The sequence below is a fragment of the Balaenoptera borealis genome, assembly GCF_965194805.1.
Source record: "Balaenoptera borealis genome assembly, chromosome: 8".
NCBI classification, from domain to species: Eukaryota; Metazoa; Chordata; class Mammalia; order Artiodactyla; family Balaenopteridae; genus Balaenoptera; species Balaenoptera borealis.
In genome coordinates this window covers 43,815,750-44,104,107 of record NC_138865.1, presented here as the reverse complement: position 1 = coordinate 44,104,107, position 288,358 = coordinate 43,815,750, and the positions used below count along the sequence as shown (strand labels likewise).

Here is a 288,358-nt window from a genome sequence, read left to right as displayed (position 1 = left end):
GAGCTAAAAGTGAATAGCTAACAAATTTCACAGATTTTGTGATTTTTTAAAAAATAACTCAAATACTTGTATAGTGTTTGCAGAGATATTGCTAGGAATAATTTATAAGGGCAAAAAGAACAAAAACAACCATGCAGTTTTTCATTTGTGCAACTGCATTTGGAATCATGAGAATGAATTTAGCCCCTACTGACTATGTGTGTTAAGATATGTGCTCTACTACTAAACAGAAGTTAATGATTTGTGATGTATAATGGTCCACAAACAGTCATAGGGCTAAAATCAAAGTGTGGGCAAAATTGGTGCATTCTGGAGGCTCCAGAGGAAAAACTCTTTCTTCTGACAGATTCTAGTGGCTGCTAACTTTCTTTGGCTTGTATCCACATCACTGCAATCTCTGGTTCACATTGCCTTCTCTTCTACAGTCCAATCTTCCTATAACTCCCTCTTACAAAAACACTTCTGACTATGTTCAGGATCCACTCAGATTGCCAGTATAATCCCCCACCTCAAAAATCTTTAACTTAATTACATCTGAAAAGTTTCTTTTGTCATATCAAGTAACATACACAGGGTGTGGGCATTAGAACATGGATATATCTGGGAACCTTATTTAGACTACTCCATAATGATGTCAAAATACAAACACTCGGGGCTTCCCTGGTGGCGCAGTGGTTGGGAAACTGCCTGCCAATGCAGGGGACATGGGTTCGAGCCCTGGTCTGGGAAGATCCCACATGCCGCGGAGCAGCTAAGCCCGTGAGCCACAATTACTGAGCCTGCGCGTCTGGAGCCTGTGCTCCGCAACAAGAGAGGCCGTGACAGTGAGAGGCCCGCGCACCGCGATGAAGAGTGACCCCCGCTCGCCGCAACTGGAGAAAGCCCTCGCACAGAAACGAAGACCCAACACAGCCAAAAATAAATAAATTAATTAATTAATTAAAAAAAAAAAAAAACCACTCCCCAGATCACAAATACAACCAAACATCCCCCTACACAAGGTAACATGAATGACTGCTGCCTCTTACCAATTATAGCTTTAGCCTCACATTTATCTTCTCGCCTTCCAGATAAGATTTATCGAGCTACCCAATCATAGAATTAACAGAACTTCCCAACGGAATCCAATCCAGAGCAACACTCACTTCCTTAAACTCTCTCCAAAACTACCTAACAAAAGCCCAAATCCTGTAATAAGACTTTTATATCACTCTCTTTCTGGCGTATCCATGGTTCCCATGCTGTGGATTCTCCTTCACAGTAGTAAGCAATGAATAGCAAACGTATTTAACTACTGTTGTGTTCCTGGTAGTCTCTTGTTGGAGGGCTTTGACAAGTGAAAAGCCACAAAATATCATAATATATTTGAAATCCATATAATTAAAAAATATTAGCATTAGAATACTGCATATTTTTTTAAATGCTACAACACAATAAGAAAAGGGGAAACAACCTAATGTAAACACTGAGAAAGAATCTGCACCTGCCAAATGAAAAAACGACTGTAGTGGTAGAAATAATATGAAGAGAGACTTGACTTCATTAGCAACTAAGGAAATATAAATTAAGACCACCAAAACAAGTTATAAATTGCCTAGCACTTGACTCACAGAACTGATGAAGTGTGACAGCACCAAATTTTGAAATTTATATAAATTAAAAGAAACTCATATTGCTGGTGAGAATGTAAGTTGGTCAATCACATCACATCGCAATGGAAACAGATTAAAATTATCTTGTAAAGATGAACAGCAATATTCCTAATAAAAATTTGAAAAAGAAAAATAAAACCTCAAATGTCCACTGGGGTAGAAACATTTTTTAAATTTCAGTCTTTCCATTCCACAGGATATTACTGTAGAAAAAACAATGATCAGGAAACTGGATATAGTATAATACAATTTTTATAAAGCTCTAAACAGCAAAATTAACAATACGGTATTTTGAATGCCTTATATGCATGGTAAATGTAAACAAAATTTCAGAATCCTACAGAGTGTATGACAACATTTTATAAACTCCAAGTAGCAAACCTAGCATGTGTTATTTTTAATTATTCTTATATGTAGTAAATGTATATATATAGAAAAGAAGGAAAGGAATTATAAACAAAATTTACAGTGAGGAGAACACACTGATCTTTGTGATTGCCTTCATTATATTCTACTCTGTGGTGGGAGTGGGGTTTGCTTACCTAATTATGTTGTGTTGCATACACACGTATATGTATATATATGTATATATGACAGACACTCAATTTTATGGATTAATATTATACATTAAAAAAAATACTCTAATTTGGAGCCAGACTTCTCCTTGGCTAATATTCTAAGTAATGTCAATGTTGAGAAGCCATTCTGTAACTCCAGTTCTTTCCTCTTCAAATTTAAAACCATTGATATTAATTCAGTAATGCTTTTTCCTGATCCCGTTGTTTCTACTTGCAGAGGTCTCTCCGAATCTCCCCTGTAGGCTGATTCCCTTGCTAAAGTGCCACATCATTTGTCTAGCTGCTCTTATATTTGCTTTAGCCTTCCTCCTCTCCTTGACCTACTTGACTGAGGAATTGTGGCCTCAAACACAAGCAATGTGACTAAGATAATTTGCCAGATATTCTATCCCTCAAGCTTGTGAATTATTTTACTTTTATGGGAACTTGTATTTCCTGGTTCACAACATTTACCTCTAGATATTCTTTCTATTCCTTCTTTCCCACATTACCAAGGGTCCCTGTGTTTAAGAATGGGTATTTTGACCCTTAAAAAATAAAGCCTCCTGATTTTAAAGCATGGTTTGTTGTGCTCTCATTCTAGATTTTGTTCTGACTGGTATCTTCTATTTGGATATTACCTCTTTGATAACACTTGTCCCCTTATGATGTGGCCCTTAGGTTATTAATAAACAATTAACTTTGATGCATGTTATCAGCATGTAATGACAATATATTTAATTCAGCCAAAACCCACTTTAGTTTCCATACGAACATCTCCCTAAATTAAGAAAATTACTGACCTGATTTTAAAGTTACTAAGATTTAAATGAAGTTGCTGTACAGGATCAGTATAACTCTGACCATGAATGAATATATTAAACATCTTTGCAATATATTGAGAGATTTCCACAGAAATTCCATGTTAAAATATGAAACATACATTGCCCAAGGGTAAGAGTAAATTTTTAAAAAAATCAAAATAGTGGTCTTCATTTAAATTATCCTTCTGGCACATAACAGCTGACATATGTATATTAGAATAATGATCTTCAAACTTTCATAATAAAAAGACGTCTTAACCTTATCATTATTTGTTTGACAATTGAATCATTTTAGTGAGAAGAAAATGAACAGACTTTATAAGCTTCATGGGATGCTGTATTAATCAGAAGTAATTATAACACCCAATTCAGAAGCTTCAATTTCAAAAGGTCTTTGGAGACATATAGAGAGAAAAACAAGCAGAAAAAAATATAAGAGCAAAGAAACTGAAGAGGAAATGGCAAAAGAAAAAAAAATAGTAAAATTTTTGCAGTTTTACCTTCCCCTAAACTGTTTTAGAGATTGCCATATTTTGTTCTGACAGAGTGCTATTTCAAAATGAAGTGATAAGCAAAAAAAGGAGATGAAATGGACCAAGTGTTTGGAAAAATTTAAAACAGAAAACTCTCCTATGATTCTAAGAGTTTCAGGTAATCAACAGAAATCAAGACCCAATATACAGGAATACAGTATGAAGGTAAACAGGTAAACAGCCATATGCTACAGTGTTCCTCCAGTGAAAGCCAAAACTACCCTCCACAATCAGCCTTACGGTGCTCTCCCTTCCAGACTACTTAAGCTGTTTCATGGTTCTATTTGTATTTTTATTTACCAACTATCTACTCTTTCATAGAGAATTAAATGATATTTTTGAGATATGGTATTCCCTTCTCTCCCATAATTGATTATCAATAAAACAGGTGACTAAAATAAAAACAAAACTTTAAATATCTCTGTAATTTAAAAGTAAATAACACCAAATGAAATTGTGCTAGGCTGGTATTTTTGGACACCCTTTTTTCCCTCTAAACATTCTCCCAGGGTAATTTTATTCATTTCATATGGGCAATTATATCTGCATATTGATGAATCTCAAATTTTTATCATACTTTTCTCCTATCAGACCTCTGAGACCCATGTATCAGAGTCGCTACTGGAATTTTTCACTTGGACACCTAATACGCAATTTAATTTCAAATCTGTCCAAAATTAAGTTAGTCATTTTTCTCCACATACCTGATTATTCTTGATGATGAACTCAGCGTTTGGAAAAGCCAGTCGATATACTGCTGAATCCATTAACCAGGGTACAACTCTTAACACGTCTCTATCCTCATCTTCCAGCCTTTGCAGAGAGTCTTCTATTCTGGGTTTCCAGGAGCACCAGCCAGTTTACTCTTCAAGACTGAAGGATCTAGCGTCTAAGAGAGCTGCCAGCTGACGGTCATCAGCTGCCAGTGTTGTTCAGGGATTGCTCCCAGCTGAAGAGATCTCCCAAGCTCCCCCTCTTCCTGGTGGCAGCCTGCATCCAGTGACTACCCCACGTGGAGATATAAAGCTCAGACTCTTTCACTCCAGCCCAGTACAACTCTGAATGCACAACTCAGTTACAGTTAAATCATTTCTTGTTGCCGCACTGCAGCCTAACTTTGCCCTCTGCTCAATCCGACTTCTTTCTCTTACCCCGCAGGTGTTTATTCTCAAGAGCACTCCCTAATCATGTTCCTGAATATTCCTTGCCGTCTCAGAGTCAGCTTCCTGAGAAAGCCAATCTGCAATACCTTCCAATTAAATTTCCCAACCACATTTCAAGTGTATGCAATTAACTCCAAATCCACTTTCATCACCCACATACATCACATTTATCTCTCACCTGGATCTCTGCCTTGCCTTAACTTCCCACACCCCTCCAATCAGTGCTCCTTTCTTCAGGCAAAAAGAACCTTGAAAAATGTTAATCTAATGACGTTAGCTCCATTAAATCTCATTTTTAGCTTTCCACTGCATTTAAGATAATATCCAATCTCTCTCACGTGGCTTTTCATGATCTAGTCCCCGATAACCTTTCAAGGCTATTCTGAGTCCTCTCCTTACCCCATGGACCCTCATCCCCTCCTTTCAATCCACTTACAGATATTATAAACTTTTTTAGCTCTTTTATAAAGTGATATGACATAGGAACATAATATAAGGTAATTTTAAGGACCTTGACTCATGAGGCTGTCAGATCTGGGATTCACACCTAACTGAACAACTTAATCCACGTGTTATTTACCTCCCTCTACCATGATATCTATATTTCTAAAATGACAATAGTAAAAATTACTTCAAAGAGTTGTTGATGACTAGACCTAATTAGAAAGTACAAACATTAGATCCAATGCCAGTTAAGTGCTCGGCAAACTACCCAGCATAAATTCAATAATAGATGTGTGTTCACTTTATCATCATCATTTCCCAGCATTGACATTCCTAACTCAGAAAGGCTCACACCTTTTGATTGCTAGGTTCTCATCATCTGTTAAACCTCAGGTTATATGACAATGCTTTGGGAACACTTTCTTGGCCCACTTAGAAAAGTTGTAGGTAGTATGTGGTCACATTTTACATTATAGTTTCTCTATGTTAACATTTTAAATTTCTCATTAAATAATAAACCACATTTTTTTTTTGCTTTGTATATAAGGGCCTAGCATAGTACCTGCTGTGTAGTTGACATTGAATAAATATTTCTTTCAGTGACTCCCTGAGACAATGTATTATTCCATACACATTTTCCTTTCAAAGGCCTTTCTGAATTAGAATCCAATAACACCTTGAATGTTTTGAAATGAATATCATTTAATGATATAGTTCCTTAGCAGGAAATAATACACAAGCAATAACATTCATAATATGTAACTAATGCTGTTAGTTATAAAATCAAAATGCTGGTTTCTAAATTGAAAATAAAATGCAGATTGAAGAAGAAACACAGGTACAAAGAACACATATCAGTGGAGTTAGATAAGCAGATAAGGGCTTTCTAATCCAGATCACCACTATGACAGTGGTTCTCAGCTAGGCGTAGTGGAGTTTGCCCAGTCGGAAGACACTTTACAATGTCTGGAGATATTTTTGATTGCCATAACTTTGCGGGGAAGCAGGTGCTATTGGCATCTAGAGGGCAGAGGCCAGGGATACCGCTTAACAGTCTGCAATGCACGGGGCAGCCTCTTAACTGGCCCAAAATACCAACAGTACTAAGGTTGAGTAACTGCACTAGAAGACAGCATTTTAAGAAAGACAGGAGACAAATTCAAAATGTCCGTAATATGTTTTAAAGTGACAGACCTTTTAATGAGATATTTTTAAGAACAAGGATGGTGACTCTCTTTCAGAGTGGTTGAAGTAAAGGACGTGTACCTTGATTAAGGACCTTGCTTATTGACCTTGGAAAAAGGCCTCCTGACATCTAATTTTAAAATTAAATTAAATGTGAAAGTTAATGTGTATGCATGCATTTCAAAGAGAAAAAAAAAGGAAAGAAATTGAATTAAATTATTAAATTATAATAGCTGACAGGGCAAACGAGTAAATGTGGTCATATTACATATTACATATTACCATTCTCACAAGATGTACTCCTATGAACCGTGTCTATCCAGTCTTATACTTGAAGATTAAATCAAACTGTCGTCACTACATCATCTCAGAAAAAGTCCTGCAAAGTAATACAATTGCAGGACAATTTTCACAATAGAGTAATTATAAAAGAAATTTTAAAATGTAAAGAGGTCGGCTAGTTTTAGTTTTTAGAAAGCTCTTTAATAAAAATGGCTATAGCCAGATTGAACAAACACCTGTGTAGGTGGGCAGCTGACATGAAATCCTGTATTAGGTAGCAGAAGCACTGTTTCAGGAGTGGAATGCTTCCCCACTCATCCTAATGAATAATTCACATAAAGCTCTTTTCTGATCCTTGACAGCTAACATGGCTTAGCAAGGTCCAAATGAAATGGAGAGTTAATGAAAAGACGGAGCCGTGTACAAACTGAGCTAAGCCAGATTTTCGCTATCAAAGCTAAGCTGAAATTTGAGGCAATTATGAGAAATATATATATATACACACGTATGTATATTCACATGCACTATTTATTTATTACCAAATTATCAGATATATTTTTTCAGCATTCAAGTTACTTAATGTCTTTAAATATTTGTTTTCTCAAGTATGAAATATGGATATTAATAAATTTTACAATCCTTGATATTTTTCTTCAAAAATGTACAAAACTTAAGGCTTCCTAATGATGTAGATGTCCAATAAAAGTTAAAACTTAGTTATAGCACCTAGTGGAATATTCTCACATGCTTAAAATGAAAGGCTGGCACTTAAGTTAGCTCGTTTTATTTAACCATTATCTTTTTATGAATTATAAACAATGCCCCCTGGTCAATCAGGAGAAAAATCTAAGTACTCAGCTTCGAGAACAGGAAATGGACAATTTTTAGTGAGATACTTGGGGGTTTGTTGCCACATCCTTCAGCAGAACTATTCCATCCAGTTCACTTTTTTTTTTTTCTTCTACATTTCTGAAACACCTGAGGGCTCTTGTATGTTGTCTTAGTCCATGTGGGAATGTTACAACAAAATACCACAGGTAGTGTGGTTTATAAACAGCAGAAATTTATTTCTCACAGTTCTGGATTCTGGAAGTCCAAGATCAGGGCATCAGTGGATTCAGTATCTAATGAGGGCCCACTTTCTGGTTCATAGACGGTGTCTTCTTGCTGGGTACTCTTATAAAGGAAGGGGGCTAGAGATCTCTCAGAATTCTCTTCTTAAGGGCACTAATCCCATTAATGAGGACTCCACCCTCATGACTCCCAAAAGTTCCACCTCCTAATGCCATCACCTTTAGGTGTTAGGATTTCAACACAGGATTTTGGGGGTGGGGAACACAAGCATCCATACCATAGCATATGTACATAATCTAAATAGAATCCTCCTTAATAAAAGAATAACAATAACAGGGTCATTGTCTACATTTTACTTTAGAAGGATTCAACTGAGAAAGGGAATTGACTTTGGGGCAGCAGTCAGAATCAATATATTGTGGAACTTCTGCCCCAGGTACTTTTTCATAGTCTCATGACATCTAGTCAAGTATACCCTAGAATCTTTAGTGTTGCTGTTGTATGTTCTCCCCACCATAATTTTCTGCTTCAGTTCACCTCTGCTTTTCAGATTGTCACATACCACCACACTCCCTAGATACCACCACCACTGCTGCTGAAAACCTCTGTTACTTTCACTAGATCCTGCAGCTCTTGAAAGACACAAATACTTTTGCTAAGCACCATCACTGTTTCTCCTCAACTCAGCTCATTCACTTGTCTCCCTGTTTATTCTCGGTTACGTCCTTAATCAACAGTCTCCCCAAGGTCCCTCTGCCAAGCACTTTTTCTGCTGCACTGCTGCTTGTCCTTAGCTTCTGTCAATGACTCCCTGCAAACTTTGCAGTCCTGTGGCTCAGCCGCATACTATGGCAAAGTGGCTGCAATAGCTCTGTCTCTCCCTACCACTGCTTTAATTTTGTTTTACTTCCCATTAGGGAGTAACATAACAGAACTTCCCTGTATCCAAAACTAGTGAAACTATGTTTTCTCTATTTACAAATAATCCCTCCAATCCTAGCTGCTTTAAGACATAGATGTGGGTTCATTGGAAGTTAAACAAGAGGCAAATCAGTGTTAGATGTTAAAAGGTGACATAATTCACATAGTAACATGTAGCATGCATATAAAGGCAAAGCATGCCTCTGTTGCCTGCTCATCAGGGACTATTTGCCAGGCAGGGCCTTTCTGCTGAATTGTTCTTTCCTGTGTCTTCAGAAATGAATCACATGAGCCTTCTAATTTTAGGAAAATACCATACTTGCTTTTTTTAAAACATTGCAGAATCTGGTACAAAGAAAGACAACAGGGTGTTACCTTGACTCTGAAATTTTCAATATTTAAATCCAAAAACTATGCTAAACTTACCTTCTGGGCTAGATCATTGTGACTAAGTCCTGTTTTTCTACCAGCCCCAGGAAAGAAGCAGAACCGGAAAAAATCCTGCCTAGCTTTAGTTATTTTGATATTCATCATTCTGTCTCTCTACTAATACATATTGTCAGTGGGAGGAATAAAACAGACACCTAGGCTTTGGAGTTTTAACACATCAGCTTTTAAGGTTCCCAGGATATAGCCAGGGTCTCAATGGTAGGTGGCCTTCATATTTTCAATTGCCATAGTAAAAATTCTTATGTCTAATCTAGAAGCAGAGTTTGATTACTGGGTCAGGTTATTGCTTGCCTCTTCCTTTTGGAAGCATTTTCTTCCCATTTTTTAAGGGTATTTTTATTTCCAGGTTCAATGTCAATCTCTGAGATCTATTGAAGCTGGAATCTTTTTTAACATTATTATGCCCATTAAACTAAAGATGACTATTTGTTCTAGTGCTATTTATGCTTCCCTACTTATATAATAGAAAAGAAGAAAGAATGGAAGCCATGAGTAAAAATTCAAATTGACTAGAAGATGGAATTCTTCAGAGTGACTTATCTCTTTAGCAAGGCAACTTAGAGAGATCATAGAAGACCTGATATGTCAATTCAATTAGGACATGTGACAGAGAACTATAATTGTGGTGAGGTTAACTATATAATCAAATAGAAAAACTAAGCTGCAGGATATCATATACTGTCCTTATTTAAAATTGATAGCAACCTAGAGAAACTTATGTGTTTTTAAAATGACCTTAATTGGCTCATTACACACCAGGAAGTCAATGTTTGTTGAATTATTCAGAAAAGACATCATATCACGATACAGGTCAAATTCCTTTATAAGATGTCTTTACAATGAAAAGGCCACTGCAATGTGTATATTTTCAAGGTGCAAATTAATGAACTATAATCCTTTGCGATCTTAAAATAATAAAATCAAGAAACTGGTAATTAAGTATGACAAATACTTTTCTTTAACAGACTGCTAAAAATTCTCATCATATTTCATTTTCATTCTCTCCTTTATTAACCTTTGTTCAAATGTTAAAGTATGGTGTGGGAAACAGACCTTAAGTGGAACATTCTAACCTTTCTGAAAAATTACACCAATCATATTCTCTTATTGTTCAATTAAGTAAACCATCTTTTCTGATAGTAGTATAATGGCATTATCACCTTTTTAATACCCCAGGAACAAAATCCACAGCTGAAACACTTCCTCCAAACCAAGGAACATCAGCATGAACCTCAATATATCAACTCCAGTACTTCTCTAATACTCTATAAATAAGCTTTCAAAAGATCAAATATGAATTTGAGCTATTAAGCATGTTAAAAGCTAAGTCACTTTAAAGCAAATTAAGAGTTTTTACTTGATGTCCATATGTAACTTTGAAATGGCCTATATTTCATGTGTGTGTGTATTTGAAATTTTTGATGGAAAGAATTCTTAACTTTAATCAAATTATCAAAGCAGTCAAGTAACACAAAATGCTTAAGAATAATTTTCTCAGTCATTTCAGGATTGAGGCACTGCAGTCCTCACTTTGATCAAACATCATCTGGGGTACTGAAACATAATAAAACTCATGACATAAAAAATTTCAAGAAGCATCAGGTTTACTCAACATAGCATTGATAATACCTGTGCAGAAATGATCTCATGACTCCTGGGGACAGTTTCTGGCATCCCAGCCCCTCTGCACTCAGGATGATGATGGTCATGGGAGATGAGACTGAGTGAGCATGGACCACTTCAGCTCAGAAGAGCCATTAGCTCAGGGGTTCCTCAGGAAGACACAACTAGCTCCCATTCTCTGCTGCAGCTATATCACAACCATCCTGGTTACTCTACACTGATGCCTGGCTCAGTACATGGTCCTTAGCCAGATTCTCATTTATCTTGAAGTTCATGTACTCTCATAAACTGTGACATATAATTGCAAAGAGAATTCACCAAGTTATTGGCCCATTGGCCAGGAGCAGAGATGGAAACAGATCTTGAAAGGTTCACATTGCCTTGTTTGCAATAAACTCCAACATCATTTCAAGCTAGGGAGAGCACTAGCCTTACCAAGGAGGATGGGCCACTTTTGCATTCTTAGAGATATCAGAGGGTTCTGGAGATTGAATACTTTCAGGTGCATAAACCCAGATAGCCTTACTTCATGCATAGAGTCCCTTTCAGTTTCAAAAACTGATACATGGAGCACACTACTAGATTTGTTTCCTAGTACAATATTCATTTCACCATCAGTAAAAGATTGAGCCATCACATTGCTACCTTGGGATACTGTCTACTCATGTTCAAACCAACCTGTCACGAGTGATTGTATCCTCTTTGCCAGAAGCTGGTGACACAGTTATAAAATCCTCTCCCAACTTCCTTGTGGGATCATACCTGGCACTATTCACAAAAGTTGTTTCCCAGTATGCAGACTCTGAGATTTGGGTACAGTGAGCTTATTGGGGTGTACTTTTTAATATAACTGTATTTATTTTATTTTTGGCTGCATTGGGTCTTTGTAGCTGCGGGCGGGCTTTCTCTAGTTATGGTGAGTGGTGTCTACTCTTTGTTGAGGTGCGCGGCCTTCTCACTGTGGTGGTTTCTCTTGTTGCAGAGCATGGGCTCTAGGTGTGGGGGCTTCAGTAGTTGTGGCTTGCGGGCTCTAGAGCGCAGGCTCAGTAGTTGTGGCGCATGGGCTTAGTTGCTCTGCGGCATGTGGGATCTTCCCAGACCAGGGCTTGAACCCATGTCCCCTGCAATGGCAGGAGGATTCTTAACCACTGCACCACCAGGGAAGAGTACACCTGGGGTGTACTCTTGAGGGGAAATGGGAGGAAATAAGATAGGGCAGAGAGAGAAAATGGACTGCAATGACATCATACAGGGCCTCTTCCATTCCCACAAGGAGCTATGAAGCCAGAATGCCCTTTCAGAGCTGTCCCACACTGGGACATGGGGCCAGGTTTATATACTCTCACAATAACAAGTCATGGATTTCAGACTACCTCTGGGAAGGGGGTATGACCCCAGGAAAGGTGGCTCACTTACACTGAAAACAATTCCCAGAGAATTGGTAGATGAGGCTGCACTGTGGTCTGAATATCTGTGTCCACCAGTGGAATAATTCCTTCAGTTCTGAAGGATAAGATGAAGGTGCAACACAGCACACACTAAAATGGTGCAATTAAATTGAATGATTAGGAAAGTTTTCAGTGACCAAAGGTTCACTTGTTCAGTTATTGGATGCTTGACTAAATCAGATCTAAGGATCCTTTTATTTCTCCATGGTTAGAAGAAACAAACTGCTTAGTCAAGAAAATTAACAAGCTCCTTAAATTTGTACAGTGCTGTATGTCCATTATATCTCAATAAAACTGGAAGAAAAAAACAAAAAAAAAAAAGAAAGAAAAGTAAGTTGTTCAGCTAGTAAGAAGGAGAACTAGCATATATGTGAATAAGAAATGAAAACATATCAAAACAAAATGCTTATTAAGAGCCTGATTATAGAGTAGGTATTCATGCTTCTTGCAATATAAAATTCTTGGGCACAGTTAACTAACATTCAAATTATAGCACCTTTATACACATTCAAGTGGACTGTTTCCACTTTCTTGTCTCCTATACCTCCACCCCAGGGCAAGTGGGAGGGATGAGGGCAGTGAGTAGCTGAGGGCAGCTTTAGGGAGGGTCCAAGGAGGGAAAGAGAGGGAGCAGAAGGGGAGGAGCAATTTTGAATTTGAATTTTGGCAGGCAAAAGTGACCCAGAATGCACTAAAAGCGGAATGGGAGGAGTTAGGGTTGGACATTACCACGAAGCTCAGGGGGTTAGTATCGGCTCATCAATTTCATACCTGCAAGGCTAATATGATACTGGATAAGAGAGAAACTGTGTAAGAAAGATATCAGAGAGGATTCAAATTGACATTTTTTTGAATTTTTTGCTATACCTTTTAAACAATTAAACTTCATTTTCTACAACAATTTTAGATTAATAGGAGGATTGTGAAAATAATGAAGGGAATTCCCATATACCCTTCACCCAGTTTCCCCTATTATCACCATCTTACATTACTAGGGTAGCTTCATTACAATTAATCAACCAATACTGATACATCATTATGACATATTATTTTTCAGATTGCCTTAGTTTTGCCTAATGTCCTCTTTCTCTTCCCAGATCCCAAGTAAAGTACCACACTCCATTTAGTTGTCATGTTTCTTTAGGCTCCTCTTGGCTATCTCAGTTTCTCATGATTTCCTTATTTTTGACAACCTTGACAGTTTTGAGGAGTACGGATATTTTGAAGATCTCTCTATTGAGATTTTTCGGTTGTTTTCCTCATTATTAGAATGGGGTTCTGGGATTTGGGGAGGAAGACCACAGAGGAAAAGTACCATTCTCATCACATTACATCAAGAATAAATAATAATATGACTTATCACTGTTGATATTAACCTTGATCATCCAGCTGAGGTAGCATTTGTCAGATTTCTTTGCTGTAAAGTAAATCTTCCCCCACCCCCTTTTCCATACTGTGTTCTTTGGAAGTCACTGTGCACAGTCCACACTTAAGCAATACTTTATCTTCTCATGGGTAGAGTATCGACATAAATTATTTTGAATTCTTCCATCTATTCTTTATATTCATTCATTCATTCATTCATTCATTTACATCAGCATATTTTATACTTTTGGTTACAATCTAGTACTACTTTATTCATTTTTGTTGCTCAAGTTATTACTGCTTTGGCCATTGGGAGCACTTACAGCTGGTTTCTGTTCCACTGACATATCCCCCTCATTGTGTTTTTGTATTATTTTGTTTTGAGCACATCCTTACTTCCTGGACTGCACAATTCTGCAGGTTCATCATGTATATTTCCTGCCCTAGTCTTAGAATCGGCCATGTATCCAAGGAACTCCAATGCATTTGATGGGAAAATGGTATCAGAAACCAAGATCTGGGTGCTAGGTATGTTCATAGCTACTGGACTGTCATTTGTTACGTCCTTTCAGCTGACAGAACAAAGAGATATATGTATTTGTACTAAATAGGGTACATATACAAATATAACCATCAGTATTATATCTTAATCTAAACTTGAGTTCTGTGAGAGCTCAGATTTTAATCCATTGCCACATGGATCAGTTTTTTTTTTTAACATCCTTATTGGAGTATAATTGCTTTAAAATGGTGTGTTGATTTCTGCTTTATAACAAAGTGAATCAACTATATATATACATATATCCCCATATTTCCTCCCTCTTGCGGCTCCCTCCCACCCTCGCTATCCCACCCCTCTAGGTGGTCACAAAGCACTGAGCTGATCTCCCTGTGCTATGTGGCGGCTTCCCACTAGCTACCTATTTTACATTTGGTAGTATATATAAGTCCATGCCACGCTTTCACTTCATCCCTCTTACCCTTTCCCCTCCCTATGTCCTCAAGTCCATTCTCTACATCTGCGTCTTTATTCCTGTCCTGCCCCTAGGTTCTTCAGAAACTTTTTTTTTTTTTGGATTCCATATATATGTGTTAGTATACGGTATTTATGTTTCCCTTCCTGACTTACTTCACTCTGTATGACAGTCTCTAGGTCCATGCACACCACTACAAACAACTCAATTTCGTTTCTTTATATGGCTGAGTAATATTCCATTGTAAATATGTGCCGCATCTTCTTTATCCATTCATCTGTCGATGGACACTTAGGTTGCTTCCATGTCCTGGCTACTATAAATAGAACTGCAATAACCATTGTGGTACATGAGTCTTTTTGAATTATGGTTTTCTCACAGTATATGCCCAGTAGTGGGATTACTGGGTCATATGGTAGTTCTATTTATAGTTTTTTGAGGAAACTCCATATTTTTCTCCATAGTGGCTATATCAATTTACATTCCCACCAACAGTGCAAGAGGGTTCCCTTTTCTCCATACCCTCTGCAGCATTTATTATTTGTAGATTTTTTGATGATGGCCATTCTGACCGGTGTGAGGTGATACCTTATTGTAGTATTGATTTGCATTTCTCTAATGATTAGTGATGTTGAGCATCCTTTCATATGTTTGTTGGCGATCTGTATATCTTCTTTGGAGAAATGTCTATTTAGGTCTTCTGCCCATTTTGGGATTGAGTTTTTGTTTTTTTTTTGATATTGAGCTGCATGAGCTGCTTGTAAATTTTGGAGATTAATCTTTTGTCAGTTGCTTCATTTGCAAATATTTTCTCCCATTCTGAGGGTTGTCTTTCATCTTGTTTATGGTTTCCTTTGTTGTGCAAAAGCTTTTAAGTTTCATTAGGTCCCATTTGTTTATTTTTGTTTTTATTTCCATTTCTCTAAGAGGTGGGTCAAAAAGGATGTTGCTGTGATTTATGTCATAGAGTGTTCTGCCTATGTTTTCCTCTAAGAGTTTTATAGTGTCTGGCCTTACATTTAGGTCTTTAATCCATTTTGAGTTTATTTTTGTGTATGATGTTAGGGAGTGTTCTAATTTCTTTCTTTTACATGTAGCTGTCCAGTTTTCCCATCACCACTTATTGAAGAGGCTGTCTTTTCTCCATTGTATATTTTTGCCTCCTTTATCAAAAATAACGTGACCATATGTGTGTGGGTTTATCTCTGGGCTTTTCATCCGGTTCCATTGACCTATATTTCTGTTTTTGTGCCAGTACTATACTGTCTTGATTACTGTAGCTTTGTAGTATAGTCTGAAGTCAGGGAGCCTGATTCCTCCAGCTCCATTTTCCTTTCTCAAGATTGCTTTGGCTATTAGGTGTCTTTTGAGTTTCCATACAAATTGTGAAATTTTTTATTTTAGTTCTGTGAAGAATGCCATTGGTAGTTTGATAGGGATTGCATTGAATCTGTAGATTGCTTTGGGTAGTATAGTCACTTTCACAATGTTGATTCTTCCAATCCAAGAACATGGTATATCTCTCCATCTGTTTGTATCATCTTTAATTTCTTTCATCAGTGTCTCATAGTTTTCTGCATACAGGTCTTTGTCTCCTTAGGTAGGTTTATTCCTAGGTATTTTATTCTTTTTGTTGCAATGGTAAATGAGAGTGCTTCCTTAATTTCTCTTTCAGCTTTTTCATCATTAGTGTATAGGAATGCAAAAGATTTCTGTGCATAAGTTCTGTATCCTGCTACCCTACCAAATTCATTGATTAGCTCTAGTAGTTTTCTGGTAGCATCTTTAGGATTCTCTATGTATAGTATCATGTCATCTGCAAACAGTGACATCTTTACTTCTTCTTTTCTGACTTGGATTCCTTTTATTTCTTTTTCTTCTCTGATTGCTGTGGCTAAAACTTCCAAAACTATGTTGAATAATATAGTAGTGAGAGTGGACAACCTTATCTTGTTCCTCATCTTAGTGGAAATGGTTTAAGTTATTCACCATTGAGAACGATGTTGGCTGTGGGTTTGTCATATATGGCCTTTATTATGTTGAGGTAAGTTCCCTCTATGCCTACTTTCTGGAGGGTTTTTATCATAAATCGGTGTTGAATTTTGTGGAAACCTTTCTCTGCATCTATTGAAATGATCATATGGTTTTTCTCCTTCAATTTGTTAATATGGTTTATCACATTGTTTGATTTGTGTATATTGAAGAATCCGTGCATTCCTGGGATAAACCCCACTTGATCATGGTGTATGATCCTTTTAAAGTGCTGTTGGATTCTGTTTGCTAGTATTTTGTTGAGGTTTTTTGTATCTATGTTCATCAGTGATATTGGCCTGTAGTGTTCTTGTTTTGTGATATCTTTGTCTGGTTGTGGTATCAGGGTGATGGTGGTCTCATAGAATGAGTTTGGGAGTGTTCCTCCCTCTGCTATATTTTGGAAGAGTTTGAGAAGGATAGGTGTTAGCTCTTCTGTAAATGTTTGATAGAATTCACCTGTGAAGACATGTGGCTTTTGTTTGTTGGAAGATTTTTAATCACAGTCTCAATTTCAGTGCTTGTGATTGATCTGTTTATATTTTCTATTTCTTCCTGATTCAGACTCAGAAGGTTGTGCTTTTCTAAGAATTTGTCCATTTCTTCCAGGTTGTCCATTTTATTGGTATATAGTTGCCTGTAGTAATCTCTCATGATCCTTTTTATTTCTGCAGTGTCAGTTGTTACTTCTCCTTTTTCATTTCTAATTCTATTGATTTAAGTCTTCTCCCTTTTTTTCTTGATGAGTCTGTCTAATAGTTTATCAATTTTGTTTATCTTCTCAAAGAACCATCTTTTAGTTTTATTGATCTTTGCTACTGTTTCCTTCATTTCTTTTTCATTTATTTCTGATCTGATATTTATGATTTCTTTCCTTCTGCTAACTTTGGGTTTTTTTTGTTCTTCTTTCTCTAATTGCTTTAGGTGTAAGCTTAGGTTGTTTATTTTAAATGTTTCTTGTTTCTTGAGGTAGGATTGTATTGCTATAAACTTCCCTTTTAGAACTGTTTTTGCTGCATCCCATAGGTTTTGGGTCTTTGTGTTTTCATTGTCATTTTTTTCTAGGTATTTTTTTCTAGGACGGGGTTAAAGGAGCAGCTGATTAGGGGGCTCTGGCTCATGCAGGCTGGGGGGAGGGAGTGGTACGGAATGTGGGGCGAGCCTGCGACGGCAGAGGCTGGCGTGGCATTGCAACAGCCTGCGGTGCGATGTGTGTTCTCCTAGGGAATTTGTTCCTGGATCATGGGGCCCTGGCAGTGGCAGGCTGCACAGGCTCCCAGGAGGGGAGGTGTGGAGAGTGACCTGTGCTTGCACACAGGCTTCTTGGTGGCTGCCACAGCAGCCTTAGTGTTTCATGCCCGTTTCTGGGGTCCACGCTGATAGCCGCGGCTTGTGCCCATCTCTGGAGCTCATTTAGGTAGTGTTCTGAATCCCTTCTCCTCACGCACCCCGAAACAATGATCTCTTGTCTCTTAGGCAGCCCCAGACTATGTCCCGGACTCTCTCCCAGCTAGCTGTGATGCACTAGCCCCCTTCAGGCTGTGTTCATGCAGCCAACCCCAGTCCTCTCCCTGGGATCTGACCTCTGAAGCCCTAGCCTCAGCTCCCAGCCCCAGCTCCCAGCCCCCACCCGCCCCAGCAGATGAGCAGACAAGCCTCTCAGCCTGGTGAGTGCAGGTCGGCATGGATCCTCTGTGCGGGAATCTCTCCACTTTGCCCTCTGCACCCATGTTGCTGCACTCTCCTCCGTGGCTCCGCAGCTTCCCCCCTGCCACACACCCCCCACGCCCCCCTGTCTCCGCCAGTGAATGGGCTTCCTAGTGTGTGGAAACTTTTCCTCCTTCACAGCTCCCTCCCACTGGTGCAGGTCCCGTCCCTATTATTTTGTCTCTGTCTTTTCTTTTTTCTTTTGCCCTACCCAGGTACGTGGGGTTTCTTGCCTTTTGGGAAGCCTGAGGTCTTCTGCCAGTGTTCAGTAGGTGTTCTGTAGGAGTTGTTCCACATGTAGATGTATTTCTGATGTATTTGTGGGGACGAAGGTGATCTCCATATCTTACTCCTCCGTCACCTTGAAGGTCTCTTGTCCATGGATCATTTTAGCTTGCATTGCTTGTTTATCTACAAACACTCACTTCAAAAGTTAGAAAAACCGTCTCTTTATATACAATTATTTATGTAATAGTTTAATGCCAGTGTGCATGTACAGCAGGGTCAAAGTTGCTATTTGTTACCTTCAAAAAAAATTTCATTAATTAGAGCACAGTTTATGTTCACTTTCTTGTTCTTCAGACACGATTCATTTCCAAAGTTTTAAGATCAATACCTTTACCCCAGGTTGTTTCTTTCTTTTCTTTTTTTTTTTTTACAGCTGAATATTTTATTTTACTTTATTTTATTTTATTTATTCCATGTTATTGGAGAATAATTGCTTTACAATGTTGTGTTAGTTTCTGCTGCACAATGAAGTGAATCAGCTATATGTATACCTATATCCCCTCCCTCTTGGACCTCCCTTCCCCCTTCCCCCCCATCTAGGTCATTACAGAGCATCGAGCTGAGCTCCCTGTGCTATACAGCAGGTTCTCACTAGCTATCTATTTTACACATGGTAGTGTATCTACGTCAAACCTAATCTCCCAATTCGTCCCACCCTCCCCTTCCCCACCATGTCCACACGTCCATTCTCTATGTCTGTGTCTCTATTCCTGCCCTACAAATAGGTTCATCTGTACCATTTTTCTAGATTCTACATATATGCGTTAATATACAATATTTGTTTTTCTCTTTCTGGCTTATTGTTTTGTCATATGCACTACATTCTGTGATTCCCATAAGCTTCTAAATTATTTTATAAACTTTTCATACAATAAGGTTTACTCTTTGTGCTTCAAAGTTCAATAGGTTTTGACAAATGAATAGTGTGTTGTATCTAAAATTATAATATTGTACAGGATAGTTTCGTCACCCTAAAAATTCCCCCCTGCTTCACCTATTCAACATTTTACTTCCCCTCGTGAATCCCTGTCAACCACTGATATTTTTAATGTCACTATAGTTTTATATTTCCTGAATGTTCTAGATTGGGATCATTCATTATCAAGCCTATTCAGACTGGCTTATTTCACTTAGCATTATGCATTTAAGATTCATTTATATATTTTCATCATTCTGTAACTAATTTTTTAATTTCTGAGTAATATTTAATTTTATTGATTCACCACAATTTGTTTATTCATTCACCTATGAAGGATTTTTTTTGCTTCTTGTTCTTGAGTGATTATGAATAAAGTTGTTATAAACATTCATGTGTATATTTTTGTGTGGACATACCTTTCAGATCAGTTGGGTATATACTTAGGAACACGATTGCTTATTGTATTGTAAGACTACGTTTAGCTTTATAAGAAACTGCTACGCTGTCTTCCAAAGTAGCTGTACCATTTGGCATTCCCACCAGCATTGAATGAGCATTCCTGTCACTCCACATCTTCACTGAAAATTGACACTGTCATACATCTTTTTAAATTTTAGCCTATCTAACATGTAGTGGTATCTCATTTTAATTTTCTAATCACTAATGACCAAAAATACTTACTATATTTTCATACACTTATTTGTCATCTATATGCCTTCTATGGTGAGATGCCTGTTCAGATCTTTGGCTCTTTTTTTTTTTTTTTAATAAGTGGTTTGTTTTCTTAATGTTTAGTTTTTGAAGATTTCTTTGAATATTTTGGATTTTGCTACACCTTTGTACAATTTTAACTTTGAATTGTATGGAAAGCATTTTATTACAAATTTTAATTTCCAGGAAAACTAAGTTACTGAGAATTTCATTAACCTTAAAGACTATATTTAGAGGTTTCTCTTACCAGAAAGATCACAAGAAGAAAAATTAATAAACTCCTAAAAACAGAATTGTTTTAACTTATAACCATGCTATCTGCACTATAGAAGTTGGTGAAACAAAGGAGCACCTTAATTTAATGACCTAAATAATTCCCACCAAATTTGTGGAAATGTAAATGACATAAATGGCATCAAGTATTTCAGTTCACAGCATCACCTTTTCCTCCTTTTTCTCCATATATTTCCCTCCAAAACCCCTTCTCTTTCCACAGAATTAAGAAAATATTATATAATTGCAATTGCAATATTGTGAAAATTCTTCCCTATTTTCTCTGGGGTGTTTTTTATGCCTGACTTCCTACTCTCTGTTTCATTATTGTAGTATTTTTCCACATACATATCAGTAGTCATAACAGAGTCTTAAATTCTAAAGAACACTTCTGATTACCATAGATCCCCAGAAAATTCCTTGGTTTGATTTTATGATTAAGCATTCGAGTCAGAATAACCAATAAAGATCAACTGCTGCTTGGAATAGAGGTCAAGCAAGAAAGACACAGAAATCTTTGAAATATTTGCAATGGGGTTAAATATTATTTTAGGAGATGTGTAAAAGAAACTGCATTTCTCATGTAACTGGATTTCAAGAGTAGTAGTTATTTCTCCAAAGTATTTTGAAAGGTCAAAGACCTTGTGATGGACTTAAAAATGGTTGAAAATATATAATTGGAATTAAGCCAAAATTAAAACAAAATTCACCTGTTATTATGCAAAGTTTTGCTTAGTAAGTTAAAGATTCTCATACAGAATGAATGATAGAACATTAGCTTATCAGGAGGCAATGGATATAGTCCAGAAATGTGTCAATTTATTATTAAGTTAGAAATAAAGTAAGAATAACCATAATATTAAATAAGTAGATTTATAATGATACTGAAATAAATCATTATAATTTAATATTTTTGTTGAGTTTTATGTATAAATTAAATGATGACTGAAAATAAATTTCAAAAATTGCTATATGAAACACTGATGTAAGTCAGTATGTAGTTGCATATAGCTTATTATTCTTATAATGACAACTAAAAAATAAGTATACATGTTTTATGAAAACATTTCATTGAATCAATGATCTACTTAACATTAAAAATTGCTAAGAGACTGAGTACTGATTTAACTATTTTAAAATATATTAATACATAAAGAACTATTTTTGAGGAACATAAAATTATTGAATATCTTATGTTATATTAGATATTGAAAATAAATTAAAAACACTTTTATAGTACGATACTACTGAGTATTTTTAAAATATAAAATACGTTTCTGCTTCTAAGATCATGGAGTAGATACACTTTTTCCTATTCCTCCACTAAATACAACTAAAAGCCCTTGATCTAATATACAAGACATTCATAAGTAGACTCTGAAACATGGAGAGAAGAAGGCAGACTGGCTAGGAACCTTGGAACCCAAGAAACAACACAGTGGTGAGTTCTCTCAGTGTTCTTTTTTGCCTCATATATCTCAGACATGTTGCTGAAAAAGACAGTAATCTGGAACCAACAAATGGCACAGTCTAAAAAGCCCCAACACTTTTTCCTCGTTCTAGCAAAAGGACCAGGATAAAGGCAGTGCAGTTTTAGAACAGAAAAGTTTTAGACAGTTACTGCAGATTCTAGCCAAACACTAAAGAAAAAACTGTGGTTCCAACCCATCCATGTCAGCAAAGGCTTAGCCAGACCTCCACGATTGCCAGGTTTTCTCTGGGCATCACAACTTCAACCTTCCCTACTAAGGTGGTCAGAGAAGGCTAAGTAGAGAGTCAGAACGTAGAGTTGGTCAGTTAGGAACAAGCCCTGTTCCATCTGTGGTATCAATGGAGACAGCATGGGGAGCCTGAACTTCCAGCCCCAAATGGCAGGAATGAGGCCATAGATTATGCACATTAATGTAAAAATATAAAATGATAAAAACTTTAGAAAAAGAGCCATAGGAGAAATTCTCTGGGATCTCAGACTACGCAAAGCTTTCCTAGATTTGACACCAAAAGCACAGTCTATAAAATCAAAAAGTATAAATTGTATTTTATCAAAATTGAAAACTTTTGTTCTGAGAAATGCTCTGTTACGGAAAAAAGACAAGCTAAACACTGGGAGAAAATAGTTGTAAACTGCATGTCTGAAAAAGAACTACTTTCTAAAATACATATATAACTCTTCAAACTCAACAGCAAAAAATTAAATAAATAAAAACCAAACAATCCAATTAGAAAATTGGCACAAGATATTTCATGGAAGAAGGCATACAGTTAATAATCAAGAGCAAATAATCAATAGATGTCCAAAAGCATTTGTTGCTAGGGAAATGCCAATTAAAATGAAAATATCTATCAGAATGACTAAAAATTTAAAATAGGGACAAAACCAAATGCTGGCACTGATACAGAGAAAGGGGATCACTCTTACCTTGCTGGTGGAAATGTTAAATGGTGCAGACACTCTGGATAAGAGCACAGAGGTGTCTTAAAAAATTAAATGTGTGGTTACCATGTGACTCAGTGATTGTACTCTCAGGCATTTATTTTAGAGAAATAAAAACTTGTTCACACAAAAACCTGTACATGAATGTTTGTGATAGCTTTATTTGCAGTAACCAAAAATTGGAAACCATACTGTCTACAGCAGTGGGTAAAAGCTTAAACAAACTGTGGCCTAGTCATAATATGGAATACTACTCAGTAATAATATGAACAAACTCTTGATACTCACAACAACTTGGTAAGTTTCCTAGAGAACTACATTTAGTGGAAAAAGCCAATCTCCAAAGATTACATGTTATAGAATTCAATTGATAGAGCATTTTTGAGATGACAAAATTAAAGAATAAAGAATAAATTAGTGGTTGGCAGGGCTTAAGAATTTATAAGGGGAGGTCCAGTTCCCAACAGCAAACTGGGAGGATCCTGAATTCACCTCCTCCTACGTACACACTGAATCTGCAGCTACATGTGGACCAGACCGACTTCCTCTGAAAAACCGGCTGAGTGACTGCAATACATCAGGTGGAGAGAAGCCCACATCAAAGCAGGTAGGAGAGGCTGGGACACAGTCTTGTCATTAACCCCACCCCTCGTGTAGTGACCCACAATTGGGAGGAAACTCAAAATCCAGAGCTCTTCCCCAAGGAGGGAAGCGTATGAGCCCCACATTGGGCACTCCAACTTTTAAGACCTGCACCTGAGAGATGAGCCCTGAAAACATCTAGGTTTGAAAACCAACAGAGCTGGCACACATCAGACCCATAAGCTTTTTTTTTTTTTTTTTTTAATGAATTTGTTTACTCATTTTTGGCTGCGTTAGGTCTTCGTTGCTGTGCACGGGCTTTCTCTAGTTGCAGCGAGCGGGGGTTACTCTTCCTTGCGGTGTGTGGGCTTCTCATTGCGGTGGCTTCTATTGTTGTGCAGCACAGGTTCTAGGTGCACGGGCTTCAGTAATTGTGGCACACGGGCTCAGTAGTTGTGGCTCACGAGCTTAGTTACTCCCCAGCATGTGGGATCTCCCCAGGCCAGTGATCGAACCCGTGTCCCCTGCATTGACAGGCGGATTCTTAACCACTGCACCACCAGGCAAGTCCCAGACCCATAAGCTTTATGGAACCCGAGAACCGGCTCTTAAGGGGTTCAAGCATGGACTCACCCATCCCAGGGCTCAGCACAGAGGCAGCAGATACAGAGGTGCCCACACTTTACATGAAGGAGGTTCATTTGCTGGTCTTGAAGCTTTGGCCTGAGGGGCAGGCATCAGGTTTGGCACATATTTAGAAGCCTGGGGGCTGGGGCCACTGTCTTTGTGCTTTCCCTCTGCCTTGCACCTGCCTGCGGGCACCATCTTTAAAATTTTTTTTAACTCCAGGTGTTTGGGTTTTGTTTTGTTTTGTTTTGTTTTTCTCTTTTTCCCGGTGGGTATCATCCTTGTGCCTTCTTTCTGCCTCACTACACAGCATCAGTATCTCCTGGAGGGGAGCTTTTACACAGGCCTGGTGCCCCCATTTTTTATGTTTGATGCCCCAGTGTTCAAGGCTGCTCAAGGAGTCACCCTTTGATTGCCTGGCCCTGGAGACTCAAACTCTTGTTTGAGTTGTCCTGTAATTTTTAACTATTTAGCAATAGGCTAAATTAATTTAACTTGATTTTGTAGCTGGGGATGGGTTATGCCGTTATTTACTTTTAAACATCTATTTCTATGAAAGTGTCTCTCAACTGTAAAATGCTAAGTGGGCATGAATACATGGTTTTAATCTCATTTTCATCCTTTAATCAGCTGATGAAAAACCTCAATGTGGAACAAAAAAGAAATATATATGACACAAAATTTAGTTTCAAAAAATGGTTGCAGTTTTATTATACCTATGGCTTCATTTAGAGATACAGAGCTTGCATCTGAGATTTTATGAATGCATGATAGACTTAATTTTTTTCTTTTAATAAACGCAGAGATGTTCATGAAAAGAAAATACATTCATTATTTTACAGAAGCTAGAAGGAAGTAACTATTACAAAGTAGCAGAGAAAGCTATGTTTCATCAGCCTCATATAGTATAGGGCTTTTAATCTTTGTCTTTTGTGATAGGTTTACCAGAATAATGAATCAATAGAAGAATGTTCATTATTCTCCCAATTCATTTGAACCAAACTTGTGAGTTGACTACTAAGTAAAGAAACAATTAAGTGAAATCGGATAGTCCTGTGAGCAGTAGTTTCAGTATTATTCAAAGCAAAACCTACAGACCTATAGATTCTAAATTGAATAAACAAACAAAACAAACAAAAACAGGCTCCGTGATACTCTCAGAAACACACACATTAAAATTATGGTCCTTTTTAACTGTGATGTAAAATATCAGAAATGGAATGGATTCAAAACTCTAATGTAGTGTTTCTGTAGACACATCAAAAATTAATCCGATCATTCTTTTGCCTATTGTAAGTTTGTAAACTGGAATTAATAAAACTTGGAAAAGTGAAAACGGAGTGCTGAATTTCAAAACATCATTTGTAGGCATGTTGATAGATTGAAATATCATCCAAAGTAAGGAACCATGTTTTTTTCTAAAAACAACCAAATTTTAAAACCTGTGCGCAATTCTACCATAAAAAAAAAAAAATCAGTTTCCTTTTATCTTTTTTAACTCCTTCTAATAGGTGTCCTTGTTCTCTCCTTCATCTCCAATTGGCCTATTAATTAGCACAGTCTACTCTTTTATGCTTGTTTTCCCCAGAATTCTGTGTATTAAGTCAGTAGTTTCTAAGTCTACCTGTCTGTCCACCAATGTCCCAAACACCCAACTGTGTTTTCTAAATTAAAATCATAGAAATGAAACCTGGAAATCTGAATTTAAAAATATGTATATCCCTAGGTGACATAGAAAATGCGGTACCACAGATCAAAGACTGAATTTTCAATAGAAGACATATTTCTATTTACTGCTACTCTGCTTGTGGAAAGAAGAAATGGGAGGGGAGATGCATATCATCTGGCTCAACTCCCCAATCTCCATGGAAAGTGTTTTTTATACCCCTTTATGTGGAATTATTAAGTGTGTGGTAATGGTGGTTTTCTTTTTCCTGAGAACTTATCTCTTTTATTCTTTTCTTCAAGAATTTCTTTTAGAAAAAAAAAAAAGGATCATAGACAAAAATAGCCTGTAGACATGCAGTGAGAGTTCTGTGTTCTTCTGGGTGGGAGCACTCATGTACATTCAGATAGCAGTGTATGGAACAGAATTTGCTAAATAGTGACTTTGGTTATTTTTCCCTTACTTAAGTTACCTGGGTATTTAGTCACACTTTTGACTTAGTTTCACCTCCACTCCAAAGGCATAAGTAATAGTAACAAGTTTTTACAGACGTGCATACAGCCATCGGCATTCAAAAACCTGTCTCCTCCTGGGCACAGTGTGTGAGTAGGGTTCAGGTATTACTATTAATAGAAACTTCAACCTTTGGTCTACCTTGTGCATCTCCAAAGAATCTATCCAACACCCAAATTCACTTCGTTCCGACGATACACTCATACACACCTCTGTAATCTCAAACACATAAGATCTATGCTCTCCTAGATTTCAGGCAATATACTCCCTTTGATGGACCTCAAACTTCAAATGTCTAAATATTTTCTCCAGCTGGTGTCCTCCGCCAACCTCTCCCACCCCCAACTTGGCAAATTCTCCTCAATCTTTTTGAAACCCACACATTCACACACCCAGACACACAGATACTTATTATATCCCGTGGTGTTGAAAAGTATGAAGAATAAAAATCATTAGGGCGAAAAGGATATGCATTCATTTTTCCCTTGTAAATGCACAGCAGAAATTTCACACATACACGTGCATGTGTGTACAGATAAAATGTCTCAATAATGATAGTTACTCCTCAGTAACAATAAATACTCCTGCACTCCACTATGCTAATATATACTAATTGCATATTGTGGTACAAATCAAGGACTGGAAATCTAAGACATGATTATCATCATTCACAGAAGTGAAAATATAACATGACGGAGCTCTAGCAACCTATGAACTAGGCAGTTGATTGTGAACATCATTCCACATTCTGTCCGCACAAACTTCTGTCCTCACCCTCCGGCAAAGACAAATCATGTATTTGTATCCCTTCACCCCCACCACCATTTCAGTACCCATTTCAGCTGCCTCTCTGTTGGCTATTAACTTATTTCCTGCTAGGAGGAGAGGGATTACTAACAGTTAACCTTCCAGAATATATACATCTTGAATGGCAACACTTTGAGAACATGGTGGTATTGGAAGGAAGCAAAACCAGACAACTTCTTAGGCAATGCACTTGGCCCAGTCACTTACTGACAGTAGTTTCCTCTTTGAGCATTAGTGTGCTGTCTTGTGTATCTGCCCCCTAACTAGCTTCACACCGTAACACAAAAAGAATGTTTGTGGCATTAAGAATATATACACCTATGAAACTTTGCCATGGTCTGGACACACACAGGCTACTGTTAAAGCAACAGCCATTAAGTATGTAACAAACACACATACTGGTACTGACACTGGTTGTGATCAAACAGATGAGACATGTCAGTTATATTAAGACTCTGATTTGCAAATGATGGAAAATTTAACCCAAACTGACCTATGTCAAATTAAATTTGTGTATTCAAATAACCGAGGTTTATAAGGGTATTTAAATTCATGTTTAGCTTATTCTAATTTATATAATTAGGAATTAGTTTTGTTCCATTTTTCACTCCTCTTACCACTTGGCTTTATTCTAGGATTCTATGGATCATTTTTTACAGTGACAGGCTCACATTCTAACAAGTTCACTTTAGCCAAAAACACAATAAGCCTCTCTTTTAAAAGACCCAGCCAAAATCTAAGTAGATCTTACTGTCATCAAGTAAGTCAAATGCTCATTACTGAATCCAATTTCTAGTGCCAGAGGAAATAATTTTTTGTTTGTCTTATCAAGTCCATGGTCCTTGTCTATTCCTGGAGTTTGGAACTGGAGGCAACTCTACTTCAAATTCATGAATTAAAATCGAAGGATGAGTTGGTAGCCACAAAAGAATTTGCATACTGTTTACCAGGGGAAGAGTGTTTGAGTGCTGAACAGCCAAGTTAATAGATACCCATTATATCTGCAGTGGCAAAAACTGGCATCCACAGTACTACTAGCCAACATCCATCCATGGAAGACATTTTTATTAATCTTGGACCCATTCCTATTGCACTCACAATCTGTCTCATAATTCCCTTCAACTTACTCTTCAGCAAATAGCTAGCAGTTCTTCAGAACAAATTTATATTACACACTTTGTTATGCCTCACATGATAATATCCTTGATGACTGTGGATAAAGCCTTGAATATGTGTTGATAACTCATTATTAATCTTTCCCTTTCAAATGTATCTCAGTCCTTCTTGAGTCTACTTATATTTTTTACTTTTCCACCTCTCAGGATAATTATCTTCAAACCTCTATTTCTAGAGGCATACCAAATAGCTTAGTCTATTGCTTATTACTCCTGCTTTTGTATCTCCAATTTAAGATTGAATTTTAAGTTAAAAATTAGAAGCATTCAGATGTTAAAGAGCCAAATGTCAGAAAGATGCAGGCAAAAACTGGAAACTTCGTTTTGATCTCCAGTGACATGTGACTAAACAAAAAAAAAAAAAACCCACAAAGTTGATGTGTGTTTAGCTGCACATATAAAGGAAGAAAAATTTATCTCATGTGATAGAAAAATGATTTATGGATAATATTTGAATTGTTGCACAACTCTTAAAAATTGCATAAAGACTTGTATTATCATGCACATCCATATAATTTAACTTCCTGATTTTAACATGTTAAAATGTCATCCACTGCTAGTGAATATAACAAAAAAGAAGCAGACTCACAGATATAGAGAACAAACTAGTGGTTACCAGTCAGGAGGGGGGAAAGGCAAAACAGGGGTGGGGGAGTAGGAGGTACAAACTATTGGCTGTAAGATAGGCTCAAGGATGTATTGTACAACACGGGGAATAGAGCCAACATTTTTCAATAACTGTAAGTGGAAAGTAACCTTTAAAAATTGTATAAAAGAAAAAATTAAAATTACCTGAAATTTAAAAAAAGTTCACAAAAATAAATTTAAAAAAAGAAAAAAATTAGACTCAAAAATATCATCCACTGATTTAGAAGAATGTATTTGAAAATTGAAATGTTTATACTTTATTCCAACTTTAACACCTGAAAAGATAACAAGTGAAGGAGGGATGATGTTACCTCTATTACTATTTAAACTATCATTACTTCATTAAACATCATATTTGCCCTAAATTTACAAAAACTGGTGTATTAGAATACATTCCAAGTAAAATGCAAATCAAATAAATTCTGATATGAATAATGGAAAACATCATTAAATGACTCCCTTTATAAGCTTCAGACTTTTTTCAAATATAGAAATACAGACAAAAGAGATCTAGCTATTAAGTTTCTGTCTTGGGTACTGTATGTGTATGTCTTTATATATACATATATGTATATATATATATACTCTGTATGTATAAATATATATATACATATATATATATATATATATATATATATATATATATATATATATATATATATACACTGTATATATACACACAGAGCATGCAAGAGAGAAACTTAGGAGCTGAATTTCTTATTTAAGTCTGTAAGTGACATATGAAGATGGTAATTGTGTTGTAAAGATGACAAGAATTGTTTCTTGGTAATGTTTGGCATTATAGTGCTACTAGTAACAGTTATAAATATATTGTGAATCGCTAATAAAATGTTATGACTTGCCTTTGAAGGTTACAGATAGTTTCTTTTCCATATATCTTTAAACTGGGCTTGTTAATGTTATCTAATTAGTTGACTATGCTTAAGTACATATAGGATCATGTAGCTCTATAATACCACTTGTTTTTTAAAAGTACCTATCATTTCCAAGATCACAACCCACTGCTATGACAGGAAGAATAAACAGTTTGATATTTAGTGTTAGTAAATATAGAAAACAATATTCTATTTCCTTGATTATTCTTGGCGATTATTCTTTTTCATCATTTTGTCTGAAGTAGTAAATATTCAAATGACAAATATATGAAAAATTTGAATTCCATGTACAAATGCCTTCTTTTTTCTGATATCCTCAGACAGAATCAATAGCTCTAACATCTGTATTCATATAACAGTTTATATAGGAATCTTATATGACATTAACCAGGTCATGTAGCAAATACACACATTTTATGTGTGTATTCACCCAATATTGGGAGTATCTTATTATTCAGAGATACCTTTCTCCTTTTCTGTAGCCTCAGCACCATTCAGCACATAATAGGTGCTCAAATAATATCTTTTTTAAAATTTAATATGAAACAAAACAGAAAGGTAGGGTTTTTTGCACACATCTGACAATAAATAGGGGATAAAAAACATTGCAAATCAAACTGACCATTTAAAGTCAGAGATTACCCTCAAAATTCTCAATTTTGGTACATTTTGCGTCATGGTCTTAGTTTTCCAGGCATAAAATCTTAGCATTAGCTTTCACTATGTCACCCTCTTTATCCATTTCCAATATGCCACTAAATTCCTTTGGACTTTCTTTTATGATATTTGTGAATGTTGGCCTTTCCAAGCTCCTGATCTGATTTTCGGGCTCCCTAATTCAATATCAATTCTATCACATTACCCTGGCTTCACCTAAATGTCACATACAAACTTAGAAATCCACACCACTACTGTTGAATACTTAATTGATCAACCATTTTGTATATGCATATTTATTTATAAAATATAAACATGTACTAATTAAATAATATATAACACATTCCCAAAAAAGGTAATTATTAACCGTATGAGAGTTAAAAAAATAAATAAAGTTCTATCTGCATGCTAATGAATTGAAATATGTACCTTCTGGGAATGTAACTTAGTTTAAAAGACAACTGATCTGGGACTTCTCTGGCAGTCCAGTGGTTAAGACTTCACCTTCCAATGCAGGGGGTGCAGGTTCGATCCCTCACCAGGGAGCTAAGATCCCACATGCCTTAGGGCCAAAACACCAAACCATAACGCAGAAGCAATATTGTAACAAATTCAATAAAGATTTTAAAAATGGTCCACATCAAAAAAAAAATCTTAAAAAGACAACTGATCTAAATAATTGATTTCTTGTTTTTAATTTCTTCTGGACTCCAGGAACACATCCAGCAATAAATATCTTCTCAACATACTACTTTCTGCATGCTATTGTCCTGAACAGAAATCTATCATGTTTAAGCTTGCATTCCTCAGCGTGGCCATTTATACATTTCTATATCTAGGCCCTTGTTTGCTAATCCAAGCTTATTTCTTGCTCCATACTCCTCAGCAACACACAAATATGAATTCTTTTATGTTATTCAAATAACACTTCTTTTTATTATTATCTTTCTCATGGGGCATGCTCATTTTCTCCACACTGCTTTTACCTATACCATTTCTCTTGCCTATATCACAATACTCACACCAGCCCTACCCCAACCCTGGACCATGTACCCTTCTGATCCAATTTTACCCATTCTCAAAGCCTAGTTTTAGAAGCAGACGCTCACTGAAGGTTTCCTCAAATATAACGACACAATTCAACCATGCTTTTAAAATAAGGTTACCTTAGGGATCTATCCCATCACAGATGATAAGTTCCTGATTCTTTTTCATGAATATATCCACCAGAGTCAAACACTTCCCTAGCCCTAAACACACACACAGACACACACACACACACACACACACACACACACACACAAATTTAACTTATAAGCATCAGAGAGTGGTGGTGTCAGAGCGGGTGTATGTTTGTTATAATTAGATCTTAAACCAATAAAACTACACACTAAGCATTTATTCTCCATAAATGCTTTTATTTACTTTTGATAATTAATCTTCCTAGGATATATCCCTGTTCCCAACTTCATTACAACTCTAGTAGGGTCTTAAATAAGTACCCACAAACCAGTATAGGTGTTCTCAGTAATATTTTAGTGCCAGTGAATTTCCCATTGTAGAATAAACAAAGAAAATTGTTGCATATCTGACCATTTGTATGGAAACATTTTAATGCTTTAAGTGGACTCTAGCCCTTCCGAAATACTCCTAGACATATTCTGTTTTCTGAAGAAACCCCACTATTTGTTTTTGTGGTGTTTTGTGGACAAATAGAATTAATCAAAATCTTTTTCTGAATACCAACGACAATTAGCAAAGGCCAAATCTTTCTGGTATCAAAACACAATAATCCTCTCCTGGAGTTTAATGAATAATTTTATATCAAGTTGGAACAGATGGGTTAAAAACAGAGCAAACAGTTTCCTCTGGCTAATAATTACGCGTAAAAAGGTAAATTTTTCTTCATTTCTCTGAATTTTCTTTTTACTGAGACTATCATACCAGTTGACATTCCAGTTTTTATTTTTAAAGGAGGGGTGTTGTTGGCAAATGTAATTATTAGAACACCTGCTTTCAAAAATATAAAAAGAAAATAACTCTTTAGAAATTTCTAAAGCATTTTGTTAAATAATTCCTTTTGCTATTCTCACAAATGTATCTATTTAAGTGCTAACACATAGGAGCTTTTCCCTCTGTTCTAGCACTTTTGGAAAATCTTCCAGGATCTTTGCCTCCTAGCAATGCTCTTATGCACACTTGCTCAAAATAGATGTCCTTCTGGGAGCTGCCCTGATGTCCCTTGCCTTGATTCACATCTTCATTTGGCCTCTTTGGTTGAAATTATCACTGGCTTCCAGTTGGAATCTCAGACTTGGCCTTGTCACTGGATACTATTTTTTTGGTCTTCGAATGATCTATTTAATTAAAAAATTTTTAGCCAATGTCATAAAACTACCCTTTGTAAGATGATCCTTCTTGAATCTTTGCTCACAGACAGATCTTTAGGTCTCTGTTCAAGAAAGGGGTTGGGACATTAATCCAGAGAGTTTTGCATTTGGTAAAATAAAATTAATAATGAATGTGTTTTGTTTTGTTTTTCTTTCTATTACTGTTTTCTTCATTTTAGTACTTCCTTTCCTTCATTATAAACAAAACATGTAGCATATTCCATGTCTATTAGTCTTCAAGTTCTATTTGATGATATTACAGTCCAGTGGTCCTCAAACCGTGGCTTGGATCCCTTTCAAGGTGTTAATGAGGTTAGATTTATTTTTCATAAGTGTACTAAGACAATATTCTCTAATTTTACTCTCATTCTTTCCCAACTGTTCAGACAAATTTTCCAAGACCAGATGATCTATCATACCACAACAGACTGAATGCATAAGCAGAAATAATAAAGAAAATCGAAGAAATACCAAACGGTGCCAACCACTCTTTTTACTAATTTTCTTATTTTGAAAATATATGTTATAAAAATGTTATTTATGATAATATATAAGTTTTAATATATAAGTTTATCATGCTATTTAAAATAAAGTATTATAAATATCTTTTAGTTTTCCAGTTTTAATTTTGACTATGGTAAATAACAATAGACATAACACATATAAACAACAGCTCTTGGGGCTCTAGATAATTTTTTAAATTGTAAAAATATTCTGAGAACAAAATTTGATCCCTGTTATTCTTGTTCATAAACAATCTAAATCGCATCCCAAATTGGTAAATACATCTGCTAAGTAATATTTATTTCTTGCAACTGAAACAACAAAGACAGAGTTTTTAAGTTCTCAAACTGACTGGTATTCAGGTGACAGTAGAACCTAGGAATCTTAATTCTAACTGAGCTCTTTGCCCCCACAAATTACAATGGATTAGTTACAGAGTATACATTATATTTTAATAAAGAGTGACATGAGAAATTATGCTAATTATACAATCATGGAAGATTCCATTGGCAAACAAGTGATAAAGAAGAGTTGGTGGTGGTGTGATGAATTGGGAGATTGGGATTGACATATATACACTAATATGTATAAAATGGATAACTAATAAGAACCTGCTGTATAAAAAAATAATTAAAATAAAATTCAAAAATTTACACACAAAATAGAAGAGTTAAAATGGATAACTAATAAGAACCTGCTGTATAAAAAAATAAACAAAATAAAATTCAAAAATTTACACAAAAAAAAGAATCAATAAATTCTCTTCAGTGTCATCTGTGTGAGGAAATAAAGTCGATCTACAGAAGTACACCCAGTTCTCTAAGAAATTAATAGCTCGAGATTTAAGACATTTAGGACTATACAGTTATCCATAAGTAAATCCTTTCTATTTTGCCCCAATACAGTACTTACTTTCTGAATATGCTCTTTTAGAAGGAGTCTGCTAATTCAAGTAACTCATGCTTGTTTGCAAGTTGGGTTTATTCAGAGCATAGCAAAACTACTATTTTAAACTCAATTAAGCAAATTTCATTTATTTTATTTCTATGTCAGCACCTGAACAATGCAGGCAATTAATCAACTTCTTCTGAATTTGTTAGTCTGAGATTTCCTGATAGTCTCATCCTGAAGCTTAGTTCCTGAAAGGGGAGAAACCTGGGCCAGTATAACTCTTACATATGTCATTATTATGCTAGGAAGAGCCCTTGCAAGCCTAAAATAACATTTCTGGATGTATAATTTCTGGATTTCTTGTGTAAACCAAGCTATTTACAAAGAAAATGCATGAGTCCTGGGGAATGGAGGGGAGTATACTTATTTAAAATTACAGCAGTTGTGAAAACAAATAAATGAAATATCCTGTCTTTGTCTTTTCCACACACACACAAAAACAACCTGTAATTTTGTCTGTGTTAATTCTTATGTGAATAATGCACTAGACATTCTGTGAGAGTTTGCCTGGGTCATTTTTTTTTTTTAGAAAATCTCAGTTACACAGCAAGTAAGAGTAGACAATTTTACCATAAAATTTTTTAAAAGTTAAGTGAAAATGCATACATATATATATATATGACATTGTTTGCATTAAATATGATTAGTGTGAAAGGGAAAATGAAAGCAGTCATGGGAGTTGTTTGGAAAAACCAAATAGATTCTGAAGCTTTGGTGAAAATTGAACTTGGAACTATTTTTAAAGAAATGCAGTTCTGGAAGGACTTCATCAAGCCTAGAGCTTGATGCTTTGGATTCAATGTATATTTTGTAATTAGATTGTTTTAGGTAAAACTCATGTTTAAAGTTAGACAGCCAATCTCATATTATTTATTCTGGCTATTTCTCTTCCTTCGTTCCTTCATTCCTTCCTCAACCCATCTCTCTTTCTTTTATTGGTACATTGGAATTGCAGAATGGAATTAATCATAGTCTCTTCTGCATCAAATACTTTCATTACTGGTTCATGCAAAGCTCCATTCTCTTTTTCTTCTTGCCTTCCTCCCTTCCTTCCTTCCTAACTTCCCCTATTTTTTTCTCTCTCTAATTATGTAATGTTACACCATTTAACCCTTCTTATCCTCATCTTCTTGATTTGTTAAAATCAAAATGCTAACCTCTATCTTACTGAAATGCTATGAATATTGCACTAAGTGAAGATTTGCTTCCTGCCTTGTGAATTGGCTGATGTGACTGGAACAAGTGTCAGAGCTGGCAGAGTTGGGTGCTGTGAAAGAGATTACAGTCCCCTAAGACACCTTGGCCATGGGTCACTGGGCACTTATTGAGCAAGCCCTAATAGCCTATTCAGTCCTGTTCAAGTCAATTGCAAAACACTTACCTTTGAAAAAGAGGAGGCCAAAATAAAATCTGGACTGAGAATTTATATTTATTGCCCAGCTAGACATCTGTTTCCCATTAGTCAATGACATCAATGATATAAAGCAGGTGCTTGATATCATTCTCTAAATTATCATGAAATTCAACTTATCATGGCTTGTGTTATTCTTATTACAACTACATACACTGTCATGTGTATAAAGGGGAAATCACCATAAAGACACAAAGAATATTGTTTACTTTGCTATGGGAATTAATCATAGACAAAGAAACATTTTGATCAGTTCTTTGTTCTTGAAAAATATCTAAATACAGTTTATCTTCATGTTATTTAATTTTCTGAGAAGTCTAATACATTAACTTCAGAGTTTATGAATGTACAGGTCACAATTGAACGTGACTAGCAATTTCCATTCTATGTCCTGACCGTGGCTCTGCATGCTGGTGTATGAGCATCATTACCAGACTCTCAAAATGCCAACAGTATGTCTCTTTCCTACTCTCTGTGCCAGCAGCAAGCTATGTAAACAGTGGTGCTGAGAAGAGCCACCCTCATCCTCAAGCCCCATGGAGATTTGAACAGGATGGGATACCTTTGCTAAGCACACATGCCCTCACCTGCTTCCTATTTAATTGTTTATTTTTCACCTACTTGTATGTGATTAAGAATGAAATTTGAAATGTAAAAACACATGAAAAAGGTTTAATTGAATATATCTTCATTTAGAAATTTTTTATCAACATCTATTAATTAGAGACCTCATTTAAAAGACTTCTTGTTTAAATCCATTTGGATTAAAGTGACAAAGTGATAATGTCACTTATTACAATTTATATTTTTGGCCACCACCCTTTAAAGTATCCCTTGTGCTATATTAATTTAATTCCAAAAAATGTGTTCTAAGTCCATCTCAACAACTTTTATCAGGAATTAACTCTAATAGTTACTCCTTTTCTAAGCATAAACCTTATCTTCCGTACTTAAAAAAAAATCCCAGACAATAAATATGATCAATTATATAAATGCCCTGTATTTCCTTATTGCTATTCATTTATATTTTGCATCCCCATTTCTAAAAGCAGCATACGCTTTGGAGTGTCCATCTATTCCACATTGTACTGAAAGTTCTATCCAGTGAATAAATGAATAAATAATTAAGAAATTAAAGACACACCACTTGAAAAGGAAGATAAAAATCTATCTTTAGGCACTTCAGACATGATCCTGTATTTAGAAAATCCTAACAAATTCACACACGTGCACATACTTGCACATGCACTCACACAACTACTAGAACAAATAAGTGAGAGGATCAAGGTTGCAAGAACAAATTAACATACAGAAAATAAACTGTCATCCTAAATACTAGCAGTGAACATTTGAAAATTCAAAATCACAAGAAATAATAAAATACTTAAGAATAAATTTAACAAAAGGAGTGCAAGACTTCTACATTGAAAATTACAAAATACTGTTGAGAGAAACTGAAGATGATTTAAATTAGTAGAGGGATTTATTTTTTTCATGTTCTCAGAACTTTATTAGGTGGAGTTTGGGCAAAAGAGAAAACCTCTGAAACAGTCACCCACTTGGTTCAGGACAACCAGAATAGAGGAGCCTTTGCTTGGAGAAGTGCTCTCACTGAGATGAAAGCATATCTTTGATTTTTTTTAAAAAGGGGAGCTGATGGGCTGAATATCTGTGAGCACAAATTCAGATTACTTTTAAAATGGTCATCCAGAGGAAGGGGTGGAAGACTCGGTTTTATAATGTTAACAATTCTCCCCAATTGATCACTACATTCAACACAGTATTTCTCAAAACCACAGCAGGCTTTGTTGTTGTTGTTACTGTTATTGACAAGCTGCATCAAAAAAATTTATATGGTTTAAAACATCAGTATGATACCACTACTCACCTATTAAAAATGGTCAATATCAAGAACATTGACAATATCAAGTGCTGGTAAGGATGTGGAACAATAGAAACTCTCATTTATTGCTGGTGGAAATGCAAAATGATACAGCTACTTTAGTAGACAGTTTGGTGGTTTCTTGCAAAACTAAACATACCCTTAACATGCAATGTAGCAATTGTGCATCTTGGTATTTACTGAGAGGAGTTGAAAATATATGTCCACACAAAACTCTGTACACAGATGTTTGTAGTAGCTTTTTTCATTATTGACAAAACTTGGAAGGGACCAAGATGTCCTTTAGTAGATGAATGGATAAACTGTGAATACAACCAGACAATGGATTATTATTCAGCACTAAAAAGAAATGAGCTATCAGGCCATGAAAAGACATGGAGGAACCTTAAATGTGTATTACTAAGTGAAGGAAGCCAGTCTGAAAAGACTACATGGTGTATGATTCCAAATCCATGGCATTCTGGAAAAGGTAAAACTATAGAAACAACATAAAGATCAGGAGTTGCCAGGAGTTAGTGGGGAGGGAGAGATGAATAGGCAGAGCACAAAGGATTTTGAGGGCAGTGAGACTACTCTGTATGATACAATAATGGCAGATACATGTCATTATACATTTGTCCAAACCCACAGGATATAGAACACCAAGAGTCAACCCCAGTATAGACTCTGGACTCCAGGAGATAATGATATGTCAATGTAGGTTCGTCAACTATAACAAAAGTTCCACTCTGGTGGGGGATGTTAATAATGGGGAGGGCATAAATGTGTGGAGCAGGAGCTATATGGGAAATCCCTGTACCTTCTGCTCAGATTTACTGTAACCTACAACTGCTCTAAAAACAGAATCTAATAAAAAATTATACAGACAGGCAAAGGACTTGGAACAGCCAAAATAATTTTGGAACAAACAAATACTACATGATTTCCAAACTTACTGTCATAATAATAATTATATAAATCAATGGAACAAAACTGAGAGTTCAGAAATAAATCCACATATTTCAGGTCAGTTGATTTTTAAGAAAGGTGGCAATGAAAATCAATGGGAAAGGATGGTCTTTTCAATAAATGGAACTGAGATAATTAAATATCCATATGCAAAAAAATAAACTCAGAGCACACACAAAATATTAACTCAAAATGGACCATATGACCTAATCGCAAGAGCTAAAACTATGAAATTTTTAGAAGAAAACATAAGAGAAAACCTTTTGACCTTGGATAAGGCAGAGTCTTATAAACAAAAAAGAAAAACAATGCCCAATCCAAAAAAAATTGGACTTCATTAAAAAAAATATTTTACATGCAGCTGTCCAGTTTTCCCAGCACCACTTATTGAAGAGACTGTCTTTTCTCCATTATATATTCTTGCTGCTTTTATCATAGATTAGGTGACCATAGGTGCTTGGGTTTATCTCTGGATTTTCTATCCTGTTCCATTGATTTATATTTTTGTGTGAAATTAGAACACTCCCTAACACCATAGACAAAAATAAACTCAAAATGAATTAAAGACCTAAATGTAAAGTCAGATACTATAAAACTCTAAGAGGAAAACATAGGCAGAACACTTTTTGACATAAATCACAGCAAGATCTTTTTTGATCCACCTCCTTGAGTAATGAAAATAAAAACAGAAACAAACAAATGGGACCTAATGAAACTTAAAAGCTTTTGTACAGCAAAGGAAACCACAAACAAAATGAAAAGACAACCCTTAGAATGGGAGTAAATATTTGCAAACGAAGCAACCAACAAGGGATTAATCTCCAAAACATACAAACAGCTCATGTGGCTCAATATCAAAACAAACAATCCAGTCAAAAAATGGGCAGAAGATCTAAATAGACATTTCTCCAAAGAAGACATACAGATGGCTAAAAAGCCCATGAAAAGATGCTCAACATCACTGATTATTAGAGAAATGAAAATCAAAACTACAATGAGGTATCACCTCACACCAGTCAGAATGGCCATGATCAAAAAAACTACAAACAATAAATGCTGGAGAGGGTGTGGAGAAAAGGGAACCCTCCTACACTGTTGGTGGGAATATAAACTGGTACAGCCACTGTGGAGGACAGTATGGAGGGTCCTTAAAAAACTAAAAATAGAGGTACTATATGATTCAGCAATCCCACTCCTGAACATATATCTGCAGAAAACCATAATTCAAAAATATACATGCACCCCTGCTAGGACAACATGAAGTTAGTCAGCTACATTTTTCAAATCCCCTTATGCATCAGACCTTATTCTAGATACCTAAGAGCAAAATAATATAAAAAGGCCATTCTCTAAAATTTTTATGTTCCTGCTTCATTTAATGTCAATGGAGACAATAAATAGATGAATAAAGAAGATAATGTCAGGTATTAGCTAAGGCTGTGAAAGTAAAAGAGAATGATATGGAAAAACACTGGATGGGTTGCTTTTAATTAGTTGATCATGAAACACCTCAGTGGAAGGTAATATCAGAATTGAGGATAAATGGATAAAGAAGATGTGGTACATATATACAATGGAATATTACTCAGCCATAAAAAAGAATGAAATAATGCCATTTGTAGTGGCATGGATGGACTCAGAGATTGTCATACTGAGTGAGGTATGTGAGACAGAGAAAGACAAATATCATATGACATCACTTATATGTGGAATCTTAAAAAAGGGTATGAATGAACTTATTTACAAAACAGAAACAGAGTCACAGATGTAGAAAACAAACTTACGGTTACCAAAGGGGAAAGCGGGGGGTGGGTGGGATAAAATGGGAGATTGGGATTGACATATACACACTACTATGTATAAATAGATAACTAATAAGAACCTACTGTATAGCACAAGGAATTCTACTCAATACTCTGCAATGACCTATATGGGAAAAGAATCTAAAAAAGAGTGGATATATGTATATGTAAAACTGATTCACTTTGCTGTACAACAGAAACTAACACAATGTTGTAAATCAACTATACTCCAATAAAAATTAATTTAAAAAAAAAAGAATTGAGGGACAGCCTTAAAAGAGGGACAAAACTTCCAAATAGAAGAAAAGTGAATGCAAAGTTTCTTAGAAAGGACTAAATTTGGTGTGTCAAGTGTCTCTGAGGTTAGTGATTGCTGGCACATAGGAGCTCCCTCCCCAATGTTTGAAAGATGAACAAGTGAATGAATGAGTGAGTAAATGATCCAGAGCATGGTTAGACCAATAGGCAATGAGAAATCACATTTCTATAAGACAGGAGGAAAATTATTTGCAATCTCATGTAGAAACCAGAATAATATATTCTTATTTGCATTCAATTCCCAGGAGAGTCATTTACATTCTATGCTATGGACATAAGAAACTTAGCAAACTGACTCTGACAGAGAATTTTGTGCCATGGCAAATGCATCCTAATTCATTTGCAAACTGCTTTTTTTTTCTCTCATTCATATGCTAGATTTATTTCATACAACTATACCAATAATAAACACAAATATTTTTGGGGCCTCACGTATTTGCACTTTTTTTCCTGTTAAGTCCAGCAAAACTGGATAATTCCTGTACCTTTCAAGAGGAAAACAAAATAGCTGATATTACCAACTATTTTAATTAATTGTCCTCTTATGCCCAAAATTACTACCACTCAATAATTAAGAGAAAAAATAAACAAAATAAATAATAAAATGTAAAAACCCTGCTATAATATTTCCTAATTTGAATCTCTAGCTATTAAATTAGGTTTTATGGGAATTCTTCAATAATAAAATGACAAAATATCAGTAAAATTGTAAATAATAAAAAGAATAGAAATATTGTGATCTATTTACTTTATTGTACACCCATTACAATTTTTATCACAGTCATGAGGCAGTCACTATTGTGTTTTCTGAGGTGTATAAAGGCAATATCCCTTTTTATTTAATCAATAAACATTTCCGTCATGTTTAATATTTGAAGCAATTTATTCACAGAATATTAACCATGGAATGAAATCACTAAATGTGTTTCTAAGAACTTAACATTTTCATCTTTTAGGCTTAATGTTGCACTCTGCATTAAATGTGGAATATAAATTTACACATACATGCGGATACGTTATTTTTATAGAATGTGTGGCTTTTCTGTTTATCTCACCAAGTCCTTTGATTTTTCCTACTCATGAATTGGTACGCCGAGTCAAATTCTTAATATGTTGAATGAGCACTACATGAATTTAGAAAATCTATATTTCTCACACAAAGCATCTGTTTCAAAACTCTTTTCTGGTTACAGGCTGTAGTTATTTCCTAGCCCATAATGCCAGACAAAAATAGTCCTGAAATATCTGAGATCCAAAACAGACCAGAAACAAATTTGTTCTATTCAGAAACTACGTATATTTCCTATTTTAATAAGACTTCTGGCTTACTTTTGAATGTAAAAGGCTGAAAGAAACATGATTTAAGTGATAAATAGAAATACATCTGTTATTCTAGAATAGACATCTGTCTATTCTAATACATGTCCCTAAAATCCTGGTTATTCTTAAAACTATGTCATTGAATAAATTAATCAATATTGATAGTTTCAGAGTCATACATTGCATAAATCCAGAAAAATACAACTTCATAAAACAAAGCAACGATTTGAATAGATATTTGGGAAGCAGGTTTGTCTAATTTATTATCCTTTTCCCCTCCACCTGCCGGAAGCACAAGGAGATTTTTCTCGTATATTCACTGTGAGAACCAGGTCTAGCTCTCAGAAGTAAAACACACAAAGGTGTGGCAATCCCCCTATGACCGGGTTCCCTAGGGTTTTAAACTCACAGAGATGTTCACAGTGAGACTCCAGCAATTTCTCAATTACAGTTCAGACTTCCTCATGGCAGTGGTTTCTGCGGAGGCTTCTGCTTATGGGTCATGACTCCTGGAAGTCGTGATTCTCAATAGTCGCCTGTAGTTCTCTCCACGTTGGAGGCAGCCATTTGCTCCATGACCTCACTTCTCTTATGAACCTAAGAAGCAGTTGATTTTTCATGTTCAGCTTCCTACTTCTTATTAGGACAGAGTGGAACTTCCAAGGTTCTTTCATGCCGGACTGGAAACTGTAAGTAACTTTGCCCGGCTTTGAGTTTAAGATGGTGCCCCATTTACCCATTGTCATCTATTTTCTGGAGTCTCTCCTGAGATGTTTTAATTCGGCTCTTTTGTGTATTTAACATTTGCCTCTTGCCGTGTTTTGTGTTTTACACACATTCTCTCTCTCTCTCTCTCTCTCCCCTCACACACACACACATTCTCTCTCCCTCTAAATATTTGAGAAAAATATATATGTATTGCTTAACTTTCAGTCACATAGTAAAGTAGAATGAAGATACTTTCTACTACTTTTTCAAAGAATATGGTTAACCCATAACTTATTTGAGGTTGTTTTTGGAGAATATACTCCATCAAAATGACGAAGTAAATCAGGAAAGAAGAGAAAGTTTCCAGAAACTATAAGACAACACGTAATACAGCCTGATTAAATATTCATATTGACAAATGTACAGTAACTATAGAGAGTCATCAATGCAAAGTGTAGCAGAAGGAAGCAGGAAAACAAGGCATCAGTGGGTTATCTAACACGTTTCTCCATGTGGAAAATTACACTGAGAAACATTTAATGAAGCTGGTAGACAAAGAGAGAAGAAAACTGTAAGGACTAAAAAAAGAATATGAAGAAAAATGGGCACTAATGGCATCCATAAAAACTAAAACCTATAATCAAAAGCAAGCATAATCATAAGAAACATATTTCTTTCAGCAGTGATCAAAATTTATCAAATCATTATATTTACTTACTGAATAGTTACAATATCATATTGAGAGGATAAGGGGGGAAAGAGAAGGGGAAAGAAATGTAAGAAAAATGGGTTTAAGGGACTTAAAATTCTTAACTACTATAAGATAAATTAAAAATATAATGTCTAAACGAGTAATAAAAATTTCAGTATATTCACATTAAAATATGGAGAAAACTATGAAAAATAATAGCTAATATTATGATAAGGGTTACCTCTGGGGAGCAGGGTGGAGGTGACTGTTAGAAGCTGGCTGAATTTAATTTAGCCTTGTAGCAGTAGTAGCATATAATTTTTAAAGTATATATATATACATTTATTAAAATAATCATTAACAGCTTCCCTGGTGGCGCAGTGGTTGAGAATCTGCCTGCCAATGCAGGGGACACGGGTTCGGGCCCTGGTCTGGGAAGATCCCACATGCCACAGAGCAACTGGGCCCGTGAGCCACAATTACTGAGCCTGCGTGTCTGGAGCCTGTGCTCCGCAACAAGAGAGGCCACGATAGTGAGAGGCCCGCGCACCGCGATGAAGAGTGGCCCCCACTTGCCGCAACTAGAGAAAGCCCTTGCACAGAAACGAAGACCCAACACATCCATAAATAAATAAATAAATAAATAAACTACATTCCTTTAAAAAAAAAAATCATTAAGAATACCTCTCAGATAACCAGGTGAGGAATCTCTCACTGTAGTCTAAATAAAATACTTGATTTCAGAATAGATATTGGCATACCTCTCTTGCCGAAAATTGATCCTCATAACTTCTCCATTCCAATCACCATTTTTACTTTTATCTAGATTTCTGAAACTAGATTAGCCTTAGGCTTTTACCTCTGCTTCCTTGATTCTGGACAGACCGTGTGTGTGTGTGTGTGTGTGTGTGTGTGTGTATGTAAAAAGAAAATACAATACGTGGTTATACATTTTGCTAGGTGTTTGTGTTCACATAATTTTGAATAGTACATAGATCACTACATATAAGCACAGAGTCAATCTTCTTTATCAAGAGTAACTAACATTTGACTGTGAATATATCTTAATTCATTGTATATTACTTCACATGAAGATGGCTTTTTTTCTCATATCTTTTCAGAGTGCTGCAGTTAACAACTTTATTCATGTTTTTAGTATTTACACAAATATTTAAATTTGTGTATAAATATACACAAATATAAAAATATTTATATTATACATAAATATATGTATATTTATATTTATACAAATATGTGTAAATATTAAAATTGCTAGAAGTTGAATTGTCAAAGGACATGAGAATTTTTAAATTAGATCATGTTTTCTAAATGCCTTTTATAAGTAATTGTAACAATCCATTTCCAATCAACATAGGTAGATTAGGCAGATTTCCTGCCTATTTCCTCATACCCTCGCTGTTACTATAAAACATGTAAATATAAGCCCATCTGAAAGTTGAAAATAGCATCTAATTTATTTTGTATTTACTTAATGATGAGTGAAGTTGAGATCCTTTTAATATGTTGATTAGCTATTTTTATTCCTATGAACAATTGATTCATATCATTTATTAGGTTGTATGAGTCCCATTAATTTTAATGCCAGTCTCACTAGATATCAAGGTAGCTTGTATAATGTGGTTTCTTTCTTGTAGTTCTATATTATTCTTTTCCATTCATATGGATCTCTGTGCTTATTTATGCTTCACTTCTACGCAGCTTTAATCTATGCTTTTTGTTATATCATAATGTCAAGTGGGACAAATTTCCTTTCATTTTTCTTCTTTACTGTCATTGTATGGAAGTCTTTCAGGAAATCATTAATACTGTGATTAAACTTATTGTTTAAACTCAAGTTACGTGGCATTTTTGTATAAGCAGTGATTTTCCTCTATACCTTTTTGAGTTATTGCATTAGTCCATTATTACCTGCATGTCTCAAGAAGAGTAAAAAGAAGTTGGGGAAAATCTAACATTATTTTAATAACTGAACAAATATAAATACCTTGTATCAGCTAGCAAACTAGCAGTTAGACAGTGTTCTGCTGTCCTGTTTAAAGCATACAAACCTGCGTTCAAATTCCAGTTGCACCATTTAATAACTTAGCAACAAAGGGGAAATGGTATCATTTCTTAGGATTCAAGTTTCCTTACCTGTAAAAGGGAGATAAAATATTTTGCTTATAAAGCAAGATATGTGGATATGTGTTTGAAGTCAATGTCAAATACAGAGTTGGTATCTTGAAGACAGACATCCTTGGGTCAAATTCTGGTTCTAGCTCTCATTACTCTGAGCTTGTATAAGTCACTAGGTCAAAACCTTGTCTCTAATGACTTCTAACTCTGTGATCATGGTAAAGGAGGTGTTCTCTAGTACCTTAATGTCCTCATTTGTAAATGGGGGATAATAGTCATTAAATGAGTTAATAACTAAAAAGTACTTAGAGCAGGGCATAATGCTAAGTACTCAATAAATGTTAACTCTATTCCTACTCGGCATTTTTTTGACATTTATGTGTGTTTTTCTTAAACAAACATAAATCAACAAGTTAACTTTCACCCTGGAAGGAAAGGCTTTGCCCTGTTGTGATATTTACTTGTGAGTCCACATGAAAACACTTCCTGCTCCTAATACCTGGAAGAAAAGTACATCTGTGATCCACAGCCTGTTTGACCTTGAAGCCGAGGGAGATCCCATGTGAGAAAATTCAACAGCCTAGACTCCTCTTAGTTATACATCTCAGGACTTCAAGTGAAACCCACCTATTGCATTTTCTTTCCAATATAGAGGGACGAAGATGAGTGTGGCACATATAGTGCTTTCCTCTACCTCTTTCCAAAGTCATTATAAACAGAATTGTGTGTATATTTGTATGTGTGTATTTGTGTGTGTGTAACAGGAAAAAAAAATGCATATTGACTGATCCCCTACATTTGGCCAGATCTACAGAACTGGTATGTAAAAAGGGATAGAAAAGAATGACAATGTGGATTGGTTTCCAATTTGTTTTTATTCTGGCTTACTCTGAAAGCAGCTAATAAGAAGTGCAAAGTTCCAAACAGCATGTAGGTGGTTGGGCCTGGCTGCCATTTCCTCCCTCGTGTTTCATGAAGCCAAACGTGGTGCTGCCCACAACTCGGCTCCAGGGGACTCATACCAGCAACACACTAATCTGTGGACTTACACCACCTCATAGAAATTACTTACACAATAACTGGAAGTAAACGTTTTACCAGGCCATGTACACCGGACTTAATGTTCAGGTTCTAGGCCTTGAATTTCTTGCTTTGCCTACACAGGATCCCTCTTTCCTTAACTGCATTCATGCCACAGTGACTAGAAGTTTCTTCTTTATGTTCACCTATTGTTTTCTGTGGCCAGGCCTGACCACAGCTCACCACAACCTCAGGCTCAATTTTTCTACCCCAGTACACAGTCAATGTGTTGCTTCACAGCAAGAATCCAAACCAAATAAGGATGAACAAAGCCTGTTGCGTAGGTGACTCCTATACTTGCTTTTGAACATAAAAGAGGAAAGAATAAAACATTGCTAAATGTGCCTCCTACAGTTTTTCGTAGTGCTGCCCTCCAAACCTGACCCATCAGAAACGAAACATCCGTTACCTTTGGTCTAAATGTTTCCGAACCCTATGTGGCAGAACCGGGAGCTTTGTGAGAATTGATTTTGCTTCAGTGCTCGCTCCTGGGTGCTGCCTGCTTGTTATTTTGAACTCACTGGAGGCTTGAATCAGTCAGTCAGGGTAACTGAATAGTTGAACAAAGAACATATATACGTGGTTAAAGCAAAACTATTCCTTTTTTTACATTTGCTAATGACCTGTCAATAAAATTTCCACATTAAATCTGATATTCATTTTATTTGAGATTTCAGAAGTTTCATAGCTTAAAATATTTTACATAGAAATATTACTAATAGCATATTATCAAAGTCCAAAAGAGAAACTACTATCAGATGGACCATAATACCCACCCTAAATTAGAATAAATTATGGCCTACAAGTGCTATCACAGGACTACCTTCTGATCTGCTGAATATATATACAGGACAGATATTAAGGGCTGTAAAAAAAAATGATAACAACCTATTTTGAAAGAAGTCACTCCATAATGTGAATATAAACTTTAAAATCTTAGGAAAGACGCTCTTGAAGTGAATAAGAAAGATGAGAAATGTTTATAAGGATATTAAAATGTCTTATGGAAACTAAGGGCAAGGACGCAGAGAGTTGGGCATGAGAAATGACTCCAAATCTAATGAGAACTTGCTTTCTATCACCTGACTCTTTCCCTCAGTACATGTCTACTTCATTCTTCTCTCCTTCTTCACCTACTTTATTTTTCCAGACCACATGGCCAAAGAAATGATCACTGATGATTTTAAATTATGCCGGTTACAAAAACAGAAACCAAGAGAAAAAATAATTCGTTAAATCTGAGTCAGGAACATGCCTGCCTCAAATCCTTCAACTATGTGAATGGATTAGAGAGTGTGGTATACTATTAAAAAGAAGACAAAGGAAAAAGAAGAGAAGCCATAGCAGGTGATGATTCATGAAAGACCAAACAATAGATATATCCCATTTTATTACTATGAACCTCCTTTTAGTTGTGACCTTACTTGTCACCTCTACGGCTATCCTCCAGTCTACCTATGGCCTCCAACCCAAAACCTATCTCGTGTATTTTAAAAGAAAAAAATAATTAGGCCTGAATCTGTGCATCGTGTTTGATCTTACTTTTAGAATACAGGTTTCTTCTTCAGAAGTCTCCCTTTATTCAGGCAGAGGGTCCTGGAAGATATTAAAAGCTCACCAGCATAGTTGCATGGTCTTAAATCAGAGACTTATAGCACAAATGTCAGTGTTATCTTTTAAACAAAGCATGGCAGACACTTTCTAGATTTCATGGCTTGAGTTCCTACTTACTGAGATCATCACTCAAATATACTGGAAAAGGAACTGAAACAAAAATCTCACCCTATATAAACCCTTGTGTACATTTCCAGTCCCTTCTAGTGGCTGTTACACTGCTCTGAATATCTTCTTCATTGAAGATACAGAATTGTCCTTTCTTTTGCAAACCCCCTTCACATACGTATGTATTTTTAAAATATGAAGGTAATTGTTTCTCAGGTTTGCAAACCTAAGTCATTCAGTATGACTGGATTATAAGCAACATTTAGGTGAAGGAACTAGAAAGGTGCCAGGAGAGTTGGAAGTTTCGAAAGCACTGACCAATGAAGAATCAGAAAGCAATCTAATTGGATATGTTGGTGTTTATCAAGACCAAATCTAACCACGTTTACACAAATAAAAATAAGTGGTTTAGCACTTCCATTAAGAAACCATGAAGAATTAATAGAATGTCAAATCCCTAAAAATTTCAGGGCTATTAAATCAGATACACATGCCAAAAGCCTCTTTGAAGTGACTGGTGCTATCAATCTATGTAAATTCAGTAAGACTAGTTATCAGGTCTATTCTGGCCCATGACTACATCCCCAGTACTTAGCCTGTACTCTGGGAAACAGGAGATATTTAATAAAATCTGTTGAATAAATAAATAAGCAAACACAAGAAATAAGATAGACAGTGAAAATAAATGTAATGAGGGAGAACAGTGATTTTGAAGAATCCACTCATTATATCTGAAGCTTTATTTATAATTATGGTTCCTAAACCAAGCCTGTTGAAGGGTTGTTTCCTGAGCTTGAAAACAGAAGCAAATATGACTTACTTGACAAAGTAAATGTATTTTTTTCTGTGATTTTCTGAGGCACACAGGAGTGACACAGGGAACATTCTGGACTGGGATCTAGTAACTATCTTTTGGCTCCCCCTAGGGTTTGAACTAGAAGTGTAAAACTGAGGTTTCGAGTTCTGAGGTACAAAATAAAATGTATGATGTAATGTGATAGTTGAGTCATAAATGAGTTATTAATAAACCCACGGCTGCTGTAATGAGCAAGGGTATTTAATGATATTATAAAAGCAATATCATGCATAATGGCCTGAAATCTGACTCAGCTGGGAATGTTACTTGCTCTCTCCCAACACCATAGTAGTAGATGAGGGTACAGATTCAGAGACAATTAGAGGCAGCTTTATAAGAATCATAAAAAAAAAGCAGTAAGAAAGGCAGTGAATTAATTAGATGTCATTAGCCTTATTTATTTCAAATTCTAAAAAACAATAGTATTTAACAAAAGTAAGTAACTGAATTATTCCAAGTTTTTGAGGACCTACCTATGTATTAGGTTGTTTGCTAACTTAATTCACTTATGTTTTATCAATTAATCTTCACAAATCTGCTAGTCAAGTTTTAACACCTACAGCAACATAATGCAATATTTTTCAACCCATATTTGTTTTTGTGATATAAAATAATGGTTGAGGGTTTTGAACCCAGATATCTTATTTCACAGCCGGCGCTTTCTTCCATATTTGTTGTTGGGATTTATAGTTGTAGCTTTGACAACTTAGTGACCTCTTTAAGGATAACCATCTTTTTACAAATAGCTCCCTAATGGGTCTTTAGACACTTTCTAAGCTCATTTAGTCAAAGATTTTGTATTTTGCCTTTATTATGTTACAAATATATATACAGTTCAAAGATCTTACACAAAAGAAGACAAAGAAAACAAATCCAATTTAATTTGCATGGTCTCTAGGTAATCTGTTTTTGTTTTTGTTTTTGTTTTAAATTTTGGTATGGCAGCTACATAATATTTACAAATTGTTCTTTCTAGGGTTACTTATTGTTACTTTAGTTTCCATAGGGAGTTAATTCTTAATATAACTGGGATGAAATACCATCTGGACTCCTTCTAAGGAAGAGAGTTAAATACTATATAAAAACACCTATAAGATTCAGAATGATTTACAAAGATAATGTATATCTGTTGATTGAATTCGAAGCTTCCAACTCCCCTTCCTTCTTCTCAAAGTGTCGCTAATTGTCATTGGGACTCTATTTGAAAACTGACTATATTCCATCTCCAAATTCTAGCCCACCTGAATTTGATTAAGTTTGTTAGCAAATTCCTGGCCAGTGATTTATTTAGGCTGGAAATATGACTTCCACAAATGCAGTAAGAGTGAACATCAGGGCTTTGTGTAGAAGTTATAAAATCTACCCAAGGCATCTCTATTCATGTGGGCTGTCCATTACTTGCAAGCAAAAGCACCTGAATTGATTTAGAACTTCGTACAAGGAAATAAGGATTGATAGTAACAAATGCTGAAATTTGAATTAACGGAACTAGGGAGATAGGGCAAAGGAATAGTAAGGACTCTTCCTCCCTTTCCTCAACTACGGAAGCTGGGTGATATTTGTGTGTTAGTAAAGCAGCTGTGAATCTGTGATCATTGCACATTGGAACTCAGGTGTTGTGTCTACTGACCCTGCAGAATTAGAGTTGAGGCAGGAAAATGCTGTAATGTCGGAGCTTGTTGGCTAATTCTGCAGTTTTAACTAAGGTCTTGAAAGATACAAGCCTTTTCCGAAGTCAGCTGATCTGAAAGCAGGAAAAAAAAAAAAAAAAAGTGCGCTTTGCTAAAAGTATCTCCTTTGGCCTGGGGGCTGAAATAAAGAATGACCAAAATTCTGAACATCTGTAGCTTCACTGGGTTGGAAAAGGCAAATTCTACTCATCAAACAAAAGTTAGGACAAAGTTGGGTTAGCTAGCTTTTGGTAGGTAGAAGATTTGGCAGATCATAAGATTAGAGCCTAAGGGAAGCCTGACACTACCTCCTACCTACAAACTCACAGCCTTATTTAGAAGCTTGGACCCGATTATAAACCAAAAAAGAGAAAAAAAGGAAAAGAAAGCAGAGAAGGGTGGAAAAAAGGGAGGGAGGAAGGAATAAGAAAAGAAAGAAAATTATTTTGGGGATGTATACTGAAGGCAGGGACAATTTTAGCAGTGTCTCCCCACCCACTGCACTGAATTAAGAGAGACTGTGAAAGTCGGGGCTACAGTGCAGGCAGGAGTGGAGCTTTGAGACTAAGGTTGCTTATTTGCTTACCAAAATTCACAGGCCTGAATCCAGGTTCAAGTGTTATAATTAAATGACCTCTTTCTAGCTTTGGTTTCTAGCACACATAATTGTCTTAAATCAAATAGATGTGAAGCTTGTTAAAGTTTTAAGGGTGTTATTTTGAAAAGGAGACTCCAATTCTGGCAAATAAATACCTGTGATTATTCACCTCTCCAAGGGATGCTCACACGCTAGAATTTGTGCTATAAGGAAGAGAGCCATTAGGGCGGGGTAGCTCCTTATAGGCGTGGTCTCTATTCAATGCACCTCCCAGATACAATCATGAAAGATGATGTAGACAGAGAGTTTCCTAGAACAAACTAAATCTCTGCAGCCAGGGAACTCCCTCCACAGCAGGTAAGAAAGACTCTTATTCCGAACAAGACATTAGGAGGTCCATGGATGAGAAACGAACATTTCCATTCTCCCATTTCAAACGGAAGTTTTCACTGCAGCCATCTTTTTGCCGACATTGACTACCAAATGTGTCCTAACTGTTCCATAAACTTAACTAAATATAGAGTTCCAAAGACTATATAACATAAAATATTTTTCATGTTCTTGTATTGTGGTGTTTTTTCTTCTCTTTGTGTTAAAGCCATTATCAAAGTAATATGCAAGATTTTCTTTGATTATCTGTGCTTTATAAAATGTAAAAAGGGGAAAATCTATACTTCTTTGTCATATATTTTTCCAGGGAAGTATTACCCAATGTATATTCCGAGGAACACTAGATATATAATCCATCCTTAAAGATGGGAGTCCCCTCGTCAAAGAAATTTGAGTAACTTTGCATACACTTCATTTTTTTGTGACACATCACCATACTAAATAACCTATTAAACATTATGAGAAGTCTTAATTTTTAAAAATTGTCAAATTTCAATAAGCTATAAATGCTTTCAATTTTCATTACAGTTTCTTCTTTGACCCTTGCATTAGTTAGAAATATATATATATATTTTTTTTTTTAATTTCCAGATTATAGACTATAGATTCACAGCTGTAAATGTAGAAATGAAATGAAAAAGGATATCATAATTCCATGTATTCATAAGAGATTCCCATTCTTAAAAAATACAGGTATTACAAGAAGACAAATACAATGAACAGAATCTAATTCAAAATATAAGATAATAATAAAACATTTCAAAAATTAAAATGTTTTACAGTGCAGAATTATGAAAACTATAAGTTAAATATATGAATTAATGTCATTTAATAAAAATTCATCAATTATAACTAATTGCTAACATCAAGTAATGTGAACTTCATGTAGACTTCTGAAATATACTTATATAGAATACTTTCTTTAGAGTAAAAAGACTACTTTTATCTCCAAATGTAAATACTGAGACATTTCTTACTTTTTAATATTTTATAGTAACCCATGAAAGCTAATATATATAACAAGTAGGATTGTTGGGGAAGGCTCCTAGACAATGCTTGGCAATAAAATTATTCCTTTTCTATCTAAGCTACTGCAGCACAAAGAAAGACATTTTAAAATAGGAATTTTGTAGAAGATATTTACTTTGGTAAAGTCTTACCTTTTGTAATCCCCAATTTCATGTATTTGGCATTAATAAGTAGCAATAGAAAGATCTTTAACCATAGAAACACTGATGGTTATCACTATAAAGTTTGAACTATAAAAATACTTGGCTTCAATAGCTGAAAGTGACCTTTTTAGAAACTTGTATATTGTTTGGCAAAGTGATAAATGACCAAGTTGATCACTGATTAATATAGAACCACAGTGGCCATGGTAGAAAATAATCCATATCATAAACCTAAATTAGCTCTCAATGTTAACCCAAGGCAAAGGGATTTTATGCCAGATTTTGCTAAGATGCTCATAGCAGTTACCATCTGAACACCTCTCATTGTTTTTCTAATATTTGTGTCTGAAATTAAATAGTATTAAGATAACTTAATTCTCCACACTTTATTGTAGAAATATACACGTTTATCATATGATCTCACTTGCGTATAAAAAAAAATGTACAATTGTGTCCCCCAAAAGATGCATTCAAGTATTAACCCCCAGTAGTTGTGAATGTGACCTTAATGGGAAATATGGCCTTTGCAGATGTAATAAGTTAAGGATCTCAAGCAGAAATCATCATGGATTTAGGGTCAGCTCTAAATCCAATGACTGTTGTCTTTCTAAGAGCAAAGAAAGGGGATGGGGACACAGACACACCGAGAGACACAGGGAAGAAGGACACGTGAAGATGGAGGCAGAAATTGGAGTGACATGTCCATAAGCCAAGGAATGCTGGACCCACCAGAAGCTGGAAGAGGCAGGGAAGGATCCTCCCCTAGAACCTTCAGAGGGAGTGACAACAAGATTTTGGACTTCTGAACTCCAGAACTGAGAGAGAATAAAATTCTGTTGTTTTAAAACAAACAAACAAAAAAAGATAACAAAATGTGAGCATGCACTGGACAACACTCAATAAATTATGTAATTTAGATTTAGCATTTCTAACACTAAATGAGTATACAGAAAGCTAGAAAATAACAATGAATGTTCTATACTGAAGGAATGAAAGATTTGGGGTACTATGTGAACTAAATGTCTATTATGGGGACAAAGATAAATGTAAAGAATAAGAAACTTGTTGGATAAACATGGAGAGAAACACAAAAATTCCAAGCTAGAGAATCTCAGGGTATATAATAGAATACTATTCACTAATTGACTAGTCTGAGAAGTAGCACCAACTTTGCACATGGCGAGGGGCTGATGAAATTCTGATTTCAAGAAATGAAGTACAGAAGGCATAACATTCTCACACAAAGCCAGCTTGTTGAGACCAATGTTGTTGAGCCTTGATTCCCTCATGAGTGTTCCAAATCAGTCAGATTCAGATCTTCCTCAATACTTCCATTCCTTCCCTATGTAAAACCATATTGTCTCAGAAGTAATTTTTAAAAGAAGCTAAGACTGACTCAAGAAATGCTCCTTTTATTTCATTGGCTGTTCCCTGGATCAAATGTACCTCAATCCTAATAGTCCCTGGCAATGAGAAGGGTCACGCCTCTCTCTGCAGAACTGAGGGGTATAGAAAGTTAATTGGAAGAGTCTTTCATGATATCTCTTCTGACTCCTTCACTCCAATTAATGCTCCTTTGCATTTGTCATCCAGAGTTTTACTCATATTAACCTTACTTGTGTTAAAATACCAAACATAACCAAACAAAACGTCGGAGTAGGTGTTAAGATTTGTCACCCAGAATAAGTCCTGAGCCATCTATATAAATGCTTGTTATACTGTACAATATTTCTTATTATTGTAAATAAACAATGTACTTCAGATTGTGTATTAGTCATTCTCAATCTTTACATAACCTTGGGTTAAAATACTTTCTAGTTTTACTGAGAAGAGGAATTTGAATTGAATCCATCTCACAGATAATTTTAGTTAATATACTGGACACTTCATTTCTTCTACCTCTCATTTCTCATAGTCCACTTTTTACTTTGATCATTGCTGCAGCAACCATCTTCACACAACTGGAGGAGGCCTGTATCTATTTCAGCTGCTCCATGTAACTCTGGCTTTCTGCTTCTGTGCTTTTCTGATCCAGTAGAATAGAATGTCACTGGGAATGCACCCTAACCTCACATAGACACAAAGGACTGGTACAAAGGAGATGAGAGGGATCTTCCTTGCATTAATAATGGGAGATAGAAATTGTTGTTTAAATACTTCCTTTTCAGTTCCTCACACAGTTCATTTGAAGGATCTTTTCTATAGGTGCTTAGAAGATTCTGGCACAAACGAGCCCAGTTGCCCACAAAGGCAGCCTTTGAAAATGCTTCCTTATATTGGCTTTTCCTCTTTTCTTAATTATCCCCAGTCCTTCTCTTTTATTTGTTGAGATAACTTTCCAAAATAAGTTTACTTGTCTCATATTCTGCTTTCTCAAGAGAAGCCAGGCTGAGACAGTTAATATCTTGAGAGACCAGGTGGGGCAATAAGTGAGCAGCTACGCTAACAAAATGTTGGCTAGTCAGGCTTTCTTTTACCCTGAGCATCTACCTGTTCCATAAATATTGCAGGATGCTCCCACCAATATAACACAAGTAAAAAGCACAGTGGTTGCTTCTAGCTTTTAGTAACCCCAAACTCATTGCTTAAGGGGAACACGTGATGAGGGATGGTAGAGGCGGCTGCTCAGGAATGCAGGAATGGTCATAGGAGGCAGTGTATTGAATAAGTTACTGAGTCTTTGGGTTCCTCACAGTTTCGTTAATACATCCTTGATAATACTTCGTCTTGCTCTTTGCATAACATTTTATGGAAAGACAAAAGTAAAACCACGGTTATAAAGACATCTGTGGAGAGATGGTGCTCCATCTGCTCTGAATGAAAAAAAAATCAAGCGCACAGATGTGTCGTTTCATAAAGTAAGCATCTTGCTTAAAGAAAACCATGTTTGCCAGAAAGCAAGTGCTTTTGTGTTCTCATTGACTTGAAATTTCCTGTGAAATATATTTGCTAGACAGAGAATCTGACTACAAGATATGGCCATCAGCTTGCTCTCCAGCTTAAAGATCTGGATATACCAGCTGGCCAATGAACAGTTCAGAGTACTAACCTGGCGGTAACTCTACAATGTTCATTGGTGCAGCTAGACTTTTCTGCTGATCCCATTGGAGGGTAATGCCTGGTCTAGAAATAACTCACCTAGTCAAGAATGCGCAAACAAAAAATATGCATCAACAAAATAATATGAGACTTAGAGAAGTAGTCTATGATATGACAAGATTTATTGCCCTAACTATACTGTGACATCACTGGTCTAGAGAAGTAGTCTATGATACGACAAGATTTATTGCCCTAACTATACTGTGACATCACTGGTCTAGAGAAGTAGTCTATGATACGACAAGATTTATTGCCTAAACTATACTGTGACATCACTGGTCTCATCTGGGATAAGCGTTCTTGGTCTTGGCCTCTGAGCGCTGCTGGGTCCTGCCATTCACTGTGCTGTAGTTCATCCTTCTGGTCTTTGGGCGCGATACACTGATTCCCACTGTTCATTGGTATCTGTGCTATGTGTTGCAAACACTCAACCCTACCACAGACTTCATCCGGTTTGTTGGCGCTCTGAATCTCCACAACATTTTGAATACTTCAACTCTTGTCTATTGTCCCTATAGCATTTTGAGTGTGCCATTATCCTATCCACGTCAATACCATACTTTGCCATTAATAATCTACCTCCTATTTGCCCTCTTTTTTGAGGGAGCATCTGAAAATTTCTAGGATTCTGACCTGGAAAATACATACAAGCTTCCTTCATTTTTCATTCAAAGTATCCTTATTCTTATAAATAAAAAGTGTCTTGGCTTTCAGAAAACAGTGTCTGGAACGCACTAAAAGTCATAATTGAGTTTTCTTCTAGACCCAGACAAACTTTTCTGTGGGGTAATAACAGTCATGGCAAAGTTCTAATGTTGGGTGTTTTGTAAGGGAAAACAATTATAACGTACAAACAAACGTTCAGACTATTCTGATACAAGTGCTAGGAAATTAATTCATAGTGGGAATACAGCAATCCACAATATAAGCAAGTTTTCTCATAAGATTTATATTTATATCATGTGTTACTTCTTATTCTCAGAGGAAAGAAAGTTCCTTCCATTGTACATTGAAAATTAATGGAGAGCATCCACATTATATAACTGGTGAGATACTGAATATAAGACACATGATTAAAGGTGAATTTGTGTTTAACAGAAGAATAAAATTAAAGGTATCTTTTGTTTTCATAAGTATTTATACTTGACAGAAAAGCACTTGATTTAAAAATATGTTCATGCATGTATTTATGTATATTTATGTGTGTGTGTATTCCATAATTATATAGTAGTAGAATGAAAGAATCAATGTATTTGCTTCTAGATCTTTATACCCACACCTCTGATATCTAGAGACCACTGATTTCAAGGACAATAGAATAACGAGTAATGCAAATAGCACTGACCTCAAATAGTTTTTTTCTAAAAACACCACCCTGTAGCAATGACCCTTATTTGATGATGTGACCCCAAGAAAGTATGTTAATATTCCTTTCTAATGTTAGTAAAAGCCTGGGCCACTTAAATATCGAGAGATTTTTGTACTCCAGAAGTACACTGGTCCCCAATTTCTCAATACAGTTACTATGTAATCATATTAAATTGGACAGGTCATAAACTGGATACATAAGTTACAGTACAGTATTCAATGTGATAGTATGCACACTGTTATAAGAATAAATCTGAGTTATATATACCTTTAAGTCATTCAGGGAAAGATATTCAACATCAAATAAAGATGGAATTAGTAAGGTGGCCGGTGATATATGACACAATGTAAATTTGATATTCACATATCAGTGCTAAAAGTTTCATAAATCTTTACCCTTTTTTGAAATGTGAAATATGCTAAAATTTCAGTAGAATTCTAGAAGCTGGTATCTTTAAATTGTCCCCTTTTGTACTACAGTCTACTGCCTTAGATGAGTACATTATTACAATAATTATTATTATTCTTCCTTTGAATTCTTCCCCTTACTACATTATTGAAAGAACATGGCATCATGTATACCACCATTCTGTTTCACTCATCAAATTTTTAAAATGAATGTGTGGCAAAAATAAAATCACTTACAGAAGCAGTTTTTTGGGAACACTCATCCTCATCAAGCCACAGTTCCAATGATCTATGGTAATTTCCCATGTGACATCATGAGTGTTCTTGTCGAATAACAACTGTAGCCAACCCAGTCCACTTGCTATTTTATTGAAACTTATCCTATGTGTTACAAAGCCACTGTTTTCCTGATAAACAGTGTCTACATAATTCCAGTCCTTTCTATTTAGGCAACTTACAAACTGAGTACAAGGTGATTTAGAGAAAAATACTTCTCTAAGATGGAAGTTGAGGTCTATGATCAAAATCATTAAATTAAAGTTCCCCACAGGCTTATGGGGGATAAAAGCAATTTGGATAAGGCCCTTATACTGCTGCAGAGTAGCTTTCAGCAAAATGATTCTACTGTTGTCTCTCAAGGGAATGAGCAAGGGAGAATGACAAGGAAAACAAACATCTGTGTGCACACACATACAACTGGATATTTTTTCCTGGTAAACTGAGTTATACCCCTCTGGGAGCTTTTCTCAAAGGAATGACTTATAACTGCAAAGAGAAAACTCTTCTCTGACAATAACTATTCAAGAAGTACATATATAAAGGAAATTATGGCAGTGGTGCATGATTTCATTACTATAAGAGAAGCTCCTTCCCCTTTTTTGGTATGGGGATCCATGAGGGATCAAGTAAGATATTTTTAAATTTTTTCTTTAACATTTATATCTGTCAAACTAGATTTTTAAAACATATTTTAACTCTGACTTTCTTATAAAAAGAAAAAGAGAGACAAGGAAATATTGCTCAAAACAGGAGGTCTTGTTGTTTTAAAGGCTTGAGCTGGATTACATAACTTCAAGCTTTTTGAATTTCTTAGTTCGTTTTATCGAATGTCTAAATCAAAAGCATCAATCTCTTGGTGCGCCTGTACCATATAATCAAATGTTAGCATTTTTACAAATGGAGTTAAACCAACTGTGATACTGCTTATCGCATGAGCTCTGTCTCATCCACACAGATCTTCAGCAAATCTCAGCAGTTCCCACTCCTTTCCAGCTTGGGCCAGATCCCCTGCAGATTAATTGGTAAACTACAAGAAATCTATTTTGAATCCCCAGTAACACAGAGGGTGAATGAACTCTCTATACAAAAATAGCTCCCTGCCTTCTTTAGTGTTGGCAAGGAACATGCAGGGTATGGAGTGATAGTCAAGAGTAATTTCTCCAAATATATATACTTCAGTGGATGTTAGGAAACATCCACCAAAATAAGTTCTGGTTTAACTGTAAGAAGTTCAGGAACTCAATGCAACAATAATCAAAACAATTACACTTAAAATAATGCTATGAATTAAAACGTTACCATCAGCATGATTTCCTAGATGTGTGTGTACCTGCAAGCTGATGGTGTCTTTCCTTAGAAGATTTACACGCAGTCAAATTTCTCCTTCTTCTGTTTTCTTCATAACCTTCTGATGTTGAAATTACCTCTTTTTGAAATTGTGTTTGCAAATCACCTTTAGTTCCTGGAAACGTAATAAAAATACATAGTAATTTTAGACTTAGGAATAATAATAGGTATTTCAGATTAAAGAACTCATTATCAGAAATTGCACTGTTTCTTATTTCTTTCTATTCAGCTTATTCTAATGATCCACAAAACTGATTCCACAATATCTTGACAAAATGTAATGGCTATTAATAGGTAATCTAAGTTTTTGAAAATTTATTCATTTTCATTCCAGAGATTGATACAAGAGCACATTTTTGGCAAAATATATGAAAAAGATGATCCCATATATAATTTATGTTATATTAATTATTGAATAATAGAATATAGCTTTGTTTTAGGTTTTTATTATTCTGGATTTTCACAAAATAAAAAGGTCACATTCTTGAAGAAAGTAGAAAGTAGCAAGAGCTTTCTAAGCAGTGATTGGTGTCAAGTGGCCTATTTTAATAGGAAGAATGTTTAGAACATAGTATTATTTCCTAAAAGGGAAATAAAACCTGGTAAGAGTTCCCGATTAACAACATCAAAATTCAGTTATAATTACTTGAATGTTTTTTTCATTTGTTCTTTGTTTGCTTGTTTTTGCATTTTACCTCATATTGAACATTATGATAGTTATCCTTATTTTACATATTATAATATGATAATGCTTAAAGGGTAAATTTGTAAGATCAATATCTCGATTAATCAATGAACTCTCCTAATTCACAAATCATGATCTTAAATCCATCATTTCACAATTAAAGTCCATTATTATTTGGCTTTTGGGTTTTTGTCTTCACCATAATTAAAACCACTAAATTAAAGATGGATAAATGAATATACGTGTCTTTGATTTAAAAAAAATTAAAGAATTTGAGAATAAGTAAAATCCATCACTACTAGTAAAAGAGTATGCTCAAATATATCATTGTGGTTTGATGAGGGACAAGCAAATTTTAATTTTGTTTCTTGTTTTTATGTACACCATTTTAGGATTAAGTAATTTATTTTGACTTGGCTTTTAAAAATCAAAGTTAAAAAATAAAAATTGTTTTGATTGACGCATTTACAATCTTTTAAGTATTTAAGACTTGGCAATGATTTTGTCATCAAAGAATATCACAGCCAAACACAGTCTACCCAATCTATATAAGAGTAATTTGTTGAAAATATAACTTGCAGTTATATTTTAAAATATCTTACTTGATCCCTCTTGGATTCCCATATCAAAAAAGGGGAAGGGGCTTCTCTTATAATAATGAAATCATGCACCACTGCCATAATTTCCTTTATATATGTACTCCTTGAATATAACTTGCTGAAAATATAACTTTGCTGAAAATATCTTCCCTTTATATTAATTACAAATAGTTCTTCCTTAACTGGGGTTATTATAAATTTGTCAAGAGCATTAGATTGTAAACACTAATAATGCATGCTGGAATGAACTATGTATGAGTTCTTGAAATTTCAATGAAGTTAAGGATATACATCCATCAGAAATAGATAATATACTATTTAGATAAAGGGTTGTTCTGGCATTAATCTTAAACCTGTTCTTACTAGAGAGATTTCAAAATTACTGACCAGCAGAAATTTTTTTTTTTTTTTCAGCAGAAATTTTTTCGTTCTGATGAAATTCTTTTTTTCACCTCATTTACCATTACCCATTGACACGATTCTGAGGCATTTGCTTGTATGTCCTTTTCGATCACTTTACTGATGTACTGGTTGTAACTCAACTAAAATTTGTCAAAACCCAAATTTCATTTACTTTTTTTCTTTATCAAATCTACTTTTTGTCCTTGTTATTCTTCTTTTTGCTCCTATCAAAATCCATGCAAATACTATAGCCTCAAACAGCAGAGTTTTCCACACACACTTAAGAAATGTATGGTCTTTTAAAGTGCTACAAAGTGTGTTTATTTTAATACTTTTGTAAGGAGCTATCCTATAAAGTTCCTAGGTCTTATAGCATGAGCTTTAGGTGGTATGCTATATTTGGAAAAATTCTTGTCCAGCCTCCATTTGATTATAAACTACATATAAGAAGCTATATTAGCTTGTTTTGTTTTTTGTTTCTGGGATATATGAGGACATCAAAGTGTGACTGGCATGTATGTAGTGGGCATAAAATAAGTATTTATGAATGAATGAATTTAGAATTTATTCTGTTTGTAAACTGAGTTTAGCTGTAAATGTACTGTCTGCTCCACTGCCAAATAATCTGCTCCACTGCCTAATAATAATAATAATAATAATAATAATAATAATAATGTTTCTGGCTTATTTACTCAATGATGTTTGGTTGTTAAAGTCTGTTGTCTTCACAATGTCTGGGTTTCTCACCCTATAATGTGGATGATCTCCTACTCAGTCCTTAATACTTACCGTATGTTCTCTAAATCATCAAAATTGTATTTAATTTTGTAAAGTATACATATATGTGTGTATATATATATATATATAAAAATAGATAAAGCTATCATCTCTAAATTGACTTCTAACCTAATTGATTAAGTAAAACTTCAAATTAAATCATTAAAATCAGTGCTTTAGTAAATTAGATGCAATAATATTTTAGTAAAGTAAGAGATTTGTGGGTTGGTATGGATGCATCCATTTTCACAGAGCAGGCCATACGTGAGCCAAGCTTAAATTTGGAGAAGATGAGGGGAAAGAGCAATTGCTGATGGGGTGGCTGTGAACAAGGTCCCGATAATGCCATCTTTGACTCAGTCTCTACACTTCTGGTCCCAAATATTGGCAAAGATTTTTAAATCTTTTTAAAGATTTTATACCCAAATTATGAAATATCATTTAACTCCATTCTATAAACCCATGCCTCAGTAATAAGACAAATGTGAAAGAACATTTTGGCATGGTTATTTTATTAACACATCCCTTTGAAAAGGGTAAGATGTATCCCCAGCTTAATCAGTCTGATTAATTAAATTTTCTTTAGTGAATATTGTCATTTTAAATGTAACATATTATTGGTCTACATTATGTACTATAGATGTGTTGAAAAATGAAAACTCTATAAAAACATGAGTATTTCTACAATTATTACTTAAATAATGTGCGTTTTACAATTTAGAATAATGGCATATCTGATTCGGTCCTAAGGACTGATAGAGAAGTTTCATTTAAGCCATGTTGTTTGCGGGGCAACAAAGAAGAAATGAAATAGAATGACAACCTAGACAGAACTGACCATATGCTAAAAGCAGATGGAAAACTTAAAGTGAAGTATTAAAAGAGGAGTTTTATAATGCTACAGCTGGTGATTAAAATATCTTGGTATCTAATCAGGCAACAACATCTGGCCCACTGCTATTCAGAGGTTTTCAAACAGTAAGAAGCACAATATAATAGTCAAAACTGAACTTGTTAAGGTAGCCAATGAGTAGAAATTCAGAAAACCTTGCACAATATCTTTCAACTTTTCAAAACGAGACAAAGAAAATGCTAAAGCATGCCTTTTGATAATTAAATACTATATATTGCAAAACTGAAGTTGGATTAAAGTTTAATCAAACTCAGTGGATGTCATTAAAAGGGCAATAAACAAATGATTGCATAAATAATAACAAACTTTTGAGTTCCCTTCTACCTCTCTAAGGACAAAATAAAGCAAAGACAAATAGCACTTGAGTAACTGACAACAATATACAGTAGTAAAAAATACTCATATTTAATTGTAAAAAGTTATGATGGCCATAATTTCACCTAACTCCATTTTTATTTGTAATTTATTTTCTATTTGAATAAGAAATCTAAAGAAATAGGGAGTTAATGACTTAGTAATTGAAATAGAATGAGTTTAACATAGTTTAACATGAGGGAGTTCAACATTCAAAAATATTTTTTTCTGGAAAATCAGTTGTTTCATTAAATAATATTTTATCCTTAATTAAGAGAAAATAATATCCTACAAATTATGGTACATCTCTCCATAAATCTTGCTGTTGTTCTCAGTGGATTCAAAGCTTATTATCTAAATAATTGAATGGCATGTAAAAACGCTTTCTCTGTCTGGCCCTAGCCTAACTATCTAAACTCATCAACTAACAGGTTCTCCCATGAATGGTAAATTTGGCATGCACTAGTTATAATTGTACAAGAATAACATCATCTTCCACTTCTTCATACTATTATTCATAATGCCTAAGCTTTGTTTTTTTATATTACTATATCTGAGATACCTATTATCTGATCACATAGAAAATTAACCACTAAGAAAATAACAGTAGCAAAAGTTCACAAATATCTTACTTTTCAAAATTTCTTTTTAAATGTAAAACTAAAACCTGATTTTTCCAGAGAGACGTTTTTAGCAGGGTGTGGGGGCTGAATTTCTTTCATATATTTGAATGAAATGCAGCCAAGAATACAGTAAATCGCTCACTTTGAAAAAGTAATAATCATCACCTTTCCTCCATCAAAAACTCTCCTCTCTGATTTAGTGACTGACACATTTGATAGCTCTATATCTCTATCAGATGAAGAAAAAGAAACACATCACTGACTTCCAAACATGACACTGATAAAAATTATCTCAGTGTCTCTGACACTAACAGTGATTTTCAAGTTGTTTTTTTAAACAAAACTTTAGTCCCTATATCTACATTAATCTAAATAATGTTAGAGTATTTCCAGAGTACTGCTAGATAGTTGCCATTTTGTCATAATCCATATATGTGTTATTTGCACTTCTGTGTCTCAGAAAATAACAAAAGAAAAACAAGGTTTACAGGTATGGATGATGGAAATTAAAAGTGACAAAGAAAAGACAAGTTGAAGAAGAAAACATCAGAAAGATTATAATACCAATGGTAAACTTCTCTGAGTGTGAAAATGCTCTGTGTCCAAGAAACTTAAAACTTGAGTCTCTAAGATTTTATTGTACTTCAAAGAGAAGATGTCTGCTCTGTAAAAGCAATGTTTAATTTTGACCAACAGATACAAAACTTGAATACTCAACACATACTCCACTGGGTATCTTATTTTCCTGATAAAAATTAAAATTTCACCATATACCAGTTAGAGGAATATTGCTGTATTTTCATTATATGACTACTGGTGTGACATTATTAAATTTTAAGGCACAGTTGTAGGACAGTCTGAACCACAATCTTTTTCCTGATGGCAGTCTCTATACACCCACTCCCACCACCCCAGACACACATAGTGATGCTCAGTCTTCCTACTACAATTAAAGAAGCTAGTGGGGAAAAGTGAAACAAGTGGCACCAATGTGTCTCTCCACAGAAAGCATCAAAACACTTCCCCTTTAATTTTAATATTCAATAGCTGTAGACATAAATCACATAAATCTTTGTGGCCAAATTGTCTACCGTGAGGAGACGACGTGGCCCACAGTGAAAGAGAATGAGAAGCAGAAATTGGAAACAGCAGAGAGAAACTGTTCAAAGTTCAAGTGTTCTTGATGTACAGGAGAACTTGTGTCCTTACCTGAAGCTGTGTTCAATGACTTTTTGGATTTCATGAATTAATTCATTATCCTCATAAGCTAATGTGGTTGAATGAAATTTCTGTCACTCACATTCAAGGTAATACTGATCCTATTACTGATATCTGTTCTCTGCCAAGAAGGAGAAATAGAGAAAAGATTCACCTTATCTGGAATGGCCAAAAAAAAAAAAAAGATAAATTTATAAAACAAAGATGCTCAAGACAGTGGATATCAGGCTAATCCCTAAAATTTGGGGAAAAAAAGATGAGGTGATAAGTCTGACTGCCTCCAGAAAACTGCCTAGAGAGAGTTTCCAGACCAAGGCACAAGGGAATGGAACCAAGGCAAAACCAGGCAGACCCTGTGAATTGCAGACAGATCAGAGGCTGAGAACCTCAGGCACTTAGAGTTTATAGGCACTCCAGAATACTGGAGGAAACTCTGGACATATGTAGAAGATTCTCCTGGTTTATTCAGCTGAGTACTGATCAATGCATGAATAGTTCAAGGAAGCTATAAGAGGCTTGGGAAATAACACCTAAAAGGGATTAGAAAGAAAAATCATCAGAACTCACACAGGAAAGGAATTAATGCCTAATCCCACAAACTAGGGAGGAAACCCTCACCTGGAAGAGTAGTCCATAGTGGGGGAAAATTAACATCCACTCTAAACAATATGATAATCCCACTTAACACAGTTTAAAAATCAACATCCCAAAAGATCAAATTGTTTTCAAGTAACTTAACCTCATCACAGAATAAACCTCAAGAATATTAATAGCAACTTGGAAATATCCAGCACTTAATAAGAGAAACTTCACAATGACTGGTATTTGAAACAAATAAAATATGACATAAACAGTAATACAAAGAAGCATGAAAAGACAAATAAGAATAATGAGAAAATACAAATCAACTGAAACTGATACAAAAGAGAAAAAAGAGAGATGGCACAAATTACTAGTACTGGAAATTAAAGAGGAGCTATTACTACTGATTCTGTTGACACTGAAAGGATAGTAAAGGAATATTATGAACAACTCTGTGTCCACAAATTTAACAACATAGACAACACGGACCAATTTCTTTAAAGACACAGCTACCAAAACTCACACAGGCAGAATAAACTACATAGGCCTACAAGGATTAAATAAATTGAATCAATAATTAATAAACTTTTAAAACAGAAAGTATCAGTGCTTACTGGTGAATTCTAACAAATATTTAAGGAAGAAATTAATTTTATACAATCTCTTCCAGAAAATAGAGGCAGAGGGAATACTTCCTAACTCACTGTATGAGTAAGCATTACCTTAATACCAAACCCAGACAGTGACACCACAAGAGCGAAAAACTATAGACTAACATCTCTCATGAACACAGATAAAAAATCCTTAACAGAATAATAGCAAATAAAATCCAATGATGTATAAAAAAATCATAAGCCACAGCCAAGTGGGATTTATTCCAGGTTTGCAAGATTGGTTCAACATTCAAAAATTAATTAATGTTATCCATCATCAACAGCCTAAAGAAGAAAAATTACATGATTGTATCCATAAATGCAGGAAAGGCATTTGAGAAAGGCCAACACCTATCTGTAATAAAAACTCTCAGCAAACAGGGAATAGAGGAGAATTTTCTCAACTTGACAAAGGACATCTATAAAGCCCATAACAGCTTGCATCATATTTAACATGAGAAACTAGATGTTTTCCCAATATGATCAGGAAAAAGGTAAGGATGTGTGCTTTCACACATAATGTTCGACATTGTACTAGAAGTCTTAGATAATGCATAAGAGATACACAGATTAGGAAGGAAGAAATAAAATGGTCTTTGTTCTCAGATGACACTGCTGTATATGTAGAAAATTCTAAGGAATCAACACCAACAAAAAAAAACTCCTGAAAGTAATATGCAATTATAGCAAGGTTGAAGGATATGAGATTAATACACAAAAGTCAATTGCTTTTTTATATAGCAGCAATGGAAAATTATTATTTAAAATTAAAAATATATATATCATTTATATTAGTACCAAATATGAAATACTTTAGTATATATCTAACAAAAAAATGTATAAGATCTATATGAAAAAAACCATAAAGATGTGATGTAAGAAATCAAGAAGATCTAAATAAGTGGAGAGATAATCTAAGTACCATGCATAGAAAGACTCATTATTGTCAAGATTTCAGTTTTCCCCAACCTGATATATATATTTAACACAATTGCAAACAAAATCCCAGCAAGTTATTTTGTGGATATCAACAAAATGATTCTAAAGTTTATAAGGAGAGACAAAGGATCCAATGTAGACAACACAAGATTGAAGGAGGAAAACAAAGTCAGAGGACTGATTCTACCAGACTTCAAGACTTATGATAAAACTACAGTCATCGAGGCAGTGTGGTATAGGCAAGAAGACAGGCAATAGATCAATGGAACAGAACATAGAATACAGAAATAGACCCAGAGATGTATGTTGTCTGTTGATTATCTACAAAGGTGCAAAGGCAACTTAGTGGAGAAAGCAAAAGAATGGCTTGTCAACAAGTAGTTCTGAAACAATTGGATATCCATATGACCTCATACCATATGGAAAAAAATAACTAAAAGTGGATTATAAATTAAATGTAAAACTAAAACTATAAAACTTCTATGAGAAAACATAGAATGAAATGTTTATATCTTGAGTAAGGCAAATATTTCTTAAATAAGGCACTGAAACAATGCATTAAAACAAAAAAAATGGTATACTGGACTTCTCAAAATTTGGAATCTATGCTCACTGTAAAGACACTAGTAGGAGAACAAAAAGGACAAGCCCCCAAATGGGAGAATATTTGCAAATCACATATCTGATAACACATGGGTATCCAGAATAATAAAGAATTCTCAAAACTCAATTAAAAGAAAGCAAACAGCTCAAGAGAAATGGTCAAACTGTCTGAACAGACACTTCACCAAAGAAGATATGCAAATGAAAAATAAGCACTGAAAATTATGCTCAACACTATTCATCATAGAGAAATGCATTGATTTTATTTATGTAATGATGAAATAAATATCATGGCTCATCTATTATGTTCCAGGAATTATGTTACATACAGAAGATCAGATGCGAGAGAGGTAAGATGATGCCCTCATGGCTACAGCCCAATGTGAGCATTGACAATAATTAGTGTTTTGACAAGTAGTAGAAAATGGAGGGTGCAAAATGCACATAATGAAGCACACAGGCAAACAAATGAACAGACAAACAAAAAATATTCACGGAGGCCCTAATTTAATCTTGGAGGAGGAGGAGGACATGCCAAGGAAGTATCTTTATACTAAGAACTGAAAGATAGTAAAGATGTAAACAGGTAAGTTATGTGTGATTTGGGGTGGATGGGATGAGGGTCTAAAATTACAGCGACAACTTCTCAGAAGAAAATTCAAGATATTCAAAGACTTTACATTGTTTTCTTATGTTCTCTCACCTCTGTATACCTAAAAAGGCTGTCTTTATAAAAGCCTTTTAATTGGGGGGAACATAGCACTCAGTACATTATTTTTAATGAGCTAAGCAGAAAATTTTGCTAGAATCTTATTTTTAAACTTTTATGATATAATGTTTACAGTAATTTCTACAAATGACAATGCACCCAGTTCACAGAGTACACAGGTAAATTCAGGCTAGTCTAAGAATTGCCCCAAAGATTATCCCTGGATCTTTTTCCCCACACTTATATTTTCTTTTGTTTCTCATTCATTTGCTATCTTTTTCTGCAGGCTACAGTGTGTTTAAATAAAATAAATACATTTCAGTTTTAACAGAGCCACATACTCATTAGAGGAAGTTTGAACTTTGTAGACAAGTTTACAGAAGAAATAATTACATTTATCTTTAGAGATAAACAAGATTGTATTTTCATGTTTTTCCATCCAATTTTTTTTTTTTAGGCTAGCTAAAAGCCCGCTCATTTTATTTTTTATTTTATAGTGGAGTATAGTTGATTTACAATGTTGTGTTAGTTTCAGGTGTACAGCAAAGTGATTCCATTATACATATACATATAGGTATTCTCTTCCATCCAAATTTTTAAATGTAAGTTTTATTACTTTTGGAATTTACTCTGCACCATCTTAAACATTTTTTAATTTATGTTTTGTCATTCATTTTTCAATTAAAAATAATACCTAAGAGAACTAATTTTTTTGATCAATTATGATGATACTGATAAATGGCCAAATATATGTTTAATTTTTAAGTAACTCTATGAAATAGGTATTATTGGCTTCATTAAGATGAAGAAAAGATGAAACAGAACTTAGTATCTTTTCTTGCACAGTTTGGAACCCATGATTATGATCCTAACAATTCTAAATTGCAATTCTACTTTTTAAATATTTTTATATTATTTCATAATTTTACTGTTATTTTAAAAATTTTAATGTGAATTTTTAAAACTATAAATATAAATATTAACCACTATAAATATGTTTAAGGATAAAACTAGTAGTTCTGAGTCATGCAACAAAATCTGAGACTGAAAACTATAAAGTAACTGGTAAAATCTCACACATTCTTATACATTTTTTCATATACAACAGATCATGCTTTATAGGTGCATATATATGTGTGTGTATATATTTTACTAGCCAAATAATACTGCATAGATAAAAATGTACTGAATAAAGTAATTGAAACTTCAAATTTGAGACAAAATAGGCTCACATACAAAAGAAATATCTCTTCAAAACAGGTATATTTAACATGGTCTTCATCATGATCTCATAAGCAGAATCATAAATGAGTTTAAACAATTCTCATTGCATCTCCACATTGAACTGGCTGATTCTGCCCAGAATTGTTGCCATTTGTCATTCTTTAAGTAGTTTTTCAATTAGTTTAAATTTGGATAATCTTCTGCTACAAATACAATGATGGAGAGTACAAAAATAATTTAATAAAGAACACAACATGCACTCACATTTTAATGTTATATCTAATTCTGCTATGGTGTATTTTATTTTATTTTAAATATTGTATTAATATTTTAATTTTATATCAATGATTTTTCATTTTATTTTAATAAACATAAAAGGAGTAATTGAAATTTTATATGTTAGAATATAACACAATATTTATTCTATGAAGCTTGTATTATATATTTTCATAAATTCTATTAATTAGGTTAGATTTACTAGTGCAAACAATGTCAACAAATATAGTTGGCCCTTTAAATCTTTTGTGTGTCCACATTAACATAGCTAGTAACTGATGGAAAATAACAAATTATGATGTCATTGGTGAAAAACTACTAAAGTATTGAGAATTGGCTCGTAGGCATAAATATGTCTAATTAGAACATATTCAATTGGACCTTGATAACATTTTAGACAAGGGTGACTTGTTTTGCATTGTTCTTGATGCTTGAACTATGATTTAAATCAGTTTTAGTCTAGCATTTAAAATAACAGCATACAGTCTTTATACTATATGCTATAATAGTTTATTTATGGATATATATATTTACATATATATTAGAGTTTTATTATAGTTTAAAATTACATATATAATTCTGGCATTGTCTGCTCCATGATTTTGGCTAAAATCTGCTTCCTAATGTTGTCATATAGTTTTAATGCCTTAACTGTATCAATAATTTTTAATTAATATGCTTGATACATTCATATCAGATGGACCCCAATACATTGTATAGTATACATCAACTTAGTTCTACCACAGAAAGAAAAACATATAAATAGTGGAAGGTAAGAGTGGGAAATTACTCTTATATGATGAATTTTAGAGTAGTCGCATATGAATGTTAACATAGTTCAAATTTTTTAAATGCTTCCTGCTTTGAGGTCTTATATTTTGGAAAAGTGATCTGAGTGAAAAAGACACTGGAAGAATTTTGTTGTTAGTGCATACTATTTTAGGAGCTTAGTGACAATGGGTGAATATTGGTGCATCTTCTAGTGTAATTTCAGTTTTACTTATTGCATGCTACTTTCAAATGTCGCCCTAGTTAGGGAGTACTTTTGGAGTCATTACTAATTTGAGATCATTAGAGAAGATTTATTGATTTTCATTTCTATACCAACCATATAGATGTAAGCTAGTTTGCATGTAAAATAATTTATCCATGTTGAAGTTAAGCTCAGGAGGTGAATGTACTATGGTAGCTATAAACTGCATCACTAGATCTTTCCCTTATACTTGTGTATAATTGTGTCAAAGGCCCATTATTAGCTAAAGGCTTTTTCTTTTCCCTAAAGTGGCTTATATTACAGCTTTCATGAGATCGCCTTTACCCTGTGTCATAAATCCTGATTTATAATAAAGCTCTAAAGCCTTCTAATCAGCAGTGTATGGTAATAAATAAAAGGACATTCAAATGACTCAGACAGCATTTACTGTGTTTCCATTCTTCTAAATCAGTTGTTACTTCTCAGTTCTCCAGGCTGGGCCTCTATTTCAAACTCTACCATGTGGACACACATAGATGGACATGCCTTTCAAGTTAAAGTTTTGGAACATCAAGTAGGAGGTATTTTATAAGTGTAAAAGGCAAACCTGAGTGATGTTGAATTTTCCATGATGGTTAATTATAACAAATTTCAAATACAAATATGAAAATTTATCTTACAATTATTGTCTTATGCAATTTTTGAATAATATTTAATAATTTAAAAAAATATTGCTGGTTTGTGATAGCAACTTTGTCAAAGCTGTTTGTTATTTTTGGGTAAATTGACATCTTTCCTATATTTTGTCTTTAATACATAAGCAGGTTATATTTCTCCATTTATTTCAATCTTGTTTGATTTCTTTTTTTACCGTTTGAGGTCATAACATATAATGTTTGAGGTAACAGTACTTAATACCACCGCTGTTAGGTAAATAAGAGTCAGTGTAAACTAAATGCTTTTGGAGGGTTCTGTGACTTCTTAAATGCTCATTTAGCATAATGGAATAGGAGTCAAAAGAAAATCAATACATCGTCTCGGTCTTAATAACATATAGAATGGACTCTGAGATGGCAAATTCATTTAGCAGTTTTTCAGATTTACTTAAGGTTGAGTTCTGGAATCCCAACATCCTAACTCCCAGTGGATTTTTAACCTACTGAGTTGCCAAAGGCACCAACCAAGTAGAGAGGTGCTGTGCCATCTTGTGGCCTGTCTGTGCCCACACTCTGTTTGCCATGGTGCAGCATGGAGTATATTGATAGCATCCCACTGCTACCCTCTGAGGTTGCTAAGGATGAAACCAACTTAGTCAACAATTCCATCTCCAAGAAAACCTGAACTATTACATGTGCATGTCTTCACATTGTGATTTGGTCTAAAACATGCAGTGAGTCAAAAAAAAAAAAAATCAACAAACCAGACAGCAAGTAAACTTCATCACTTCATGTATATACTAGAGGTTATAGCAATGATACCTTGGCTTTGGGCTATGTGTTCATTCCTTGATTCCTTTGATCTGTGTTTTGTAGTTTTCAGCATTCAAGTCCTCCTGTACATGCTTTGTTAGATGTATACCTAATAATTTCATTTTTGAGTGACTGTAAATGGTATTATATTTTTAAATTCAGTGTCTATGTGTCCATCGCTATTATATAGAAATAAAATTGATTTTATATGTTTACCTTGTATCCTGAAAATGTTACGAACTCATTTATTATTTTTAAGAGTAGTTTTGTAGATTTCTTGGGATTTTTCTATATACATAATTATATCATCTGCAAATAGTGACAATTTTATTATTTTTAATTTGTGTGACTTTTATTTCCTTTTCTTGAGTTTTTGCACTGGTGAGAACTTCCAGCACTTTGTTGAATAAGAGAACAGTCATCCTTGGCTTGTTCCCACTTACAGGAGGAAACATTCCGTTTTTCACTATTAAGTATAACACTAGCTGGAGGCCTTTTCTTTCTTTTTCTCGCCAACTGCTCTGACTAGAATTTCCAGTATAATGTTGAATAGAAAAGGTGAGAACTGACATCTTTGTCCTAGTCCTGATCTTAGGGGAAAAGTACCCAGTCTTTTATCATTAAGTAGAACGTTAGCTCTGGGTTATTCATAGATTCTCTTTATTAAGTTGAGGAATTTTCCATCTAGTTTGCTGAGTGCTTTTATCATGAAAAGGTGTTGGATTTTGTAAAATGCTTTTTCTGTATCTTTTGATATATGATTTTTTTTATTTTACTTATATGACATATTACATTAATTGATTTCTGGATGTTAAACTAACCTCACATCTTTGGAATAAATCTCACTTAGCCATTGTATATAATTTTTTAACATGTTGCTGGATTTAGTTTTCTAATATTCTGTTGAGGATATTTGCATCCATATTCATAAGATATAGTTGCCTGTAGTTTTTTTTCCCCCCTCGGGATATCATTGATAGTTTTGGTATCAGAGTAAAACTCACTTTATATTGGGTTGGCCAAAAGGTTCATTCAGTTTTTTTCCATAACATGGCTCTAGCAGCACTTAGTTGTCTTTAACTTCATTTGAAACAATTTTGTTAGATTGTATGTGACAGCTGTCATATCAGTATGTATTTTAAAAAAGACATAAAAAGTGGTGAATTTTTGTGTAGCCATTTTAATATTGAAGATGGAAGAAAAAAAGCAACATTTTCGGCATATTATGCTTTATTATTTCAAGAAAGGTAAAAACGCAACTAAAACGCAGAAAAAGATTTGTGCAGTTTATGGAGAAGATGTTGTGACTGACCGAACATGTCAAAAGTGGTTTGTGAAGTTTCGTGCTGGAAATTTCCCGCTGGACGATGCTCCACGGTCGGGTAGACCAGTTGAAGTTGATAGCGATCAAATCGAGACATTAATTGAAAACAGTCAGCATTATACCACGCGGGAGATAGCTGACATATTCAAAATATCCAAATCAAGCACTGAAAATCATTTGCACCAGCTTGATTATGATAATCGCTTGATGCTTGGGTTCCACATAAGTGAAGAGGAAAAAAAAAACCTTCTTGACCGTATTTCCGCACGTGATTCTCTACTTAAATGTAATGAAAACGTTTCGTTTTTCAAACAAATTGTGACAGGCAATGAAAAGTGGATACTATACAGTAATGTGGAACGGAAGAGACTGTGGGGCAAGCAAAATGAACTACCACCAACCACACCAAAGGCCAGTCTTCATCCAAAGAAGGCGATGTTTTGTATATGGTGGGATTGGAAGGGAGTCCTCTATTATGAGCTCCTTCCAGAAAACCAAACGATTAATTCCAACAAGTACTGCTCCCAATTAAACCAAATGAAAGCAGCACTCGACGAAAAGCATCCAGAATTAGTCAACAGAAAACGCATAATCTTCCATCAGGATAACGCAAGACTTCATGTTTCTTTGATGACCAAGCAAAAGCTGTTACAGCCTTGCTGGGAAGTTCTGATTCATCCGCCTTATTCACCAGACATTGCGCCTTCGGATTTCCATTGATTTCGGTCTTTACAAAATTCTCTTAATGGAAAAAATTTCAATTCCCTGGAAGACTGTAAAAGGCATCTGGAACAGTTCTTTGCTCAAAAAGATAAAAAGTTTTGGGAAGATGGAATTATGAAGTTGCCTGAAAAATGGCAGAAGGTAGTGGAACAAAAGGGTGAATATGTTGTTCAATAAAGTTCTTGGTGAAAATGAAAAATTTGTCTTTTATTTTTACTTGAAAACTGAAGGCACTTTTTGGCCAAACCAGTACAATAATTTGGAAAGCAATCCCTCCTGTTTTACGTTTTGAAAACGTTTGTGAAATTGGTATTCATGCTTTTTAAAAAGTTTGATAGAATTTAGCAGTCTGGGCCTAGGCTTTGCTTTGTGGGTAGTTTTTAAATTACTATTTTATTATTACTAATAGTAAATAACTATTTAAATAAATACAAACTATTTTATTACTATTTTAATCTCTTCACATGCTATAAGTCCATTCATGTTTTCTGTTGTTTACTGTCTTATTTTTATTTCTTATTATTGAAATACTTTTGGTAGTTTGTGTCTTTCAAGGAATATGTTCATTTCACCTAAGTAATTAATTGGTGTACAATTTTTTATAGTATTCCTTATATAATCTTTGTTATTTCTATAAGGCCCATAGTAATGCCTCCTCTTTTATATCTGATCTAGTTATTTGAGGCTTCTCTCTTTTTTCTTGGAAATCTATATAAAGTTTTACCAAGTTTGTTGATTTTTTTCAAAGAAACAATTTTTGGTTTCACTAATTTTTATAGTTTTTCTATTTTTTATTTTATTATTTACCACTCTGGTATATACTACTTACTTCCTTTTACATTCTTGCTTGAGATTTAGTTTGCTTTTCTTTTTTCCAGTCTCTTAAGGTGGAAGGTTGTTTATTAGAAATCTTTCTTCTGTTTTAATATAGGCATTCAGAGCTATAAATTTCACTTTATGTACTGCATTAGCTTTATCTCATATGTTTTGTATGTTGTGTTTTGATTTTCAAAGTTTCAAAATTTATTTCAAATTATTTTCTGAAATCCCTCTTTGTACCCTCATTGACTCATTTGTTAATTAGGAGTGTATTCAATTTCCACATATTTGTGAGTTTCTAAATTTTTCCCTATTATTGCTTTCTAATTTTATACCACTGTGTTCAGAAAATACACTGCATATTATTTCCATCATGTAAAATTTATTGAAGTTTGTTTTGTGGCTTAGCATGTCATCTATTCTAGAGAAGGTTCTAGGTTCACTTTAAAAGAATATATATATCCTGTCATTATTGGGTGGTATGTTCTATAGATGTCTGCTAGTTATAGTTGGTTTATAATATTGTTCAAGTCTCCTACTTCCATGTTGAATCTTCTGTTTAGTGTATATATATTATTGAAAGTGGGTTATTAACATCTCCTATTATTATTGTTGGATTTTATATTTCTCCATTCATTTCTTTCAGCTTTTGTTTCATGTATGTTGGTGCTTATTGTTAAGAGCATATATGTAATATAATTGTTACATCTTTCTGATAGCTTGACCATTTTATCTTTATAAAATAATTCTTTTTAACTTTTAATATTTTCTGTTTTAAAGTTTATTTTGTTTGATATCAATATAGCCACTCCAGCATTCTTGTGCTTGCTGTTTGCATAATATATATTTTTCATCCTCTTAATTTTAAACTGTTTGTATCTTTGAATATAAAGTGCATTTCCTATAGACAGCATATACTTTGATCTCATTGGGCTTTTTTCCATTCTAACCATTTCTACTTTTTGTTGGATTGTTTAATACTTTCACATATGATGGTGTTATTAATATAGTTGGATTTAACTCTGCCATTTTAAATTTTGCTTTCTATGGGTCTATTATATTTTTTATCCTCTCCCCTCTCTAGCCCTCTTCAGCAAATTAGCCAGCCTACAGTGTAACATGTATTTCACATGTACAGTTTAGCAGTCCACTGAATCCATAAATGTTCCAATTAGTACCCACAACCACAACCTCCACTGTTTTTGAGTGCACCCTTAGAAATTAGCCTCTCTACGCTCTTTTGTTAATGAACTCAGTTCCTTTGCAAAGAGATTAGCAGCTATGTATTTTATTGCTTGCTTCTCTCTCCATGTAACATTTCTGGACCAAGACTCTGAGGGTGTGCACCATGGCATGCTTCTCTTGGGGTGACACCCTTGATCTAGGAACTGAAACCTGAGTGGATAGAGGCAGGAGCCTTAATTCTTTTTGGACTGCTTCACCTAGTGTGGGAACTCTAATTAACAACTCAGAGCAAGAATAGAATCTCAGTGATTTCATGTCAAAGACAGAGCCTCTGTTACACAAATGGATCCTAAGTAGAAGAAGGTAGCCCCTGCCTCTCAACTTTACTCACTCAGAACAGAGCCTAGGCAGCAGGTAGCTGGGACTAGTATGGTGAATTCTGAATGAGAAATTTCCTCCTGGGAAGCTAACCCTCTGACAGGGAGCTAGGGGGAGAGAGAGACCTATGTTCTTGGCTACCCCTTCTGGAATGGAATTTCTGCTTTGCTAATCTTACTGAATTGCCATACATGTTCTTGAGTAAATATTTATTCACTTGATGTAAGCTCGTTGGAGAATTTTCAGAGGCTATAAATACTTGTTATACATATAATTTATATATTTATATATGTATAAACTTGCTATTTATATAACTGTAATATATAATAGTTATATTTATATATGTATATATAAACTATATAAATGTTATTTATGTTTATATATTATGTATTACATATAAGTAATAAATATACTATTATGTATAAATATATATTATCACATAAACATATCAATATACAAAATTATATATTTTATATAATTTTTATATATACATACTTTTATATTTATTGTTGTATATTTTAGATTGAGTATATATCAGGCTCTTAAGCTGTGAGCAGATCTCCGTCCATGTGTTTGGGTGTTTTGTTTTGTTTTTAACTTAGTGGGAGGAATAGGGAAAAGTATGTCTACTTCCTAGGATCAGAGTTCTCAGATTTGTTTTTATTTTTAAATTTTATTTATTTATCTTTTTATTTATTTACTTAATATCCTAGCGAGCCGCCATCTCCCCACGGACTCCTGTTTGAGAGCTGGGGGAACAGGGCAGGCTGCACCTGCGCACTGACGGGAGGGGCTGTGCACAGCCATGCTGGAAAAGGGCGAGGCAGAAGCAGGAGATTTGTGTTTAATTTTATGCAGTATAATGTACCAAGCTGTCTGTTTAGTGCTTCTGATGTTCTTAGAAAGTGCTTCATCATCCCAATATCGATAATAAATATTTTATCCAATTTCATTTTTGTACTTCAGTAATTTGGTTAATGCAAATCTTTTATTTCTTTGGAAAATATTTTTATATCAGTATTGATCCAACCCAGCTGGTTTTCTTCTAGATTTCTCTCAATATAATTTATTAAATAATCCAGATTTCCCTCTCTAAATTGAAATGCTAGGCCAAATACACAGTAACATTCAATATGTTTGTCCAAATAGGCCTCCTATTCTTTCATTAACTGTCCTATTTCATCAGGCATCCATACTTATATATATATATCTATACACACACACATATATATTTAATTATGTTATAGATCACTATAGTAGGTTGCTCTCCTCTCTCGTCTATGACTATTTTTCTCTAAATAGTCTTCTCTTTAAGAACTATTCTGAACATTATAATTACATTACCCACCAAATGGAACCACAATAAGTTTAAATTTACTTCTTAGAGTAGTGAAATATTTCAATATTGAATCTTTCTAACCAAAATTTAGGTATGACAGTCCACATTTACTTGATTCACAATTAGGAGAATTGAAAGTTTTCATAATATAGCTATTTAACAAATTTCTATTGTAAATACTTTCTATGTAATACTTTCATATAAGAAAATCATCAAATTTTAATACTATACTGATAATTTTTCATATTACTTCTAATAATGTTTTTTTAGTTCACATGACTGCTACAATTATTCTGTTATATCACTGACAGATATTGATTTATTTTATTAATTTCAAATTTTATATCACTCATTTCCCTAATCTAACTGTAGTGATTATAGTATCCAGACCAATAATAGTGGTAACTATTTTGTCTGCTCTTCAAGAGAACTGCAAGATGTTTGCATGTGTGTCAAGTACCATGCTAGTTTCAAGTAATCAAATGTTAAACATAGATGTGACAGCATGATAAATGTTGCATACATCACCATATATAAATATATATAAATATATTTTTATTTAAAAAATATTTTATCAAAAGAAATATCAAAAAATATTTTATCAAAAAATATTTTATCAAAAGAAATATTTAATTTTATCAAATCTATGTTTGCCAACTGTTGACTTTTTTAAAATTTTACTTTTGACTCAATAGTAAACTGAAAAATATATATAGATTCTAAATGTTTATCAATTATTGAATCACAGCTGCAAATTCTGCTTGGCTATATATACTATTACTTTTATGTTGCTGCACTGTTTTTGCTAATATTTCATATGTGATTGATATTAATATGGAAAGTTGGACTATAATGTAGCATTCTTATACTGTGTTTTACCCTGGTTTTGAAAATTCATTAGTCACAGGTTTTTTTAAATAGCTTTTCCTTACATAGCTTATAAAAATCTTAGTTTGTTTTTATCTATTTTATCCCCTTCAGTTCCATGCTCTAGTTACCACACTTGGTTCTTTAAGATTTTCTATATATATTTGCTAATTCTAATATACTTGCTTTGCCCAAACACTCTTTAATACCATTTGCATTGTAAATACCATGTTGCATGTGTAAAATAGGATATTATGTATACCTTACAGAACATACCTGCATGGAGAATTTAATGATATGGCAAAATTCTCATATTACATGTATAAATAAAAATTTTAAAACAGCGGAAATAATGACAGAAATGTGAGTTAAATTATTTGGAATTTTTATGTGTATATGTATTTGAGAAACAAAAATAATCAACCAAAGGAAAAAAAAAAGGCATTATCCCTAGATTTGTCAATGAAACTGATTTTGTTTCTAATATTGTCTACCATGTGTTGAATGCTCTGTGTCAAAACATAAGTATGCAAGTTAATATGTTTTAATCTTATAATTACTTATTTAAGATAAAACATCATAATTTTTAATTTCAAATAATACTTAATAGTAAATGTGACTTTTTCATTAAAGTTATCTGGCCAGTGACAATGGCATTAACAGTTGCCATTTAGCCCATATATCATACCAGGACCTTTTCTAAGCACTTTGTGTGAAATTTATCATTTAAACCTTACAACAAATCTGTGAGAGTGACATTTTAAAAGTACAGTTTATTAGGAAGCAGTGTGATTCAGTTGATGAAATTTCAAAATTATAAAGCTATAGTACTGAGATTTTTTTTTTTAAAAACAAACAGAAATATAATAACATGTGTACCCTGTATGTATGGAAGATAACCAGGGAAACTGAGTAACTTCTTGAAATGGCCCAAGCCATCACCTTAAATACCATCTTCATCTAAAAACAAAAGAAAACAAGGGTATGGTTGTTATGCACATTTAAGTCCAGGCCTTCTCCACTGATAAGAGTTTCTTGAGATTTAGTCATCCTACTATTCCTGGTACAGAAAGGGACATATCCTTTCAAATTGTGATTTCCCTTACAAATGTAAATTTCCCTCACAAAAGGGTAACTTCTATCAATTTTCAGAGAGTCTCCTGTGTCTGTGGTTTTAAAAAATTTGTCAGTCCAAAATAATCCTTATGCCAAAGAGGCATATTTTGGGGTGGCATATTATGCTCCCCTTGACATGGATGTACCCTAATTTGCTTATGCATTAATCTACTGAAGGACATTCTGATTTCTTTAAGGTTTAGCCATTGTGAGTAGAGCTGTTGTACATAATTACATCCTAGTTTTGGTTTGATAATAAATATGTATACAAAACTATGCTCATCATTATATATCATTAGGGAATTACAAATTAAAACAATAATGAGATAGCACTGCACACCTATTAGAATGGCTAAACTCCAAAATATGACAACGCAGATAGCTGGAAGGCGAGTGACAACAGGAACCCTCCCTCCTTGCTGGTGGAATGCATGTACAGCCATTTTGGAAGACAGTTTGGCAGTTTTTTCCAAAACTAAACAAGTCTCACCTCAAGATCCAACAATTGCACCTCTAGTATTTATATAACTGCTTTGGTACTGAAAATTTTATCCTGTGTCCCTGTGCTCTAACGTCCATGCTTTATACCACTAATCTCACTGCTCTTTGTTCCTTTTTTTTATAAAAATAAAATATTTTTTTCTATTTAGTATAAGTGAAATATGATCCTTAGTAATAGATAATATATTGCTTTGCTTTCCTCCCCATTGATGATGTAAAATTTTTCTAATAATTATGTTTATTATTATTATTATTATTACATCCAATACATTACGTAAAGCCTAATGAACATTAATAAGTAGAACAAATTTGTTACTGATGTGCCATTAGCCCAACTGCTAAGGCTGCAAATTTGATTTCTTTTGCAAAGGCAAATGCTTTTGGAACATGGAATGACAAGTAGAAAGAGATTTCTGTTGCATTCAAAGCTTAAACTACAGCCCTTAAAATATTATCTGGATTTTTATGATTGCTCTTTTGTTATCCTTCCTGTCTTCTTCATAGCCTTTATTAGATCAGCACCAGAGGTGATCTCTACTGATTAAAAATTATGACACTTCATTTTCATAACAGAGACTCATTTCAATTCTACAACCGGAAGAGTTTGAATGAATAGAAAAATTCTTAGTAAAAAGCATGTCTTCAAAGAAGAATGCTTTACAAATCTGAGCTGACAGTCAAACCACAAACAAATTTCTAAGAGGCTCATATTCTGTCCACAGATTTATATGCTTTGAAATTCAATTATCTATTATGTAGAAATACTGCTTTCAGATTTCTTCATGTCCTGAAGACCTTGGCTTATACACTCTTTCATTTACAAATGAGACAAAATTGTCTCCCTTTGCCTCTTAAATGGCTGGGACTGCTTCCTCAAATGTATGACAAATATGAGAATGATTGATAATTTGTGCAAATCTCAATTTTACTCAGCTGTACGTCTTAAAGGCTTGAAGCCAGAGTCAGATTCAGATCTGTCTCTTTGTTGACCAATGAAAACCAAGTTTGTATGAATATTAGAAAGGTCATCCTCCTTAATTAAATTATGGACAGTCTTGAACTTTCTAGAATTTATAACCAGTGTATAGAATAATGCTCTATGACTGTATGCAAATGAACCTGTAGCCCTCCTTTCTCTGACACTGCATGTCCCACTGTGTGTAGATGATTCACGGACATAGACATTCTTAACAGGTTTCTTGCCTTAGAAGGCAAACTTGGTGATGTTACCTTTAAGAGGTTGAATAGTGTCATGTGAACACATAGGGTCAGGTGCCAGATTGCCTGGGGTAACAATTTGATGTTACTGTGTGACTCTGAAAATTAATTATATTCTCGAAAGACTCCCCATATGAAAAATTAAACTAGTTTTAACATCTAAATATAGGAATTTTGTGAAGATTAAGTAAGTTACTGTAGGGTAAGATGCTTAGAAATGTCTGACTCATAACAGGTGCTTAATACAGGTGTAATGATTTTAAAAATATGTATTCAAATTATTTGAGTATCCTTTGACAATTGGGTAGAACCTAATTCCCCAACCCTTGAGTGTAGCCAGATTCAGTGACTTGTTTCTAGTGAGCAGGTTTGTAGAAATGACAAATTCTGGTTTCTTAGGCTAGGTCCTGAGATATTGTAGCTTTCACCTCTGTCTTTTTTGTATCACTTGCTCTGGGGGAAGCCAGCTGCTGTATTAAGAGGACAATCAGGCAACCCTACAGCAGGACCCAAATGGCCAGGATCTAAAGCCTCAGGTCAGGACCCAATAAAGAACTGAGGCATTCTGTCAATATTCTGATTGGAGGAAGCCATGCATACACCCAGCCAAGCTGTTTTTAAATGCCCAACTGATAGAAAATGTAAGACAATGGAAGTTTATTGTTTAAAGCAATCAAGTTTTCAGGTTAACTGGTATGTAGCAATAGATAATTAATACAATGCTTTAGCTATTATTGGTATTATTTTCCTGCTAACATTTCTCAACCAGGCCCAGTGAACTATTTTTCAGCACTTGGTTCATGCTTATCTGCACAAAGAAAACCCAGATGGCTTAATTGGTGAATTCTATCAAACTTTAAAAAAGAATTAACATCAATTCTTCACAAACTATTCACAAAACTAACTCTTTGTATGCAGCCATTATTACTCTGATACCAAAACAAGATATCACAAGAGTAAAACAAAACAAAACAAAACTGCAGGCCAATATTCCTTACAAAAAAACTAGAAATCTAAAAAAAAACAACCTAGAAAACCAAACCTAGCAAAATATAAAAAGGATTATAAAACCTTACCAAGTTACGATTTTATCTCAGGAATAAAAGCTTGGGTTAACATTTCCAAATCATCAATGTAATATAACATATTATATTAGAAGTATAATAAAATATTATAATAGAATAAAGCACATAAAACACATGATCATCTCAAGAGATAAATGCACTAGAGAAAACTAACACCCTTTAAGATAGACATGTAAAAAATTAGGAATGGAAAAGAACTTCCTCAACTTGACAACCAGCATCTACAAAAACAAACAAACAAAAGAAACCACAACTAATATGCTACTTAATGGTGAAATAAGATAAGGAGACAAACATGAAGACCTTCTTGCCATTTCTATTCAACATTGTACCGGAGGTTGTAGGGAGGGAATAAGGCAAAAACAAGAAATAAAAAGCATCAAGATAAAAGGAAAAATTTAAACTAGCTCTTTCCATTGAGGATATCATCTTATATAGAGTAAATCCAAAGGAATCCACACACACACAAAAAAAAACCTACTAACTCTAATAAACATGTTCTACAATGCTGTAATATACAAGATCAATATGCAAAAATCAATGGTATTTATATACACTCACATATAATAATATGAAAATGAAGTAAAGCAATTCCATTTAAAATAGCACCTAAAGTAAATAAAACAATTATGAAATTTAACCAAAAAAGTGCAAGGTTTTCACTCTGCAAACCACAAGACACTGTAGCAAGATGTTAATGGAAATCTAAATAAATGACTAAACTTTCCATGTTTATGGATCAGAGGATTTCATATTAAGGTGACAACCTTCTCAAAATTGATCTATAGAACTCATGTGATCCCTATCAAAATCCCAGTTTTTATTTTGCAGTAATTGACAAGCTGATCCTGAAATTCATCTAGAAATGTAGGTGAGCCAGAGTAGCCAAAAAAGAACTTAAATAAGAATACATTTGGTTGACTAATACTTTACCATTTCAAAATTTACTTAGATGTAAAACTTAGTTACAATTTACAGTAATCAAGACTGTGTGATCCTAGCACAGGGAAAGTCATGTAGAATTGAGATTCTTAGCTGAACCACTACATGTATTATCAACTGATATTCCATAAGGAGGGCAAGACAATACCATGATGGAAAGAAAAGTCGTTTCAAAAATTGTGCTTGAGGGAATTGAATAAAAATGGTCAAAAGGTACAAACTTTCAGTTATATGATAAATAAGGACTAGGGATGTAAAATACAACATGATTTATATAATAACATTGTTTATATTATATACGAAAATTGTTAAGAGAGTAAATCCTAAGAGTTCTCAACACAAGGAAATCTTTTTCTTTTTAAATTTTGTATCTGTATGAGATGATGAATGTTCACTAAACTTACTGTGGTAATCATTGCATGATGTATGTAAGTCAAATCATTGAGCTATATACTTTAAACATACAGTGCTGTATGTCAACTATATCTCAGTAAAACTGGGAGAAAAAATGCTGTTTGATAACTGGATACCTACATGAAAAAGAATGAAATTGGACCCTGACCTCATACCATACACAAAAATTAACTCAAAATGGATCAAAAGCCTAAATGTAAGTGCTAAAACAATAAAACTCTTAGAAAAAAATGAGTTAATATTTGTGATCTTTCATTAAGAAATGACTTAGATATGACACCAAAAGCACAAATGATAAAAGAAATAGATAACAGTGTACTTCATCAAAATTAAAAATGTTTTCGCCTGAAAAGATATCATTAAGAAAGGGCAAAGTCAACACAGGAATAAGATAAAATATTTGCAAATATTATATCTAGGAAGAAACTTATATGTAGAATATTTAAAGAACTCTTAGAACTCAAAATTACAAAGAATTTTTTAAATGTAAACACAGTACCTAATTTTTAAAGTGAGCAAAGGGTATGAATATACATTTTTCCAAACAAAGAATACAAATTGAAAATAGGTACATTAACTCAACATCATAAGTCATTAGGGAAATGCAAATCAAAACCACAAGGGGATACCACTTGATACCCACTAAAATGGCTATTTTTTTAATACATAAAATAAAAATTTTGGTGAGTATTGACAGTAATTAAAATTCTCAGAAATAGCTGATGGGACTGTAAAATGGTTCAATCACTTTGGAAAATAGTTTGGCAGCTCCTCAAAATGTTAAATGTAGAATTTCCATATGACTCGGCATAACACTCCTAGGTATAATAAGTTCCCTACATATGAACCTTCAAGTTGCAAACTTTCAAAGGTGTGAACGTGCATTCACATGTCCAATCACGTAAGTTAGTTCACATGTCTGGCGTACATTGTCATGTGCGTGCATCCTCTACAAGTGGTTGTGCTTTTGTGTACTTTACAGTGCAGTACCGTAAAGAGTACAGTATATTTATTTCAAGCCCAGGATGTCCAGAAGCAAGCATAAAGGCAGTGGTGATGTAGCTGGTACTGCTACCAGCCAGCTGTTGTACTGTACTACTATACTTTTCAAGGTACTGTACCATAAGATTAAAAATGTTTTATTTTTTGTGTTTGTTTTTATGTATTATTTGTGTGAAAAGTATTATAAACCTATTACAGTACAGTACTATATAGCCAATTGTATTAGTTGGATACCTAGGCTAACTTTGTTGGACTTAACGAACAAATTGGATTTACAAACATGCTCTTGGAATGGAACTCGTTCGTATGTAGGGGACTTACTGTATCTACCCAAGAGAAATGAAAGAAAAATATCTACACAAAAAGTTGCACACAAATGTCCATAGAATGGCTATTCATAACAGACAAAGAATGGAAACAACAGAAATGCCCATCATCTGATGAATGGGTAAACAAAATGCATATGTTCTCCTAAAGAAATATTATTTGGCAACAAAAAGGAATGACACACTGATACATGTTACAGCATGGCTGAACCTTGAAAATGTAATGCTGAGTGAAAGAAGCCAGTCACAAAAGGCTACATATTCTATGATTTGATTTACATTAAATATCCAGAATGGGCAAATGCATAGAAACAGAAAGTATATTAGTCATTACCTGGGGCTGGAGGAAAGGAGAAATACAGGGTGAATGCACATAGGTATGGGGTTCTTCTTGGAGTGACGATGTTATTCTGTAATGAGATAACAGTGATGATTTTATAAATTTGTAAATATACTAAAAACCACTGAGATTTACCTTTTAACTGTTTGAATTTTATGGTATCTGAGTAACATCCTAATAAATTGTTATTTCAAGAAAAAAACTTAAGATAACCAGGACATGGAAGCAACCTAAATGTCCATCGACAGAGAAATGGATTATGAAGATGTTGTACAGATATGCAATGGAATATTACTCAGCCATAAAAAAGAACAAAATAATGCCATTTGCATCAACATGGATGGACCAAGAGATTATCATACTAAGTGAAGTAAGTCAGACAGAGAAAGAATCTGCATACATTGTTGATGGGATTCTTAATTACATGAATTTTGAAAAAATATGCTTAGCAGTACTTACTAAAACTAACATATATATCCTCTAAACCCATACCACTCCCATGAAAAATTAGTGCAAAACTCCAGCAAAAGATATTTGCACAAATATTTATAGCAAGTTTATTCATACAGAAGAAATTGGAAAGAACCCAATAGTATCAAGTGATAGACAATTTATAATATATTTATAATGACATTCTCCTACACAGCAATAAATAAAAGATCAGTCTTTTAATATACGTTATAATATGGATGAATCCCAAAAGTATCATGTTGAACAAGAGGAAGACAGAAAAGAATACACAGAGAATTCATACTTTTATTTGAATTTCAAACACAGCAAAACCAATATTTAATAATAAAAGCCAGAATGGTTATTATAGTAGTTACCTCTGCAGTTTACTGATAGTAAAAAGGAATCTTCTGGGGTGGTGAAATTATTATGTCTTATTTTTTTCATCAAAAACAAACAATAATGCAAAACAAAATATACTACTTAACTATGGATCAGTATTGAAAAGTCTATTAACATTAAAATATAAAAGCAGATCAAATACATAATTTTATAATTTAGTGGAAACACTTTCTTATCCTAGAAAAAAATAAAGGACCTTTTTCCAATAGCAACAATAACTCTAAGGTATTTAGAAATAATTTTTTAAAAATAATGTCTCTAGGCCTTCTGGAAAAAGTTACAAAGCATTATTTAAAAACAAAACAAACACACCACTGTAAAGCAATTATAATCCAATAAAGATGTTAAAAAAAAAGTGGATTAAAGACCTAAATGTAAGGCCAGATAGGCAGGACGCTCGCTGACGTAAATCACAGCAATATTTTTTTTTTATCCACCTCCTAGAGTAATGAAAATAAAAACAAAAATAAACAAATGGAACCTAATTAAACTTAAAAGCTTTTGCATAGCAAAGGAAACCATAAACAAAATGAAAAGACAACCCACAGAATGAGAGTAAATATTTGCAAACAAAGTGACCGACAAGGGGTTAATCTCAAAAATATGCAAACAGCTCATGCAGCTCAATATCATAAAACAAATAACCCAATCAAAAAATGGGCAGAAGATCTAAATAGACATTTCTCCAAAGAAGACATACAGCAGGCCAAAAAGCACATGAAAATATGCTCAACATCACTAACTATTAGAGAAATGCAAATCAAAGCTACAATGGAGTATCACTTCACACCAATTAGAATGGCCATCATCAAAAAATCTACAAACAATAAATGCTGGAGAGGGTGTGAAGCAAAGGGCAGCCTCCTGCACTGTTGGTGGGAATGCAAATTGGTACAACCACTATGGAGAACAGTACGGAGGTTCTTTAAAAAACTAAATATAGAGCTACCATATGATCCAGCAATCCCACTCCTGGGCATATAACCAGAGAAAACCATAATTCGAAAAGATACATGCACCTCAATGTTCATTGCAGCACTATTTACAATAGCCAAGACATGGAAACAACCTAAATGTTCCTTGACAGAGGAGTGGCTAAAGAAGATGTGGCACATATATACAATGGAATATTACTCAGCCATAAAAAAGAATGAAATAATGCCATTTGCAGCAACATGGATGGACCTAGAGGTTGTCATATTGACTGAAGTAAGTCAGACAGAGAAAGACAAATATATGATATTGTTTATATGTGAAATCTAGAAAAAATAGTACAAATGAACTTATTTACAAAACAGAAATACAGTCACAGATGTAGAAAACAAACTTATGGTTACCAGGGGGAAAAGGGGGTGGCATAAACTGCGAGATTGGGATTGACATATACACACTACTACATATAAAATAGATAATAAGGACCGACTGTATAGCACAGAGGACTCTACTCAATACTCTGTAATGACCTATATGGGAAAAGACTCTAAAAAAGACTGAATATATGTATATGTATAACTGCATCACTTTACTGTACACCTGAAACTAACACAACATTGTAAATCAACTATACTCCAATAAAAATTAAAACAAAAGAAAACAAAAACAAAATAAAAGATTTGGAATTATCTGTTAAAAAAATAATTAAATAAAATAAAAAATAAAAAACAAAACAAAGCAAACACATAAAGAAGGCTAATGAATAAGTAGATGTTACATGTTCATGGGTGGCAAAATACAGTATCTAGAAGATAATAATTGTTTCAAAAATTAATCTAGGGGTTCAAAGCAATTTCAATTAAAATCTAGTCAGGGTTTTTTATGAAACCCAAAAGGGATGAGGAGCATTCTTTATCAGATATCAAGATTCATAATAAAACTTTAGTAATAAACACAGTGTAATACTGCACTTAGATAGGCTAACAGATAGATGAATATAACAAAAACATATAAACATTATAATATATAATAATTTGATATATGATAAAATTTATAGTTGTAAACAGATGGTAAATGATAGACTACTCAAAACCAAAATGGGAGAGGCAAACATAACATTTAGGAGACATTACAAGAAAATAATGATGTTAAAATTGTTAACTTGCCTTCTTAAAAGAGAATATAGACACAATTATAAACAAAAAATAATGCCACAATGCAAATGAATAAGAAATACTGAGTCTCCAAAATATATATTAAAAAGAGAAAACCCCTATAAAGTATTGAGGAATCAACGCAACATGAATGGTAATTATAAAGAGAAAGCCTGTGTAGTCAATAAATATAAGATTTTTTTTCAGTTTTTGTAGTCATATGTGAAAGAAAAAGTATAATGAAATAATATTCCACACATAAGATCAACTAATGATACTCTTAGAATACATAATGTTGATAAAGATGTGAAAAATAAGATATTTTCATTCACTTGGATAACAATTTTGATAATTAACAAAGTTGGAAATGATCTGTTTCAAGTAGAAGAAACCATGGGGACTCGATCTGTTTCAAGTATAAGAAACCATGGGAACTTATCCATAGGAAGTGCCATTTGTGTTGGGCCTGGATATCAATATTGCAGAGTCAGGGGAATGACAGGAGAAAGCTTCATAACGAGATTTTTAGAAAAACCATCCAAACATCGTAGGAATGAATGCTCCCCCACAAGATATCTTGAGTGTTGACTCCGTCAATATGTGGAGCCTCTCAAGTGGAGAAGGATACATATTAAAATTATTTTTATAACCTTGGTTATGTGAATTCCCCTTACTACAAACAGAGGTGAAACAATGGTATCTGAGGTCCTTTCTAAAGACAGCAGAAGATGACCAAAGCTCATCTCCCCACAATGTTGCTTTGACCAGAGGTGTTTGGCTTTTATTATTCTACATATTAGATTCAGCGTGCTATTTTAATATAGCGCTGTAATGCAAAGAAACAACTTTAATAACCACCTGTTCATATTTATAATGTCAAAAGGAAGACTTTGGCTCAAGGTCTCCCAGGCAGGTGATTGAATGGCTAGAATTAGAGATATGATCTCCTGATATTCAGCCCTATGTTCATTACAGAAAAAAATCTGCAGAAAAACCAGTGAGCACTATAGAGTGAAATGAGCCAATGCAACCTATTTTGGGCATCTCTACCCTGTATGTATTTGATCATAAAAATGTAGGTATAGGTGGAAGGTGCTGTAGGGGAAACACCGTGGGCACACAGACCTGGTTAAGGTTTGCAGACTATCCTGTGTATTAGCTGGGACTAACAGTTTCAGTTAAAATGGAAATTTTGAAAACATTTGGCTGAAATGAAGCTAAACAAATGCTTTCTAGTATTTTTACTTCTAAGATTTCAACCTGCGACTTTCATAGTGCTACCAGGTTATAGCTATCTATCTTTCTCTCCTCATTCTCCACACCACACTCCAGAGTGTTGTAGTACTGTAGCACTGTAGCTCTCAAGCATGTCATTCTGTTTGAGGTTTCCTTTCTTCCACAAGCTATATGTTGCCTGTGACTTTTTCACTAGTTTGACATCCGCATAAAGCTACCTCCCATATATTCTTCAAGGTATAACTCAAGCTATTTTTATTCTACAAAGTTTGGGAGTCCTAACCAGAGCAATTAGGCAAGAAAAAGCAATAAAAGGCATCCAAATTGGGAAGAAAAAAATAAAACTGTCACTAGTTGTGGATGACATGATTTTATATAGGGAAAATTCTGAAAACTGAACCAAAACTGTTAGTACTAATAAACAAATTCAATAAAGTTGCAGGGTACAAAATCAATATACAAAATATATCATGTTTTTATACACTAACAGCAAACTATGAAAAAGACAAATTAAGAAAAAATTCCGGGCTTCCCTGGTGGCGCAGTGGTTGAGAGTCTGCCTGCCAATGCAGGGGACACGGGTTTGAGCCCTGGTCTGGGAGGATCCCACATGCCGTGGAGCAACTAGGCCCGTGAGCCACAACTACTGAGCCTGCGCGTCTGGAGCCTGTGCTCCGCAACAAGAGAGGCCGCGATAGTGTGAGGCCCGCACACCACAATGAAGAGTGGCCCCCTCTTGCCACAACTAGAGAAAGCCCTCGCACAGAAACGAAGACCCAACACAGCAAAAATAAATAAATTAATTAATTAATTAAAAAAAAGTGTGAGCTACTAATAATAACTACCATCCTGTAGGAAAATCCATGAAGGTCTCCATTATTTAAAAAGAAAAAAAGAAAAAAAAAGAAAAAATTCCATTTACTACTACATCAAAAATAATAAAATACCTAGGAATACATTTAACCAAGAAAGTGACAGATGAGTACACTGCAAAGTATAAGATAGTGATGAAAGTAATTTAAGAAGGCAAAAATACCTATATATTCTATATTCATGGATTGAAAGAATTTGTATTGTTAAAATGTTTACCCAAAGCAATCTACAGATTCGATTCAATCCCTATCAAAATTCCAATGGCATTTTTCACAGAAATAGAACAAATAATCCTAAAATTTGTATGGAATCAAAAAAGATCCCAAATAGCTAAAGCAATCTTGAGAAAGAAGAACAAAGCTGGAGGCATCATGCTCCCTGATTTCAAACTGTATTACAAAGTGATAGTAATCAAAACAGTATGGTATTGGTATAAAAACAGACACATAAAACAATGAAAAAAAATAGAGAGCCCCAAAATAAACCCACACATATACGGCCAATTGGTTTACAACAAAGGAGGCAAGAATATACAATGGGGAAAAGACAGTCTCTTCAATACATTGTGTTGGGAAAACTGGACAGCCACATGCAAAAGAATGAAATTAGACTACTACCTTACACCACGCACAAAAATTAACTCATAATGGATTAAACGTTTGAATGTAAGACTTGAAACCACAAAACTCCAAGAAGAAAACATAGGTGTTAAATCCTTGATATCAGTCTTGGTGATTTTTTGGATATGACTCCAAAGGCAAGAGCAACAAAAGCAAAAAAAGCAAAAAAAAAAAAAAAAAAAAAAACAAAACAAGTAGGACTACATCAAACTAAAAAGCTTCTTCCCTAGGATGGAAACCATCAATAAAATGAAAAGTCAACCTATTGAATGAGAGAAGATATTTGCAAATCATATATCCATTAAGGGGTTAATATCAAAAATATGTAAATAACTCATATAACATAATAACAAAAATTTTTTTTGATTTAAAAATGGGCAGAGAATTGAATAGACATTTTTCCAAAGAAGACTTATAGATGTCCAACAAGCACATGAAAAGATGATCCACATCACCAATCATCAGGGAAATGCAAATCAAAGCCACAATGAGATACCATCTCACATCTGTTAGAAAGGCTATTATCAAAAAGATGTGGAGAAAAGAACTCTTGTGCATTGTTGGTGGGAATGTGAATTGTTGCAGACACTATGGAGAACAGTATTGAGGTTCCTCAAAAAATTAAAAAATAGAATGACCACGTGATCCAGCTATTCCACTTCTGGGTATTTATCCAAAAATATTAAAACTCTAATTCCCAAAGATATATGTACCCCTATATTCATTGCAGCATTTTTTATAATAGCCAAGATATGAAAATGACCTAAATATCCATTGATTGATGAATGGATAAAGAAGATCTGATACACACACACACAAACACACACACACACACACACACACACACACACACAATGGAATAGTACTCAGCCATACAAAAGAATGAAACCTTGCCATTTGCAATAATATGGATGGGCTCTGAGGGTATTATATGCAAAGTGAGATAAGTTAGACAAAAATAAATACCATATGATATCATTTATATGTGGAATCTTAAAAAAAACACATGAACAAACAAAACAAAACAAAGAAAAATGATACAGAAACAGATTGGTGGTTGCCAGAGGGGAGTGGGTGAAATGGTGAAGGTGGTCAAGAGGTACAAATTTCCATTTATAAAATAAACATATCTTGGGTATGTAATATAAAAAAAGAAAAGAGAAAAAAGTGATACAACTTAATGTTTTCTTTCTAGAAAAGTTTACCTAGCCTTATTTCGATATCCATCTATTTTGCTCCCATAGTGCTATGTGCATTAGTTTTTCATGTCATTTATCTTACTATAAAGTAAATATTTCTTAATATTTTCATGTCTCCTATTAGACTGAGAGTTTATGAAAGTAAATGCCCAGCACCACATGGTATTTTGTGTGAATGCAGTAAACACTTTTTCTAAAATGAATATACCAAAAAAGAGGTAAAAATACTGTATGGATGATGGTGTGGGTCATCAGTAAATAGAATTGCTATTTATGTAGTGACAAACTTAGACAAGGTACTGACTTAAGTTTAAAAGATAATGTAAGATCAGTTTTAGTTTTGCTATAAAGAGTGATCAAATAATAGAGAGTTAAAAACATACATTTATATTAGACAAATTTTCTGTTATTTGAAGTGATCATCCAGTATGTACATCAGACTATCAATACCGTACAAAGAAATTATATACATATATGTATATATGTGAAATTCATATATTTAAGTTATCTATATATATTTATATGACTATACGACTATATGACTATATATTAATTATGAAGATATACTGAATCAAAATATGTGGAGATGGGCCCAGAAATTAGGCTCCCCCAGCTCAAATCAATCACTGACCACATTGTTCTTATCTATGGATGGTATATGATTAACAACAGAACATTCAGTACAAGTTAAGAAAATAAAATACAAATTTTTTATTATAAAAAATGCTAAGAGGTGGCGTGGTCTATAATAGTACCTTAGACACTCTCTACTTTCCATGTTTCTCTAGTCCAGACCCTTGTTGACATTTCTACTAGATTAAATACATTTGGCTGAGAGCAGTTATAGGACCACTCTAACCCAGCAAGGTAACTTTTTCCCTTAGAATCAGCATGTTTCTCTTTGACAATTAATTCAAAAAAAGACTTAACCAACATAACTGACTAAGCACATCTTGCCTTGAACCATTCTGTAGACTGGGTAAATTTAATTCTCTTCTTAAATTCAATTATTTATATTTCTCTCCCAAACACTGTGAGAAAGACCTCCAGTGTTATTTTTATTCATATGTCTGTATAGTAAACTCCACTGTAGTTAAGGTTTGCTCTAAAGCCATGTTTGATAGGACGATCAGGTCACCTCATATTCAGACATATATAATTATCTTTTATGGGTGACTGGTCACAAATTCAATAAAATTTACATGAACGCTTCACATAGTTCCCCATAGAGAATGATCATGACCTATCAATTGCCCAGAAACAGTACATCTAGTTGGTCATGCACTGCTGCACATATTCTTTTTTTCATGGAAATCAATATTTTTATGGGATCTTGGATTTGCGTTTGCATATATTTCGGCAATAATTGTTTGGGTAGTAGAATTATGCAAAGAGGTAAATAGTTTCCGACTCAATCAACATCTAGATTGCTAGTCTAGCTGTTCATTGATTTTTGAGTCATTTTTTTCCTATTGTCAAAAGAGAAGTATAGAAAGGTAATAATTATTCTGATAATGCTCCTAGGACAGATTTACTCTTGTGTCAGTGATTTACAAAAATCAAATATGTTTGAGAGATGTAACTGTCTTTTCCTTCTTTTATAATTTTTCACATATATAGCAACCTAAGTGTATCATATATATTTCAAAATGACACTCAATTTTATACACTTTTAGAAAACACATGTGGTTAGGATAATAGCTTATAAAAGGCTAAATAAATATCATTATGCCTTTCACTTTTTGGCACATAAGATAAATGGAAATGTGACTTGGAGATCATATGTGACATCTAAAATTTTGGTATTAATTGGGTGTATAGGATGTAAGTTCACAGAAGTTTAAGGAATGTTAAATGTTTAATATCCCAAGGTTACATAGGAACTTTATAAGTCAAAGCAATGCATGGAAAAATAAGTATAATCATAGACATAAAAAGACATATGTGTATATATTTTTTAATAACTATTTCTAAACTCCTCTAACCCATGTAGCAATTTAGCTTGGTAAATCCTGAGCATATTTCATTCAAGGGATTGCCAGTAAGGAGAGAGAGATACAAGTCTAGGAAACAGTTTTTGTAGTTTTTTTTTTTTTTTTTTCAAAGTGAACAATGTTTTTCTAGGGTCAAAGATTTCTTTTGAAATAAATATTGTTTTACTGTACAATGTCTATGACAATTTCATATGCTAATGTTTATTGGGAGTAATCTAGCATGAGAAAAGGCATAAAAGCAACAGAATTTTCTCAACTTACTTGATTTCGGCATCCCAGTTTCAAGGAACACTTCATTCGACTAGTGTTCTATGAAACACATTTTGGGATACATTTATTTAATGCCATACGTAGTTTTATGACCAAGTCTAGCTAGAGATGTGCAAGGAATTAAAGCAACAGTTTTGTAATTTACAATGAAAACCATGCCCAGTGCAGCTTTTGAGTGAAGGAGAACTATTCATACCTATGATCAGAGACAAGGACAGAAATGGAGTCATTGATAAGACTGAATAGGGAGTGAGAAAAGGCAAGAGTTAAAAGACATAAGCCTGATGGAAAATAAAGTGGAACAAAAGAATTATGTAATCCAAAATGTACATTAAAGGTAGGATGAACAGTACAATGAAAGCAGACAAACCCAGATTAGAATCTAGACTTTGTAACTAGTTTACTTTGACAAGTAAAATAAGCTCTCTGACTTCTATTTCCTTGTGGATAAATGAGACTACTATGCCACAAAGATTAAAAAAAAAAATCATATAAGCCACAGTTTGGCACATGTCAGTTGGCCGATAAAAGGCTGTTAGTACAGATATTGTTTGATGTGCAACATTAAAAGGCAATGATTATTTTCTGACTTCTTAAGAACGTATATTCTTAAAACTGTAAACTACATACCCAGTGCCATTCATAATCTTGCAAGCATGTATTTGTAACTGCTACAGTACTGTTGGAAAAACTGTGGCTGGTCTACGGAAATCTGCCCCTATTACTGACAGTGAACCCGGTAATAGAACAGAAAATTTATGGGAAAAAGAAAACAAGAGCAAAAGGTGGAAGATAAATGAGAACTTACCAAGTTCATTATAAACATGGCATTCCTCTCTGGACATGCATATCATTATCTGTATAATAGAAGGGGAATATAGCAACAAAGCACAGAAACTTTATGTGATTGCGATATATGATACGGAAATTCCAAAGAAAGAATATAATACAAGTGACAATATCATATGAACACAAATTAGAACTCTCAAGAATGTCTGTTTTATCTGGGTAATTAATATCTCAGGACTGTCACTCCTGCAGATCTCCTGCTATACTCTCCACTTGCCTTAATGTTTTCTCCTGGGATGATTTTCCACATTTAGTTTTACCTTTTTGTACTATTCCTTATAAAGGTTTGAATCTAATAGGCAGAGTTGGACATATTCAGATATCAAAACTTTTTTTTAATTAGAGGTAATTAACATGCATTTTGCTTCAAGCATCATTTTCCTTTGTAAATTTCCTGAACTTCCAAGGAGACTGTTACCCTGTTGTTCTCCATTTTTTAAATGCATAAAGATGCTCTTAAAACATGGTCAAAAGTCAGTACACTGCTTGAATTCCTGCATGATTTCCTATTTTACAAAAATCCTTCACATGGTCTACAAATGTGTGCCAAGCCAGCCCCTAAAACATTTTCTTTTCCTCTTGCCCTCTTGCCTACACTGCCACTACATTGTCCTCTTTTGCTGAGGTCCATTTCCTGAAAAATAATTTCCCTAAAACCAATAACACGACTGTTCCCCCTCTGTTGTTCACAGTATCCTATATTGAGCTTTCATAATATATATCACAGTGCATAATTGTTTTTGAGATTTCTTGAATGACTACTGCATTCTACTAAGACAAAAGATCCATAATGGTAGACAGTGACACATAATAGTCAATTATATAGTTTAGGATGAATAAACATGCTGTAATAATTTTATAATAACTGGCCAAATCTATTATACCTTCAAAAACTATAGAAATCTTCTTATATTGGAAAGAGGTAATAAAAATAAAGACAAAGATATTTAACTTATTATTGGAAATAAACCATAATTTGAGCCTAACTATTCAGAGTTTCATATTTCTTGGTCTTTTTTGCCTCATGAACTTGAGGTTCTGATTCCATTAAAACTGAGAAAATTCAAGACTTATCTAATTTCCTTTTGACACCAAGAAATGAAAAGAGATCATCAAGGAGGGCTTCTTAAAAGTACTAAGGATCTGACCTTTGGTTACATAAAAAAGCATTTCACTTTCATCTCAAGGTCTCCAGAAATTTTCTCTACCTGTCACTTATCTCTCTCTCCTAAGTAAATTGTTCTTGCCATGACTGCTGAGGACTGTCATCTCTTCTTCTTTATAAGCATATATCAGATCAAGATTTTTTCAAACTGGTTTTGTTTGACCTTCCAGGCAGACAACATATTTGAAGAAGTCCTTGTGAAGAGGGGCACAGCGCAATCCTTACTAGTGGGTTCCCATAAAATTCTGATATTGGCTCTCTTGCTTTATGTAAAAATATATCTTACTAACCAATTTTTAGTTTTATGAAATATTTTAAAGAGTGTGAAGATAGGTAAACTGACATATTATCATGTCAAAGTATTATTATCTTTTATTTGACCATTTATAATGAATTGTGAAGCTTTCATTCAACATTGAAAAAATATTTCTGAAAATACAACACTTAGGCAAGTGAAATCTAAGAAAAATCTTTTTTTCATTTATGTCTTTCTTCAACCACATGCACACATGCACACACACACAGCAAGTGAGTTGTATATATACATGCAATTTCATATATATTATTATATTCATGTTTATATAATAAAAACAAAATATATGATGCATATATAACTATATACACTCCTCAGTAATCTAATACATATGTCTATATACACACGTTTAATATATATCCATATATATATGTATGCACATATATATGTACACACTATCAACTTTCTGTTCAAGGTATTTAGAAGTACACTAAAGAAAGAGTAACATATCAATTGCTTGTCTGAGAGTGGGTTATGATGGAAAGGATAGAAAGGAAAAAGGGAGGGTGGGAGGCCAGCATACATCTGAGTAGGAAAGGGGCCACCAGTGAAAGAGGAGGTAGTTCAAAATGTACCCTGGAACACAAAAGATGCGTTTCCTGCCTTCATAATTCTGCTTCAGGCTACATGATTATGCAGGCACCATGAGAACCTGGTAACTACATCAAAATGCACTCATTCATCTCCAAATTTGTGTCTAACATATTAGAAGCTCTAATGCATTACCAACTGATGATTTTATATTCTAATTATCACTGAATCATCTTTTTTGTCCCTTTACTATTGCTAAACTACCTCAAAAAGCATAAAATGGCTCCCTCTTTGTGACTAATAAAAAAAAAAAAAATTCACAGAGAATCCAAGAGTTGAAGGAGACAATGCCCTTGCAACATAACCACTCATCTGCAGTTTCTATTTCAATATTTTCTCTGGAGATTCAGACCTTCCTCTTTTCAGTTCAGGGATGAAACCCTCAAGGGGGAAACTATGCACAGGGCTTCACAAACCTGTCTATATACTTCTGGTCACCAAAGAAATTCTCCAGTTACTAAGTCATCCTTGTCTCTGGAAGATTCAGTCAGTCACTCATTCAATGAACACCTACTTAACAGTGTGCAAGACATTATTGTCAATAGTCTTGGGAATAAAAAGATGAATGAGCTCTAGGCCCTTCCCTTATAGGTCAAAATAGAATTTTTGTTGGAAGGTGTGCTAATGTTCTTCCCAGTCTCCATATATTTAGCTATGTGATTGGGCATCTCCTGATGTGTCAAGAGGTATCAAATACCTTTAAAATATGTATTTTTTAATGAAATCTAGTCTTACCTTTATGAATTTATCTTGAGGAAAGAATCAGGCATATATACATAGGTTTAACCACAAAAATACTCATTAAAGCATCATAAATACTCCAACTGACCAGCAATGTATAATTGGTTAATAACAGCTAACTTATTTTTTCATTTGCCAGAAAAGGTACATTACTTTTGTCTATATAATAATGTGTATTATTGTCTCTTCAGAGGCAAATAACATGTTAGGTACCCTTCTCAGTATCACACAGCTGATAGATACAAGGGCAGAATTGTGCTCCAGAACCCATGTGGTTAGCCAGGGGGCTGTTAGCCTAGTTCACACAAGGCTAAATCTTACCTTCTGAATTAGAGCTCAGCCTCAGCTTAAAGGCCACTTCCTTGGCAAGGGAGCGTTTCCTGAGAGCTGTATCTAACTCTCCCCTTATCCTTGCCCTTGTTCTTTATCACAATAGCCAATTTATTTCCTTCATTGCATTTACCTGAGTATTTTTCTTCCTTAAATCATTTTTAACAGTTTTATTGGGATGTACCAGAAAATTACCGTATCGTAAGAGTACAATTCAATGTTTTTTATGTAAATTTGTAGAGCTGGACCACCATCGCCACAAACCAGTTTTAAAACATTATTAATCCCATAAAATTCCATTGAGCCCATTTGCAACCAATCTCAGTTCACACCCCCAGCCCCAGGAAACCAACTGTATGAAATTTGTTTTTTTTCTATACAGTTCACGTAAACAGTCATACATGAGTTTGGTTTTTTGGTTTGGGTTTTGCATCTAGCTTCTAAACTTAAGTTGTAGCTTGTATCAGTGGTCTGTTTTATTTCTTTATCAGTGGTCTTTTTATTGCTGAACAGTATTTCAAAATATGTCTACACCACATTTCATCCATTATTTTAGGGCTATAATGAATAATATTATGAACATTGGCATATAAATCTTTGTGTAGATATAGTTTTTCTAGCAGCAGAATTGTTGGTTTGTACACTAAGCTTGTGTTCAACTAAGAAAATGCCAAAATGTTTTCCAAAGTGGCTAGGCCATTTTACATACCCACCAGCATAAAGGCTTCAATTTCTCTATATTTTTGCCCACTCTTGGTATGCTCTTTGGATTATAGCCACTTGAGTGGATGTGCACCGGTATCTCATTTTGGTTTTAATTTTCATTACCTTAATAACAAAGAATATTTTTAACTTATCATATAGTCAGTCTTCCACAATAGAAGGTAAGCCTTTTAAGAACAGGGACTGTAATTGTGTTTTTCTAGGAGGGTGGTTGTACAGAGAAGGCATAAAATAATCATTCAGTGATTAAATGCATTCATATAATATGTAGGAATTAAAGTGACTCATATAGTGTTAAATTCCCTTAATATTGTGTTATGTTCAGTGAATTAAAAATGGCTCATAAAATATGTGCAAGCTGATTATATAAATTGCAAAATACATATCTAAATTAAAATGTTAATGATTATCCCTAGACTGTATACTTAGTTGTCAGTTTGTTCTGACATTACGTTTGTTATGTGTAATTTATAAATTAAAATGCTTAAAAATCAATTTCTAACATTTACTCAGTTTGGGAATATCCATGAGGCGATCCAGCCTGTATGTGAACATTTATTGACAGGGAGCTCATCTTCTACTTAGCCACATCACAAATTCTGTTGAATTTCTTTACAGGGTACTAAAGTTGGACTCCTTGTAGATTCCTCTGTCTCTATCTACCCTCTAATAATACAGGATTCTGCATTTATACAAAGAGTCTTTCTGACTTTAGTTTCTATTTCTTCAAGTCCATCATTACCAGATTATTCAGTTAGGGCTCAACTGACATGATTCCCTGATAGCTCACCATATACTTTTGCTAACTCAAAACTCATAAAAGAATTGTGACATATAATAACCGTATCTGGAAGACGATATACAGAAAAGCATATTAGTACTAATAATAAAACCACCATTTTGGAAATGTACTATATGCAATACACAGTGTCAAGTGTTTTGGGTACATATGTGATACATTTTACAACAATTGCTTGGATCCATCATTATTTCCATTTTACAAAGGAAAACACTGAAGTCTGGTGAAGCAAGACAATCACATGATATCTAATAGTTAGTGAAAGCATTTGAATTTTTATTCAAGTGTGTTTGATTCCAAAGCTCTCGTTTTCCTCTTGATCTGAACACTGGGCTTGTGTTCTACTCTTCTGAACCTTTATGATTTCAAGATACAGACCTCAGTTGGGCTAAGGTAGAATGGCTTCTTCAAAGATCAGGATCTTTTGTTGGATGATCAGATTCCCATTCTTAGCCCTGTATCAAAAATTTGCAAAGATAAAATGTGTTACTAAGGAAATACATTTTAGAGCAAGTGGGTTAGTGGCAGAACTCTAACGAATTTGATCCTTTCTCAATCTGGTCACTCTGGCGTCTCTAACATTTAAAAGAATTAGTTCCTGCAGAAGCCAATAACAGAATTTTTTTGTTAAGAGATTGCCCTTACTTGAAGTGCACATTTGCTTATCTCAAAGATGTCCTGTTCACAAGCTCAAATTCTTGGGCCTGACAAGGTCCAGGATACCCTGTGACTTCTCACCCTGAGACAGCTTGGTTGCCTCTTTCCCATTTGGGGATATTATTGCTTCTTTGCCAAGGAAGGCAATGTGTCTTTCTTCCTGGCTCCAGGCAACGGTAGACACAACTTGGAAATACTAAATCTAAGCCCCTTCTGCTTCTTGTTATACCAAGGGCTCTCTCCTATCTGAGGGCTACTGCAGGGGACACCACAAGTCAGGATCCTTCAAGCCTTTGCAAGCCTAAGGGCTCAGGGGTCTGTAACTCAAGGCTGCCTCTCCCACACTCTTGGGTTCCAGCTACATTCTGGTCTCTGGGCTTCCATTACTTTGAGGATATAAACGTGAACAGCATGCATAAAGCAGTCAAACCTCCCAGTGACCAATCTCTAAGAAATCTTCAAAGACTCCCTGAAAGAGGCAAAAGACAAGTGAGGGTTTTTCTGTTTTTCTTTCAAGGGGTGTTCAAGACTGCCTCAGAGGAAAGTGCTCATGGAAAGAAAAGAGATTGTCCAGTCCTCTCTCGTCTGCTGTCAGTAACTGTTTCTTACAGCACTTGGACTGTGAGAGCTGGGACAAGAGTGTATGTATTTGCATGTGGAACAAGAGTTTCCACATGGTAATCAGCTACTCAAAGAAGATAACTCTCTACTCAATGACCCAGCTGAAATTCCCAGGGAACCTGCCTTAATTTTGAGACCCTAAGAAATATGTAGACCAAATATTCTCAGAAATAATTGCCTTGAGCAGCTATAAATTTCTATAGGCTACGAATTCCATGTTTATCCTGCATATGGAAATCCACAAGGAAGCCAGTGCCTCTACTTTTCCAGGAAAAGCCCGAGCTGGGACAGGCATTCACATCAGTGTCAGGAGCCATAATCTGGGCTGAAATTGGATTTCTAGATGGGCTTAGATTTCCCACTTAGGAGGGACTTACAAATTGTCCAGCAAGGGTGGGCATCTCCTCTGCTACTGGCTTAGCTCTTGGGCTTCTCTTCACTTCTGTACAACTTTCTCTTCTAGGCTTTAGCATTATTCATTCACTACCATTTAATTTCCTATGCCTGTATCATCTGAGGAGAGAGAGAACACGTCTTTTATTTTCATTTTCTCTTCCCCAGAAATGCCATTGAACAGAAGTGCTCTTTCTTTCCTCCTACCAAGACATGATGAGAGGCCAGTCCTGGTCCCCTCTGCACACTAGACCCACAAGAGACCACAAGACCCATACTGTTTCAGTGTATGTGGCCATCGTCCTCTGTTTTAGTGTGTGTTACAGCCCAGCTCCGCCCTGAGACAGAGGCCTACTTCTCCTCCAGAGGTGTCTGCTCCTTCTCTCTCCTAGAACCGCTGCTTCCTACCCTTTCCCTTCTCTCTGCTTTGTCCTCTCCACCCTCTTTCTCCTCTGATCGTTAGTCATCTTAGTGGTTTCTACTGTCCCTGTTTTTCCTTTAAAGACACTGATTCCTGGGCATCTGTACATGAACATTACTATTTTAATTCCTTGTTAAATTGATACCTCTTCCCTTATTATCTCTTTATGTGCCTGGTGCCCCTGGAATAATGACAGTAGAAATCACTATCTCAAACCAGGACCCAGAGGACAAATGAGGAGAAGCCTCAGTTGATACACACCTAAAAGAAATTCTTAGGTTAAATTTCAAGTAGGTAAACCTTAGCTTCTAGTACTATGACTGCAAAAGTGGGTGAGAGCATATTATACACGATTTATCACACAGTCTAAGTAGCAAGTTTTTCTGTTCTATTGCATCCTATAAGTTTGACCTTCTGCTACCTTCTCTTATTTTGGTAGAAAATTATTCAGTATTTAACCTAGCCAGCAACTATAGTGACTTGCCCCAAGCCCTACAGCCTATGGGTAAGCAATGGTCCTGCTGAAAGACTGTTGTGAGAGCAAAGGGGGCTCCACACTTAATTCCTGAGTGAATTTTTACTGTGTTTATTGCAGCATCTTTTATGACACCCAGATTGATGTGAATAATTTACCTATCCAGAGTCCCATTTGTAAATCATAGCCATACTCCCTGGTTCCCATATAATCCATAGGTCTCTTTATTTGCTTTGTCAAACATTCCAGCATACTCCTTTCCATAGCTCATTTTTAACCTATCTTCTGCTTATTAGCACTTTTGCATTCATGGTACTAATGCAAAATAGGAAGTAATTAAGATTCACCTTCAAGATGACCTTGATAAATTTTTGAAATATTTCTTCCTTAGGTAAAACTATATTATCCTTAGTAATTCACATGAAAACTCCAATATCCCAGGAAACCAGAGAAACCCAAGCTGAGAGTTTACTTGGTCCTTCAAGACACAGTAGCATTGCTGTTGGAATGATCGAGTGTGCCGAGCCCAGTGCAAAATGAGCCTCTTCGTGCTTAAGCACTTACCTTGCTTCCCATGGAAAACCACCTGCTTTTCTCCTTCTTGTACACCTCTCTCTGAATCTGAGATGGGGATGGTGACAGTGGTGCCGGCCATCTGAAGCAAGTCTTCTTGCTCTCTTTAAACTTTGGAGCGCAAAGTAGCTGAGGATGTGTTGTAGGGAGAGGGAGTTTCCATCTATGCCCTTTGCTCGATGTCGTCCTTTTCCACATAGGTCTCATTTTGGGGGTGGAAGATGTGCAGCGCACAGGAGCAGGCGAAGTGCCCCTCAGAACACCAAGAACCACTCTTCTTGTGTATTAAATCCTGCCTCTAAGTTGTCTGCGTACTCTTTACCATTTGGACCTGCATATAGTACATTTGTAGGTAACTGCTCCCTTTAATGGTTGGACAGAGGAGAGGTACAGGTGTTACAGGAGATAAAAAGAAGAATCATCTCCACAATTACAATGTTTTTGATCAGGCTACCTCCAGCAGATACAGTATGGGCATCATCTTGTAGTCAGGTTAGCTAAGAAGAAAAAAATGGGAAATGAGTGAATCTTTATACACACACACATACAAACCACACAGATACTGAATATTTACAAACTATTAGGCACCATGCTAGAGACTTCTACATGTACACTTCAGCTTTGGTGAAAACCTGGTATTGGCGGGGAAGAGAAATGTTTCTTTCTTTTGTTCTTACCTTCCTTACTCCCAGACACCTCTGCTAGGAAACTCACCAGAGCATAGAGCCTTGTTGGCCAGACACTGCTTCAGACTAGGTTGGAAATAGGAGGGTTTCTCCATGAGAGCAGCCATCACCTGTGGAACTCTTATGTGTGCTCCATTCTGTTCCCCTCCTAACCCTTTCAACTCCCATCTGACAGTTATTTTTGCCTTCGACAGTTAACCTCTGTCCTTTCTGAATCCAGCAAACACCTCTGGCTCTCAGAGCTGCACAAGCTCCCCAGAGAAGTGTGTCTTTTCCCATCCTTCTTATTCTACCACCCCCCACCCCCCACCCCCCAGTAGAGTGATTCCTCATTTAAGACTGTTCTGACCCTTTGAGAAAATAGCCTCAAGATCTTGATATGATCTAAAACCAGAGTAAAATCTATCTATCTATCTTTGTATCTACCTACTTATCTATAATTCATTTCCCATGATGCATAATTTTGGGTTTCATCATAATGGCTCCCACTAAAGAGAATTTCTATAGATATCCATGTTTTCTTCAGCCCAGTCTTTTAAAAGTTGAAGTGAAATTCTAGTCTCACTTCAGGCAATAGCTTTCTGGGCTGAATTTTCCCCTTCTTCAGGCTTAGATAATTTCTCATCATACCCCCCACCTTCCAGATCATCCCAGGTGAGAAAGAAAATAAACCAACATAAAAGGCAGTAGCCATCACTCAGGTAGACAGCAAATGCATGGCACAATTACCTCATGAAAATTCTGGTGGACTTGAAGCTCCTACAGAAGAGTCATTATTTGTAGGTTCTGTTTCCTCAGGTATAGTTGATCTCCTCTGGAAGGAAAATGATAACCTCAGCCTTTCTCCACTAAGTGACCTGAGTCTTCTATACTCCCTTCCTCCTCATAGAAAGCTTATTTCAATCAGCCCAATCTCTGTCCAAGAGGGGATACCCCAAAACTCACCTCTACACCAGCAGGAGGCTTCTCTGATATCCTCAATTTCCAGATGCTTCTCCATTCAAAAGTGTCTCACTGCAGCTGGCTTTTCAATGCAGGGCACACTGATCCTGTAGGTGGTCTGTTAATGATGCTCAGATATTCGGCTGAATACAGTCCTCTTGCAAACCTTTAAGACGTCATGGGTGTACAACTTCCAATATTCCTTTACTCCAGATGACTGTTGGGGTAGGAATATTGCCCAGGGTTCTGGAGCTTTCTTTATCTTGTCAGTTACTCCCCAGAATTCTGCAGTCCTAGATTAAGTTTACCAAACCAATGGCCTCTCAACAATAATTTATTTTTCTCAGAGGAAATGCTCTCACATTCCCACTTTATATCACACCCTTAACTACATCTGTATTTGGACATGCATGAATATTTGGCTTTGGGAAAAGTTATCCTCCTGGTGAGAAATACCCTAAACCACTGTGTTTCTCCTGCATGTCACTTCAGGAAACACCTGTTCAATCATTGAGATAGCTTCCTCAGTTACCAAACTGAGATGAGTGGCATAATTTTTTCACATAAAATTATAGTAATATAAGAACTTATTTTAAATTGTACAAATATTATTATATAGAAAAATTAAAAGACTGTATTATTCAAATCCTATCAACTTCACAATTCTATTTTATATATATATATATTATTTTTTTCCTGTCCTCATCTTAAAAAGGGGGTGTTTATATAGTTTTTAAGCAGCATGTGTGAAATTTTAGAGCCTTCATTTCTTCACTATATCATGTTTTCATATGTCATAATACATACAAAATTTGTATACGAATAATAATCTAAATTTCAATTTATTTGAATGAAAATATTTTTAATATGAAAAAGATAACATTTATGTTACATGTTATTTTCCTTCTTACTGTATCCTTTAGCTCAATTCTTACAAGTTAGAACATGCAATGAGAGTTTGAACATTTTAGTAATCCTTAAAATATCTTGCCCACCACCCTTCCAAAGATGTACTAATTGTTTTTCCTACAACCAACAGAGTATAGGTATAACTATGCCCTTTGAGCAGTGGATTGAGGAGAAAAGTTAATAAGGATCCCAAGGTAAGACTGATAAAAATTATTTCACAACTTCACAGTCTAAGATTCAAAAATTCTCTAAAGTATGGCAGGTGCCTATTTAATCAAATTCTTCCTTGAATTGTCTACATGCCAATTCCCCTTGTTCCTTTATTTTACAAAATCAACAATTCTCAGACTCATATCTAAATGACAGTTTGGAAATACAATTTTCTTTTTTCCTCATATCCTACCTTTGATCTGAAGAAGAAAGCAAAACTTGAAAAACAATTTTTTCAAAAATAAAAATTATCTACTCTTATGGAAACCACTGGGCAACTTTACAACTTTACTTCAGAAAATATTTGAAAATAATCAAACACATTTCTAAAAGTAAATATGTAATATTTTCCAGTATATATATATATGTGTGTGTGTATCCCATGTTTACAGTATGTGAAGATTCAAACATATGTAGACAATGTCTGACATAATGTTACAGAAAGCCAACCTTCTTGACGTCTTACAATGAGGCACTTTCTGATCTCTAGAGTAGAGGATATTGATCAGATTAAGCTTGGTTCAATTGCAAAGCCACTATATCACAAGACTAAATTAATTTTAATAACTATCTCCTTAACTTTTCAGCCTTCTAAATCTATCAGACAATCATGTTTGCATTTTAGGAACTAGAGTCTTTAAGAAAACACTGAATGAAGCTTTCAAAAGTGATGTTTCACTTAAACTTTATGAGTCACATATGCATAGGCAACACTGCTTTTGTTCCTTAAAAATTAACAGACATAGAAGATTTAGGAGAAGTAGGAAGAAAAATAGAGAAGGAGAAAACAGACTTTCTCATTTCCCAATTAAAAACAGACTGATGTGAAGCAGTGGCACCAGGAAAAAGAATGAACTAAGTTATGGTATCTTTCACTTACATAATTACTGTTAATATATTTATATAGTTATATCTAAAATTCCTCCAAGTGACACCATTTGTTCAGATAAAGCAGTATGAAGTGCTATGGACAGATAGCTAGACAGACACATCAGTGTTGATGCTGAATGGAAGATGATGACTAGAAATATGGATAAGAACCCTTGAACTAATCTTTGAAAACTGAATTTCAAAGAGGAGAGATGAGTTGAAATCTGATTGGTTATATTCAAATCTCTGCTTCTGAATATTGGTCTTGTGATTTGTACTTGGCTCACTCCTGTCTATTTATGGGAGATACAGTAAATAAGAATAAAGTACTCTTTTAAAGTTTGTTTCTAAATTTTGAAATTCCTTATAATTTAGCATGGACATTGTTTTGAGGGAAACTTCAGCAAGTCAAAGACAGCAAATCTTATGCTATTGCATTTTGTAGTAAGTGAACTCAAGTCACTTGTGGAACAAGGGCCATATATGTGAAAATAAAGAGAGAAGGGGAAAAAATAAATGAAAGAAGGAAAGAAAAGGAGAAAAAAAGAAAATGAGGTTTCTTCTTTAGATTATTTTCATCATAGATTAAGGTCATGTGCCCAGGATTTTTAATTTCATAGAACTGTAAAAAAAAATTTTCTTCCCTCTTCTTATCACCCACTTCTTTGCATAAAGGCTTTATAAAAAATACATTACTGTCAGTATCTTCTTCCTTTTTTTCAAATCACCAATAATTCTTTGTAATTACCTATGTTCATCTTATGTATGATTTCTCTGGTTATCCACAAATGAGTTTACAGGCTGTATATAATTCATTGTTTCCTCACTTCATTCATATCAATTTTCTATTATTTTTGTTACTACCACTCTCTTCCTTGTACAAAATAAGAAATAACTATATGACTTTTAAGACTTTTTTATCTTTCAAGAAAGAAGGACTTACCAATTTGCTCTTATTGGTCAATGTAATGATTATAATTTTTCTCTTCAGTTGAAACTTACTTTTTAAATTAAAAAAAAAAAACAGTAACCCAACTGCTTGGAAAAATGGTAATTTAGACTTAGTAATCAGCAATAACAATTGACTGGTCAGAATTGTACCTGTGTCATTCCTAGAGAAATCAAACTGAGTGTGTTGTAGTCACCCCACAGGAGCAGGATAGATTCCCAAATTGGTTTAGATACTGAGATTGATGACGCCACACACACACCAAGAAGACAAGAAAATATTTTCCCCCAGGTATTTCCAAATATGGTTTGAGAGAGAAGGAGGGGTGACTGGTTTAGGGTGTTATGGTGATTGGGGGTACAGGGAGGTAAAGCTTCTAGGATGAGTTTGGGAGTTCTTAACTTCTCATTGGTGTCATGGGAGGGAACACTCAGTCTTTCTTATCAGATTGTCCAAATAGAAGAGGAAAGGGGAGGGGTGGATCTTGAAAGCTGTCAGCAGTCAAAAGTCAAAAATAGAATCAGAATTTTTATTACAAGTGATAAAAAAAAACATACGGGGGCTTCCCTGGTGGCACAGTGGTTAAGAATCCACCCGCCAATGCAGGGGACACAGGTTCGAGCCCTGGTCTGGGAAGATCCCACATGCTGCGGAGCAACTAAGCCCATGTGCCACAACTACTGAGCCTGTGTTCTAGAGCCCACAACCCACAACTACTGAAGCCCGCATGCCTAGAGCTGGTGCTCTGCAACAAGAGAAGCCACTGTGATGAGAAGCCTGCACACCACAACGAAGAGTAGCCCCCGCTCGCTGCAACTAGAGAAAGCCCACGTGCAGCAAAGAAGACCCAACACAGCCAAAAATAAATAAATTTATTTTTTAAAAAAAGAGTCCAGGGCTTCCCTGGTGGCGCAGTGGTTGAGAGTCTGCCTGCCAGTGCAGGGGACGCGGGTTCGAGCCCTGGTCTGGGAGGATCCCACATGCCGCGGAGCGACTGGGCCCGTGAGCCACAATTACTGAGCCTGCGCGTCTGGAGCCTGTGCTCCGCAACGAGAGAGGCCGCGATGGTGAGAGGCCCGCGCACCGTGATGAGGAGTGGTCCCCACTTGCCGCAGCTGGAGAAAGCCCTCGCACAGAAGCGAGGACCCAACACAGTCATAAATAAATAAATAAATAAATAAATAAATAAATAAATAAATGAACGTGAATTTCTTTAAAAAAAAAAAGAGTCCACATGCCGCAACTAAGAAGTCCACGTGCCCCAACTATGATCCCGCATGCCACAACTAAGACCCGGTGCAGCCAAAAAAAAAATACTAAGGAGACTTCTGGAATGGAAGAAACTATAGAAACTTATGAACAAATAAAGTAAATTAGCTTTGGGTTCAACAGTTGCATGTGATTGATTACATCTTGCCTCTTAAATGTTTCATAATTTTCTTTTTTTTGTATATTTAAGATATGGATGTGAAGGTGATTAAACTGCTCTGGAATCTCTACTCCATTAACTTTCAGGGCTCATTAACTCATCTGGCTGGTTGGAGAGTTATCTTTTTATGCACTTATCACCCTATGATCAATGAGAATAAAATATGCCGAGGGAAAAATTTAGCTGAAATATAAGCAATACTAAAATATAAATTATGTCTGCTTAAAAAGGGCTCCCCTTATTCTAGATAATAATTTTGTAAAGGTTAGAGGTCACATTAATCAATGGGTTAACAAATATTCGTAAATTAAAAGTTCTGGGAGAATCAGTTACAATTTGAAAGGGGAAAAAACTTAGATTCTTACCTCATAGGAATACTGACAGTGATTTCAGATTTAACATGAATATAATAAATTTTTAATGCTCTAAAGCTGAGAATATTCAGCAAACATCTACAGAAAATATGACTCTCCAGGTTAGAAATCAGCATAATGGAAGATGGACAGACTTGACAACATAAAAACATTTCTTATGCTGCTAGCAGCACTGGTAATAACAATGATAAGAGTACTAACTCCTCTGAGGCAATCATAATGAAAAGAAAATAGCAAATTGGAAAAATGTGTACAATTAACATTTTATCTATAGAGCTTAAATGTTATAATAAGAAGACTTCAGTAGCTAGACAAAGAAAAATTATAAACAGACCATTTTAAATGAAGAAAACAAAAATAGAAGATGATCTTAACACAGAAAATAGACATAAAAAAAGAGAGAGAGGGGGAGAAAACACTGGGATAGCAGTTTTTAATGACAGTAATTAGAGAATAATTATATAATACTCTATCCAGACCAGTGTAAAGCAAGATGGATACTCTCGTGTGTTGCTATTAGAAGCATGGGGGCTCCAATCAAGATGGCAGAATAGAAGGATGTGGAGCTTACCTCGTCCCACAAATATAGCAAAAATACATCTACATGTGGAAAAAACTCTCACAAAATGCCTACTGAACACTGGCAGAAGATCTCAGACACCCAAAATTGCAGGAGAGATTTCCATGTAACCAGGTAGGATGAAAGGAATAAAAGGGGGGGGATCAGGACAGGACCTGTGCCCCTGGGAGAGAGCTGTGTAAGAGGAAATGTTCCCATACCCTATGAAGCCCCTTCACCTGTAGGGAGATCAGTTGGGGCAGAAAGGGAGCTTCAGAGGCTCAGAGGAGAGCACATAGACAGTTTGTGAAAGGCAGAATAGAGAGAGACCTGCGTAGATGGTCTGTGCTGTAGCCCTGCTCTCCTCAGCCTGAGACACACAGGGGCTGAGTGCTGAAACTTGGGCTTCAGAGGACAGATCCAGGGAGAGGACTGGGGTTGGCTGCATGAAGACAGCCTGAAGGGACTGGAGTGTGGTATGGCTGCAACCAGGGGGGCACACAGAAGCTCAGTTCCACCATGGAACTGAAGTGCCATTGCTAAAAGAGTTTGGGAAGGGAGGGGCAGGGCCCACCAAGCAGCCTCTCTCTCTAAGCACTCTCAGCTAGCGCAGCACCACCTCTATGAGCTCTGGGAGTGCGCAAGTGCCAGGGGGTTGCCCACACATGGAGGTGGGGATGAAAACTGAGCCCTTTCCCCATGGCTGTGTGATCCGTGGGTTTATACCACCACTGCCAGCTTTGTAAATGCAGTGCCTGCAAGACATCTGAGTGGACTATGGGTACTCCTGTGGCTGGGACAGGTCTGGCCTTAGCAGCTGTGGATTCTGTGGGTGTGTGCACTTGGAGGCTGGGCCAGGGCCTGGGATGCTTCCATAGTAATGAAAACACAACCATACAAAAATCTATGGGATGCAGCAAAAGCAATTCTTAGAGGGAAGTTCATAGTGATATAGGCCTTCCTTAAAAAACAAGAAAAATCTCAAATAGACAACCTAACCTACCACCTAAAAGAATTAGAAAAAGAAGAACAAACAAAACCCAAAGTCAGCAGAAGGAAGGAAATAAAAAAGATCAGAGGAAATAAATAAAATAGAGATTAAAAAACAATAGAAAAAAATCAACAAAACCAATATCTTGTTCTTTGAAAGGGTAACCATATTGACAAGCCTCTGGCCAGGCCCACCAAGGAGAGAGAGGATCCAAGTAAACAAAATAAGAAATGAAGGAGAAGAAATAACAAATGATACTGCAGAAATGCAAAGAAAAAAAAAACAAACCCTAGGAGAATTCTATGAACAATTAAATGCCAACAAATTCGACAACCTAGAAGAAATGGACAAGTTTCTAGAAACATACAGCTCATCAAAACTGAATCAAGAAGAAATAGGTAATTTGAACAGACCAATCACTAGAAGTGAAATAGAATCTGTAATAAAGAAACTCCATACAAACAAAAGTCCAGCACCAGATGGGTACACAGGTGAATTCTACTGAACACACAAAGAACATAAACCAATCCTTCTCAAACACTTCCAAAAATCTGAAGAGGAGGGAACACTCCCAAAGACATTCTATGAGGCCAATTCTATTTACAGGCCAATATCTTTGATGGATATAGATGCAAAAATTCTCAACAAAATATTAGCAAACTGAATCCAAAAACACATAAAAAAAGATCATACACCATAACCAAGTTGGATTCATCCCAGGGTCACAAGGAGATTCAACATACACAAATATACAACATACACAAATCAACCAATGTGATACACCACATCAGCAAAAGAAAAGACAAAAAACACGTATTATCTTAACAAATACAGAAAAAGCATTTGATAAAATTCAACATCCATTCATGATAAAAACTCTTAGCAAAGTGGGTATAGAGGGAACATATCTCAACATAATAAAAGCCATTTATGACAAACCCACAGCCAATATAATACTCAGTGGTGAAAAGCTGAAAGCCTTCCTGCTAAAATCTGGAACAAGACAAAGATGCCCACTCTCACCACTTTATTGGAACTCTTAGCCACAGCAATCAGACAAGAAAAAGAAATAAAAGGTATCCAAACTGAAGGGGTAGAGGTAAAATTGTCACTATATGCGGATGACATGATACTACATATAGAAAACCCTAAAGACACCACACAAAAGGTACTAAAACTGATGAACAAATTCAGCAAGGTAGCAGGATGCAAGATTAAAATACAGAAATCAGTTGCATTTGTTTACACTGACAATGATATATCAGAAAGTGAATGTAAAAAAAATCCCCTTTAAAACTGCATCCAAAATAAATAAATAAATAAAAGAAAATACTTAGGAATAAACCTGACCAACGAAGTAAAAGATTTATACGCTGAGAACTATAAAACATTAATAAAGGAAATTGAAGATGATTCAAAGAAATGGAAAGATACCCCATGCTCTTGGATTGGAAGAATTAATATTGTTAAAATGGCCATACTACCCAAAGCAAACTACAGATTTAATGTGATCCCTATCAAATTACCCAGGATGTTTTCACAGAACTAGAACAAATACTCCTAAAATTTATATGGAATCATAAAAGACTCAGCATTGCCAAAGCAATCCTGAGCAAAAAGTTGGACAACCACATGTAAATTAATGAAGTTAAAACACACCCTCATGCCATACACAGAAATAAACTCAAAATGGCTTAAAGAATTAAATATAAGACATGACACCATAAAACTCCTAGAAGAGTATATAGGCAAAACATTCTCTGACATAAATCGTACCATTGTTTTCTTAGGTCAGACTCCCAAGGCAATAGTATAAAAACAAAAATAAATAAATGGGACCTAATCAAACTCACAAGGTTTTGTACAGCAAAGGAAACTATAAACAATACAAAATGACAACCTATGGACTGGGAGAAAATATTTGCAAATAATGCAACTGATCAGGGCTTAATTTCCAAAATATATAAAGAGCTCATACAACTCAATAATAATAATTTAAAAAAACCAAAAAATGGGCAGAAAACCTAAATAGCCATTTCTCCAAAAAAGACATACAAATGGCCAATAGGCACATGAAAAGATGCTCATCATCACTAATTATTAGAAAAATGCAAATCAAAACTATAATGAGGTACCACCTCACACTGGTCAGAATGGCCATCATTAAAAAATCTACAAACAATACATGCTGGAGAGGGTGTGGAGAAAAGGGAACTCTCCTATACTGTTGGTGGGTATAAAAATTGCTGCAGCCACTATGGAAAACAGTATGGAGGTTCCTCAAAAAACTAATAATAGAGTTACCATACAATCCAGGAATCCCACTCCTGGGCATATATCTGGACAAAACTATAATTCGAAAAGATACATGCGCCCTTATGTTCATAGCAGCACTGTTTACAATAGCCAAGACATGGAAGCAATGTAAATGTCCATCAACAAATACATGGATACAGAAGATGCACCATATATATATAGTGAAATATTACTCAGCAATAAAAAAGAATGAAATAATGCCATTTGTAGCAACATGGATGGACCTAGAGATTATCATACTAAGTGAAGTAAGTCAGAAAGAGAAAGACAAATACCATATGATATCACATATATGTGGAATCTAAACTATGACACAAATGAATTTATTCATCAAACAGAAACAGACTCAAAAACATAGAGAACAGACTTGTGGTTGCCAAGGGGGAGGTGGGGTGGGGAAGGGATGGATTGGGAGTTTGGGATTAGCAGATGCAAACTATTATATATAGGATGGATAAACAGCAACATATAGCACAGCAAACTATATTCAGTATCCTGTGATAACCATAAGGGAAAAGAATATGAAAAAATCTTTATGTATAACTGAATCACTTTGCTCTACAACAGAAACTAACACAACATATAAATCAACTGTACTTCAATAAAATAAATTTTTAAAAAAGAAAAAAGGATACATGAACCTCAATGTTCATAGCAGCATTGTTTACAGTTGCCAAGATATGGAAGCAACCTAAGTGTCCATCAACAGATGAATGAATAAAGAAGACATGGTATATATATATATATATATATATATATATATGTATATACAAAACAGAATACTACTTAGCCATAAAAAAGAATGAAATTTTGCCATTTGCAACAACATGGATGGACTTGGAGGGCATTATGCTAAGTGAAATAAGTCAGAGAAATACTTATATGTGGAATCTAAAAAATACAACAAGCTAGTGAATATAACAAAAAAGAAGCCGACTCACAGATACAGAGAACAAACTAGTGACTACCAGTGGAGAGAGGGAAGGGGGAGGGGCAATATAGGGGTAGGCAATTAAGAGGTACAAACTATTATATATAAAATGGCTAAGCCACAAGTACAAAAGAGGGAATATAGCCAATATTTTATAATGACTATAAATGTAATATAAAACCTTTCAAAATTGTGAATTACTACAGTGTACACCTGTAAAATACAATACTGTACATCAATTATATTTCAATTTTAAAAAGTCCCTGCCTTCATGGAAAACAAACAAACAAAACAAACAAACAAAAAGAAGCATGAACAGGGATACTTGGATAAGTAATTTATCAAACTATATCAGAGCCTCAAAATATACATTCATTAAGTCTCAGTAACTCAATTTCTGGTACTTTCTTAGGGTTAAATAAAACACAAATCTAGAATAAAATAACTTTATGGACAAATATTCAAGTTATTTATAATAATATTTTATTATTGAAGAATTGCATAACATCCAGTATTGGATATTAAATACTCAAATAGTTTTTTAATATCTATCATGTATCCATTGTATGTACTGTAATGCATGTATTAAAATACTCCCTTTAAAATCAGGTAATAACATGAAAATTCTTATGGTACGTTTTTTAAATGAAGCAAAGTAAACATTTGAACATTAAAGATAATCACTAGAACGTGAGCTCCACAAAGGAGGGAGGATTTTGTTTTCAAAATCCTTGTAGATGTAGTAATCATTGTAGATTACTGCTATATTCCTACCACATAAAACACAGCCTTGTGACAAAGCTGGTATTCAACATATATTTATTTAATTAATTACAAAGATGTTTTTTATTGCTTTGGCATATATAAATAGACCAAAATATTAACTATAATTATGAGTATGTGATGAGATTATGGACATTTTTTCTCCATAATTGCATTTCAAGAATTTTAAAAACTGATGTGCAAATATAAAATCACTTTTGAAAATACTGATGTTTTATTATAATATCAATATATCATATTTTGTTATAAAAAATAAAATAAAATTCCTACCACATAATTTCAATTATTGTTATTACTACAAGGCATTGTTTTTAAATCTCATTCATGGGCATACATAATCAAGTATTAAACATAGATCATACCATTTTTACCTTCTAGAATAGTTATTACACTTTAGATAGCACCTGTCCTAGTGTCTGCATTGTATTCATAACCATCATTGTTAATGGTTGTTGAACAGTTCTTTGAATGAACTGTTATTGCTTAACTCATCTTCACTGTTGAGTCTGATGGTTAAGTTTATGTGTCAGTTTGATTGAACCATGCAGTGCCCAGATACTTGGTCAAATATTATTCTGGGTGTTTCTGTGAGTGTGTTTTTGGATGAGATTAACATTTAAATTGGTAGACTGAGTAAAGCAGATCACGTCTCTAATGTAGGTAGGCCTCATCCAATCAGCTGAAAGCCTGAATAGAACAAAAAGGCTGACCTTCCCCAGAATAAGCGAATTTCCAGCCTGACTGCCTTTAAACTGGGACATTGGCTCCTCCTGGGTCTCACACCTGCTGGCCTTTGGACCAGAACTACACCATCAGCTCTACTACATTCAAGTTCTCAGGCTTGAATCCCCAACAACACACACACACACACACACACACACACACACACACACACACACACACTCTCTTCCAAGATTAATTTATACCCAGCAAAAACATCATTCATGGTGACGGAGAACTAAAGATATTCTCAGACTAAGGTAAAAAAATGGAGATGCTATCCATCATGCCTACCTAAAAGAAAGGCTAAAAGTTCTTTAAACAGAGAGGAAACAATAAAAGAAGTAAACTTGGGACATTAGGAAAAACGTAACTTGGTAAACATAATATGAATAAATAGAAGAGGCATGCGTCTGTCTCTTGAGTTTTTTAAATTGGTTTGCTGGTTGAAATTCGAAGTATAATGCTGTCTGATGTGATTTTAAATGTATGTAGAGAGAAAATTTAAGAAAATTATATTGTAAATGGGGAACATAAAGAGAAGTGAGATTTCTACTCTTCACTTAAACTGGTTAAGTGACAACCCTAGTAGACTGTGATAAGCTATGTATATGTACACTATAATACCTAAAGAAACCAATAAAAATGCTATACATAGTGATATGCTCAAAACCACTATAGATAAATCAAATAGAGTTCTAAGTTTGTTCCAGAAACCTACAGGAAAGCAGAAGGAAGAAAAACTGGGAAGTGAAAAACAGAGAAAACAAAACAAAAAGTAAAATGGCATACTTAAGCCATAAAATATCAATAATTATATCAAATATAAATTTTCTAGATACAGCAAAAAAAAGAGATTAGCAGAGTGGATTACAACACATGACCCAATTATATGCTGTCTATCATAAACTCACTTCAAATATAACAATATAAGCAGGCTGAAAATAAAAAATAGAAAAAACCTACCATGCAAATATTAATCAAAAAAGCCAAAGGCGTGTCTATGAGTATAAGACAAATATGATTTAAAAGCAAAGAATATTACCAGAGACACAGAGGGACATCATATAATGACTGAAAAGGGACAATCCACCAATAAGACATAGACTCCTAAGCGTGCATATATCAAATAATACTATGTCAAACTCTATGAAACAGAACTAAAAGAACGAAAAAGAAATATAGATAAATTCCCAAATCTAGCTGGAGAGAATTCAACACACTTCTCTTAACAACTGATGTAACAACTAGAGAGTAAATCTGCAAGGATATATCAATATTATAGAAGAAAAACACTACCATCAAGCAACAGATCAATTGACATTTAAGGAACACTTCACACAACAGAACACATGCATTCTTTCAAGTGCCCATGGTATATATATAAAGATATGCCATATGATGGGACATAAAACATACCTCAGCAAGTTTAAAATAATTGAAAGTATATAGAGTATGTTATTTTACCACAATAGAATCAAACTAGAAATCACTGAAAGACAACAATGTAATCTCCAAACACTTGGAAACTAAAAAACATACTTCTAAATAATCCAGGTGTCAAAGAGGAAGTCTCAGGAAAATAAAAATTCTATTGAACTGAATGAAAATGAATATAAAACATATCAAAATTTGTGAGACATAACTGGAGTAGTGCCGAGAGTAACATCTTTATGTAATTACAGACATGTTACCAAAGAGCGAACAACTCATAACAAATCTTAGCTCCCATGTCAATAACAAAGAAGAGTAAAATAAAACCAAAGCAAAAAGAAAATAAGTATTAAACATAAGGATAGAAAGCAATAAAATTGAAAATAACAGCAATAAATAAAAATCAATAAAACAAAGACCTGGTACTTTGAAGAGATCAGTAAAATCAATAAACCTCTAGCAAGAATGACAAATAGAAAAGATAGAAAATTCAAATTACTAATATCAGAAATTAAATAGAGATATCACTATAGACCCTGAAGATACCAAAAGGATGATCAGGAAATGCTACAAACACCTCTATACGCATACATACTACAACCTAGATGAAATGAGCCACTTCCTCAAAAACACAGGCTATCACAACTCACCTGATATAAAACAGATAATTTGAATAGCTCTATAACGATTAAAGACATTTAATTTACAATCATCCAAAGAAATCTCACCCCAAATAAATCTCCAATCCCAAAGTTCTCACTGGAGAATTCTACCAAATGCTTAAGCAATAATTAACACTAATACACTATAACGTCCTTTGACAGAGACTTAAATTATTCTTTTTTATTCCACCATACTTAGCACAGTGTCTGGTATGATATATATAATATTTATAAATAAACTAATAAATGAAACATAATACTTTACATATTGAACATTTTTGTCTACTTAATTTCTATGTTAATTTGTCTTTAGTTATGCATAATTTCTTACTGTTGAAAAATATTTCAAAAACTTTTCCCTGCTTTTGGATAGCTCCATTGTCTTTGTTTTCTTTCAAAAAAAATAAAAGAAAGAAAGAATGAATCAACTGTACCAATACTTATTAAATAGCCATATTTTGTCCTTGATTTAGATTATTCTTTTGCCTCAATATTATTCAATACTATTTGATTTAACATGCTTTAACATGAGGCACAGGAAATGCAAGATTATTAAGACAGGGTCCTCCTTTCCCTTTTTCAGAGTCTTAAAATGTAATATAAGAAAGAACTGAATATAACATTAGGTTTCAGAGACAGAAATTTCACTTTCAGACAGATTAATTTTCATCCATATGGAAATTCTCTTCAGAATTAGGAACTATATCAGTTATCTATTGCTGCTATAACAAATTACCACAAACTTAGTGTCTTAAAACCCTGTATTTCTTATCTTATAGTTTCGGACATCAAAATCCAAAATCAGCCTTACTGAGCTAAAGTCAAGGTCTTGGCAAGGATTGGTTCCTTCTGGAGAGTGAGAAGAGAATCTGTTTCTGTAACTTTTTCAGCTTCTAGAAGTCATCTTGAACATCCTTGGCTCATGGTCCCTGCTTTTTGCTTCTGTTATCACATCTCCTACTATCACTCACTCTGATCCTTCTGCCTCCCCCTTATGAGAACCCTTGTGATTACAATGGGCCCACCTAGATAACCCAGGATATTCTTCCCACTTCAAGATCCTTAACCTAATCACATCTGCAAAGTCCCTTTTGCCCTATCAAGTAACATATTCACAGATTCTGAGAATTAGGACATGGACATCTCTGGAGCCATTATTCAGCCTATCACAGCTATGGGATATTGTGTTTGGGGGAGAGGTAGGGTTTGAGATAAAGATTCGAGAGTTATTAACTTGGTCTAAGAGTTAATACTCTACATGCAAATAAAATCTTCAGAATAAAATACTAAAGAAAACAGAAGGAGGAAAGGGCATTGGAATGACTACAGTTAGTGGGAAGAAGATGAGGAGTTGGCGTGATGGAAATGTCAAAGTGGAGCCTGAAGCCTGATGCTATTCAAGTGAGTTTTGTGAAATGATTTGATCAACTTTGCCAGGCAATGAGAGATTAAGAAGAGAGAGCTGGTTAAATCTTACTGAATTTAGCCTAAGAAGCTCTGTTTCAAAGCATAGTTGTAGGGATGGGAATCAGACTGATGAACAAGTTATAAAGTGGAGAGCGTGAATTCTGACATGATCTTGAATTATAGTGAATGACAGCTCTTTTAGTTGTTAGTTGTATAATTAACGATAACTGCTCTGAATCTCACATTTATCACATTTAAAATAGAAATAATGATACCTTTCTTGCAGGATTGTTGTGGGAATTAAAAGTGATAATAATTATGAAAGTGTTTAGTACATCATCATCAAGTAGAGGCTTGCCACTAGAAAGACTGCCATTATAGATTTAAAACAAGAAAAGATTCAGTCTTATTCTCTGACAGAAAAATTACATATGGCAGGTTCAGAGACAGGAATGTTTTAGGAAACATGGAAAACATTAACAGAGGGAATGACACAGGAGAGTATATTATTAAAATAGATTCAGCAGAAAATCTGGTTTGGGATTGTGGTGGATATCATTGAAGCCATGCATGTATAGAGAGGTCAAGACCTTGAGTATGGCTAAGATTACTACTGGGAGAACTTATTAATCAGAAGTCCTAGTAAAACATTCTCCTGCTTCTAGAGGAACTGAACGATGGACTGTTGAATTCTGTGATTTTTAATTGAAGAAAAAATCTTAGGATGGAATTGTTTAACTTCCTGGCACTGACTATGAATATTAAGATTTATGAAAACAAGAACTAAAGGAACATTAAGTTTGAGGGTCCATGTGGATCATCAGTAGAGATGACAATGTGTACTGGATGTAAAAGGAAAGAAGGAAGCATGTAAATCATAGAAGGGCCATACTTATTAAAGATCTATTCTGTACTAAGCACTCTGCTAGTTTTAGGAATGTATCATTTAATCCTCAAAACAAATCTTTGAATTACCCATTATTACTCCCATTTATTGTGCACACAGTTAAGAGGCTAAAACATATATCCAAAGCCACAGGCTAAATGACAGAACCAAAATTTATATGGTTTGCACAAATTCCACGTTTCCACTCACATTCTCAATCAAGTGCTAAAACCATGTAGAAAATTGGAACTGTAAACAAAGGAGAAATTTCTTTGATCTAGGACCTGGGGATTTCATAAACAATTGTAGATAGACTAGAAGTGAAAATGTGGGTTTTCATTACTTAAAATCAAAAGGTATCTCAGTTATCCAAAAGATACTTGGCCTTTGTATGATGATGATTTTTAATTGCTTGAATTATAGTTAACTACTGTTTTCTAATACTCAAGAACATTTCCTTGTTGGGAGACAAAGACCCCTCACAGCCTGTCCTGGGTTTGTCGGCTCGTGAGGGAATATCTTTCCCTGTTCTAGACTTGGTTTATACTACTTTGTTCTGCGTAAGCATGTGCATCTATGACCCTCAGGCATGACCCCGCCTTTCTGTATTTCAGATCTTATGGGGGAGGAGTATCCTTCTACGGCAGCGCCAGGGGAGGTGTGTGCAGCTCCAAGACCCCAGTTGGCTGCAGAGCAGAAATTTGGCCGTGGATGGGGGGCCAAGGGATGCAAATGGCTGAATCTTGTGCACTCTTTCTCTCCTCTTGCTGTAAATAAATGCTGTTCCACTTGTGCCCAGTATGTGTGTTTTCTATTCTCAGCAACCTCTAATCACCTTCCCTGGGTTGCATTCATCTACCTTTTAACCATGGCCACACAGTCCGGCCACTTAGTGAACTGGAGAACAGCATCTAAAAGCTTAGAACCACGTTGAAGATTATCTTAAATAGAGAGCAGTACAGTAAGTATTGAGCTAAGAGGGCATGTCTCTCAGAGTTTCTGTGAGTCATCAGAAATGCCGTTGAGTTAGTAGTCAAGGAATACTGTCATCCTTAGTCTTTGCATATTCTTTCAACAAAACACCAACCATGATTTTACATCAAACCCAATTTTAAAGGCTTATTTTATATTTATTTCTTTACTCATCAACATGGCAATATTAGCAAATATGTAAAGCTACTCCCCTGGAGGAATGAGCTATGAGGGTTAGCTTGGGAAGATAAGATATAGGAAAGCATTTCTCTCACAGAGCTGTAGGGAACGCTGAAATCAAAGTAACCGGGTAGACAAGAGCAAAAAGAAACTAGGTCCACAACAGAGGAGATCTAAAAAGGCCATCAATACCAAAGACCCCCAGAGAGAGAGAGAGAGAGAGAGAAAGAACTGGATTTGGAAAAAGAAATCAGAGAGCACAGGAAATAAGTAGGGAGTGGTAAGTCTAGAGCAATGGCTCTCAAATCTGGTCTCACATTACAATAACCTGGAATGCTTTCAAAAGCAGCCAATGCTTAGGTCCCACCCAGAAATAATTAAATCTGAATATCTGCAGGTGAGGCTTAGAGGGCACGTTTTAAAAATCTCCCCAGGTGATTCTAATGTGCCGCTAGGGTGGCGAATCACTGAGCTAGAGCAAGTACAGAATGTTTATGGGCAGTTATCTGGAAAAGAGGGTACTATAATATGCCTGATACTTCTTGGTTGATGTACAAGCAGTAAAAATCTGAGACCATTGGACACCTTTCAAAGTATTCGGCAAGGTGCTGTCTTCAACTTTAATACTCATGTTAATGAAGCTACAGATTTGTTGCTCTCAAAGTTAATTGACCTCTATTACTTATGTGTAGAAAATTGCTCTACTTAATGAATCGAAAAGAACATAATTTTAACATATAACCCTGAATTTAATTGACTTTAATTCTTACCATTAAGTCTCCTGTCCTCTAATATCACTATTCTTTTTCAATTATAAAATATTGAAGTATAAGAGCCATAAAAGAAATACAATGAAATCCTCTATAGCCACAATAATTTTAAGAATTAAAAACATTACAAACACAGGTGAAGATTCCTATGTACCATGTCTCAATCTCTCTCTTTCACTAAATACTAAAATTAAAATCACTAGTATTGATCATTACCATATGTCTTAAATTTTCCTTATCCACTCAACATTGTTTTTAAATCCAATGCTGTTTGTATATATAATTCCAGCATATTCATTGTCTAAACATTCCATTGTGTAGTTATGTCATGATCATTATTCATTCTCCCACTGATGGTATTTAGGTTGTTTCCAGTTGTATTTTTTTAAACAGAAATGAAATACAATACACATATCATAACATCTACCTTTTAAAGTATACAACTTAGTGTTTTTTAGTTTATTTATAGAGTTATAAAACCATCACCACTATATAATTTTAGAGCATTCATCACCCAAACCATATTCACTAGAAGTCACTTCGATTGCTTTCATTCCTAAGTGCCTGGCAACCACTAATCTAGATTGTGTTTCTCTGAACTCGCCTATTCTGGACATTTCATATAAATGAAATCATACAAATGTGGTCTTTAGTGACCTGCTTCTTTCAATTAGCATAATGTTTTCAAGGTTCATCTATGTTTCAGCATTACCAGTACTTTATTTTATTCTTTTTTATTGTCAAATAATATTCCATCATGCAGCTATGCCACATTTAGTTTATGGACATTTGGCTTTTTTCCACCTTTTGACTATTTTAAATAATGCTGCTATAAACATTCAAAGACAATTTTTTTTGTGGGACATGTGCCTCATTTCCCTTGGGTTTACACCTAGGAGTGCAAATTCTGGGTCATTTGGTAACTCTATGCTTAATATTGTGAGGAATAGCAAAATCATTTTCCAAAGCATTTCATTTATCAACATCACCAGCAATATACATATGGCTATTCTGTTTTCTCAGCATCGTCAACAACATTTGTTATTATCTCTCTCTCTTTTATTTAGCCTTCCAAGAGGGTATAAGTGGTATCTCATTTTGTTTTGATTTTCATTTCCGTAATGATTACTGACATTGAGTAATCTTTCATGTGCCTATTGGCATTTCTGTGCCTTCTTTAGAGAATTATCTATTCAAATATTTTGCATACTTTATAATGGCTTTTTTGTCATTTTAGATAAGAGAAGCCACACAGTGGAGATAACAATATACAGTTGATCCTTTAATAACATGGGTTTGAACTGCATGGGTCCACTTATACACGGAATTTTTTCTGTAAATACTACTACGATACTACATGATCTGCTTTTGGTTGAATCTACAGATGCAGAAACGCAGATTCAGAGAGCTGAATATGAAGTTATATGCAGATTTCATTGTTCAAGGGTCAAGAGTACATCCTGCAAAGGGCTCATATTCATAATGTGTAAAAAATTCTTACCAACCAACAAAAGCAAATGCTTCAATAAAGAACTGTAGCTAACTAGAGCTATTTAGCTGATAGCTACATAGAGAAAAATACTAACTACTACAACAGAGAGTTCGTAAATGTGAAAATCCTAATGGTTAATAAATTTAAGAAAAAATAATCAAATACATTAATCAAAGGGAAATAAAAATTAAAGCCACAATGAGATACCAATACACATCCACAAGAATGGCTAACATAAAAAGGTAGAAAATACCTAATTTTCAAAAATTGTTAATTGAAATATAGTTGATTTACAATGTTTCATGTGTGCAGCAAAGTGCTTCAGTTATATGTATGTATATATATGTATTATTTTTCAGATTCTTTTCCATTATAGGTTATTACTAGATATTGAATATAACTCCCTGTGCTATACCTAATGTTTCTGATGATGAAATTTGAACTTTCATGTGCTGCTAGTACAACCACTTTGGAAAATTGTTTGGCATATTTTCAAAACTGAATGTGCCTCATGATCTAAGCATTCCGCTCTGAGTAAATATAATGCCCAACAGAAATGGGTGTATATGTTTTCTCCTTAGAAAATATAAGTATTCATAGTAGGACTATTAGTAATATCTAAAAACTGTGAACAATCCAAAAATGACCACTGACAGTAGAATAGATAAATAAAATGTGGTATATTTGTCCAGTGAAATACTATTCAGAAATTAAAATAAATGAATTATGACTTCACATAGTATTATTGACAAATCTCACAAAGGTTGAGCAGAAAAAGCCAGACACAAAACAATCATTCTTCATAAACATATAGAGTTTGACACAGTTTCAAAAGTCATACTACTAATTATCTCATGATCCAGGTGTTGGCTGTGTTTACTCTTCAAAGATCCATTGAGCTGGACTCTTATGATTTGTGTACTTTATGTATGTATATATGCATATGTGCATGTATATATACATATATTTTCCTTTGCAGAAAATTTGCCGCTCTCTCGCTTTTTTAATCCTTCCCCTTCAAATGCCTTTTCCTAACCTATTTTAAAATATAAATGTTCTGAAGACATGATCCTTCCCCTTCTGCTCTTCAGTATTGAAACTGGAGCCATGAATGCCTACTAGGAAATTAATCTGGTAGGAAAGGAATGACCGGATATGGTCCTAGACCAACGGTGGTAGCAGGGGATTTTTAAAAGAAAACAGTCATGAGAGAGGAGAAAAACTGCACTAAAATATGATGGAATCAGTAAGGGAGAAAGGAGAAAAGTGAGTCAAAACAAAGTGTCTTTACTCCAAGATCCCTAATGGACTCACACAAATTGCATTGAACACACAATAAATCCACGCATGGGTAAAGGCGTATAAATTCCCATGTTATTCAGGAGCTCTGTGTAAGCATGGAAGAAATTCTCATCATGAGTTCACTCAAGATTCCTGTGCATGTTTCATAAAACGCACTTGCTGTTAAATGTTTACTAACTGAAAAGAATCCTAATGGAATCAAGAACAAACACATCAGGGCTCCATCAAAAAGTTTCCTTGAGAACATATGGGACTTCAAGCACCAAAATAGTATCTGTGTTATAGAGTTAGTATGTTATATGTGAAGTTCTTCCTAAGCATATGTGATTAGAGAGATTATATATTTAGAGACTGGCTATCATAAAGCAAGGAGAATGTACCGCTCAAGTGGCTCTCTCAACAATGGTCTACATTTTATCATGCACTTATATATCCTTTCTAAAAGACAGGAGAGTAGAATTAAGGCTAACAGATAGAGGAAGATTGCAGTTGGAGACACATCCCAATCATCTTTTATCGCTAAACTCTGCTCTGCCTCTGTTTTGATTTTTAGCAAAGTATGCTTTGTAGTCTCAGCACTTACATGTTTGAAGCAGATGACATTATTTACACTGCTTAAAACGGCAATGGAACCTCAGAACAGTATTATTTCAAGAGACATCTTTCTTTATATACAAATGCATATAGGTTCATTAGATGACTTCACCTATCGCTTCATTTTGCTTTTTGTTTTGTTAAAGAAGCCATGTGTCATAATCACCAGAATGGCCATGGAGGTATCACATATTGCAGATAATGAAGCAATTATGAAATTCATTTAGGGCTTCCAAAAAGGGTAAACAAGAATATATTTACAACACACCAGATGGCAAATGGATATCATGTTTATTTTATATTATCATACTAAAATCTTCTGTGTAATGTGCATTCCACTCATCAAGGTGGTTTTAGAAAAAACACAGTGCACTTGTTTTTAAAGGTACCTCTGCAATTTCTGAAAAAGTATATAGTCCTATCTTTAGAATCAGATATGTTTAAGCAAATGTATGTAAGTTGCCTTATTTGGTAGTAGTATATTCAACAGATAGTTTAGCAGAGCCTTCTTTCATATGTACCTACTGTCTCATTTAGTATCCAATCATGGGTATTGCTTTCTTTAATAGTAAGGATCAGGAACAAGTATACTCGTAAGGTCATTCTGTGCTCAGTAAAGGGCTCAGTTCTGTTTCCACCAGAGACATTTCAGCATGTCTCTTAGACTGTCTTCTTAGGCTAAGTGAGCTTTTCAAAAATTGTTAATGGATAGTCTTTCAACAAATGGTGCTGGGATAATGGAATATCCACATGCAGAAGAATGAAGCTGGACCCCTACTTCACACAATACAATAAAATTAACTCCAAATAGATAACAGTTGTAAATATAGGAGCTAAAGCTATAAAACTCTATCAATAAACTGAAAAGATACTCATAGAATGAAAGAAAATATTTTAAAATAAACTAACTGTGGAATTGTATCCAGAATATATAAAGAAATCTTAGAACTCAATAATAAAAAGATAAATAACTCCCTTTAAAATGATCAAAAGATCTGAATAAACATTTCTTTAAAGAATATATACAAATGGCCAACAGGCATATGAAACTATGTCCAACATCATTAACTATCAGCTGAATTTAAGTTAAAACCACGTTGAAGAACCACTTCACACTCACTAGGATGAGTAGGATCAAAAAGATAAAATAATGAGTGTTAGTGAGAATGCAGAGAAACTGAAACCCTATTTATTGTAAAACGGTGCAGCCACTTTGGAAAACGTTTAGCAGTTCCTCAAAATGCTAAACATAAAGATACAATATGATCCAGCAATTCTACTCCTAGAAGTATACTCAGGGAACTGAAAATACACATCTATACATATATTTGTACCTGAATGTCACAGCAGCATTATTCAGAATAACTGAAAATTGAAAACACCATAAATGCCCATCAAGGGATGAATGGATAAACAAAATATGGTATAGGTATAAAATGGAATATTATTTGGAAGTTAAAAAAGAATAAGGTACTGATACAACATAGATGAACCTCAAAAAGGTTACACTAAGTTAAAGAAGCCGGTCACAACGTTAACACATCATTCAATTTAGATTAATTGCTCAAAACCAGCAAATTCATAGAGACAGAAAGTGAACGGGCAAATGGGGAAACAAATGGGAAGAAATGAGAAACAATGGGCGAATGGGAAGTGACTGCTAATGGATATGGGGTTGCTTTTTGGGGGTGATGAAAATATTCTGAGGTTAGATAGTGGTGTGGTGTTGGTTGCACAAATGTTAATATACTAAAAGCCACTGAAGTATACATTATAAAAGAATTTTATGTAATGTGAATTATATCTCAGTAAAGCTGTTATTAAAAAAAAAAAAAAAACCAGTAAGAAATCTGTCTATGTACTGCCATTGAATGAGTATACCAGAATATATTAATTTAAAAAAAAAACAAGCTTAAGTGTATATAATACGTAACTGGCAATCTAAAATAGAAAAAAGGATGTGACTACATATACATATTTGCTTATTTTTTAATACAGGAATAAATCAAAGTTTTAATTTAAAAATAATGGTTACCTAGAGCAGAGAAAAGAACCAGGCTTGGGAGGATACAGATAGAAACTGACACTCTCTAAATATACTTTGTTTTGTAGATTTGACTTCAGAACCCTGTAAATGTCTTACATAGTTATACAACAAAACTGAATTAAAAAAGCAGTCCCTAAATATTGAAAGTAAAATTAAACAAATGAACCTGTGTACTAACTTAATGGCATAACCACATAGATTATTTCACGTCGGCTAAAGAGTTCCTAGTGGGATATGCTTTAAGGATAAAAATAATTAAAAGAAAAATCTTCAACTGTTTTCAGTAATTCTTTTGTTGGTGGTACTGTTGGTATTTTTACACTGACACTGCTCTATGTGTATTGTGGGATAAATTAAATGGTTAATTATACTGGAATCATTGAGAACTGGAATTTTTGGAGTGAAAAAAAGAAAATACAGATACAAGATTATTGAGGTTAAATATATAAAGTCTCTGTAGTCCTGAGTGGAAGTACCAATGTAAATAACTCATGGTCTGTATTTCATCATAAAATAAAATTCTACCTATATTCATCAAGTAGGAAATTGTCAAACTTCCATTGTTAAACTATTTTCAGTTGGTCTCAAACTTCACCCTAACTGAATTATCTGGGTGGACTAATACTTACTGTGAAACCACATTAGACACAAACAAAAGGTAATTCTTGGTACCTGCTTCCCCTCTGCAAGTGTCTTCATTTCCAAGCACCTTTGAGAATTTCTGGTCCTTAACATTCATCACAGAGCTTCTTACCAAGGAATAAGAAGACTTATTCCTATTCACACAGATCCAGAGGCACACTAATACAGTGCATACCATGAGTTTCTTATATTTCAATATAATTAGGGAAAAGTGTGTTGAATAAAAAAAGAGACATAGGCATCAGAGGAAATGAGCTCTAACTAAAATCTGTAATTTTCTAGACATTTTCCTATGGCAACTCGTATCACCTCTGTGGGCCACAGTTTCACCATAAATAAAATATAAAATATGGAATAATAGTATCCAAGACATTCTTTGTCTCTGAATTCCATGATTTTAAATAGTTACCCTGATATGTAAAAAGACATGAGATACTCCTCACCAGAAATCCCTTCTTAGCAACGTATAAGCAGCATCAAGTCAATGAGATGAATTTAAGTTTCAAAAACAATGCATCAGGGCTTCCCTGGTGGCGCAGTGGTTGAGAATCTGCCTGCCAATGCAGGGGACACGGGTTCGAGCCCTGGTCTGGGAGGATCCCACATGCCGTGGAGCAACTGGGCCCGTGAGCCACAATTACTGAGCCTGCACGTCTGGAGCCTGTGCTCCGCAACAAGAGAGGCCGCGATAGTGAGAGGCCCGCGCACCGCGATGAAGAGTGGCCCCCACTCGCCACAACTAGAGAAGGCCCTCGCACAGAAACGAAGACCCAACACAGCAATAAATAAATAAAAATAAATAAATTGAAAGAAAAACAAAACAAAACACAGAGGCCCCCCATCACTAAAAAAAAAAATGCATCATCAACAATCAAAATATGTGGTAGATATGTGGTAGGTATCATGACAGTGGTGATCATCAAAGTATTTACTGATATTTCTCTACACATAAGACAAGAAAAAATAACAAATGCATCTGTAAATGCAGTTTCCTGCTTATCATATTTATGGGTGAAGCAATCTGTTACATGCAAGAGATGCACAGGGCTATGTCTTGTTCCTGGCTTTATAAGATTGTTTACACTTGAAAAGCCATTGGTTAGATGGTGCTATTTCCCAGAGATGATAATAAAAATATACTCAAGCTCATTAGTTAATCATTGGCTTCCCTGATTTATCACTAAAAGAATATAATAAAATCTTGTTCAATCTTACTTTTGATTCTTTGAAATATTTAATGAGATTTGATTGGTAAGTAATAAATTCATGATTATTCGCTAATGACCTTGAATTTGTTACTCTTTCACGTATAAAAGCAACAAAACTTATATTTTGCATAAAAATATTCTTAAAGTGAGTAGATCTTCAGAGGTATCTCTGTAAGAGATAACATTTCTTCTGTAAGAAATGTCAAAGAATTTCATTTTATTGTTATTTTTAATTTGGTCTAAAATGAATTTGTTTTAAATTTAGAGATAATGTAAATTTTGGTTTTAAAGAGCATAATCCTAAGGAAGGAAACACTATGTATTTAGCAACATTTTGGCAAAAATGGAACTTGACAATGTATATAAAATTATTTTTTTATGCAGAAAACCCAAGCATTCAGAAATTGATCAAGCATGCAGCTTACTTGCTAAAGACTCTTCTTAAAGATTAGTAGAATTTATTCATATGCAAGTGTTTCTTATATCCTAAAAAAAAAAAAAAAAAAAAAAAACTCCACTGAATCTAAGTCTGGTTAATTTCTAGCATATGGTATAAACAAGTTTATAGTTAATTATTTAATTTAAATTTAAGAATAAAAATCACATGTAAGTGACAAAAATAGATTGTTTAATCATACAACAGTGAGGAATTATGAAAAATCTGTATAGATTTTTATTAAGGTATACTTTGTTGAGAAATAATTAGTTTGAAAATATTGAAACATGTACCTTTTAAATGTCAGTAAGGAAAGTATACTATTGACTTAGTTTAGAGCAAGGTTTGAAGAAATTATTGTGTGTTGCAGTCTCTAAAATGGAAATTTCTTGCTTCATTATTATAAAAATGGTTATTTTTTTTAACATCTTTATTGGAGTATAATTGATTTACAATGGTGTGTTAGTTTCTGCTTTATAACAAAGTGAATCAGCTATACATATACATATATCCCCATATCTCCTCCCTCTTGCGTCTCCCTCCCATCCTCCCTATCCCACCCCTCTAGGTGGTCACAAAGCACTGAGCTGATCTCCCTGTGCTATGTGGCTGCTTCCCACTAGCTATCTATTTTACGTTTGGTAGTGTATATATGTCTATACCACTCTCTCACTTTGTCCCACACATATATATGGAATCTAAAAAAAAAAGATTCTGAAGAACCTAGGGGCAGGACAGGAATAAAGGCTCAGACGTAGAGAATGGACTTGAGGACACGGGGAGAGGGAAGGGTAAGCTGAAAAATGGTTATATTTTTAATATCTTAAAGTGAAAGTTTACAGGAAAATGAGCTCTAACCTCTATTTTAGTTAATCATACATATGGGAAGTCTAGCTTTATGATATCATACATTTTATCCTATTGAGATAATTATTTGCAATTCTCTATTTTGTCTATGTTATTCCTTTCTCTTGTAGCTTTATACCTGCAAATGTAAATTTTACTTACTTTACCATCAAATGTGCTAGCATTTTTTCCAGTCTTTTTAACCATGCCTTGTCTTGGCAGGGAATGAACTTTTTTCTGGGAGTAACATCTCTTTTTCCCTCTGTATCCTTGTACATTCTTAGCCAGGAACATTTCTGATAAGGAAAAAGAGAAAGGAGAGGGGGAAAGAGAATAAAAAAGAAGAGAAGGAAGAGGAGGACAGACAATTGTAATCTAATGAATAATGAAAAGAGCAGCCTGCTGTTCGTATGGAAAAGTCTATGTGTGATAGGGATTATGTATATTGCCTCAAATACAACACAGAATTTCACTCAAACCTCATGGCAACCCTGTAATATAGGTGTTGCTATCCCCTTTTTCTAGAGAGAAAGATAAGGGTTAGAGGGTTTTAAGTATTTCCCTGAGTTAAAAGAGACATTCATCTGTTTTTATGATGGTACTTTATAAATATTTTGAGACTAATCCTATTTCCAATGTCACCTCATTGTAGACTGTTTGATTATTTGGGGTGGGTGTTGGAGGGAATTTAGATTTAAAAATTGTATGTATAAAAATCACATGCACAAAAAGGGACAACAATAATTTAATAACCTAATACTTTAAGCCAGATAATCTTGACAGATATAACCCTTTCTGTCATATCAACAGCATTAAAGTAGGGACGTCATCTTTTAAGAAATCTGCTGCTTACTATAAAGATGTGATACCGATAAAGAACCGGTGTGCCAACTTGTTCTAAAATGTTTTCATGAATATGTCAAACTAAAAGGAAATCAAAAATTTACTTAAAGAATCTGAATAAAGTGGAATCATATTTTGTTGATGATTAATATGGTGGATATTACGTCACCTTGGATTTATTTCCTTACTCTTCATTTGAAAAAGGAAGGTTCAAAATGTATACCCCTTGGGCACATGAAAAGATGCTCAACATCGCTAATTATTAGAGAAATACAAATCAAAACTACAATGAGATACCACCTCACATCAGTAAGAATGGCCATCATCAAAAAGTCAACGATATATCCTGGAGAGGGTGTCGAGGAAAGGGAACGCTCCTACACTGTTGGTGGGAATGTAAATTGGTACAGCCACTATGGAGAACAGTATGGAGGTTCCTTAAGAAAACTAAAAATAGAGTTACCATATGATCCAGCAATCCCATTCCTGGGCATATATTCATATGCCCAGATAATAAAACCATAATTTGAAAGGATACATGCACCCCAATGTTCACTGCAGCCCTATTTACAATAGCCAAGGTTACATGGAAGCAACCTAAATGTCCATTAACAGATGAATGGATAGGGAAGATGTGGTACATATATACAATGGAATATTACTCAGCCATTACAAAGAATGAAATAATGCCATTTGCAGCAACATGGATGGACCTAAGCGAAGTCAGAGAAAGATAAATATACGATATTGCTTATATGCAGAGTCTAAAAAAATTGATACAAATGAACTTACTTACAAAACAGAAACAGACTTAGAAAACAAACATATATGGTTACCAAAGGGGAAACTTGAGGGGGGAGCAATAAATTGGGAGTTTGGGATTGACATATACACACCACTATATTTAAAATAGATAACCAACAAGGACCTACTGTACAGCACAGGGAACTCTGCTCAATATTCTGTAATAACCTGAATGGGAAAATAATTTGAAAAGGAATAGATACATGTATTTGTATAACTGAATCACTTCACTTTACACCTGAAACTAAGAGAACACTGTTAAGCAACTATACTCCAATATAAAATAAAACTTTTTAAAAAATGTATACCTCTTGGGAATATAGTACCTATCAATATACCTATAAAATGCATTTGAATATCAAATTTATCATTAAAGTCATGTGGGTAATCTTTGGATGCCCCCTACAAATATATAGCATAAATTTACACTAAAAATATATAGATTTGGTCTTCCCCTAAGGAATTCAGGGTGCTAATCTAGTATTCACTCCTTTCCCAACTGAAACAAAATTATATACACTGTCAGGAAATCATTTTCCATATTACTTATCTTCATACAATACTGAATATGAATGTTTTAACAACAGACCTGTGACTCCTTTTAATTTTCCAGCTAAAGCTGGGCAACCAGTTCATGAGGGATGCGGCAAATAAATAAGCAAACCTCCCTCTGTGCATCGTTTCCTTTCAGCAGAGCTTTCCCTCTTGAAAGAATGTTTTTCCCTTAAAAAAGTGTGAAGGTGACATTCAATTAATTGCAGGTGACTATTTGCCAGAGTTTCCCCACAGGATGTCATCTAGGCTTTGTTTACATATAAAAAGCCTTAGTCTAAATCCATGTAAGGACTAGGTGCTGTCAGCAGATCTCCAGGGATTTTTTTGCTTCAAAACTTAAATACCTTGGCATTCAAGTTGCAATAACATTCCCAACACCTCACCCTTGATTAAAAATGTATATTCCCCGGGGCTAATGGTCACGATTTTAGATCTTTCTCCAACTTTCCCTTAGGCGTTGAGATCAACTTGAGAGAATAGTTTCTCTTTCTGGTGAGTTCAAAGACATCTGGTCAGAGGTGCAATTTAAAGGAAAATAGTAAAAAGCATTTTGACATATTTACCTCAGGTCTTTCCCTGTTTCACCAGCCAGAAGGTTTTTCTCTACAGCTTTCTCTTCCCAGAACTTTCTCCAACTTCAATGTACCCTGTATCTATCCAGTGTGAACATTATCATAGGAGTACATTGTAGGTTAGGCTGCTTTATGTTTCCTCCACATGATTTATTTTATATCATCTATGTTGATTTGGGGTTTGATCTCATAGAATGTTACAGTCGATAAATATTTTAGAGCTTTAAGGAAACAGATATTTTCAGATGAAAAACTGAGGCTAAGAAAAGTTAGGTATTATCTGTAAGACTCACAGAACACATATCAGCTACTTCTTCCTAGGCCACCGAGGTAAGAACCTTCCTAGGCCACTGCTGTGTTTCCTAATTTTGCCAGATCAACTAATCTGCTTGGATCCTCACACTCAGGTTGCAAAGTATATTCTCATCTGCATAAAGTTCCCATTAGCACCTGGTTTCCGTGCTTACCAAGAACAGAGAAGCTTAGTCCTAACATCTTTCAAACCAGAGACATAAAGGTTCTAAAATTTCTTTGGATCCACCAAGGGTAGAGATGGAACTCAACCAGACTACCTAGAATCTGTGGTCCTTAACCCTGGAAACAATCAGGAAATTCAGACAAAGCAGATATCACATCAATGCTCTGAAGCCAAAGCAATTTTGGTTCAATGCTAGTTCTGTGCCCCGTCATGGACTGTGGTCTGAGAGGTTCCCCAAGGTCTTGTCTGTCTCACCCAATCCTACATCTCTTCCAAATGATTTGCATTATAAATGGTTTAGAAAAGGAGACTAAGAAGTTGCCTAAGAGCTGGTTTGAATATACACACGAGGTGGACAATACTGCTATTAACAACAATAAACATTTATGAAGGCAACTCTGTGCCGCTGTTCTAAATGCTTCTCATAAATTATTTACTTGAATAATCAAGATACCTATGCATTTTGCCCATTATCTTTTTTAATGCTCCAAACAACCCAATGAATTTTTCCTGCTTTAAAATGAGAGAAGTTAAATTTTAGGGGCACACAGCTAATATGTAACAAGTTGATTTTCAACCACTGGTCAATCCGACCCCAGGCCATCACCATTTGCCCTCATTCATAAAATTTATTGAACACATATTTGTTAAGCATCTGTTCTGCTAATAAGGGAATGAGATATCTGTAGCAAGGGCCTCAGGAGTTTCTTGATATATGCAAATTATTCTTCCAAGAATCCATGGGTCGAGTCAAATATTTTAGTTACCCTGATAAACTTAGAAGAGATGAACAGGTATTGGGCATGAGAGGAATGCCCCCAAAGAGAGCCAGCAACTACTCAATGAAATGACTGAATTACACTGAGAGACATGCATACTTAAATATATGTGGAATATTGTAATTTAACCTATTGTATAACAAAATTCACAGTCAAAAAGAGTATTTTATCATTGGATTTTGCCGGACCTCTTCTCTAAAATAGTTAAAATGAACAGCCAAATCTTAGAATCTAATAAACAAATTCCTTCGTTCCTTTTCCCAGAAGGAATGAAGGAATTTGCACAGTGTAAATTTCCTGTGATTGGAAATAATTTAAGGCAGAGGGAGTGATTAGAACACTTTGTGGCTTTGGAATGATACATATTTGTAGAATACAATTTTGTATCAAATATTTAGCATGTTTTTCATCCATCATTATAATGCACATGCAATATAATATTTTCATATTTAGAATAGCAAATTCAGTCTCTTCATTAAGTTATTTTTAATCACATGTTTGACTAGAATAAATACTTTGGAACTGATAAAAATAACAAGCATACTGACTTCTAGTTAGCATGTCTCTGTATTTTTAATGCTTACATTTTGCCCCTTACAAATGTGTATAAAATCAACCTGAGAAGAGGAAAATTAATAGTAAGGCAGGCTTTTCACAAAGCAATAGGGATTCTGTTAAGCAGTCTAAGTTAAAGTCAGAGCTATACACTGACCTAGAATTTTGGCATAAATTTTATATATTCACTCATTCAAAAAGTTTTTATGGAGGACCTTCTGTGATCAGGCATTTTACTAAGGTGAGCAAATAGAGACAGGTCCCTATCCACAGAGCGTCCAGTCTATACAGATATAAAACATTTGCTTACTTTTCTTTCCTTAACAATATATATATATATTATCTGTGTATGTGTATGTAGGTATTACTGCATTTAATTTGTCTTAGGTTTGTAGCGGATGTTCTAAGCCAAAACCGCAATTGAACTTTGGTTGAATAGAGAACTAGTCTTTCTCCACCCCTACTACAGTGTGTATTTGCATGAGTTGATGTGTAGAGGGGTTTTAGTTTTCTAACTAAGGCAAAATAGAAGGGCAGTTCCAGATGCCTTGAGCTAGAGTGTAAGGTGAGAGATGAGCCTGGACAGACAAAATTGGGGAATATCTTGAATAACCATAAGTAATCCATGGTGAGGAGTTGAGACTTGATCTGAAAGCAATAGTGAACCTTCCTGGATTTTTAATGGGGGACTTTCTCTATCAAATTTGAATTTTTTGAAAGACTGTACTGCAGATTAAGCACACAATAGGAAAAAAAAAAGTCCTTGAGACATGGAAAGGCGGGATTAGAAAAAAGTTTTGAGGCAATGTGAAAATAGAATAAGCCCAAATACTTACAAAACCTAGTAACAGACATTTTTGGGTGCATAGTTTTATATTAAAAAAATGCTAAACTACTTAATATATCTCTACTTCTTAACAGTTTATAACAGCATAGTCGATAAGTTTATTTTTTATTATAGAAAAAAGACATGTTCACATAAACACATATATTTTCATGGTTTTGTAGGTTCTATAATGGCTGGATTCTTTTTAATGTTAGATAGAGGCACTGATTCAGAGATCTGCATATTTACCATACCATCATTGCCTGGTTACTTTCAAATGGTTATTTCAAACTAAGATTGTCTTTTGCTGTAATTGCAACTTCTTAAGAGTAGATTCATATTTAAGGTATACCTGATTACCACTAGAGTTGGAGTGATATTGAAATAACTTTCTTTTGCAACCAGAGACAGCATAAAAAATAGATCCATCTGGGGATAGTGCTTTCAGAACCCAATATGAAAGGGAAAAAATAACTGCATTAAATTACACCAAAGCTTGTGCTTTAGATTACAGTTCAAAGACATCAAACCATCTAAAGAATTTGCTTCTGCCATCATCCAGGTACTCTCTCACTATTCAGGGTGACCTTTACAGAAGTTTCAAAATTAATTCTAGGAAAATAATGTCTATAGCCTTCCATGATATTCATTATCAGGGCTACTAATAGCCAAAATTCTCAGCTAGTTCAATTTTTCTTTGAGTTTCTGCATCTTGTCCACATGTGCCCACTGTAAACTTCGTCCATCAGCCCCATGAAGCATTCAGGGCTATGAAAGTGCCTAGAAACCCCTGCTCTCACATGCTGAGTATCTCTCTAAGGCATAAAGCCAAAATATGGAGCTTATCTGGCCTTTCACCTGCACTAAAAAAAAAAACAAGACTCGCTTTCTTTTTCTCAGATTCAATTATCTCCTAGTTGGCAGATAACGAATAGACAAACTAATTTAAGCTAATGTGGTAATGGGGACAGCAGGGAAGCCTTCATTATACCAAGGCCTAGAAAATAGAGTCAAATTATTCTATTCATTGTAGACTGCATCTCATATTAGATACAACATAAAGCTTCCCATAGAATTATATAAATGACTCCTAGTAGAGAAACTTTACCCTGAAAATATTGTTTGTTTCAAAGTCTCTTTTATCACATCCCATCTTATTCCTTATACTTCCCACTCCTGCTTATACAACTGTCTAAAATACACACAAATACACAGATATGCCTGCTGGGTCAATGCAATCTTTGAGCTTTCTAGTTACATTCCCATTCACATTTTTCTCTTCTTCTCTTATCTACTCTTTCCTTTCTCTCCCTCTCTTTCTATTTCTCCATCCAGATAGTTAATAATAGTGTCAGTATTCTTCCAGTTCCTAGACTTTTCCTGTTTTCTCAGGTCAAAAATGACTTTCATCATTTTAGTGGAGAATCAGGAGACAGTACTATAGGGAGTGTAGTGGGCATTAATACAACCACATTTCTGGGTGAAAGAAAGTGTTTTTAAGTATATTTGATTTCTAGCTAGTACATGAAATGAGACTACAGATATTGATAGAAAAAAACAAAGAGCAATAAAAATATATACCTTAAAAACTCAAATACCCCTTTTTCATGTTATCAATGGTTTATCTTAATGGGATATCTGATACACGCTAGGTATATATCACATACACACACACACACAGACACACACAGTATAATTCTTGCCATGAATATAAAATGGTTATGATAATAGAAATACAGATTATAGAATCAAGATGCCATCCAGAGTTCTTCAATTAAAGAATACATAAATACAAATATTAAAGGAAAATAATACCTAAAACAAAGGATACATTTAAATATTCAAAGGTTTTTAACTAAAGCATAGTTTTTAAAATCAATAAGAACAAACCTAAACAAATGATTATTTATGTTTTATCATCCCCTAAATGATTTATCAAAAAATATTAACTCTGAATTTTTAATAGAGAAATACTTTCTCTTACAACTTTCTAGAGCAATTCATCCAATTTCTTCCTTTTCTCCTATATCCAATCAATGATTAGGCCCTTAAGTGCAACCTTCAAGCTTTATCCAACTAACTTCTCCATTGTTAGCCCATAATCCAAATCACTACTATCTCTCACCTGTACTACCACATTGGCCTCCTAAATGGCCTCCCTTGCCTATCACCTACACAGCAGCCAGAGGAATCTTCAAAAACATATATCTGGTCATTTACTCCATAGCTTAAAACTTTTCAATAATTTCTCATTATACTTGAAATAACACCAAACAGTTTAATTCAGTCTATATAAGGATGTAAGTGAATTAGTTCATTTCCTCTGACATCATCCTTTCACATCTGTTTTATGTTTTTTGGGGTTTTTTTTTAAGTTTATTTATTTAATTTATTTATTTTTGGCTGCATTGGGTCTTTGATGCTGCATGTGGGCTTTCTCTAGTTGCGGTGAGCTGGGGCTACTCTTTGTTGCGGTGTGCGGGCTTCTCATTGTCGTGGCTTCTCTTGTTGCGGAGCATGGGCTCTAGGCGTGAGGGCTTCAGTAGTTGTGGCACGTGGGCTTAGTAGTTGTGGCACGTGGGCCCAGTAGTTGTGGCACGCGAGCTCTAGAGCACAGGCTCAGTAGTTGTGGCACACGGGCTTAGCTGCTCCACGACATGTGGGATCTTCCCAGACCAGGGCTTTAACCCGTGTCCCCTGCATTGGCAGGTGGATTCTTAACCACTGCACCACCAGGGAAGCCCCTCTGTTTTATATTGACTTTTCCATTCCTCTTTGTTTTTCCCCTACTGTGCTTCAGTTGAATATTCTCTACTGCTCTGTCTACCAGTTAACCCATCTTGCTTTCTCATGGGTCTCATATTTGATTTGAGATATTACATTTCATTCAGAAAGTGTTAAATAATTTGTCTTAATAAACATAATTCTCAGGTGAAATTATCCATCTTTTAATCTCTTTGTCATTTACTTACCTTATTTTCTTGAACACATTAATGATAACTCCTTTCAAATCCTGGTTTGATCATTTCAATATCTAGATTTCTTATGGGTCCATTCCTGTTATCTTCTTTTTCTCTTGTTTTTAGCAACATATCCCTGTCTTTTGGCATGCCAAGAAATTATTTTAATAAATATTATACATTATTTTCATTTTTTGAAGGATCCAGGTTATATTTTCTTTCTTGAAGAAATGTTCACTCTTTCCCCTGCTGTGGAATAACTACTTTAATTCCATCATGTCTGAGCTAAATCAAACCTAGGTTAAACTTTTGTTAAGGTTTCATCCTACCTCCGTTTCACCTCTGTTCCTGGAGTGTAGCTAACCACACTCCTTTTTCCTGTGATCAAGCTATTATTTTATTTGCATTGCTTCATTTTCTCTATTAAATAAGAAGTACATTAGATACATGAAGAGGAAGGGACATTGGCATGCCCAGTGCATGGTATTGGAGTCTGTTTTAAAAGAGTTCTACCCATAGACAGAACACTCTGACATAAACTGCAGCAAGGTCTTTTATGATCCACCTCCTAGAGTAATGGAAATAAAAACAAAAATAAACAAATGGGATCTAATGAAACTTAAAAGATTTTACACAGCAAAGGAAACCATAAACAAAACAAAAAAACCCTCAGAATGGGAGGAAATATTTGCAAACGAAGGAACCGATAAGGGATTAATCTCCAAAATATACAAGCAGCCATGCAGCTCAATATCAAAAAACAAACAACCCAATCAAAAAATGGGCAGAAGATCTAAATAGACATTTCTCCAAAGAAGACATACAGCAGGCCAAAAAGCACATGAAAATATGCTCAACATCCCTAATTATTAGAGAAATGCAAATCAAACCTCCTGTGTTCTTTTTACTTCCAGATTTTCTGAGATATAATTGACATATAAGATTCTGTAAGTTTTAGGGGTACAACATGATGATTTGGTACGAAAAATATTGTGAAATGGTTACCATGATAAAGTTAGTTAAGGCCTCACCTCACATAATTACATTTGTGTGTGTGTGTGGTAAGCACATTTAAGATCTACTCTCTTAGCAAATTTCAAATATATAATACAGTGTTGTTAACTGTATCACACTGAATATAAGATCTCCAGAACTTATTCCTCTTATAGCTGGAAGTTTGTACCCTTTGACCAACATCTCCCTATTTACCCCACTTCCCAGCCCCTGGCAACCACCATTGTACTCCCTGTTTCTTTACACACGGAACAACCTAAGTGTCTATCAATGGGTGAATTGATAAATTATACACACACACACACACACACATTGTGTGTGCATATGGAATATTACTCAGCCATGAGAACGCAGGATATCCTGCCACTGGTGACAACATGGATGAAAGTTGAGGGCATTATGCTAAGTAGTGAAATAAGTCAGAAAAAGATAAATACTGTATAATCTCACTTATATGCGGAACCAAAAAAAAAAAAAAAAAAAGCACATTCTTTAAACGGAAAGCTTGATATGTTCAATGGGAAGTCTTCCTCCTTTTCCAGTGGGTCCTGAACTACAATCTCAGGGTCCTTGGCAGTGGAAGAATATTGTTTTAAATGCTGTTATCCTTTTCATATATCCTGCTTATTAATCTTAGCTTCCTTCTAATATAACTTCGTATTTCAGTGAATAACTTATAAGAAAATGATAAGTACATTAGAGGCCCTGCAAATCTTTAATATATTAACTGTAGTTCTGTCAGACCTATTACTCGCCCTGCGACAATGACCTTTGCCCAAAGCTCAAAATTCTTAGTCACTGCCAGTATTGAGAAAACTGGTAACTTCCTTTAGAAAAAGAAGCTGCAGTTCAGCAACAAATCTCTGCGTGCTTCTATTCTTTCCAAAATCTTACCCTGTCTTTCATAGACATAATTAAGGTCAACATTAAATGTTTTTAACTGACACATACGAAAAGCACAGTAAATGTTGGCTTTTATTTTTATTACTACTACTTCCATTACTACAATACTATATCATTATTACCCTCATTTGTTCAAACCACACTACTGTCCAGAATAGATAAAATGTAACTCCAAGCAGTATTTTAAGTAACACACTTCTTCGTATCAAATATATTATTATAAACAACTGAACCCCCAGACTTTTCAAGGTTCACCCTTTATTAACTGACATTTGGATAAGAGGGTCACTTATGCTGTAACTATTATGAGCTGTATCTTGAAATGAATTAATAATATGGTTTTCATTATTTTTTGTTTGAGCATCATAAAAGCTCTCTGACTACTTCTGATTATACAAAAGAACACAACGACCTACATTTGAAGAACACTGTTCTAAGGATTGCAGCCTTCAGTGATACAATTCAGCAAGTTCTACATGACACTTTGTAAGATATGTCACAGCTAATATATCATGGTGAAGATTTTTCACGGTTATTATTAAAGCCCTTAAAACCATTGTCTCATGCTGTCCTTGATGTAATAAACTTTTTGTTCCTTAAAAATTTGCTACATGTGTGCAGTAAACCAGAATTATGTTTGTAACTTCCATTTCAATCTTTAACACAGAAAAACACGTTTCCCTCAAGTTCAGTGCATCTATTTATTATTCACCTCCTCTCTTCCAGAGCTAAAAAAAAAAAAAAAAAAAAAAAAAAAAAAACCAGTTGGTAAAAATATAATGTTGGTCCTCTTCTGTTGCTTTTCTATACAAATTTTCAGTCATAGTATAAAATGTGTATTATTTTCATAGGAGATGAATTGGAAGGAAATAAACCTTGGGGTAACTGAACAAACTTTAGAGTAACTTAACCCCAAAACAAACTAAAAAAATCTTGCCTGTCCTAAATATATAATTACCACCCATGAGAAATACTTCTGAGGAAAGAAGAAATGGACATAGCATGAGACAGTGTTATTTGTTTTGCTACTGGCATTAAGAGGAGACTGGTCCTATAGATTTTAATATCAGGAAAGAGAGAGCTTATTTTTCAAGCAGTAGCAATCACATCACCTAACCTGTAAATTCATTTTGCACACAGATGTCTTAGGTATTTAAAATATTGATCATCTATCAGTTTATCCAAATGCATTGTTTTATCCTTAGTGTTTCTCCATGTAACCCAGAGTTTTAAATATCCTCTACCATGGATCCTGGCCCATATAGAAATGGCAAAACTGTAATCTAGGCTCCCTATCTCTCTCCAAGTTCTGGCTCTGACATTATGTAATTCTAGGCCTACTTAAACTTTGTGCCTTAGATTCCTCAGATATGTGCCAGTGTTTTTACTGAATAATATCAGATAGAATCAGGGAAAGTATGTATAATCGTAAAGTATATGGATCTAATAACAATTACACTATCAACAATTCACCTTCCCACTGATTTCCACTGCATTACAATATACAAGAAGAATCACTGTTTAATTTTACATCTCTGGAGCTCCACTGACTCTTCTCAATGACTTTTTAAAGATATTTAGCAAGTTGATCAGCAATGTGAATAGCTAGTGCAAGGGAATTATGTTATGTTTAAAAATAAAAACAGTTTTCAGCCACTGCAAATGAAGACTAATCAAAAATGGAAATAAGTCATTCCTGCAATTGTGATCTACCTATGCAAAATTATTATCCGATTTACAAAAATAACTTGATTTGTCACAATACAAAGATAAATACTATAATTAATCAGTGCCGTCTTTACCAGCAAATCTACCAGGCACGTTCGCTTCCATTTACTCATTTAATCTTAACAAGAAAATATGAACTAACAATCATTACTTCTACTTGTAAAATGAGATGAAAGCTTAGGAAGTTTAAGTAATTTGAAGAATATACACATTATAATTAACATAAATGGAACTTTAACCATGATATATTTGAATCTGAAAGCCCATATACTCTCACAATACAACTTAATCTCCTATCCATTAAAAAATAGCAAAGACATCTGAAAAATATATACTATTACAAATTACACTAGATAAAAGCTATAATCCTTTTCTTGTTTTCGAGTAGGAATAGTAAATAAATATCAATGTCATCACTACAACCCCAAATACAGTAGTCTTAAAAATTAAAAAGGACATATTCATTTCATATCCTCTTTTGTTTTATTATCCAGATATCACTAATTAGAAACTATGTAAAAGCTTCAGCTCTAAAATTTTCATATGAGATAGAATGTTTATTTCTAGCATAACTGGTTCCAAACTAACCCTCCAACTATAAGTAACTATAAACCTTGACAAAGTAAATAAAGCAATCCTTTTGTTTTCAGTTATTAGCCAGAAGGCTGCTCAAGACTATGATCCATGGCAGAAGGGTAACACACCAGGTGAGTCTCCTATTCATCCTGGCTTTCTGCACGAAGCTACTTTCTGGACAACAGATGAGGACCATGAAGAACAAGCAAAACACAGTGAATTCACTGAGTTGAGGTGGTAGATGATGGAGTTAGATTCTGCTGCTGAAGCAACTAACGTGTAATGTAGGCCACCAGAAATAAGGAAAATTGCAGAAGCTGGCACAAGAAGTCTGTGTGGTGTTCCCAATAGGTATTTGACAGACAGCTTCTCATTCAGAAGAGGAATCTTAATTTAGGAGACTGCTGACCCTCAGAAGCTGTGAAGTAAATGAAGATAGATATTGCTAAAGGCTGGGAGCATTGTGATTCTGATCTTCCTAGAGAGTAAATGTCTTCGTGAATTAATTACTTGTGAATTAAAGGTAGGTTCCAGAACGGTCACATCTTATGAATAAAGACCACAAACTTAGAGTAATGATTAAGCTCTAGGACTAAAAATAAAATTAAAGTAGAGTAGCCCTAACATGTAATAAGACCAAGCATAACAAATCCAAAGGATATTGCCAGTAATTTAAATGACTGCTCATGACAAAACTCAACACCTTTTAAAGGAAGGAAACATAATTCAGACTCCATCATTAAAAATCTCTAAGATGAAATTAAAAATCCCTAATGAATGTATAAGTTGGAAAATATCAAAAGAAAAATCAGTGAAAACAGACATCATGATGATACAGATAGTAGGATTAGCACATAAAAATATTTTTAAAGATATTAGAAATATATTTTAAAATCTAAGGGAAAACATTGACAAAATGAGCAGATGGGAAGTAGCAGAGAAATAGAAACTATAGCAAAGAACCAAAGAAAAATTCTGTAACTTAAAATTATAATATCTGAAATGAAAAATTCACTGAATGGGCTTACAGAAGATTGGAAGCTACAGAAGTAAGTGAATGTGAAATTTAAGAGATATCAATAAATTGATTCTTCTCAAAAGAGAGAAAGAAAATAGTGAGAACAAGTAAAATGAATACTCATAATCCTGTAGGGCAACATCAAGTGGTCAAAGATGGACAATATCAAGTGAGCAAAGAAAGAAAAAAGATTAAATAAGGCAGAAAAAATTGAGTAAATAACAGCCAAATGTTTATTAACTTGGAACTATGGAAGCTCAGTGAATACCAAGCAAGATTGACAAAAAGAAAACTATACCATGGGCATCACTGTAAAACTTCAAAAAACTAAAAAAATAAGAGAGAGGGAGAAAGAGGGAAAAGAGGAAGGAAGGAAAGAAGGAGGAAAGAAAGGAAAAAAAGGAAGAAAGAAGAATCCAGAGAAAAAGGACAATTGTACATAGAAGGACAATGAGAGAAATAATTCATGGATTCTTGTAAGAAAAGATAAAGGCCAGATGACAATGGTGTATCTTTAAAGTGCTGAATAAAAAAGAGTTTCTCCTAAAGAAGTCTCTGGGTGTGGCTTTTGTCTACAGGGTTGTATTATAACTGCATAGTGTAAACCCACAAACTTTTTAATCAAGTTATATCAGCTTTTACTAAAAGAGATAAGACAGTAAAAACAAAAAGAAGCAGTTAAACCCATGGAGTACCATAGGCAAGAAATAGGCTGAAGAACTACTTAGTTGCAAACACAAATATTTTCTTATAGGTAAGGGAGAATGACTCAAACTCACGAGGTAAAAACAAGAGCTCAGAGGGCAGAGTAAAAAGCCATGGAGAGTCATTTCCCAGAATTGGGACTAAATTGTGTTTAGAGAAGCAAGCAACTCGCAACCAGAACTGAGTTGGATTTCAGAATTGCTAGGACCAGTGACTACTGTAGCCCTCACATTTCTTCCTTTTTGTAGGGAATGTCTATTGCAGTTATCTCATGCCTATCTCTCTACTTTTTGTTGAATATAGGGAACAAATAATTTGCCTTGTTCACAAATTTTCAGACTGAGAGAAAAATCAATGGAGCTGTAATTGATGTACCACCCCCAACAAAGCTCATCCACATCTGGTCCTGATTTAGATGATAAGATACTGAACCTCAGCCTGAGCCTGATTATCTGATGGAATGAGATTTTGGGGGTGCGGGGTTGGAACACAAGGTGATTTTATTTAACACGTGGGGTGGATAAGAGCTGTTTTGATGAGAAGGCAGACTGTGGCAGATTATATTTTTCATAAAGTCCATAGTAATATTTCGTCCAATCTTTTCTTCCAGAACCCTGGCATTCTCTTTCAAGAGGTGAGGGGCTCTGGAGACCCAGATTAATAAATAGAATATAGCAGAAGGGACATTGAGTAATGTCTTAGGACAAGTTAGAAAGAAAATGCAGCTTCCATTTGACTTTCTCTCTTTTGGGATGTTTGCCATTTGGAACCCAGACACCATGTCTGAGGAAGCCTAGACCACATGGAGAGGTCATGCTGAGGATCCCTACTAAGGTCCTGCTGACAGACAGCATCAATTGCTAGATACATTAGCCAACAAACTTTGAGGTGATTTAAATTCTAGACTTTGGGTAAACCAGGTAATGCTGATTAAAGCAATAACAAGGTGTTCCCACTAAGCCCTCTCAAATAGCAAATTGATGAGGACAAAATTATTGTGGTTTTAGACTACTAATTTTGGGGATGGTTTATTTTACTAATAGCATCTTATTATGCTCATAAGCATACTAAACATCCTCAAATTGATATCACATCCATAAAAATAAAGTCTGATATAAAATGGAAGTAATACATTTTTGGAAATCAAAAATGTAAATTATGTAAAATATAAAATAAAATGTTATATATATATGTTTATAAACATGGATAGGCTTCAAAAAGGCAATCTTAAATAAAATGGTCATTTGCTGAAGAAAATATACATGGGTAGATATATACATTATAACATTAATATGTAATATAATGAATTGGTTATGAAACACAGAATTAGTAAAACATATAAATACTAACTGGAAGAATGTCTATCAAATGTAGCAGAATAGTTGCCTTTGAGTAGAGAGTGAGGGAAATGGAAAAGGAACTTTAAATTTATTTAATGTGCTATTTAACTTATATAAAAATTATGGGAAGAAAAATGAAGATATATGAACTTTTATTAATGAGATTGGGAGTTATGTTTTCAGGATCTTTCCTGGTTTTTTACAGATAAATATTTATGAAAAAAATTCAAAACCTGGAAAAGAGCAGAATTCATATGGCTAATCAGCCCTGGGATCATCTCAGAAGGCATAGCAAAGACACAAGAAGATGGAGAATTAAGTGTTCCTAAAGGTGAAAAGAGGTAGTAATGATGAAGAAATAAATTGTATTAGATGAATTATTTCAAGTGAAATAAAATACATGATGATTTACTGTATTTTAACTTAAAAAACACTGCCCATTTCTCAGATGAAATTGATTTTAATTGTGTCCTTAGACTGTAATTTTCCTATTTAAAGCTCATTCCAATCCTATATGGAAAAGGAAATCCATAGAGAAAGCAGGAATTTCATACAGAAGTTATAGCATAAGTTAAACTATAGATAGCTACATAAATTGTCAATACTATTCTGTATAATGCCACCAAAAAAAAGGTAATTTGAAAATAAAATTGAAATTGAAAAAAAGAAAAAGAAAAAGTCTGCTCTCTACCTATGGAATGTTGTGGCTTTACATTCACACTGGATAACATCTAAAAAGAGTTCTAAGGGGGCATCATTATACACGCACACCTGCATTTCTAAAATTGCTTAAGCACTATGTCTAGTGGCAATTCGACTGCAACATCAGGTGGTTTATTTTTAATTGCATTTGGTGTTCTCAATGCTCTCAGTGACACAGAATCTGGTGTGTGAGCAATGCCATGCAGAAACTATGTAATGTGAATATTTAAAACCATTAACTACTTTTTGCAGTCACTGGGTCTTATACATAGAATCATTGCTTTGTTAAGGTGAATGCAGATGTTTGTAAATTTGTATTCTAAATAAATGATTCTCTTTCTATTTTTTCAATTTAACACATGTTTACTGAGCACAGCTGGTACAAAGAGAACTGAGAAAATCAAAGGAAAATTGAATACAATGATTATCCCAGCAAAGTTTCTAAACTCATAGTCCAATAAAGATAGTAGATATATATATTTCATCCTCATACTAACAATTATCAAAAGATACATAATGAAAAGAACAACAAGAAACTATCTTCTGGATCAACCCACATCATTTCTGCATTCAGGCATAAGTTATTAATATCAAACATGAATAACAATAACATTCACTTGAAAAATACACTTAAATGATCACAAAATGATTTTGTGGATTTCTTTAGATACAAAAATTGAAAGTGATAGATTTAGGAAAGCTCTGGGTTGGAGCTACATTTTAGTATTATTACAAGTCTTGATCTCTCATTGTTGAAAAATTCAAAACTTTATTGAGGTTGATAATTACTCAGCAGCCTCAAGATAGAAATAATTTATGAGCTATACCAACTCATTAAGTTTTGTCTCTGAAATCATTTTTAATAAATTTATACAACAAGGTTAGTACACGTCCTGGAGATTATGTAATAAAAATTATGGAGATATAAATACATAATTTCTCTTACATACTTCTTTATTTGTATGTCCTTCTTCCTATTATTTTGCCTAATCATTAAAAATTATATAGACCTCTCTCAGAACTTGCATTTTTAGAACTTCTATGTGCTTCTTCTTTGAGGTCATCTAAAATACTAAAGTAAAATTCACGTCAGAAAACAGAAAACTTAAATCACTTTTCTTTACAGTATCTCATGCCCCAGACTCTTTTATATCTTTCCTCTAAATTGTTTCAAATCCGTCTCCCATAATTTGGGGCTATATTTTGATAATATCACCTTTCACTTGTGTAGTTATTTCAAACTACTAACTGCCCAGGTCAATTACTTCCCTATAAAAATGATTACCTTACGTTTATTTTCCTGGGTTCGGTGGAGTTTGAATTAACCACACATTTTCACTTTTGTCAGAATGATTTCTATGAGTTTAAATTTATCTTTTGTCAAATAACCTTATTTTCCTCATTTTATGTAATACATATCTATAACAGAAAATGTAGGAAACCCCAAAGAATTAAATGGAAGAAGTAAGCTATGCATTGCCCAACTATCTTGAACCATCCTTTGTACATACAGTTCAGTACATATGATATCAGTTTTTGTATATGTGTATGTGTGCATTTAATTTTCTACTCTGTTGTGTTTTAAATGAGTTCCACATAATACCCAAGGTAATATTTCTATATAATTAGAGTTGCATCAAAGAGTGTAATAAATATTTTGAATCCTAAATAATTTGGATATAAATTGCATATATGTATGCATCATACATATACAATGTGATATACATATATACATATGTTATACATATATACATGCATATACAATATATAAAATATCATATTGAGTCAACTAAGTCATTTTTTGTTTTATTTCCATTTGCTTTCTTTTTATTATTTTTTAATGGAGAAGATTAATAAATTACATATCAGCCATCACTACTGGTCATCTAATCATTCTTTATATATTCTTCCAGTTATCACTTATCAAATTCCTTTCTGAAACATTTAAAAATCTGTATGTGTATAGTCAGACCTGAAGTAGTGAAGTAAGAATGAAAGTATATGGAACACCTTAAAATGTGTTATAAAACCAATTGTTTTTCTTTTTGGTTTTCCCTCAAACATCCTTCCCCCCTCCAAATGCAGGTAAGAACTCAAACTGGGTTCTTATTTGTAATGATAAGTGTCATTCTGGTGGTCATGTGGCTACACGACATGAGGTAGCTATGATGAACCGTGATTAAAAACGACAGGTGCAAAATGAGAAAAGTTTGCACACAAAACCCTCAGCTTTATGAAGGCTTCAGGTTTACCCGTCATGGCAAAACCCTGATCTGCTGTAGCTCAAAACAAGGAAGGGAGTCCACCTGTTTTGCCTGAAGCAATAATTAAGATCAAACAAAACATGCTTTGCAACAGTAAGACATGACAAGCAGTAGAGGAAAAAGCTTTTTCAGCAATGGCAATAGAAGTCACTTTCCCCAAAAAAAGAGTCTAGGTTATCAAGTTAAGCACAATGGTAATAACCCAGCGGCAAATCGGGTTAAAGAAAAGCAGATATCAGCAGGTGGTAGAACAATATTTGCATTTCCACAGAATAAATAATTTTAAATATTCAGGTAAAATAAAGGGACAGAGGACTAATAGGAATATTTTGAGCTATTTCCTGTGGCCATGATATCTTCTCAGTTTCTATGGCACTTCCTAAGCTTTTAAAGAAGCATGTTTGTTAAATCATAACTATCAACATCTGACAGGTGAGCTAGTTTTAATGGGTTAATATTTTTTCAAACATAATAGATATATACATTTGTAAAATACCTATAATCACATTGTGCAATGTGGATGAGACAGTTGCTTATAAAAAGTTTTCTTTAGCTGCATCCTTTCGACATGAGATTAGAACATTGACTTAGTGACTGGAGTACACAGTGAATGACTCCACTCCACGCCTCCCGCTGAGTGAAAATGTATTTATAATGACCATTCCATATCCTCTCCTTAACAAATTTTGTTTTTGTTGCCAGAGAAGCATGGGTGGCAGTATTTGCAGCTGTGAGACATAGCAAACTGCCACATAAAGGCATTAGTCTCAATGCCCAATCCTTTCTACAGATTCTAAACAACTCTGATAATTGGACCTAAAAAATAAAAGGTGCCTATGCACACAGATAAAAACCATGACGAATAACAGCATAATCGAATCAAGTCTAAGCAGAACCTAAAATCTGATGACTTCAAACTCCAAAATTTAAAAATAAATCCCCAATGCAAAGACATCACCACACTATTCTTCTTAGCTGGAAAACACAAATCATAAAATGTCTGCACAAATGAAAGATGCCTGTTGTCTATTCACATTAAGTAGAAGAGTAAATTAACACTTCCTAAAATGTTAATTAATTTGAATTTTAACAATGAATGTAATTTAATTTGAAAGTATAGAAAACAAAAAGTAATTTGTTCACAATCCAATACATGCAGGATGACATTCTGAGTATTTGAGGCTTGTTTCTTTTCAATATTTTTATATGAACATGAGTTACAATGTGTAAAGCACCTGTTAGAGTTCCTGGTGTATCCTAAGGGCTCTGCAAGAATTTAAGTAAAAATGTTCAGTAAAAATGAAATTTATTTATATTTCTAATCATGAGGTATATATAATGTTGTGGAATACACTTTTTAAAAAACTTTTCTCATTATAATCATTTTTATGAAAAAAATAAGAAGACTGTATAATGTACATGTACGAAAGGGTAGAGAATAAAAAAATCAGTTTTACTCTAAGAATTTTTAGCCCACTTAAAAGACATAAACACTAATCTATTTTCTTGTATATCCTTCCACAAATATCCTTTACATACCTCACATATATATTCATATGTATGTATACATGTTTGTGCATGAATGCGTGTATTATATTTAAGCAGTAATTTTTAATAAAAAATCATTTGTATTTTTACAAACCAATGTTTTAGAGATACATCATATATATATGTGTTGTACGTATATGTATATACATACATACATATATATATATATATATATATATGTATGATTATAGTTAAGTACCAACAAAAGAAGAAAATTCCTACTCTGAGAAAAGGTATCTCTAAAAAAAAAGAAACTAAATCTAACTTTATACTTATATGCCAAATACTGAATTATCCTCCCCGGAATATTCACTATCACTACTTCTGTTCAACTGGAGGAACTACACAGTACAACGAGAAAAAGAATTAGAAGTACAAAGATTGGGACCCAAAGAGCAAAGCTGTCATTATTACAAGACGGCATAACTGCATACATAGAAAATCTAAAATGCTCTAGAAAAAAAACATGAGTATTGATTAATAAGCTTAGCAAAATTCTTGGGTACAAGTTCAACGTATAAAAATGAATTGAATCCTCTACGTGACTGGCAAACTTTCTTTTAAGGACAAGACAGTAAATATTTTAAAGTCTTTGTGTACAACATGATCTGTCATAACTACTCAATTCTGCCGTTGTAGCATTCCTTTGGTTCGGGCTCCACACACTGCTCATACTGTAAGATTTCTGTAAGTCTCTACTGCCTTAAATTTGTGGTACTATTGTGGTACTGTTTTCTATTCACGTTTCAAAGTTTCCTGTCCCTACCTATTTTTGATACCAACCAGTTTTGTTTGTCTCACAATATAATTCAATCTGCAACATATTTTTAGATATCCACTAATATATCTAGCCAGTTGATAGTACCTTTACCCAATTGCTGGATTTAATAATTTAGTGGGGTTTTTTCCCCTTGGTTTCACATACATTTATTTCAATAGATGTCAGGGATTTTAAGCAGGTGGGATTGAACTGTCATTTTGAAACCATTAGTCTGGCCCATCAATTACTCATTAAGAAAAACACTTATGTTTATTTTCAGCAAAGAGAAATACTGTAAGATAGCCTCATTATCAGAGGCTGAAATGGCAAGGAGCAAATCTACTTGGCATCTAGCTCCTGCCTGATTTTACAAGCATATTTTGAGAAACTAATCTAATAATTCCTACACTGAACAAGAATATCAACCCAGTTTTAAATACTAGCATCTCCTTGCTCTTACCGTTGCTGAAACACCTGTAGGAAACTGAGTGCAGAAGGTTCAATCAGCTAACACTTTGTCTGCAATACTCCATGACACAGAGACACAAGCTCTTTCACATGTGTGTATTTTAGTGCCACAGTCATCTCAGAGAAGAAACTAGGTCATACAGAGCAGGTTCTCCCTAATTTCTGTCTTTATGTAGTGACTTAAGAAAATATCAGCAAAAGGCTTCCCTGGTGGAGCAGTGGTTAAGAATCCGCCTGCCAATGCAGGGGACACGGGTTCAAGCCCTGGTCCGGGAAGATCCCACATGCCGCGGAGCAACTAAGCCTGTGCGCCACAACTGCTGAGCCTGTGCTCTAGAGGCCGCGAGCCACAACTACTAAACTTGCGTGCCACAACTACTGAAGCCCATGAGCCTAGAGTTGGTGCTCCGCAACAAGAGAAGACACTGCAATGAGAAGCCCTTGCACTGCAATGAAGAGTAGCCCCCGATCACGGCAACTAGAGAAAGCCCGTGCTAAGCGATGAAGACCCAACACAGCCAAAAACAAAATAAATAAATTTATTAAAAAATATATATATCAGGAGAAAGTATGCTAAGCATGCTAATAAACTCATTCTTTTAAACTCTTAAAAGAATGACATTGAAAGAGTAACAGAAATCCATTCTGTTAATAGGATACGTGGACAATTTTGGTTACCAGCAAAGGCATATAAGACATGGTCCAATAAACCACTGACAACTATATTAGCAGTAACAACTCTATCCTGTCCTGAAAACAGAGATTTTTGTCATTTTTCCACATAAAACCCAAGGCTAAATGCTTACATTTCCAGTCATAGCTAAACTGGGATGTACTGACTGGGCTTTGCCTGACCCTCTTAGTCCCAGCATCATTCTTCTCCACGTAACTGAACCCACTTGATCTCAACAGTAGATTTTATGTCTCTAAATTTCTAGGTTAACCCTCACTTGAGACAGAAAGGATGAAAAAGGCTGTGACCTATTATTCTGCAACTTTTCCTTTCCATACTTTGAAAACTCTTCAGAAAGAATATTTTTCTTAGTTTTTTTCAAAGCACAACATTTCCCATTTTATTTATTTATTTTTATATGTACATATATTCAGTCTTTTTTTAAAAACATCTTTATTGGAGTATAATTGCTTTACAATATTGTGTTAGTTTCTGCTGTATAACAAAGTGAATCAGCTATATGTATACATACATCCCCATATCCCCTCCCTCTTGCATCTCCCTCCCACCCTCCCTATCCCACCCTTCCAGGTAGTCACAAAGCACAGAACTGATCTCCCTGTGCGATGCACCTGCTTCCCACTAGCTATCTATTTTACATTTGGTAGTGTATATATGTCAATGCTACTCTCTCACTTCGTCCCAGCTTACCCTTCCCCCTCCCCGTGTCCTGAAGTCCATTCTCTACGTCGGTGTCTTTATTCCTGTCCTGCCCCTAGGTTCTTCATAACCATTTTTTCTTCTTTTTTTACTTAGATTCCATATGTATGTGTTAGTGTACGGTATTTGTTTTTCTCTTTCTGACTTACTTCACTCTGTATGACAGACTCTGGTCCATCCACACCACTACAAATAACTCAATTTTGTTTCTTTTTATGGCTGAGTAACATTCCATTGTATATATGTGCCACATCTTCTTTATCCATTCATCTGTCGATGGACACTTAGGTTGCTTCCATGCCCTGGCTCTTGTAAACAGTGCTGCAATGAACATTGTGGTACATGACTCTTTTTAAATTATGGTTTTCTCAGGGTATATGCCCAGTAGTGGGATTGCTGAGTCATATGGTAGTTCTATTTTTCGTTTTTTAAGGAACCTCCATACTATTCTCCATAGTGGCTGTATCAATTTACATTCCCACCAACACGGCAAGAGGGTTCCCTTTTCTCCACAGCCTCTCCAGCATTTACTGTTTGTAGATTTTTTGGTGATGGTCATTCTGAACCAGTGTGAGGTGATACCTCATTGCAGTTTTGATTTGCATTTCTCTAATGATTAGTGATGTTGAGCATTCTTTCATGTGTTTGTTGGCAATCTGTATATCTTCTTTGGAGAAATGTCTATTTAGGTCTTCTGCCCATTTTTGCACAGCTTTGCTGTGCAACAGCTTTGAAGTTTCATTAGGTCCCACTTATTTATTTTTGTTTTTATTTCCATTTCTATAGGAGGTGGGTCAAAAAGGAACTTGCTGTGATTTATGTCACAGAATGTTCTGCCTATGTTTTCCTCTAAGAGTTTTATAGTGTCTGGCCTTACCTTTAGGTCTTTAATCCATTTTGAGTTTATTTTTGTGTATGGTGTTAGGGAGTGTTCTAATTTCATTCTTTTACATGTAGCGCTCCAGTTTTCCTAGCACCACTTATTGAAGAGGCTGTCTTTTCTCCATTGTATATTCTTGCCTCCTTTATCAAAGATAAGGTGACCATATGTGCGTGGGTTTATCTCTGGGCTTTCTATCCTGTTCCATTGACCTATATTTCTGTTTTTGTGCCAGTACCACACTGTCTTGATTACTGTAGATTTGTAGTATAGTCTGAAGTCAGGGAGCCTGATTCCTCCAGCTCCGTTTTTCTCTCTCAAGATTACTTTGGCTATCCGGGGTCTTTATATTTCCATACAAATTGTGAAATTTTTTGTTCTAGTTCTGTGAAAAATGCCATTGGTAGTCTGATAGGGATTGCATTAAATCTGTAGATTGCTTTGGGTAGTATAGTCATTTTCACAGTCTTGATTCTTCCAATCCAAGAACATGGTATCTGTTTGTAACTGCATCTGTTTGTATCATCTTTAATTTCTTTCATCAGAGTCTTACACTTTTCTGCATACAGGTCTTTTGTCTCCCTAGGTAGGTTTATTCCTAGGTATTTTATTCTTTTTGTTGCAATGGTAAATGGGGGTGTTTCCTTAATTTATCTTTCAGATTTTTCATCATTAGTGTATAGGAATGCAAGAGATCTCTGTGCATTAATTTTGTATCCTGCTACTTTACCAGATTAATTGATTAGTTGTAGTAGTCTTCTGGTAGCATATTTAGGATTCTCTATGTATAGTATCATGTCATCAGCAAACAGCGACAGTTTTACTTCTTGTTTTCCGATTTGGATTCTGTTTATTTCTTTTTCTTCTCTGACTTCTGTGGCTAAAACTTCTAAAACTATGTTGAATAACAGTAGTGGGAAAGGGCAACCTTGTCTTGTTCCTGATCTTAAAGGAAATGGTTTCAGTTTTCACCACTGAGAATGATGTTGGCTGTGGGTTTGTCATATATGGCCTTTATTATGTTGAGGTAGGTTCTCTCTATGCCTACTTTCTGGAGAGTTTTTATCATAAATGGGTGTTGAATTTTGTTGAAATCTTTTTCTGCGTCTATTGAGATTATCATATGGTTTTTCTCCTTCACTTTGTTAATATGGTTTATCACATTGATTGATTTGCATATATTGAAGAATCCTTGCATTCCTGGGATAAACCCCACTTGATTATGGTGTATGATCCTTTTAATGTATTGTTGGATTCTGTTTGTTAGTATTTTGTTGAGGATTTTTGCATCTATGCTCATCAGTGATATTGGCCTGTAATTTTCTTTTTTGGGGACATCTTTGTCTGGTTTTGGTATCAGGGTGATGGTGGCCTCATAGAATGTGTTTGGGAGTGTTTCTCCCTCTGCTATACTTTGGAAGAGTTTGAGAAGGATAGGTGTTAGCTCTTCTCTAAATGTTTAATAGAATTCACCTGTGAAGCCATCTGGTCCTGGGCTTTTGTTTGTTGGAAGATTTTTAATCACAGTTTCAATTTCAGTGCTTGTGATTGGTCTGCTGATATTTTCTATTTCTTCCTGGTTCAGTCTTGGAAGGTTGTGCTTTTCTAAGAATTTGTCCATTTCTTCCAGGTTGTCCCTTTTAATGGCATATAGTTGCTTGTAGTAATCTCTCATGATCCTTTGTATTTCTGCAGTGTCAGTTGTTACTTCTCCTTTTTCATTTCTAATTCTGTTGATTTGAGTCTTCTCCCTTTTTTTGATGAGAATGGCTAATGGTTTATCAATTTTGTTTATCTTCTCAGGGAACCAGCTTTTAGTTTTATTGATCTCTGTTATTGTTTCCTTCATTTCTTTTTCATTTATTTCTGAGCTGATCATTATGATTTCTTTCCTTCTGCTAACTTTGGGGTTTTTTTGTTCTTCTGTCTCTAATTGCTTTAGGTGTAAGGTTAGGTTGTTTATTTGAGATGTTTCTTGAGGTAGGATTGTATTGCTATAAACTTCCCTCTTAGAACTGCTTTTGCTGCATCCCATAGGTTTTGGGTCGTCATGCTTTCATTGGCATTTTTTTCTAGGTATTTTTTGATTTCCTCTTTGATTTCTTCAGTGATCTCTTGGTTATTTATTTGCATATTGTTTAGCCTCCATGTGTTTGTATTTTTTACAGATTTTTTCCTGTAATTGATATCTAGTCTCATAGCATTGTGGTCAGAAAAGATACTTGATACGATTTCAGTTTTCTTAAATTTACCGAGGCTTGATTTGTGACCCAAGATATGATCTATCCTGGAGAATGTTCTGTGTGCTCTTGAGAAGAAAGTGTATTCTGTTGTTTTTGGATGGAATGTCCTATAAATATCAATTAAGTCCATCTTTTTTAATGTGTCATTTAAAGTCTGTCTTTCCTTATTTATTTTCATTTTGGATGATCTATCCATTGATGAAAGTTGGGTGTTAAAGTCCCCCACTATGATTGTGTTACTGTTGATTTCCCCTTTTATGGCTGTTAGCATTTGCCTAATGTATTGAGGTGCTCCTATGTTAGGTGCATAAATATTTACAATTGTTATATCTTCTTCTTAGATTGATCCCTTGATTCTTAGTTCTTAAGATGTAGTGTCTATTAGGTTCCTCCATTTTGTTGAATGATTATTGTTCCTAGTGCTAAAGTCCATAGTCCAGTTACTTTCACGGTCCTCAATCAGCCTGTATCTAACACTTGGTCTTCCGCTTGACAATCTGATCTCCAAGGAGCCCTACTGGGGAACTGAAGCCATTCCTGATAGATCTCTCCAAGGCCCTTGCTATATTCTGGGTCAGCTCTTCTAGGCTTTGAAATCTATCGTCTCTTTCCTAACAAAAAATGTCTAATGTTAGTCCTGGCTTCAAAGTAAGCATTATACAATGGTGTCTTCACTTATAATAATAAATGTGTAAGACTAGATAAGTAAATTACATCTTGGAAACATCTTTATGATGATAATATAAAATATATCATGTAAATAATGTCAATAAAATCATTTGTAAAAACAAATTCTTACTAAGCATATTCTAATTATACAATCCAAAAATCGCTCTGATATTTATCCCAAGGATTTGAAAACATATAGGCAAAAATACCTACACACAGGTGTTTATATAGCAGATTTATTCATAACTGCCCAAACTTGGAAGCAATCCAGATGTTCTTCAGTAGGTGAATGGATAAATAAACTGGTAAATCCAGATAATATGTTATTCAGCACTAAAAAGAACTGAACTACCAAACCATGAAAGGACATGGAGGAACCTTAAATGCATATTACTAAGAGAAAGAGGCCAATCTGAAATGGTTATATACAATATGATTCCAACTATATGACATTCTAGAAAAGGCAAAACTATGGAGACAGGAAAAATGTCAGGATTTGCCAAGGGTTGGTGGGTGGAGAGGGGCAGAGATAAACAGGCAGAACATAGAGGATTTTTAGAACAGTGAAAATGGTCCATATAGTGGTGACATGTCATAATAAATTGGTTCAAACCCATAGAATGCACACCACCAAGAGTGAACCCTAATGTAAACCACTGACTTTGGATGATAATGATGTGTCAATGTAGATTCATCAATTGGAAAAAATGTACCACTATGGTGGAAGATGTTGATGATGGGGGATACTATGCATGTGTCAGGGCAGGGAGTATATGGGAAATCTCTATACCTTCTGCTCAATTTTGCTGTAATTCTAAAACCCCTCTAAAAACAAAGTGTGTTTTAAAAAAACTGACTATATGTCAAAGTCCACCCAAAATCATACATCATTTATAAATTCTCTATCTTTTCCATCCCGCTAAAATGTAATATTACTTACAACGCTAAATATCATAACTTTCATTAATAACTATCAATTGAGAGAAAACCATTTTATATGATCAGAAATCTAATTATTAAATAATAGAAATCGAATTTCAATATTTGAAGATATATATAGTAGCTCAATAACACTATATTTCTAACTTGAGATACTACAAAGAATACGTTTATTGAATAAAAGAAATACTTTTTCCTTGCCTGTCAGACATTTGAATGTCAAGTGATGATTCCAAGATACCTTAAAACGTTTATAAAGCAATCATGCCTCTCTCGTAGCCTTGTTAATATCATTGATTGGTTCATTTTAAACCTTTTTTAGTAAATGACAATAAAACTTTGTTATTTCCTGTTTGAATAATAAAGAATTCTTAAATTTCTAGGGTGTGGAAGAAATAAGACTGTTTTGCATTATAACCTTCCCAGCGTAATGGAGTTTTCTGAGCCTGGCACAAAGTAATCATTTAGCTTTTAGAGCAGTAGTTTAAAAGTAATTTTAAAGTTAAGAGATACAGTAATAATGAAGATTATTATTATGTAGTTCAAGTATTGATTTAATTAGGTATAATTTTATCAAGTTAATTATATTTTTTTTCAAGTTAATGATATTGTTTTATTTAATTATATAATACTTATTTAGCTATATTAATCATATTATATAACTATGTGATTAACTTAATTAGTATATAATTATCATGACCATCACTAAGCATCAGCAGATATAGCCACAGATAAACACATTGTTCTAGGAATAATAGGTCAAAAGTAACTATAGACATAATAGATAATATATTTGCAGACGCTTGAAGCTCTGGTAAGAGCTATTCTATGTTAAGATTAGCCTGTATTATCCCAAAGTCAGTGACAGTTCAAATTTAACATTACCAATTGAGACCTTGGCTGGAAACCTTGTAAATGTTAAAGGATGTTCACTGGATATTAAATAGAATCTATCCTTTGAAATAGGAGATCACCCAGTGTCCCTGTCTACCTTGATTAGAAAAAAATCTGTATCACCTCACACTTCGAGCTATTTTTTTTCATCTTTACCACAGAGCTCTAAATTTTATTTTACAATTGCAATTATTTTCAGCTTTTTAATCCATTAACTCCTGCTTTTATATATTGTATTAATACCACCTTTAGGTTATGTCCTTGTTGATTTTAGGTGCTCAATTAAATTATTTTTCATCTATTTTCAATTGTTCTTTATAATAATCAAAACATTTATAGCTATGGAGATTTATCCAAGTAAAAATTTGCTCACATTTCATATATTTAATATATATTTTTTTACTTTTCCTAAATTTCTTCTAGTGGTATTTTTTATTCCATTTATGACCCCAAAATTATTGAGGAAGAAACATTTAAAGTAAAGTTTAAAGTGTTTGGGCTATTCTTTTTCTTGGCTTCTCTATGTCTTATTAAATTAAATTTTAGCTGTATTATGATCAGAGAATGCATACAATTTTACCTTTCAGAATAAATTAAGGTTTTACTTAAAATGTAAGGTATCAATTTTCTAGGTATTCTGGGTACATTTGAAAAGAAGTATTTTGTAGTTGGTTGAATAGGTCACCAGAAGAACACAGTGTGATGGTGAATAATTTATGCCAATCATTCCCAATGCATCTTTATGGATCAATTACTGATTCAATGATAGGCTTGTAAAAAAAAAAAAAAAAGGAAACAGTGTATATATATTGGTTTCAGTTTATGAAAAAAAAAAGTAGAAATTTGTATCCTAATCTACCAATATACAGTACATTGATAAGACCGTGGCAGTCTACCTCAAGTTGGATGTGACAAATGAAATTTAAGAGACATCTTTACACCATGATCTGCCTACAGTGGGTTCCTTATTATATGACTGTCATCTACAAAGAAAAAAGTTAAAGGTAGAATAGGATTTCATTCTCCAAACAACCAAGGAATCACAATAAAGTGGTAGACCCACACCAAATTTGCATCTTATTGATCTTAGTCTACTTGCCCAAAAACAACATCAGAAGTCGGGCTCTCTGCTCATCCACAGATGTGGCGCACTCATGCATCTCCCCAGAGCTGTACACCAAAAGTACGCTTTTAACTTCAACTAGCATATATATGAGCAGATAATGGGGGCTAATTATTATTAGATCAAAGACTCATCTTTCACTGGAGCATAACATGACAGTGACCTTTTAATAGTAAGGCTATCAATGAAGAATAGAATATGAATTCTCAGTTATAATCATAAGGCAATTCTTAAGATATTACATCACATTTAGCATTTGTATGTGTTTTTAGTTGTAGGAGATGAAGGCCTATCAGCTCACTTGGCAAAGCTGATAAAAAATTAAGAAGTCTGGAATGATTTTTATGACTTTAAGCCCCACCTCCAGGAACAATCCTAGTCATTTATACTCACATTTCTTACCAATATGCACACTGTGTACTCTTCAATGGATATATCTTTAACATGCATTCGATTATGAGATTGAGAAGAAATCAAAATAATTTGGTCTATAGTGACTAACCTGCCACATCTCTTCCATAAGGAGTTTGTTTATGATGTTCTCACTTCAATACTTCAAAACTTTTATTGCCCTATAATTCTGGAAGTTTTAGTTCACAGACACACAATTCAGAATTGTAGACCCAGGGCTCAGTTCTTTAATGTGTTATTGTTATGCTCCATTTGAATCTTTTTCTCCCCAAATTTCCCACTGAAAAAAATAACAGCAAACTCATCAAAATCTCATAACATGCATGGCTTTTCCATTCATTAACCCCTTTAACTGAACATAAATGATTGTACCTAAGGCATACATAAGTTGGGCATCAGAAAAAGTATACCCAGACACAAACAGAAAGCAGTGAGAATGTGTTTTTCTCCACTGAAATTAAAAACATCATGCCAATGATAATACAGGTAAAAATTATCATGATATGTTAGTATTACTGAAATAAGATATTAAGTTGCTTCTTTCTTGGGTCATTTATCATGGAAAAGTGAATGGTTTACAAGTGAAAATTAAGATGATCAAGTTGGAACACTTGTGAGTAGAGGGTAGAAAGTTAACCCTATTATTTCTTTCTTCATTCTTTCCTTCCTTTCTTATTTCCCTCCTTTCTTCTTCTTCTATCCTTCCTTTATTTAATTCTCTTTTAATAAGTACTACATTAAAAACTAATGCAGGACTGCAACTTCTAAGAAAGTTTAACACAGATTTATTATTCTATGCCAGACAACAGCAATAAGAAGGCATATATGCTCTATACTTCAGTCTTTTGTAATCTAGTGAGGAGAAAGACATATAAGTTTAAAAAAATTATAGTGGATAAATATAGTAAAAGAAAACTCTTCACACTAAAATCTCACTATAGAGAAAAGATAAAGTGATAAAGCGAGTTTTCAAAGAAGATACTATTTCGTCATGCTTTGGAGGGGAAAGAAGTTTTTCAGGTTGACGGAAATAGCAAAGCGTATTCAGGCAGAGGAAACAGAGGGAAGATACTAAGAAAGAGCAGATTTCCTCCAGAGAAGTCTGTGTTAGTGCATCAAAAACCTGGCTGATCATTAGAATTGGAAACACCTGGAGATCTTTGGTGGGCGGTGGGGGGGACACAAACAATAACATACATGTCGTTCCTTACTCAAGGCCTAACAAATCAGAATCTTTATTTTGGGGGGCGGGGTGGTGAGGGGGCTGGGGATCTGTGTTTAAACTAATTTCCAAAATGATTATGGTAATGACAGATATTTGAAAACTATTTCTCTAAGGAATTCAGTATCTCTAAGTACAAATTGTACAGGTGGGGGTGTGGAGATGGGCAAGAGTAGGGAGAAGTAACAGAGCAAGAGGCATAGATAAAGGTTTTCATTAAATTCTCACAGCCATTCTGAGATGGAGTATTATTTTTAGCTGCCTATGACATATGAAAAGTTAGTAGCTGAGTGTCACTGAATAGCTTCCTCTCTGAGATCAACCAGGAAGGTCACTGGCTATGAGGCAATTTGGGTATAAAGGTTGATGTTGGTTTAAGCGTGGTAAGTTTGAGGTGCCGATGGTATTTGCAGGCAGAAAAATTAAATAAGTCTATCAATATGTATGCTGGGGGCTCAACAAAGCGCTGTAAGGTGGCAATATAAAGGTTTGGTTTCTTTCCGTTTATCTTTGAAATGTACCTAGAATCGGCAATTTTGTCACGTCCCATACTGCTAAGATCTTATTCCAAGCACCATTATCCCTTGTTTTAGCTATTGCTATAATTTTGTATTTAGTCACCTGCTTCAACACTTGCAAACCTATACTCTAAACTCCAAAGAGCCACCAGGGGAATTCTTTAATTGAAAAATCAGATCACAGCACTCCTCTGTTCAAAACTTGTCACAGATTCCCCATATCACACTGAATAAAATCCAGAGTTTTAACATAGCCTAACAGCCCCTAAATGATCTCTCCCTCATCTCTTAGTATTCCCCAAACATTTACCTCACCACGACCACGTTGTCCTGCCTGATGTTCCCACACAGAGAACCTACACACAGTCTTCTGTTTGTTTGGAATGTGTTTCCCCCAAATATCATCCGGGTCATTCATTCACCTCTTTTAGAAGAGAAGAGAAGTTATAGTCTGTGTGACTTAAAGGGAAGGGAATCTGCACAAAAATACACATCCCTGAACTTATACCCCAGAACTGCCACATGTTAACTATGTGCCTTGAACAAATTAATTTCCTCATGTAGATATGCCTGTCTCAACAGCATATGCAAAATGTTTAACAGTAGCAACTGTCATTAGATTGGCTAAGGGTGTCTTTCTGGTTCAACCTCTTAGTTCTATATCCTCATCTCCAAGCCACTCAACCTCTCAGAGGCTCAGTTTCTAAACTGTGGAATAGGTGTAACCCTTGCCCGTTCAATACCCACACAACTGATGTCCAGGTCAAATGATATAAAAATACAGGAGATCAGTTTGTAAGTTGAAAAACTACCATATTAATTGATGAGCAACATAATGTGTTATGATGAGATGATAATGATTATGATCATGATCACAATGAAACAATATCCCGAGGAAAACTGCTGATAGCTTCTTCTCTGTTGTATTTGAAAGAAATATTATCGCAGACATATTTCCCATATTATAATTACCACTAGTAGGGTGAGTTCAAGTGCAAATTACTGCAATTATAATGCACTTTCATATTATTGATTAAGGCCAAAATAATTGTAACTAAGTGTTTATTTAATCAGACAAAGGGAAAAATACTCTGAGGCAAACACCTCCTTAAACAATTGGCAATTTTAAAATTAAATTATAATCAAGAAACTGTATAAAGGATATGATCAAATTAATTGTTAATAAAGATTAAGCACAAAGTAGATGGCATTTGAAAAATCTCATATTTTTCAGAATAATCTGGATAATGTCATATAGTTAAATGTCTCTTAGTTCAACGTGATAGACCCGGAATAAAACAGTTCATATAGTTCCTTCACATGCCTCAGGTTGGATGTTTGTCAAAAAAAAATCCTAAAATATGTGGAATCAGAAAATTATAAATCCTGTGCTACTTAATTGAATGTTTGTTATAAATTAGAATTAAAGCTGCTTTTAGAAGTTGTCAGTGATAATATTTGAAAAGAATGGAAAGCAGATGACCCAGGTTCTTTAGGAAGACATACCTTGAGCTACAATTTACATTCTGTTAGGCAGTAAAGAAAATGTTAGCCAAGATTTATAAATTAATTCTGTATCTTGACAACAAAAATTTCAATTTCTGTTTAAAGTGCTTTGCTGAGGAGAACTAAGAGTTTTCTCATGATACGGAAATTTTTGTATTGAGTGAAAATTTGAGAATACACTGAATTTATTAGAGGAATATATATTGCTTAGAATTTTTAAAAAGTATATATAGCTGGGTTGTAAACTACAACATCCATCAGAGCATCATTTTATCCAATAACCCTAGTGATAACCAACTGATTAAATAATCATTGATTGGGCTCTAAGTAACCAAGTTTTACAAAACGACTATGCAGATGCTCTGAAAACTAAGAAAAGCATGAACATCTTCTCCTTTTTCTGAATGTGTTTTCAAAGTAAAAATAGTGTCTTAAGAAATTAACTTCAATAAGGATGTAGAGTCACAATTTGTTTCAACAAAGCTAGGTTACCTTTTTCCAGAAAAACTATTGTAATTGGTTTAAAATTTTCAGTCATTATGCTGAAGAACAGATGGAGTTATTTACAGCTGATCCTAAGCTTTTATGGTACGCTGTGCATTCTCATTGTTTTTCTTTTCCCCACATAGATAAAATGCAATAAAACTGATTGAACTCTTCTATGAAGTTAAGGATAATCTAAAAGTTTTCTAACAAAAATATTTAAAATCAGTATACAGAATATCAAAAATATTTACTTTATTTTTTTTTTTAACACTTTTATTGGAGTATAATTGCTTTACAATGGTGTGTTAGTTTCTGCTTTATAACAAAGTGAACCAGTTATACATATACATATGTCCCCATATCTCTTCCCTCTTGCATCTGCCTCCCTGCCACCTTCCCTATCCCACCTCTCTAGGTGGTCAAAAAGCACCAAGTTGATCTCCCTGTGCTATTCGGCTGCTTCCCACTAGCTATCTGTTTTACGTTTGGTAGAGTATGTATGTCCATGCCACTCTCTCACTTTGTCCCAGCTTACCCTTCCCCCTCCCCATATCCTCAAGTCCGTTCTCTAGTAGGTCTGCGTCTTTATTCCCGTCTTGCCTCTAGGTTCTTCATGACCATTTTTTTTTCTTTTTTTTAGATTCCATATATATGTGTCAGCATATGGTTTATTTGTATTTCTCTTTCTGACATACTTCATTCCGTATGACAGACTCTAGGTCCATCCACCTCACTACAAATAACTCAATTTCGTTTCTTTTTATGGTTGAGTAATATTCCATTGTATATATGTGCCACAGCTTCTTTATCCATTCATCTGATGATGGACACTTAGGTTGCTTCCATGTCCTGGCTATTGTAAATAGAGCTGCAATGAACATTTTGGTACATGACTCTTTTTGAATTATGGTTTTCTCAGGGTATATGCCCAGTAGTGGGATTGCTGGGTCATATGATAGTTCTATTTTTAGTTTTTTAAGGAGCCTCCATACTGTTCTCCATAGTGGCTGTATCAATTTACATTCCCAACAACAGTGCAAGAGGGTTCCCTATTCTCCACACCCTCTCCAGTATTTATTGTTTGTAGATTTTTTGAGGATGGCCATTCTGACCAGTGTGAGATGATAGCGCATTGTAGTTTTGATTTGCATTTCTCTAATGATTAATGATGTTGAGCATTCTTTCATGTGTTTGTTGGCAATCTGTATATCTTCTTTGGAGAAATGTCTATTTAGGTCTTCTGCCCTTTTTTGGATTAGGTTGTTTGTTTTTTTGATATTGAGCTGCATGAGCTGTTTTTATATTTTGGAAATTAATCCTTTGTCCAATGATTCATTTGCAAATGTTTTCTCCCATTCTGAGGGTTGTCTTTTCGTCTTGTTTATGGTTTCCTTTGCTGTGTAAACGCTTTTAAGTTTCATTAGGTCCCATTTGTTTATTTGTGTTTTTATTTCCATTTCTCTAGGAGGTGGGTCAAAAAGGATCTTGCTGTGATTTATGTCATAGAGTGTTCTGCCTATGTTTTCCTCTAAGAGTTTGATAGTGTCTGGCCTTACATTTAGGTCTTTAATCCATTTTGAGTTTATTTTTGTGTATGGTGTTAGGGAGTGTTCTAATTTCATTCTTTTAAATGTAGCTGTCCAGTTTTCCCATCACCACTTATTGAAGAGGCTGTCTTTTCTACACTGTATATTCTTGCCTCCTTTACCAAAGATAAGGTGACCATATGTGCGTGGGTTTATCTCTGGGCTTTCTATCCGGTTCCATTGACCTATATTTCTGTTTTTGTGCCAGTACTATACTGTCTTGATTACTGTAGCTTTGTAGTATAGTCTGAAGTCAGGGAGCCTGATTCCCCCAGCTCCATTTCTCTTTCTCAAGATTGCTTTGGCTATTCGGAGTCTTTTGTGTTTCCATACAAATTGTGAAATTTTTTGTTCTAGTTCTGTGAAAAATGCCAGTGGTAGTTTGATAGGGATTGCAGTGAATCTGTAGATTGCTTTGGGTAGTATATTCATTTTCACAATGTTGACTCTTCCAATCAAAGAACATGGTATATCTCTCCATCTATTTGTATCATCTTTTATTTCTTTCATCAGTGCCTTATAGTTTTCTGCATACAGGTCTTTTGTCTCCCTAGGTAGCTTTATTCCTAGGTATTTTATTCTTTTTGTTGCAATGGTAAATGGTAGTGTTTTCTTAATTTCACTTTCAGATTTTTCGTCATTAGTGTATAAAAATGCAAGAGATTTCTGTGCATTAATTTTGTATCCTGCTACTTTACCAAATTCATTGATTACCTCTAGGAGTTTTCTGGTAGCATCTTTAGGATTCTCTATGTATAGTATCATGTCATCTGCAAACAGTGACAGCTTTACTTCTTCTTTTCTGATTTGGATTCCTTTTATTTCTTTTTCTTCTCTGATTGCTGTGGCTAACACTTCCAAAACTATGTTGAATTATAGTGGTGAGAGTGGACAACCTTGTCCTGTTCCTGATCTTAGTGGAAATGGTTTCAGTTTTTCACCATTGAGGACGATGTTGGCTGTGGGTTTGTCATATATGGCCCTTATTATGTTGAGGAAAGTTCCCTCTATGCCTACTTTCTGGAGAGTTTTTATCATAAATGGGTGTTGAATTTTGTCAAAAGCTTTCTCTGCATCTATTGAGATGATCATATGGTTTTTCTCCTTCAATTTGTTAATATGATGTATCACATTGAATGATTTGCGTATATTGAAGAATCCTTGCATTCCTGGGATAAACCCCACTTGATCATGGTGCACGATCCTTTTAATGTGCTGTTGGATTCTGTTTGCTAGTATTTTGTTGAGGATTTTTGCATCTATGTTCATCAGTGATATTGGCCTGTAGTTTACTTTCTTTGTGACATCTTTGTCTGGTTTTGGTATCAGGGTGATGGCGGCCTCGTAGAATGAGTGTGGGTGTGTTCCTCCCTCTGCTATATTTTGGAAGAGTTTGAGAAAGACAGGTGTTATCTTGTCTCTAAATGTTTGATAGAATTCGCCTGTGAAGCCATCTGGTCCTGGGCTTTTGTTTGCTGGAAGATTTTTAATCACAGTTTCAATTTCAGTGCTTGTGATTGGTCTGTTCATATTTTCTATTTCTTCCTGGTTCAGTCTCAGAAGGTTGTGCATTTCTAAGAATTTGTCCATTTCTTTCAGGTTGTCCATTTTATTGGCACAGAATATCAAAAATAGAGTACTAAAATCTGATGCAAAGTGCAGAATCCTTAGAACATAGAGAATTATATGAAACCAAATGTCTATTTCATTTAGTTCCTGAACTTAAATGTTAGCATTACTATTCCACAGTTGTCACAAAGATATGTGATCCATAAGAGTGGTCCATGTTAAGTGAAGCTCATTCACATGTAAGTGTGGGAACTGATACACCCATATAAATATTACCTGAATATGCATAAGCCTTTTATTTGTCTTCACAGTATTCCTTTTTATAAAGGTCACATTTTATTATTTTTTGAAATGAAAAGTAGACAAAAAAATTTGACCCAAGGGCTTCCCTGGTGGCGCAGTGGTTGAGAATCTGCCTGCTAATGCAGGGGACACGGGTTCGAGTCCTGGTCTGGGAAGATCCCACATGCCACGGAGCAGCTGGGCCCGTGAGCCACAACTACTGAGCCTGCGCATCTGGAGCCTGTGCCCCGCAACGGGAGGGGCCGTGATAGTGAAAGGCCCGCGCACCGCGATGAAGAGTGGCCCCCGCTTGCCGCAACTAGAGAAAGCCCTCGCACGAACCGAAGACCCAACACAGCCAAAAATAAATAAATAAATAAATAAATAAAAAAGAAAAATAACAAGTGACAAGTGTTGGCAAAGATTTGGAAAAAAAATAAAAAAAAATTTGACCCAAATACACTGTAAATACAATACTGTGTGACAATGAAGAGTACTAGAATCTTACTTTTAACCTAAGTTTCATAAAAATGATTCAGAAAATATCCTTGATAATGATAAAATCATCACAAGGAATTGAGTCATAGTTACTTTTGTTGTCTCACAGGAAAAAAAAAAAAAAAGCCTTTAGAAGGCAGTATCCTACACTCCATTAAGAACCCTATCTATGAAATTAGATATACCCTGGTTTAAACCATTTGTTGTATGAGTTTGAGCAAATTAACAATATAGTTTGATCTTCGGTTCTTGTCTAACAAATGAGGACATAAAAGCCATAATGTACGTAAAAAAATTTGAAAATTGTCTGTAATACAGTAAATAACAAATGCTGTTATTATCAGCAGCATTATCAAAACAATTACCATTATAATTTTAATAGCTTGACGGTATTTAGGCTTTTCTTTCAAAGCACTATGAAAAGTAAATCAAATGCTCTGTTAGTAAATCGGATGCTCTGCTAGTCTCATCGTTATGACAAATGCATGAGAAGATTAATTTATACTGAAACAGCTACAAATCAATATATTAAAAATATCCTTACTCATTAGACAAATGATGCACTAAAATGAAGGTGCTTATTTTTTCTATAGAGGTCAATGTTTCATGAGATGCATGTTGTGAATTTTAAAAAATAAAACATATTCTGTAGCCTAAATAGAAATGGTTTCTTTCAATGACAATAAATAGATTTTATGTTACAAAGAAAAAAATATAACTTGGATTATCAAGTACCCTAGCTCACATCAAAGAGGTTATCAAACTAGAAAATGTTGAGAACTATGAATATCCTTATAGCTCATCACTTTTAAGTTACTTTCCATGCATTGATAGCAACCAGATGATCATACAAGTATACAATTTAATGTCAAGGGACACTACTGCATATTAGGCAAAGCAAAAAAGAATAATAGAGCAATACCTTCCTTATTTGGAATGCATCCAGAAAGCATTTAAAATTGACTTTTAACAGTGAAATTATAAATTACTAAGTCTATACGCTAAAACGTATGTAATTTAATTATATGCACATTCACTGGCCTTCATTCAGAGACACTTATTCTTATCATAAATAAAATTACATTTGGTTAGGGTATTATAACTACTGAATGAATTGTCATAATTTACTCCAATATTATATGCTGCATTCAAAATGACTTCAAATGGCTAAATATCCGCAAAAATAAGCCACTCAGCTTAAAAATGCACAGGCTTAGTTAGGAAAAAGGTATTATAGCACATAACAGGAATTGATATTTATAATAATGACCTTAACTTATTCAAAAGGTCAAGTTACATCTAGTACGCTAGGTTGAAAAATAACAAGAAATGTACAGTACATTATCAAAGAAATTCCATCCAAAATAGTCAAAACCCAGGTTTTTACTTAAAGATATCACACACTCCATGATTTGGAAATACTATCAAGAATGATTTGTTAACAAAGAATTTTGGAAAAGTAAAATGTAGCCCTATCTGAATAACAAATGCAATACTTAAACTTAAGTAATACATATAATAATAAATAATCTAAAGACAAGATGAAATAGAGGGTAAATATGTGTGGTAGACAGAATTATTTATATCAATATTTGCTTCCCTTTAGTTGTAAAATATATCCACAACTGTGCCATAGACTTACATGGGATAGAATATTCTTTCCCACCACTTGACTTTAGTCTTGCCCATGTGTCTCGCTTTGGTCAATGGGATATTGGCAGACATGAGGCAAACAGAGACCTGAAATATACTTGTGCAGTTGGGCTTCCCAGCTTTTAACTCTGCTACCAGCATAAAAACATGCTGTGTGAAAAAGCTGCTCCATCAGCCTGGATCTCAGATTTGTAACATGTAGTAAAGTTGCTGCCAACCCACAACTCTGGATCCTGAAGTAGAGCTGTTTCAGTTGACCCACAGATATGCAACATTAAACAAAGCCCTCTCAGCTGACTTACAGATCAATGAGTATAAGAATAAATGCTTGATACAAACTACCTTGGTATTGTTATGCAAAAGATAACAAAAAAGAATAGCAAAAAATCAATGATTCACCTTAAATGAATCATTTCCCTTTCTCATGGGAGTTTTTCTTCTTCTTAGGAATTGGGAAAGGAGGTGGTAGTTCATGTCTCTCTGTTTTCTAGAGACTATCATGGATTCTTTAAACATCAACAAAATGAGGAAGACATTATGGCTGGAGCAAACAGAAACTATTAAGACTACTGGCTTATCTTCAAGGATTCCAACAATCGCTTGCAAATGAATTAATTCTTTTTTATGGCCTCAGTGAAGACTACTGAAAAATGGTCATTCTTTTCAAGTAAGGCACATTTATATAATCTTTTTGACTACCTGTAGCTGGAGATGATACCCAGTTAACTCAGTTAATTTTTTAAATGAAAATAAGACAAAGGAAGTACTTATATAGTAGGAGCTCACTAGAATTCAGAGCCTTTTGCTTTGCAATTTTAAATAACTTTTCTTCATAGATCAGAGTGGAATAGGAACAGACTTAATAGAAAGAAGTGTCAGAGAGAAGAATGATGAGGTAACTTGTTTTAGGTCTCAGAAAGCATATAGCTTTAGCAAGTTGTTGAGATATATTTTCAGTCATACTAGTAACTAGAATTTGGTCTTTGAATTTTAAGCCTATGAAGTGACATGAAAATTGTCAATATCCTTAAATTCCTAATAGATTAAGAGTGATACAAATGCTGAGAAAAACAGTATACATATAATAATTTTACAGATGAGGAAATAGAAGCTTAGAGAAGTTAAAAACTTAGACCTGGTAATAAGCCCAGAATTCCAGCTCAGACCATCTGATTCCAATGCCTAATCTCTTAACCAAAACATCATACCACTGAATAGTTTCTGTTTTTTCCTCCAATATGATATTGTTGGATAGAAAACAAAGAAACAAAAACAAAATACACAACAGATGACCAACTATGTACTCTGATTCAGTCTCAAGGATACCTCATAGGATTAATGAGGAAAATTGTATTATCCTCCTTTTGTAAATGCAGTAACTAAAATAAAAAAGTTAGGAAGCTTGAGTAGAACTACACATCTTTGAAATAGCATATTTTTCAAAAATAGTCATATACTTTTCTGTATTGGAATTCAGTTAGATTTCACCTAACCTAGTAATTTAAAGTAGAGATGGACCTAGAGACAGTCGGAGAAAAGACCTATAAGATGCACCTGAGGCACAGTAACCAACCACTAGAGCATGAGACCTGGTAAACCTCCACCCCGGAATTAAATACCAATCGTCCCTGACAAGGAAAAGGTAGAAAGTGAAACAACTGATGTGTCTCTAGAACTACCTTGCCCTCTAATCCTCTCTTCTCCAATTGTCTTTTAATATATGGTGGCATCATGAGTAAGACCGATTTTGATAAAATGTTTCCTCTGCTTAGAAAATAAGTTGGGTTTTTGTAATCAATGTATACCCTTTAATCTTATAATTGATAAAGTTAAAATAAAATGAACATGTGCTCTTTCCAGGACTCGTGGTCTAGCAAAAGTTAATAGGTCCTTAGAATTAATTTGGACCTTTCTTGAACAAAATCACTATTAGAGCTCACCTCATCATTTCACCTGTATATAAATTCAAGTGTGATTCTAATTATGTTTACAGAGTTTAAGTTTATTCTTATAAAATACAGAGATCCCTTGTCAGTGTTAGGATATTTATTTTTTGAAAAATAATAATAACATATACACTATATATCCCTGCTTAATTCTTAATTTTCTTCTGCTAAAAGGATACACATATGTGACCCTAACACAAATGTTTATCTAGAATTTCATATTCTGAAAATAGAAATGTTAACTGATATTAGAAATAAACCTTCAAAATCAATAAAAAATGAAGGAAATGACCAAAATATTAGACTTTAACAAATGATTTCTCTTCTCTAAACTCCTCTTCCTCCTTCCTGCCCCCCCACTTCTGTCCATCAATACAGCATTAACAGTCTATCAATATAAATTCTGTCATGCTGTCAATATTATATTTACTAAGACACTACCAAATGCCAGTAAATTGTTTAAAGTAATCCAAAGACTTAAAAAGAAAAAAAAAAAACCTTAAAATATTTGTCTTCAAGATGCATGCAATAAACAGTTAGCTAGAAGTTGTACTCATTGAGCCAACCGTATCATTGTAAAATATTCAAACATATGGAAGAAAATTTTATCCAGGGCCTCTGAAATATTTCTTTGTTAAACAACTCTTCCATAATGGTCACAAAGAAACAATGTAAACTATTAATATTTTAAGTGAGTTGATAAATCCAAAATAATTTAGAAGATTTCAAAAAAGAAATGATATCAACAATCAAATGTTTCAGGTGAACTAAGAGAGAAATTGCACTGTAACTGTTTCAAGAATTTGTTCTTATGAATAAAGACAGAGTCCTCTGGGACAATTTTTGTGAATAATTCTGAATAAAACATTTCCAAGTACTGTCAGAAGTCACCTATAGCTTTAAAAAGGAGTTATCACCTTAGCTCTAAATAAATTTACGCCTAACATTAAAGTGAGAAAAGCAATCAGATAACCTACTACAGCATTTTAAATTTCAAGTAACTATTTACTTGGAATCATTTCCCTGAAGGAAAATAAAATGATTATATGAGAGCACATTAGGATTGCCCATTTTTACAAAGGACTTTCTATTCACACAGCCAAAGGTGTAAAGAATAATCAAAGAGTCAAATATTCTTTGGGTCATGTTGTTTTTTAGAGAGCGAGGTGGTATTTTACTTACTCAAGGGAAATATTCAAAGTCTTAAGGTGGTCTTCACACATATATTTCAAGTGATATTTGGAATTAATGTTTTTAGTAGAAAAATCTCAGCCCTATAGAATGGGCACTAAATTGGAGAAATCTGGATTCTCATTTCAAATCTGTCTTTAGTTGTGCATGTTTATGCAAACACCTTAACTAGCCTTAAGATATCTTTTTTCTCATACTAAAAAAAAGTTTTTATTGGCGGAATATTCTCTAAGGTAAATTTTTATACTGATTCTTTTGTTCTCTGGCTCTATAGGATTTGCCTTTTCTGGTTATCACCTGGGAGTACCAATTTTACTTTAAAGACAATCATATTCATTTTAACTGACACAGAGAAGTGGGGCATGGATCTAATGTAGCCACAGAACATTTTTTAAAAAGCCAGTTTCCAGAGAATTGAGCACCCTATAGGGAAAGATGCCAGAGAGGCAATATTGCACATTTTTATTATGAGCCAAACACGTGAATAAACATTTCATTATACCTTAGCTGTTTCATTTACTCCACAATAGTTTAATACATTCTATTCAGAAAAAAAAGTGCTTGAGTAAGCATGACATTTTCTGTCCCAGAATATATATAGTTGGACAATCTAGAAGACATATGAATAAAATTAACATTTACCATAAATCAAACGTGTCTTTTATAACTGCCAGAGAAAAAAAACTCCAGAAAAAAATGCTATCGTCCATCCATTGCTAAATAAAAAAATTCCAGACTAATCAGAAGAGGCATACTTTAACTATAAAAACATAGTATTTATGGTAATTAAGTTTCAAGTTTTTATTCTAAATTGTATACAAAGGATGAACTATAAGTATAGATTTAAATAGTAGTTGTAGTTATCCCCATGTGAATACTCAAGTGTTCAGAAGTATTATATAAATTAGTATATAAACAGAGTAAGCAGAGACATAGCTAGAAATTTAATATATCTGTATTAGGTCTGTAAAACTATTACCAAATATTTATTAATGCACCAAGGAGTTTCTACATACTTTTCTTGTATTATCTCATTTAATCATTACAGGAATCTTATGTGGTAAGTTAAATTATCGTTCTAAATTTAGAAATGAGAACACTGAAGCACAGAAAGTTTAAGATATTTGCCTTAGGTCACAAAGCTAGTAGTGATAGAAATGGAATTCAGATGGAGTGGGCAAAAACAAACTTCTTACACTGTTGATTGGACAATAAATAAACACCTTTGCTAAAAATAATCATCTGATAGAAATTGTTAAAATAAGAATTGTCTGTAACTTTCAGTCCTGTAATATATGCCCACTCTTAAGAAATCAGATTATAATATGTAGTGATACAAGTTTAAGAATGTTTAATAAAGCTGGGTTTACAACAGCAAACATAAAACAAAGCAAAACAAAATGTGTATATTGACTGTAGAGAAACGATTTGGTAAGCCATGTAATAGAATAAAACACTTCAGATGGTGAAAGATCTTTAAAGTACTGAAAAAGCAAATACTATATGTGTGTATATATATATTATATACATATACACATGTGTATATACATACATATGTATGGTGTATAACTATGAAATATATATACACTTTTATTTAAAATATCATGAAAAAGATGCACATTACATCTTTAATAGAACTTATATCAAGGAGGTAATACTGTAGGAACTAGAGGAAACTATTTTTCTTTAGAAACTCTCAATTAGACTATGATAGAACTTGGAAATTATTTGTCCTTATTTATAAAATAATCCTCATCTTCCAATACAATTAAATATCAATACCACTTCGTGAGCGCCTGCTATATAGAATTATTCTAATTTCTATATGAATTAGATGTTTTAAGGAAAAAGAAAATACAGCTACTTTCCTTCCGATTCTGGAAAAAAATAACAATATTCTCCTCAAAGATTACACAAATTCTTTAAAAGTCCAGGACATCCACATACAATAACAATGAAAAATGAGATGCATTTGAAGTAAGAAAATCGGGGCTATGTCTACCCTGGAGACTTCTTCAATATGAATAACCTTCTCAGGAATGCTTGGAAGGTGTGCGTTGCCTCGGGAAATATTTTCTGTGGTGTCCTTCTGTGAATGAATTATTGTTTGATTAAAAATTACTATAAAATGTATATGCTCATGCAAGGCCTAGTGAGGTATCAATGAAGACTTAGAATAGTATGTAGAAAAGGGATAATTATTCATTTGTTTTATTTTCCAGTCAGTTCATGTGAAGGTTCTCAGTCCTGTATTCACATAAATGACAGTCACTTAAAATCAGCATGTCCCAGTGTCATATAATACTGCACAACCTTGCAAAAGAAATACTACTCTGCCCAAAAGGTCATGCATTTACCATGCTGTACTCCTAAATCCAGGGCCTGGCCATTGAAATACAAAGAGAAAAAATATAAATGATTGAGAGCATAAGAAGCATGGAGAATAAATTGTGAAGTTATACTATAGCTGTGTTTAGCTTAGCTTTGCAAATGGAGAGAACAGAAAAGGGAGAGAAAATATTAAAGAGAAAATGCCTGAGCATATTATGGAATTGACGGAAAACATGAAACCTCCAATTCAGAAGAAACAATCCCCAAATAAAATAAATTAGAAAAGAAGAAATATCAATAGAGATATATCACAGCAAAATTGTTAAAAAAAAAAAAAAACTAATAGCCAAAATCTAAACTAATATTGATTTTAGTCTAAAACATCAATGATAATGGGTAATTTGGGTGGTAAGTAAAAATACAGAATGGAAATACTAAGAAAATATTATAAAACAAAGAGAGGCAGACTAAAATTCAAATATCCTAAGTTCTAATATTTTTTGAATAAATTAAAAATTTTGAAGCTTGTTAAAATATTAAAAGAAACCATTAAAAAAGTTCAAATACACTGAATACCTGTCAATGCCATAGAGGAAGAAAACAATATCATTTTTTTTTAATCCCAAAGAATTAGAAGAGGGAGAAAAAGAACTTTGCTAGTGGAATTTAACTATTTAAAATGTTTTAAATTGTCTCTCCAATATAAAAAAAAATTTATCATAAGACTGTTATTCAAAGGGCAGCATCCCTCCTTATGGCATTGTTCTTTTCTTAATGTTGCTAGATCTTAATAACAGATTGTAAAACAGGTTGAAGTTTGTTTGCCTAATATCCCACCTCCTTTATTCACATTGTGCCCAGCTAAAAGCCTGTATTTTTCTAGCAATTTTTCTTATAAAGAAAAAAAAAGGCACAACAAAAAAGCCATTGAGCAGTGGGTCTTCCAGGAAAGCTTTATCAAGCATGCTTATGGAATTGATAAGTCTATATATTTGAGCCTTTTGAAATACTTGCTTTCCTTCTTTGGAGCATAGACATTATGGCAGCTAAACCATCTTATGAATGGAATCCTCATGCTTAGGATGACAGAATTGAATGATAGAAGGAATCAGGCACAAGAGTGTTTCCATGGAGTCCCATGCCAACCAGCCTTAGATTTGCCTCCTGCAGACTTTATATTTTGTGAAAGGAAAACAAATCTCTACCTTGTTTAAGACACCCTCATTGTGTGTCCCCATTAATATTGTCAAATGGAGTCTTAACAGATACACATATATTCCAGCTGTTTTTTAATTTTAAAGTTCTTATAAACTTTTATATTTAAGTTTTTGTTTTAAATTACATAATTCTTTGTGTCAGATGGATTTTAATTGTAGGTTCTGTAATTATTCTAATATGTTTTCACATCAACTTTTAATATGCCAACCAAATATGAACATTTAATTTAAAAAATAGGCCAAGGTTTTTGTGCAGAGAACTTTTAACAGTATATACATGGGCCCATTTCCGACATAAAATCTTCATATAGTAATAATGTTTCATAAATCCATGGTCATTGATATGGTGTTTTTTCTGAGTATGCTTTTATTTCATTTTCACTGTTGCTATATTTTACGTACTTCCATGAACAGTTATATTCTTATGAGTAATGATTATCACATTCTCAATTACCACAATAAGCCTGCTTGTTTGCTATAAATCAACTGTCACAAATCTTAAGTATACCAGTGCATTATTTGAAGTATTTTCTCCTTCCTATCTTCCTTCTTTTCCTTCCTTCCTTCTCTTTTAAAGATGTAAAGTGTATTTAAGTTTACTGATATGTGTAAGGGACTTATAATCACTACTTCTTGTACTGAACTAGTAAAACTATTCATATAAATGATGCATTTTATACTATCTTTATGTGCAATACAGCCTTGTTTGTATGTTACTAGCAACAGTTTTCTGTGTGATATACTGATGCAGTATTTTCTTTTGAAAATTTTTAAATGACACACATTAAAGCCAGTACTACCACTTTAAAAAGAAATGTCTATTCTCAGTTTAAATTGAGCCAGAATATCAACCACTTATAAACATTCTGTCAGTGTCTGACCACAGAAATCTAAAAAGACAGCTAAAAGAAGTAACCTGTAACAGTCTTGTATACTAAAAAATATGCACATCCTGACATTGTACTAAAATAATTTCCATTATTATTCCATTAACCATATGGTTGATGAGAAAAAATAATTCTTAACCTATCTATGCTGATCCTCATGAAACAGCCCAATATCCTAACAGAGTAATACCCCTGAGGACTGTACCTTTAAAGAGACTCCTTCACATCCATCCTACACCATCCACCACCCACCATCAATTGGTCAGTACTTCCTTTGGATAATACAATCAACAATATATAATGCACTTGAGTATATAAAAATATATCATCATCTTTAAATACTAGGGTCCTATCCATTGTCTTGGCTGAACTTTGTGCTCTGCCATTGCTTCTACCTACCCTAACTCTTTCTCATTTCTCTTCCGCCATTATTGTGGGGAAAAAAAGGTATCTTTCTAAGGCTTTTCTTAGCATATAACCTACCACATTGTCATTCTTAGGTCCTAGAATATACTGTAAATCCATAAATCTTAGGGTTTATCTGGAAATTTAACACATGTGCACACACACTAAGGTATATAACAGGTGGTTTAGTAGGTGTTCCGTTTTCTTTTGCTTTACAAAAAATTTGTACATATAATAAAACCATGCTTTAATGAAAAAATTATATAATCTCTTACAGTGGCTTATTGCACAGCAGATGTTAAATAAATATTTATTAAATGAAATAAATGAGTCATTATTTGGGTAGAAAACCATTCTAAACTAATCAAGATATAGAATCATGAAATTTTTACAAATTCAGGATTTTTTCAGTTTTACTTAGTGTTTATCAAACACAAAATAAATAAACTTGTGCTCGGTTGCTGTCCATAGGGTGATGCTACAATTGCTAGATGAGAAAAAGTTCAATTTAACACATCAGTTATTTGCAAATAAATTGTTTTATTTTATTTGATTGTTTGAAAACACTTTATCTTCTGAAGAAGTTTTAAATACTCTCCTTATAATCTTATTTGCATTATTAATCTCCAGAACTAAACTTAAGTAAACATCAGTTTGCCCATATTCCAATTAAGGCAAGTTTAATTAGCTTTTACTGTATTCCACCATTTTCCTTTTGTCAAACTAGGGAACAGGGAATATGACTTGGTTGCTTGTGTAACAGCCTGTAATACCCCAGTGCCTTGTCACTGTTAAAAGAAACAGGCAACTGCTGTTTTGTGAATATTCTATATAGAATGCATTTATTGCTTGAGAAACTACTTACAAAGTACTGGTTTGTGTGCTGAAGATTGCCAACAATCAATCTCTCTTTTCTTTTTCCTTTGTCATATCCTTGCCTCTAATGTTTTAGTAGCATATGTTCCAAGTCATGATGTAGGAAAGTTTAGGAAAGGATTCTTGTCTTGCCATAAGTATAAAAAGTTGCCTTATAAATCTACCCAGTTTTAAGAGGTTATTGACTTAACAGAAGGGTGCAGTGTGCAAGAGTGCTAGTCAATCTAAGAAAGGCAATGGGGAGAGATAAGTGTAACAAAACATACTCTAGAAGTACTTAAAGACTAAAAAATCAAGGCCTCAATCATTAAGTTTCTAAATAATTTCTTTTTTTTTTTTAACAATGGAGCAGTAACTCATCAACTTCAAGGTGCTCAAATCATTTCTCCCACTGATATAAGGAAGCCAGGGTGATTCATTTAAAAAGTTAAAGGAAGACCTTTACATACATTCTGTGAAAAACATAGTGGCCAATCCCAGACTCCCAAATGAGAATGAAAAAAGGTCACAACTGCCTGATTAACGCATCATTCCTCTCATTTTTAAAAAAGCACTGAAATAAATAACAAATCCTCAAATCATGAAATCAACTACGCTCGTTTCCTGACTTCCTGAATATGCCTTCCTTGATTTTTCCACATGTAATATAAAGAAGCAACAACAGGCCTTCCCTAGTGGCACAGCGGTTAAGAATCCGCCTGCCAATGCAGGAGACACAGGTTCAAGCCCTGGTCAGGGAAGATCCCACATGCTGCGAAGCAACTAAACTCGTGCACCACAACTACTGAGCCTGTGCTCTAGAGCCCGCAAGCCACAACTACTGAGCCCACGTGCCACAACTACTGAAGCCCACGTGCCTAGAGCCCATGCTCCAGAAAAAGAGAAGCCACTGCAATGAGAAGCCCGTGCACCACAATGAAGAGTAGCCCCTGCTCACCGCAACAAGAGAAAGCCTGCACGCAGCAATGAAGACCCAATGCAGCCAAAAATAAAACAGTAAAATAAATAAATTTTAAAAATAATAATAAAATAAAAAAACAACAATGGTGCAGTCATTTACTTCAAGGAAAGTAAATGTGACTTGAAAGGAAAATACTCAATTAAGGACTGTTTAAACTTTTAAAGGCAACAGATAGACATTCCTAAACAGGAAATAACATCCCTGAGTCCTTCTTCAAAAACAAACAAAAGAGAGAGAGAGAAAACAAAACAAAAACTTTATATCAAAATCCAGACAATTCAGTGATCAATTAGAACAGATAAATCTATATAAAGAAGGGAGAAGCTGTGACTACGTGACATGGCAAGTCCACATCTAGAATGAATACTAACAACTCAGAGGAAAAGTGTTAACAACCTAAATCATGGAGATACGTAAACATTATTGAAATAAAAAAGTTATCAACATTCAAACATGAGGAAAAGGTAGGTGTGAATCAATGTGAGAGGAGTAATTGTTTATCTTTCACAACAGGGGATAAAACAGTACTTTCTAAATTTGAAACATAATGTTTAAAAATGACTACAACACATTAATATGTTCTATAAACTTCTCAATTTGCCTTGGAGAAATATTCAAGTAAACACCATCTATTAAGATGAAGAAATATTTATTTGAAACTTAGCAATTAATTTGGTTTCACTTATGTTGCTTTTTTCTTATAAATTTAAGCAAAACTAAATTTGATGGTTTCATATTAAACATGGTCTTTATAGTATAAAATTTTCAGTTGAATGTCTATCTGTCTAGTTTTCTCAGTGTGTTTCATCTGCATAGATGCAAAGAAGTATCTGAAAGCATATTCACCTGAGTTGATGGTTATTTCTCAGTGGAGGAATTTTGAGTAATAGTTTACTATTACTTTACTTATTCTGTATTGTTTGAATTCCTGAAATTGAACATAAGTAATATTTACAGAATCATGGAATCATTATTCTTCAAATAAAATGTATACTCTGATAGAAGATCTATGTATAATATGTCTTAATATAAATAATGTAAAAAAAGTTTTTTACTGCATCTTTGAAATATACCTTAGTCTGAAATATTCCACTTTTCTCATCTAATTTTTTAACGTGTTTTTGGGAAATTTTTCATACCTTCACAAACATGAGCTGTTTCTGTCAGTGAGAAATAAACAGCTTATACTGAAAGTTTATGATTTCACATAAATTACTAATTTTCCATTTGTCAACTAATCTTCTAAAATACACAGTGATACATTTTTCCTCTCTCTCACCTTCTCTTTACCACAAAAAAAAGAGGGGGAGGGGAGGAAAGAAAAGATAAGAAAGGAAAAGAAAAGTAAAGAAAAGGGGAAGGAGGGAGGGAGGGAGTGGGAGGAGGAGAAGAAAAGGGAAAAAAAAGAAACCTCTATTAGTACTAAAACTAGCCTGATAAATAGTAACTCGTTTTTCTATATCTTATTTAATATTTTACAAAATATTTTCCTTTGAATGAGCTTTCATGCTTCCTAGACACACACACACACACACACACACACTCACATACACACTCTGAACGCAGTTAGAGGAATTAACTCATTATAATTAAATGCGAATTTCTATGTAATTGGTTTAACTTAGGCAAAATAATACACAATAAATTAAAAATGATATAGTACTCTGATATGAACTTCTAATACTTCTCTCTTAGGAATTAGTGAACATACTTTATCAGCTGTAACACAAGCACATTCTGCAATTGTTTCCTCTGCATTTTTTACCCACTTTCCTTTTATTTTTAAAATAACCTTTTTTTTCCTAATAATCCTTTGAAGACAATCTAAGGAACATAAAAACATTTTAGCCAGTAATGGTTTGTCATATTCATCTATTCCATCCATTTTTTTCATGTATTACAATCTCTGAATTTGAGATGCAATTTACAGTCAATGGTTTCATAGCATTTTGCCATAACAGAGTATGACTGGCAATTTATTTTCTTCAGTGTTTACATAACATAATGGTACATCTTAGAAATAATGGCCTCTTTGTTTTGATGAAACACAGTATTTGATAGCTCAAATATGTATTACATTTTAATTGGCAACTGGTTGTTGGGATATGTTTGTAATACAAATTTTGGCTTTAGGGTTAGTTTCTTTGTTCAGTTTTTAAAAATTGGAATTGCCATTTTGGTATTAATTTGCAAGATGCATTTATATAATAAAGTAAAATCCATTATGCTGCAGGTTTTCTCAGTTTATTTTTTCCACATACCTTTTGAATGGCTGTCATATTTTGACATAAAGTATGTGTTGTTCAATTGTTGTGTGTGTGTTCTGTTTGTTTGGTGTTTTTTCCCCTCAGATTTCTAGGCTCTTTTGAATATGTTTTTATTTATCTTGGTCTGCTGGTTAGGACTCAGATCTAGAGTATAGGTCAAAGCATTTCCTCTTACTTTCATTTGTTGTTGAGCAAGCAGGCTTAGCCTCTAGTTCCTTAATCTATTCCATGGTGTGGGGCCTCAGGGGTAAAAAGTGTTTATTTCCTAACTCAATCATTCAGGTATTTCATGGCTATGGAGAACAGAGACGACTCGAAGGAACTGCTGTTAGCCATCCTTCAGAGAGGTCACAGAGATCTGAATCAAGCATTCCCTGAAACCAACATTCGATCTTAATTCTGAACATATCAATGTCGATTTCCAGATGCTAGCCCAGCCCACAAAAGGAAGATTCGGCTCCCTGCTAGAACATCAGTAGCACCCAACACTTCACTTGCCTTCCACTCCTTGTTGCCCAGCAACTAATTTACCCTGGAGAAACAGATAATCCAGACTTGATAGTACAAGAGGTAAGAGTCAAATCGGTTACATTTTTTCTGAGAACTTTGCATCCAGTGTGTCTGCAATTTTTTTAATGATTCATTTATCTTTAAACAAAGAGAGCCTACTGAACTCAAGGATATAATAAGCATTCACCTCATATTCATCTGTGTTTTTTCCAATATTTAAGTGTTTTCATTTTGCTTTCTCATTTATCTCTTCAGTCCATCTGCTATTTTTTAAAGATGCTGGATGTAGAACTTTTTCATATAAATATATTTTATGTTATTCTTATTTTCCCAAACTTTTTCTGAATTGTTCCATACCATATTTTAAAAACAGTCATTAACCCCACTGATTTGTAATTCTTTAATGTGTTAAACTGCATCTGGAAAATATATTAAAATATCTGCAATGAAGCTTCTTCCTCATTTTATTTTCAGTATGTTCTTGACTGACTTTGTTCCATTATTTTTGTAATTATCTGTGGAATTATTTTGTAAACCAAAAATTCTCAAATTAATAAAGTACATGAAAGTTATAAAATAATTTGGGAGAAGTTTTGAAATCTTTCATTTTCCATCCAGTAACTGATATGTATTTTCTTTCAATCTGTTTTCATGATTTCCTTTATTAAGCTATTGCTAATATTATTTTTCAATTTTCATTTTATTTATGAGGACTATGACTAATTTTGAATGTATGATATATTTATATATATATATATATATATATATATATATAGAAAGAGAGAGAGAGAGAAAGAGAGGGAGATACATTTAAAGCTTAACTTGGCTAACAGAATGCCTCCCATCCCCCCTCAAAAAAATTCTCCTTACACATTTAATGAAGGGAATATATAGAAAGATTAATGATATGTTCATTTTTATTTTTTAAATTCTGTTTATAGAATAATTTACTAATTCAGATCATTTAGGGATGGTTTTCTTGTCTCAGGTTAAAATATATTCTTACATACAAATAAAGTTGATTTATCCTTTCTTAAAGTCATATATAATTTTTTATATATGATTTTTTATATATTTTTTATAGCTTTATTACAGTTTAGAAAAATCAAGACAGTGAAGAAAAAGGTGTTGATTTATAGTATGTGTGACCATGCACTGAATGTACATGTTTACTATGAATTATACTGTGCTATGTTTAATAGGCATATATATTTTATATTCATGGGTAATCATAAATCAAGAGATGGTCATAATATGGGTATTCCATAAGGAAATAAATATAGATCTCTAATATCATTTTAATGGTATTTATAAATAAAATTCATATTAAATATAAAGTTAATAAAATTTAATATTACTTTAATGTATCACATAAACACATGAGTATTTCTTTAACCAAATCTGGATTCATGTTATCCTTCTGCAAGAGAAAAAATTTTGAGTAAAACAAAATTTTCTATTATGGTATAATTAAAGTTGAATAAAATTTACACAGTGCCTATAATTAGAACTCAACTAATATAAATTATATGTGGATAATCTCTTCTACTGCACCCAGAAAATTGTATGAAGATCATGGTACACTGAGACCATGCTGGGTCCTCTCTTTCACCCACTGTCCATCTCCTGTCCTGATCATTAGACTCCTCTGTTTACCCCATACTGCTTCTGACTTACCTTGCTGTACAGATTTGTTTGTCCATTTGTTTGTTCGTGTTCATGATTCATTGACCTCAACCTCATCCCCTCCTTTTTTTCTTTTTTTGCTTTGGGTTAGAATACATCTCTGAGTTAACAGCAAAATTAACTTTTTATCCTGAAAGGGTAAAACTGTAGGTTGTGTCTAAGTGTTTGTATGATTGGGATATTTAAAGAAGCATAAAAAGGATGCATAATAAAAATGATAGAACAAAAAGAAGCTTTTAAATATTTACGTAAAGAGGAACAGCATCTTCTTAACAAATGCTATCCTGGACCTTCCATCTACAGTATAACTTCTGTTCCCAGAATATCACTTCTGGGGTGGTATAAAGTTCAAGGTGGTGGCTTAGGAAGAGTCTGAACCCACCTCTTCCCATGGACACACCAAATACACAGCTACATATGGATCATTTCCCTCTGACAAAGATCTGAAAACTAGATGAACTGCTCTCCACAATGAAGAATAAAAGGACCACATCAAGATGGGTAGGAGAGGCAAAGACAAGGTCTGGCAAAAAAAACCCCATCCCCGGTGCAGCAACACACAATGGCGAGGGAGCTCATGAGACAGGTGCTTCTCCCTGAGGAGTGAGGGGTTGGTGCCCCACATCAGGCAACCCAAACCCTGGGATCTGCACCAAAGAGAAGAGCCCACAAAACACCTGGTTTAGAAAACCAGCAGGGCTGACATCCAAGGGTCCCAAAAGGCTATAGGAAACTGAGATTCCTCTTTTAAGGGCTCACATGTGGTCTCACTCACCCTGAGACTGAGGGGGGGCGGGGGAGAGGAATGTGGGGAGGACACTAGTTTGAAAAGTGCCTAGACTATGTGTGAATGTGATTCATTTGCTAATCTAAAGGCTTCAGCTGGAGAGGCAGGGGACAGTTGAAATCCTCCTTGGAGACAACAGCCTGGTGGTGGCGATATTTTTGTACTCTCCACCTAGCCTGCTACTGCAAGGGGGCAAATTCTGAGGCTGCACCCTCCTGCCACCTAGCTAAGACAGCTATGGGCAAGTTGTTGCAGCACTATCCTGCTGTCCTGCTGAAGCTGGAGAGCATGGGTGGTTGCAGCACTCTGCAACCTCCTGGCTGGGCCTGGAGAGCGCAAGCAGTGGAGGCATTCTCCTGCTCCCAGACTAAAGCTGGAGCACAGGCATAGACAAGGCACTCTCCTACTGCAATGCTGAAGCCAGAGCGTGACCGCTCCCTACACTCTCCAGCTACCTTGATAAACCCAGCGGCCATGCACAATCCACACAGGCAACAACACTTGACTGGTCGGGGCGGCGGCCAGGGACGCTGGCATTCCTGACTTCCATGGGACTGTAACAATCGGAAAGACAGCTCCTTCCAGGCCACAACCTGAGCACCACCACTGCACACACAGCTTTCCTTCTGTGAAAAAGGCCTATGTACTTAGCCTGGAGTTTCCACCGGAAGGACAGGCTTCAGGTTTCCCACACATCTAGAGGCTAAGGAGGCACTGCCAGTGAACGTAAGCAGGGAGAAACCATCCTTGTGCAGCCCACTGGCCTCACTACTGCTCAATAAGACTTCAAGAAAGGAACTTATACATTCATCTGGAGCCCCGGTTTTCACAAATATCACCCAGGGGATACCTTCAGATCTCTTTGATTCGAGGCCAGCAGGGATTACAACTGTGGGCCCACAGTACTGTATATATTTGCATACTTTAAAGGCTGCTGCCTGAGGGTTTGCCACCCAATCAGCCTGAAACTAGGTGCTAAATAAGAACCCTCCTCTTGGAACACTGACAGGTCTGGCACACCCTCAACTGTGGGGGTATATCAAAAATAAATCAGGCAGTTAGACAATCACAAAGGTTTGAGAGACAACCAAGAGTTAGGGCATGGTTGAATAAAAAGGATCATGATCTACACAAGGCCACTCCTTCAAGACTGAGGGAGGTGGCTGCTTTGCCTAATACATAGAAACAAACACAGACAGTCAAGCAAAATGAGGAAACAGAGAAATACATTCCAAACAAAAGAAGAAGATAAAACCTCAAAAAAAAAAAAAAAAGACATCAGTGATATGAAGATAAGTAATCTCCCTGTAAAGAATTCAAATAATGGTAATAAAGATGCTTATCAAACTCAGGAGAAGAACACAGTCAGAATCTCAACAAAGAGATAGAAAATCACAGAGCTGAAGAATACAAAGCTGCAAAATACACTAAAGGGGTTCAACAGCAGACTGGATCAAACAGAAGGACAGATCAGCAAGCTAGAAGATAAAGCAATGAAACTCACTGAAGCAAACCAGCCAAAAAAAAAAAGATTAAAAAAAAAATGAAGATAATTTAAGGAACTTCTGGGACAACATCAATTGGATTAACATTCACATTATAGGGTTCCCAGAAGAGGAAGAGAGAAAGAAAAGGGCAGAATCTTATTTGAATAAATAAAATTTCCCTAACCCAGGGAAAGAAACAAACATCTAGGTCCTGGAAGCCCAGAGTCCTAATTAAGATTAACTCAAAGAGATCCACACCAAGACACATTATAATTAAAATGTTAAAGGTTAAAGATAAAAAGAGAATCTTAAAAGCAACAAGAGAGAAAAACATATTATTATATACACAACAATATGCCAACAAATTGAACAACCTAGAAGAAATGGATAAATTCCTAGAAATTTACAATCTTCTAAGACTGAATCATGAAGAAATAGAAAATTTGAATAGATAAATTACCAGTAAGGAGATGGAATCAGTAATCAAAAAACTCCCAATAAACAAAAATCTAAGACCAGATGGCTTCACTGGTGAATTCTACCAAACTTTCAAAGAAGATTTAATATCTATCCTTCTCAAACTTTTCAAAAAAAAAAAAAAAGTGCAGTGGAAGGAGACCTTCCAAACTCACTTTATGAGGCCAGCATTACCCTCATACCAAAACCAGACAAGACCATCACACACAAAAAAGAAAGACTATTACAGACCAATATCCCTAGGGAACATAGATACAAAAACCCTCAACAAAATTTTAGCAAGCCAAATTCAACAATACATTAACACATTTTGACCACAGAGGTATTACGGCCACAGGTGTTAGTTTCTGCAAAAGTCCCCCAGTCAATAATGGACCATATACCATGAACAAGAGAGATTTATTCCAGGGATGCAAAAATGGTTCAACATCCACAAATCAATCGACAATGATATACCACATTAAAAAAAATGAAAGATAAAAATCATATGATCATTTCAATAGATGTAGAAAAAGTTTTTGACAATATTCAGCACCGATTTATGATAAAAATTCTCAACAAAGTGGGTAGGGAAGGAACATACCTCAACACAATAAAGGCCATATACGACAAACCCACAATTAGCTCGTATCACACTGAACACTGAAAAGCTGAGAGCCTTTTTTCTAAGATCAGGAACAAGATAAGGATGCACACTCTCCCCACTTTTACTCAACATAGTATTGGAAGTCCTAGCCACAGCAATTAAACAATAAAAAGAAATAAAGGGCATCTAAATTGGAAAAGGAGAAATAAAAATGTCACTATTTGCAGATGATATGAGACTATACACACAAAATCCTAAAAAGACTTCCCCCCAAAACTGTTAGAATAAATGATTTCAATAAAGTCACAGGATACAAAATTAATATACAAAATCCGTGGCATTTCTATATATTAATAATGAAAATCGGAAAGAGAAACAAGAAAAACAATCCCAATTACAATCACACCAAAAGAATAAAATACCTAGGAATAAATTTATGCAAGGAACTGAAAGACCTGTACACTGAAATCTATAGAACACTGATACAAGAAATTGAAGGAGATATGAACAAATGTAAAGACAACCCATGCTCATGGATTAGAAGAATTAATATGGTTAAAATGTCCATACTTCCCCAAACAATCTACAGATTCAATGCAATCTCTATCAAAACACCAATGGCATTTTTCACAGAATGAGAACAAATAACTCTAAAATTTGTAAGGAACCACAAAAAAACCCCAAATAGCCAAAACAACCTTGAGAGAGAACAAAGCTGAAGGTAACGCTCGCCCTGATTTCAAACTATACTACAAAGCAATAGTAATCAAAACAGAATAGTATTGGCATAAAAACAGAAACATAGATCAATGGAACAGAATAGACAGCCCAGAATTAACCCACACATATATGGACAATTAATTTATGACAAAGGAAGTAAGAATACACAAGGGAGAAAGGACAGTCTCTTTAATAAATTGTGTTGGGAAAACTGGACAGCAACATGCAAATGAATGAAACTGCACCACTACCTTACACCATATACAATAATTAACTCAAAATGAGTAAAGACTTGAATGTAAGACCTGAAACATTGGTAGTAAGCTCCTTCTCATCAGGCTTAGTGATTATTTTGGATCTAACTCCAAAGGCAAAGGAAACAAAAGCAAAAATAAACAAATGGGACTATATCAAACTAAAGTGTTTCTGCATAGTGAAGCAAACAATCAACAAAATGAAAAGGCAACCTACAGAATGGGAGAAGATATTTGCAAATTATGTATCTGATAAGGTGGTAATATCCAAAGTATATAAAGAACTCATACAACTCACTAAAAAAAAAACAAACAATCGGGTTAAAAAATGGGCAGAGGATCTAAATAGTCATTTTTCAAAGAAGAGAGACAGATGGACCAAAAGGTACATGAAAAGATGCTCAATATTACTAATCATCAGGGAAATGCAAATCCAAACCACAATGAGTGGTCACCTCAAACCTGTCAGAATGGCTATTATCAAAAAGACAAGAAATAACCAGTGTTGGCCAATGTGGTGAAAAGGGAACCTTTGTGCACTGTTGGTAGTAATGTAAGTTGATGCAGTCACAATGGCAAACAGTACGGAGGTTCCTCAAAAAATTAAAAATAGAGCTAGTATTTGATTCAGAAATTCTACTACTGGGTACTTAGCTGAAGAAAATGAAAAGATTAATTGGAAAAGATATATGCACCCCTACATTCATTGCAGCATTATAATAGCCAAGATGTGGAAAGAACCCAAGTGCCCATCAGTAAATGAACTGATACAGCAGACGTGGACTACACACACATGCGCGCGCGCACACACAATGGAATATTACTCAGCCATAAGAAAGAATGAAACCTTGCCATTTGCAATAACATGGATGGACCCTGAGGGGATTAAGCTGAGTGAACTAAATCAGACAGAGAAAGACAAATACTGCATGTCACTTATACATGGAATCTAAAAAACAAAGCAAAACCCAGACTCCTAGATACAGAGAGTAGACTGATGGTTACAAGAGGAGAGGGGAGTTGGAAGGAAGTACATAGGTTAAAGGGATTAAGAAGTACAAACTTCCGGTTATAAAATAAGTCATGGGGATAATTCAAAAAGAATCACGTACCACAATGTTCATTGCAGCACTATTTACAATAGCCAGGACATGGAAGCAACCTAAGTGTCCATCAACAGATGAATGGATAAAGAAGATGTGGCACATATATACAATGGAATATTACTCAGCCATAAAAAGAAACAAAATTGAGTTATTTGTAGTGAGGTGGATGGACCTAGAGTCTGTCATACAGAGCGAATTAAGTCAGAAAGAGAAAAACAAATACCGTATGCTAACACATATATATGGAATCTAAAAAAAAAAAACAAAAAGTGGTTATGAAGAACCTAGGGGCAGGACAGGAATAAAGATGCAGACGTAGAGAATGGACTTGAGGACACGGGGAGAGGGAAGGGTAAGCTGGGACGAAGTGAGAGAGTAGCACTGACATATATACACTACCAAATGTAACACAGATAGCTAGTGGGAAGCAGCCACATAGCACAGGGAGATCAGCTCAGTGCTTTGTGACCACCTAGAGGGGTGGGATAGGGAGGATGGGAGGGAGACGCAAGAGGGAGGGGATATGGGGATATATGTATATGTATAGCTGATTCACTTTGTTATAAAGCAGAAACTAACACACCATTGTAAAGCAATTATACTCCAATAAAGATGTTAAAAAAAATAGTCACCAGAGGAACATATTATCAACCAAAATTTTAAAGTGATTCTAAATTAACTGCTTCTAGTGTGTTAATAGTCTTGCTGTACTTGAGAGGGTGGGGCACAACCTGAGTATGCTTTTTAAACTTTTTATAATTTCAAATAGTACTTCTGTTCCTGCTGAAGTTTGCCACATGCTGATAGAAAAAACAACAGATGAAAAATCAAGAGCACATATGTAGCTTTAATTTATTTTTTTACCTCAGTAATCCCAGGCTGTAGGACAAACAGACTAATAATTTTCTTCTTTTAAAGGAAAGAGATTTCTCTTCAAGTTCTCTTCATTTTGTGAATCATGGCTGAGACAAGTTCAGAGGCTTAAAGGATGTATTTCTTTAAATATTTACTGAGGAAAAAGATGTATGTATGATTTCCTTCCCATCATCCAAGTCCCCTGAGGATTCCTATATGGCAAGCTTTTCTACAGAAAGAATTTCATCCCACCATTAGCTTTTGTAGATACAAACACATCATGGAAATTTCTGAATGAGAAGGAATACTGCATCACAAGAAGATTGGTTAGACATAAGGGCTAATCCTTAATTCCAAGCATATCATGACATATTATATGAAAACAGTTTGACTTGACCTTAGAGCAAGTGGTTTATTATATATTCCATTCCTTTTAAAGCAACAAACAATGTCCATGTTCAAAGTAAGAGGGCAAAAATAAACCAGCTTTTCTAGACTAAAAAAAAATAAAAAATAAAATAAAATAAGTCATGGGTAGGTAATATACTGCATGGGAAATACAGTCAATAATATTGTATAAACATTGCAAGGTGAGAGATGATGACTAGATTTATTTTGTGATGTACACAAATGTTGAATCACTATGTTGTACACCTAAAACTAATATAACAATAATATAAGTGTAGGTCAATTATACCTCAATTAAAAAGAAAAAAAAGAATATTACTCCTCTCCTAACTCTCCCAACTTTCCTTATTGTCTATAAATCCTTCAAATATCCCATTTCAAACCAACCTCAATAAAAGGAGGTTCTTCATCACCACCACTTTTGCACATCTAGCCTCTAAAGAGGAATGTTTAACTGCTCAATCTGTTGGGAAGGCAACTGTACACATTTTATCCTAAACACAAAGGTATGAAGCCCTCAGTAAACCAAAAGCTCATGAAGACAACAGTACAGGAAGTGCTAGAAATCCCACAGGACACATTTTAGATTCAAGACTTCTTCAAAACTCCCAAAGTGTTCTTCTACCTGCCCATACCACTGCAAAGTAAGGGTCAAGAAATCTTCGGTGCTACTCACCAGTCTGGTTTTTCTTTTCTTTCATGCATCACTTTGCTTTTATATTGTCTCAATTTGTTCACATGTTCCCTCTTACCATTTCTGTTTCACTTTTCCATTACAGTGATCTCTCTTTCCTCCCTCTTTTACACACTTATTTTTCATAAGCCTGCTTTCATTTTACTAATAGAGAATATTTTTTCATCTAGAAAAGAGCTACCCTCAGTCAATATAGAAGCCCCCTTTCTGGCAGCACTCAACACCCCTTGGCAGAGCAGAGTGGTTCAGAGCACACAGGGTGGCGAGCCAGATATTATGGGATGAATCCTCCAGCCTAGCACAAACTGTGTTTTATCTGGCAAATTACTTAAACTCTATGTGTCTCAGTTTCTTCATATTTAAAAAGGAGGTCATACTAGTATCTACTTCACAGTATTGTTGTGAGCATTAAATAAATTATGTATGTACACATTTGGAACAGTCCCTGGCATATGACAGTGTCAACTGTTGTCATTATTACCACTGAGAAGGAACACACACCTGGAAACAAACAATCTTTTTCTAGGATCTACTGTGCCTCTGAAACAAAACAACAAACAACAGAGAATTTCTCAGTTTTACAACACCCCAGAATATAGCCCGATGTCTGGAACCAAACAGGTAAAAGCAAACTGGTCACAATTTGAAAGCAACTGCTGAAGGATGCCATAGGCATCAACTGAGAATTTAAAATTCCAGGGCATGCCATCCATTACACATAAGTAACTGCTTCAAACACCAGTTTTGCTACTCAAAGACTGTTTTTCCTCAACGTCCAGGTACTTGACACATAGCTTTTGAAGTGTGATATAATTTGTACTGTCCCCAAATCATTTCTGCAAATACTATTTTCGTACTTCCTTAGTGAAAGAAAAGCTTTGAAAACTACTTGCTTCACCTATGGTGTAATTATAGCTCTTACCTACATAAACAAGTTACTTTTATATTGTTATTTTGTTAGTAGTTATTTTTTATTCTCACAAGTTTAGATTCTATCATGGTAATGTTTAATGGGCAAGTAAAAAAATGAATGTTTCGTGCAATCTAAAACTGAAAAATAACACTTTTTTTTCCCCGAATCTGGCTGTGTTTATTGGCAAAGGGGAATTACAACAAAATGCTTTGGCAAGATTTTATCAATCCATGCTGCTAGAATATGTCACACTGGAGAACAAAAGCAGCATGCAGGAAAAACCCCATGAATTAAATACTTTCTTTTTTTTTCTAAATAGGCTTGAAGATAAGATGTTTTGCCAAATATTTTAATTGCACCCTGAAATTAAAACACAAATCCAAATTCCAATCCCCATAAGCACTTCTCCATATCAGTATGAACTGTGCATTGCTACTGAAGTTTCTTATTATTGGGGGTATTCAACCTCATACTCTTTGCCATGACTGGGCAGCTGGGCCTGAAGCAGAGCAGCATCGAATTGATGACATTTTGCAACACAGTAAACTTTTATAATTAATTGGAGCTACAGTGGATGGGGCAGATGCTGAGACCCTTTTGCTCCACAGACATATTTCCATAGCTATGCATCATTAGTCAAGCATGCATGTTTGGATACTCATCCACAACACACAAGCACAATTTGTGCACCTGCATCCTCCAATCTGTCTCACATGTGCTAACTGACTGGTTCAATGAAAAAATTATTCCCAAATTCAAGGTTAATGAAGGAAGCGTAAGAATTGACATTCATCTTATCAAAGCAAAAATTCCAATGATGCAGACACAGATTGTAGTATACGTAGGTATATAGTTATAGATTTCATATGTGAACATATTATGTAGAAATAATTTTTATAAATCTTCCAAATCAAGGATATAGGTATATAGAAATATGTAATATACGTATATGCAGATAGATAGATCTGACATAGAAGACCTTTAATGAAATACTGGATAAAAAATCACAGTATAGTTTGATACTATACTCATTAGTGCATATGTTTCAACAGGGGTAATACATTATAGTTGGTTTTCAAATGCTCATTTTAGAAAACTAAGATGACTTGAGAACTAACTAGGCTCATATAACTATCCTTGTTAAACTATTCAATATATTCTATTTGGAAACATTTTTGTGCAGAAAAAAGTTCATTTATAAAATTCTTTTAAGTGAATAATTGAGATTGATTGGAAATCATTTCCATGCATTTTCCTTTAAATACGAATCAATAATTTTCATGAGCCCAGGGCTCCCAGTTAAATTTGAATAATTAGAAAAAGTATCAAGTTTTGCCTAGTACAGTTACTCAAGAAAAATTATATTCAATAACAATGATGATAAGAATGATAACATTTATTTAGTGCTTAGCAATTGTTAGTCACTACTCTTAGTGCTTTTAAATGTATTAATGCTTGTAATTGTCCCAACAATCCTGTAAAATAATTATTTCTCCCACTTTACAGTTGAAGAAACTGAGGAACAGAGAGCTTAGGTAATCTGGCCAAGATCCAATAGCTACTAATTAGTGTTTGGACCCAGTCGGTTTGGCTACCAGCTCTCCAGCACTTTGCCTTGCTGTTCCTTGTGTGGAGAAGAACGAACAATCAAGGGTTTTTATCCGATGACTGTTGATTTTCAGCACAGCAGTGTATTTCAGAAATACTTATCTAAATTTTAGTTTCCATAATTTATAAAATGGGTGTATTATTATTAACATTGTTACAGAGTCCGAGCTCGCTCTGCTCGCTGCACAAAAGGCCAGTGAGTCAGAGATGACGTGTTGAGGCAAGGAATACGACTTTATTCAGAAAGCCGGCAGACTGAGAAGATGGCGGACTAAAGTCTCAAAATAACCATCTTATCGGGGTTTGGATGCCACTTTCTTTTATAGCACAGAGAGGGGGAGGAGATGAGGAAGTAAAGTAAAAAGGCCATAAGTTTTGCAAATATCACCTGAAATGGCCAACCTCAGGGAGGGGATGTGTTAATTTCTTCTTTCTTGTAGCCATCCACATGCGGACAGGTTCCGGATGTTTTGCTGAACAAAGGCACTTTGGTTCAACATTCAGGCAGAGGGGCAGGGTTCCCAGAGGCAGGCCATTAAGTATAGAGAGTATCCTTTTAGTGAACAAAAGCAGCAGAAAGCAAAGGTTAAAGTAAAAGAAACAGATCCAACATGTAGTCAGATTTGGCTCTTCCCTGTTACAGTATCAGAAGGATAAGACAGAGTTTGAATGAGATGATCTATATGAAAAGTTATTTGTAAGATCTTGTTTCTTTTGTTATAAGTATTTTCAATAATAAGAAAAAAAGAAAAGGACATCTCAGTTTCTTTTAAAACAGAGCACATGCATGCACGCATGTGCACACACACTCTTTATAGGAAACTTGCTACTTAAATAATTTATCCTATTTTCTTACTTGTATTTTCTTTTAGCCTTCCCCCATGACATGCAGTATTATTTTTCAAAAAAAATCACTAGCTATATAATCTCTGTATAACTACTCTTTATTTAAACATCAGCGTCTTGTAGAAAATGCAAGCCTTTTAAAAATATGTGATTAACAACATTGTAAATAAATCTTAGTCCACATTTTATGAAGTCTTCAAAATACATTTCTAGATGAGTAATTACTACAGCAAATGCCATAAAACTGCTTGTGACTCTTGATATGTATCACAAAATTACCTCCAAAAAAAGAATGCTTAAATTTATAACAGTGTGTGAAAGTTTTCATCACCACTAATAATATATTTCAAAGATGTTTTGCTAATTTAGAAGACAAAAAAATATGCAATCCATACTTTAATACACATTTCTTTCATTCCTACTGAGGGTGTACATATTTTCCCACATTCTTAGCTATTTGCATTTCATTTTCTGTGAGCGTCTATTTGTGCCCTTTTATTTGTAATGCGAAATTGATTTGAAAGTGTATTTTTATGCTAAAGATAGCAACCATGTATGTGTTACTGTATGTGTTATATTTTTTTTTCGTGGGTTGTCTTTTCATTTGTTTATGATTTAAAATACTTTGTTTTATCATAAAAGTAATACATCTACCTTGTAGAATTGTCAAACATCACTAAATAATATAAAGATAAAAATGAAAGTACCTCCTTTTCAAATCCACTGATATTTCCGTCCATCCACATACAGATTCTCTCTTTGTTCTTTTCTCTATTCCTTTCAACTGCACCCACCTCACCTTACTCCACTCACCCTCTGTCCTCCTCACTTCACATCTCTCCTCCTGTCTCTTCCGCTTCTAACTGAGCTCTCTCCTTCCTCACTCTTCCTCCCTCCCCTGCCTGCCCTCCCTCCAGCCCTCCCCCGCTCTGAAAACATCTACATGTTTACAAGCATATTTTTATAACAAAATGGGATCACTGGTGATCACACTAGTTAACTCTTCCACAATTCACTTTTTCCTCCCCCCCACTTAGCCATGGGCATTGTTTTGTGTCCTTAAATACAGTATCACCTCATTAATTCTACAAGTTGAGTAGTATATCATTGAATAGATGTATCATAAATTTCTTATCCAGTCTCATAATTATGGACATTTGGATTATTTCTAATGTTTAAGCTTTTATAATCAATGCTAGTAATGAACATTATCAAACATATATCCTTGTGTGTTTCTGTTATTATTTTGTTGTGATTCTTAGGTGTAGAAAATTAAAGCTTTATATCACAAAGTTTGATAATCTGAAAAAAAATGTATATATATAACTGAATCACTTTGTTGTACAACTGAAACTAACACAACACTGTAAATCAACTATACTTCAATAAAAAAAGAAAGAAAATATCTTAGATCAAAAAAAATTTTGATTTCACAAATTTTCCTATTAACAAACAATACTTAATGGGAATCCTTATACATATACATTTTTGTACATTTGCTAAGTGAAACATTTTATAAATTTTGAGATGCAAAAGTCTTAAAATTTATACAAATTCATTTTTCATTTGTGTAAAAACAAAACCTGCCTTTACTCTATAGCCTGATTTTAGAACATTTAATAAAAATGGAACTACAAAGCTTAGATAAAAATAAGGCTTGAATAAGAGGAAAAGGTCAATGCCTATTTTCTTCCATGTTATTTCTGGGAAAACATAAAATTAATCCAAAATCACAATTCAAATTCAGCATTTAAAGTAGAATAAAGAGCTACCTATATGTTTTTATTTTTAAAAGCTGATTACTTTTAAACCATTTTTTTTTCATATAGAAGTATTACATGTTCCTTTTTTGGAAATTTAGAAAAAAATACCAAAACATATAAAGAAAAAAATTAATTTCACCCATAATCATGACACTCAAAAGTAATCCTGCTCACATCTGAGTATCTCCTTCCAGTTGTTTTATTTGTGCATACATATATATGCAAACAAACTACTCACACACACTATGTATACACATATACACAAACATTATACTACACAGTTGACCCCTGAATAACATGGGGGGTTAGGGGCGCCAAACCCATTGCTGTCAAAAAACCACACTGGCCCTCTCAATACTTTACTTCCTTCCTATCCTTAACTCCATCTCCTCGGATTCAACCAGCCATGGATTGTGTAGTGCCATAGTATTTACTACTGAAAAAATATGTGTATAAGTGGACCCATGCAGTTCAAACCCACGTTGTTCAAGGTCAGCTGTACTGTATTTATTATATTGTATCTTGAGGGTTTTATTCTTATCAATGTCCAATTTTATTCTTTAAAATATACTTACAGGTTATTAAAATATTTAGGGGAAAAGTCATGATTTTCTTTTGGGTCACCAACTGATGAAAAGGTGTCTAGTTAATTAGTCCAAACACAGCACGTTCGAGACATGCCTGTTGCATGTGTGTGTGTTCACTAACTGCATTCAAATGCTTGAAAAGAGAATGCTCATGTAAGTTCTCAAACCTAAACATCAGGCCCATGGCAGTGACAGGACTTAAGCTACATGAAGGCTTCAGAATATTGAAAACGGAGTTAAGTTTTATTAGAAAACTGTTATCATTACGTTGTCAAATACTATTAAACAAAAAAACTATTTTAAGTCTGAAGGAGAAAATACTGTAAAGCAGTAAAGAGATGTGTTTAAGAAAAATGAAAATAACCAAGAGAACTAATCAGTAGATTGTTGTATATATTTTATTTATATGAGCAAAGAAATACTTGTGAATTTATGTGTATAAAGAATCTTTTCTGTTTCTCCAAAGACTACAGGTAGCAAAGGTTTGAAAAGTATTAATATAATACTTGTTCCATAATATTAAAAATTCCAGGTGATTCTGAAAAATAGAAAACTGAAAGCCCTCATCCCAAAATAAAACTGACCATTAGAGTTAGAGTCACAGGGGACAGGGAAACTGGAAGAGAACCAAGAATAGTTGAAGCAGCAAGAACTTTAGTACTAATAAAGGAAGAGGGAAATTCAGAAAAGCTATGAGGATCACACTGTGGTTGAAGTATCATAAGCTGCAAACATTAGACTAAATCTATTAACTATGCACTCTCTGGAAAAGCAACATTTCTCAATATTCAAACAAAGAGATTGACAGTCAAATATTCAGGAAAACAACCATATAATTGCTTATAGATTGTTTAGCCTAATAGTTGAGAGTATGTCATTCAATTCTTTTTTTTTTTTTTTTTAAATATTTATTTATTTATTTATTTATTTATTTATTTATGGCTGTGTTGGGTCTTCGTTTCTGTGCGAGGGCTTTCTCCAGTTGCGGCAAGTGAGGGCCACTCTTCATCGCGGTGCGCGGGTCTCTCACTATCGTGGCCTCTCTTGTTGCGGAGCAAAGGCTCCAGACGCGCAGGCTCAGCAATTGTGGCTCACGGGCCCAGCCGCTCCGCGGCATGTGGGATCCTCCCAGACCAGGGCTCGAACCCGTGTCCCCTGCATTGGCAGGCAGATTCTCAACCACTGCGCCACCAGGGAAGCCCTGTCATTCAATTCTGAGTGATATACTGTAGTGTCTTACAGCAGGTTGAAAGTAACCTGATACTAAATATTTATCTTTTATAATCTTAGAAGCAGAATACAAAGTATCTAGGAAAATTGGGGGCTAGCAATTAATGGAAAAGATGAATGTGCAAGAAAACAGAGTACTGAGGTAAACATTACAGCATCAGTAGATACTGACATTAATGAAGCTAATTCAATTTGATCCTAAATCCCAGGGAAATTTAATTACCAGTCTTTAGTATGAAACCTATGGTGAAGGTTAAAACAGCAATTACGGAGGGTAATAGACAAACAATTCTGTATTTTGAACTCTGCATCAGAATGAGACCTGGGGTACCTTTCAGGTATGCATACTTTATCCACATGATTTTTAAGGAAGAGACAGAAGTGCACGGGGATTCTATACAGGGAGATGAACAAAGTCCTTTCACTCTAATCTACTTCTGCTCTGTGTATGGTCGGGAAAAAGGATGGAAGCAATGCTTCCTTTAACTGAAAATATCCTAAAGCCTCAGAAACAATATGCGATATGGCAATCCAGTACCAAGGAGGGCAGTTATGTGAAGCACCTACCTACAAATTAAAGCTAAAGTAAGCTGTGATGATACTTTACTCTGGTAACATGCACCTCACCATAATAGTTTATTTAGATTTATTTAATTTTAAATTAGAATGTTTTTGAGGGCAGTTTACTTTGATTTCAACCGAATGAACAATTAGGCAGTATTTTCTAACTACCTTATGAGATATTAAATTGTGTTAAAAATCACATGATTTACAAACTTTAATATTTAAATTAAATGAACATTTTAGTAAATCTTCATTTATGTTTAAATTTATTTAATGTTCCATTTTATATATGTGCTGAAAATGGAGTCAATAGTCAAGAAAAAGCAAGGAATCACCCTTTAATTTCTGTTTCTGTTTGAAGGTCGGAAATATAAGAGGAAAACCATTCTAGCATAAAAAATACTATATATGAATATTCTGAGTCATTATTGAGATATGCTTTAGAAACCATGGCTGATGTACCATACTTCCCTTACCATTTTATTCTAAATGTATTGGGTTCTATAGGCAATGCTTCCTTTCTGGATTATTTTCATTTCTCTTCATGTGAGTATTTACAGCATTTCACTATCCCTTCTCCCTGCTAAATAAACTAATGCTGCTGTGAGTACTATTCCTGATTCAGAACGCTTTTCTTTTCACCTTAATCATCAAGATTTGCTTATAAGAATTTTCTGAATTTGGATTCACCATTCTCCCAGTATGGCTTTCCCTTCTTCTTTCAGGTTGATGAGCTATTTAACTGATGAGTAAGTTCCGCAAACTATTGAACTATAGACTGGCCTTATGCACCCCTCCTTTAATATGCAGTATAGGGATGTCATGGTCATAGGGGTTTTCTTTTTAAAATTGCCACCAGGTGAATGTAAATCCTATGGAAAATGAAATGGGAATGTGTGTGTGTGTGTGTAAAGTCATAAATCTTAATAAATTTTGACCCCTCGATCATAATTCTTAGAATTTATGCTAAGAAAAGCTTTCAAAATATATGTATGAAAATATTTATTATAGCATTATTTATAATAGTGGAAATGGAAAGTAGCACACATTGTAACATAAATATGTCAGGCATTTAGCCCAATATCAGTACTTGATTAAATAGTTAGTGGTTATTTACTTAAAACGGTATTATGAATCTTCCTGTTTCAGATAAGATGATGAATTGACAAGGGCACCTGGATCCCTACCTCAACTAAACATGGAAAAATTATAGAGGCAAACATAGGATAACAGACGTAATAACAAGAATAAGCTCATTCTAATACATCACACCAGCTCAAGTGATTTGTTAACCATTCCACTGGTTTCTCCTTATAACAACAGAGTCCCTTTATGTTTGGCAGGCTTGATCCTCTACCCACCCATGTCCCAAGATTGAGTATATGCCCAAAAGAACTGAGTGCCACTGCTGTCTGGTTTTCTGGAAAATTCTGGTACCTCTCTGAAATTCAATCTTTAGTTTCCTTAATCCCCAGTTTTTGTTGGCTTTAAAAAACATATGATTTTTAATTTTTCCAGTTGTTTTCTAATTCTTACAATGGAAACAATTCTATGTTGGGAATTCAATATTCTAAATGGAAGCAAAATATCTGGAGACTGAAGGGGAGCCAAACTTGCTGCCCCCAAATGCACCTTGGCATGCAGATTATTTTGAGCTGAAAACAATGAAGGCCCAAAAGACTCAGGAAGAACTTTGGATTTCCCCCTAATTGCCTAAAAAAATTTTAGATAGATGGCCTGTTCCCAGAATACAGCTATGATCAGAGACATCTGCAAGGAGTATGCGTGAGGTGTGGTGGGGGGAATTCTAGGCAGGGACTAGAGATCAGAGTCCACTCTGTGTCCCATTGTCTCTCATGGCCCAGCAAACATTTATTTACCAAACCTTTGCTTTTCCATCTTCATGTAAATTGCCTTCCTTCTCTTGGAAGTCCCAAACCACTACCCTCAACATCCTCTTTTGTCTTTAGCTGAAAATGGTATTCGGGGTGAGTTTTTCAGCCACTTTGGCAAGTTACTCAATTTTCCTGGGTCTCTCCCAGGTATACATGTTACTAAACTTTGATTTGCTCCTGTAAATCTGTCTCATTTGCTCCTGTTAATCTGTCTCATGTCTATTTAATTCTTAGGCCAGAAAAACCTAGAAGGGTAGAGGAAACTGTCTTCCTCCACAACAAAGAGCTTTAATTCATTATAATAGTAATAACTGCTAGTGAATTTTGACTACTGCCGTCTGGCAAGTTCTACACTAATCACTTTAAGCACAATATCTCAATTAATGCTTAAAAACAGGTAGTTTTTAAGCATTAATTGAGATAATCAAGGAAGAAGAGAATAATAGGTGTTAATAACTTTATAAATATCACATAACTAGAAAGGTATGCCACAACTTGAGCTTTGAAACCAGATAGAATTTGCTCCAAAGATAAAACATGATACTGGCTTTACTTTTTGTAGACAACATGTAATATAGTGTTATCAGCCTGGAACCCATCAAAAAGTTCTATGTATAGAATTAACAGGGGCTTGAGGAGGTAGAGCTGCTGCTTAGTGTTTATGGAGATACACATGGACTGCATCCTGGCACATCTGAGATGAAAGAACCATTTGTCTTAAGCTATTGGTGATGCTGAAAGTATCCTCAGTATGCTGACCAACGTTATAGTCACTGAATCAGAAAATGGGAGGAATCAACCTTACGTGTTACAGGCTTTTCTCTCCTGTAGTTAGACAGGACAGGGATAGGCAGGAATGGACAAAAGAAAATTAACAACTGATTCTAGCATTCTATAGATGATTATTAATTTGGGAGCATTACTGAAGTATACTGATTTACATTTTAGAGCTAAGTATCAGAACAGTAGAAAAAAATTCCACTGGACCTGAAGAGAATTGGAGCAACTGAGGAACAGATTGAATTTTGATAAAATTACAGGAGATATAAGCATCTTTTGTGTAAAATTGATCCAATCCAAACAACTGTGTTTTTAGTATTAGCATGAAATAATGTAATAATCTGAATGAGAGGGCTCTTAAAAAAAAAAAAAAAAAAAAAAAGTACCCCAAGAGGAATAAAACTCTAAGAAGGAAAACAGAAATTGAAATATTTTTCTCTGAATCAATATTTTACAGTGGGAGAATGATACTTCCCCAAAGTGACATTCAGATTTTCAAACTAAAATGTAGATCTTTATCTTTCTGGCATTCATTTTTTCTTCCCTGAGCCAACACTCATAAATGCAACATATGTTAGAAATGGAAATGATCATTTTGGCAATGTCTACAATATCCTGAAGCTTTAGCCAACTTGTATCAGTTTTAGTTGTTTTTCTCACATTGGTGTAAATTATCCAGGAGGGAGAGAATATTCCTTCAAAATTTGAAGAAGTTTGCTTTTAATCTAAGAAAACTTCCACACACTTGTCTTTCTATATGCTTGATTTAAATGACATTACATTTAAACATTCTCATTTTTTATTATAAAACAACTCCAAATAAAGTCTTCCTTAATTTTCTGTTAATAATTACTTGGTGTGACAGACCAATATATAAACATTATACACTAAAAATTATACATGATGACTTGACCACTATGTCATTAAATTCTCTGCTATCCAGCCTTCTACTCCACTATCTCTGGTTCAATAATCCCTAGATCTCTCCAGATATATTCCCTCATTCCTACCACAACATATGAGTTATGTATACTTAATCAACTTTTTTAATGAGTAAACTATTTCTTAAAATAGCAAGGACTGTATTCTCCACTTTCAAAATATGCTGTAAAGTGATTTGAATTGTTGGTTGGCAGGCAAAGATTAGATATGGTGCCATATCTCATGCAAGGCAAGCACTGATTTGTGAGCTAGTATCTCAGTGAGGTTCTTGTCATCTCTAAACCAGGGATGCTCATCTCATCTAAACAGAGGAGGAAACTGCAACCTATGGCTGCAAAGCCCAGGAGAAACTGGGGTTTAAAGTTCTTCAAGCATTTCTACCAAAATATCTACATTCCAAGTTACAAAGCCACATTTTTTCTTTATCTACGGCACTAAATTTGGCCCAGAAGACCTATAGAGACCAAGCCTTCCATCTCTTCTGTGTGGTTTGGTTGTACGCTACGCTTGCGACTGCTAACTGGGCCAGATTTTCATCAAACACTTCACTGCAGTTGCAGAAATAAGGTGCTCCTTATACACTGCCTTGGAGGTTTTCTGATTTTCACCAGGTGCCTTGAGCTAACAGTTAACTAGTATGATACACTGGCCATTTTCTTATCTTTCAAGGCTACTAAGACTACTGACAAAAGCCAACTAATCCCACAGTGCTTAAAAATATCACTGCCCAATAATGTTTAAGAGGTCACCACCATTACAGGAACCAGAGTTTCAAACTTTGCGTGCACAGGATTCCAATCTACCACAAATGATTCTTACGTTTTACAACTTTCCTGAGATTTTTGATATTGCCATAAGTCAGGGACTGTATCCTTCCCACTTTTCAGCTGCAGCGTCCTTGTCACTTACATTGAAGATCCAGATCTAGAATCCCATTTTGAGAGGCTGCTTTCTGTGACCATTCTCCTCACTCTCTTAGCCTGGGCTCTCCCTGAAAGGTAAGGCTTAGACAAACGCTTGCATGCAGATTATTTATTCTCTGAACTGATCACCATGAACAAAAATCAGTGGGGACTAAATAGTGAATTGAAGGAAGGAAAGCAAAATCAAAGTGTGTTATGGAGTAGGTTATCATTGTGAGAAAATGGGACATGATTCCTCTCAGGACACTCTTAAGAGCATGTAGATTACACCCTGGAATTTTAATCCTGAGACAAGAAAGAGGAAGATATTTTATCCACTAGTTTTCACATCTCACTAATCAAGTCTTACTCTTGAAAATTCCAAGTTTGTGAATATGTCAAAATGATTTGGTGTATTTCCACAACAGTTATCATGGCAGCAAAACCCAGAAAATCTCCAGTGCGGGAGAAAGATAAAGTCCAAATGAAATGAGATGGATGGCAGGTCACATCTGCATAAAGCTGGTTGCTACATCAATTGTGGAAGCAAAAACAAACAAAAAAAATGGTCTAAGGAGACTCAAGACAGTGTACAAGAGGTATACATTTTCTACCCCATAAATCTATGAAGAGATTCAGGGCCTAAATTAAAATGATCTCACCTGCTTTGTCATCTATAACCTTAGTACATTTTAATTTTCAATCATCTGTTATGAAACATCATCTTTTCCTCTCTGGGTCAGTAACCAGATTCCTCAAATTTGTTAATGCCAGTAAACTATCTTATCCTTTGGGACCAAGAAAACTGCAACTTCATTAGATGATCCAGAGTCAATGTAGGAAGAGAATAATATCTCTTTCAAATTTCAATGCTGTAGAACTCTTCTTTCCGAAGCAATTTCTTCACTCATCAGTATCAACATTGAATGTGGCCTTGAAATCCGTCTTCTGTCCTCTTCGAATGTTACTTTCATCCTGTCTGGGATTGCTTCATCTATTCACACACCAGTGCCTACAGAGGATTTTCTCAAGACTTCAGGTATGTATAAGCTAACGATGATATCAACCTGGTTATTGAACACATAATTAATTGCTCTCAAAAGCAAAGGCATTAAACTTCACTTCCAATTTTCATTAACTGCAACACTTTCCTTATTGACAGTATTTCCTACAGTTTCTTAGCTTTCTCTTAGTTACTCCCTAGGAATATAGTCTTTGTGTTATTTCCTAGGAATTCATGTTCATGAATGTGTCCACTTTAAAACAGTAGCTTTTAAAAAATAAAAAAATAAAACAGTAGCTTTAAGTTGCATTGCCTACTCATCTCCACTTTTCTGTTAATAATAGTTAGCCTGTTATTCCTGCTTCTTAAACTCAACTAAAAAAATAAACACCTTCTATTTTCCAGGTACTATGTCAAGAGTTAGGAATAATAAATATACTACACCCAGCCTCTTCCTTGGAGGATACTACCATTGAATTAGGAGAAGTACATATACTTGAAAATGAAACCATAATGTGAAAAAGGGTACAGGGTATGACGTCATTATGCTTAAAAACATCAAATTCTGTATTTAGATTGGTACATAGTAATTTAAAAACTCTATATGAGAATTTTTAATGAAGAATACTTTTTAATGAAAATAAAATCATTCATACAATATTTTAAGGAAACAGATGGAAGAAAAACTATTTCTTTACATCAAGGGTCCAGTATTGTTTTGGATGCTTGTCACACACTATGATATTTCATTCTTATGTGAGAATACCAAACTATCACGTATAAAATTATGCATTTTGTCTTATAGATAAGGTAACAGAGATCAATATCAGATTTTTCAAAGCCACACAACTATTATGTGGCATCTCAGATTTTTTTTTTTAACAGTATCACATTTCCAACTAAACAACGACTAAACAATCTACTACTTTTCTAGTTTTAACTTTCTACTGTCAACTACTGGAAACCTTAATTGTATTTGTATTCTGCCATGATTACTATTTTTGCTACTTCTACAAGCACTTCTTTGTTGGCTTCCATTGTTCTTCTACCACTGCCATTAGTTCTATTATTACTGCTATTACTACCACTATGAACACTACCACCACCACAAAACAAGCAACCACAGCTTTTTATTGAGCACTCAGTGAATTTCAGGCAGATCCTAAGTGTTTATACCCATCTTCTACTATCCACAGGATACTGTTGTGCAAAGTACATACTAATAAACATGAGTCAGACAGACCTAGGTTTGAATCCCAGCTGTGCTGTGTTTTTTGCCTTTGTAAGTTATTACTTGAAAATGATTTATAAAGTTATATAAGAAAATTTGCTTATAAAAAATGTGTATCATTTCTTCATTCAGAAATATTAATGTTAACATTCTCATGTATTTATTTTTTCCTAGTTTGTTTTTAAAAATGGGACCATGCTGTAAATATGTAAAGAAAATTCTTGTATTTGTGCATATTTCTGATTGTTTTCTCAGGATAAATTCTTGGAAGTGTAAATATTGGATCAATGTTTATAGAAATGTAAGAGATTCCTTTTAATATTTCCAAATTGCCTTCTACTAAGATTTTACCTAAATTTATTTCTTAGTAATGCTTTTTCCTTCTATCCTTGCCTACATTATCATCTGTTTCATATGTTATTAATTAATAAAACTGTATTTTGTGTTTGTTTGATTTAGCATTTCTTCAAATATTAGTTTGAATATGTTTTAGTAACTGTTGGTAGTTTGAATTTCTTTGAAAAATTTGTTTTCATATTTTCTTCACTGTTATCAGTGTATTATTTTCTAATTTTCAAATCTTACTCCTGACTTGTGAAATTATTAGTATCTTTATGACATTAACCCTTATGTTTCTAACACCTTGAAGACACTTATCCTAATTCGTCATTTGAAAGTTGACTATTTTCTTTGTTATGAAATTATCTTTCATGTCAGTGTTTTTTCCTTTATGATTTCTTACATAATTTTTATGCACTTATAATCCCTTGCCTTTTATTTTATTTTAGATTTATGTTAATTTATATATGCTTGCTATTTCTCATGAGACTTTATTATTTAAAAAACAATTCTTGGAGCCCTTGGGTTTAATTTTACCTTGGCACATAGTATGAGAATGGAATATAACATTGTTTTTTATTTTTTAACTATTCTAAAATGGTAAGGATATTCTTCCTTTCCTATATGAAAAAAAAGGTCATCTTTATATATAGTAAATACTGTTGTATGGATCTGTATCTACTTCCAAGATCTCTATTATTCTGTCTACTTTTGCAACACGACTAATATATTAATAATTATTTATTATATTTTAATTAGCTTAAACATATGATTATGTTATCCCACTCATTACTCTTTTTAATTTCTTTCAAAATGTTCCTAGATGTTAATATTTAAAATCACATGAAAACTACTCATGAATGTGGCCATCACCAATTTATTAGTCTTCCTCCTCCAATTTAATGAGATCTGAGTTCCTCTGAGGACAGATCACTAATTAACCCTGTAACCGTGGGCAGTTTATAAAACCTTTCTGATTTTTTTTCAACTGCAAAGGGAAATATGTTGAGTATTTCTTTCATGGAGTTGATGAGAATACTAAATGAGATAAAACATGGAAGTACTTCAATTATTGCTTGGGATAAACTTGGAGTTCAGTAACTATCACCTCTTTTAAAATTACAGTGATGATGAGGAGAGTCCAGCCTGCACATGCTAGCAAAGCCCATTACATTTGAAGCAACTTTCTTTTTCATCTCCCTTGCCCACAAATGAGCAATGACCATTTCAAGGCTTCTCACTTCTCAAAGTCTTAAAACTGGCACCACCCAATGAATTAAATTTAAACTTACTCATTATTTTCTCCAGCTAATCAGGTCTGTCCCTATGCCAAGACTGGGTCCACTTGTTTTCCTTTGTAGTGGGAAAAGACTGAAGTCTTTCTTTCAGCTTTCATCAAACCCTACCCAGATTCTGATTCCCACCACCAGAACTCCCATGAGTACAGTAGCCCTTTATTCTGATTTTCTGCATTTCTTTTTTATAGTTTTTTTAGACAGATTTAATGCTTATGTACATATTGTTTCCCATTAGTCACTGAATTATGTCTGTTATTTCTATAAACTTATTATGTCTTTGAGAGGAAATAAAAGAAAATCTCATGACTGCTTATCATAGAATACACACATTACTCAATAGATAATAATGTTGATATAAACACATTTCAATCCATGAAAGATGGAGGGACTGTGCTAGCTCTAAGAGATTACTGGTAGAAAACTAAGATGAGCTAATTTGTCCCTTTTTTTATCATGCTTCCTCACTATCTCATAATTTCCAAAGATTGTTATAGGCCACTAATTGTTTTAATTTAAAAAATAAACATTAACTCATGGATTGCAGTTTCCATGGGGAAGCAAAGACACAAGAAGCAAATAGTAAAAGTAAAGGATTTAATTATAGCCGACTTACTTAAATTTAAATGATAACTCTCAAAATTGATTTGTATTGGATATCCCACACTCAACACGATGTACCTAAACATTATCTGTTATTTAAAAAAGGTTTCTGGCACATAAAGGTAGTCCAGTGAGGCAGTGAAGAAATTAACAAAATAATTCAAAGAGAAATCCAAGAGAATATATGTTATAAAAAGAGTATCACATTAATATCTCTTTTTTTTCACATTATTGGTTCTGTTCTAGTCATTGTAATAAAAGAAAAATAACTATTCAACCCACAGAAAGAACATTCACATTCCTTATTTATGCTCTGCATTAGTAGTGTCATGTTTCATCATTATTGCCCTTGACCATGGATGTGAAATTAGATGAATCTTATTGTCTTTACAAGTGATAGTTATGTCTGTAAATATTATTTTATTAGGAAAAGAATAAAGAAAGAAAAAAAATGAAGTGTCCTATGAAGGTCACTATTTACACAGATGTATTCATTTGCAAGAACATACATAACAAATCTGTTCCTTTATGTATTAACAAAGTAATTTCGTGGTTGAATAAATTTATGTAATTAGCTATCATGTTTTGGCATAATAGTGCCTTTATCCATAGTTGGTGAGTGATATTTAAACTGGGAACCCTGATATGTAGCCTATGAATAACATAGTAGCAAGTGTTTCTTAATAAAGGTAAAATGTGTGTATAGCACACTGTGTCTTACAAGGCACTTTCATGTGCATTATTGAATTTAATCTTCAGAATAATTAAGACATTTGGTTACTTAGGGTGGGAGTTTAATTTCTAGTGAACAGGTGTAGAAAATGAAGCACAGGAATATTAAAGACATCTTTCCCCAAAGTCACTTGCAACAAAGCTAAAACTAAAGCATACTTCTCCTGGTTCCTAATTGTACTGTATTTCCCTTACAATTATAATCCTCATTTTTCCTTTTCATTTTGGGAAAATGTTAATAAGGCCTATATGTTAGGCCTATTAACATATAATCAGGGAATAGGGCTTTGATTTATTTTCTGCTTCAGAATTGGAATGAATACCCCTCCCCCAGCTTTCTAGATCCTTATTCTGACTTTTAAACTGTCCACTGTTTTAAGTTCTATCCAACATTATTGGCTCACATTCACCCCATTCACTAACAGCTCCTAGTTAAGATAAATTTTGATATCCCTGATAATTTACAGTATATTGGGATTTAAATCTAACACACCTGATTTTAATTTTCTGCTTTGCCCTTAAACAATCATATGGCACGGAATGTCTCTTGCCATATTTTTTGTCAATATATTCTATTCCTGTATATTGTGTTTATAAAAACTCTCCCACATAGAGTGATGGGGATACATTCTACAATAAGATTTTTTTTTTTCTAACTGTCACATGAACCTGTAATTAGTTGATAAAATTGTCTTGAATTGAAAGTATTAATTCATGAAGAAGATTTTATTTTAAAAACAGCAAAATCATTGCTATTTTTTGACATCATCTCATTTCTTGTAAACAATAATAATGTTTAGGCATAAAAGTTAAATTACTTCCATTACTATCATAATAATATTACAATTCTTATTATGTTAAAAACTTTAGCATGTTTCTGTTATCAAGAAATGATAAGTAGATAAGACTAATACTTTTTACTGAACTATAAATAAATATAAGTGGCCAAAATTATAAGACATGAGGCATGTCAAAGAACAACAAATTGTCCAAAAGAGAGTGATGTTCAGCGAGCCTGGTTATTTTTGTTGTTTTAATTTTACTTTATTTGGTTATTGATTTTTGTACCCAATAATTTGTTTGGTTACTTTAATTTTAAGCAATTAATCAAAAAAATATACTAACAGCCCTGAATGTAAAAAGTATGACCATTTTCAAAGTTTAAGAATATTATTTATTTATGTATGCTCACATTAAGAACATGCCAACCACTTTTTATACAGTGTATGGAATGATATTATATTTATCCTTTAAAACAAATTAGAATCCATCTTGGAAAACATTAGCTTAGCCTTGAATAAATCATGGCCTTGAATGACATGAGGTATGAAAAACTCTTTTGCTACTAAATGTAGTAGATTCACAATTAGTTGGTGTTTTACTAACTGGTCTTTGAAAATGGTTCAGATATGCAAAAATATGTTTCAAATAATTAAGTAGCCCACTCTTCAAATAATTAAGTAGCCCACTGTGAACGTCTACCTCCTGGGCTGATCCTGACACCAGTGACTATTTAGGTTCCAGAAGAAGGCAGATGGTATGCTAAAATGCTTAACTGAGGAAAGTTTGAGGAAGAGATTATTTACAGATGTGCTTGTTAACTAAGCACAGGGATGTTAAATACTCAAGACTAAAAGCAAGACATCATAACTAACCTGGCCTGACAGAGCAAGGGCAAAGGACAGTGCTGTCAGAGCATGAAAACCACCTGAAGCCTAGAATAGAAGCCATTTAATAGGTGGTGTAACCATAGAACATGACAACGCCAATGGGGCAAATTACCATCCTAATTTCTTGTTCCACAATCACTTCTAATTTCTACTTAAGTATATTATTAGCAAAATCCAAACAGATACTTAAATACAAGAAATACAGAGTTGCAATCCATAGAAGCCAAACTCCTAGCAGTCTAGACAGAACAGAAAAATGCAGAGAATGGATTAAATGAGATGATACAAAGAGATAATACTAGATACCAATTAGAAAGTTGAATGTGAAAAGAGAGAGACCAGGAGTCACTGCATTCAAGTATACATTCACTATACACATCTATTTTCTCATCATGCAGAGAAATTTAAATTTACTTCTTCTTTTACCTTGTGCTGGATCTCTTCCACCATCAATAATTGTAAAAAATAAATAAATGAAACCTGTCCACATTTACATCTTTGTATATCAAATGTGAATATGTAATTTAATGAAACAAGATTTTCTGGCTCTCATTCTATGTTTTAATTTTATTTAACAACAGTGATTTGTCAGACAATTAGAGTGAACAAAGCCATTGAATAACTACAGTAATTAAAGTATGGTTTTGAATTTAACCACAATAAATTGATAGATAAGGCTTTTTACTGTGTTAAATGTTTTTCCTTGGTACAAACCAAGGTATATTATTGGTATATTTCTTTGGTATATTATTTTTAACCTATTTGCATAGTTATTTCTCTTAAAAAATCTCAGAGAACATTTTAACTATATCATTTCTTACCAAGTATAATGTTAACTAATTATTGTACATTTATATAGTAAGTTTTGTAGTGGAAAAATATATACATAGTGGAAAGCATTTCTAAAAAAAGAAGGAGAGCTCGCTGGCCTCAAAAACACTTCATCTTGGAAAGCTTGATTACCTTGCTGGTCTAGAAACTGTATTTTGTCACAACAAACACCAAGGGATAATGAGACTTTTTCTGGCTAAATTCAACATAATTAAATTAACTAATAGGAATTAATTGTTTTTCATCAATAAGAGAAGAGTCATGGGCCTTTTCAGATATGGGAATGCTTATGCCCCCATGAAGTTACATTTTTTTTGATCTGGGAAAATCATTAAGGATGCAGGCATTGCTTATTGTATTAATAGTAGATAGATAGTTAGCGACTGATACTTCATTTGGAACACAAAGGAGTTAACATGACATCTAGGGTTCATTATAAAGGACTTGTCAAGATCACTGTTTTCTTTCACCCAATACAATTTGCTACCCCAATTAATTATGCTTTTTTTTTTCAGTTAATTACTACCTATTATAACAGCAAGGTATTCCCAGACCATTAATAATGGCTGATAGGTTTATATTCGATCAATTTCATTTATAGGAGACAAGCTTTTACTCATCTTCTTCTAACCTATCAGGGAATAATATCTCCGTATTATGGACCAACACTCAAACACATTTAGTGCATATAATCTGTGTTTGAGTGTTGGTCTGACACTGGATGCACCATCATAGGCTTTGTTTTTTCATCACCACAATGGCTTGGATAGTACACACCGTCATCCTTGTGTTGAAATTAAGTTAAATGAAGTAGCAGTTATTAAAGTAAACTCAATATATTTCAGTTTTCTTTCTAATTTAGAATATGCATTTAAAAAAATTCTACACAGGAGAAATGATGACTCATGGTTAATATTCTTTAAAGCAAAGCTTGGGTCTGAAGTTAGAACCATGCTATTATCTACTTGGTTTACATCAAAATTTTACTTTCCAAACCAATTTTGCTGTTTTCCACAGAAAAAAGAAAACAAAAACTCGGGCTTGTTTTTGTACCTGATGTATCTGCCATTCTTTGCTATTTTTCTAAAAATAACAGCAATATGCATCTTCAAAAAAGCCACAGATTATGGCTTTCCATGATGCAGGACTGCAGCAAAATCTGCTTCTTTTGTGGAAGACTGATTAAAAGTCATTTTTATTTTGATAGCTTATTTCCTCCCTACACAATTTTTAGTTGTGAGACCTCAGGAACTGGTAGAAATCTAGTAATATAATTTAATAACGACAACCTTTGGTAAGTTATTATTGTTTCTCCATTTCCATCTTTGTACAATAATACAGAAAGAAGCTTTTATAACATTGCCTGGTATGTAACAATAGTTTTGTCTTATGGAGGTAAGCTATGACAATCATCACTGTATAAAATAGATTCCCTTCACACATACATACACACACATAAGTAAGCATGAAAATTCATAAATATCATACCAAGTACTACTCATTGAGATCTTAATACACTGTGTCTTCTTTAAAGGTACATTATGAATTCACTAAGGAATTTTATACATCTTTTTATTATAATATGCCTCCATATAGAAAGATAGCAGAAGACCAAAATGCCATTATTATGTGAGGAAGCAGAATAAAGCAGTTCTAATTATTTAGTCTTATTTTAACTAGAAGTATTTTTGACCCGTCAAATCCACCTTGAGTACTTTTATAAGGCAAAAATGAAAGGTACACAAAGATATGTGCTCATAACTGTTCACTGCAGCCTTGTTTATAGCATTAAAAATTAAGAACTAACCAAACAATTCCATAGGAACTTGTTAAATAAGTTATGGTACATCTATCCATTTCATGTTTTAGTCATTAAAAATGCTTCAGAAAAAAAATTCATGTTATTGATTTAAAATAACCAGATACACAACCAAGTATCCACATGTGATCTCTTCTCTCTCTCTCTCTGCCTTCCCCCTCTTTCCCTTCTCTCCCCTCTCCTCTCTTTTTCACACACACACACACACACACACAAATGTATGGAGGCGTATATCAAAATAAGCATGTTTGGAAGAATCTTCAAATAACAATATGAGTAGTTACCTTTAGAGATGCTATTTCAAGTGATTTGCAACTTTTTTTCTGTTCAATTGGAATATTATTTCCTAAATGAGTCCACCCCATTTTGATGATCACAATAAAAAGTATAGTTTTGCTTATTTAGCAATAGAGTAGAAAATTCTGCCATTAAAGAGCAACTAAATGGTAACTGAACAGAAAAAAAATGCAAAAAATGATAAGACAATTTGATGTTGTCTTAAAACATAGGAACTAAACTGAAGGAATCCATACAGCTCAGCGTGAACTACATTTTAAAGTAGAAATGCATACAGAGATCCCCCAAAAGAAAAATATCAACAATTAACAATTAAACCATGAGGAGGAGAAGATATAAGTGCAAGAAACCAGAATGCTATTTTAATTTACACAAAAGAAATGAATTAGAGAAGAATCACACTACATAAATGTAATTTCTAATATATATGTTTTAGCCCAGAATTTCAAAAAGGATTAGAGATACCCATATGGAATGGAAAGCAAGGAATGTTCTGTGAGAGGAAAATGAGTTATATTTTAATACAGTAGAAAATAGCCAATGTAGGTCCTTTTCTGGACTTGGATGGAGAGCAAAATTCAGAGATAAAATGAAACATTCTGACAGAGGTCATAATACTGCCAAAGTCAAGTCAACATAGATCAACATGGAGTCCATTTATAGAAGGTGATTAACAACAGTGGAAAATACACATTGGGCAACAGTGGAAATGAGGTTGGAAATTTAAGATGGGTTAATTTGAAGAGAAACTTGAAAAATATACCTCAAGCTTAATTTGGTAGACAATAATATCATAGTATCATAGTGTGTTAATGCTGAATGGAATTTCGGTCATTCACTCCAATTTTGTGGAATTTTTAATGAGAAAACTGGTGTTATTAAAGGTTTAAATGGCTTGATCATAATGATGGTGTAAATATCTAAGTCAAATCATATTCCCATGAACAGAAACAATGAGATCTTGTAATGATTATTTTGGGAATAGTAATCTCTAAATATTTCAGGATTGTATAGAGGAAATATTAGCAGGATTGAATGGAAGTAAAAATGAACTAGAAAGATCAAAAAGCACTTCCAAAGGAATGTGTAAACATAAAAATTGAATGTATTATTTGCAAATGAGAGGAAAGTGTGAGTCTCAAGAATTTTCAACTGAAGTTGTGACAAAATTTAGTGAATGTAAGAACTGTAAACTGAAGAAAAGCCATCAATGCTAGATTTCCAAACTAGAGGACTTTGATGCAACCAGGCATTATTCAAAGCTAAATTGCGGAAAGCAATGACATATTTATCAGAAACTAATCTACAGGTTAGTTCTTTTAAGGAAGTAATAATGTCAATTTAAGTTAACTCTTCAGAGATATATGTGGGATCAAAATAATTTGATTTTGCACTGCTTCTGAAAAGAGATTCCTTTTTAAAAAAAGTTTAATTTCCAGAAAATCTTGACCCATGCACATCATCAGAAAGAAACTTGGGCTTCAAGGAATGCATTTCCCAATATTTAATATGTTTGTTTCTTGGAATTAGCAATCTTCCTGGGGAAAAAAAAGATTAAATGAAATGGCAATTATCATGTCATTGGGACTTTCATTCCAAAATGGAAACCAAAGACCAAATTGGGGTTTTCAAAAGATATAAATCTCTCTTTCTCTCTCTCATTTATCCCCATCCTTCCTCCTCCCCACCCTCCCTCCCCCTCCCTCCTCCTACTCCCTCTCTCCTTCTTCCTTCCCCTCCTCTTTCTTCTCCCTCATTCCCTTTCTCCTTCCTCCCCCCTCTCTTATACATACATGCTACTGCCAGGAGTTTTGTAGAAAGTAAATGCATTACACCATGAGTAATATATTGGGTTGACATGTTATAGTTAAGTAATTTACACAATATAACATTAAATTCAAATTGCCAGTATGCTCAGGCTTTACCCCTTTATTTTCTTCTTCATCAATTCTCAATTCATCCTTGCTTCCCTGAACACCCAACACATAATATTATCTATTTTCTTTTATCTACCTTCATCCCTGGGGAAATCAAATGCTCTTATTCTGGCTTCTTGAGGTCTTGCCCTCTGTTCAGGCTAACCTACATGTAAATCAGCCCTTGACAATGCATGATGCTGTCTCTTAACAAAATTTCTTGTGTCGGGTCTCTCCTTTTTCTGGCTTTGTTATATTTTTCATGGTTTATCTTACAACTTCTATAACTGATGTGCTTCTTTTCTCCTTTCTCAAAGATCTATTTAAGAACGAGTGCAGTGCCTTCTTTATAGCAGAGTAATGGTAGAGGTATAAGTACATTTATGGAAGGTACAGGCATTCAAATTATGATGTATAATTTTAAACTTAATAAAAATCAGATGACAAGAAGAAGCAAGAAGGCAATGAAAACTCTATCAATGAAATGTACTCAAAGAAATATTCAAATCTTTTAAAAATGAGTGGAACATGTGAATACATCATTTTGACCCAGAACATATACTCATATTTGTTAAATATTCCATTTACTTCTTTCTTATTCATTTTAAAATACACTATTGGTTATATATTTTTACTCTGAAAAAATCATTAATAATAGAAAATTATCACATATTTGGAAATATAAAATAGAAAGTCACACTGACTTTTATAGGCCCAATAAAAATATCTATGTATAAATATAAAAATTGCAATGTAATAAGCAATCAGAAAGGTTAAAAATAAATTAAATTAAGATTCATTTCTCTAATTAGCAGAAAGCCAGAACAAGAAAGTAATGTTTTATAATGTTTTATAAAATTGTTACTTTCTATTTGGGAGATAAAATATACTTGTGATCAACTATAACTTGATGCATAAAGTACTAATTTTTCTTCCAGAAGTCACTGAAGTAATAGCCATAAATTCTCAATTTTTAAACAGTAATTTTTATCAGTATACAATATATAGCAGTTCATATCTTTTCTAAATCATTGATTAAAATTGGAGAGGATGAGTCCAAAGAAAAATTCCTTCTTCCATTTGACAAGAATTGATCATCTATCCATTTTTTTCTGGGTAATATAGGCCAAGCAAAACTTTTTAAAATTGTGTATATCTATATTATATACTTCATTGTTTTCAACCTCTCACCCAAATATAACAGACTTAGTACTTTGATAAAATATAGAAATGCATCTTTTTGTATATTAATCCTGCTGGAAATCGTATCACCATGGCATTACTTATACCTTGTGGCTGAAGTAGTATTAGTACACTAAGCTTTTTAATGGTCTGTCCAATTTCAAGGTATGGCTGATGACTCATTCTGCCAAAAGGGCTGTGGGCAGAGATGTCATGTGTCTGCTCTATGTCAAAGCATTAAAGAGTCAGCATCATGCCTCTAGAGTGTCTTCCCTTGATGCATCAATTAGCAGAGTGCATATCCCAGATGGTAAAGTTATTAGATGTTGGAGCTTTTATCAGACTAGATCCCTGAGTGACAGTGTGGAGCAAAGAACCCCTGGAATACGGAGATAAACTTTCATTGTGTTAAGCCACTGAGACTGTGGGATTGTGTGCTATCACCACATATCCTAGCTAACAAATATGTACAGTACTTTAATGTTACTACTTTCTACATGCTATGTGCCAGATACTTTTTCATTAATCTGTGTTAAGATATGTCTGGAGTATGTATCAATCTTACTCACTTATAGTGTGTCTTATCTAATAATTTGCCTTTATTTTATTTTTAATCATTTAAATTTGTAGAGTCAAAATAACATTCCTACTTTTACTTCTCTATCCTGCCATAACCTAGAAAATAAACTTTTATTATACGAACATCTATATCAATAAACTTCTGAATCCAAAACAGACATAAAGCTATATGAAAGCAGTTGTCATTTTGCTAAAATTCTTGGGGTTACACTGGGCCAACTTCTAGACAAGAGATGTAGCAGAGCCGACAAGATATTTATACTGTTAGAGAGTAAGAAAGATAGTTCCATGTGATTTCTTGGAAAGTTTTCTAATGTAGAATGATATAAAGATCATTTATATTTAGACCACTTGAATTTTTGCAATAGGGACATGTTTTATTTTTAAAATATATATTCTTAATTTCCAGTATTTTGAATAAAATTATGAATAAATTTTGTAGAAAAATTGTCACAGACACAAAAACATTTGAGAGAGGAGACGTGAATAACCTCAAACCTATGAACAATGTTCAACTCATGAGATATGAAATAAATATAAATTAAAACAGCATATTTTACTGTTACTGGCAAACACTGAAAAGAATTACAGGAAACAGAGTTGGCATGGTGTGAAGAAATTCACTATTTAAAGATAGCTTTTGGGAATGAAGAGTGGAACAAATTTTCCCTCAATTTACGTCAAAATACAGCAAATATTTTCCAGAAAATTCTAATTATAATGGAAATAAATGGAAGCAGCTATAAAGTCCATATTAGGACATTCAAAAACAAATTAAGAGGAATTCATATGGAATACAAGGCACTCAACTTATAGATGGAGTAGAAATACATTTCAAAGCAAGTAAAATTATTCATTTTAACAAGTATTTATTCATCCTTTAGTATTTATCCTTTAACTGTGTGTGACACAGATGTTCTAGTCACCAAGGATGTCATGGTGAACAAACACATCCCTGTTCAAAGGTATAGCATAAATTCAAACAGTAATAAAAGTAATGAAAATGGAAATCGGAAAATGTGATAGGGAATCGTGGGGTGAGGATGGGACCCCAGGGGGAGGGGCATTCAGAGTGGACAGTGAGGTGAGGCCTTACTGACAAGGTGCCATTTAACCTGAGATTTAAAAGACAAGAAACAGCCTGACATAGCTGAAGGAAAGTCATCTAGACAAACAAAATGCAGATGTTCCACAATGGAAGTGAGCTCAGTGTTCAAAGAACAGAAAGAAAGCAAGGGTCAGAGCCTAGTAGTTCATGGGAAGAGGGCTGGTGAACAAATTCAGAGTTAGATGGCCATATCTTTAGGTACTTGTAGGCCATGATAAGGAGAATAGACTTTATTTCAGGTGCTGTGATTAAGAGGCAGAGGACTTTTACTAAGGGAAGTGATCTAGACTTGTTGACATTTTAGAGATCATTCTGGAAGCTGTGCAGAAAATGGGCTGTAGAGGGAGCTAAAGACAGAAGAGTACAACCAGTAAAGGAAAGAAGTAGAAGTGGTTTGGGCCAGGACAGTGTCTGTAAAAATGAAAAGTGAAGTACCTCGATATATACATGGTTGATGAAGTCTTATGTATGGGATTTGGTGGAAGGGAGGATTCTGCAGGTTTTGAATAGAGCTTCTAGATGGTTTATTTGTTGCAAGGGGGAAAACTAAGAGGAGAATACATTAGGGGTCTCTAGAGGGGAGAAATTATGAGTTCTGTCTTGCTCACTCTGAATACAAAATGGAATTGTCTAAGTAGGCTACTGCATATATAAATTTGGGGCTCAGGGATGAGTCAGAAAATACATTCGGGAGCCCTTTGCACACGAATGGTTTCATCAGCAAAATAACATATGAGAACACTACAGGAGACAGTGTAGATAGAGAAGAACAGAGAAATCTTTTAGAAGTCTCTTAATCAAATCCCACCTTTAAATCTAAGCTTCTTAATATACACCATAAAATCAATCATTTTTTTTTCAGAAAAATATGAAATTGACACTGTTATTTTATTTAATAAGTTGTAGAGAGTCCCACAATTTCACATTTCATATGAGGACTACTCATCAATATTTCTGTTTTTCTTTTCTTAATAAGTAATTCAGAAGTGAACGCTCACTCTGCTTTCTATTAGGGTGGAATAAATCTAATAGAATTCTTCTCAGGTTTTATTTTTCAAGCAGTATGCAGCATAGGCTTTTCTTCTTCCCTAAGACTAGACTGACTAAACACTCCCCCTGTGAGCAAAAATCACCCTATTCTTGATTTCATTTGAAGAATTAGATGATAGCATTCATTTGGATGCAAAGATTGTGAACTTTTATTGTCAGAACTAATATGATCAGTGGTCATTCTTTACAAATTTCATGTTTCTATTGACCATTCTCCTTATGAGAACCCAGACATGTTCAGCACTGATGTCTTTTGAGAAAAAATCATCTTGCTTTGCTGAGGGGAATATAAAACTAATATTTAGAAATGTATGTGGTGGAGTTGTAGTGTCTCAGACATGGACTCACTTGTCTCATTCATGTGCCTCTCCTGAAATTGTCTCCAAGCTCTGCCTCTCCAGAACACACAGATTTTACTTTTTTTTCCTACCTTCTGGTTGAATCGTTAGGTTGTAATAAGATCCTCTTAAAAAAAACAGTATATCATTCAAAAACATGTATAAGTGAGGATGTCACCAAGGCAGAATGAATATTAGCTGACACTACAAAGTCAGAAATGGCTTTAGTGGTTAATGTGCTTACTTAGTTTTGATCCTGTTGTTTTTTATTTTTATTTTTGTTATTTGACCTAATTTCTTAGATCCATTGTCTTTAATGCCTGAGATCTCTAGAGTAGAAAAAACAATGGTTTCATTGTAGGGACTGACCTGGGAGCAAGTGACTTCATCTTTTTCCTTGTCATTATTACATTTAAACATGACTTAGTACTTAATACAGAGAAAATAAAACTAAGTGAAGTTATAGAAAAAGTAAAAGAAACAAACATTGCACTGAAACTACACAATTTGATGTAATATCCAAAAAAATGAACTCATAGTTCTACATTTTTACTAAGCATATCAACATGGAGATAAGCAACACTTAATTTTTAAAAAGGCATGAATGATATCCTTATATATAGAACTCTGAGAACATAAACTACTCATTCTCTTTTTCCTTCATATGTTGCAAGGACTTGAACTTCTGTGTTTAATTCTATTTAGGCAGCATGTGGAACTCTAAGCATTGTCAGTTGCCATTAGAATAAACATAAAAATAAACAACCTAGAAATATCATTGACTATCTCATCTAGATGGTAAATTCTAAAATCATTCGCTGTACTCACACATATTGTATACTGGCATTATAATCACATATCTTTAAGAGTAATTTCAAAGTCAGCCAGACCCTTCTTACTTAGAATATAAGCGTAATTTTTCATGTTATTTTATAATGGACACTAAGACATTCTTTCCTCACTCTAAAGCCTAATCCTTCTTCTTTAAGGAAGATACCGCTGAATGAAGCCAGACATCCCAACCTCTCTCCAAGTTCACGTAAAATGAAGGATGAATAACATAAGTAGCCATGTGAATCTCAAGAATGCTGAGTCTGTTATGAAATATGCCCTCTTCAGTGTCTGGATATGATTTGGTACTTCCCTTCCACTCCATTGCCTGGTGGGATTATTGAGGGCAGTCTGAATTGCTCCCTAAGTGTCATGCTATAAATTCCACAATCAATGCACTCATCGGGATGGACAGCTGACATTCAATGGTGGAAAGGAGCAATAATAACATTGTAGAGGCTGCTCCTTGAAAGAAAGTTCTGAATACGGGTGCTTAAATTGTACTTGAAGCATTCCCCTATGATCTCTGGAAGAAAACTGCTTGCTTCTGTCTTATCATGCCTTTCTCACGCATTGAGAAATAGCTGGAGATTAACATTCAAATGATTATGAGATTGTTTAGTAAATTTCAATTTTTATCCAGATTGCAGTGCCTTCTGGAATCTCTCTAATTATAAGTGACCAAGTCATCTCCAAAGACCCCTTAGCGTGTTTCAATCACTGCAACTCATACCCAGGAAGGTGACTAATAAAGTGTGATTCTGTTACTCTCTGGTCTGTCAAAATTTGAAACTTCAAAAGTTTCTCTTAGAGGATCAACTTGGAACCCCTTTAAAAATCTATTAGCAAGTCAGAACATGGAGGTGATTATGTTTTACTGTTAAAAAGTGTCTAAATGATGTTACCAGTGCAAGTGAACTCTTGCTGGCTTATGACAGTGCCTCTTGTGCGAGGCAAAGAGCAGATTATAATCTTTCTGGTATCTTCTGGTATTACCTGGGTTTTAACAGACCTTCTGCTTATTGATTTCTCAACCTAAGTAATCATTCTTGAATTAATGTATAATGCTGCTTGTGCTAAATAATGGATAGTGTGGAGATTTACTGGGAAAGCTATGACAAGCCAGAGGATGTGGAAGAAAGAGGCTTGGCAGTACAGCAATAAATGTAGTCAGAAGAGGCTGGTGCTGTCAGAATAGGAATATCATATGATTAACTGCTCTTTTATTTCCCCTGGGTCTACAGAAAGGCAAGAGGAGATTTAAAAAGGAGTAGAAAATAAAGCAGTTTGTTGAATGTGGCTTCCTCTTATTCATTGGAGTAGAGTGAGCGCAAATGCCTTAGTTTCTGTTATATCTTTACTTACCAAAGGCAGATGCAAGAACTAATTCTGTTGAAGTTTTATAGAGCAGCATTGTTGTTCCATAATTATAGATTCATTATATGAATGCTACAAGGCTATTCATAAAGAACGTCATTTTTCAATGAATAGCCATCATTTTGAATGGGTTACTGACAGGATGTTGCAATGCCAAAACTGTTACTACAGTGACCATGAACTGCATCAGAAAACAGTCATAGCATCAAATAAGATGAGGTTTTGTAGTCAAGATATGTGTTGATTTTGTTTTCCATTACTGATAAGTTGTATTGATATTTGCCATGTGTATGTGTTATTATAAAGGCATACTCTAGCTTTATTACATACACATACACACACACACACACCTTGATGGCTTTAACAGAGGGAAAGAGAAAAATTACATTATGTTTTACATTATGTTTTACATTATGTTAAAGTTTTACATAAGTTTTACATTATGTTTTACATAAGTTTTACATTATGGATACATTATCCATAATGTAAAGTTTGTAAAGTTTTACATTATATGTAAAAGTTTTACATTGTATGTATACATTACATTATACATTGTTTTACATAAGTTTTACATTATGTTAAAGCATATAATTTCAATATCATGAATTTTTCAGACTTAATCTTTATGTAATGATACAATTAATCAAAATTATCTGTATTGAAAGAGCAAATAATTTTTTTTCTGTTGTAATTCATTTCTCAGAAAGTCAATTCGACATTGTAATTCAATTTGTATCAATGCTATCAAGCTTCCAGAAGTCTTCACCAGAGGGATAGGCCTGGTTATATGTGTATTGTGGAGATCAGACAGAAGGATACACATTAAAACCACATATAAGTGAGGATATTTTAGAACGTTTCCTTGCCAAAATAAGAAATTGGTACCTTTGTTCTGATAGGATAGGCAGGGAAGGAATAGAGCTTCATGTATACCTCTTATAGTTACTTTATTTATTTTATTAGTTTGGTTTTTTGGTTTCCCTTCTAACCACCAACTTCTAATATGTGCAAGTGTTACCACCTAAACTACCCCCAATTACTTTCTTGTTCACAGAGTCATCTTTTAAGCAGATTATATCACAAGAGAAAATGATACAGATGACCTATTCAGCACAGTGCAGACTATAACCATGGATCATTCTCTCCCATTCATCAAAATAGTATACATTTCTGATAAGATATTATTTCTTTGACCCATCTCCTGCCAATTCTATGAATTTTTACCTATATATTTAGGAAATAAGTCTTGTGAAATGGTTAATGTCTATCCATAAATTTAAACAATAGCACTGGTTTTGAACATTCCCATATAGTATGATTAATTGATTTTCTTCTTATTTAGCTTTAAAAATATGATGGGGTACCCCAGACACTGTAAACTGGGATTTGTTAAAAATACATGTGAATACTTTGTCTTATTCCTACTTGAACCTGTGAGGTGAATGCCAAATAACAGAATTACTTCTATTGAAGGAAGAATACTTAAGTAAAATAAATAAATGTTTATCCAATTTTACTTATCCATTCCAAATCTCATACTGGTCCTTTGGATCCTTTTCCAAACCTAATATTAATTACTGAAGGAGTGTTTTGTTAAATAATATTAGAAGTTTGTTAGTTTACTAATTTAGGATATAATAGCCAAGGCCTGTATTAAGTTCTGTGGAGGACAGACAACTACACTTTATTATCCACAAAGCAGCCAGATGTTATTTTTAAACATAAATCAGAGTATGTCTTTTCTCTCCTTAAAGCCCTCTGTTGGCTTTTCTTCACGATTGATACAAAATGAGTAAAACAGAGTAAATCAGACTCTATATGAGCCAGTAAACCTGGACCCTAACTCCCCAGTTCATGGGCTACCACTTTCCCTTTAGCTCATTAGGATCCAGCCCTTTTACCATCTTTCTATTCCCCCACTTTGGGCATTTACATTAACTTTGCCTTTACCAGACATGATCTGCCTACGGAACTTTGCAAGTTAATCTCCATTTGTCTGAAAATTTCAATTTAAATGTCACTTCCTTGTGAGGTCTTCTCTGAAACACACGTTGCAAGTAACTGTCTATTGTATCACTACTTTATGGATTTTTATGGTACATCTGAGTGTCTGAAAGTATCTATTCCGCTTATTTATTTGTTATGCTTTTATTTTTTTTCTCCCACCATCTGGCTATTATCGTAGGCAGAATAATGGCCCTCCAAAGATGTCCACATCCTAAACCTTGGAACCTGGGAATAAGTCACCTAACATGGCAAAAGAAACTTTCCAGATATAATTAAAGTTAAAGATCTTGAGGAAACGATCCTGGATGGTCCCGCTAGGCTCAATTTCATCATCTGAATCCTTAAAAATGGAGAACCTTTCCTGGGTGTAGTCAGTCACAGGGAGATGTGACTACTAGAGAAGAAAGGCACAGAAGAATGCGGCATTGCTGGCTCTCAAGATGGAGAAAAGGAGTCATGAGCCAAGAAATGTAGGCGGGCCTCGAGAAGATGAAAAATGCAAGCAAACGGATTATCCCCTATGGCTGTCAGTAAAACATGCATTCCTGCCAACACCTTGATTTAAACCCAGTGAGAGTCATGTTGCATGTCTGACCTACAGAATTTTAAGATTTTTCTATTTGTGTTGTTTAAAACACCAAAATTGTGGGAATTTGTTATAGCTGCAGTAGAAAACCAATACAACTATAAAACCCTTAAGATCAGAAACCTCATCCATGTGTTTTACCCGATGGCCAGAGCCTGGAAGTGTGCCTGGTACCTAGATGGTTCAATGAATAGTTGTTAAATACGTAAATGTATGTAGAGATTAACCAGAAATAAACCCATCCTTAAATGCATACAACTGATAAAACATCTGTTCTTTTTTTAATACAGTTAACTAATATTTTATTAGGTAATTTCTATTCTCCATTTTTCTCTAGCCATCATATATTAGATGAAAATAATATAATTACTGTACTAAAGGGAGTAAATTTATGCTAAAAGTAGCCCCTTTTAGTGCAATGAAAGGCTAATACAGGTTTGTCCCCCCTCCAAGCATTTGCAAAAGTAAAGAGAATAATGTAATACACACTATATAGTCATCTCCCAGCCTCAACAATGATCAACTTATGATCAATCTTGCTTCATCTCATTCCTACCATTTCTCCCTTTTCATATTATTTTGAAGCAAATTAAAACCTCATATAATTCCAACTGCAAATATCTCAGTTTGTATCTTTAAAAGGTAAGGATTCTGAATACTTTAGTGAACATTTTCCAAGGTTACAAGTTGTTTTTGCACCCCTTGATTCTGAGTTAGGCCATCCCTGTGATTTGATTTAGTCAGTGAGGTGTTAGTGTATGGGATGCACGAGCTTTTGTATGTTTCCTCTGACTATGCTTTCCCTCTGTGAGAACTGCTGTGGGAACATGCCCAGAGTAGCTCACTAGAGGATGTGAGACATGTAGAACAAAGACAAGTCACCCCAGCCATCCAGGCTAAAACCATCCTTGCTCAGCTTCCAGCCAGCTGACCCCAGACTTGTGAGTCCAGCTAAACCTAGCTGAAATCACTCTTCTACAGACTCATGAGCTAAGTAAGTGCTTGTTTTAAATCACTAAGATTTGAGGTTGGGTAACATTATGATGGCAGTAAATGATACAGGGCTCTATTTTATAAACCAGTGATGGGGGTAGCACATACCCCCAAACTCATTTTCCCTGGGGAGAAGATCCAGGTTTGGAGAGATCAAAATTTTATGAAAGAGGGACAGCCTCATTTAAGAAAAAATAATAATAAATTACTATTTTTTATGGTAAATTACAAATATAAAACTAGGTATGAAAGTGAATATACTTTTAGAATGAGAAAATAATTAGCCAAAGTCTTAGAAATATAACTAACTTTCTTCTAAGAATTGTTTAGCAATCCTACCAGAAATGGTTGCATAGAAATCCTTCTTAATTGCACTCTGGTTTTCCCTCTCCAGCTAGAAAACTTTACAAACTCCAACTCTCACTGAGGCCCATGTGCATAACCTAAGCTTTAATTCATTAGTTTCACAGTAAATCTGCCTCTCTCTTCATTTTATGATATAATTTATCTAAAGAGAAGGTTTAAGAAAATACTATTAAAATAAGGTAGTGTTGTAGCAATTGCTTTTCTGGTGTTCTCCATGGGTGAAAGGAACAAAATTCCTGGGTATATGTAGAATTGTCAGGTTCATGATGGAAGCTATTGTTGTTCATGTTTCAGAAGGGCTGCAGAATACCAAGTAAAATGAAGAGGTTTGTTTTGCGGTTCCATTAGTCCTGCTTTTCATCTTCTTCCAGACTTCTGAGACTTTTATAAATTTCACCTATTTAAGGATGAACTCCATTTCAGGGTTGAGTTGTGCTATGATACTACTGAAGACCTGCCAGGGCCACTGAGAGAAACAGCTTATTGGACCTTAACAGTGTACAAATTATGTATGACATTTAGGTAAAAAGGCAATTGTGCCCGATAAAAAAAAATCTCAATGTATGCTTTTTACTGATTGCCTCCCTAATCTCAACTGTGTACATCACTCGAGGTAAGAAGAGTATTCAAAATATAGAAAACACTTCCTGAAAATGCCAAAATCATTAGCTTGATTTGCATCAGTAAAGGAGAATACAAAGCTGAGCCCTTATTGATTATTGATTAGAGTATCAGTGATTTGAAGGTTGATTTTTTTTTTATCTCCACATCTTTGATTTAGCAGCACCTGATCTTTTTCTTTCAGCATTTTGCAATGGGTATCAAAATGTGGTACCTAAAATTTGATTATGTAAAAAGAAATTGGACAGTCTTTCTTAGGGAATCCTTTGTTTTAATCTTTATTTTTCCTTATGCATAATAAAGCAGATACTTCTTAATAAATGTATTTCAGAAATATGAGACAAAGAACATAAAAGTGTCCAATATTTCAACTCTCACTCCATTCTGTTAACAACTAGAATTGTGTTGAATTTATTAGTGTGTTGAAAACTTTAATGTTCCTTATCATCCTTGCCTTTTCTCAGTGTGTATGTGTCTAGTAAAATGGGCACTAAAAGTACTCATAAAATTCTCTTGTAAGTTTTTCCAAGTAGATGAAAATAAATTATCTAATTTGAGTCTCAGAAGATTTGGGGGGTTTATTAGAAAGGTTATTCACATATTTATTATTACTTTCCTGCTAAAACAGACTGACAATCAATTATATTTGACATTAAACGAGCCATTTTTGTTGTCCTGGTTCTATTTATTTTAAACGTGTTCTGAGTATGTCTTCTCTTACCTTTGAACCTCACATATTTCTAACGACCCCAGGAGTGTAACAGTAAATATGGGTTAATTAATGCTGTGGTTAACAACTGCAGCTCTCAGTGGACTTAACTAAGAATGGACAATTTCTCTTTCATACAACGTATTCACACCGGTTTCAGAGGATTGTTTCTTGGGGCTTCTCAGAGACCTAGGCTGATGGAGGCCCTACCATTCCATGATACACCATATGTATCAGCCTAGCTTCAAGGTCTGCCATGGGGAAAGGAACAAAGAAAATCCTCTAATGCTTACCTGGCACATCTAAGAGAGTGGGAAGTTCAGTTCTCTCATGGGCCAGAAAGGAATGCAAACCAGGAAAATTGGTGAATGATAGTGATTCACCCCAGGATTTTATTCCCAAGGTTGTGATTCATTATCTTTCCTCTTATCCCCTTCCTGTGAATTAGTCCCAGTTAAACTACTGGATTTGAACCTCTTGTGTATGATTATCTCTATTATATGGAGGTGAAAATCAAATATAAAAATTTAATTAAGGACAAAATCACAGAGCCAGCTAATTATGCTCTTGGCCAATTCTTCCCAAACTTGGAAGGTAGGACTCTCATTCACACCATTGTTCCAAAGTAAAGAAATATATTCTACCAAACTATATCAGTTTTTGCTTTTCCGTTCAATAAATCACATGAATAATTGTACTGCTGTATAAAATATATTTCAAAAATTATTTGCACAATTAGATTATGTGGAAAAATGATCTATTGGTAATAAAAAGGGGTATGGTGGTATCAAGTTGAAGACTTCATAATTGAACCATGTTAACAACTATTACATATGTATTACAATTAAAGATGTCTTATATATAAAAGTTAATCAAACCTGCTTAATAATACAGTCTTTTCTAGTAGAATTTATCTAGTTTCCTTCTCATAACTGAATTACACTTTTCTGTTTTAAGGTTTACGAAATGAATGTTAGGGTAGCTGGATGAAGACAGAAAATTTCTGCCTAAAGTCACATAAATCATATAGAGTTTTTTTTAAAGATAATGACAACCATTCTCTTATATAATATTGTCGCTGTTGATACGCTAAGTTCATCATATTTTAACAACTATTTTCTTAAGGATATGGGTTTCAATAATCTGATCGGTCTGGGTCCAGTCCAGATAGCAAAAATGTTTTAGGCTCTACCTATAGGAAAACAGAAACCAAAACAAAACTGTGGGTTCCAAGAATAAAGCAGAGGATTTGGTCACTGGAAAACTTAATTTAAGTATATTATTAATCCATCTTCCATTTTAGTAATGTGTAAATCAGCTAATTTTGTGGTATCAAATTAAAACCAAGCCCTTGAAAGAGATGAGGTTATTAACCCTTGTTCCCTGGCCAAGTCCCATTTAGATAATTGCACTGTGCTGCAGAGCTAAATTCTTCCAGTAATTTCATTTTGAAAAATAAAATTAGACAGCAGATGCTGGCACCCTTTTGCAAATTGTACTGTAGTTCTGTAAGTGTACTGTTCAACAGCTGCTATATTCCACCCTTTAAGTGGTTTTGTTCCCAATTTTCCAAAATAATTCATTTTTGTAAAAATAATACATCTTATTTATATAGAGCACTCCATCTCATGATGTCAACGTTATTTTCATTCAACCCACATGAACAGAGTCAGTATGATACTGAGAATAATTTCACAGATAATGACACACACGCCTAGAAAAGAGAAAGTAAAGGGCACATGGTGAGCTATGGCTCTACTTTTCTAAATCATCTCTTAAAACTTCTCTAGGATGCTTGTATTTGCCCACAGTGTTTCTGTTTATTAGATCTCTACAGAGAATGATAAGGGAGTCACCTATATCTCAGGGCAGATGAAATTAGGAATACAGGATGCATGAAAAATGAAAACAAATATGTGCAGAAGTCCAAGAATATTAACTAGTCTTCTAACACACTTAATATCCAGGATTAATTTGGTAATTCTAAAAGATGTAAATGACATGCTTTTCAATTTAATGATAAAAAGTAAGTAAAATCCACTTGATGGTGCCAAGGAAACCATGTGGTTATGCAGTTAGGTCCAATAATGGGTAGAGGGACAAGGTTGCTAGAACAATGAAGCATGTGCCCTAAATGTGATGTTCTTTTATCCTCTTTCCCCTTCAACTCCCTCAAGGCACCTTATTTATCCAAATGTTTATCAAAACTAATATCTACTTTAGCAAAGAGAAAAATGACTACAGTAGTCTGTGTCATCTCTTTCTCCCTAATTAAGTGTATTTTTGCTCTCTTTCTTTACAACTTTTATGCCTTTAATACTTTCCCTTTGCCTATTTAACTGGCTAATACTTCCAAAAGTATGTTCAATAGTAGCAAAACATAGGTTGGCCTTTTCTTGGAATTTTGGACAAGTATCTCATAATTTCTATAAAGTAAGACATGAGCTTTTGAGCTAACATTTGTATTTTATCATGTAAAAATCAATCTGTTCCTATCTTATTGAGTATTTTTTTAAGGAAATAAATTTCAGCTTCTAGTAAGATGATCATATGATTTTTTTTTCTATCAGATCAATGAAGAAAAGATAAATTAAAAGATTTAACAGTACTGAATTACCCTAGCATTCTAGAATAAATCCCACTTGGCCATAATGTGTTATAATTTTAATATACTCTTGGATTCTTTTTGATTAAATGACAGCTCAGATTTTTGCTTTGTTCTTCATATAGTTTAAGTAGCATTTGAATAAAAAAAAACTGTTTTTTAAGTATCTGAGAATCCCCATGTGAAACTTTTTGGGCCCAGCACTTTTGTGCAGGAGAGCTATTTTCCCCATTTTTCTACTATGAAATTTTCCTGTTTGAACTTTCTGTCTCTATGAGTATATCTCAGTTTGGGTATATCTTATTTTCCTAAAAAGTTAAGCATTTAATCTAGATTTTCAAATTTATTTGCATACAATTTTACACAGAAGTCTCTTGTGATATTTGGTTAATGTTCACTCTTTTGATGCCCATTTCTTCTTTTTCATGACTTACTCTGTATATATCTGTTTCTCCCCCTTGTTCTATATAAATGGCTTATTATTTTATTCTTTTATGTTTTTTAAAAAATTGCTCAGCTCATCTTTTTGTCAATAATAACATATTAAATTCTGCTTTTGTAATTGTTAAGTTTCTTCCATCTACTTTTTTGATTCAAATTTTTTGAGTCTCTTGAGCTCTTTGTGTTTGACAGGAATTAGTCTATTTTTAAATTCTTATTGCATAAGTATGTACTTTTTTATGTACTTAAGCCCCAAATCTTAACCATTAGGCCATCAGGGAACTCCTGTTTGTGTTCTGTTTTTAACCTCTTGCCTGACATTGGCTTTTCCTCCTCAGTATATGGACAGATTCAAGTCTTTCCCAACAAAAGAGAAAGGCACCCCTCTAGCTGCACCCCCAGCTACTCTCTCAGCGGGGAGGCGCCTTCTTTCCCAGCCACCCTTCCGGAATAGTTTGACTTCATCACCCACTCGGCGACTCCTTGACTGCGGTTGGGTCCTGTCCTCGCTGCTCCACCTGTGGGCTCCAGGACCTGTTGCCAAAATGACCTCATCGCTCTGTACCCTTTGCAGTGTTTGTCACTGTCGACGGCTCCTTTCCCAAAACTCTGCTCCTGTCTTGATTCCGGTGTCATTTTTCTTTCCCAGTGTCTGTCCCCCCTCTCTGACCAGTTCTCAGTGTCCGTTAACAGCTCTCCTTCCTTAGTCTTCCGAAGTTCTTCCTCATTCCACCGTAAATGATCTCGTTTTATCCATGCATTGTAGTTCTGCCTATGGGACTATGACATCCAGGTAACTAGTGCTGACTCGTTCTCCTCCTGAGCTCCAGGGTGGTGTGTCTGTATCTGAATGAACCTCCTTTTCCTCTCCCTGCCCATGCGTGCGCATAGACCACTGCCATTTCCCTCCATCCACCCCTGTCTCTTAACTTTTCTTTATTCTGTGGCTTCGTGACTGGTGTCATTGCCTGCAGTTCTGCCCAGCCCTCCATTCAGTCATTCGCTAAGACCCATTGATTCTGCGTCCTGAATGTCACTCAGTCCCTTCCAGCCACCTCATCACTATTGCTGCCGCACTCTTCAAACTCCAGTTTCATCTCACCTGAGCATCTTCCATGGTCCCAGCCTCCAGTGTCACACCGCCCCGTCCGCCTCTCACTTTCCACTCCAGTAATGCTGAGGTCCTCGTGGTCGGCCAGGCATTTCCGGCTCTTTGCTGGTTCCTGCTGGTTTACCACGCTCTTCCCGAGAGCGCTGCCTTCTGCTTGTCTCCAACGGTCTTCCTTTCAGGCTCCAGCTTTCAAGTGGTGGACTCCGACTTCCCCAGCAGGCTCCAGAGATTCTTCTCCTGCCGTACCTTCTGCCTCTACCATTTTACCGTGCGTGCTTCTCCATTAAATAATTCTTGTGTTTTTCTTATTCTTATTGCATAAGTATGTACTTTTTTATGTCCAATGTGCAGGTGCATTCTTTATTGCTGGGGCTTGGAGTTCACTATGTATCTCTAAGACCTACTCTGCTGATTATGTTGTCACTGTCTTTCATTTCTAACATTCTTTTTCTACTAATTCTGTCTTAGACTGAAAGACATGTGCTAAATTCTCCTATAACTGTTGAGATTTCTTCTGATTCTTCTTGCATCTTATTACTTCCATCTTTATGCAATTATTTCTGTATTACTGGGTACTTGGATATTAACAAATGTCTTCATTGTTAATTTTTGCCTTTAGCATTATAAGGTTTTCTTTATATTAAATACAGTAAGTCCCCTAAATATGAACGACTTCCATTCCAAGAGGACGTTCGTAAGTCCAATTTGTTCGTAAGTTGAACAACGTTAGCCTAGGTACCCAACTAACACAATCGGCTATCTAGTACTGTACTGTAATAGGTTTATAATACTTTTCACACAAATAATACATAAAAAATAAATACAAAAAATAAAGAAAACATTTTTAATCTTATAGTACAGTACCTTGAAAAGTACAGTAGCACAGTACAACAGCTGGCATACAGTGGCACATTCACACCTTTGAAAGTTCGCAACTTGAAGGTTTGCATGTAGGGGACTTACTGTAATACATTTTTGGCTTGATTTATATCATGCCCGATTAGACTTATGGCCACTATTTATTTTATGTGTGCCTTTTATTCTTAACCTTTCTGAATGTCTCTACTTTATGTATGTTGCTTTGTATGGGGGAATAGAGACGGTTTCTGCTATAAAGCCTTTCATTATTATTATTTTTTATCATTTTTCATTCAGGAAATTTCATATATTCTTTTCTAAAATTTGCTTCCACATATATGACTTCACTTTTCTATGTGGGGGCTGTACTCAAAAATAAATACTGAGCTCAATACATATTAATTAATTTATGTACTAGTGTAATGAACTAGGAGAGATAATCCCCAACTTAGCAAGCTCATTTTTAAAAATAGGACCTAAAGTCTGTATTTCTCTGATTTAATGCATATCAACATGTCCTTAGTAAAAGGGAGCAATACACTAAAATTCTGAGGGGCCTGTGCCATTTTTTCTATTTTACAAATTAAAATTCCAAGTACTTTCATTTTAAGATTAGTTATTTATAACACACTTGAAAACCACTGCTCTAGAGAATCATCTAAATACTGTAAAATGTAAATAATATAGATGCAGTTACATATATTATGTACATATACACTTATTTATTTATAAATTTGCATGTTTTTAAAAAAGTCAGAAATAAAATAGGAACATGCAATAAGTAGCTAAGTGTGATGCATTACAAACTCACCATGAATAATGGAAAACAGAACAGCAAAGATATGACTTAAAACAAATTATAAGAAAGCTAAAATCTCCTATCATTTGCCATTTGCTCCACATACATGATATTACATGTTTTCTCCTCAGAAAGTGACAGAGGTTAATGCCATATTTAAAGCAGAAATACCTGTGAGTGACCAGCTGTATGCATGCACTTATATGCTTACATAACTATGTGCTTGACGTGCTATTTTTCTCCGCCTAAATTCTATAGAGTACTTTAAAATCAATTTTCTGGGCTATATTTTACTGCTTCTGTCCACTAAAACAATAAAAGAAGGAGTCAAAGGCTCTCTTGAAGTTACATTTATATATTCATGCTGCTAATAGCTCCTTGCCCCGTCCCCAGAATATAGATATTGCATCAGCTAGTCTAGATCCCCCCACAGGTGAATGATGAAAAGCTACACAGAAAAACTGCGTTCATTCTTACTATACAAAGTACAAATGTCATCTAATTATTGCTTCTATTTAAATTTCTACTGTTCTAAACTCAAAAAACAAAAATATCTTCTTATTCAACCTATTATCTGTAGCAAGGAACTAGTTTTAATGACTAACATATATCATAAAAACCTATGTCTGGAAATATTCCTTTTTACCTGATTAATCATTTTAGCCAATTTATTATTTCAACCAATTTGTTTTAGAATTATTTACATATAGTCATACTTTCCTACCTTGCAAGATGGTGAATGAGGAGGAAAATAGATGTTTGCAAAGTGACTAGATCAGAATAGACACTTAAAGCATAGTTCTCCATACATTCTGAGGCTCAAAAAACTTGATAGCATGTCAAAAAAAAAAAGTATAACAAAAAAGTGTAACAAATTGAAATAAACTTCAGGATTTTAAAAGAAAAGAAATAAGGTAATACAGTTATAAATTATTCTAAATTCACTCATAAATTATGCTTAAAATAGAATATAATTTAGCTCTAAAGTTATATTTAGATTAATTTGATTTTATGTGCTTAGGAACACAAAATAATTAAGCACTACCTACGACTCAAAATTTATTCCATTTCTATTACCTGACTCTCATCTGCCAGACCTTCTTCCAGTCTTCATCTTTTGTTCTGCATGCCTTTAAACACTACTTCTTGAAACCAAAATAGTATTTTAAATACATACTACAGAACTGCTTCACCTTAACCCCTTTGAACTAGGTCAACTTGAAGTACTGACTTAGAGGTAAAAGATTCTAAAACCTATTAATCTCCAAAGTCCCCCAGTGCTTGCTTGCCATTATTCTTTGTATTATCATTTTATATGTAAGTCACACATCTGACAGGCAGATTCTGAAAAGGTTGGCTTGAATCTGATACCCATGGTCCTCTCTCCTTTCAGGAGAAAAGGAAATTCATTGGAGAAAGTTTTTTGTGTTGCATTATGAGTGGAGAAACAGTTATTTTCCCAAAGGGCAGAATAAATAAGTCCAGATCAAATAAATTGAACTGAAAGGGCAAAAAGCTCTCCCCATTTCCACTGTGTCCACTGAGTCACTCTGCCATGTTTGTGAGTTCCTTTTTGTTTTTAACAAAAGGAAACTTTTTGGTCATAAATTGCTCCAATTAGCCAACATATCTGGATAACTGAGCACTAAACTCTTAGACACAGATTTTTATAATTAACAATTTTAATAGGAATATTTTCATTTTAATTGCATGCCTTTTTAAAAAAGAGAAAGCTGAATAGAATATTGCTTAATTTACCAAAATTTTTCAACAACTATTTTTGCTCATCAATATGTGTCAGCACTATTTTGGGCAATGTGTTTACAGTAGGGATAAGTAATAATCCTTGCCCTTACTGAACTTACATTCTAGTGGGGCATGACCTAGTATGAGGACTGAGATCTCTCATCAAAAGTCACCTGTCAGAGAAAGTTGATCAACTTACATAATTAAGATGTGGTACATATATACAATGGAATATTACTGAGCCATAAAAAGGAACAAAATTGGGTCATTTGTAGACACGTGGATGGACCTAGAGACTATCATACAGAGTGAAGTAAGTCAGAAAAACAAATTTTGTATATTAACGCATATATGTGGAATCTGAAAAAATTGGTATAGATGATCTTATTTACAAAGCAGAAATAGAGACACAGACGTAGAGAACAAGCATATGGATGGATACCAAGGGGGAAAGGGGAGGGTGGGATGAATTGGGAGATTGGGATTGACATATAAACACTACTGATAATATGTATAAAATAGATAACTAATGAGAACCTACTGTATAGCACAGGGAACTCCACTCAGTGCTCTGTGGTGACCTAAATGGGAAAGAAATCCAAAAAAGAGGGGATATATGTATACGTATAGGTGATTCACTTTGCTGTACAGTAGAAACTAACACAACATTGTAAAGCAACTTTACTCCAATAAAATTTTTTTAAAAAAATACATAAATTACCATCACCCTCTAACATCTTATCCTCCTTTGTTTTCTTCATGACAGTTATCATTTTCTGACATATATCATGTTTTCACATTTATTTATTTGTGTATTTAAAGGTTGGATTTCTCAGAAAACAGGCATTTACAGATATTGCATGTGAGCTATTCGGTTAAAGCTAAGGTGAAAAGATGGTTCACCCTGAGCCTAGAACCCCTGCCTTGTTCTGACTTCATGATGAGTTGAGGAAACAATGTACAAAAACACCTGCCAGCCCTCCTAGATTGTACATTCCCAGAAGAGGGAGATATACTATCAAACTAGTTTGTGAGACCTACAGAGCAAAAAAGGGCTCAAAAGACTGATCTAAAAAAACAGAAAAATATTTCCAGTGTAAGATTGTCCCAGAAGGTGCTTTATGTGTGACAGCAAACCAAGGGTCACATGTAAGTAGGACAGGCAGAGTTGTTAGTGGTGAGAGCCCTGGGGCTCTGAGTCAGGTAATGGGAAATACAGAGCTGACGACCAGAGAGACAGGTCTCTAGAGTTTGATGACTGGTGAACCCTCAGAATGTTGAGAGTCATGATCTTCCACACAGAATGCAGTAATTTACATCGAAATTCTAGACCATCTTCCTGCCACTTGTGTACTTGATAAACCTAGCTTCCTGTGTTTTTCTGTAAAAGGTCCACAGCCATCCGTCAACTACCTACCACTCAGAGACAACTTTTTGGCTGCCTGCCACCTCTTACTCTTAATGCATCCATCCTCCTAAACAAGTTTACTTTTGTGTTTCAAAGGTCCTGCTGAGAGTGCACAGAGATGAGTTCATCAAGAATCTGGGAAATGCATGTGAGACAAAGTGAAACATCCAGAACTAGAGGCAGAAAGCTGAGAGGGGAAGAGATAAAAATACAGTAAAAGAAGAGTTCTAACAACAACAAAAAATATACGGTATCTGGTCCACTCCCTCAGTTCATTCTCTGTTGTTCCAAGCACATTAGCAACATCTCTGAAACACAGTATTATAGATAAAGGAGGAAAAAAACAAGAGCTGGGATATTGAGGGGAAATGCAGCTGCTTTCTGAAATCAATGATGGGCTTTTTTGTTCTAGCAGTCTGTCCCTGTTTGTGTGGTTCCTGTGCTCATTTATTGCTGAGAATTTAGTGTTTATTACAAATCAAATATCTCCATTTATTCTCTCCTGCTGTTTTTCTTTTATAGTTACCATTTTATTGTTTAATAATAGAATGTAAAACCCAAGTATTCAAAATGATTGGTAATTTATGGTTATTAATATAAAATTTGCCATCTTTGCATGAGTTATATTGTATTGAAAGTACTGTAAAGGCCAATATATTTCAATTTAGCAGTTGTTCATAAAATGCTTACATAATATACCATCTGCTTAACTTAACCTTTTAATGCTAATATTCAAAATGCAAAAACAGTCTCTTTTCTGAAATGGAACTACCAAAATGGAATGGTTGTACTGACTATATAAAAAATAGTGTATGCATTTTACTTAATAATAGATATATATTAGGCGCATTATGTGGGAAAAAACTATCACAGGCACTGGAAACACGGCAGTGAACAAAACAGATGAAAAAATCTGTATTCATAAGACTTATCCTCTAGCTGGGGTGGGGGTGTTGACCAAAAAAAAAAAAAACAAAATCACATAAGAAATATAAACAATGTAGAATGTGCCAGATGCTCATGAGATATAATTAGAAAACTAAAGTTGGGGAGAGGATTCTGGAATTGTGGGATAAAAGGAATTTGAGAGATCTCCCCTAAGGAGGAGATATTTGGGTTCAGACCTAAAGAAAATGGAGAAAATCATGATGGCATTTTGAAAGAAGAGCTCCTCCAAAGAGCTGTGAGCGTGTGCAAAAAGGAGGCCAGTGGCTAGAGCACAGTAACAGCGAGGAAAAGTAGCAGGAGAGAAGGTGGAGAAGAAGAGCGGGCCAGACTGCCCAGGTTTTTACAGGTCATTTTAGATATTTTGTATTAGAAATATTTTGTCCTATCAGCTAGCATTTTCTTTTCTAAGCTAAATGTCCTAATTTCCAGAGTGAACTAGGATATCAGGGGAGGTATTAATACCTTTGTGTATTAAGAGTTTTTTTTTCCCATGTCAGCTAGCATTTTCTTTCCCAAGAAATATGTTTTTCGAGTTTCTTGAGACCCCACATTTTCAGTAACTCCAGTTTTATAAATGGCCTTCTTAATTTATGGTTTCCAAATGGCGTTCTAGATACTGGTCAAATGGATCAACGTAACTGTCTGGGAGGGGGCAAGTATCACGTAAAAGCCAACACTGTCTTCTTTCCATAAGGACTCATTTCCTTCAGAAAACCCACTATTATGTTCCTATTGCATCACATATACTCTATTTACTGTGAATGGAAGTCCTGACTGAGACTAAGAACGCCCTTTCATCATCTGAATTGTTCACAAATCATCTTACATTCTCTCGACATCGGAGAACAGGCCCAACATACTCACTACTCCTAAAAGGTGGAATGAGCAAGGGATGACAAGGAGAAATCTTGTCATCTTGCATTATTTTATTTCCTAACACAGTGACTCTCCAAACAGGAAGTGAAGAAATGTATAAAAACATGCTTAATTATTATTGGTTACTTTATTATTAAAATCATCATAATTATTATGTTTTATTATGTTAAGGCAGCCTATGAATGTGGTAGATAATGCTTTGGTTGCCACATTTCACTTGGCCTGATTATAAACTTGTAGTCAATCGCATTCCCAATTAGCCAATTCTTTACCTCTGGAGACTTTTTAAAATATAAATGCAAATCTTTATATTCATCTTAATAAGTTTGATTAGTTAAATTGGCTCCACTCTTCCATCCCTCTGAGGTTATTTTAGATCCTGAATATCTCAATCCATGTGAGATATTCATAATCAAAACCATCACTCTAGTTGCCTGCCATCTGATAATTTGTTGTGCCATCTAAGACCTCGTTCACAGTAACAATAATACAATGCAACTAGCAATAAAACCCTGCCATTTAAACCTAGATTATTCCCTGTCCATTAAGGTTGACTTACATCCTTACTATAGTATACCAGGTAAGATTATTTAACCAGTTTAAAATTCTCTGCAAATCACCTTATGAGTCTCAAATTCATTTTTAACACTTATACAAGTGATATAAGTAGCTTTTTTGTCACATATCTTTCCAAAATCCCAATCTTGTATTTTTTATATTATGCCATAACAGGACATTAAATCTGGATGGTGCATGATATTGCAGTATCTCTAGTCCTTTGTGATTTCATGCTGTCTGTTGGGGATTGCTCTTGCCTTTGTATAAAAACACAATCAATAAGCTTTTTCTGAAATTTATTGATAATTGACAGATATTTTGTTTGTCCTTCATATCACTTCCTGATTATGATTGGCACTTCTTGAGATATAATTTTATTGTTCACAAATGGAGAAATTATCCTTGCTACCTACTCATCTCAGAGGCCCAATAATATTAACTAGGCTCTTTGTGAGGCCTATGGGAAAAGGGCATTGCTGTAACGACGTGCTATTATTGTTACAACCTCTAAATAACTCATTTCCTCGAAGATTGCTATGATTTGGATGTTCCCCAGCTCCTTAAATACCTATAACAGCTGCATAACCACAACTAATAAATGTGATAAGAACTTAAAAGCCATCACGTGTTTCAAAATCCCTAGTCTACAGCTATTCTGCTGACAGTACAAAATTATGTCAAGCGGCCAATTTCAAGGGATTCCCAGGAGACTTCCAAGTGGCTTAATTTAGAAACCCTTGAGGTTACCAAGTACACTGACTTGGACTTTCATCAAATTTGTACAAAAGCATGGCTCTGTCCCAGTTTTAGGGCATATGTGTTAGATTTAACACACTGTGAACTCTGCTAATAGACCCTGCATTGGTTAAAAAAGGTGCCATCTCATGAGTTGCAGAAGACTATAACAATTAAGACATTATGACAAATATGCATATTTGGAAAAAAGTTTGGTTAGAGTCACTTTATTATTCTGATCTCTGTTGGGGTCAATATGCATTTTTATATTCATAACAATTTTTAGATTACAGAATTAGAAGATAAATATCAGGCTTTACCTATTTTAGAAAGAAATTTAAGATGAAAGAAAAATTCAGTTAGTTTCCTAACACCAAAAGAAAAGCAATTTTTATTATATACACATTTCGGCTATTAAAATATTTTATCTAAAATTAGTATCCTGATCTACACATAATTTTAGATTCTATCTTTTTATATTACATGATAACCTCTCAACAGTAGTAGACATTCTACAATACACTCTAATGGTGATGTTACACTTTAACATTTTCCTATCTCAAAATTAACTTGACTAATGATTAGACACTTGAATTGTTGCCCTTTTCCAATATTGTAACTACTTTAATAGAGAAAATTTGAAAACATAAAACATTATGTGTATATCTAACATTTTTACAAGATAAATTCTCAGAAAACTTATTTAAATAACTGAAGCCACGTTTTTTAAAGGTCTCAGTATAAAACTACCAGATTTTCTTACCTAAAGTGTTTACACTGCTATGCTTTTATTGATAGCAGTAAGTAATCATCACCAAGACTAACCACAGTAATCTGAGTTATGTTTATGTTTGCCTTCATTTGCATATTATTGATTACTGACAAGATTAAAAACATTTGCAGTTTAGTTAGCAATTTATATTTCTTTTTAAGTTTTCTATACTACTTTTATACTATACGGAAGTTCTTTGTCCATTTTAATGTTTCCTAGCTTAAGCTTTTTGTTATTAATAATAAAAACTGCGAAAAAAAACACATGGAGGCTAAACAATACACTAGTGAACAGCCAACGCATCACTGAAGAAATAAAAGAAAAAATCAAAATATACTTCGAAAAAAAATGGAAATGAAAACATGACAATCCAAAACCTATGGGACACAGCAAAAGCAGTTCTAAGAGGGAAGTTTATAGTGATACAGTCTTACCTCAGGAAACAAGAAAAATCTCCAATAAACAACCTAACCTTACACTTACAGGAACTAGAAAAAGAAGAACAAACAAAACCCAAAGATAGTAGAAAGAAAGAAGCCATAAACATCAAAGCAGAAATAAATGAAATAGAGACTAAAAAAAACACAGAAAAGATCAATGAAATTAAAAGCTGGTTCTTTGAAAAGATAAACAAAATTGAAAAACCTTTAGCAAGACTTATCAAGAAAAAAAAGAGAGATGGTCCAAGTTAATAAAATCAAAAATGAAAAAAGGAGAAGTTACAATCGACACCACAGAAATACAAAGGATCATAAGAGATCGTTATGAACAATTATACCTTAATAAAGTGGATAACCTATCAGAAGTGGAAAAATTCCCAGAAATGTGCAATCTCCCAAGACTGAACAAGGAAGAAACAGAAAATTATGAACAGACCAATGCCCAGTAATGAAACTGAATCAGGAATGAAAAAATAACTTCCAATAAAACAAAAGTCCATGACCAGATAGCTTCACAGGTGAATTCCACTAAACATTAAGGAAAGAGTTGACACCTCTCCTCAACCTACTGCAAAACATTTCAGAGGAAGGAACACTTTCAAACTCATTCTATAAGGTCAGCATCACCCCAATACCAAAAGAGAAAATATCACACACACAAAAAAAATTACAGGCCAATATCACTGATGAACATAGATGCAAAATTCCTCAACAAAATTCTAGCAAACTGAATTCAACAATACATTAAACGGATCATACCATGGTCAAGTGGGATTTATCCCTGGGATGCAAGGATGGTTCAAAGTATGCAAAACTAATATGAAACACCACATTAACAATTTGAAGAATAAAAACCACATGATCATCTCAACAGATATAGAAAAAGCTTTTGACAAAATTCAACATTCATTCATTGTAACTCTCCAGAAAGTGGGCATAGAGGAAACACACCTCACATAATAAAGGCCATATATGACAAGCCCACAGCTAACATTACACTCAACTGTCAAAAGCAGAAACCATTTTCTATAAGATCAGGAACAAGACAAGATGGCCCCTCTTGTCACTTATATTCACCATAGTATTGGGAGTCCCTCACCACAGCAATCAGACCCAACCTAAAAACTATTGAAACTCAATGAATTCAGTAAGATTGCAAGATATAAAATATATATGCAGAAATCTGTTGAATATCTATATGCCAACAACAAACTATGAGAAAGAGAAATTAAGAAAACAATCCCATTTACAATCACATCAAAAATAATAAACTACCTAGGAATAAATCTAAGGATGTAAAAGACCTGTACTGCGAAAACTATAAGACAGTGATGAAAGAAACTGAAGGTGACACAAAAGACAGAAAGATACACTGTGTTCACAGATTGCAAGAATATTGTTAAAATAACCATACTACCCAAGGCAATCTACAGATTCAATGCAATTCCTATAAAAATATCAATGGCACTTTTTCACTGAACTAGAATAAATAATTCTACAATTTGTTTGGAAACACAAAGACCTTGAATAACCAAAACAATATTGAGAAAGAATAACAAAGCTGCAGGTACCATGCGCCCTGATTTCAAACTGTACTACAAAGCTACAGTAATCAAAACAGTATAGTACCAGCACAAAAACAGACACATAGAAGAGGTCAATCAAACAGAATAAAGAGCCCAGAAATGAATCCACAATTATATAGGCAATCAATCTCGACAAAGGAGGCAATAATATCCAGTGGGAAAAGACAGTCTCTTCAATAAGTGGTGCTGGTAAAACTGGACAGCTACATGCAAAAGAATCAAACTGGACTACTTGTCACACCGTATACAAAAGTAAATACAAAAGTAAAATGCATTAAAGACTTAAATGTAAGCCCTGAAACTAAAAAAAACCTCTAGAAGAAAACACAGTATGCTCTTTGACATGGGTCTTAGTAATACTTTTGGGACATGTCTTCTCAGACAAGGGAAACAACAACAAACAAAAAATAGGACTACTTCAAACTAAAAAGCTTTTGCACAACAACGGAAATTAACAACAAAACAGAAAGGCTGCCTACTGAATGGGAGAAGATATTTCCAAACTATATATCCAGTAGGGGTAAATATCTAAAATATACAAAGAATTCATACAACTCAACATCAGAAAAACAAACAACCCAATTAAAAACTGGACAGAGGATCTGAATTGACATTTTTCCAAAGACATACACATGACCCACAAGCACATGAAAAAATGCTCAACATCACCCATCATCAGGCAAAAGCAAATCAAAACCACAATGAGATATCACTTCATTCTTATTGGAATGGCTAATATAAAAATGACAACAAATAACAGCTCTTGGTGAGGATGTAAAAAAAAAGGAACCCTTGTGTACTCTTGCTGGGAATGTAAATTGGTGCAGCCACTATGGAAAACAGTATGGAGATTCCTTAAATAATTAAAAAGAGAACTGCCACATGATCCAGCAATTTCACACCTGGGTATTTATCTGAAGAAAAATAATAGTTCAAGAAGATACATGCACCCCAATGTTCACTGCAACATTATTTACAATAGCCAAGGTATGCAAGTAATCTAAGTGCCCATCAATATATGAATGGATAAAGATGTGATACATACACACACACACACACACACACACACTGAAATATTACTCAGCCATAAAAAGTATGAAATCTTACCATTTTCAGCAACATGGATGGACCTAGAGGGTATTATGCTAAGTGAAATAAGTCAGAGAAAGACAAACACTGTATGATTTCACTTATATGTGGAGTCTAAAAAGCAAAACAAATGAACATAATGAAGCAAACAGAGTTAAAGATACAGAGAACAAACAGGTGGTTGCCAGAAAGGAGGGAGTTGAGGGAAGGAAAGAAATAGTGAGAGGGATTAAGAGGTACAAACTTGTAGTTGCAAAATGAGTCACAGGTATGTAATGTACAGTTGGGGAATATAGTCAATAACTATATAATACTTTTGTATGGTGACAGTAACTAGACTTATCTTGGTGATCATTTTGAAATGTGTAGAAATATCAAATCACTATGTTGTGTAATGTGAACAAACATAGTGTTGTAGGTGAATTATGCTTCAAAAACCAACAAACAAATTCATGGAAAATGAGATCAGATTTGTTGATTACAGAAATGGCGTGTGGAAGGAGGGAGAATTAGATGAATGTAGTCAGAAGGTACTAACTACAAGTTATAAGATAAATAAGTACTATGGATGTCCTTTATAACATGATAAATATAATTAACACTGCCGTATGTTATATATGAAAGTTGTTAAGAGAGTGAATTCTAAAAGTTCTCATCACAGGGAAAGATATTTTTTCCATTTCTTTAATTTTGTATCTATAGGAGATGACAGATATCCACTAAACTTAGTGTGATAATCATTTCATGATGTACGTAAGTCAAATCATTATGCTGTATACCTTAATCTTATACAGTGCCGTGTGCCAATTTTATCTCAATAAAACTGGAGGAAAAAAATAAAATGAATCAAGTCTTTTAACATGAGAATTTTAGCATTTTATGATTATATACTTTGCTCTGTCTCATCTCACCTCCTAGTGTTTCCCAGCATTAGGTGGTCTTTTATATTCATGTTTTTATTAATTTTAGTTGGAGTAGTCTTTCATCCATATTTTTGATATTCACTTTGAATTCCATGTTCATACTATGCCCAAAAGACAGTTTTCTGTTTTCATTGTATTGGCTTTTATTTTATGTCATCTCTTTCTCTTTCTTGCTTCCTACATTGTATTCATTTCTAAGTTGCCTGGTGTATTTTCTCATCAATGTTCATAAATGGCACTGTGGAGTTATTCTCAGTGTCCTTCCATGTCTTAGCTATATTTCTACTGACTTTACATATCACTAACAAACATAATTAATTCTCAAATTGAAATCTTCCCCAACCTCACCCTTCTAGAAATCATTGTGAACATATTCCATTCTGTTTCAACATTTCAGGAAGTGAGGTCTAATGTATTTTTTCCTCTGTGAATAACTTTTTGTTTTGCCTTCATGATTTTTGAGTTAACAAAAAGGCTACAAACAGGGAAATGTTTATAGCCTAGGCTCTAGAATAAAATACACATGAGTTTGAAGCTTGCCTCTGCCTCTTGCTAGTTATGTCACTATGGGAAGCTGACTCAAATTCGTTAAGCTTCAGTTTCCTCTCAGGTAAAGGAAGATGATAGTTGAGCTCTGCCATAAGACTGCTGAATGAAAGAAAGAAGGAAAGAAATGGAGGAAGGGAGAGAAGGAGAGGAGGGAGACCAGGGAGGGGAGGAAAGGGGGGGAAAAAGGGGGAGGGAGGAAGGGAGAGACAAAGAGAGGGAGGGAGAGGGAGAAATGATATACTGAAGACAGAGAACTTAACACTCTGCCCAGCAAATAGTACACAATACACATACACAATAAATATGAACTATCACTATACCTTAAGGTGAGGTTTTTTCATTAATTACATTTATAGTTAGTGAGCTCACTTCATCTATATACTCAAGGTTATCTTCAACTTAGTTATATTTTTTCCATTACATTTTCTCCTTGAATTTAGCTCATGTGGATCCTCTCTCTCTCCCTCTCTCTCTCACACACACACCACACGTTAAATTATCTCAGACTGTTTTTTTTTAACTAGTTAGTTTTGTTTTTGTGTGTTTACTATCTTATCTGCAGTTCACATCCTCCTTTCTATTGTGAATTTAGCAATTTAGTTTTTCATCAAAAATCAAGCTACTATATATAAAATAAATAAGCTACAAGGATATATTGTACAGCACAGGTAATACAGCCAATATTTGATAATAACTGAAAATGGAGTATAACGTATAAAAATTTTGAATCACTGTGCTGTACACCTTAAACTTTTTAACACTGTAAATCAACTACATCTCCATTAAAAAATCAAATAAATCAAGTTTCCCTTAATTATGTCTTCCCATATATAGTCCACACTTTCACTCCTTACCTCCTTACTCTGTTTTAATCTTTGTAGCACTTAAAACCACTTACATATTATAAACTTATCTGTCTACTGTCTACTGACACTCTTTAGAGTAGGAGGTCTGCTGCTCTGTTCATTGCTGTATACTCTGTGTCTAGAATGGTTTCTGATCAACTGGTCATTCAATAAATATTTGCTAACTAATAAAAATCAACAAATGAATACTCAACATTTGATTTACAACCATTAATTAGTATACTATTGATTGTTGTCTGTTCCACTGAAATAATTTGCTTTAATTCCTGAGCTTTATCCATTTCTTGAGCTTTGCCATAACTTTACTTTGACAATTTATTCATACACAAGCCTCTGTTATAAGGAAGCTAACTTCACTGATGTGCACAGATTTTCTTTGCTTATTTCAAGGGTACCTTGAAGATAGCTGGAGAACTTCCCTTCTTCTCTAATTGACATGATTATCCTCAGGAGGAGCACACTGTGAAAATGCTCTTGCTTTATGTAGAACCCAAGTTGCCAAGAGTCAGCGTTTTATACTCTCTGTCCTAGTTGCAAGTACACTTTCCACAGCCACGTAATACATAGTCCTCAGGTAGCCAAACCATAAATCACATAATGCCCATAGACTGACCTAAAATGTAGCTCTTAGCACACAAAACCCAATGAGCATGGAGTGCTTTCTGTTTCTTTACAAGCCATTCCATTTTTTTATGATGATAAATTATAGTTCAATATTTCCCCCCCAAATATAAACTCATTTGAACAAGTCTTGCAGGGGGAGAAAAATGCAGAAGGTTTAATTTCACTGGTGCATGAAAGGTACCCTTCCCTATTTCAACTAGCAAAGCACATTTTCTCTCTTTTCTGATATTCTTTGGTAATTTTCATTGAAACAGGGTGGGAATTGGTGAGAAAACTGAGAATTAAGTAGTCAAAAATAATCACCATGAACTAGTAATTCATACCTAAAGTGTTCTCAATGGCTCCTACCGATTACTACAGCTGTTCTAATGATTCAGGAATGCTCATAATTTTATTTTGATCTTAATATATCAACAAGCCATATTTTATTACAGAAATCATATCCATTTCAAAAGTCTTACTAATGAATACATCATTAATTTAGTTGTATAAAACAGCAGATACCACCAACAGAAAGAAAAGGAAGATGTTGTTATCATGCTGGGTAGAGCAAGAAGAAGCTGTTGCTCAAATGAACATTATCCATTACATGTTTCCAGTGCCAAAATGTCTGACTACATCTTTAAAAAAATGTAGCAAAAACCTAAGGTATAGTATAGTAATATATGCTTGATTTGATAAAGATTAGTCATATACTTGGCAAGTTAAAGCTATTGAATGCAACCAATTTGAAATTCCTATGTAGTTTGACACAACAGAGTAATATAATGAATATGCTGTATCCTTGAAAATGAATTTAAAGAAAACACTCCAGCTGCATGTATCAATACTAATGGATGTTTGAGCTAAAAGGGAAAATAGAAATACGGTACATATATTATCTGTATAGAGTTTAAAAACAACCAAAATGAAACTATTATTATATTCAGGCATGTGAAAGATACAGGGAAAATAAGAAGATGGGAAACAAAATTCAGAATCATTACTTTCTCTAGAGCCTTCAGCTATATGAGGGAAGTGCTATAGATTTTGCTGGGACTTCATGAGAACTGATTTAATAGTCTGTTTCTTAAGTATAATGCTAGGTATATGAGTATTTTCTTACTCTTCTACTTACAAATATGTAACATTTTGTATTATGAAAAGTAAATAGAAAAACCTTTGCATCAGTTAAATAATGTTGTCATTTAGCAAAAATTTTAGTCTAAATGAATTAATAAAATAATTTATAATTTCCTGTAGCTACTTACGCCATTTCTTTGCTTTTACATTATTTCTATTTTCTCAGTCTCTGCATTCCCAGTATCCCACCAGTTTCCAAATGATATAGGGAAAATATCACCCACAAAGTCTTCATAATTTGCCTCGTGAGGTGTAAATCACTGACATTTCTTATCAATTTACCTTGTGTTTAAAATATTTTAATATCTTATTTCCTTATACATTTTCCATTTGTTTTAAAAAGGTAATGTGCTTTCTTAAACATGGACTTCTTCACAGAAGCTAATATAAAATCTCACATATGAGGGCAATCATAATATTTTGATTTCAATGAGTAAATATAAAACAATCTGAAATGTGTTTCTTGCTTTTATTAAAGATGATTTTTAAATGAAACACTATGGTATCAATTCGAAGATGAGTTTTTTCACATATTAATGCCACATTTAAAATCAAAGGCAGTATAGATTTAATAAAATATCATACATGGACTCACATGTAGAATTTCATATTCCAAACAGAAATTTCTATTTACCTGCTTTTGTGGGGCTTCCAAGACCATTTTACTGTAGAGTTTTTAACATGCGTTTATATTTATGGGGTTCTGTGTGTGTGTGTTTGTGTGTGTGTGTGTGTGCAATGCTTAAAATTGAAGGGGAACATCCCTCCATGGAAAAGGAGAGTTTACAGGAAAGAATTACCTAGGCATTCCAAAATACCCTAGATTTTTATTTAGATAATTAATCCTGATAAATATCTTTGTCTATAAAAATAGATAAGCTGACTATTCCATTAATAGTTTTACTGACAGGGTCATCATTCCATACTCTTTATTAGCACCACTTCTCCCAATACATGTTCTAGATATGATTGCTTGTAATACTTAAATATATGTATAGAGCAACTTTTGAGGTAGCTGATCATTATGTGTTTGCTCACCTCAATTTACCACTGCAAAAGCAACATTCTCATTTCATGAGGTGAAAACCATGTTTTTCTCAGTAACAATTAATTTGATTTAGGAATTCAGCACACACATTTCAGTGTAACCCCACGTGGAAAGTGAGCACAAGGGAACCTAGCCAGCTTTGAGGTAACTGGTCTTGAACTCTGCCCAACACAGGTATTCCTTGCTGAGTTGTGCCAATATAACCCAGTCAGGTACCCTACTTTGGCCTATAAACCACAGAGAAAATAAACTGAAAATGCATAATTCCTCCCAAGGCTACCTTCTTGAGTGACACTGCGAGATACTCCCAGTGTTTCATCCCTCTGCACATAAAGTAACAGAAGTTTGGGAACAAGATAATTACACTGATGCAAAACAAAGTTTTTCTACCATTTCATGATTTTATTCTTCCTTATATGTTGTGGTTTCATATAAAATAGTTAATCTGATTGTTCACTAAGAATGACCTCCTATTTTTATTTTTCACTGGCACTCTGAGAGAAATAGAAAAAAAGTTCAGGTATGATCTGACTTAAATATGTGCAAAAGATTCTGAGTTTTTGCAAAACCAGTTTCTCATTCTCTAGGGAAGATGTGGCAGGGACTTGGGGAAAGGAGGAGAGAGGTCCAAGGGGTTAATACACAAGAGGGAAAGATAGAATAGGTAAGAAGGAGAATATCTGAATGGAAAGAAGGAGTATTTCCCAACTTCATGACCAGTTAATAGAATGAAAGGGACTCAGGAAAAGAAGTTTCCTCAAATGCGGACTCCATCAGCACCATTGACAAATATCCTATCATTGCACATGTCAGCAAACCTCTCCTCCCTCTATAAAACAAAAATGTTTGAAAATATATACACCTTGTGTATAATAGGACATGAAGTGAAAAACATCTCCCTCAACAAAAGAGAAATGAACACAACAGCTGTTCTTTGGCTTTTGAGTCAGGTAGTAGGTATCCTGCCCTCCTTACGTTGTAATTGACTTCCACTGGGTAAGCACTCTTTGCCTATCCCTTCTTTTTGAAAAGGAGAAACTGATCATCACTAGTAGTCAACACTTCATGCTCCATGAGGAAGCAGATATGACTACCGGGTGTAAGTACACAAACACACTGAATACTACTCACTGCAGCTTCACTGGTTCAATAAAACGTTTTGAAAGTTATGGCGTCAGCCAAGCCATATTACCAAACAGGTCTCTTTTTTTTTTTTTTTTAATTTTCCGATCTATTTCTACACTAAGCCTTGCCTTCCACCCTATATGTCTTTGCCTATCATTGACTATGATTGTATAAGCTGTATAGTCTGAAATAGATCTTAAAATGTTCTTGTTCTGGCATCATCATGATCTCGCCTATTTCCATTCTTATATGAATCATAGCCAAAAAGAAAAAAAAAAGGAATTCCCCTATGATCTTAGATCCAGGGCAGTAACTATACTTATAGTCATCAAGGAACAAAACTTCATTCCCAGGAATCTGCATGTCTGCTTCTGGCTTCCTCTAGAATTTCAGGTCTATAGAATGTTGCCATTAAAATTTATGAGTGTTTTGCTTCTGACAATACTGAAAGATAATCTGAAAAAATGGCTAGTTATGAAAAACCTGCACATACAGGAAAATGTAGCAAGCATGCCTTAATTTGCACAGTAGATCTTATGTCAGTAACAAAATTCATTTGTTTTGTAATATCAAAGTAGCTGATATAGAAATAACCTTCCCAAAGAATTATACAGATTGGACAAAATCTCTAAAATCTCTAAAAAACAATTATTTGAGACACTATAGAGTTACAAAAAACTAAGCAGAAAATTGGGGTAAAATGATCTTAAAAAGAAGGGACCCTGTAATAGTTTTCTAGGGCTGTTGTAACAAATTACCACAAACTAAACAACTTAAAACAACATTCACTTATTATATCACAGTTCTGTAGGTCAGAGGTCTGAGCAAAGTATGGCTGAGCTCTCTCTTCTGGTTCTCACAGGACTGATAACATGGTGCCAGATAGCTGTGTTCTTCCCACATAACCCCCTCCATCTTCAAAGCTAACAGGGGAGGAAGGATTGTGTGTACATACAGTCCTTTCCTATTCTTTCAGTATCTTTCTTCAAGAAAGAGAGATTCTCTGGTTCTTGAGTTTGGGGTTAGCATATACACACTACTATATATAAAATAGATAACCAACAATGGTCTACTGTATAGTACAAAGAACTATACTCAATATCTTGTAATAACGTACAATGGGAAAGAATCTAAAAAAGAATATACATTTAACAATCACTTTGTTGTATACCTGAAACTAACACAACATTATAAATCAACTATATTTCAATAAAAATTTTTTAAAAATAAAATAAAAGCTCATCTAATTAGGTCAGGCCCTCCATGGGTAACCTCATTTTCTTAAAGTTAACTATGCTATATAATATAACCTAAGTAGAAAAGTGATACACCATCATACTCACATTCACAGGGATTTATACAGGCCTGTATACCAAGGAAAGGAATCTTGGGGGGCCCATCTCAAAATTCTGTCTACCATAGGACCACCTTGGACAAATGCTCACTTACGTGGCTTTTTCCATGAAAACATTCTGCAGAACACAAGAATGCCGGGTGGCTAGAACTCAAATAGAAAGCCAGCAGTTTTACTGGCTTAAAATATGAAAAGACAAAGATCAGAAATTGCAGACCAGCTGGAAATTGAGGGGATAAATTTCAGAGAGGAAGGAATCACAGAAAGGAACAAAACATCTACATACCAACAGTTAAATTTTTGGTTGACCTCTTATTATGTCAATATAGTAAACAATATTTATTTTCCAATTTTGAATCAGTCTTGTGTTCCTGAGATAGATCTCACTTGGTCATGGTGCATTATTTTCATATATTCCCGAATCTAAAAATATTTTGTTGAGGATTTTTTACGTATACGTTGATGAGGGATACTGATCTATAGTTTTCTTATAATATCTTTATCTGATTTGGCATTAGTGGAGTACTGACCTTATAAAATGAGTTGGGAATCATCCTCTCTTCTTCTGTTGTCTAGAAAAGATTATTAAAAAAAGGTACTTTTTTTTAATATGTTAGGAAAAATTTGCTAGTGAAGTCATCTTGGCCTGAAGTTTTCTTTTTTGGAAGACTGCCTTTGTTTTTGATGTCAAATCCAAAAAATCATTGCCAAGACCAGTATTAAGGAGCATACCTGCTATGGTAAGCTTAGCTTAAGCTTATGGAGTTTACATTTCTAAAAAAAGAAACTTTTCTTCTATAAGTTTTATAGTTTCAGGTCTTTAATCCATTTGAGAGTTTTTTATGTATGGTGTAAAACAGGGATCCAGTTTCATTCTTTGTATACGGTTATCTAGTTTTCCCAACAACATTTATTGAAGAGACTTTTGTTTCCAAATTGTATATTCTTGGCTCCTTTTACTGTAAATTAATCGACCATATATGCATAGGTTTATTTCTAGGCTCTCTATTCTGTGCCATAGATGTGTGTGTTTTTATGCCAGTATCATACTGTTTTGATTAGTATTGTTTTGTAATATAGTTTGAAATACAGATGTAAGATCCCATTTGGGGTGGGGGGTTGTTTTTGTTCTTTCTCAAGATTGCTTTGGCTATTCAGGGTCTTTTGTGGTTCCATACAAATTTTAAGATTGTTTTTCTATTTCCATGAAAAATTCCATTGGAATTTTGATAGAGATTGCATTGAATCTACAGATGGCTTTGAGTAGTACTGATATTTTAACAATATTAATTCTTCCAATTCATGAGCAGGGTATCTTTCCATTTATTTGTCTTCTTCAATTTCTTACAGCCATGTCTTAACATTTACAGTGTACAGATCTTTCAACCAGTTGGTTAAATTTAGTCTTGGTTATTTTATTCTTTTTGAAGCAATTGTAAATGGTACTGTTTTCTTTATTATTTTTCAGATCAGACTATCTTTTCTGACTCATCCCCCACCCTCCCGTAACTACTGAAAACTTGTCTTCATGTCCTTTGGAACTTATGTTCCATCACTGACATAATCCTCCATATTCTTAACTTATTCTCGCAATGATTCTTTTAGCTTATTATTTTACCTAAAGGTTGTTTTGTTTCATTTTTCTATGAAGATACTGCCTCTCCTATGTTCAATATTAAATATTTTTATTATCACACCACATTTTATTACTAGTTTTTGAGGTCAGTAGGTATCTTCTTTCTTTTTAATATTATTTTCAGACCATTTTCTCTTCTTCCTCTCTAAAAGTACCTAGGTTTGAAATCATGTCATGCAATTAATACCACTGAGAACTCCTAATTTTAGTCATCAACAAACTTAAAAGTCACTCTCCTCCTCGTTTCTCATATATATTAACTCCTGAATTACTGTCACTCTCTCCTATATAACACAAGTCCTATTTCTTGTGCTATAAATATCTAGATGATCTGTCCCATCTGGTCTCTCTGACCCTGAACTTTTCTCCTCCAGTGATCTTATTTCTAGCTGACTTCAGCCTTTACTTTCATGACTATACATTGGAACTCATCATTTCCAATGTCTTCAATGACTCTATAATTTCAAATTCCAACATTCCATTCTGTGAACATAACCTCCTCTCTTTCTATCTCAGTCCTTCTAGTTCCACATATCCAGGAAATACTCAACTCCATTGCAATTTAAAATCTGTATCACCACCCTTTTCTCCCCTTCACCTACTCATTTTCTCTCCTTTACACTACTGAAGTCAATAGTTAAACATTACAAACTTTCTGCATATATTCTTAATTCTCTTGCTCTTCCATTTCTTCATCTAATTGCACTGACAAAACTGCACCTCTGTTTATATCCAAGTCTCTACTTCTTCCATATTTGTACCACTATAGCAAAATATGGCTGGATAAAAGCAATACCATATTGACTGGCCTTGCTTTTAGTTCAAGACCACAGCCCTTAATGATGTTGTTATAGATAATATGACCACATATTTTATTGTCAAAACTGGAAAACTTCTAAAAGTGAAAAATCAGTGTCATTGTTACATACTATAGGCATAAATCAGGACAGTCTGAAGTAAATTGGGACTGTCCTTGGGAAACTGTGATGTATGATCACTCAGATTTTTGGTGAAATGCCCACAATATTGTCTAGGCCAACTGGGTTTCTTTTTTGTAACTGACTTTACTCAAAGGCTGAACTGCAATAATTCACCCCTCCATCCCATATAATTTTCTTCATTCAAAGGACTGTTATTCTCAATGACTTTTACATTAGTAAATCTAGTGCCCAATTACCAATGCTCATATGACTGTAGTTCCCAGCAGCACTTGACAATTTGGCCACTCTCGCCCTCAAAACACTTTCTTAACATCTAGAACACTACACACTTCTAGATGTCTCCTTATTTTACTGGCTACTTTTTTCAGAATCATTTGCTACTTCCTCTTCATTTCCCAGACTTCTTAAGGCTGGGTGCCCTATGACATAAACCTTAATCCTTTTACTTTCCCTGTCAACACTCACTCCCTTGGTGACTTAATCTTGGTTCTTGGAGTTAAGTTCTATCTAGACAGAGATGACTTCACATCTATGTCTCCTATCTAGATAGAGATGACTTCACATCTATGTCTCCAAACAATCTCTCTCCCCTTAATACAAGATGTCATATTCAACTGCTTCTTCTCCCTACTTGGAGGTCTCAAAGTTATCTAAATTTAACAAAATTAAGATTTCCAAATCTAAATTCTTGACCTTCCCTCCAAAACTGCTGTTATCTCAATCATCTCCCATCTTTGTTAAAGTCTTGCAGTTGTTCAAACCAAAAACTTAGAGTTAGTTTTAAACTTTCTTTTACTATCACACTTCATTTAAAATCCACCAACAAGCTGCATTCGCTCTACCTTCAAAATATTTCCAGAGTCTGACCACACATTGCCACCTCTACTGCTACTACCCTGGCTTAACTCAAAATCATTTCTCAGCTGGATTATAGGAATAGATCATCTTGCTTCCTTCCATTTTCCTCTACATTTTATTCAACATAAAATGTAGAGTGACTTCATAAAATCTGAAACACTGTTACTACTCTGCTCAAACTTTCTGTAGGCTACCTATTTACTTAGAGTAAAAGTTGAAGTTCTCCAACAAGCTCCTTCCATATCTCACTACCACTCCCCACTACCTCTCTGACATTACTAGTGTCCTCAGATTATTTTACTTCAGTCACAATTGCTGTTTCTCAAACACCCAGAATGCTTCACCCCCAGAGTGCTAGCATATGCTGTTTCCTTTACCAGGAATACTTTTCTTCCAGATACCCACATACCTTATTTTCTCATCTCTTTGCTTACATTTCACTATCTCAGAAGATTCATTTATTGAATTTCCAACCTCTAAAGATGCAATTTCCATAAGAACACCAACCACTAAAGATGCAATTTCCATAAGAATATCAATTTTATCAATTTTTTTCCATTGTTCTATTTCTAGTGCCTAGTGGGTTCTCAATAAATATTCATTGAGGGCTTCCCTGGTGGCGCAGTGGTTGAGAATCTGCCTGCCAATGCAGGGGACGCGGGTTCGAGCCCTGGTCTGGGAGGATCCCACATGCCGCGGAGCAACTAGGCCCGTGAGCCACAATAACTGAGCCTGCGCGTCTGGAGCTTGTGCTCCGCAACAAGAGAGGCTGTGACAGTGAGAGGCCCGCGCACCATGATAAGGAGTGGCCCCCACTTGCCGCAATTAGAGAAAGCCCTCGCATAGAAACGAAGACCCAACACAGCCATAAATAAATAAATTAAATTTTAAAAAAAATATTCATTGAATAAATGAATGATTTCAATGTTTCTCTGCCTCTTAGTAGACTCTGAGAGCTTCATGATTTTATAGCAATATAAAACAGCAGCTGATCTTCATAACAGTTGATGACATAGTTGAAACTTAACCCCGATGACTTGGAGCAAACATATGGTTCAAGACAGAGGAAAAATTTTTTTAGAGGATGAGTATTCTAGAGAGATTGAAACACCAGGGTCTTTGTTGGTGTTCAGGCTCTTCTCACACGACTCTTTCCTGGTCTTTCCTACCTTCAGATAGGTATGCGACCAAGAGCCAAATTCTAAATATAAGGCCTAGACCCAAAGCAAATGGGATCTCAGAGGGTATTTATCCTATTTTAAGCTCTGTAACAAGTTTAATGAACAAAATATTTACTTATATTTCATAAATGCCTGATTAGGCAACCACATTGACTGTTGTTCTTATTCTTAACGTGCACAAGAATCCCTTTGTTGCTTATTTAAAATGCAGATTCTCGGGCTTCCCTGGTGGCGCAGTGGTTGAGAATCTGCCTGCCAATGCAGGGGACGCGGGTTCGAGCCCTGGTCTGGGAAGATCCCACATGCCGCGGAGCAACTGGGCCCGTGAGCCACAACTACTGAGCCTGCGCGTCTGGAGCCTGTGCTCCGCAACAAGAGAGGCCACGATAGTGAGAGGCCCGCGCACCGCGATGAAGAGTGGCCCCCGCTTGCCACAACTAGAGAAAGCCGTCGCACAGAAACGAAGACCCAACACAACCAAAATAAAAAATAAATAAATAAACAAATGTGGGGTTAAAAAAAAAAAAAAAAAGCTTTAAAATGCAGATTCTCTGACCCCATCCCTATAGATTTTACATAGTCAGTTGTGGGTGGGACCAAGGAATTTGCATTTCTAACAAGTAACCAACCCTTGCCCCTGATATCGACCAAACAATACAACACATTGAGAAAAACTGACATAAGGCTTTGAAACTAAATCCATTACTAATAAATAATGATTTTTTAAGAGAGTTTGCCTTTTATCTTCCTGAAGAACCTATAGTTATAGCACCCAGCTAAAGATGCAGAAACTCATATCTCAGCCTTATATTTTCCATTTGAGACATGTCTAAAAATAACATGATACCTAATTAGTAAGCAAAATGTTAATTATCTTCATTATCACCCACTTATTTAAGAACTGGTCATAAATTTGAAATTAAAATTAACCACCCTCTCAAAGTTGGTATTTCTAAATACCAACTCCACTCCAAAAGAAATGACTTACTTTAAAGCACAACAAACCATATAAACCATATTACACCCAAACATCCCTGGGGATTACACTGAACTCAAACAGAAAGTAGAATATAATTGAGAATCAAAGAAGTTTTTCTGTGATGAGTACAGGTTAAACTACTGGGAATCAACATGAAATATCAAAAGGAATCTCATTAATAGTGTTCATTCCGCCACTGACAGGCTTTATTTTCTTTAGCTGTAAAATCAACAAGCTTGAATAAATATTTGCTGAAGCGTCTGCCTTGCTCAAAGTTTTATCTTCAATATAATATGTTTACAAAACAAGAAAATAAATTCATGAAATTTTTTATCAAAATTTTAAAATAAATACTGGTATTTAGATGAAATAGTTTTAGTGATCTGGAGAATTAATTCCTTACTTGATTCCTTATAAAGATAAGTACAGGACATCTCACTGTAAGTTTATGCAAACTAACTGACAATATATGTTCAAATTCTTCATAATTATGAGCATTTATCAGAGGAGTAAAATGTATTAGAGAATACATCTATGATCTCTTTTATACTGTAAGCAAAATAGCATTGATTCTCAGAAACCACAAACCCTTTCAACTAAAAGGTGTAAACCTTTTTACTTCAGAACAAAACCCACATCAGTTTATTTTAGAAGGACTAAATTTGTATACTTGACCTTAAGTCAAGAAGTTATAAAAATCTGTTCAACTGGTTGCATTAAAAAAGAAAAACAAAAAGACTCATAGAGAAAAATCACTAAACCTTACTGCATCAAACCTGGATTGTGGTGGTAGTTTATGCTAATATGAGTCCTATGTGTATACTGAAAATTGCATTTAAAAAAAGAAATCTATACAAATATCCTTGAAATCACACCACATCTTTATTGTTCACTTATAAATCTCTAGTGACCATATTAGATCATTATTAATGGTGATTATAAATAGTACCCAATAACCAGCTAGGATCATTATTTTACCTTTTATGAGACATAGAACTTTGTGTGGAATTGTCAGAATTTGTACATGTATTGGATTTTTTTCCTTCTCTCAGAAAGCTCTGGCATACCAGTTGGCAGGATAGTCTGGAAAGATTTAGAATTTGGAACCTAAGAGAGCTTTAAGGCACCACATAGTCTCTAATTGCCCCCAAATTATACAGTTTGTAGCAATTTGTAAAATACTGAGTTAACCCAGGTGGCCCTATTGTTTCATGATTCCCTCCAGGATCCCCTGAAGCAAGTTGGATACTCTGTTGAATTTATACAACAACCTACTTTCCCATGAGTTCTTTGGACCAGCCCAGATGCCAGGAGTGACTCCTCGAGTCATACAGCAATGTACATTATTGTTCGTGAGGCCTCATCATTTCTGGTGCAAGGAGGTAAGCAATAAATAAATAGACATTGATCGTATTGCAACTGAGATGCCCACTGTAAGATATATAAGGATTAATTTGCTCTGATATTTACAATCAAGGAAGAGGTGATTAAATTTTATCATAAATCATGTAATATAGTATTAAGTGCCAAAAGATTGCTTCAGATGAATTTATTGTTAGTTCAGAGATAATCATGTATTTCTCTGGAAATAACTGCCTAAGGGGTAGCATGAATTTGACTTAGGCCTCAAAGGATGTGTAGATTTTGGACATATCAGAATTGAGTGGAACATATACTAAAGAGATAAAGGAGAACAGAGTAAAAGAATGTAAGTCATCTATGTGTAGGAGAAAAACAAATTGATAGATAAAGAAAATAAAAGAAAATTAGTGGAAATGCAATATATTTTAGGTTGAATAATTTGAAAAAGATGGAAAGTCATATTCAGGCAACATCATAGACCTTCTTTGAATGACAGAGTAAGAAGAAACTTAAGAGTTGTGCAATTTAGGGTCTGACAGTTAACAATTTGTGGTTAACTTCTGGTGGCCTCTTTATCTTGTATGTTCCTGATATTTGTTTCTTGTCAGTATGAAGAATCAAACCAAGACATGTCAGTTTGGCATGATTATAACTGCTGCAACAACTTGGCCTATTTTCTTTGACCCTCATGTCACAACTTAAGAAACACGGATTTGCTTTATAAATGTGTGCTGGAAAATGGAAGAGATGAAAAATATGAAATTTATAGTATTCATTTCCTCACACTTCTTGTAGCTCAAGAGCAGTTTGTTTTTTCAAACACTTGTGTCATGCTGTGAACTGACAGCCAGTCTTTAAAGTGAAATTCTTCTTAAATAAGGACAGTTCAACATCTTTCTCCTTTTGGCAAGGAATCAATAGTGCACTCAATTCTAGAATGTGCCTTCTGTTAGAAAAACATTGTATTTTAGTGTATTAATTTGTTGTTACAGTAATACCTGAAATTTATAAGGATGAGAAGATGGCTTCTGTCTTGAATTAGGCAAAGCTAAGAGAGCTAATCTAGTTTTATAAATGTGTGATCCTGATCCTAATTTTCCCTATTCTTAAAACATCTAGAAAAGCTCGAAGTAGTGAAGATGCCATATCAGGATTTGTGTGTCTCTCTCTTAATCTAGGAAGAAAAAGTTCACTAATATAATAAATAAGACAGAAAAAAATGAGATATTAATTTTTGTTCTGTTTTTGCTGAATTAGGAGTTATGGAAAAAGGACAGAGAACAACAGTCAGGCCTTTGTTATCTACTCTCTTGCTATGGGTAACAGAGAGGGGGGTTAACAGACTCTGTGTTTTAGGAGCTGTCTTGAAGAAAAACCCCACTCAGCTCACTATTAGGTAACAGAAATCATTGAGAAAAGAAGAACCTAGAGCATGGCCCTTTGAGGTCAAAGCTAACATAAACCAAAGCTGGGTAAAAACAAAAACATACCAGGATGTGATATGGACCTTTAGAAAACTAGGAACAGGAAAAAAAAAAAAAAAAAGAGGACAATAATTACATGTTTAGCTTACTATAGAAGTGGAAAAAGCAAGTATGAAGTGCTACTGGTATTTTCATCTTAGATGATCGTGAGATGGTGTGGACCAGGATTTGTAGAGGGATTATGAGCCAGTGTTGGATTGATGAGGTTATTAAATAATTGGGAATATTATACTTGCCACACTTCTTTCATCCTCCCTCCTGTGAGCATGATGAGGATGAGATGGTATGATCTATATACAGAACAATATGGTGCAATATTATAGATAGAAGAAATGAAACAGAGTTCTTTGAAATGAGGCTAAAAATTTACTAAAACTCTATATGGACTATATATCATGTCCACATATAAGACCCTCATTTTTTACTCCTTTTCAATCTTCATGTTAGTTAAGAAACTTCCCTCTAATGTTTTATTTTATTGATTGTAATTCTTTTGCTTTCTCCCATGAAAATGCAGATGGGGGTCAATAATTTGTTAGTTTCTGGGCAAAACACTGATTCTTCTATTTGAAGAAGATAAAACTATTTGATTTTTCTGTTGTCTTTGTTTCTCTTCCAATATACACTTATCTCCTTGAATAAAATTTTTCTGGAGTAAACTAATATAGTCTAATATGGAATTTAATTATATCTGAGCTGAATAATAGTTTGGGTAGTTTATCTGCTTGAACTCAAAGTGAACCTGAATATTTAAAGCTGCTCTTGAGACCAAACTGCTGATGGAAACAAAAATTTGCATCTCTGGTTACTCATTAAAGGCAAGAGCAAATATTTTTTAAAACGTAACTAGGAATTCATAATCATAAAGCTCTTAAAATTCCTATATACATAGTGAACATGACTATTAATGGTGTAGTTTCCTAAAAATTATAGTTTAACACTATTAAATTGGCCAGAGTGCTTCACAGATTGAGTAGTTTTTTCAAAAACCTACATCGGAAATTAATTAATTGAAAAAATGTTTACGAGGAAATAATTTCTGTAATTGAACACTATGTTCCCAAATTTTTTTTTTAAGCATGTAATTTAAGTTTCTTTTTAATTTATTATTTTATGCAGCAGGTTCTTATTAGTCATCAATTTTAAACATATCAGTGTATACATGTCAATCCCAATCTTCCAATTCATCACACCACCACCACCCCCCCCCTGCCGCTTTCCCCCCTTGGTGACCATACGTCTGTTCTCTACATCTGTGTCTCAATTTCTGTCCTGCAAACTGGTTCATCTGTACCATGTTTCTAGGTCCCACATATATGCGTTAATAAACGATATTTGTTTTTCTCTTTCTGACTTACTTCACTCTGTATGACAGTCTCTAGATCCACCCACGTCTCTACAAATGACCCAATTTCGTTCCTTTTTATGGCTGAGTAATATTCCATTCTATATATGTAACACAACTTCTTTATCCATTCATCTGTCGATAGGCATTTAGGTTGCTTCCATGACCTGGCTATTGTAAATAGTGCTGCAATGAACATTGGGGTGCAGGTGTCTTTTTCAATTATGGTTTTCCCTGGGTATATGCCCAGTAGTGGGATTGCTGGATCATATGGTAATTCTATTTTTAGTTTTTTAAGGAATCTCCACATTGTTCTCCATAGTGGATGTATCAATTTACATTCCCACCAACAGTGCAAGAGGGTTCCCTTTTCACCACACCCTCTCAAGCATTTGTTGTTTGTAGATTTTCTGATGATGCCCATTCTAACTGGTGTGAGGTGATACCTCATTGTAGTTTTGATTTGCATTTCTGTAATAATTAGTGATGTTGAGCATCTTTTCATGTGCTTCTTGGCCATCTGTATGTCTTCTTTGGAGAAATGTCTATTTAGGTCTTCTGCCCATTTTTGGATTGGGTTGTTTGTTTCTTTAATATTGAGCTGAATGAGTTGTTTATATATTTTGGAGATTAATCCTTTGTCAATTGATTCGTTTGCCAATATTTTCTCCCATTCTGAGGGTTGTCTTTCCGTCGTGTTTATGGTTTCCTTTGCTGTGCAAAAGCTTTGAAGTTTCATTAGGTCCCACTTATTTATTTTTGTTTTTATTTCCATTACTCTAGGAGGTGGATCAAAAAAGATCTTTCTGTGATTTATGTCAAAATGTGATCTTCTTATGTTTTCCTCTAAGAGTTTTATAGTATCTGGTCTTACATTTAGGTCTCTAATCCATTTCGAGTTTATTTTCATGTATGGTGTTAGGGAGTGTTCTAATTTCATTCTTTTACATGTAGCTGTCCAGTTTTCCCAGCACCACTTATTGAAAAGACTGTCTTTTCTCCATTGTATATCCTTGCCTCTTTTGTCATAGATTAGTTGACCATAGGTGTGTGGGTTTATCTCTGGGCTTTCTACCTTGTTCCATTGATCTATGTTTCTGTTTTTATGCCAGTACCATATTGTCTTGATTACTGTAGCTTTGTAGTATAGTCTGAAGTCAGGGAGTCTGATTCCTCCAGCTCCGTTTTTTTCCCTCAAGACTGCTTTGGTTATTCGGGGTCTTTTGTGTCTCCATACAAATTTTAAGATTTTTTGTTCTAGTTCCATAAAAATTGCCATTGGTAATTTGATAGGGATTGCATTGAATCTGTAGATTGCTTTCGGTAGTATAGTCATTTTCACAATATTGATTCTTCCAATCCAAGAACATGGTATATCTCTCCATCTGTTGGTATCATCTTTAACTTCTTTCATCAGTGTCTTATAGTTTTCTGCATACAGGTCTTTTGTCTCCCTAGTTAGATTTATTCCTAGGTATTTTATTCTTTTTGTTGCATTGGTAAATGGGAGTGTTTCCTTAATTTCTCTTTCAGATTTTTCATCATTAGTGTATAGGAATGCAAGAGATTTCTGTGCATTAATTTTGTATCCTGCAACTTTACCAAATTCATTGATTAGCTCTAGTAGTTTTCTGGTGGCATCTTTAGGATTCTCTATGTATACTACCATGTCATCTGCAAACAGTGACAGCTTTATTTCTTCTTTTCCAATTTGTATTCCTTTTATTTCTTTTTCTTCTCTGATTGCCGTGGCTAGGACTTCAAAAACTATGAATAGTGGTGAGAGTGGACATCCTTGTCTCGTTCCTGATCTTAGAGGAAATGTTTTCAGTTCTTCACCATTGAGAATGATGTTTGCTGTGGGTTTGTCACATATGGCCTTTATTATGTTGAGGTAGGTTCCCTCTATGCCCACTTTCTGGAGAGTTTTTATCAAAAAACGGGTGTTGAATTTTGTACAAAGCTTCGCTGCATCTATTGAGATGATCATATGGTTTTTATTCTTCAATTTGTTAATATGGTGTACCACATTGATGGATTTGCGTATATTGAAGAATCTTTGCATCCCTGGGATAAATCCCACTTAATCGTGGTGTATGATCCTTTTAATGTGTTGTTGGATTCTGTTTGCTAGTATTTTGTTGAGGATTTTTGCAACTATATTGATCCTTGATATTGGTGTGTAATTTTCTTTTTTTTGTAGTATCTTTGTCTGGTTTTGGTATCAGGGTGATGGTGGCCTCATAGAATGAGTTTGGGAGGGTTCCTTCCCCTGCAAATTTTTGGAAGAGTTTGAGAAGGCTGGGTGTTAGCTCTTCTCTAAATGTTTGATAGAATTCACCTGTGAAGCCATCTGGTCCTGGATTTTTGTTTGTTGGAAGATTTTTAATCACAGTTTCAATTTCATTACTTGTGATTGGTCTGTTCATATTTTCTATTTCTTCCTGGTTCAGTCTTGGGAGGTTATACCTTTCTAAGAATTTGTCCATTTCTTCCAGGTTGTCCATTTTATTGGCATAGAGTTGCTTGTAGTAGTCTCTTAGGACGCTTTGTATTTCTGCAGTGTCTGTTGTAACTTCTCCTTTTCCATTTCTGATTTTATTGATTTGACTCCTCTCCCTCTTTTTCTTGATGAGTCTGGCTAATGGTTTATCAATTTTGCTTATCTTCTCAAAGAACCAGCTTTTAGTTTTATTGATCTTTGCTATTGTTTTCTTTGTTTCTATTTCACTTATTTCTGCTCTGATCATTATGATTTCTTTCCTTCTGCTAACTTTGGGTTTTGTTTGTTCTTCTTTCTCTAGTTCCTTTAGGTGTAAGGTTAGATTGTTTATTTCAGATTTTTCTTGTTTCTTGAGGTAGGCTTGTAAAGCTATAAACTTCCCTCTTAGAACTGCTTTTGCTGCATCCCATAGGTTTTGGATCATCGTGTTTTCATTGTCATTTGTCTCTAGGTATTTTCTGATTTCCTCTTTGATTTCTTCAGTGATCTCTTGGTTATTTAGTAACGTATTGTTTAGCTTCCACGTGTTTGTGTTTTTTACGTTTTATTCTATGTAATTCATTTGTAATCTCATAGCATTGTGGTCAGAAAAGATGCTTGATAAGATTTCAATTTTCTTAAATTTACTAAGGCTTGATTTGTGACCCAAGATGTGATCTATCCTGGAGAATGTTCCGTGCACACTTGAGAAGAAAGTGTAATCTGCTGTTTTCGGATGGAATGTCCTATAAATATCAATTAAATCTACCTGGTCTATTGTGTCATTTAAATCTTGTGTTTCCTTATTAATTTTCTGTTTGGATGATCTGTCCATTGGTGTAAGTGAGGTGTTAAAGTTCCCCAGTATTATTGTGTCACTGTCGATTTCCTGTTTTATAGCTCTTAGCAGTTGCATTATGTATTGAGGTGCTCCTATGTTGGGTGCATATATATTTATAATTGTTATATCTTCTTCTTGGATTGATCCCTTCATCCTTATGTAGTGTCCTTCCTTGTCTCTTATAACATTCTCTATTTTAAAGTCTATTTCATCTGATATGAGTATTGCCACTCCAGCTTTCTTTTGATTTCCATTTGCATGGAATATCTTTTTCCATCCCCTCACTTTCAGTCTGTATGTGTCCCTAGGTCTGAGGTGGGTCTCTCGTAGACAGCATATATATGGGTCTTGTTTTTGTATCCATTCAGCAAGCCTGTGTCTTTTGGTTGCAGCATTTAATCCATTCACGTTTAACGTAATTATCGATATGTGTGTTCTTATTTCCATTTTCTTAATCGTTTTGTTTTTGTAGGTCCTTTTCTTCTCTTGTGTTTCCCACTTAGAGAACTTCCTTTAGCATTTGTTGTAAAACAGGTTTGGTGGTGCTGAATTCTCTTACCTTTTGCTTGTCTGTAAAGCTTTTGATTTCTCCATCGTATCTGAATGAGATCCTTGCTGGGTAATCTTGGTTGTAGGTTTTTCCCTTTCATCACTTTAAGTATATCATGCCACTCCCTTCTGGCTTGTAGAGTTTCTGCTGAGAAATCAGCTGTTAACCTTATGGGAGTTCCCTTGTATGTTATTTGGCATTTTTCCCTTGCTGCTTTCAATAATTTTTCTTTGTCTTTAATTTTTGCCAATCTGATTACTATATGTCTTGGCGTGTTTCTCCTGGGTTTATCCTGTATGGGACTCTCTGCACTTCCTGGACTTGGGTGGCTATTTCCTTTCCCACGTTAGGGAAGTTTTCGACTATAATCTCTTCAAATATTTTCTCGGTTCCTTTCTTTCTCTCTTCTCCTTCTGGGACCCCTATAATGCGAATGTTGTTGTGTTTAATGTTGTCCCCGAGGTCTCTTAGGCTGTCTTCATTTCTTTTCATTCTTTTTTCTTTATTTTGTTCTGCAGCATTGAATTCCACCATTCTGTCTTCCAGGTCATTTATCCGTTCTTCTGCCTCAGTTATTCTGCTACTGATTCCTTCTAGTGTATGTTTCATTTCAATTATTGTTCATCTCTGTTTGCTTGTTCTTTAAGTCTTCTAGGTCTTTGTTAAACATTTCTCGTATCTTCTCGATCTTTGCCTCCATTCTTTTTTCGAGGTCCTGGATCATCTTCACTATCATTATTCTGAATTCTTTTTCTGGAAGCTTGCCTATCTCCACTTCATTTAGTTTTTTTTCTGGGGTTTTATCTTGTTCATCTGGTACATAGCCCTCTGCCTTTTCATCTTGCCTATCTTTCTATGAACGTGGTTTTTGTTCCACAGTCTGCAGGATTGTAGTTCTTCTTGTTTCTGCTCCCAAATTTTTAATAATATCAATTTATATACAAAGAGAAAAAAATAACTTAAGAAGTTTTAGTTCTGGTAATGATAGTATATCTTTTATCAGAGCAATTGTCCTTCATTTGGCAATTAAATACTTCAAGGGGGATCCTCTTTCAAGTCAGTGGAGAAGAAACAAAAGTATCTCCCCCTAGGAAGAAAGGAACCACACTCGCCAGAGACAAATTCATATGGGTCTTCAACTGAGGGAAACGTAGTATCTAAGAAGTGCTCTATCTTAAGGTTCAAGTCAAGAGCTACAGTCTGAATGGCCTCTAAAGTCAGAGGACTGCCTAAGTGCTTGGAAATTGGAGCTGGATAAGTCAGGAAAAGGACGAAGCCATAGTGCAGGGGGGTGGAGAGTAGGGAGGAAAACCCCCTAATCTGTGTAAAAACTTCCACTAAATACTTCACTAACCCCTGAACTGCTCATACACAGGCAAGATTCTAAGGAGGTGGGAAAAACAATATATGGAAAAGTAAAAGAGCTGAACAGATTTAAATTGCTGCCCAGTTTATAGGGAAGGCAAAATATTTGATTGCATTGCATATTTGATTCCGTTCAAGTAAACATAGTTTAGGAAAATAACTCTTGTCTTCTGTTGAAACCTGAAAGAGAACAGCCTTAGGAGCAAAAAAATATATCCATGCACTATGGATTCACTCTAAGATTATGGGCAAACTGAAATAGAACCACCCTAACAAAAGAAAACAAAATACAAGCTTACAGGAGTCCAAGGTGACCCCCCTGTAAGGTAACTTCCAGAAAAATAAAATGGAAGCAGAGTTTCTAGATTATAACAGATAAAGTGTCCAGTATATAATACAGAGTTAATACCCATTAAGAGAAACAGAGAAATATGAACCATGGGCAAGGGAAATAACTTTCAATAAGAAAAAAAATCCACAAACTACAAAGTTAAAATTAGCACAGAAGGATATGAAAGTGATTATGCTAAATATAAGTTTGTAAAAGAATATGGATAAAATAAGTGAGTAAATAGAATATTTAAGGAGAGATTTGTAATCTGTAAAAAGGAAAAAATGGAAAACCTAGCACTGAATACTAAACTAACAGATTTTTTGAAAGTCACTGGATGATACTAACATCAAAGGGGACACAAAAGAAGAAAGAAAATCAATATAGGATATAGTACAGAAGACTAACAAATATGTAGTTAAACCAAAGATGGCAAAGAAGAGCAGAAAAAAAAAGTGAAAAGATTCAAAAAAGGTATACCATGCAAAAGTAATGACAAGAAAAACTGGTGATAATATAAATTAAAAATAGAATTTGAGCTGAGGAATAATACAACTAAATAAAATGACTTTATTATGTTAAAGAGTCAGTTAAGAATACATAAACTAAATATGTATTATAAGCATTAATACAAGTCAAAAAAAAAAACAAATAAATTTTCTCTGGTGAAAGAAGGCAAGAGATGTCCCTTCTCCCCATTCCATTTCTTAGAGCATTTACTTTAGAAAATTTGTAATTGTGAATTTTTTTTCTTTGCCCCTTCAAGACATATGTAAATCTTTTTAAAAGATAAATAAATTCTTCGCCAGTTTTACAATCCAGGAATCTTTTCCTCGAGGACCTGGAAACCATCTGGAAATATAATCATCTAGAAAGATAGTGCCCCTTCCTCCCATTCTCCTTGGGAGGATAGGAACCTTAATACAGCTGACTCCAAGTCATAAACCTATGGCCTGTCATAAAGATGGGAAAAATTCATTTTTCTTTAGATAAAGGCAACTAGCCAACACAAGTGGCTATCCAATTATCAGATGAACAGGATAAACTATATGTGACAAATGATGCTACCAAGTCCTCTTCGAGTTATCATTTATCTTGAAAACATGTTTCAAATGGGTTACATCTGCTTGACTATATAAAAGGATGAGATTACTTTCTGTCTTTGCAGTCCTTTGGTGGACTGCCTGTGATGCACAGCACATGCTAGATTAAAGCTTATTCAATAATATTACTTTTCTTTTTCCTCTACTTTTGTGGAGGTCTGTAGATTGTCAAGAGATTTTGTTTTAAATTATGTTTCCCCAACTGTATGCACCTAACAACAGAACTTCAAAATACATGAAGCAAAATTGGTAGGCCCAAATGGAGTAATAGAGAAATCCATACTCATATTTTGATGTTTAACTTCCCTCTCTCCCCTCAATGACTGATAGAAAGTTGACAAATCATCAATAAATGTTATACATGACTTGACAAACACAATGAGACAAACTGGTAAAATAGAAAGTTGACAAATCATCAATAAATGTTATATGTGCCTTGACATAATGAGACAAACTGATAAAATATAAAATACATATAATATAAACAACAAAATAGAAATTGAGATATATAAAACATTACATCAAGTATTTGCAAAGTACACATTCTTTTCAAGTGCAACTAATATAAGATGATCTATAAAATACTCTCAGTAAATTATTTCAGAAATTGAAATATAAAATATGTTCTGACAAAAAAAAGTAATGAAATTTAAAATAAACAACAAAATTTCCAAGAAACCCCAACATTTGGAAATTAAGCAACACACATCTAAATAAATCAAGGTCAAAAGTGAAATTATAATGCGTGGTTCTAAGAGGGAAGCATATAGTTTCATATGGTCATATTAGAAAAAAAGTATTAAATCCATTATCTAAATATCAACTTTAAAAAAACAAAAAGAACAAATTAAAAGCAACCAATTAGAAAAAGGAAATAATAATGAATGCAAAAATTAATGAATTAGGAAATGGAAAAACAGTAGAGAAAATGAACAAAGCCATAATTTCATATTCTGAAGTTTAACTGATAAACATCTAGATAGACTAATCATGAAAAATGAGGAATATTAATATTATAACATAAAGAATGAGAGAAAGGATATCATTACAGACCCTACAGATGTTTAAAAGGCTAATTAAAGGAACCATTATGAACATACGATTATAAATTTTGTAATTAGGTGAAATGAACAAATTCTTTCATATAATTATTTGGCAAAATTAATACAAGGTTTAGAAGTATTGTCTCTTTTCATGTCTGTTTGAACATAAAATCCACAATCCTTGTTATTTAACCATCTTTGTTGCTACAAGTCCTAAAATCGTCATGCATCATCCGTTGATCACAAATTTTATTTTTACACTTAAAACATTTTGTTTTTTAGTATGTATTTTAATATATTTATATATTAAATATATTTACATTTTCAGTAAATATACTTAAGTTATTTAATTTATATAAATATTTACTCTTTATATTTATATTTATAAATATAAATTTATATTCACTCTTTCCCAATTTATTTACTACTTTATTAAAAGCCTTATGTTTGGTTCTACCTTTTTCATTTCAATCTGATTTGAGAATCTCTGTTTCTTTAAAGCTCTGACTGCTTATTTAAGACACATAACTGACATTTCAAACCAAGCAAAGACATTCTATTCAGGTAGTCATTTGATCTCAAAGGAAATAAAAGACATAGGTATTTACACACAAGTGGGTATGTATGTACTTAATACATATTAAATGTTATAACGTGGATCTGTTAGTACAACTGGATTCCATATCATCTAGATAAAACAATTATCATATCACTAGTAATTAACACTTGAAATTGTGATACTTAATATTAAAAATAATTTAATATTAAAAATATTAAATTGTAATACTAAATATTAATCTTACAATCACACAGATAATTTGTCACAATTATCATTAAAAATTAAACTACTAAAATTAAGAGCAGAGGTAGACACATGATATTCTGTGGACAAAGCTATTGATGCAGTTCAAACAAATAAAAGCCACATTACCATGAAATTCTGAATCAATATCCTCTCTTGACATAAACTCATGTGAAAAAACAGAATACTATAACATCTCTTAATTTGCTCAACAGCTTCTACTGGCATTCAAATATACTGTCTCATCATGGGGAAAAGCAAGCTTATTTACACATTCACTCACTTAAATAGAAATTCAGAAGTGGCAGATTACCTGTAACTGTCATATGCTGCTTTGTAGGAGATATTGACTTCCAAAACTCCTTTGAACAAATCTGATTAGGATATAGTCTTTCACATACTATTTTTGTTACACATGGTAAGAGAAAACAAAGCTTCCAAACTCCACAAATGAGTAAAATCTTTAGTACATTAAATGCACAATTTTCCTAACTGGATAACAAGAATTTTTAAAACTTAGAATTCCTATTCAGTAAAGAAAACAAGTTTAAACTTAACTAGTCAGTAAAAAAAAAAAAAATTTAAGTCACATTGTGAAGCAAAAAGGTGATTCCCATTCTATTCATTATTTCAGAAGCCCAGTGACTCCATCTTAGGTAACTGGCTACAGCAGGAAACTCCACAAGTGAACTGTTCACTCCCAAATTACAAATGATTTCCCATTTACTTTCTACAGAAACACAGCTGAATAATTATGGGATGGTCTTCAAATCTCCTAAGTAAACAGATTATTTTTTAATAGCTCACATAAAGCAATAGGAGGTTTCATAGCCAGCTCAAAGTTACATACAGTTGCTGAAATGCAATTTCAGTTTGGGTTAAACCATGCAAAGTCAGCTTTATACGGAAAGAAGGGATCTGCATTAACTTTCATATGTAAATACTTACGGTGCATCTACTCTCAAAAACAGGTGATGAGGAGAAAATAATCTATTTATTAAACAAACATGACAATGATATGATTATCACATTTCTAGACACTGCTCCTTTTTAAAGCACACCATATTTTTCCAGACTCATATCTTATCTTTTTTTGTGTGTATACAATATACTCAATATATCAAGTATTGACAAGAGTTTAATTGACATATTTAGTCAAGAAAATGAAGTAGACAAACAAAGCCAAAATTCAAAGAATAGGTAAAAGCAGGATGTTTATCCTGGGGGTGTAAGTGAAAATCCATGATATACTGTCTAGGAGCATTTACTTTATTTTACTTTACTTTACTTCTTTTATTTTAAAATTTGACTTCTCCTAAAATGTAAGTTTCATGAGCTGTTTTGCTCACTACTGTATCCAGAGTGACTAGAATAGTGCCCAGAACATAGTAAGTGGTCGATAAATATTCACTGAATGAATGAATTTCTTTCAAAGAGCAAAGAAGACAATATACGTAAAAGCACTACACAAAGGGCACAGTATTTTATTATTTGTATCAAAATGAAATTTGCTTTCACAAGGGCTACACCAGAAGGATTTGTGATACTGGGAGAAAAGGAATAAAAATTAAAATAGGATCATTTAGAGATCTTCAACAGCAAGGGACTTTCTTTCGAGAGAGGAGTGACTATGTAGTTTATATTAAACTAGTGGGTCCCACATCTCATGGAGATTCTTTTTTTGTTTTTAATGAATCTTGGAGATTCTTGATCTTAGAAGACTGTATGTAAAAAGTTATGGCAGAAGTAACATTAATAAGGAACACTAGATATGGAGTGTTTCCAGTTAAAGAAAACAGTGGTAGAAAGAAAGGAAATTGATTAATTCAGTAAGCAGCTGCCAGGTAACGCCTGGTCCAAGGGTAGTAAGAGGAGAGTGGAAGGGTACTCCCCAGATTGCTACAAGTTAGTGGGCTGATACAGAAGAAGGGCTATTAGGTCTATAATTAGAGATTATTCTAATACAATCAGAATATATCATACCATGAAGATGCTACTGAATACATTTGAGAATTGGGTGGGATTTATGTACAGTGAAACATTTTATCTCAAAGACATCAGCACTATGGATGTTAGTTCACAGAGAGTGAACTTTGGGATTGATCACAGTTCTATGAATAGAATTACCATATGATCCAGCAATCCCACTCCTGGGCATACATCCAGACAAAACTATAATTCAAAGATACATGCATGTTCATAGCAGCACTATTCACAATAGCCAAGACATGGAAACAACCTAAATGCGTATCGATGAATGGATAAAGAAGATGTGCTACTCAGCCATAAAAAAGAACGAAATAATGCCATTTGCAGCAACAGGGATGGACCTAGAGATTATCATACTAAGTGAAGTAAGTCAGACAGAGAAAGACATATGTCATATGATATCACTTATTTGTAGAATCTAAAATATGACATAAATGAACTTATCCAAGAAACAAACAGACTCACAGAAATAGAGAACAGACTTATGGTTGCCAAGTGGGGGTGGCAGGGCAGGAGGGATGGACTGGGAGTTTGGGACTAGCAGATGCAAACTATCATATATAGGTTGGATAAACAACAAGATCCTACTATACAGCACAGGGAACTATATTCAATATCCTGTGATAAACCTCAATGGAAAAGGATATGAAAATTTATATATATTTATATAGGAATATATATATATATATCTGAATCACTTTGCTTAACACAACATTGTAAATCAACTATACTTCAATAAAATTTTTTTTTTAATTTGTGCTCCTAAAATTTTGGGAACTTGTTGAAGTTAGTAGCCATGTTGCATGGTAGGTTATGCATCTTCTGGCCCTATCCCTTATCTACTGAGTGCCTGACATAGGGTTACAAAAGATCTATCCCTGTCTCAAGGCAAGACAGACATGAGGAACAATTTATGCTCCAGGGATCCCCATGGGTTCAGGCTGAGTTAGATTCCAGATGAGACCATGCCCTTGCTTAGCTCATTTCCCTGCCCCATCTTGATTCCCTCACTAATTTTTTCCTGAAAAACCTCACCTCACCTCAATAGGTCATATGCACTTGGGTGCCGTGTCAGTTCAGGCTTCTCCAAAAACAAACCTAAATCAGGCCACACATCTATTGAAAACGAAATATGAATCTTATGAAACTAAGGTTTATTTTCCATAAGAGGATGAACAAAGGAGGTCAGGGAACCATGCTGAAATGTGTTCTGGTATTAAACAGACTTTGAAGATCTAGATGGTAGTAAGATATGAAACTGAAATTCATGCTGGGGTACCTATCACCATCCTGGGGTACCTATCACCCTTGTCAGTTCCTGGTCATTATGGAACAGTGCCCTCTGCTGGATCACTTTATGTCTAAGCTGGATCCGAAACTTTCATTCATTCCTTCTCCTGTGCTCTTCCATCTATGTAGATCTGAGAGTTTGATCTATATTATTCTATACTATTTTCCTCCATTCTAAAGATTTTCTTTTGAAATGTCTTCCAAGGCAAGTCTACTGGCAAAAAAACAAAAACAAACACAAAAAATCCTTAATTTAGTTTTTCTGAAAAGGTCTTACTTCTCCTTCACTATTGAAGGGTAACTTTTCATGGCATGTTGTTTCATACTGAATTCAAATATTGTTCCATTCTTTAAGTTCAAATAATAAACATTTATTAATATATCAACTTCAAAAGGAAAACATGGCTAATGACTTGCAATCCATGTAACTATCAACATCCTTAAACTGATTTATTTTTCTTCATAATACTTCTTTCTTACTAACACTGTATCATAGGCCTAGTATTAAAAATAGTATCTGATCCATATTGATAATAAAAATATCTCATTTGAATGAATAAGTGTAAGAATGATTAATTAACCCACATATAAGGGATGAGAATATTTAGAAACAATTTAAATATTCAAAACACTTAATTGTTTTTATTTTTGTTTTATGTCAGAGGAGGTTTCAGTTCCGTCTAATAAAGCTAAGATATTATTTTTGTACTTGTAGATCTTCTTTGATAATTTCCAGGTTATTTGTTAGATATGTTTAATAGTTTTTCTTAAGATAACTATTCTATGCTAATGGAATTCATTATCATGTTGAATTTTCACATGGTCATACAATTGGATAGTTCATGTGCTTTTAAAAATTTTTAAAAATCCACTTTCTTTCATATATCAAAGGAGTTGTATCAGATTCTAAATTTGTATGTGGGAATTTCACTGTCTTATCATTTAATTGCTGAGAAAATATACATTTAGTTGGATTTATCCTACATTCTCCATATAATATATAATTTGGAATCTCCTCTACTCTTTGCCATTACCACCATCTTTCTCTTATTCTTCATCTTTTTATCTTTTGCCTTTCCATGGTATGAAGCTTTTCTTAGATTTATCTTCCATGATACTAATTTCATTTTCAAAAGGGTCTGCTTTCTGCTCTTCTTACTTGTTTTAAACTTTGCTAACATCATGGCTTATATTTTCAGTTTAGGTCCTTGCCATTTTCTTATTTTTTTCTCATTGTGAAGCCTTATCATGTATGATTTATAACGGTTTTGCTTTAGTTAACATTTTTGAAGTTTCTGAGCTGGTATAGGTTTAACTTCTCTTCGAATTCCTGGAAGAAATTTTGTGGATGTTATTTTCAATGATGATGGTGGTGATGAGTTTTAATTCTATTCTTTGAGCATTATTTTTTGGATGCTTAATCATTTAATTGAGACAGTGTTATGTATAGGCATACCTCAGTTTATTGCACTTTGCCTTATTACTCCTTGCAGATATTGCACAAATTGAAGGTCTGTGGCAACCTTGCATCAAGAAAGTCAATGGTAGCATTTTTCCAACAGCATTTGCTCACTTCATGTCACTCATGTCACATTTTGGCAATTCTTGCAATATTTCAGCCTTGTTAATTATATTTGTTATGGTGATCTGTTATTTGCACAGTGACTTCCTGAAGACTCAGATGATCGTTGGCATTTTTCAGCAATCAAGTATTTTTTAATAAAGGTGCACACACTGTTTTTTAGACATCATTCTATTGTACTTAAAAGACTACACTATAGTGTAAAGATAACATTTATATGTACTGGGAAGCCAAAAAATTTGTGTGGCTCACTTTATCGTGATATTGGCTTCATTGCAGTCGTCTTGAACAGAACCCACAGTATCTCCGAGGTATGCCCATAGTTAGTCTTAATTCTTGTCTAGAAATACTAAGAGTTTGTATTGGTTTATGCTGTGTCACTTTGTTTAATCCAGGAACTATGTTTCACAGGATTCCTTTCCTTGTATGGATGTGTTAGCCAACAGAGGAATTTGCATGACATTTTTTGTCAGAAGTTACACATTGCCTAACACTCTGAAGCCCACCTTCTCTCCTTCTCATGGAGTCAGAAGTGGTGGCAGACAGAAGTAACCAGTGGCTTCCAACTTTTCTTTGCTCTCTTCCACTCTGTATCCAGATTCTTCCCAAATGCTGTCACTGCTCTGACCTTCAGTGTTTCCCCTGCCCACTGCCACTCACTCATCTATACACCTACAGAGAGGAAATAAGTTCTCACAAATTACCCAGGAACTCGCCATTCATGATTCCATCAGCCGGACTTGCTTGTCTTCTCAGATTGATCATCTGGTGACTTCTTTTCTGATCCTCCAGTAAATCCTTCTGGACCTTCACTTCCCAAAATTCTCCTACCACTGTGTGCTCTAATTCATGTAATAAATTTTTTATTCTTAAAACATATGTGCTTCAGGAGAATGAGAAGACAAGCCACAGACTGGAAGAAAATATTTGCAAAGACAAATCTGATAAAGGACTGTTATCTGAAATTTACAAAGAACTCTTAAAATAAACAGACAATAAAAATGTCTATTCAGGTCTTCTGCCCATGTTTTAATCAGGTTGTTGTGTTTTTGTTGTTGAGTTGTATGAGCTGTTTATATAAGAGGGCATGCAGATGGCCAGAGGCATATGAAAAGATGCTCAACATTTCTAATCATCAGGGAAATGCTAATCAAAACCACAATGAGGTATCACCTCACACCAGTCAGAATGGTTATTATCAAAAACCCTGAAAATAACAAATGTTGGTGAGGATGTGGAGAAAAGGGAACCCTTGTACACTGTTGGTGGGAAGGTCAATTGGTGCAGCCACTGTGGAAAACAGAATGGAAATTTCTCAAAAAATGAAAACTAGAACTACCATATAATCCAGCAATTTTACTCCTGGGTATGTATCTGAAAAAAAATAAAAACACTAATTTGAAAAGATACATGCACCTCAATGTTCATAGAAGCATTATTTACAATAGCCAAGATAAGGAAGTAACCCTAAGTGTCCAACAACAAGTGAATGGATAAAGACGATGTGGCATATAAATATATCTATCTATCTATCTATCTATATATACATACACACACACACACACACACACATACATACACAGTGGAATACTACTCAGCCATAAAAAAGAATGAGATTTTGCCCTTCGCAACAACATGGATGGACTTGGAGGGTATTATGCTAAGTGAAAGAAGTAAGACAGAGAAAGAAAAATACTGTATATTATCACTTATATGTGGAATCTAAAAAGTACAACAACTTACTGAATATAACAAAAAAGAAATAGAGTCAGATATAGAGAACAAGCTAGTGGTTACCAGTGGGGAGAGGGAAAGGGGGAGGCACAAAATAGGAGTAGGGGATTAAGAGGAACAAACTATTATGTATAAAATTATCTACAAGGAGATATTGCACAGCACAGGGAATATAGCTAATATTTTGCAATAACTATAAATTGTGAAACCTTAAAAACTGTGAATAACTATACTGTATACCTGTAACATATAATATTGTGTATCAACTATACTTCAATTAAAAAAAACTCAACCATAAGAAACCAAACAGCCTGATTTTTAAAATGGAGCTTAACACCTCACCAGAGAAAATATACCGATAGAAAACAGGCATACAAAAAGATGCTCCATATCATCATCAGAGAAATGCAAATTAAAGCATTAATGAGATAACCACTATACAACTATCAGAACAGTCAAAATCCAGAACACTGACAACACCAATGCTGACATGGATGTGGAGTCATGAGAGCTCTAATTCAATGCTGGAAGGAATCAAAATGGCAGAGTCTCTTTGAAAGACAGTCCGTCAGTTTCTTACAAAACCAAACATACTCTTTTCGTAAGATCCTTGGTATTTACCCAAAAGAGTTGAAAATATGTCAACACAAAAACTTGTACTTAGATGTTTATTGCAGCTTTATTCATAATTGTCAAACTTGGAAGCCACCAAGATGTCCTTCAGTAGGAGAAGGGATAATTAAATTGTGGTACATGCTGACAATGGAATATTATTTAGTATTAAAAAGAACTGAGCTATCAAGCCATGAAAAGACATGTAGAAACCTTAAATGCATATTACTAAGTGCAAAAAGCCAATCTGAAAAGGCCACATACTATATGATTCCAACTACAAGACACTGTGGAAAAAGCGAACCTATGAAGACAATGAAAAATATCAGTGGTTGCTGGGGGTTGTGGGAGGAATGTATGAATAAGTGGAGCACAGAGGATATTTAAGGCAGAGAAAATACTGTTTATGGTACTATAATGGTAGAAATACATCATTATACCTTTGTCCAAAGCCACAAAATGTATAACACCAAGAGGGAACCATACTGTAAAGTACAGACCTTGAGTGATTATGATGTGTCAGTCTAGGTTCATCCTTGGTAAAGCATGTGCCATTCTAGTGAGTGATGTAGGTAACAGGGGAGGCTGTACATATGTGGGAGCAACAGGCATATGGGAAATCTCTGTATCTGCCTTTCGATTTTGTTTTCAACCACAAACTGCTCTAAAAAGTAACAAAGTCTTAAAAAAGAAGTATACTTAATGAGCTAAGAGAGGAGAGAAAATGGAATCATATAAAATGCTCAGTTAAACTAGGGAAGGCAGAAAAAGAGGGGGAAAAAGAAAAAGAACGAGTACAATGAATAGGAAACCACTGTGAACATGCAGCTATTCTACATCAATACCACGTTAAATGTGATTGGTCTAAATATAGCAACTAAAAATAAATTTTCAGAGTGGACGAAAAAACAAGATCCAACCATATATTACCTATGAGAAACCCACTTTAAATATAGATACAAGTAAAGTAATAGAGAACGATATACCACACTAACATTAATAAATATTTTGAACTAAATTAAATTAAAATAAAACTTAAAACCCGTGGGATGCAATGAAAGCAGTGAAAAGAACAAAAATTATAGCATTAAACACATAAATTAGAAAAGAAGATCAAAAGCTAATAATCCAAGCTTGCACTTTATGAAAATAGAAGAGTACGTTAAGCATAAAGAATCACAAAAAATAATAAAAAACAACAAACCAATGAGATGGAAAACAACAAAGAGAATCAACAAAACCAAAAGTTAGTAGTTCTTTGAAGACATAAATTAATAAACCTGCAGATGGGATAACCAAGACAAAAAGAGAAAACCACAAATTACCAATTTCAGATATGAAAGCGGGATCATTGCTACTGGTACCATGAATGTTCAAAAAGGGATAAACGCATACCATGAACAACTCTATGCTCACAAATTTGGTAATTTAGAAGTAATAAACCAATTTCTTGAAAGCACAAAGTGCCAAAATTCACACAAGGAGAACTATTGTGGAAGTAGGAGGAACACCAAAGAACATAAAAAAATAGTAAGATTTAATTGCAGATAATAAGGTTTTAAAATATTTTTAATAGACGTGTAAGATATAACAGTGTTAAAAAACCCAACTGAATTGACTTTGTTGCTCCAATGTTTACTACCTGATTTACTAGTGGCTACTACTGACTAAATAAATTAAAATCAGAGTTTTTTCCAATAGAAAGTAGTGGCTTATAAATGTCCTTATTTATATTAATTACAAGGCAGTTGCTATTGCTATAAATTATTTTTTAACTGAAAAACATTTTACAAAGAAATTTATACATTTAAAAGTTGCTAGAAGCAGACAATGTTGCTTAATCATAATAAATCAGTGTTTGACATGTTTCAGACTGTTTTTGAGACAATAAAATGTCAAAGTGAGGCAGAGCAACTGAATGAGATATTTTCAGAAAAGAGCAACACTGCTATGTATTAGAACCTATTGTTTGACACATAAATGTGATATGTGATCAACAACTACTGTTTCATAGAAATTGGAATGGTACCTTTGTTTATATTTCTTTAATTGTTACAGTTCTGAAAGTAAGGTATAATCATTTTAGAGATGAGAAAACTCAGGTTCAGAGAGATTACATAACCTTCTCCAGGCCACTCAGCAAGTAAGTAGGGAAGGTAATATTAGAATCTATTTCTAGGTAACTTACTAGTACAAGCTCTTTCTACAAAATAATTTTACCACCATGCAAATGATTCTACTGACTGATATTTTTTGTAATTTATTCCTCCTACATGGACAGTTGTTAACATATAAATTAATCTTTAAGGCAAAATATTCTTGTTTAGAGCTTAAAGACATCAAACTTCTGGCATAATTTTCTATTTTTTTTTTGTTCAATACTCCATTATTTTTCTCATGCATGTCACCAAAATATTTTAGATATTTCAATGTATATTAAGTGGAATATTATTGTAGTCAGCATAGTTTTAAGTTTTTAAGACCTTTAAATAACAATCTAGAGTAATTTTGTAAATGGACATTTAGGAAGAGATTACATATTTACAAGAGTTTTGTTTATTATAAATTCAAAGTTTCTGTTTCCAACTAAGTACTTAGTGTTTCCAACTAAGTAGGATGGTTAATTAAATATTTACCCAGAGGGAAAATGTCTGTTCCTCCCACTTGTACAGTTAATGTTGACAAACACCCTTTCCTTCTTTGTATAGAACTATATTGCCCAATAAGAACCACTAGCCATGCATGACTATTGAACACTTAAAATGTGTTTTGTCTACATAGAAATGTGTGGTGAAATAAGTCAGAGAAATACAAATACCGTATGTTTTCACTCATATGTGGACTCTAAAAAATACAACAAACGAATGACTATAACAAAACAGACTCACAGATATAGAGAATTAGTGGTTACCAGTGGGGAGAGTGATGGGGGAGGGGCAAGATTGAAGTAGGGGATTAAGAGGTACAAACTACTATGTATAAGATAAATAGATACATGGATATATTATACAGCATAGGGAATAGAGCCAATATTTTATAGTAACTTTAAATGGAGTACAATCTGTAAAAAAAATTTGAATCACTATGTTGTACACGTGAAAATAGTACAATATTGTAAATCAACTGCACTTTAATAATTAATTGATTAAATTGAAATGTATGGTAACTACAAAATACACCCCAAATTCTGAAGGCTTAGTATAGAAAAAAATTTCATTAATTTTTTTATATCGCTTGCAATTAAAATAATATTTTGAGTAAACTGCTTAAAGTAAGTGCATTATCGCAATGAATTGCACTTGTTTTTTTTCTACTTTTTAATATGCCCACTAAAATTTTCAAATTAGACATGTAGCTCACATGTATAGTATGCTGAAGTACATAATACGTTCTACAATATGTTCTAATGCATTCTTATACACACACACACCTCTCCTTCCCATATTATAACATTTATGCATGAATATGACGTCTTTAATATAATGCTTCCATCTTTTGACACATATCTACATTTATTAAAATCCAATTTTAACTTGGGTAGTTTTAGGACTGCTTCCAAAGAAACACATAAAAAACTTGATTAAGTCTGTCTCTCAGCTAATGAAACATTTCATTTTCTTTGCTTATATTGTCCTGGAAGAACTGTTTAAGTTAAAAATTATACACCTACATGAGCTGAAAATTAGGTATGAGAACAAGTGGGTGGTTTATTAAGAAGGAAAATCCACTTTACTTTCCAGTTTCAAATATAAACTAAAGGAAATCTAAAACACCAGTAATCTATTAAAGAAGGATCAGCAATTATACTTTACATACTTTCTATCAATTTTCTTTTAAACTTTATAGCATAAAATGTAAAATTTAATGATGCATATTTTCTAAAGCACTCATCTTGAAATAACCAAGCAAAATCCAAATTTGTTTTTACAATTGATTGTATTTTTACTTGAAATAAACCAAGTGCCTATTTGCAATGTTTATTAGCTGAAAACTTTCCTTCCTTTACATTACTGCACTTGAAATAACACTATCTCTAGATATTTTTTAATTGAAGTATGTTTTTATAGAGTTACAAAGGATGTTATGGATTTAAATTTGACTAGAAAACATTAATTTTAAAGAAATATCTTTACAATCTTACACTTTGAAAAACTTTTACTTAAGAAGCTATTTCTGAAATCCTGCTTAGGACCTCTGGTTTAGTTCACATCCAATTTTTGTTGACTCAAATCCCAGTTATGCTGCTAAAAACCCATATTCAGCCTTGCAATTTTTAATCCTGCATGATAGGCCTAGTTGAAATAGAATTATACATTTACATGGATAGCACGTGGCCATTAACCCATGTGTCTACTTTTTAAAAAATTTCCTCTCCTGTGTGAAGATTCCAACAGCTCTGTTCAATCATGTGAAATCTATTGATATCGGTAATTAGTTTAACTGTGTGATTGCTACCTCACGTTAACCACTTCACCTGTTTTCACATGATTTTCTGTACTATAGACTAGAGAGGAAAAAAGAAGACCACTGAATATTCTCCTGGCCAAAATGTTATTTTGTACTCTAAAAATAAATGTCACGATACCCTGGGGCTACTAATCCATCTTTCATCAAGGAAAGTCAAGTCTATTTTTCTAACACTTGAATGTATTAAATTAGAAAAGTTCATGGTATCAACAGACAATCACCTTACCCATGCTCTTAGTAACCACAAAGATTAGTAATGTATTTTTTATTTCCAAAGAAGCAGTGATAGGTAAGTTTTACCAGACAGATTTATTTACAAATGCATGTTCCAATCATGAACTGGAAGAGACTTAAAAAGCATCACCATATTTTATAAACCTCATTTCAAACAAAACGAACTGAAAATAACCTGACAGAAAAAGAAGATAGTGGCATAAAATGAACTAGTATGAACAGCCACCAACTTTGATTTATTAAAGCTAATATGATAACTTTTTAAAGTGCTTTTATTTCATAAAAAAAGAATCTGCTTTATTTAGTGTAATGAATTCTTCATGAATGTTTTTTGAAAATTCAATTTACCATCCATATTGATCCCATTTCTGGCTGCCCCTAAAATCACATGAATAAATGCCAGAAAATTTGGAATTGAATTGCATCATTTTGCAAAGTGCACATAGTTCAAAACAACTTCTTTTTAAAGCCCTTCTCTCTGCCTCCTTGAAGTTCTTTCAAATTCTGATACTTTGGAGCTTCAGTGCCTTCTAATAGCTGACCTCTTCTACAGCAATTTTATTTTTTTAACATCTTTATTGGAGTATAATTGCTTTACAATGGTGTGTTAGTTTCTGCTGTATAACAAAGTGAATCAGCTATATATATACATATATCCTCATATCCCCTCCCTCTTGTGTCTCCCTCCCACCCCTCTAAGTGGTCACAAAGCACTGAGCTGATCTCCCTGTGCTATGAAGCTGTTTCCCAAGAGCTATTTAACATTTGGTAGTGCATATATGTCAATGCTACTCTCTCACTTCATCCCAGTTTACCCTTCCCCCTCCCCATGTCCTCAAGTCCATTCTCTAGGTCTGTGTCTTTATTCCTGTCCTGCCCCTAGGTTCTTTAGAACCTTTTTTTTTTTTTCAGATTCCATATATATGTGTTAGCATATGGTATTTGTTTTTCTTGTTCTGACTTACTTCACTCTGTATGACAGACTCAAGGTCCATCCACCTCACAACAAATAACTAAATTCCATTTCTTTTTACAGCTGAGTAATACTCCATTGTATATATGTGCCACATCTTTATCCATTCATCTGTCAATGAACACTTAAGTTGCTTCCATGTCCTGCATATTGTAAATAGTGCTGCAATGAACATTGTGGTACATGACACGTTTTCAATTACGGTTTTCTCAGGGTATATGCCCAGTAGTGGGATTGCTGGGTCGTATGGTAGTTCTATTTTCAGTTATTTAAGGAAGCTCCATACTGTTCTACATAGTGGCTGTGTCAATTTACCTTCCCACCAACAGTGCAAGAGGGTTCCCTTTTCTCCACACCCTCTCCAGCATTTATTGTTTGTAGATTTTTTGATGATGGCCATTCTGACTGGTGTGAGGTATAATACCTCACTGCACATTTGATTTGCATTTCTCTAATGATTAGTGATGCTGAGCATCCTTTCATGTGTTTGTTGGCAATCTGTATATCTTCTTGGTAGAAATGTCTATTTAGATCTTCTGCCCATTTCTGGATTTGGTTCTTTGTTTTTTTGATATTGAGCTGCATGAGCTGCTTGTATATTTTGGAGATTAGTCCTTTGTCAGTTGCTTTGTTGGCAAATATTTTTTCCCAATCTGAGAGTTGTCTTCTCATCTTTTTTCCGGTTTCCTTTGCTGTGCAAAAGCTTTTAAGTTTCATTAGGTCCCATTTGTTTATTTTCGTTTTTATTTCCATTTCTCTAGGAGGTGGGTCAAAAAGGATCTTGCTATGATTTATGTCAAAGGGTGTTCTTCCTATGTTTCCTCTAAGAGTTTTATAGTGTCGGGCCTAACATTTAGGTCTTTGATCCATTTTGAGTTTATTTTTGTGTATGGTGTTAGGGAGTGTTCTCATTTCATTCTTTTACATGTAGCTGTCCAGTTTTCCCAGCACCACTTATTGAAGAGGCTGTCTTTTCTCCATTGTATATTCCTGCCTCATTTATCAAAGATAAGGTGACCAGATGTGCATGGGTTTATCACTGGGCTTTCTATCCTGTTCCATTGATCTATATTTCTGTTTTTGTGCCAGTACCATACTGTCTTGATTACTGTAGCTTTGTAGTATAGTCTGAAGTCAGGGAGCCTGATTCCTCCAGCTCCATTTTTATTTCTCAAGATTGCTTTGGCTATTCAGGGTCTTTTGTGTTTCCATACAAATTGTGAAACTTTTTGTTCTAGTTCTGTGAAAAATGCCATTGGTAGTTTGATAGGGATTGCAGTGAACCTATAGATTGCTTTGGGTAGTATAGTCATTTTCACAATGTTGATTCTTCCAATCCAAGAACATGGTACATCTCTCCATCTGTTTGTATCATCTTTAATTTCTTCACCAGTGTCTTATACTTTTCTGCATACAGGTCTTTTGTCTTCTTACATAGGTTTATTCCAAGGTATTTTATTCTTTTTGTTGCAATGGTAGATGGCAGTATTTCCTTAATTTCTCTTTCAGTTTTTTCCTCATTAGTGTACAGAAATATGCATTAACTTTGTATCCTAATACTTTACCAAGTTCATTGATTAGCCCAAGTAGTTTTCTGGTAGCATCTTTAGGATTTTCTATGTATAGTATGATATCCTCTGCAAAGAGTGAAAGTTTTTCTTCTTTTCCGATTTGGATTTCTTTTTCTTCTCTGATTGCTGTGGCTAAAACTTCCAAAACTATGTTGAATGATAGTGGTGAGAGTGGGCAACCTTCTCTTGTTCCTGATCTTAGAGGAAATAGTTTCAGTTTTTCACCACTGAGAATGATGTTGGCTGTGGGTTTGTCATATATGGCCTTTATTAGGTTGAGGTAAGTTCCCTCTATACCTACTTTCTGGAGAATTTTTATCATAAATTGGTGTTGAATTTTGTCAAAAGATTTTTCTTCATCTATTGAGATAATCATATGATTTTACCTTTAATTTGTTAATATGGTGTATTAACATTGATTGATTTGCATATACTGAAGAATCCTTGCATTCCTGGGATAAACCCCACTTGATCATGGTGTATGATCCTATTAATGTGCTGTTGGATTCTGTTTGCTAGTATTTTGTTGAGGATTTTTGCACCTATGTTCATCAGTGATATTGGCCTGTAGTTTTCTTTCTTTGTGACATCTTTGTCTAGTTTTGGCATCAGGGTGATGGTGGCCTTGTAGAATGAGTTTGGGAGTGTTCCTCCCTCTGCTAAATTTTGGAAGAGTTTGAGAAGGATAGGTGTTAGCTCGTCTCTAAATATTTGATAGAATTCGTCTGTGAAGCCATCTGGTCCTGGGCTTTTGTTTGTTGGAACAGTTTTAATCACAGTCTCAATTTCAGTGTTTGTGATTAGTCTGTTTATATTTTCTATTTCTTCCTGGTTCAGTCTTGGAAAGTTGTGCTTTTCTAAGAATTTGTTCATTTCTTCCAGGTTGTCCATTTTATTGGCATAGAGTTGCTTGTAGTAATCTCTCATGATCCTTTGTATTTCTGCAGTGTCAGTTGTTACTTCTCCTTTTTCATTTCTAATTCTATTGATTTGAGTCCTCTCCCTTTTTTTCTTGATAAGTCTGGCTAATGGTTTATCAATTTTGTTTATCTTCTCAACAGACTAGCTTTTAGTTTTATTGATCTTTGCTATTGTTTCCTTCATTTCTTTTTCATATATTTCTGATATGATCTTTATGATTACTTTCCTTCTGCTAACTTTGGGGTTTTTTTTGTTCTTCTTTCTCTAATTACTTTAGGTGTAAGGTTAGGTTGTTTATTTTAGATGTTTCTTGTTTCTTGAGGTAGGATTGTATTGCTATAAACTTCCCTGTTAGAACTGCTTTTGCTGCATCCCATAGGCATTGGATCATCGTGTTTTCATTGTCATTTGTTTCTAGGTATATTTTGACTTCCTCTTTGATTAATTCAGTGATCTCTTGGTTATTTATTCGCATATTGTCTAGCCTCCATGTGTTTGTATTTTTTACAGATTTTTTCCTGTAATTGATATCTAGTCTCACAGAGTTGTGGTCAGAAAAGATACTTGATATTATTTTAATTTTCTTAAATATACCAAGGCTTCATTTGTGATCCAAGATATGATCTATCCTGGAGCAAGTTTCATGAGCACTTGAGATGAAAGTGTATTTTGTTGTTTTTCGATGGAATGTCCTATAAATATCAATTAAGTCCATCTTATTTAATGGGTCATTTAAAGCTTGTGTTTTCTTAATTATTTTCATTTTGGATGATCTATCCATTGATGAAAGTGGGTGTTAAAGTCCCCTACTATTATTTTACTGTCAATTTCCCCTTTTATGGCTCTTAGCATTTGCCTTATGTATTGTGTGCTCCTATGTAACGTGCATAAATATTCACAATTGTCGTATCTTCTTTTTGGACTGATCCCTTGATCATTATGTAGTGTCCTTCTTTGTCTCTTGTAATAGTCTTTAAAGTCTATTTTTTCTGATAAGAGAATTGCTACTCCAGCTTTCTTTTGATATCCATTTGCATGGAATATCTTCTTCCATCCCCTCACTTTCAGTCTGGATGTGTCCCTAGGTCTGAAGTGGGTCTCCTGTAAACAGCATATATACAGGTCTTGTTTCTGTATCCATTCAGCCAGTCTATGTCTTTTGGTTGGAGCATTTAATCCATTCAAGGTTAAGGTAATTATCAATATGTGTACTCCTATTACCGTTTTCTTAATTGTTTTGGGTTTGTTATTGTAGGTCTTTTCCTTCTCTTTCGTTTCCTGCCTAGAGAAGTTCCTTTAGCATTTGTTGTAATGCTGGTTTGGTGGTGCTGAATTTTCTTAGCTTTTGCTTGTCTGTAAAGGTTTCAATTTCTCCATTGAATCTGAATGAGATCCTTGCTGGGTAATTTTGGTTGTCGGTTTTTCCCTTTCATCACTTTAAATATGTCCTGCCACTCCCTTCTGGCTTGCAGAGTTTCTGCTGAAAGATCAGCTGTTAACTTTATAGGGATTCCCTTGTATGTTATTTGTTGCCTTTCCCTTGCTGCTTTTAATATTTTTTCTTTGTATTTAATTTTTGATAGAGTGATTAGTATGTGTCTTGGCTTGTTTCTCCTTGGAGTTATCCTGTATGGGACTCTCTGCGCTTCCTGGACTTGATTATTTCCTTTCTCACATTAGGGAAGTTTTCAACTATAATCTCTTCAAAGATTTTCTCAGACCCTTTTTTTTTCTCTTCTTCTTCTGGGACCCCTATAAATCGAATGTTGGTGCATTTAATGTTGTCCCAGAGGTCTGTGAGACTGTCCTCAATTCTTTTCATTCTTTTTTCTTTATTCTGTTCCACAGCAGTGAATTCCAGCATTCTGTCTTCCAGGTCATTTATCCATTCTTCTGCCTCAGTTATTCTGCTATTGATTCCTTTTAGAGAATTTTTAATTTCATTTATTTTGTTGTTCATCATTGTTTGTTTGCTCTTTATTTCTTCTAGGTCCTTACGTTTCTTGTGTTTTCTCCATTCTATTTCCAAGATTTTGGATCATCTTTACTATCATTATTCTGAATTCTTTTTCCGGAAGGCTGCCTATTTCCTCTACATTTGTTTGCTCTGGTGGGTTTTTACCTTGCTCCTTCAGCTGCTGCATATTTCTCTGTCTTCTCATTTTGCTTAACTTACTGTGTTTGGGGTCTCCTTTCACAGGCTGCAGGTTTCTAGTTCCCATTGTTTTTGGTGTCTGCCCCCAGTGGGTAAGGTTGGTTCATTGGGTTGTGTAGGCTTCCTGGTGGAGGGGTCTGGTGCCTGTGTTCTGGTGGGTGGGACTGGATCTTTTCTTTCTGGTGCGCAGGGCCATGTCCAGTGGTGTGTTTTGGGGTGTCTGTGTACTTAGTATGATTTTAGTCAGCCTCTCTGCTAATGGGTGGGGTTGTGTTCCTGTCTTGCTAGTTGTTTGGCATGGGGCATCCAGCACTGGAGCTTGCTGGCCATTGGGTCGAGCTGGGTATTAATTTTGAGACAGAGATCTCTGGGAGAGCTCTCGCTGATTGATATTATGCGGGGCTGGGAGGTCTCTGGTGGCCCAATGTCCTGAACTCGGCTCTCGCATCTCAAGAGGCTCAGGCCTGACGCCAGGCCAGAGCACCAAGACCCTGTCAGCCACACAGCTCAGAAGAAAAGGGAGAAAAAAAGAAAGAAAAATAATAATAAATAAATAAATAAAATTTTTTATTATTGAAATAACAAAATAAAAAATTAATAATAAAAAGAGAGCAACCAAACCAATAAACAAATCCACCAATGACAAGAAGTGCTAAAAACTATACTAAGATAAACATAAAAGTCAGAAACAAGTCAATCACAGACAGCAAACCCCACGTCTACAGTTGCTCCCAAAGTCCACCACTTCAATTTTGGGATGATTCATTGTCTATTCAGGTATTCTGCAGGGTACATCAACTTGCTTGTGGGGATTTAATCCACTGCTCCTGAGGATGCATGGAGAAATTTCCCTTTCTTTTCTTTCTTCGCACAGCTCCTGGGGTTCAGCTTTGGTTTTGGCCCCACCTCTGGATGCAGGTTGCCCTCAGGCATCTGTTCCCGCCCAGACAGGACGGGGTTAAAGCAGTGGCTCATTAGGTGGCTCTGTCTCACTCAGGCCAAGGGGAGGGAGGGGTACACTAGTTATAATTGGAATGCAGGATGAGCCTGAGGTGGCAGAAGCCGGCATGACGTTGCAACAGCCTGAGGAGCACCATGTGTTC

At 34.4% G+C, this 288,358-nt stretch overlaps 1 long non-coding RNA gene across 1 annotated transcript; it reads left to right on the top strand.

The window, feature by feature from the left end:
* Nucleotides 1-111,170: 111,170 nt before the first annotated feature.
* Nucleotides 111,171-256,572, top strand: LOC309632785. Its single transcript, XR_014247073.1, has 2 exons — nt 111,171-113,910; nt 255,466-256,572. It is a non-coding gene; the product is annotated as an uncharacterized lncRNA (long non-coding RNA).
* Nucleotides 256,573-288,358: the final 31,786 nt, after the last annotated feature.